A 208,405-nucleotide genomic window follows, 5' to 3' on the forward strand; every position below is an offset into this window, starting at 1 on the left:
CAGTTGAAGGTTACAGGAGCAAGAGTTTTAGTAGCACATACCAGAAGACTAGATTACAGCAGAAGCATAAAAACATTATGGACATTTTATAAAAAGTCTTATGCTTTCAATAATTATGCAGGTCAGACTGTCAAATCTTTTTATAAATTCAAATTCATTTAAAAGTTACTATGAATTTTAAAAAGCATACTTTAGGATTTTCAGGATTTGTAAAAAGCAGTTTTCCATAATTTCCCCATTTTTGAAAGGATATGCATGAACTGCATATACACTATTAATTTTAGGATTTTGACAAGTTGGATTGCTTTTCTTCAATTATGGACAGACAATATTAACTTTAAATATTGAAACCAACTTTTCAGAGAGCATGCTAAAATATAGTTAATTTTACATCCTAAAATAGGAATAAACAATCTCTTAGAAAAAATGGAGTTAATATGGGACATAATGCAAAACAGCCTGGATTATGCCATGTATACAGCTTAGGCTAGGATTTTACATTTTTGCTTAGACAATGGATTTTTGTAAAATATTTGAAGCATCTTGCAGGATTTATATTACTGTTTTCACTGAATTTCTACCTTGGAATAGTAGGAAACAGCTATTGATTTTTGCAGGTAAATTAATTTCAAGTGCCACAAAAAGAAAATTCAGCAGTTACAGGTTGAAGATTTAAGAAATAAATTTTGCACATTTCACTAATTCAAGGGTATTCCATTCATTACACATGATCTCCCTATAGAAACTTTTGAAAAATGTTTCCACAGATGTTCTAAATTATAAAGGTTTGTGCACCTATCCCTCCCAAAATGGAATGACTTCTAAGAGTAACTTGCTGCCAGGACTAGTTCTGATGTGAACCTATCAGATTTGACTAATTCATGTTCATACATGGAAAGTGCTCTGTAAATTATATAGGCTGTTATCAAATTCAAAATGCTGGGGTTTTTTTATGTTTTATCTATATACTTTAGGATTAAAGGCTAAACAAGATCCATACCTTTACCTAATAATTTAAAGACTGTTAAATCAGCAGTGTGCTTTTGCTATATTTAAAGACTTTGCTATATTTAAAGACCTGTACCTTATGTACAGGTACTGTACATAAACATCTTGTCTTAATATACTTTTATGATATACTTTTATAAACTTTTGAAAAGGTAATATACTAGTGTTTGGTATATAATGTGGTATATATTTCAGGAATTAATTTGAAGTAAATGATATGAAACACTGTCACATGACCATCTTACATTGGAAAGGTTTTTTTTTATTATGGAAGGAGTACTTGAATAACTGAATGAATCCGAGATAACAAATGAGGAAGGCTTAAAGCTAAGTGACAAAGGAAAATAAAAAAATATTTTTAATATACTGAATTGTATAAACAATTAGAATAAACTGGCTTGCATTGGAACCTATTTTTTATTATGGAAAGAGGCCCTTGAATACACAGGGTAACTAAATGAATCCAAGGTAACAAAAATATTTTTTAATTACTAAATCATACATAGTGCAATTCTTGCAATATATGACAATATACTTCATAGGTAAGGGAATGCTTCATGACACCATGCTTCACTATAAAAGGTAAAAAGGTTCTCACCTTCCCACCAAACATGGTTCCTCTTTTTTCTAGGTGCTTTTGAACTGCTAGGTTGGCAAAAGCTGGGACAAGTAAGGGGAGATCACCCCGTAAATTGCCAACCTTTCGATCGTCAAGCTCAACGTCGTAGCCCCTGAACCACCGCACCCCTTTAAAGCTTCAGTATAAGCTGGTCTTAACCCCTTCTGCCTGAGCCTTAATGTGGTTAGTTTGATTCTGGTCTCTATACTCTACAGAGTTGATCTCATGTGAATGAGGCCAGCTCTATAGATTAAGGGCATGAACTCAAAAAACGTTCAAAAGAGTTTGACAGAACGATGGATCTATCAGTAAATTGCTCTTATTAGCCATGAACTTCGAATGAGTGTCGAATCTACTCCTACTTGCACAAGGGCAACTTAAAGAAGACTCCGATTTGGGTGTCTGGCTTATTTGGTGAGCCATTATGATCTGGGTGCAACACCAAATCTAGTTCGAGTAAAATCTTACCAAGTTGCGGCTGTGTCATTTTCCCACACGGTCAGTCGACGGGCGCCGGTCTGCAGAGAGGACGACCGACCCGAAAGATCAGCGTCTCCAGGCTGGGCAGGGATGGGGGTTTTAATAATAACTCCGGGTAGCCGCCGCCGCCGCCCGCTGCCGCCAGGGATCCAAATTGTGACGATGCCTGAGCGGGAAAGGGGAGGGCAAGAAAGCTCAGAGGGAAGAGCAGGCGGCTCGCCAGAAATTCTCCGCCTCTCGCAGGAAGGCTCCCGGTGAAGCGGGAGATGTGAAAAGGACGCGGTCAGCAGCTTCCCGAGCAGCCGACGCCCTCGCCTCGCCCCCCGCCCGCCCGCCTCGCAGTCGCAGCTCCAGCCGTCCTCGCCATGGCCACGCCTGGGCGCCGCAAGATGAGCACCTCGGTGGAGCTGCCGCCGCTGCGGCCCAACGCCACCTTGCCGCCGCCGCCGCTGGACTCGACGGACGAGGGTGCCACCTCCACCAGTTCCTCACGCGTCCGCAGCGTCAGCACCACCAGCACCACCACCCATGGCTCGACGGAAGGAGAGTCGGGCATCTCGCACTTCTCGGTGTCGACCATCCTTGGTCTGCGCGGCATCACCTCCTCCTCCACCACCGTCCCTGCCGCCAACGCCACGACGGAGAAGCTCAAAGGGGAGAAGGCTCGCTCCCTCCTCAAGGTGCAGTACTCGATGCGGGGCTGAGGTGCGAGGCCAGAGATTTGTCTCTTTTTTGGCACCGGGTTTACCTTCACTCACCCTCTGAACACAAGAGTTCACCTTTTTAAAATAAGTTTATTAAAAGTTTTTAAGAGGTAGGTTAAAAACCAATAGAAACTACTATAAAATAAGAAAGAAACAGGAAAAAACCCTATTGAAAATGCAACAAAGAGAAAAGTGGGGGGGGGGGAAGGGTTCCAACCTCTTCTTTATAACAGTTATAACTACAATCTAAATTAATCTTTTTCTCTAAAGTTGAAACTTTATTCTACAGGTAATCCTCAATTTACAACCACAGCTGAGCCCAAAATTTCTGTTGCTAAGTGAAACAACACTAAGTTAAACAACACTAAGCTAAGTTAAATTAATTTTGCCCCCTTTTATAGCTTTGCTTGCCACAGTTGTTAAGTGAATCACTCTAGCTTTTAAGTTAGTAACATGGTTGTTAAGTGGATCTGGTTTCCCCATTGAGTTTGCTTGTAAGAAAGTTACAAAAAATGATCACATGACCACGGGACACTGCACCCATCATAAATATGAGTCAGTTGCCAAGCTACCGAATTTTGACCACGTGATCTTGGAGATGCTACTATGGGTTTAAGTGGTGAAAATGGTCATAAATCACTTTTGTAACTTTGAATGGTCACCAAATGAACTGTTGTAACTCAAGGACTAACTCTATAATCTACTCTGTCTAAACCATCCTTATCTATTGGACCTGATGGACTATGTGCATACTTCTTAAAAAAACTTTCCACTAATATAGCAGAACCCCTAAGCATAATCTTTGAAAAAGCTTTCACGACCAGTTCCCTTGCCAAACTTTGGTCACTAGCCACAGTCATCCCTGTCTTCAAAAAAGGAGACCCCAGCCTAGTTGAAAATTACAGACCTATCTCTCTTTGCTGTGTCACCTGCAAAGTAATGGAATCTATCATCAACCAATCCTTTACCCTCCACCTAGAAACAATAACAACTCTCTAATAAACAATTTGGTTTCAGAAAAAATTTATCATGTAACTTACAACTTCTTCACTTCAAAAACATTTGGACTACAAATCTTGATCAGGGCAAAGCAATAGACGCAATCTACATAGACTTCTGTAAAGCTTTTGAGTCAGTAGTACATGATAAACTTCTCCTAAAACTAAAATCCTATGGCATCTCAGGACCCCTCCACAATTGGATAACAGCGTTCCTGTCAAATAGACAACAAGTGGTCAAAATTGGCAATGCTCTATCAAATCCTGTTCCTGTCAAGAGTGGCGTTCCTCAAGGCAACATTCTTGGACCAACACTCTTCATACTATACATTAATTATCTTTGTGACCATATCTCAAGTAATTGTGTTCTCTTTGCTGACGATGTCAAACTATTTAACACCACAGACAATACATCTACCATTCAAAAAGACCTTGATCATCTAACTGCTTGGTCTAAAACTTGGCAACTCCAAATCTCAACCAGCAAATGCTCAGTTTTACATATTGGAAAAAAGAACCCAAACACTAAGTACATACTAGATGGACAGTACCTTACAGATGACCCCTATCCCGTTAAAGACCTTGGAGTTTTCATAGCAAATGATCTAAGTGCCAAAGCCCACTGCAACTACATAGCAAAAAAGGCTCTAAGAGTTGTAAACCTAATCTTGCATAGCTTTTTTTCCAAAAACACTACACTACTAACCAGAGCATATAAAACATTTGCTAGACCAATTCTAGAATACAGCTCGACTGTCTGGAACCCATACCACATTTCTGACATCAATACAATTGAACGTGTCCAGAAATATTTTATAAGAAGAGTTCTCCACTCCTGTTCTGTTTCCCTCCCCCAGTACTCCCAACAAAAAGTCAGTCAAAGGCCTTCTCTTCTACTTTATTTACATAGATAAATGTCCTGGCCATGTCTGCCCACGGGCCTGCCAAGTTTCTGGAGATAACGAGGAAATTTTAGATAAGGCCAGAATTACTCATGAATATATTCTTCCCTCCATTGATACAGTTTGCCCGCGCAAATTCATTGCTTTGTCCAAGACAAAAAACCAGGAAGTCCCGCCTCCTATTTATAGTCTCTGCAGATGTCACTGCATGACCATCATTCCTTGGCTTTGTCCCAACGCTTCCTCTGCTGCGCACGCCGGTCACGTCTGCGCAGTCTTGCATCACTCCAAAACTGTTCTTGGGGCGTTGCCAAATCAAAAGAAGGCTCGGGAGAATCAGGCCTTGCCGGCCCCTCCTCCTCCCTTTGAGTGGGTGCCAGGGAGGGAGAGGGCCCAAGAGAAGCAGGGCTTGCCAGGTCTTCTCCCTCACTTTCTGAATCATCCGAGTCCAGGAACCTGGGTCACAACAACTCCTCTGAATACAACAGAATACCTTATGCCCCCAGACTTGAAATCCTGGGTTTAGAAAATTTAGAACTACGCCACCTTCGACATGACCTGAGTTTAACTCATAGAATCATCTGTTACAATGTCCTTCCTGTCGAAGACTACTTCAGCTTCAATTGCAACAATACATGAGCACACAACAGATTTAAGCTTAATGTTAACTGTTCCAATCTTGGTTGCAGAAAATATGACTTCAGTAACAGAGTTGTTAATGCCTGGAATAAACTACCTGACTCTGTGGTCTCTTCCCAAAATCCCAAAAGCTTCAACCAAAAACTGTCTACTATTGACCTCACCCCATTTCTAAGAGGTCTGTATCCACTGTATGGATAATGCCTTTGGCCAAATGTAAGAGTATCAAATGTAGTGTCATAAACCCACCAAAAGGACTTCATAGAGGTGGACGGTGCTCACTGCTTGGCCAGATCACTTTTCATAGACTTTGAGCGGTTCCAGCTGTTTTGCACAAATTAAATAACTGGAAAGAATTAGGTCTTCAGTTATTGTTTGCCCCATAAGAACACAAGCATGCCTACCGTTCCTGTCCTATTGTTTCCTTTCGTTATATCCAATTAATATAGTTATTACATACTCATACTTATATATATGCTTATATACTGTATAATTATTTCTTGCTTATGCTTATATATACGTTGTGACAAAATAAAATAAATAAATAAATAAATAAATAAATAAATAAAATCATCAAAGCCAGGGGTAGTCAACCTTTTTATACCTACCGCCCACTTTTGCATCTCTGTTAGTAGTAAAATTTTCTAACCGCCCACCGGTTCCACAGTAATGCACCATGTATCGTCGTCTGTGCATGCCTCTCGCGCATCGTGGATTGGGTTGGGGGGGCGCCGGCTACCAGCTCTGCTTGTCTGTTACAGCTGTTACAGCTGGGTGGTGTGGGGGGAGATGCGCGAGCTATTCTGGGACGAGGCTCTTTCATTTGTGGTCGCACTATAGCGCCATTTAGTTTCACTTACGTAACGTGAACTACAATTATGCGTGGATGATACAAATAGTATATTTTCAGAAATTTAAATTATCATGGGGAATTTTATGAAAACCTAATGAAAATGTTTTTAAATAATGCTATGAAATTTTTTTAAAAAGTCAAATTAAAAAAAAGGAAAGTGTTTCAGTATCGGACAAAACCCCTACCGCCCACCATGAAAGCTGGAACACCCACTAGTGGGCGGTAGGGACCAGGTTGACTACCACTGATCAAAACCATAAATCATAAGTTCATTTTTTCTGTTTTCCCCAAAATGTCTATTAGGGATTTCCAGACAACAATAAATGTAGATATTGTCTTTTCTCTAATCAGAAAAATCAAAGTTCCAATACTGTATTTCAACTGTTTGTACATCAGTCCCAAAAGAAAGATCTCTGGTCCTAATTTTATATTAATCTTTAAAATTCTCTACATCATAGGTGTTAAACTGGCAATGTCACATTGCCGTCATGTCAAATTTTGCGATGTTTTTTCTCTTCATGGACCTGGGGTGGGCATAGCCTGCACATGACCTATCTGGCTCACAGGCTGCCAGTTTGACATCCCTGCTCTACATCAATGTATCTATTTGTCCAAAATTTTCTAGCTTTTTAAAATGTCAACCAAGCATGATAAAATGCCCCTTCTTGTTCAAGTTTACAGCATGAATTGGAAGTGCATTTATATATTTCAGGCAATTTCTCTAGAACACATCCAGGGCTTTGATAGCCAGGTTTGCCTTGGGAACTGGGCACAGCAGAACAAATAAGTCAGATCATGGCACCTTAAATGCCAAGAAGCCTTAGGGCACCACATACCTATCAATCTTCTGAAAGACACTGGTTGGTTTTACTGCACATATATCAGGGAATATAGGTAGTCCTTGACTTACAATCACAATTAAGGCCAAAATTTCCATTGCTAAGCAAGACAGTTCTTAAGTGAGTTTTGCCCCATTTTAAGATCTTTTTTGTTATCATTAATAACATGGTTGTTAATGAATCTGGCTATCACATTGATTTTGCTTGTCAAAAGGTCGCAAAAGGTGATCACATGACCCCAGGATACTGCAAACATCATAAATACATGACAGTTGTCAAGCATCCAAATTTTGATCTCATGAACATGGGGATGCTGCAACAGCTGTAAGTATGAAATACAGTCATAAGTAATTTTTTTCAATGCCATTGTAACTTTGAATGGTCACTAAATGAATGGTTGTAAGTCAAGGACTACCTGTAGTTGAATCTTCCCCCACTGGAGGGCTGATGAATGGGTGACAATACAACTCCCAGAATTTCAGGCCAGGAGAACACTGAAATTCTGGGAACTGTAGTCTTGTCAACTGCAGGACACCATAGTGGGGAAACCTGGGTTAGTGGAAAGGGCAATTATATGTAGTTTATTAATCAAAATAAAGTAAGCATTGTTTCATAGTTTTTTGTGAGATGCTTGGTTATGCATTGTTCCCTTGTGCCTTTAAATGTAGTCTAGTGATCTTCCCAAAATTTTACCTTCCATTCAAAACCATCTCCAGTAATTCTATTCTGGATTAATTTTTTCTACTACCTGAAATGTAGACTACAAGCATAGATGAATACCCTTGGATAGCAAAGAGAATCCCCTTTCTAAGATCCTAATACAATTTAAATGTACACCAACATGCTTTTGCTTCAAGTTCAGTGAATTCTGGGTTACTGCTCACATACTCTTTATAAGATAAAATAAATAAAAACTGAGCAGGTATGAAACTATTCTAATTGCACCATCAAGATGTATATATCAAAAGAGAAACAGTCCTATTCAAGGGGAGGGAAGGGCTGCCAGTGTACAAACATTCCTATTGTACTGTTATTTCCCACACACTAATTAAGGACTAATTGAAGGTCACAAACCTGCTCCCTTCTTGCATTCAGTAAACATGCTTGAGAAGGGGAAAATAGGGCTGTGTTGAATGGAAGCAGAATTTTCACAGTCCAGCATTCCATCCTAGCTGAGACTTGCTTCTCCCTGAGCTAGAATGCTGGCTTCTATTATGAGGTAACCTTTCCTCTCCAGGATTTGACTGGTAGGCACAAAATATCTAATTTCCAGCTTTTCCAATTATAACTGTACCTTGGATTACAAATCTGCCAAATTCCAAGTTAGGGGATGACCTAGAAGTACCTTTTTTATTCATTCATTCATTCAATTAGTATCCTTCCAGAAGCTCAAGGCAACACATGTAGTACCGATTACTCCAGTTATCATGCTCACTGTTCTATGAGGTAGATTAAATTAAGAGACGATATCTACCCCAATATCATCCTGTGAGTTTCCATGACTACAGGTAGAGATGAATCTGCACCATGATGACTACACTTCATCATGTCCGTATTTCTAGGAAGAGATTTATAAATCTAATTTCCTTTACATTTTTAATCCAGTTGAGCCCCAGTTTATAGCGTGAATTGTTTTTATCTAACTCTACATGCTTTGTGAGTAGAGGTAAATTGTTTTTCTAGGTTACATTTAAAGTTCTACTATTCTCAGTATAAATGCCAAAACTGATTCTGTGCTACTGAATAAGCATTTGCATATTCATGGTCAGATTATCTTCTGCTTTTTTTATTTGTAAGTGATTTTGTTGTGTGAATCTGTGGCCTTAGATGTATTCATCCCTAGAACTAGGAGCTCCAATTCGATTTATATTAAAGTCATTCATTTCTATAGATTTAACCTTAAGATTAAGACTTAAGAGAATTTATGAGGAGAATTTATTCATTTTTATGTGTTATTATGATAAATTTAGTGGGAATCCCTTCTTTGATTCCTTTAAATTAATCTTTATTCATTCTCGGAGCACTTCCTGAAGCCATTTAATTCATCTGATTGACCAATATAATTGATTTCTTTAGAACCATTATTAAATAGCTTTTATAATATATTGCAAATGCAAATTGCCAATAAAAACCTGCCTTAGCATACAGGTTAAGCATCTTAATAACATATGCAAATTGCTCAGCACAATGTATTGCCAATCGTATCTTTACTTCTTTCATGTAGTAGTTTTCTCTATTAACAATACCCTATAGACTATAGTTAAAGTGCAAGCATGTCACACAAAGCTGCAGTTCTTTTTAAAATGCACTTTAGTTTGGATGCTTGAGAAATTATGATGAAAATAGTAAAATCAACTACTGCATTTGGATAATTTACAATCTGGAAATAAGCAATGTTCTTTATGGATCTCATTTAAAACTCAGCTAATTGAAAAGTACGGCAAGCATTGATTTTAGTTTTTCACCATTGCAGAAAGCATTAAAATAGGAATACATATTTGAAAATCTGTTAATCTCTCTCTCTCTCTCTCTCTCTGAATACATTAGAAGATGAATCATCTTCTAAGGCATGGCTCTCAAACTCTCGGCTCACGGGCCAGATGCATCACACACTGGCCACACCCACACCTGGTTTAGCAAAGTGGGGGAAAGTCCCAATATGTCATGTGACAATGCCGTGATGATGCAAGTTTGACACCCCTGATCTAAGGAAAACTAGATTATACAGCATACTCACTGGATATTCACTCATTCTAATAGATATGATTTTATTGTTTACTGGGTTTAACTAGCCATATATTCAGCTGTGCCCTTTGAGATATCACTATATTTCTTTCCTTTGTATGGTCTCATGCCTGAATCATATAGTCAACTATATTCCAATTTAAGCATGTAATTACATGGTCCAGCCTAATCTACTTAATTTGTTCATTCCTAAAACATTCCATTTACTGTACTTCTTTTCCTATTTTTCTAATGCACTTTGAGAAGTTGAACTTTTCCTTAGTTATATTCCAAGTTCTGGTTGCACCTTTTTTTTCCTTTTTAAAGGGCAAAAATTAAACAGTTTCCAATATTAGTCTATGATTATTCCATATATTTTATAGAGAATTGTGGATTAGTAGTTTTTGAGGAGGGCTACTTCCTTGTGGTCCCTAACATGAAATTGATCTTTCTTTTTTCCTGAATTTCCTGAATAATATCAGCCAATATACTTGGCTGATACTTTTATTGAATTATCTACAGGCCTATGTAAGATTACTTCAATTCACCTCGAACAAGAGGCATGTACCATGGATCTCATCTGATTCTTTTTGTGAAAGCAAAGAGGCAATGTGATTGGCCTCTATGAAAGCAAATTATTCCCAGAATTAAATCCGGAGGTGTTAATCTGGATTTTGTTCTGCTGAGAAGGCAATGAAGAATCTTTATGCTTTGATGGAATTATTAAGAAAACTCTTAATAGTTAATAATGTGCTATTCCTGCAACAGCATTGTACTGTAGTTTTCACAGCTTGGTGGCAGGAAGGCCAAAGGCACTGACTGCATGTTTATAAAATGTTTCATCAAAGCAAATTGCATTGTCTCTATCTAAATCAGTCTCTATCTAAATGTCTAAATCACATTTAGCATGAAAATTCAGATGCATAATGACAGACAAACTGCAAGGAGTTGAGCCTGATTTTTAGCACTTTTCCTTTTTGATGTTTTATCTTCAGGTTCTAGTAGCTATGATTCGTCCAGTTTACAGAGCCTAATTTACCCTTTTTCATAGATGTTGATGAGAAATCAGAAGGTAAATGAAGATTCAACGCTTCACATGTCTGCTGACATCCATAATTTAATTCCTTGTGGTGATGTGGTATGTGATTAAAGATTTTTTCATTGTCATGCATTATATTTTATTGCTCTTCAGATGCTTTAAGATTGCAAATATATTTTGATAATGAATGGTGGGAGATGTCTTTGTGAAACATCACATCTGTTGTATGAACCTATTCTTGTCTTAAAAATTTTAAACTTAATTTGTGCTAGAATTGATTACAAACATAGTGGCCTGTGCATTGAATCTCAGCAACTGGCAAAAAAGCCAATTTGGTTAAGGCACCAGGCTAGAAGTCAGGAGATTATGAGTTCTATAAAAAGTTCTGCAGAGTGAGGCCTCCCAGTACCTGAATATGGAATATCACAGTTGAACGCCAGAGTATGAAATCTAAAATATATTCCAGAAGGTGACAGTGGCAAACCACTTCTGCAAAGTTGCCAAGAAAACTACACAATGTGTTCAAAGTCCTCAGGAGTTAAGCCAACCCAGACAAAGTTGTTTTGTTCCGTATACTAGCTTAGCATATCTGCAGTGGTGGGATTCAACTAATTTAACAACTGGTTCTCTACCCTAATGATTTCTTCCAACAACAAGTTTGCCAAACTGCTCAGAAAGTTAACAACCGGTTCTCCCGAAGTGGTGCGAACTGGCTGAATCCCACCACTGCATATCTGCCTATGATGGAAATATTATGTACTGCAGTCTTAGTATTCCATTATGATCTGTGCGTTCCGGTACAGCAAGTCTTGAAATAAGGAAGGGTTTTCTGGCTATAAACTATTAAGGAATAAATAGCTGAAGTTGCGAGGTTTTCGAGAAAACATTGGACAGCTATTTGTCTGGGATGTTATGAGGATTCTTGCCTCCATAGGGGGTTGGACAAGGAGATATCCAATCCTATGATTCTAAGTCAAAATATTCTAATGTATGCTAAATAGGCTCAAAATCTATGGTGATATTTTGTTAGCGCCGTATTAACTACAATAGCAATTTCCTAACTCAAAGTGCTAACAGCTAAATACACTTTTCAGGCTTGTATGTGATTTTATAATGCAATGAATATATTTCCTATTTCAACAGGCAGGCTTGCTGGCAATTAATGTGAAACAGTGCAAAGATTTTACCTCCAAATGTATCTTTTTACCCTGATTCTTGTAAAGTAGCTGATTAACAAACTACACTTTCTTAGAATAGAACAAGACAGGATGTGAGAAATTTATGAATCTGGTATCGAAGTTGCTGTAGTTCTAGACACATATAGTGCAGTAGAAGCTGCAGGATACAACTACCTGAAAGGCAATCAAGATTAGACTATAAATTATACATATCATTGTTGACAAGTTCACAGTATAGTAGTGAATATAGAATACATCTGAGGTATTTTTTTAAAGCAGCTGTGATAAATAGACATGCAAATACTGTATTTTCCTGCAAAATTCAAATCTGTTTTTTCCTCTCTTCATAATATACTACATAGCCTTATTGTTTAATATATTGTGAGAAATTTTATATCAAAATATATTTTATTCTTTACACTGTTTCCATCTTCACTTAAAAACATTAACAGAATTCACAATGGACTAAGAATCGTATCAGTGTCTCCAATAGATAATTGATAGTCAATCTGAAATTAAATTAATCAAGTAAAAATAGCAAATGGGGGAAAATCTTTTACTCAGACTTCCTCAAATCCCAAAATAAGTTACACAGACCTAATCCACAAAAAGAATAAGATCTGTAAAGAGAAATAAATTAAATTAGGTCTCCCAGCAGAACAGCATTTTCACAAGAACAAACATTATACATGACATGTACCTACACACACATGCACCTCAAATGTCACCCTAGAATCAGCATGTAGACACTTCCACACCCAGGACAAGTTCCCCTATTTAACTGTGTCGCTGTACCCCATTTTCTGCAGCTCCCCAAAGGCAAACTTTTTGCTTTAGAAGTAAATATTTCTTCTTTCTTCACAGCTATCCGGATCTCAATTTTATTTATTCTTGCACAACCCCAGCTTGAGTTAGAACCAGTGGTGGGATTCAGCCAGTTCGCACCACTTCGGGAGAACCGGTTGTTAACTTACTGAACAGTTTGGCAAAGTGGTTGTTGGAAGAAATTATTATGGCAGAGAACGGGTTGTTAAATTACTTGAATCCTACCACTGGTTAGAACCCCAAATTATTCTTCTGACAGTATTTAAAAATATCAGTACTTTCAAACATCAGTAATTTAATTGCTGAAAATACATTAATATGTAACCCATGATTTAGTTTTGAACTACGTTTGTTGCTCATTAATCACAACCGCGGCTGATTCTGATTATGGATTTTGTGGTTTCCTGGATTATTTAGCATATTGTCAAAACTTCCTGTTAATCCAAAAAGTGCAGGGCAACAAAACCAGGAATTTACTTCATTCAGCTTTCTTATGCGAGAAGACTGACAATGGTTTGTTTAAGGCAGCAGACAATCAATGCAGACGATCATTAGATGGCAGCAAAGTACTAAAGTTTCCTATTTTTCTTTTCTGCCAAGGTAGATCTTTGTCTGAATTTTTACAGCCCAGATTATATTATGACAGTCCTAGGTTTCTCAGTTGTTCAGTAAATCATGGCTTAGTACTTAGTATGATCTGTGAATACAACTATTGTTTCAACCAAATTTGGAATTACTCTTTACATGCGGCACCACATAACACTAGAAATTACATTAAAACATGTCTTTTTTATTTTCTTTTGAGACTGTATTTTACATTCCTATAAGTCAGAATTGAATGTATAGAAATCTAATTATGTTTTATAGCATGCTCTGAAATCTTCTAAGACTCTTATTGCATTCAACTTCCTATATTGTAATTTTCTGAAAAGAAAAATCTAGGCTTCCTTAACATAGAGCTCTCAACAGTCAATGTTAAACGTGACACCTACTTATTGATTCGTATTAGTATTGATAAAATTATGAAATGCACAAACCCCCAATTGTACAGAACACACTTCAGGACCAGAAAAATGAATACAATCTATTTCGGAGATGTGAAATATTTTTCTGTAAAGGTATGTTTGTTTATTCTTTTCTTTTATATTTGTATGTTTATTCTTTTCTTATACAATTATCTTTTCATCATGGCCATAAAATACTTTATATGAAAATCTAAATACTTCTACATTTAGCTTGGTAACAATCTGGTGATGTGTATTTTTTTCATAGGAAATTTAATTTAGTTTGAATTAACCCATTAATTATTTGAACATATTTTTTTCAATTGCTCCACTACAAATTTAGTTGCTGTAAGTGGAAGGCATTGTTTCCAATTTTCTTTTTTCTTTTTTTTCAATGCTAACAAGAATAGACACCCTCATGCCCTGCATACGGGTAATAATAATAATAATAATAATAATAATAATAATAATAATAATAATAATAATAAATAAAGATAATAATAATATGGAAATTGCAGCATGATGACAAGATGCCAAATTTATTTTTTCATATCAGAACATCTATTTGTCACTTCTTATCTTCTCTCCCTTATATACACTAGTTTGATTTGGACTAAGTTTGGCTAATGGTAAGAGACTGGGAACTGTTGCAGAAATATCTAGTGGATATGAGTTTGCCCAATGATATAGTAAAATTTCATTATAGAAATGAAGGAGAAGAAATCAGATGGTGAGCAACTGTGAGTCTGTTCACACTTGGTCTGGATAATCCGTTCATCAAATTCTCCTTCTATGAATCCATATTCATCATGAATCAATCAAATACCTCAACTGCAGGGAAGAAATAATTAATGTTGCTAGACAGTTTACTAAATAGGATTTCTATTGAATAATTACAGGAGGATCTTCGTGGCTAGTATAATGCTCTATTAAATGCCTATATGAAAAATAACTTTACTTTTAGCTAATAGTAAAGAAGTAATATCTGAACTATACTTTAGTAATATAACATGCTAGAAAAATATGAGTGGCACATAACTTTGCAGTAATATTGCCATTTTGACTGTATTTATTACTATTTAAGTCTTCCACAACTGAGTCCCCCATTTTTTTCTTTAAGGTTGGAGCCCACCAGCTTTTGCAAGAATCATGATTTGCAGATTTTCATTCATTGTTCACCTTTAGAGACATACCTAAAGTTTTAGAGTTCAGAAGCACAGTTCTATCTTATTCTTTTGCTTCTGCCTGGATTACTTGAAAACAATCAGCAATAGTTCTCTACACCTGATAAATCAGGACTTACTAGAGTTGTGAACAATAGAAATTCTCCCAAATACTGCACACCCTTACTTCTTCCCCTTTTTAGGGAAGAGTGGATTAGGGAGAAAACAGTTCCCTGAAGTATCACCGCACATTGCTTTCCTGATCTAAAACTAGCTACCTATAACTAGAGAAATGACACGAGGATCTTAATATATTAATATATTTTAAGCAGGAGCCCAAACAGAGCTCCAAGAACAGGTGGTTGTCAATCAAATTAATGAACCAATATCTATTGCATTCAACTGCTACCAGTTGGCAATACTGATGTATGTTTTCTCTTTTCATAGTAAATATGTTTGCTACATATTTTGATTTTCAGGTTCCAAAACAGAAAAGTGATCCTAGGAATAGGATCGTTTTAGAGTTGGTGGGCTTTGAAGGTCCAAAAGACTTTCCAAGGCTGTTTGGGAATGTAACTATGCACCTTTATGAAGTTATTCAGGTAGGTTTAATATAAAAGCTGTTCTACCTAATTATGCTGCAAGACAAAGTGTTGTAAAGCATGATACAAGTGTATCATGTTAAGTGGCTTTGGAGACATTAACTTGCAGTTGATGATTTTTCATGATGACAATTGATGCATATACTATATAGTGCTTTTAATTACATGTAATTTTTTTAATGATTTCCTACAAACTTCATATTTTATTCAGTCAAGTTTTGAAGCACAAGATTATTACTCTTTTTTTTATTTGATTCAAGCTTCTAACTCTTTGAATAACCTTTGATTATGTCCATGTGATATAGATAATGGAGAATCTGCTGTGCTTTTGCATTGCTAGTTTTATAAGGATATTAGAATCCATACTGATTTATGTTAAATACATCTCCTTTTATCTATTAGAGGAAACTGCCAAATTTCTTTATATTACTAGTAAAGTAATTGCTCCTCCAGCTTCATAAATATGGAAATTTTAGATTTAAGCCTGTCTTCTCTGTTTACATCTTTTAGGTCTAAACACTAGTTTATAGGCATATAAAGGGAATTAAAGGGAATTAGGATTATTTAGTCTTGATGGTATTGGGGAAAATACTGTACTTTTTTTCCCCTTATTTGGTTAACTGGCTGAGCTCATATTTCAGCCCAATGTTTCTGGTTTTGACAGTTCTAATCAAACTTGGCTTGATTGTATAGTGCTATGCTGCCCAGTGACTGCAATAAAGGTTTTGATTTGATCTGAATCTTTGATTTTTGATTATGTATCCTTAAGTCGGTGCTGACTTACAGCAGTTACATAGACTATCTCTAGTACAGTAATGGCTAACCTTTTTGGCACCGATGCCAAAACTGTGTACGCATGCACACACATCCCTAATGCAATGCAAGCGCAACTCCCATGTGCCCTGCCCCTGCGCAGGCATGCACAACGCCCATGGGTGCCCCGTGCATGCGCACATGCCCCCGTGTGTGCCCCACCCCCATGCATGAGCGTGCAACCCCCCCCCACGTTTCATCAAGACCCCACTCGTGTGCACGCAACCCTGCACATGTGCATGTGACCCCCCCGCATGTGCCTCACCCCCTCAAATGCACATGCAAGAAACCCAAAACTTCATATAATGTATCCAAATATAACAGTTTGAGCCTGGTTAATTTCCCATAGTCACTCTATTACCACAAGTATTCAGAAAATTATTGTGTCAGTCTGTTCACCTTTAAAGTCTTATACAAGTGAGACCTTGCTTTCCCTTTTTACAGTTTACCTGCTTCATAAGTAGATGTGGTATCACTTCTCATGTTGGAATTTTTGGAGAAAAATTTACATGTATGGATACTGCTATTAAGGAAAATAAGCAAATTCATTGTTAAACTTTTTAGTAATCTCTCATTATTATCCATCTTACACTGTAACTCACACCCCCTTATAGGATGATAATAGAGTAAATCAATTTCCTACATATCTATGAAGGTGATCCAATCCATCTGTAAATAAAGGAAGATATAGTAATTTTTTTTTTAATATTTGCATTTATATCCCGCCCTTCTCCGAAGACTCAGGGCGGCTTACACTATGTTAGCAATAGTCTTCATCCTATTTGTATATTTATATACAAAGTCAACTTATTGCCCCCAACAATCTGGGTCCTCATTTTACCTACCTTATAAAGGATGGAAGGCTGAGTCAACCTTGGGCCTGGTGGGACTAGAACCTGCAGTAATTGCAGGCAGCTGCTGTTAATAACAGACTGCATTAGCAGTCTGAGCCACAGGGGCCCAGTTTATTAAAGACCTGGCCAGTGTTTTGGGAAGGTTGGTGAGGCTGTAAAACTCTGCTGCTCCTCATTTAGCTTTGGTAGCTTCAGTCTTGTTGCTCACTCCAGCAAACAGTTTTAATTTCACCTCCTCCATGCGTGATTGACTATCTTCCTCCACTATTTACTGATGTTGGGTTGAGCTTTTGGATTATGGATAGCTGGAAGTCCCTTTCAAGGCCAACCTTTAGTTGCTAAAAAAGTTGGGCAGTCTTATATTTTTTCTACTTTATTCAAGATTCTCAGTCAGTGACAAATGATACTCTTGCAGACTTGGAAGTTATATGGTTAGAAGATAATTAATGGCCTTTGTTACATGGGATAAGAGAGTGAAGGGACTTTTTCTAAACTCTTTGAAATCTTAATGTTGGATTAAAAGTTTTATTGCTTTTATGAAGTAAACTATAGGTAAACACAGAAAAGCAACTTAAATTTTTGTTTCTTCCCCCATATTTAGAAGCAGTCCTTCACTGAAACATGCCCTATGAGGATTAGAAACATGGTGAGACATTTTAAAAAAAAAATTTTTTTTTAAAGAATATTAAATTTATATGTAAACAGTAATGTTTTTATTGTCATCACATGCATCTAAATTTTGTAGCTCCATTTGTGTAGTTGACATAACAAAGGATAGTTTGTTAACTATAGTTTATAAATCCACACAATAAATTCAGGCATATAACAGAAGATAAAAATGAGCATATTCTTGTCAAGAAATCTACTTTATTTCAATCCTAAGAAAATATTCATTTTTTTCTTTTTTTCTGCAAATTAAATTGGTATAAAATAACAGATTTAGTAATGAATTCTTATGCTTTCTTTAGTACAAATGTGTAGATAGTAACATAAGGACCCAGTGGAACAAGAGATTTTTCAATAAATAAATAAAGACTGATATCACACCCATATATATTTAGAGGGTTTTTTCTTGTTCATGTAAAATGTTCAATTGTATGGTGGTTTCCTTTTTTCTGGTTTAGAACACACTACCAAATGACCACCTCACCACCTCACCAATCTTTTGATTCTAGTGTAAAACATATCTAAGATTGATAAATCTGATTTATTTATTTGGGTTTTTTTAATTATTTATTTATAACATTTATATAGTCCTCCATCTTAAACAACCATGGACAGCTTACAATAAAACAATGTAAAATTAAAAGCAATAAAACTAAAAATAGAAAAACAAGTGCCATAGCCAACTGCTTTAATGCACCCACATTCTCATCCCACCCTGACCTCACACTATCTCAATGTTGGGGGAATTCTCGGGATTTAAGTGCTGTCCAGAAGGATAGGCAGATAAGGGATCTATTGAATATCAAGGCCCCCTATTGCTGAGCACTAAACACTCACTCAACAACTTTTCCTAAGAAGGGCAGATTGGAGTCTGGACAAAAGTTGTCAAGAATTGTTGGGTCCAATGGCCTCTTAAGAAGTGGGTACACCACTGCCTCCTTCAAGGCATATGATATACTCCTCCCTTCAAAAAGGCATTAACCACAGTTTGGACTGTCATCTTCCAAAACTGTTACCTCCTTGAAATGCCACCTCCAAGGAGTCCTTAACCAACCAAAAGGGGTATGGGTCAAGAACACAGGTGGCTGAAATCACAGCCACGAATCTAGTTCCTTAGACCAATCAACTCAAACTCCTCCCAAATAATAGGGCTCAGATGTCTCTCAGTCGCTTCCAATGGAGTTGCCCAGAAGTCCGGTTCTGAGTCAAATCAAGCAACTTTGTTTATCAGATGTTGAGAACAATTTTCACAGAAGTCCTGTAGAAGAAACCCTGGCTCCTTCTGGTCATCCGAAATATGGTCATTGGGCAGCTATCTATGATGTAATAAAGATAAATGAGAACAGTTCACCAGCCTTATTATAGGAAAGTATATAGAATACAGAATAACAGAGTTGGAAGGGACCTGAAGGCCTTCAACCTCCTGCTCAAACAGGAAACCCTATATTTTTCCAGACAAATGACTGTCCAATCTCTTCTGTAAAATGTCCAGTGAAGGAACACGTACAACTTCTAGAGGCAAGCCGTCCTACAATATAATCTCACTAATAGGAGATCTCTCAATTCTAGGTTGGATCTCTCTTTATTAAGCTCTCTTTATTACTTCTTGCTTGCCCGCAAGTGCTTTGGAGAATAGGTTGATTCCCTCTTCTCGGTGACAGCCCCTCAGATATTGGAAAACTGCTGTCATATCACCCCTGGTCCCTTTGGTAAATTCTAATAAACACTTACCTGTGCTTGGTTGACGTCACTCTTTGTCTTTCTCCAGCAGTGCTTAAGGTGTTTCATGTCCTTTCATCTCATAGAGCTGTTTGATAATCCATATTGTTCCACGAGCACAGAGAGTTTGCAAAGGTGCAATTTGCTCCAGTGCCCCCATCATCTGCTCATTCCAAACTGCATTGAGGGCCATTGGCTGAACCACATGCCTGGGCTCTGAAAAAAATCCCAAACTCCCTCTGAAGCTGCCCTGGGTCAATCAGGCATCTGTATTACTATGTTCAGATTTATTCAGATAATGGGACATCAGTTCAATTCAATTTATTCCTTTTAGGCATCACTTGAACTGTTCACTATAAAAAACAGAGTAAAAAGAGACAATAAAAATAAGAAGACAAAATGGTGAATTTAGCCAGCAACACTCACATGTGCAATATATTCAATAGCAAACCTTTCCCTCTTGCAACATCATGAGAACATGATTAGGAATTTGTGAAAAAGATACAGGTGAAACTCAAAAAATTAGAATATCGTGCAAAAGTTCATTTATTTCAGTAATGCAACTTAAAAGGTGAAACTAATATATGAGATAGACTCATTACATGCAAAGCGAGATAGTTCACGCCTTGATTTGTCATAATTTTGATGATTATGGCTGACAGCTCATGAAAACCCCAAATTCACAATCTCAAAAAATTAAAATATTGTGAAAAGGTTCAATATTCTAGGCTCAAAGTGTCCCACTCTAATCAGCTAATTAAGCCATAACACCTGCAAAGAGCTCCTGAGCCGTTAAACGGTCTCCCAGTCTGGTTCAGTAGGAATCACAATCATGGGAAAGACTGCTGACCTGACAGTTGTGCAGAAAACCATCATTGACACCCTCCATAAGGAGGGAAGGCCTCAAAAGGTAATTGCAAAAGAAGTTGGATGTTCCCAAAGTGTTGTATCAAAGCACATTAATAGAAAGTCATGTGGAAAGGAAAAGTGTGGAAGAAAAAGGAGCAGGGATGACTGCAGCCTGGAGAGGATTGTCAGGAAATGGCCATTCAAAAGTGTTGGGGACTTTCACAAGGAGTGGACTGAGGCTGGAGTCAGTGCATCAAGAGCTACCACACACAGACATATCCTGGACATGGGCTTCAAATGTTGCATTCCTCTTGTCAAGCTGCTCCTGAACAACAAACAATGTCAGAAGCATCTTACCTGGGCTAAAGAAAAAAAGAACTGGTCTGTTGCTTAGTGGTCCAAAGTCCTCTTTTCTGATGAGAGCAACTTTTGCATCTCATTTGGAAACCAAGGACCCAGAGTCTGGAGGAAGAATGGAGAGGCACACACTGCAAGATACTTGAAGGCCACTGTGAAGTTTCCACAATCTGTGTTAATTTGGGGAGTCATGTCATCTGCTGGTGTTGGTCCACTGTGCTTCATTAAGTCCAGGGTCAACGCAGCTGTCTACCAGGAGATTTTGGAGCACTTCATGGTTCCTTCCGCAGATGAGCTTTATGGGGAGGCTGACTTCATTTTCCAGCAGGACTTGGCATCTTTCGACACTGCCAAAAGTACCAAAACCTGGTTCAATGCCCATGGGATTACTGTGCTTGATTGGTCAGCAAACTCGCCTGACCTGAACCCCATAGAGAATCTATAGGGTATTGCCAAGAGAAAGATGAGACATGAGACCGAACAATGCAGAAGAGCTGAAAGCCGCTATTGAAGCATCCTAGTCTTCCATAACACATCAGCAGTGCCACAGGCTGATAGCATCCATGCCATACTGCATTGAGGCAGTAATTGATGCAAAAGGGGCCCAAACCAAGTACTGAGTACATATACATGCTTATACTTTTCAGAGGTCCGATATTGTTCTATGTACAATCCTTGTTTTATTGATTTCGTGTAATAATCTAATTTTCTGAGATTGTGAATTTGGGGTTTTCATGAGCTGTCAGCCATAATCATCAAAATTATGACAAATCAAGGCATGAACTATCTCGCTTTGCATGTAATGAGTCTATCTCATATATTAGTTTCACCTTTTAAGTTGCATTACTGAAATAAATGAACTTTTGCACAATATTCTCATTTTTTGAGTTTCACCTGTACTAGCCAATAAGTACTTTTCTGGCCAATAGCTGTGTTCAAAGGATTGTTACTCCCATCGGGATCTGGTTGCAGTCCAGTCTTATCCTACCTTCATGACATCATGAGTATTTTTTTCTTCTGTCATGTAAATGTTTTGTTTGGAAGCCAGTTATGAAATGAAGTTTTTGTTATTGTTTAGGTAGTGTTTTTTTATTTATTTATACATACACACAAGACTTGTGAGAAAACCAGAAAAAATGTTGCATCTCATACTTAAAAGGATCTTATTAGACTTTCAGAATATATAATATACATTGCTAACTAAAAGCTGTATGTTTACACTTTTCAGATTTTCTGTACAGCAGAAGTGCAATTTATGTTCTGTTATGGATGTCTTGGATATGGATATTCACATCAGGTTGCTATCTCCTTCTTAAAGTAGATTATTTGAATTTTAATCAGATATTAAAGGGAGAGATAAGTCACACTCACCATGTAATAAATTGTTAAAGGAAGATGAATGGACCAGATGAATTATGTGATATGCAGTTTAAGGCAGGGCTTTAACCTTATGCTAAATCGTGTCATCCATATATATAATAGAACCACCTTCCACAACTCAAAGCAGGAAATAAAGTAGTTTTCCCTAGTAACTAACTGGGGGGTTTGGCTAAAGATGAAACATGCAGACATAAACAACAGGAGAAATTGCAATTCATTGAAGCTTGTGCTGACGTACAGTATGTGGTCCTCGGCTATATGCATTTTAGTATGTGATTTCCTCTGCAGTGACAGAAGAAATAAAAGCAACTTGCACTGAGACAGATCCGCCAGTCAAAATATTCTGACCAGGAAAAATGAACGTGAAAATGAACCAAGATGTGAATCTGGTTTTATATCTTCTTGAATAATAATAATAATAATAATAATAATAATAATAATAATAATAATAATAATAATAATAATAATAATAATAATAATAATAATAATAATAATAATAATAATAATAATATAATATCCTCTCAGAACCTTGTAAAATCTAAAATGATTTTGCAGAAAAAGACAAAATTCTCTTTCTCATTTCTCCCTCTCCCCCAAGAAATATTCAAAAATATTCAGAAAAGGGACATCTGAAAATCACAGGTATATTATTTATTGTAATGTCCAGAAAAAATATAAACAGGTGCAAATATGTATGATAAAGGACAAGAAGGATCTGTCACACTGATAGGACAAGGAATAGGAAAGTGAAAATATCATAAAATGGCTTAGCAAGACCAAAAATCTGGTCTAAACCAGAACAAGAAAAAATTTAATGGATTGTTCTAATCAAGACATATGTAGGTATCCAAATGAATAATCTATGAAGATTCTATAGGTTTATAAATCAACCAATAAAATAGAAGAGTCAGCTAAGTACATATAATTTAGTTGTTTTGAGCTACAATTCTTATCTTTCAATTGGGCAATGATAGATCTGGAAAGTATTTTAGTAGAAGTAACCAGATCATATCCATACAACTCCAGATTGGAAATAGAAATAGAATTACAGATAGTATTTGGAGTAAGAAAAACAAATACAGTAATACCTTACCAATTCTCAGTTTGCTCTCCCATCGATCTAACAAGATTTGTGGTATATAATCTCTAAAACCTCAGGCTATACTGTATAAGCTTTATTCTTTATTCTATTTTAGAAAATGTATATTAATCAGCCAAAATTATATTGTTATTTATTTTATAACATGGTGGTTTTTTTGCAGTTGAAACTGCCAGGAACAGATCCTGCCCAGGCTGTGGCATATTCCATGTTTCTACGGGTTCCACCACCAGAAGATAGAAAAGATTATTCAAGGCACTTATACCAGACATTAAATTGTTCTGATAACTTAATTAATAGCATATATACAGTATGTCATGTAGTTTTAGAATTAAATTATTTTTTAAATGAATTAGAACTGTAGAGATTAAAATGAAAACATTTATCTGAAAATATAAATAACTCTCATCCATGAGTGCTTCTTGCCTAGGAAATAAAATTCTATTCCAAATGATCAATATATTCTCTTTTCCTATTCTTGGGAAAAGATATATGAAGAATTGGGAGAGAATGGTTTTTACTCTCATTCCAGTATTAAATAACCTGTGTTAACATACTGTGTCTTGAGAATTCAAAAACTTTTTAAAAAATTATTAGAAATTGACATGAAAACAGGTTTTTGCAAGTCTACTGGGTTTTGGCAATTCAAAGTTTGAGACTATTATTTAGGCACCTAGGTTGTAACTTCTACTAAAAAATTCTACAAAACCTGATTTGTACAAAGGCTTTTCTCACAATTGGAGTGTGACTATATACACTCATACTTTGGGGGAGAATTGTATCTTTAGATGCATAGTTGTATAATTATATCAACAATTGTCTTATGTAAACTTCAATTATGTGTTAGAACATATGTAAATCTTTGCCAAATTGAAGAAATAACCTAATTATTGGCAATATAAAATCTTCCCTAAAATCTGTTTTTATTTCAGTTATTAAATAGTTAGCAATGCATGAAATTCAGAATTGTATTTTCTTTTTAATATGAATGTTTACCATTTTTCTATTTTGCAATTTCCGATTTAATTAAATGGAACAAAGAAAAAAGAAAAGTGACAGATACATAGAAGCACATACATATATCAATGTATATAAATATAAAGCATCTCATGCATGTATACAAGTGTAAATAAATTCTGTGTGTAAACAAGCTGTAAATAACATTAAATCTTCAGTCTATTGAGTAACTGGACCATAAATTTATTTTTCTAATACTAAAGAAAGTAGATTTTTTTCAATTTTGCTGCATTTATCAGAATGTTGAAATTGGCATGACTTTGGAAGTTCTGTCCTTTTTAAATGGATGAATATAGAAAAGGGCCAGAGCTTGAGCTATGAGGTTGTGATGCTTTTATCAGTTTGACCCTCCTTATATCCCACAGATGTCATTGGTTGAAGAACAAATTTCTTAGTGACTAGACAGGTGCAAAGAATCCATTTCTGTTGTCCAGATTTCATTTTCCATATGGTAGCTATGTGATTCAGAACAATATCAGCATCTCAAAATATTAAAACCTGTCTCAGAATCATATTATTTATTATAACTTCCCAGAAGAGAGTGATTTTAGAATATAGCATTGACATGAAGCATTATTCTCATATGCCCTCATATTTAACAAATTAAGATGCCTCAACTATTTCTTATTAGCTATGCTAGAAAAATACCAGCCCAGCTCTTATTCCACGTAGATAAGCTGTAACTATTCAACCAGTTACAGAAGACCATAAATACTTAATTAAAGGTAGATACTTAATGTAATCTACAATGAGTTGCAAAAAATAAAAAAGAACATCAAACACACTAGCGAGCATTTCACTGAGGTTGCTATCAATGGCACCATCTTGATGAAAGTAAGTTGTTACCCTTGAATTTTGCTTGGACATTTCTGTATGAACACATGATTTATTTCTAAATATCTAATGTAATGGTAGTCTGCATGGATATTGGATCTCCTAAATTGGATTAAGTCAAAACCTTTTTACCAACAGATTTTCTGTTCTTCAGGGTAAATTTTTTATTATTCAGCTTTCATTAATGGTTGTTTATGGTTCTTGTGGAGTCCAACGTATGAGTTCTGAATATATACAGAATTCTTTCTGGGCTAGATGAGTTCAAAATTATGGTATTGTGATTTCATGGTCACAGTGGCTGGAGAATTCTGGAACTAGTTGAAGATTAGTAATGGCTGAGCTAGAATTTTGGTGTGAACGCCATTCTCCATATTGATATATTAATGCTCAAGGGGAGTGCTCCCTGTGTTCTTGCTCAGCTTCAGTTTGTAAAGAAGTGAACAGTAAAGAGTATCACATGGCTAGTTTCAGATGTCAAATTTCACAACAAAATTCTACTTATTTCCAGTTAAAACCCATTGGGAAATGAACAGTGGGAGAGCAAATTTCATTTTCTGGGTTATTTAATATGAAATGTTTTTAAGCTCATTTATACAATGTGTGAGGAAACCTTTATGTATCTGGCTGACAGAAGTACAAGCAGCATCTATAGAACACCAATCTAGAATGTCTAAACATGGCAGCAAACATTTTTAGGCGAGCTCTTGTAAACTTTGGCCCATAGCTATGACTGCTAGATTATCAGGATATTTATACCTGCAAAACTCACCATAACTGATGTCTCTAGTTTCCCTGAACATTTAAATGTAATATTTATAAAGTACTTACTTTAGCTGAGAAAACATGATCAGGTTGGTTGGTTTTTTTAAACTGAAATTATATGTTTAAGTATAGTGAGTCTTTGTGCTTAAATTAATTTTAAACATTATTTGCTTCTGAAAGTATGGGGTTTTTTTCATTGAAGATATATAGACTGCTTTCCCTTGATAAAAAAATAATGGTATCCAATAGAAAAGGATAATAAGGAAGGGAAGGGCTCTTTTGTGATTACTTCTACCAGGAACAAACTTTGAATGCACTGCTTTTGTTTGTTTATTTTGCAGCAATGTCATCAAACCACGGCACATGGATTACCCTGCTTTCTTATCTCCAGATCTGAAAGTCACAGTTGGAAGCTCTGAATTGGAAATTCCTAAAGAAAGTGCAGAACACTATAAAACTCTTCAGAACGCTTTGAAAGAGCCAGCTCGAGAAAGGTAAGAAAACTGATGAAAAAGCATTTCTGTTTTATGTGTTAGCTCTTTCTATGTTCTCTAAATTCAGGCATGTATTCAATATATACCTCTTTTTTTGTTTATAAAAAAAAATCTGAGGAAACAGATTGAATTTGAAAGTGTCCTCTTTTTTTTGTAGAACTGGCTTGGGCTTTAAAAATCTGTATGTGTCAATATCCAGTAAAGGTATCCGCCTTTTCCTTCTCAGAATAAAAGACATCCCCTGCATCTGATGTTTTTCTTTCCATCCATCTTTGAATCAGCATAAAACTGTACTGGCATAAAATTCCCTGCCCCATTGTTGCTCCCAAGCTTCCTTCTCTATCAAGATACTGCAGTTGCCTGACTTTTTCCTGGATGCAGTAATTAATGGGTGACAAAGCCTAACACTTTGAGGCTGCCCTTGGGGTTGCAGTGAGAGAGCAAATGCTACTTTAATACTGATACAGCTTAGGATGACTTAAACCTATCTTTTATGACCTGGCGATGATGAAAGATATGACATGGAAACATGGCAAGAAAACAACTGTTGCTAGGACATCTGATACTATGGTTGGGTACAGATGATGAAGAGCCTGCAGAAGGGATTCAGGCTTGATCCTGCGTGGTAAGTTTGGATTCAAAGTATTTGGAAAAATAAATCACCCATCAAAAAACCTAGAACAATATGGGAACAAAGGAACTTTCTAAGGCTTTAACATGTTCTGTAATATTAGAGTATGCTAAGGAATGGTTGACTATATTATTTTAATATCATTCAAGTCTCTGTTCTTAATTTCTTTTTTAGGCATCAAAAGGATATTCTAGCACCATAACTATTTGATATTAAGAAAAAATAGAACCTTATGCCAATCACATGCAAAATAAAATGAGCTATGCACTGTCCATTCTACTTCATTTTAGACTACCAATAGATATTGTCCTAATAAATAGCAAAGTTCCTTTTTTCCCCACAGTTTAACTCATGATCTAATGTCTAGGTAGCAGAAGGGAATCAGCAGATGTATACCAGCTTCCAAGTGGCACCCAGTATTCACATACTACCCAGTATAAATGAAGAGTTAGGCACCTTTTTGAATATTCGAGATTGCTGTCTCAGTATGATATCAATAGAATCCTTACAATTAAGTTATACCTCTATGCTAATTGGAAGTGTACATGGGGTTTTATGTTTTTTATCTGATTGTTACTTTTCTGATTGTTTATCTGATTTTCTTTATAACAATGACTGCATCTCAAAAGAACTCTCTGTTAAAGTACTGAAGTTTGTAGATACAATAGTTATTGATCTCATTCAAGATGGTGATGAATCTGCATACAGATAGGAGGTTGAACAATTGGCCCGATGATGCAGCCAGAACAATCTAGAACTGAACACACTTAAAACTGTAGAGATGGTAGTAGATTTGAGGAAGAGCTCTCCTGTTCTACAACCTCTTATAATATTAGATACACAGTATCAGCAGTAGAGACCTTAAAATTTCTGGGTGTCCGTAATTCTCCCAGGACTTAAAATGGGCAGCTAACATTAGAAGCATCTTTAAAAAGGCACAACAATTTTTTTTCTTCTTGTGCCAAATCAGAAAGCTCAGACTGCCCAAGGAGCTGTTGATACAGTTCTACAGAGGAATTATTGAGTCTGTCATCTGTACTTCTATAACTGTCTGGTTTGGCACAGCAACTAAACTGGACAGGTACAGACTTCAACAGATAGGACTGCAGAAAAAACTATTGCAACAGCCATGAGGATCTGTATACTGCATAGGTCAGAAAGAGGGCTGAGAAAATATCTACAGACCACTCACATCCTGGACATAAACTGTTTCATCTCCTCCCCTTGAGATGCCACTATAGGGTTTTGCATTCAAAACAGCTAGACACAAAGGCAATCCCCCACCACCACCATCATTCTGCTAAACACCTAATTCCAACAGCACTGTCTTAAGAATATCTAAACATGTAGTAGGGCTGTATTGATGTTATCCTTCTCATCTTCCTATTACCTATTCCTATTGGTACTTATAACTATCACTTTGTTGCTTGTATATACACTGACAGTTTACGTACCGGAAACAAATTCCTTGGCCAACAAAAAAGAATATTTGATTCCAATTAAGAATATTCTATTGCTCATCATATAAATGCCATCAGGACCACTTGCTAATTTAATATTAAATGTAATTTAAGCAATTCAATAAATGAACATAAAAAAATATAAAAATTAGGAATCAGCTCTTATATGAAGTTTCCCAATGTGGTGGTCTTGGGTGGTTGTTAATTCTGTTTGCTTCAGAATAACTGATTAAGCTAATAATAATTGCGGATTGGGCTGATAGAATTTGGAGTTGATCCCTGATATTGCAGCCTAATATTATCCTTGACTGAATCAGAATTCAAACATGTCCTTCTCTATCTGAATAGCAAAAAATGTTAGTCCTATTTGTATATATGTATGTATGTTGTTCTTTAGATTAGAAAAAATGAAAAAAGAATACCGGACCTTAAGAACATGGCGTGAAAAGGCTGAGTATTTGGACCAGCTGATTTTAAAAAGAGGACCAAGATCAAGACCTCAAACAAAGGTAATTTTATATTATAAAATAGGCAAATAGTGTATAATTGATTAAAGGCCAAAGTGCCTGTGAATGACAAGTCTTCTTTGATCTCTGATACCCTGTTTTCCTGAAAATAAGACATCCTCTGATAATAAGCTCAATCGGGCTTTTGAGCGCATGCGCTAAAATAAGCCTCTCTCCGAAAATAAGCCCTCCCTGAAAATATTTAAATGCAGAGCTGGAAATCAGGTAAGATGGCAAGAGGAGCCACATCTTGCTCCATGCGCCCCCAAATAATAAGACCTCCCTGAAAATAAGGCCAAGCGATTATTTTGGCGTTCAAAAAATAGAAGACAGGGTCTCATTTTCAGGAAAATACAGTATTTACAAAAAGTGAAAAAGGCAGCTGAAAACTGAACATGCAAGATCAGTTGTCCCTTTCCCTCCCATTATTTGTCTTCTCAGAATCCAAGAGTTTTTCTCATCTTTCTCTTCCAAATACGATGTATAGATAACAGGACAGGAACACTCCATTGCATCCTGGTTGTGTGATGGCTACAGCAGATATGAAATAAAATGCTCTTGTAGCAAGATTTTTAAATGCATCAGTTTAATTATGTCTAGTGGTATTCATTAAAAAGGTGCTCTCATAATCTCATAAACATACTTAAATTCAAAGAGTAATGCCTACTCATCTAACCCTAATGAGGTCAGAATTTGTCGGATATGGAATGTGTTTAAATTAGCGCCCCTAAATCCACCACCAGAAAGAAAGAAGCTGAAAATAATGTAAGACATAATCTTTGCCTTAAGTAGAATCTACTGCTGAGTAAGCTATTAACTGCCAAGGGAATCTGTTTTTATCTTGCACACATTTATATTATAGAACCTTAATAACCTGTATTTCTTGGAGAGGGTCGTTCTTTGGCCTTGTCTTTTAATTCAGACTAGAAACCTGAGTCCCATGGAGATTCTGATCAACATCTTCTGTGGGTTCAGGTTTCCCATTATTCAAGGCTTTCTGGACTTAGTTTCTGTCCAGAGATGTTAAAGTTTAGACTCCTGAGCTTGTCTTTTAATGAAAATGTCTCAGCAGAGATGTGGCAGGTTATAATTGGAGAAATAAAAAGCACAGTAGCAGTCAAGTGTTAATATACACCATCCTCATAAAACATGGGATAAACGCAGAGAATAAAGTTTTAAAATCAAGTTGCTATCACTTTATTCTATCCAATAAGTGTTGCTCTTGATCTTGAGAGTCTGATTTCATGCCCCAGTAATGATCTGTTTACAATTTTGTAATATGATCTACAGACTAAATTTGTATAGATGGTAGAGGTTTTTTCCCAGTATTAGAGAAAATATTTCTATAGATTATTTAACCATTAGATATGCAGATAGCTGTCACTGATGGCAGTTGGAAGTCCATTGCTAAGTGACACAGTTGTAATGTGACCACTCCAACTTATATGGGCAGTTATAATAAAAAATAAATACAAATAAATTTACACAATTGGTTATAAGGAAATAAATCAAGCTTCATGTTATCTGAAAATGGAATATATACAACCTGATTCATCTGTTCAGAAATATCAGTTTAGACAAATATAGATAATCCTTGACTTACGACCGTAATGAACCCTACCCCTACCCATCAGGATCAGAAATTGGGACAGCATTAAATGAACAACTTCAAGTCATTTAATGAAGTGCATTCATTAAACAAATGCAAGGGTCATTAAGTGGAACACAGGAGTGGGAGAGATCCTGGGAGGCCTAGTGCAGGCACAAGCCCACCTGCTTCGAGCCTCTCAAGGCCTCCCCTACCCCAAGATACCCCATGCTTGCTTCCCCTCACCCTCTGCAGAGCTGTCTGTCTTGCCAGTGGAGAGAAACAATGGAGAAGGGAAATGTTGGTCCTGCCTGTCTTTCCTAATCCCGGCTCTGTCTTTCCTCCTTTCAGGGGCAGAAAACTAACTTACGTAGTTCCCTAGCCTGTCAGAGCTTTCTGCTGGTCACCCGCAGGCTGCAAAGACCAGCTTCCAAAAACCTTTTCCTTGCTTAACTTTCCCTTGCCTTAACTGCATTTCTTCATTTCTTCAATAAACAAACGAAAACAGTTGGGAGGGACAGGTTGATATCCCCCCCCCCCAAATTAGGTGCTAAAACTAAACTCTCCGCGTCTGCTCCCCAATCCCTTAAAAAAAAAAAAAACTTACTTTGACTCCAGGCTGAAGAGTGGATGGAGGAAAGCAAGAAGGAAAGAAAATATTTCTTCAGGTTTTTTTCCCTTGAATTGCAGTGGGGGGAAAAAATCACCTCAAAAAGGTAGCCAACTTGTGCAGCAAAATGGAGGACATTGGGTCTTTGCAAGCTTTAGCTGTTTGAATAACTGCCTGTAGAGGCAGTCTACTGTCTAGCTAGCCTTTTAAGTCCTAGATGGGCTGTACAGGCAGTTAGAGAGACAGCTAAAGCTTGCAAAGTTCCAATATCCTCCATTTTGTTTTACAAACTTTGTTACGTACCGTATAAGGAGTGAGCTATAGGCTTCACTCAGATCCTCAAAAATGGCAGTAAAATACTTGAAGCTCATTGGTTAAGCCAGTGATTCCCAAAGTGTGAGCCGCGGCTCCCCAGGGAGCCGCGCTATCGTCATGGGGGCGCCGCGGAATATCTGCGCCCGCTGGGTCTGGCGCTGATGCGCCATTTCTGGGGCGTCTGGTGCACATGCGCAGTTGCAGGTCGGATTTCCAGGGGAGCCGCGGGCGAAAAAGATTGGGAACCTCTGGGTTAAGCCATCTGACAGCCCTCAATGAAAGGGGACACTGCCAGACAAGTTGGTTGTTGGGTTGTACTGGTCTACTAATAAAGAGCTGTTGTTACTGAAAGAGTTGTGTCCGTCTCTTCCATCATCGGATCTAACACCTCTAGTTGGCTAACTTTTGGAGGTGATCTTTATTTTCTTTAGTTCAGAAGAAAAAGTTTCCCAAAGCCTAGCAAGAGGCAGGAGAGCTTTGCAGCCTGCTGGCTACAAAGGTGTGAAAATAGCTGCCATTTTCATGAGAAATTGTGGGACCTTGAAAATGATGGCTGCTTCCAAGAGGCATGGGGAGCAGGCTCAAGTACTGTGATCTCATCTGGGTGGGATGAGGAAGAAAGAGGCGGGGCACTGTAGCATCATCATAGTCTATTGCCAAGGGGCACTGCAGCTGTCATGAGTTTGAAAGAGGGTCATATGTAGTTTTGGGGTGTCAGTCATAACTTTGAACCATTATTAAATGGTCTGTCATTTCTCAAAGACCACTTGTATGTTTCTAAATTGCAAAGCACTGGTGTAGAATGGCTACCTCTAATAAGACCTTACTTGTATTTGACATGCTTTTCCAGCTGTGCTATGAGACTTAGATTTGTCACTGTCAAGTCCAGGGATTTGATAATGTGACATCTGCACTAATGTCTATGTATAAAAAATAATTATTCTTTTTTTTGTTTCAATTGTATAACGTAAAATCCATTGGCTACTATACACATTGCTAGTCAGCAGGATAATGGAATAATCAACTTTATATTTGTAGAAGTAAAAGTAAAGATTGAATGAGAAATTAGTCTCCACTCTCTTTTTGCACACTTGAAGCAATGCTTTAAGTCCTTTTGAGTAACCCTAGCTATCAGACATATCTAATCTAGTGGTGGGTTGCTACTAATTCGCACTGGATCGGGTAAACAGGTAGCAGCGACGGCGGGAGGCTCCTCCTACCGCCCGGACGCTTCTGCGCATTCCCAGAAGCGCCCCGCGCGTACGCACATGAGCAAACCAGTAGCAACGGGATTTGAAACCCGCCCCTGATCTAATCATTAAGAACTATAACAGCTCCCAAAAAAAGAAGAAAAAAACATTTAGTATGCAATTCCAATACAAATTAGTATTAGCACAAGTTATTCTTGCAAATTAATTGTAATTGCTTTTTCCTCCCAAGCTGTCTCGCTTCAAAGAAATTGTTGGGAAGATTCATGTTCCTCATGAAGCCTCTGTTCCTCAAGAATCAGCATTTTACCTTCCTTCAGGTTAGTAAATATTTTTATTTTTGTATTAATTTCTTGAGCAGAGATTAAAATCTACATATATAATATAGCTGCATATAGCAATAGTGCTTAGACTTATATATTGCTTCACAGTGCTTTACAGCCCTCTCCAAGCAGTTTTACAGAGTCAGCATATTGCCCCCAACAATTTGGGTCCTCATTTTACCAACCTCGGAAGGATGGAAGGCTGAGTCAACCCTGAGCCTGGAGAGATTCAAACTGCTGAATTGCACTCAGCTGGCAGTCAGCAGAAGTAGCCTGCAGTACAGCATTCTAACTACTGCAGCACCACGGCTCTTGGCAAATACCATATGCTCAGTGATGGGATTCTACCGGTTTGCACAGGTTTGGTAGAATTGGTTGTAGGGAAGAAATCTCCTTTTGTTTTTTCCAGTTTACAAGGTTAATCCTGTAAGGAATTACAACTTTCTGGTGTTGTTTTCTAGCCTAATCTTTATTGCCCTGCTTACAGAAACTGCCTCTCCATTAACCCTTATTATATTCTTGGCAGTACGCCTAGACTTACTGTCGCTTCCATTTCCGGAGCTTCTTGGAGGGTTTTTTTTCCTTGACTTTCTTAAAGGGGAAGGGTTGTTTTATGCTTTTTACAACACTGTTGGGAAGAAATATTCCCCTGCTGGAGTTCTTCCAGCCAGGATCAGCACTTTGAAGAAATCACTGAATAGCAAAGCAGAAGCTTTTAATGACAAGGAAACAAGATGAGATCAAGAGAACAAGATCAGCAAACCTTATTGGCTGGCTAGAAAGATTGACATTCAAACGTGAATTTACATACCCTTTCTGACTTTTGGCCTAAAACTGGTTTTTGGTGAAGTTTAATTCTGTGCTTGGTGATGTTTAATCCTGTGAGATAATTTTCCCTATTCAGCTTTGTTTGGAAGGAAAAAAGGTAATCTCTGTTCTTGAAAAGAAGCAGCTTCGGAAATCTGACTAGTTCCTGTATCTAATTGTTCTGGTAATTGGTTTAATAAGCAACATATACTCTGTTTGCTCCTTTGCTTCATTCTGGAGAGTTTAAATGACCTCTCTGCTAAAGGGTTTCACTTTATGAGCAAGACTTGGCTGCTGATAGTTAAGATTGCATTTTAATTATTTTAATTCCTCAAGGTGCTCTGGCACTCTGCCAGAGCACCTTGTAACTCTGGCTTGCTGGTATTTCTAATCTAACGATTGGTATGTAGGGCAGCTTTTTGCAAGCGAAGAAGCTTTTTGTATTTTTGTACAGGTAATACTTGATTTATAACAGTTACAATGGCACTGAAAAAGTGATTTACAACTATTTTTCACACTTACGACCATTGCAGCAAACTCTCATTAGGGCAAAGAAGCGATGTCACATGACCACCTGGCCATGCCCACCCAGTCACATGAAGCACTGCAGTTGTGAAATGAGTGACATTGTTATTAAGAATGCTGCAACGGGCATAAATGATGACTGGTCATAAGTGCAAGGACCGGTCAAAAGTGTGAGGACCAGTCAGAAATCACTTTTTTCAGCCCTCTGGATAGGGACTACTCAGAGGGCTGAAAAAGTTATTTTTGACTGGTCCTTGCACTTACGACTATCCTTACATTTTACATTTTGCACCCTATCTTGTAACTGTTGTGAAGAGAAGCAGTTGTGAAATGAGTGACACGGTTATTAAGAATGATGCAACGGGCATAAATGTGAGGATGGTCCAGGGGTGAAATGCTACCGGATTGGACCGGATCGGGCGAGTAGGTAGCAGAGTGTGGTTCTGGTTCGCCAACCGGTAGCAATCGCTGGCTGGCCACGCCCCCGAACCAGTCCACAGCCCGCAGTCCAGCCTTCACAAGCTGGACACCGGAACACCGGGAAGGCAGCTCGCCACCTGCTCGCCCTCGGGTCGGGGCCGGGGCCCATTCCCTGAGACCCTGGAGCCGCCACCTTCCCCAACCGGGTCTCTGGCCTTTCCCCGGAGCCGCCGCCCGCTTTTCCTTCACCCACTTGCTGCCCGCTCGCCGCCTGTTCCCCCTTCGCCTTTGGTCAGGGCCCAGGGATACCTCATTCCCCTGAGACCCCAGAACCACCCCCTACTTGCCGCCTGCCTCAACTGGGTCAGGGAATGTACCATTCCCCAACACCAGCCTTGTCCCGGAGCCACCGCCCGCTCTTCCTTCGCCACACAGCATATACTTACTTTCTTCCAGCGGCTGGCTGCCAGGAAAGGCAAGAGTCCAAAAGTTAGAGTCCCTCTTCTTGAATCTGCCACCGCCATTGCTGTTCCATGCACCGTCTGCACAAGCGCACACCCGTTTATTTCATTTATTTATCAACGGCAGGTTGGGTGTGCGCTTGCGCAGCCAGCGCATAGAACAAGGCAGCATATTCAAGGAGAGCAACTCCGGTAACTTTTGGATGCTTGCCTTTCCTGGCAGCCAGCCGCTGGAAGAAAGTAAGTATATGCTGCGTGGCGAAGGAAGAGCGGGCGGCGGCTCCAGGACAAGGCTGGTGTCGGGGAATGGTGCATTCCTCGACCTAGTTGAGGAAGCGGAGAGCAGGGGGCAACTCCGGGGCCTCAGGGAATGGGACGTCCCTGGCCCCTGGCCCCTGACCAAAGGCGAAGGGCGAGCAGGCGGCGAGTGGGCGGTGAGTGGGCGGCAGCTCCGGAGAAAGGCCGGAGTTGGGGAATGGTACATTTCCCGACCCCGTTGAGGCAGGTGGTGGCTCCGGGGCCTAGGTGAAGGGAGAACAGGTGGCAAGGGAAAGGGAAAAGAATTTTTTCCCCCCTACTGGGTTCTGTGGAAGTGGCTTGGTGGGGGGGGTTGTGACTGAGTGGGCATGGCTGTGAGTGACATTGAGTTGGCCACGCCCACTCAGTTATAGGACACACACACCCACCAAGTCACACCCACAGAGTAGGTAGCAAAAAAATTTAGATTTCACCCCTGGGATAGTCATAAGTGTGGGGACCAGTCAAAAGTGCAAGGACCAGTCAGAAATGACTTTTTTCAGCCCTCTGAGTAGTCCGTAGGCACATAGCTATGGCCATCCAGCCACATGACCAGATAGCCACGCCCACAGAACTGATTAAAAAAAAATTTGAATCCCACCACTGCATATGCTGGTATTTGCACCATTAAAATCAAATATTATTTTGAATGAAAACAGGAAAAGAAATTGGCCTAAGTAAAATGACAATCTGTTTTGTTTGCAGTTTCTAGTTGCAGCATGGAAGTTTAAAAGCTTAAATTGTTCAGTTAGTTGACAAGAGATTAGCTACTTTTAACAAAAGTGCTGCTTGCTTTAAACAATTTATCAAATGAAAGGAGGTTATCCCAATCTTTCTGGCATATATTGAAGTTAGAATAATTGTCTTAATCACAACTGCAAATGCCTATCATGTAATCCTATTGTAACACATTCCTTGTTTAGCAATTTAAATACAACACATTGACTGTCTTTTCCTCAGTGCTAGATAAAGTATTTTGCTGGATATAAAACAATAATATTCCTATTTCTTAGAAGGGAAGCTGAAAGAAGACGAGGCAAACAACTTTTTAAGAAACAGAGTAGTTTATCCAAAGTGCCAGCATCCAATGTTGCTTTGCCCTTACAGGAGCAACTTTGGGGCTTTGTTCTAATGTGTGTGATGTATAAGTTCAGTCCTTAAAAATAGATTAATATTCACAGGTCTCTATAAAAACGTAAGAGTCTTTTATCAAAAACAGGTTTTTCAACAGAAAATTCTGACATTGAAGATACATTTAGTTCTTCATTTGGGTGTCTGTTCACACAGATGGCAGTACCTCTGGTACAGTCCAGTGTAGAACCTTAAAACCTAAAGAACGGTTGGTAGGATGCATTCTCCATGCATCACACCCACAACTGCATGAAACTCAAGCTGAGTTCCCTGTTGGTTGCTAATCACTATAGAAACTGCATAGCACATTATTATTCTATCTCATTTCTCCACTTTTTTCCTTTTCCTCTTATTTTCTCTTTCCTACCTGGTGAGTTGTGGGCGTTTTGCCCTTTCTCTTTTTGCCTTCCAGCCCTGTTAATAGCATTTTAAGGGTTCCTTTCTACAAGTATCCCTATTGTGAAATCAAAGTTTACAATTTAACAAGTGATGGATATAATTTTCAAATTCAGGTATCCTGAACAATTTTTATGAATTCACAAGACTGCAACATCTCAAGTTATTTTTTTAATTTAATGCAGGGGTCCACAAGTGGCATTCTAGGATTCAATGCATAGGAAAGGTATACCGGTGGATGTCATGTCTCTTGATTGAGGTTTTGGAGTTTTATTATACTTCAACACTTTTAAAAGTGCTATGTCTGTTATGTTAAAATGTTAAAACAGAGGGTGTAGATGACTATAAAGTTAATTAGAAACTAACTTATTTATTCTTTTTATCTTTTAAGGTAACAGACTGTTTCAAAATTTCAAACTGATTAATTGTTCATAATTTCAATGGGTTTTTTTTGTAAAAAAGTATCCATAATACAATTAGCAGGAATGTGATTTAAATTGAATAAGTTTTTTAAATGGGTTTTATTGTATATTATATTGTATTTTATTCTGGCTGTTAACCGCCCTGAGTCCTTTGGGAGAAGGGCGGTATAAAAATTAAAATAATATTATTATTATTATTATTATTATTATTATTATTATTATTATTATTATTATTATTATTATTATTATTATTATTATTATTATTATTATTATTAAATTTATGTCCCTTCAAAATCTGAAGTAGAATTATATAGCATTGTGAATTTTGTGACCAGAATTTTCCCCCTCATGTGTTAAAATGTAAACCACTCCCCTTTTTTTTCCTGTTTCTGTAGAACAAGAAGTTAAGGAAGTAAAACAAGTATCTGATTTTCAGGTATGTAGCTAAATTATGTGATAAAATGAGATTGTAATAATAATAATAATAATAATAATAATAGTAATAGTAATAATAGCAGCAATAACAAATAACAATAACAACAACTAGACAACCCATGACCCAATGGGCGATTCTTTTGGAGATATTTCCTTCCCACTGCCTTCAACAGTGACAGAGCTTCCAACATACTATTGTCACTGGAAAAGTTGGGATAAATTCAGTTATATAATTGCCTTGAAAATAGCCCATGTTCCAAAGAATAGTACAGTCAAGGAACAGCACAGGAAAAATTTTATGATATCTTGTACTATGTCACAAATGGTTTTATGATAATGCTTATACATAAAATGTTTTATAAAATTTGCCAACTTTCAATTCCACAGGAGTCCCAGACTTTGGATGCATTCTGTATGTTAGCCCATTTGAGCTACCGTGGTTCAAAAATTGTTGCCTTAAGATGTACTGTTTTGCCCAATTAAAGGCTAGAGAAATAAGAGTGTTAGTAGTATATAGATAATAATAAGCAGTTATTATTTATTTTTATTTATTTTATTTCATCAAGCATGCATTTTATGACAGATACAGGTGTAAACATAATTATAATATGAATAAAAGAAAACATTAAGACAGGGACGGTAGGTATGCTTATGCATGTTCCTTACAGATCTCTTAGGAATGGGATGAGGTCTACAATAGACAGTCTAAGTTTAAGACAGGTTAAAATTTTGGGGATTTGGGGAGGGAACCACAGTCAGGTAGTGCATTCCAGGCACTGACAACTCTGTTACTGAAGTCATATTTTCTGCAGTCTAGTTTGGATCGGTTTACCATGAGTTTGTATCTATTATGTGCTCTTGTATTGTTTTGGTTGAAGCTGAAGTATTCATTGGCTGGTAGGACATTGTAGCAGATGATTTTATATCCTATGCTTAGGTCAGACCGAAGATGAAGAAGTTCTACGTTGTCTAAGCCCAAAATTTAGAATCTGGTGGCATAAGGTATTTTGTTGTGAGCAGAGGAGTGGAGGACTCTTCTTGTGAAATATCTCTGGACTCGTTCGATTGTATTAATGTCCGATATGCAGTGCGGGTTCCAGACATATGAGCTATATTCAAGAATTGGTCTGGCAAAAGTTTTGTATTCCCTAGTTTGCAGTTCAATAGTACCAGAGAAGAAGCTATGCAAGATTAGGTTAACAACTCTTAATGCTTTTTTAGCAATGCTGTTACAGTGAGTTCTGGCACTTAGATCATTTGAGATGAGTACTCCAAGGTCTTTGACAGAGTGAGAGTCATCTGTTATGTCGTATCCATCCAGCTTGTATTTTGTGTTCTGATTTTTTTTGCCAATGTGTAAGACAGAGCATTTGTTGCTTGAGATTTGGAGTTGCCAATTGTTTGACCATTCTGACATATAGTCAAGGTCTTTTTGTAGAGTAGCAGCATTGTCAGTGGTGTTGAATAGTTTTATATCATCTGCAAAGAGAACGCAGTTGCATATTATATGATCACAAATGTCATTTATATAAAGTATAAAGAGTGTGGGTCCTAAAACGCTGCCTTGAGGGACAACAGGTGCAGGGTTAGATAAAGTGTTCCCTATTTTGACTACTTGCTGCATGTTGGATAGGAACGCAGCTATCCACTTAGCAGGAATCTGGAAATGTCATAAGATTTGTTTTAGAAGTAGTTTGTTGTGCACCACTAAATTGAAGGCTTTACAGAAGTCTATATAAATTGCATCTATTGATTTACTCTGGTTGAGTTTTGAAGTCCATTTGTTTTTGCAGTGTAATAGTTGCAGATTGCAGGACAATTTTTTTCTAAAGCCAAATTGCTTGTTAGAGAGTAGGTTGTTAGTCTTTAAGTAGAGGTTAATGGATTGGTTTATGATTGATTCCATGACTTTACAGGTGACACAACATGAGATTGGTCTGTAATTATCAACTAGGCTGGGGTCACCCTTTTTGAAGATAGGGATGACTGTGACTAGTGAAGTTTGGTAAGGAGCTGGTTCTGAAAGATATTTCATAGATTATGCTAAGTGGTTCTGCTATGGTGGTTGAGAGCTTCTTTAGGAAGTAGGCACATAATCCATCAGGGCCAATCAATAGAGATGGTTTTAGGTTGCGTTAATGCCTTTTCAACGGCATCTTCTGTGAAATCGGCATGTAGTAGATTGCTGTGAGTAGTTGTGGTACAATTGGGAAATTATTATCCCAGTTCAGTGTTGCCCAGTAAGGTAAACCTGTGCATTCATGGAACTACATTTTTACAACTGAGGCTTGGAAGAGAAAAACTAGTTCTTGTCCTTAAAATTACCCACATTACTTTCTATAAGGGCAGCTCAACTGCAACAACAGCCTCAGTCCTGAGACTTGGTAAAAAATAGGCTGAGAGAATAAGGCTGGGAGAATAGTGAGTTTTCAGTTGATCTCTCCCCCTCCCAAAAACAAAAAGAAAGAAAAAAAGAAAGTGCATTAACCCAGCTGTGTAGGCAATCGTTTAGTGAGGAACAAAGCAAATTAACTCTTCTGACTCCTCTAATGCAAAAACTAAACTACAGTCAATCTCCATTAAAATCAATGGAAGTTTTTATTGCTACCACAGTGGTGTTTTTTTTCCCCCATAATGTGTAGTATTTTCTAACTTGTTCCTCATTTGAACTAAACAAACCTATGCAACGGCAAAGATAAATTCCAGAGAAGCTTCCTATATCAAAGGGAAATAAGAGATTTTACTTTTAATTGTCTCAATGCTAATTTATTAAGGCATTCTATATTCCACTTTCTGCTATTATGTTTTTCTACATGCAAGTAGGTAAACGTAATTCCCCTGAAGAATTTTACCGTATAAATATATTTGATAGGTACCTTGTTTTCCCCAAAATAAAACATCCCCTGATAATAAGCCAAATTGGGCTTTTAAGCGCATGGCACTAAGGCCAAACACTTATTTCAGGGTTCAAAAAAATATAAGACAGGGTCTTATTTTTGGGGAAACATGGTAGATGAATTCTGAATTAGTATGAGCATTTTCAGGCTTTGTTTTTCTAAAATGTCATCAAAGATAAAAATTACTGGGTTTATTATGAAATGAAAGAATTGCAGTTTTTCTAGATTTAAACACTGATGATTATCATGTTTTATTACTGAAATTATTTCTTTTAGAAATTTCCAGGTATTCCACCTGACTTATCTAATATGCATTTACAAATTTCTGCACCTGTACCATCCCGTGTGGGAAGTGACTCAGAAGAATCGGAGAAAAGTGAAATTTGTACACCTGTTGAACAAATTGAACTTCCAGCACTGACTGTAGTATCTAGCAGGCCCCATTCATCAGGATCTTCATCTGACAGAGAGAATCTGGAGCAGAAGATTACAAGAGGGCAAATTTCTCATGTGTCTGAAACATCTCTATCTAGTTCTGGAGGAATCGTAGCCAATTTTTCGGAGAGCGGTGATTCTGAACCCCCTCCTTTTCTTGGTCCTAGAAGCAAAATACTGCTTAAAGAAAGATCTGTAGCAGAAGCGCCTGCCTTAGACTATTTACCAAAACCAATAGAGGTAGTTTTGCTAACATGTAATTATGCTGTACACTCTCTCTTCTTCACCCCTTTCTGTACATAGGAGTTTTATATTCCTGTCCTTGCTGTTTTGAAATTCATGCATTGTTCACGGAGCATGTCTGTATTATGAACTTAAACTAGTTCCCAGTCACATCACTGGGAACCTGCGAAGTGTCCTTCCATAAGGAATTAAACAGCAAGAGCAGATATATTTTTAAAACAGATGTACCAGCATTGCTTTAATCAGTTTCTACTATTACTTTCGTGTTGTGCTTCCATGGTGAAAGAATTTGCCAGTGATATCACCTATGCCTGAGAGAATGCTCAGTTATGGGTTCCTTTTGTGTCCCCGTGAAGTTGCCCACCAAAGTGCTATCCATTTATCTACTAGTGGTCGCCCACTTTCAAACTGCTGGGTCAGCAGGAGCTTGAGCCTGTGATGGGAGCTCAACCTGCCCTGCAGCAGCAATGGGTCTCAAATGTGAGCCTGTCAATGGTAGCCAGCGTTCTAACCTTGTGAGCCACCGTGCTTCTATTAACCAATTTTTAATCAGCGTTGACATCGTCTGATAACTGGAATTTCATCTAGACAAATAGGTTTGCTGCCTAGAAGAGAAACAAAATTGTTTTTCTGCTGTTAGCCCATTACACTTTTAAATAGCAGGAAAGCTCTTATATAGGATAATTATCTCCTCTTTCAATAAAACTTTTTTTTAAAATTTGCATTTATATCCCGCCCTTCTCCGAAGACTCAGGGCGGCTTACACTATGTCAAGCAATAGTCTTCATCCATTTGTATATTATATACAAAGTCAACTTATTGCCCCCAACAATCTGGGTCCTCATTTTACCTACCTTATAAAGGATGGAAGGCTGAGTCAACCTTGGGCCTGGTGGGACTTGAACTTGCAGTAATTGCAAGCAGCTGTGTTAATAACAGACTTATTAAAACTAAGACGTTTGTCCTCTTCTGTTAGTCAGTTCTGGATTACCAAATGGATGAGCTGAAAACCATACTTGTTCCATTTTTAGTATATCAACCAGGACTGGTAAAAACAACTTTGTCTCCCTCTGCTCCCAGTTTGTTGGTTTCATAGCTAGCGCTAGACTTGCTAGAGAAATTAAAACAGGCTGCTAAGAAGAACAGCTTCCCATTCATTTGTATCTTTGGTTTCTATACGGGATCTGTAGGCAACAAAGCATCCTACAGTGGAATCAGACCACTGGACTTTTTTCTATACTAGATGTGCAGGTTAGGAAAATCAAGTTTCAGGTGGCAAGTCCTATCCCACCCCCATCAACATTACCTGAAGCACTGCTCGCTATTAGCTGTGTCTGTTACTGGCACCCATTTTCTCATACTGTGAAGAAAAACTCTCAGCAAAGCCTGAGATGGCTTTGGTGAGTTTCACTGGGTATAGCAAATGTAGTGCCAGGAATGTAGTTCTCCAGAATGGGCCAGTGGGGTCAGCTCTCATCCTGAGTAATCCTCAGTATGTCCAGTATGCAAAATATACTAAAGGGAGAAATATATCTAGTGAAGACTTTCTTTTCATAGATCCAACTTGCAAGTGGTTTGTCTATATAATGTTACAGTTGTCACATACAAGATAATGTCTTTTCACTTCCTGCAAAGAGAAAACTACATTTTCTCAGCTGTTGCATTAAACCTCAAATGCAACAGCTGAGAAAATGTAGTTTTCTCTTTGCAGGAAGTGAAAAGACATTATCTTGTATGTGACAACTGTAACATTATGTAGACAAACCACTTGCAAGTTGGATCTATGAACAGAAAGTCTTCACTAGATATATTTCTCCCTTTAGTATATTTTGCATACTGATTTTCTTCTTGTATGCATTTATGCAGTATTTTTATTATTATTACAAATATGAAAATAATTATTCCTTTCTTCTTGATAAGTTGCCTTCTAAGACTTCAAAGGAATCATTTTCTGTTTCTGAAATTCCTGTCAGAATCTCAGGTAAGGCTATGGTACTTAAAGTCTTAATGAAACAAATATATGTGTAACAATCATATCTTTCCAAGCAGACCACAATGTGTTCAGTATTCCAGAAAAGTTTACGTAGAACTTAATCTATTTTTAATTTTTAACTGATAGTAATGGTCCTTGGAATTTAAAAAAAACAAGAAAGATATAATCAGTATGATGCTGTTATTTTTTCCCCAACCAGATTATTTGCGTAGAGTTAAAAAATAGATCCCCAAATTTTAATCTGGCCCTCTGGTATTATGAAATGTGACCTCCAGGCAAGGAATGAACAGGGTGGCAGCCTCAGGCTGAAAAAAGTTGCCCACACGTTTCATTGAGGCAGCAATATTAATCCTGCAACCATAATGTGGGAAGAATAGACGAGGCAATGAATCTCTTAATATAGGGCTATATAGAAAGACAGGATTGTTATTGATTACTACCCTTGCAATAAGAAATTTTCTGAATATGCAGCTATATCATCCCTTAAGGAGCTTCATAGCCATTACAAGGCTGAAGTTCCTGTTTCCTGAGTGTAGGATGGAAAGGCTCAAACAGAGAGCAACTGAGAGGGTGGCTGTAGTTTCTCTCCTTTTCCAAGGAGCATCTACAACGTACTCCCAAAATTCCAGATATGTCCCCTAACCCAAAACTGTTTGCTATATGCCTTGTGTAGGGTTGGGAGGGGGCGGATTGCACAAGACTACATTCATTCTGAATAACTCTGGAGTACATAAACTACTATATTCATTTCCCCCATCACACAAACATCATTCACAAATACACTCATACGTATAGGCCCTCTCCAAACTCAGCTTAGTGGAGCAGCTAACTCAAGGCACCTTCAGAACTTTAATACTTCCACATTAAGCCAGTTTTGTGGCTAAAATTTGGGGAAGCCACAGTTCCAAATTGCTCCCATTTCTTGGAGGTGTAGTTTTCTGATAAGCCACTTCCTTCTCTATATGAATGAATTTCACACAGACATTGAGTAGTACCTTATACTATAGCTATAAAATGCATATTTAATTGTGCTTATATTTTAAATATTCATTCTAATTAATCATTTCCAGATTCAGTTGTTGAACCAGAACAGCAATGGCCATGGAAAGAGGTTACGGTAAGAAATAATTAGTTACACAGTATTAAAACTGAGTAATAAAGTGGAATACAAGTCTAAAATTACATAATAAAGGGTAAATAAAGTTCGCTTAGAACAGCGGTTCTCAACCTGTGGGTCGCGACCCCGTTGGGGGTCGAATGACGATTTGCCAGGGGTCGCCTAAGACCATCGGAAATATGGGAAGTATACTTGCGAGTCGAAGAATCACGAATTCGGCTTCAGGCACGATGAATTAAAAAAGAGAGAAATCTTTGCTCTGATGTCTCCCTCTCAAGCCAGCTGCAATCACTCCCAATCACTAGCCTAATCTAGCTTCAGGCACGATAAACTTAATAGGGGAGGAGTCTCCGCTTTAATGCCTCCATCCTCAAGGCAATCGCAAGCAGTTCAGATCGCTAGCCAATACGGCTTCAGGCGCGATAAATTCAAAAAAAGTTTGCCGCTTTTCCCCCCTTCTGCGGCTGCTGAGGCGCGCTGAGATCGCTGCCTAAAAAAAAATAATTTTACAGTTGGGGTCGCCACATCATGGGGAATTGTATTAAAGGGGTTGCAGCACTATAAAGGTTGAGAACCACTGGCTTAGAAGGTATCTTGTGACTGCCTTATAATTAACTCTCGCATGCCATTAAAGAAACCATAGAACTAAGGACCTCAACATTTTTTTTTAATTGAAAAAGTTTTACAACAAACAAATTTTTAGAAATCCCCCCCTTCACCCTCCCCCCTCCCCCTCCCCCTTTCCCCTCCCTCCCCAGAGACTTCCCAGAGCAAAATACAGGGTATAACATCTAACAAACATATGCTAAAATACTACAAAAACCATAACCCATAATCCCTTCTCCCCCATTGATCCCTTAACTCCCTTTTCCCTTTTTAAGCAAATACACAAATACAATACATTCCCTACCATCACTCATAAGCTATTTCGTTACTTTTTGGTCTGATACTTATTTTGAATATAATCAATCCATTTTCTCCATTCTACTATATATCGTTCTTGTGAGTAGTCTTTCAAATACGCAGAAATTTTTGCTATTTCTGCTAAATTTGAAACTTTAAGTGTCCATTCTTCAATTGTAGGCAGTTGTTCTTTCTTCCAATATTGCTCCACCAAAGGTCTCGCTGCTGATATTAAGTTCAATATTAATTTAGTCTCTATTACTGTACAATCCGTGTTTATACCTAGTAAAAACAGTTGTGACGTAAACTTTATCTTCTTTTTCAAAATATTCTGCATAATCCACCATATTTTAATCCAAAATGATTTGATTTTTTTACAAGTCCACCATATATGATAATAAGTAGCATCTTCACAATCACATCTCCAACATTTGGGTTGCATATTGGGATACGTACATGCCAACTTCTTAGGGTCTAAATGCCATCTATAAAACATTTTATAAAAATTTTCTCTTAAATTTTGTGCTTGAGTAAATTTAACATTCCTAACCCAAATTTTCTCCCACATTTCCAACATTATAGGTTGTTGAATATTTTGTGCCCATTTTATCATACAATCTTTAACTAATTCTGTTTCTGAATCTATTTCTATCAAAACATTGTATAACCTTTTAATATGCATTTGGCCTTGATCTCTAATTTGTCTTACCAGATTTTCCTCAGTTAGCGCAATACCACTTTTCTGGTCCATACTCCATATAGATTGCAATTGTCCATACTGAAACCATGTATAATTTTTCCCTTCTTGTTTCAATATATTCAAAGATTTCAATTGTAATTTACCCTTTTCCACAAAAAGAAGCTCTTTGTATGCAATCCCCTCTTATTTTTGTTCTATATTTATATTCTCTATCGCATGTCTGGGGATTGTCCATATAGGTATCTTATTGTCTAATTTATATTGATACTTTTTCCAAACCTTTAACAAAGCATTCCTGAGGATATGACTTTTAAAAGTATTATCTACTTTCTTATCATATACTAGATAAGCATGCCATCCATATAACAAATCATGACCTTCTATATTCAAAATTCTTTCTTCTGTTAGATTAAACCAATCACTAATCAATGACAAAACAACTGCTTCATAATATAATTTCAAATTAGGCATTTTTAACCACCCTCTTTCACATATATCCTGCATTATTTTTAGCTTTATTCTCGGTTTTTTACCCATCCAGATAAAATTGCTAATCCCTTTCTGCCATTCCCACAAATTTATATCCTTTTTAAGTACTGGTATCATTTGAAATAAGAATAAAAACCTAGGCAAAACATTCATTTTAATTGCTGCTATTCTTCCCAGCAAAGATAATTGTAATTTCTTCCAATTCTCCATTTCCTTCTGTACCTTCTGCCACAACACCTCATAATTAGGACCTCAACATTTTTCATCCTACATAGGACTAAGGCACCTTTATAGAGGCTTTCTTGGACCTCTGGGTACTTGTACATGAAGGAGATTTTTAGGTGGAAAGTACAGTAGTGCTTGACTTTGTTTCTACCCTGTTCTTATCATAATAATTCTTCACACTTTGTGGAAATCTCAAAATAAATTTGCATAAAAATATCTCTTCTTTCTAGAGGAGAGTAGTTTAGTTGCTAAATCCTTAGTAGGATTTTATTCCTATAAATTGGCAGGCTTTATTTCACACACATTTGGATTATAAAAGCAAGCTATTACCAACAAATGGTCACTGCCTTTATTTCAAATGTCTGGGTAGGGGTCACCCTTTTGAATCTGCCTTCACTGTCAAAAGTTAACAAAATAGGCATATAGTCACTGTTTTTGACACTAACCAAATGGACAACAAATAACATTATTTGAAATGTTCCACTGCCCAGAAAATGGAAAAAGAGTTCAAACACTCCCTCTCTTCTTCCAGTTATCTCCTAGAAAACCAGAACCTTTTACTGCAAGCTGGAACTTGCATCATCCATCTGCCTTACTGTTTCTGTTCACCTTTCTTGTCATAAACTAGCCACAGTTATTGATAGCACTGAGCTCACTGAGCACTGAGAAATACTGATCTGGCTATCTAGCAGTTAGCAGTTAAAAGGTGTGTGTGTGTGTAAGAGAGAGAGAGAAGGAATTAGAGAGTACACCTTTCTGACATTCCTTAGGCTAGCTCCTTAGCACCTGGCAAGCTCACATCTCATCTCTACCAGGGGTAGCAGAATATTTACAATTTCTCTTCCAATAGTTTCTTGCTATTGTTGCCGTCCTTAACATCTATCTTAGTAGTGTGATTTTTTTCTTCAGCACTTATTCAAGTATCAAAGTCTTTGTGTTACCCATTGTGCCTGATTAGGACTCTCTTGCATATTTATAAGCTTATTAATACATCCCTTTTTTGACTCTTTTCCCACCTATTGTAGGGCCTCAGATGCCATCCTCAAATATCTCAGATATGCCTTCCATATCAGCATGTCCTCATGCAGCACCATTAACTGCTATCTTGACTACAAGAAGGTTTATATTTGCTTTATTTTCTGCAGTTTTCCCAATTTCTGTGGAAGTCTTAATGTCCTGGGATGCCACTCCTGGCAAGACTGCTTAAATATACTCTGGCATTAGTTCCTTCCAATTGATAGTTCTGGTCTCCAAGACAATGAGGATTTTTACTTGAATTCAGCATCATTACTCTATAAACATCAATCTCTTTCCTCAGCACTTAATTTTTACCATGTTTTGAATGAATATCATCTGTTTCTGTAAATCAATTCCTGTAAATCTCTGTTTTGTGTCACCGAATATATGCTCCAAAAAAGCAAAATATTGTTCAACCATAATTCTTGCAAGGAAACTTGATATAATTAAGTTTTTCTGTTTCCATGATAAAAAGCAATCAGTATGCATTCCTCCTTTACGTATTAAATTATAATTTTTTTCATTTAACATTTAGTACAGAATCGTGATCCGTGACCATAAATGAAATTTTGACTGTTGAGGAATTCCTCTTTCTTTAGATCATCTGGAGTAACCAGTTCATACCACCCTGACAGAAAAAATAGACTGTATGCTAAGCAGCTCTTACACATTACTAGTGCCTAAGGCCTTGAAACTCACCAGTCTTATCCTACGGAAGATGACCAATTTTTCAAAATATTTGCTTTAATTTAATAATTCCTGACGTAACATCAGTTCTTTCAACCATTTTGAACTCTGTGAAAATTATGCTTGGGAAAAATTCACTGCCCTCTTCAGGCAGCTGGCAAAGAGCCTGACAATCTTGAGGAATAGGAAATTTATTCTTGGATGTCAAATTAACATAACATTTCAGGGAAAGATTCCAGAGATCCAGCTGCCCACTTTTACTTCAGTACCATTCTCTTTCTCCCACTTAAGCTGTTTGGTCCATTTTCAGTTTACTTATTTCTCCACGACTACAGACACATGGCTATTTTCATTTATCAGGAAGGGCAACCAACATTAAAATTCGAACTAATCATCACTGAACAAATTATGGCACAATCATTCAGTGGAAGATATGTATGTAACTTGATAAAGGAGAAACTTAACCTATTCCACTTCAGGAAGTTTCTCAGTGAATCTGTTGTGGAGTATTTTTATAATGCTTCTCAAAATAGACTATGGCCACTATAAAACTGCTTTGATTTTTAAAGCAACACTTTCTGCTCCCCATTCAAACATATTCTGTCATCATGATATCCACCCACCACTGTTTTCTTTCAGCAAATCCAGTTGCCACAACTTGGTAGAGCAGCTATATGGTCACATCCTCTTCTTTCATTCAACAGTATTTGTTGGACCTTCATGCCCAGAGGGATGTAGTATTTGAGAGATTGTTTTCTCCATCAGTGTGAGTGCCTTGCCCCTTCTGTATGGATCACAAAAATCTTGATGAAGACAAGACTTACCTGGACCTGTGGTTCTTCAAATAGTGATCTATGAATATAAAACCCACCCTCATCTTCTAGTTCAGTACACTAAAATATCCCATATACTATACACTGAGGTATCACACATATATTAATCACAGTCCATCTTGGATACATAGCAGAAAAAAGAGTATTGAGAGTTAACAAGGTTGATACTATATAGTACAAAGTTATTTGTAAATGTATTTTAAATTAAGGCAAAGAAGATATATTTTATATATCGCATTATTTATAATCAACATTTCAAAAGATCTTAGTTCTACCATTCTCTCTTTAAATTGCAGTTCCAAGATGCATTTTTTAGTAGAAACAAGTTTGAACCTTTCTTGAGACGTGTTTGTAAAGTACAGCCACCTGAGCTAAGTAAAGGCACAATAGACTATTCTGTTCTTTTAGAAAAAGCATACACAGCTGTTGATTTCAAAGAACAAGAAGACCAAGATCCACCTCCAGGTCTGCCTTTGACAAAATTAGATAATGGATTAGATCCCAAATTAATCAAAAGTGGAGAGCAATTGTCAATATTAAGACTCCTTGAAAAAAAAATTGATTTGCAAGAGGAAGACAAAAAAATTGCGGCGGAAGCTGAAAGAGAAACAAAGCCATCAAGTATAACTTCTGAATTAAAGCCACAAAGAGATAAACTATCAGAAGCAGAAATAAAACAGGTTAATGTTTACTTCAAAAACTCTCTTGAAACTTTTCTCGTTGATAAAGTTGTAAAAGTGGTAGCACTTAAATCACTTTTGAGCAAAAACATTGAAAACCTAGTTGCAGAGAGACTTTCAGGATCGGAGTTATCCCTAGAATTAGAAGACTGCAGCCCATTAGATGACAGAGAGAAAAGTTCTTTGAAAGAAATAACAACTAGTATTACAGATGCATTTTCAGAACCAGACATTAGTGAACTGAAAGGTGTTGTAAGTCAACACTTGCAGGCTCAACTTATAGGAAAATTGTCTGAAAAAGGGATAATCCCAGATATGGTGATAGCAGAGAACCAGGTTTCTCTCCAGAGTTCTTGTGATTTACTCAAGAAAGCTTTATCGAAAGAAGTAACTTCACAAACTGAGATAATAACCATAAAACCATTAAGTGAGAGTGATATAAAAGAACTTACCAAATCTGAATCCTTAGATAATAAGGAAAGTTACAAAAGCAAGCCAGTATTTACAGAAGCAAATTTATATGAAAGCAGAAAAGATGATCACAACGAGCCTATTTTATTTCCTCTTAAAAGTCAAACTAGTTCAGTGAAAGAACCAAAATTGGATTTAAAAAAAATTCCCTCAAATACATCATTAGAAATCATTAGAGTAAAGTTACCATTCAACATCGAAACAGCTAATGTAAAAAAACATGTTTCCCTCCATGATACCCTCCTTCAAAAGATTTTAAAAGCAGAAATAAAAAGTTTAAAATCATTTTTAAGCAAAAGTATTCAGGACCATCTTAAGGATCAACTTTCAGAAACTGGATTAAGTAAAGAAGACCTGGAAACTGTGTGTCAGAAGTTGTCCTTGAACTTGAAGGAGAAATCTAATGAGGGTTTTTATGACAGTGTGGTAAGCAAAAGTATTCAAAATCTTTTTGAGGCCCTTTCAGAGAATGAAATTGCCAATTTAAAGTCTGCATTGAACAGGAAAATCCAAAACCATCTCTCAGAAAGAATTTCAGAAATTGGACTGATCACACAGGAAGAGTTAAAAAAAATACTTGAAACAGTGTTTCCAGTTGTAGCCAAAAAAACAGCGCTCAGGGCAGAGAAAGGACCAGATTTAGCGAAAGAAGAACCAAGTGTACAGCAAATATCCCATGTAACTCATACTCTACAAGATAAGTTCTCTGAAGAAGAATTGCAAAATCTAAAGTCTCTCTGTAGCAGACTCTTGAAAGAAGGCCAAAGAGAACAACTTTCGGAACTAGAAGTAAAAGGTTTAGCATCTGTTTTGCAAAAAAGCTTCAAAGAGCTTCCTGTACCAACCAGTCCCAAAACTGGGATTAGCAAAGAAATAGATAAGAACGATAGGGATCATGATGCATCTATTTCAAGTACTGAAAGCATTTCAAAAGTTAGTGATGTAGATTTACCCGACAAAGCAAAACATCCTTCATCTGAAAATCTTCCTCATACATCAACTGCAGGTGAAAAATGTAAAAAAGAAAATCTAGGTGGTTTTATGAACAATATTTTCGAAGTACAAACAAAGAACCAAGAAACCCAGACATCTGGTTGCAAAAAAGTGAAACACACTTGTAAAAAAGAACGTTACAGATTGCCAGGTTACCCTGATAATCTAGAGGTATCAGATTTAAAGAGAAGGTCCTATGAAGAAATATCACAAAATAAGCCCCAGAAAGAACCACTGAGGAAAATATCTGAACCATTTGCCTTTTCCTCTTTTTTGAGTGCACATGACATTGGAGCCCAAACTGAAATTAAAAATTATCTTTCCAAATCTCCTAATTATCCTTCCAAGCCTCCCTTTCCAGTGAACCCTCAGACTTTTCTTTTTTTACACCCAGAGTCTGAGGAAGAAGCAAAGCCAGCTTGCAAGTATCATCACAAAACCAAAACCAAGAAGTCTGAAAGAAAGAAGGATGCTGCATTGCACCACTCACAGCAAGGAGGGACAAACCCTTCAGCCAAAAAGGAAAAAGCACATAGTCGAACATCTAGGGATGCTTTAAAAGAAAAACATGGAAAAAAACACGTCGAGTTGTCTTCTAAAAAATCGAGCTCGACAGAAAACAGGAAGGATTCAAAAATGCTATTATCTTTGGCTAGTGTAAAAAAGGAAAGCATGAAACTGAAGCCTGAGAAGAAACGTGATGATACCAAACAAAAAAAATCACTTAGCAAGGCAGCAGCCTTATCTGATTCACAACTATCAAAAAATGTTCAAGAAAAATCTTCAGTTAAATTTCCTACTACTGGACATACGAAAGCAAATTCATTGGTAAGAACATAATCAACTTTGTTATTGAAGATGATTAATTAAATTCTTTAATGCATTGTATAAACTCAAAGTAAGTCAGGCCCACAGGCTACCATTTAAAAACAAAAATTGAACAGGACATTTAGCTTGTGAGATCAGAATTCTTGTTCTCAAAAAATAACTGATCATTTCTACAGTTCTAGAGTATCTCCATAGTATTGGAGTTTTGACTTTTAAAAACACATTTGGCCCCTCATAATAGTTCTAACACAACTAGAGGGGCCAAATGTGTTTTTAAAAGTCAAAACTCCAATACTAGGAGTTTTAAGGATGCTTGTTAGGAATTCTGGGAATTCTTCCAATACACCTGGGATACTAGATTGGGAAGCACTTCCTTATACAAGGAAAGCTTGTATAAGGTTTTCTCAGGCAAATTGACAATATGTTTTCTTACAGAATTGGCACTTTTTATATATCATTGTTCTACTCAAAACAATTCTGTTTATTAAATTTATAATCTGAAGTACTGCAAAATCTAAACCTCTCTGTAGCAGACTTTTGAAAGAATGCCATAGAGACAAACTTTCAGAATTAGAAATTATCAGAATAGAAACTGTACTGCCACAGATAGGATGCAAAATTATGCTTTTCCTAGCTAATCTAGAGCAATTATTTAGGGTGTGATAAATTTGATAAAGAGATAATGGTACATGAAAAGGCAAAAATAGTGCAATTTAGTGATACAATAAGGATACTTCCTAATTTATGTAAAAGCCTTTGTATGATTTATCATCAGGATGATACATGCAGACATTTTTTTTATTTCAATGTTTAGAATTCCATTGCCATTGAAGATTTAGATTTGGAAGCTTATAAGCATCTTGAAAAAGCAATTGAAAGAGCACTTGTTGATTTACAAGGTGTCGAGGAAGGGAGCTGCAGCCAAGCAAGATCAAATTCTGCTCCAAATGTTGCTGGTCTTGTGTCTAAAGATGCACTTCGATCATTTCCTTCTGCACCGGAGACTCCAAGAAATCAAGCAGGCATGATATTTGACATGCTCAACAACCAGGATCAAATCTTGAAAATGACACCTGAGCAGTTGGAAGTTGTTCTTAAGATTCTCCACAAAATATTGAGGCAGAACTCCAGACCCCCAAATAATGGATGAATCTTAGCCTTCTGAGCCTCAACCAGCTATGAGTGTGCTTTTGGGTTATTATTTTCCCCTGGTCATAATAAAAAATAAAACGCTCTTAGTACATTTTAGTTCAGAAAGCTTGAAAACTTATTTGACCTTATATTTTTATTCTTTTTTTAATAAAAAGGCCATTCTCCTTTTTGTCCGAGCCTGATGCCTTTGAAACTTATTGGACTACAATACTCATACTAATCAACTACTGGACTGAAACATGATTTCTTCCCAAAGACTGCTTGCTCTGCTGAATGCAGTTGATATAAACAGTCCAGAGTTTAGTGAAAGAGTAACTTGTATGAATCTTTTCATTGATCCAGGATGCCAAGATGTTTTTGTTTAATTAAGATTCCAACATGGAACTCCTATATTATGATCTTGTAATCAAATTTTATTTGCTCAGTTATTGTTTGAATCAAGATAATAGGTTTTTAATTCTGCAATATGTGCCTTATAACATGCCATTCCAATTGTTGCTGACTCTAAGGAAATTACATAAGCATCGTCTATAAATATGTCTATATGGCACATCAGATGAAAGTATGGTATGTATCAATCCCCTTGGCCACATCTGCACCTACTATTTGAGTAGAAGCTGCAAGTCTGTGTATGAAGTAGCTTAATATGAGAAGCATAACTTCCTGATGGCCAGAATCAAAGATGGAATATTCTTAGAACTAGATGTCTTCCAAAACAAATCCAATTCAAAACCATCTGACTAGGATTATCACCTAAACTTATTCCTCCTCATCCAGATTCTAAAATCCTCCAGGATGTTCACATCACCAATTCAGCCCAAGTTGTATAATTTGTTAATGTCAAAATACTGATTATATCTGACTCCATGGCAATGAATGCTCTCCTCTCCCCTGCTTTTATTATTTTGTAAATAATCAAAGTGGTGAACATTCCTTCCTCCTTTTTCCACAGAAGAACCCTGTGAGGAATTGTTGTGGGGAAAAAGGAGGAGGGTGGAGTATTAGATATATTTGCCTCCTTGAATTATTTATAAAATAACAAAAGCAGGATAAAAATGTAATAAAATGTGATCTAAAGGAGATACCTTCCTACAAGTGGCAATTCTTAAATTTGCTGTTGTCCTCGAAGTCTGATGCACAGAAACTATAAAAAATTAAAAGCTACCTATTTGCTGGAGCATATTTGTCACTCTAGAGTTGATTTCATATAATGGTTAAAAGCATTGGGATAGACAGTGAAAGACTGTTCTAGTCCTGGCTTAAATACAAAACCAGCCAGTCACTCTCTCAGCCCTACAAAGAAGGCAAAATCTGCAAAATATTGCCAAGAAAATTTTATGTACTTATCTACGTATTCACCAGGAATCAACACTGATTTATATAATATATGCCACTCCCAATCACACAGGACAGCACCTGTACGAGCTGATTCTTCAGATGATTTTTGTTGTGCATTACTTACTTCTTTCCCTCTGCCACATCTTCTCACCATTCTTAATGAGTCACAATTGTGGCCTGAGAATCAAGGGTTGACAGCTGTGTTCAGCAGGAGCATGCTTTGGTGGCGCAGTGGTTAGAATGTATACTGTTGCAAGCTAACTCAGCCCACTGCCAGGAGTTTAATCCCGACGAAGCTGGAGGTTGACTCAGCCTTCCAAGGTTGGTAAAATGAGGACCCAAATTGTTGGGGGCAATATACTGACATTGTAAACTGCTTAGAGCTATATAGCATCAAAAAGCGATATATAAGTCTAAGTGCTATTGCTATTGCTATGCCTGAATAGAAGGGTGGGGGAAGCTCACCAAAGTTTTTGAAGGTTAATCTATAGACTCAAAGCAAGTGTGCTGAATGTTTGAATGACTACTTAGATTCAGTTACAAATTAACTATCTGTTGATAATGTTCATTGAAATGACTTTTCCTGTGTGGTTCTATATAATTGGCAGAGTTTCTTTATTGCATGTAATTTCTCTCTGACTCTATTTTCTCTTCCCTCATCTTGATTAAATTGTATGCATATTCTTTAAATATCAAATGAAATGAAATTTAATCCATAAAAGTTTATGCCATAAAAAGACTTTAAGCTACTATAAAAGAATTAAACTGACCTATAAGTCAATAGTTATGAAAACTAAATGTCACAAGAAGAGAAACTATATCTGCAAGGGATCAAAATTGCAGTTGTAAATTGAAGCATTGAACTTGATTTTTCAGCATTTTCTTTGGCAATTGTTAAGCAAATGCTACAACTGTTAAGCAAGCAACAATTTTTAAGCCAATCTATTTTCCTTAATGGGCTTTTTTGCTGGAATTTGAAATAAACACTGAAAATTGGCAAAAATCACCAAAAATCCTAGTCATGTGACAGCATGCAAACGATAGTAAAGGTGAGCCAACTGCTAAACACCCAAAATGCTATCACGAGTCTGAGGGCGTATGGGTATGTGTGAGTTGTGCCATCATAACTTCAAAATCAGATTGTAAGCAGCTTGGCGTGACTGGTCATAAATCAAGGACCACCCATACAAATACATGATTTAGCATAAAGTTCAAAGATTCAGAGTAGCTTTATAAGTACAAATCATCATGGTTTATTCCTCACAAAGATAAGACATTTCTTGACAGAGCAAAAAACACTGGTAATTTTTTCACCAGCTTCTTTATGTCTTATTTGCTTTAAAACCTCCTGCAGTTTTCTCTAGATTAACTTGTTTGTACCATCTTGCTATAGACAAAATTAGTTACTGGTCTCAAAATAGTTCTAGGGTATTATTCTAATCATGCTTATTTGACAATCTGTCTAAAACAAGAGGACTTCTAAATTACAATGCTAACATAATATATTCTCTTATTGATGAACATGAAATAAGGTGCCACTAATCAAATGATCTTTGTTAAATAATATTTTATTACAATTAAATTTGTCAGAATTAGGTTGACAATACATCATTTTCCTTCAGTAGTTTCCTAGTTAAAAGGTCACTTGTGATACTAAATAATATTGTATACCGTATATACTCGAGTATAAGCCGAGTTTTTCAGCACGTTTTTTGTGCTGAAAAACTTCCCCTCGGCTTATACTCGGGTCTATACGGCTTATACTCGAGTTTTGTTTTTTTTTAAAAGCCCCTCGGCTTATACTCGAGTATATACGGCTTATACTCGAGTTTTTTTTCTTTCTTTTTTTCACATTTTACCGGACGGAAGCCCTGCCGGTGCAGTGAGAGGGCGGGGCGGGGGAGCCGCCAGCCTTCTCAGCTGAGGGAGGGAGGGTTTCCCCAACCGGTAGGTGCCTCATTTCCCACCCTCGGCTTATACTCGAGTCCCCAGTTTACCCCAGTTTTTGGGGTAAAATTGGGGACCTCGGCTTATACTCGGATCGGCTTATATTCGAGTATATACGGTACTTAAAACTAATTTCTATTTTTACATGAGTAAATACAATGTACATTATTGAAAAATCATTAATAAAATATTAAACCATCTCCAAAAGTATGCTGTACAGGTAACAAGAATTTAGGTTTACTTTATTCAATTATTCACAGTACTATTCACAGAAAGCAGCCTTTTTTCCTGTTCCTTTATGTTTTCTGTTTGTAATTAGGACTGAACTTTTTCAAGAAAACCAAAACTACAAAGACAAAATGACTTAAAAGTCACCTTTTTCCCCCCTCAAATGCCTGAGCCTATGAGTAATATTAACCAGACCTCTTGTTCTTTCACTGACCCTGGAGCTAAGAAGTGGAAAGAAAATGGACTATGAATCACAGTCCATTGACAGATGCTTGTATTTCAGTAGAATTACACCACTGAACACAGCTCAAAGCCTTCCACAATATAGTTTGCCATAGTGGGCTAATAGTCACTTTGCCTAAATAATACAGATTTCTTTTATATTAGTCCTACAAATTTTGGTTCAAATTTTGGCTACTTATTCAAGGGATGAATATATTTCCTGAACAGCAGATCACAAAGCTATGAAAATTAAGCAATATTCTTAAGTATATAGTCAAGTAATTTCAAGTTTTTATTTGGCAAATTATTTTTTCCTTGATTTCTCAAAGACACATGTTCTATTAAAAACAGCTATTTTTTTTCAAGTTACAGTGTTGGCTACTTCAACAACCACTGAAGTAGTAGATATCCAGCGCTCTCAGAGATTTCCACATTGATACTTTTTGCAAGTAGGAAAAGACACTATATTTTAAAGAAGTGATATATTTGATATAAACTTGATGCTAAAGAGATGATTAAGAATGTATTAAATAAAGAATGGAAACAATATTTCAGATTAATATTGGAAAGGTAATCATAGAACGTAAGTACTGTAACAGCATATGCCATTCCAATCAAAGTTTTACTATATAAATGGATACTATTACAGTTCAGATGTAATAAAGATGTATAGAACTGTACAAATCTTTCTGCAGTTCAATTAGTAAAGGTAAATAAATTCTCATACCACCACTTTGAAAAAAAAATTCTCTGTATAGCATCATCTGTATAAGCCTTTAGCATTTTCAAGTATACTAAAACAAAAACTTTAAACAAAAGCATCAAGTAAATCATATTATTTTCCAAAGAAGTAAAAGAGTCCTTGACTTACAACCACAATTAGGACCAGAATTTCCATTGCTAAGCAAGGCAGTTATTAAGTAAAATGCCCAAATTAATGACCTTTTGAACAACCATGGTTATCTGGCTTCCCCCACTGACTTTGCTTGTCAGCAGCTCATTAGGAAGGTCACAAATGGCAATCACATGACCGTGAGGTTGTTGCAACTGTTGCAAGTGTGAGGACCAGTTATAAGTCACTTTTTTCAGTTCTGTTGAAACTTTGGTCATTGAATGAATGGTTGTAAATTGAGGACCACCTGTATGGTCTAGTATTCCTAAAATTCCCAATATTTCTTTTTCTCATTTGGCAACCTACATTCAGATTTATTCCAGATAGCAGCTGAATGCACCGTTGGTATTTGTGACTGACTATGTTGGATGGCAGGAGGCAAAAGTGAAAGTAATGAACCCTTTGTTTCTTCTTTCACCTGAAAATTGAGAAGACAGTTATTGAAATAATAATCTTACATCACACATGTATTACAACAATTATGAATACCTTCTCAGAAGTTTATGGAAATATGATGGAAGTTCTTCTTGCCCAAATGTTATTTATTGCTACTAACTAAGCTCATAGAAACAGTGATTGCTAATAAAGGCTATGAAAATCAAGGGCTTCTTACAGATAGGTCAATGGCAATTTCAATATAAATTCAGATAAAATGGCCATTCCTTAACCCAGTGGTTCTTAAACTGGGGATAATCTGGGAATATCCTCAGAATAATGAGCAAATTGTGTAATTACTGGTTTCTGAATCAAGAATGAATCTCAGGCTGCCACTGCCAAGATTCTTGTGTAAAACCATGGGGTATGGCATTTTTTGTGGGGGTAATAACATTATTCAAGACAGGAAAAATCAGTAATTGGTTCAAATAATTTAAGAATCACTGCTTTAGTCAACAGTTTATCCATGCCTCCCTTCCCATGAATGCAAATAATCACATTTATTGAAAAATAGAGGTAAAAGTGTTACATAGGCTGCCTTGAGCCCTGGAGTGAAAGACAGACTATTACTTGTAATTCATTTATGCACAAAGATACAAATAAATCCATACTGCAGAAGATATGCCTGCTATATTGTCCTTAATTGCTAAAAAAGGTGGGTTTTTTTCAGGTTGAGAGCTGAAAAGGAAACTCTTACGCTGAACAAAATGTATGGAGTAACATCCTAACAGTAGATATCTGAACAACACATGCATAATGGGGAGGGGGCTGGGCAAGGAAAGGAATTTTCCCAATTATGTGTTTCAAAAGGAAAAAAGCATTGCTGGCTCTATAAAATAGCTGTGTTTATGCCAACAGCTATCTCAGTTCTATGGGTGGGGCAAGGCAAGCAAATATAAGTATTGCCTACCATAGATATGATATTATGAGTTCTTTAAAATAAAACTAAGAACTGGAACAAATAAGTTGCAGTTCTATAACCAATCAAAATCACCTATCAAAAAGAAAGCCAACACCTTAATCTCAAACAGGGCTTATAAGTGGACAATGCCTATTACACAAATCACACTTGCAGAAATCACATAATACGTTATTTCACCAGTGCACAAATTAATGTATTAAACTGCTCCAGACAGTTATCTCCTATTCAAGTCAAAGATATTGCAACTTCCAACCTCTGATCTGTTTTCTAGACCCAAAGACTCAGTGATTTTTATGCAGCTAGAATATCTAACAAACTCACCTGCTTGAAAAAAGCATGTGACAGAAGGCCTCTTGCTGATGGCCTATATCCCAGAAGGAAAAAACAGATTAGATTTTTAACTTTTGCAAATAGCTGGTAATTACTTCCCCTCTCATGCAATTTTTAGCAAAATCTGTTGATTGAAAAAAGAATCCATATTTTTCCCACTTTAATTATTCCATCCACATATCCTTGCTACAATAGATTAATAGTTTAAAAATAGAATACTGCAATATATTTTTCAAGGTCTTTAAATATAAAGTTTCAAATTTGTAACATTAATTAAAATGATTTTATCAACCATCTTTTAACTGACAGAGCAGTACATACTAAAACATAAATATTACTGTCTTATACAGTTTAATATACTTAAGAAGCTACATATGTCATGGGTAGAAAATATGTTCCTCTCTAAATGTTCATCTAAATATTTTTTTCCATCTCATTAATTCTTCTCAACATGAGGAACAAAAGAGGCAGGTTAAATCATTTACTCATATATTTTTTCATATATTACTCCTTAAGGGCTCAGGAATCTTAGCATGGAAAAAGACAACCTGAGATTGCATTTGTAAAAATGACTTTTAAAAATGTCTGAACACTTACATGAGAATAGTAAAATATTTCAAATTGTGATTATTTCATGAAATTTAAGACATTTTAAAAATCTGGTTTAATTTTTTTATTATTATTTTTTGGTTGCCATTAGGATACTATTGGTCTTCTGATAATTATGAATAATCATGGATGTCCTGCTGACAATTATAATTTGGTAATACTGTATGATTTTCATATATATATCCACCAGGCTTTTAAAACAGCTCTAATTTCAGTTTAAAATAATTAAACTCAAATTTGCACATTATTTTAAAGCATTACCTTTGTTCTGGGTCCTGATGCAAACACAATTCTATCAAATTATGGAAAGCAGGAGAGAAAGTTTTAGATGGAGTCTGTAGTCTCTCACTTGTCATCGTGCGTGTCATGCTTTCCCCAATTCCAGAATCAATTCCCGACTGAGAATTTTTTATCCTAGATTCTCCACATGAAAAAGTGTTTATAGCCCAAGGACAGTAAGATGGACCTTTAAGTTTTTGCAGCAGCATCTGGTAGAAAGATACAGAAAATACTGGAGTCATTTTGCAACAGTGGCAGAGAAACAGCATGACTAAACAAATGCAAAATGTCCAATGTCTGTCTTAGCTTATATAAATATAGTACATTGTGGCTGCATTAAATAATAAAGTTTTGCAAAAGTATTTACCAGAAAGTCATAAAACGAAGTTTTCTCTCTTATCCATTCCTACAATTCAGTATTCATTGGCAATTAAACTCAAGTATATCAATCAGAATAGAGCTGGAAGGGACCTTGGGAGTCTTCTAGTCCAACCCCCTGCTCAAGCAGGAGATCCATTTCAGACAAGTGGCTGTCCAATCTCTTCTTAAAGACCTCTAGTCATAAAGTATCCACAACTTCTGAAGGCAAGCTGTTCAACTGGTAGGCAAACTGGTAAGTGACATACTGCTTTGCTGCTAAAGAGCAATTTACAAATGCTCAAGAGCAATGCTTCATGGAGTGATCTTTGCATGAACCAAGTAAACAGTGAACTTAAATGAGAAATCAATACATCCAGCCAAATTAATCAGTATTATATTTCTTAAGATAATTGAATCTAATTCTTAGAGAACTGAAACTCTAGGTACCTAAAATTTCAAAATTAAGAGATGTCTTATGCTCTTGACAATAATAATTATTCAAGTTGTTAAGGGATGTTATGCTTTACCTGTGTGCGAGGCATATCCTGAAAAGGCACATGCCCATTAGCTAGTTCACAAGCTGTAATGCCCACACTATAGATGTCAGATTTCACATTATATCCATGCATATCCTATAGAAGAAAACACTTATTAGGCAAATTCAATTGTTCAAAGGCTGTCAATGTATGTTAGGAAATGGATGAGAAATATTTAAACACGCCATGTACAGTTCTATTATTTTTACATATGGAATAAGTTAGTCTACTAACTTAAATAGAAAGGTCCACCTCTGAAATATACAATTAGGCTGTACAGTAGTCAACTATTTTAAATATCAATGACATGCAACTTCACAAAAGATTGTAAATATATTTTGGTTACTTTAATATAATTTAGATGTGCTTAGTAAGTAACTACATAAATATCGTAACTTTTAAACATTTTTTTGTTTCATTTTGGTCTTTTAAAATAATAGTCTATTCTACCCAAATCTGGAACAAATGTTGACAATGTGTGTTGAGCTACAAGTAAGGAGAATGCTCCATTCCAATGAAGTATTTCCATAAATAGGAAAACATTTAAAAATATCTGTTAATAATACAATTATATGTATAAGAAGTAAAAATATTTATCTATCAATCCAGAACTGGACCAATATACTATATTGCAATGTAAAACTTTCAGTGACGAGGACTTCATCCAGAAGTGGATTGATTCAGGCAGAGTATTTTATATTTATATATGTGTGTGTACATGTGTGTGCCCATTTGTATGGCATCTTTTATTAGATGTTTAAAATGTATAAATGAATATACACAGATCCTATGGAAAGCACCTATTTTAAATGGGAACTTTTCCATATATTATATGATGAAAGGGAAAAAAAAATAATGGAAATATATTTTAAATATTTGGATAGAACAGTGGTGTCAAACTCAATTTCATTGAGGGCTGCATCAGGGTTATGTTTGACCTTGGGGGCTGGTGGGTGTGGCCCTGGTAGGCATGGCCAGCTTGACGTCACTCATATCGGGGGTGCCTGTGGTGGTCTAAGTGCTCTGCCATGAAAACAGGCTCCCGATCTCCGTTTTCAGCCACAACAACCTCCTGCAGCCCTCTGCCAGCAGAAACAGAGCTCGGATGGGTCACGTGTGTCCCCCCAGGCCCCATTTTTGGCTGCGACAGCGTCCTACAGCCCTCTGCCAACACAAACAGAGCCATGCGGCCCTCCCGAGCGCCATTTTTGCTGGCAGAGGCACCATGGGCTGGTCCTTTGCTGTTTCCAGGGTGGCCCCAGGGGCCAGATCTAAGCATCCCCCGGGGCGGATCCGGCCCCCAGGCCTTGAGTTTGACACTCCTGGGATAGAAGAATCTTAATATGATGATGATAGTGCTTAACTATTTATACAATGTCCTTTCAAAGAAAGCTGAAGGGATTTTATGACCATCTCAACTACTACAACAAATTTATTTTCCAGAATACTGGAAATTAAATTCTACTGGAAAGAAATGCTAAAAATATATTTGTCAACAGAAATAGAGGAATTAAAAGCAATTATTTTACTATGTACATATAACAACAGGCTTCCTGATTTTCAGCGACAATTTGGCAAAGGTAATTTGTACATGGGACTATAAGGAGTCAGAGATACCATTTTAAATGATATGGAATATATATCTTGGAATCACAGTATATCTGTAATACATCAAAATTCATAGTGCATACATAGTTTTAAATAAAACATTAAATGCCAATATTTTAAAAATTGTAAATAATGTAAACATAACATAATTAAGATTAATTTCTAGGATGCAGAATTTAAATAATAAATTTCTAAGGCAGTATATATAGCAGGAAAGCACATCCACAATGCAATCTAATATATACTGACCTGCCTTAGTAGTTCAGGACTCAGCCAAGGAAGCATAGATGTACTGAACTGGGGGAAATCATACACAGCTTTTAACTGTTGTCCACTGCTGACTAAACTATAGAGGTGATTTAAGCCCGACAAATAAACTAGGCCATCCCCTGAAATCAATATGTGGCTAGCTTTAATACTTCTGAAATGCAAACAAACAAATTAATTAATAAAACCTCAATTATCTCACTAGAAAGACTATCCTATTAATTATATATTAAGATTCTGATATATCACCTTTGTATGTTTGATTCTTTTTAACAGCTATAAGGTTTTCTATAGCTTAAAGGTTATGCTATTCTTTATTGCATCAGATCAGAAAGAGAATTGAGGCATACTGCTTACGTTAAACTTGATGCTGTTCTTGCTTGAGTTATTCTTGAATTTAGTTAAGAATTACTCAACTAATAAATAGCAGATCTGAGTCTGTGAAGATGTATCTAGCAAAGATGCTCACAATATAAAAGATGCCTTGATTTGAAGTGACAATTTCAAATGATCCATTAAATAGGCCTCAGCCCAAGAAGGTACCAACTCATTCTCATTCTACTTCTCTGCAAGCCTGGGATGATAAACTGGCTTGTGGGCTGGATTCATCCCACAAAGCCTCCCTAACTAAACACTCAACAGTCCAGCTTATAGTTACATGCACTGAAAGAAAATGGAGAGAGACTGGAGGGCTTCTTCTGTGGGCTAGGCTAGAGTGAAACAGAAAAGGTTCACAAGCTATTGTATGGTAGCCAGCCATTACCAGCTTAGTGTTTCTAGGACTGAGGAAGATTTTTTTAAAAGCCCACAATGTGAAATGTGAGAGAGTAATTCTTTGGTCAGTGCAACATAAGAGAATTATTTTAGGTTAATGTGACCCATTTTTTCACATTTTTTTCTTCCCTCCTCCCCCAATCAGATTTTGAGTCTAAATATTTGATAGCAAAATTACAGTAGCTTGATGACTCCCTCCCTTTAAAAAAAAAGCAGGTTTAAACAATATTGCATGAGTTACAGCTGTAAGTATTGTATTATATGCTTTTTATTTGTACATTTGTTTTCCACAAAACTATATAGGGATCTTGCTGTCTCAACATACTCATTTTACACCTGAGGGTACCTACTAAAACGGGTATCAGCAACCTGCGGCTCCAGGCTCCATGCAGCACTTCAGGGCCTCTGATGCTCTGATGTGGCTCCCTGTTGGGTGATCCCACCACTGGCTGGCCCTGCCCCTTGCCCTCCCCTCCCACTCATTCCTCTCCTGGCCTGAGAAAGTAAGGGTGATGGCGGGGGATGGAGAAGCGGCTGGGGCAGAGAAAAAAAGGTACAGAAAGAGAGAGAGGGAGAGAGAGAGACACACACACACACTGAGAGAGATACAGAGAGAGGGGGGAAGGAGAGGGATACGTCAAAAGGGTTTTGTGGTTTTTTAACAACCAGTTCTCTCTGCCCTAATGACCGGCTGAGTAGGTGTGGCTAGGGATGGATAATGTGACTGGTAGAAGTGGATGACATCATTTTGTGGTTCCTGGTGTTTTCTTTTCTATGGGAAACGGGTCCAAATGGCTCTTTGAATGTTTAAGGTTGCAGACCCCTGTACTAGAAGAACTCTATAATGTAAGGTAACTTAAAACCTTATGCAGCAGAAGTCACAATGCATAGAACACGTCCAAATTACTTCACTTTAAGCAATTGTGGTAATAATTCAAACAGATCAATTAAGCTATACGCAAGAGCTCCTACAGATCAAGTTTTCCTTTTGTCCTAATAATAATAATAATAATAATAATAATAATATTTTAATTTGTATACCGCCCTTCTCCCGAAGGACTCAGGGCGGTGAACAGGCAGATAAAATATAAATACACACAATAATTTAAAAACAACCCTTAAAAAACTAATTTAAATGCCCAAAACGTTAAAAAACATACTCCCCTGTAAAATAACACAATTTTAAAAACCCATCCAATAAAAATAAAAATCAGGCTAGTCCAGCCATATGAAATAAATAAGTTTTAAGTTCGCGGCGAAAGGTCCTAAGGTCAGGTAATTGTCGAAGTCCGAGGGGAAGTTCGTTCCACAGGGTCGGAGCTCCTGTCTCTTGTTGTACCATTTCTTCACAATGTATTTAGAAACTTCAAATATTTCTTAAAATTTAAGAGTTAGCAATTAGAGGCCAAGGGAAGGAACCCTTAATGAACTCATGCCTTCATCAGAAAATGCCTTGTACCAGAAGTTAAATATTCATATTGTAATATAATCAAAACATGATATATTAAAATAATTGGAATATTTGTGGAGGTTTAATATATTTCAAAGCATTTTGGAATTCCGTCTGAGAATGAGAAGTAAAAACATAAATTGGTAAGGATATACATTTTAATCAGAGAATGATACTAAAAGAAAATAGATAAAATAAAATAATCACATAACTTTTCAAGCTTCAGCTGAAATCATTGGATGGACTGCAGGGAAGTTCTTCCATATTACCTGTGAATATAACCATGTTGATGCATATAGTTCAATCCATTAACTGCACCAAAGAGGATATTTCCTATCAAAGCTTCACTCATGCCTTCAGGGAAGTAAGTCCTCAAGAGACAACTGGCTGAATCTAGAAAAAAGAGCCCAAGGTTTAGTAGTAACTCCTCATAATATCCTTATAAATATAGGAAGGTCAGGGCTGGCCCAGATATTTTCTACCGTAATTAGGATGATCAAATTCATTGATCTTTTGCAATGTTTCAAAAACAACAACAACAACAAAAAACCTCAGGAAGAGCTCCTGGGCAGAATATAGATGTACATGATCAAAGAAGCTCATTAGCACTGGCCTCTAAAGCCCACAACTGAAGCAATTCTGTTTCAAAAAATAATCCCAATGTTTCCTCTTTAAGTAATTATCCCACTTGGAAGTACAAAAGATTCCACAAACTAGGTATCAATAAGCTGAATTGCTCTGCATGTGCAGAAAGAATTTAATAAATTCTTACAATTCTTACAAATTCTTGTAAACAGTTACTTACGGTAAGCCATAAAAGGAGAAATAACCCAAAGCCATCTTCCAGCAGTAAACACTGCCCAAAAAGTCAAGATATTCGGATGTCGGAAAAAGTGGGATAATATCACCTCATTCTAAAGAAGGAAAGAAATGTTTTAATAATCTAAAAGGCGGGAAATATTCCATGCTGTTTTAGCCATAGGAGACTATGTGTGTGGCACTAATGATCTGAAAACAATCCCTAAATCAGAAAAAAATAGATGGCTTATTATAATGTCAGAAATATAAAACTGAAATTATTTGAGAAAGCTATAACTAATTCTCCGTGAGCAGTTTTCCAAATTTCTTTGCATATCTAGAATTACTAAAAATATGGGGATATAGGTAAAAGTCTCAACTTATATAACCTTGCAAGCATTATATATCAAGTTTAAAATCATATTTACTTGTAAAGCATTTAAGAGTTCTTCAGAACAGCTTTCCAGATCTGTAATTCTTACAGCCACCAGTGTTCCTGTTGGGATATGACGGGCGAGGTAGATTGAAGTTAAGTTGTTGCATCCCTTTCCTACAAAGAAACAGGAACATACCACTTAACATTCTAATTAATAAACTAATAATATTTTTATTATTTAATATGGATGGTATACAAATAAAGTAAATAAATGAACAAAACATTCTTATGACTCACAAACTCTTAACAATTGTGAAAAAGAACACCTTTCAAAGAAAGCATAAATATCTTATTTGAACTAGAACACAACAATCTGATTCTGAAAGCTATTTCATAGTTGAAACAATCTTTTTTTTAAAAAAAGATTATAGATAGTCCTCATTTAATTATTTCAATTGGGACCGGCAACTGTTGCTAGGCAATAGTCATTAAGTGAAACATCACATGACCACATCAGATTTATTATGTCAATTGCACTGCAACTGTTAAGTGAAACATCCCCAGCAATTAAGCACAAGGTCATGTGACTGCAACTTGCAACTTGCTGCTGGCTTCCCCATTGACTCTGCTTGCCAGAAACCAGCTTTGAATCTCATGTAACCATGGGATGTTATAAATGGGATGTTATAAATGCAAGCCAACTGTGAAGCACCCAAATTGTAATCATGTGACTGTGGGGATACTATGATGGGCATAAGTTTGAGGGCCCGTCTAAATCTACTTTTCAGCACCATTATAAGTTTCAATGGTCACTGAATAAGGCTGTCCTTAACCAGGTTATCTACGGGATAGGGCCGGGTTATCTACGGGACCGCCTACTGCGACCAGATACCTCTCACCGACCCGTGCGCTCTCACAGAGAGGGACTCCTCAGGGTGCCGTCAGCTAGGCAGTGTCGTTTGGCGACGCCCAGGGGAAGGGCCTTCTCTGTGGGGGCTCCCACCCTCTGGAACGAACTCCCCCCAGGACTCCGTCAACTTCCTGACCTTCGAACCTTCCGTCGCGAGCTTAAGACACATTTATTCATCTGTGCAGGACTGGCTTAGATTTTTAAATTTAGAGGGGTTTTAAATTGATTTTAATATTTTATATTTGATATTTATATTTCTATTTTTAATAATTCGGGCGCTAGAATAAGTTTTTTAAGGATTATTTTAATTTGTATATTGATATTGATGTTTTTTTTTTTTTTTTTTTTTAAAGTTTTATTTTGACATTCTTATCCAATAACATATCCAATAACATATTTAATGTACCCTCATATACAATTAATCGGATCTGCCTGGTCACCACCCCCTTCCTTTTCCTTTTACTCTCCTTCTTTACCTTCTTCTACTTTCCATAACCATCCTCCCCCTCTCTTATCTACATCCTCTCCTCTTTCCTCCCTATTCCTTTCTTCTCCCTCTTCCCCTCTTCCTTCCTTCCTTTCCTCCTCCTCCTCTTCTCTTTCCTCCTTCTCTCTTCTACTCCTTCTTTCCCTTCATTCTAAAGTAGTAACCAGGCAGGTCCGATCTTACATTAATTATACATCTTCAATCATCTTTGTACATTAACTATCAATCCATTTTCTACCCCCTCCCCCTCCCTTCCCCTTCCTCCCCCCACCCCCCAGGACTTCCGAGAACCGAGTACAGGGTATAAAACTAACAACAAAAATTAAAATCTAGCACAAATCATAATCCATAGTCGTTCCTTAAAACCTCCACTCCCCTTCCAAAGACAAAGAAGATACTTTTCTTCCACTCCATTATATATCAGACCATTCCACTCCTAGTATTCTCAAAGTTTCCAATTGAGTTAGTGTTTATTCTTGAATAAAGTACGTAGTTTTAATATCCAACCTTCATCAATCAATATCAAAACAACGTTCCATCTTCCAATATTCACCAAGGTTTCTTCTAAAATGTCTTTCTTCCTTAGCAATCTCTCAAAAATAGTTCATATTTCCGACTTAGTTTCTTTAATTTTTCTGTCCAACCTTCAGGGGTAAGCAATAGTCCATCTTTTCACATCTTTAACATTTATATATACAACAAATAATATTACAAATATCCAAAGTGTCAATTGTAATAATTAAAATCTTCACTTTACCTTACTTATGTCAAATAACATTGTTAAAATTACACCTATATCATCCACAATATATCTATTATAACAATTACATTCTAATTAACATTACATCCATCTCTTAAATATAATATTTAATCCAAGTTCCTAAATTTTACTATCTATCCTCCAAAATTAAACAATATTCCATCTTCCTATTCCTTTATACCTTTAATATATCATATAGTACCCCTAAAATTACACATTTATATCCACAATAAGTCATTTACAAAAATTAACCATAATCATATTTAATAAAGTTAAACATTCTCCTCCTTCTTCTATCTTACACATTTTCAACCATCTATTCACCATTCAACTTAACATCTGTTAACAAAGAATTCCCAATCTTTAATACATTAGTATAAAAATCTCGTGCTTTACAAATTGTATTGAGAAAATACTTTTTCCTTTATAATTCAGTGTTAAACCTGCTGGAACCTCCCATCTAAAATATATCTGATGTTTCTTAAGCTCATCCACCAGAAAGGCAAATTCTTTTCTCTTTCTTAACATTTTAGGAGGAATTTCCTTCATCATTATTATATCTTGTCCTAATATTTGAAATTTATTTTTATAAAATGCTTGCAAAATTCCATACCTAATCCTCTTATTTGTAAAATAAATAACCACATCTCTCGGTAAACACTTCTGCCTTGCCCACCAGGAATTAACACGATAAATTTTTCAATATTAACTTCAAAATCTTCTGGTTCCATTCTCTATCTGGGCAAAGGCCTGAATAAAAATCTCTTTCAAATTTTCCTCTTTAAATTCTCTTAAACCCTTACCCTTATAGCATATTCCATTAATTTATATTGTAATATAACCCTTTCTTCCTCTGCCTTATCAGCCTTAACCTGAATATCATCTATTTTATTTTCTAAATTCAAATTAATTTGAACTTCATCTATTTTCCTTTGCAAATCTAAATTAATTTGGTTAAATTCATTCAGTCTTTCTTCTGTCTGTGTACTAGATAACAATAATGGAGTAATTGATTCCTTTAATTTTTCATCTCCTTACTCTGCTCTTCCACCAAATCTTTAAAATCCAGTATTTCTCTCCATTTCATTAAATTTTGATCTATTTCTGAAAGATGAGCCCATAAGCTCCTGTAAAAATTCCTTAGACTTTCTTTAATATCCTCTCTCAATTTCCATACCTGAAGTGAAGATATTTCCAATAATTTAGAAGTGGTTAAATCTCTTTGCTTAAAAGCCATTTTTAAACTAAGTAATATCAAGAAGAAGAAAAAAAAGGGGGGGGGGGAATAAAAAGAAAAAAAAACCCCAATAAATTTTTCTTCTTAAACACTGTAAGAAAAAGATAATAATAAAAAAAAATAGATTTTTTAAAAAAAGAATTCCATTTAGAAAAAAAAAATCTTGTTATTTTCTTCTTAGAGGTTCCACACCAGCAATTGTAATCAGCATTTCCTTAGCTTTCACTTTCAAAAAACAAAACGCCATCTTTCTTCATCTCCACTCTTCAAATAACTTCTCTGTCAGGGAGTTAAAATCATCTTACAAGCAAATGCCAGCCTTCCTGCTTTCGATTCTTCCGTGTTGAAAATTTATCATAAATCCTCTTCAGTCACGGAGATGGACGCTGCGTTTTGCTCTGCTTTTGCAGAGGCGTTCTGGACTCTGGAGCTTTTTTGAACTATCGAAGGAGCGTTTCCCATCAAACCACCAGAAATCATTCTGGGGCTTTTCTTGGGGGCTCAAACTTCAGTTCAAATGCTCATCTCCCCCTCTTTGCCCGAGGCAGAGATTTACGAGCTGTTGACAGAAGATTAGCACTGTCTAAACAGCTCTCACAGAATCACAAAGAACGGGCGGACTGAAATTGCCGCCATTAACACAGCGGAGCCAAACCGGAAGTCTTGATATTGATGTTTTATATGCCTGTGAACCACCCTGAGTCCTTTGGGAGATAGGGCGGTATATAAATTCGAATAATAAATAAATAAATAAATAAGGACTACCTGTATTATGCTCTGATGACTATCGAATGATAGACACTGTGCAATTTATAAATTTACGAAGTATTCAGAATAGATCAATGAATATTGGTGTAGCTCGTTAAATGTTTAAGGCAACAGTGCACAAAAAATGAAATAAGAATTGAAACTGGTATTTTAATAGGGATTACCAATTGAAGTTCATTTAAAATAAATCTTAAGCAGCTCATTAGCATAATAGATATCTTCACACCAATTACCAACATCATGTGCTAGTTACATACAAAGATGCTTGTGTAATACCATCATGAATAGACAGTATTCCAATCTTATTCACTCATGTAGGATCTGAGGCAATGGAGAACAATGCAAACATGCATTTTCTTCTGGTTAAAAAAGAGGTGATAGATATTGCAGCTGAAAAACAATTATTCATGCACGATTTGACAATATCCTTATACTACTGAAGCTACCATGAATAAAAACAGCTACCATGAATAAAAACAAAGTCTAATATCAAGACTTACTATATCAAAGGCAAAACAAGAAGTTAAATGGAAATAGGTTGTAAAATACAAGCAAGCATTAATAAAGATAGAATTAATGTATATTTCAGACATTGGCAGCGGATGGCAACGGGTAAACTTTCTAATCTATATCTTCAGTTCAAGTACAAACTAAAGATCTCTCACTTAAGACAAAATAGGAACATCTTTCCATCACAAAACAATCACCTATCTCCACCTGGAGATCATAGTGTGATACATCAGAGGACAATGGTATCTGTTCATCTCCTCTTTGAGTTGATTGGCCCCAACATACAGCAAGTTCATCTGTCTGAATAGGAAAAATATCTATTAATCTTTATTGTTTAAAATGGAGTCATTTCACATAAATTTTGAAAATCTCCCATCATTCCTGTCTGTGTATCATTTCAAAAGTGCCAAGTGGTTTTTAATTTTGCCTGGTTTTTGATGGCAAGAATTTCTTTAATTGGGGTGTAATTTTTTTTATCGAGTTGAATGTATTTAATTTTAAAAAAAACCCTATGTGGCTGATCAGATAAGGTACACATTTTTCTATATCAATCAATCCATGAAAAAGCCAGGCATTCATTTTCACTCAAAATATTATATAATGTAAGTACTTTAAACCAAAATACTAAAAAATATATCCTATCTAAAGTGCTACCATATACTCTAGAGCAGGGGTGTCAAACTCAAAGCCTGCGGGCCAAATCTGGCTCACAGGGTGCTTAGATCCGGCTTGCAGGGCCAGTCTGGAAATTGCATAGAACCGACCCACAGTGCCTCTACAAGGTAAAACGGGGTGTTGGGGGGATAGCACCCCCACATGCCCCATTTCGGCTGCCAGGTTGCTGCAGGCCATCCAGGCCCAAAATGGAGTACGGGGGGGGGATTGCATGGCCCCCCATGCCCCGTTTCGCTGTCAAGGTGGTGGAGGCAGTCATCCAGGCCCAAAACAGAGCAAGGAGGGACGTCGTGCACCTCCCCGCTCCGTTTTGGCTGCCAGGGTGGTGGAGACTGTCCAGGCCCAAAACGGGGTGTGTGTGGGGGTGTCGTGCAGCCCCCAACACACCCCGTTTCGTCTGCCAGAGTGCTGCAGGAAAACAGTCGGGAAAGAAAATAGTTGGGAACACAAGCAGCAATCAGAAGAAAAAGAATTGGTCAGGAAAGTATTTTTTTAAAAAAAGGAGGTGGCCAAAGAAAACAAAGACCAAATATAAGATGCAGGGAGACACACTGTCACAGAAAAAATATGGTATGGTATAGGAATGAGAAAAGCAGTTAAAAAAACAAACTGTGGACTGGATAACAGACTCCAGTTGCAAAGAAATTCCTCTTCCAGGGTCAATTTATTAAGACAGTAAAATTGGGCACGGTATAATTCTTTGTACTGGCAGGTTCAAGAGGTTTCTGAGTTGGGAAATTTTGATCCCAAATTTTGTTTCACTGACACTCCTTGAGAGGACTAGAAGACTTCTGATTTGGTGGCAGAGAGGACAACAGAAGCGATCTTGAGGCTACAAAGACTCAACTTTAGGCAGCTTTAATCTATCTGAATTTTGCCTACAACTAGTCAAGGCAGGATGATCTTCTCCTTAGCAGCATTTCTTTCCTTTCTCTCATTCAGCCTTTTTCTAACCCCAACTTTTCAACTGCACTTTCTAGTTTGCGTCCATTGTCATTTTTCCTTATAGCCAGAAGGGTTTCTTTCCTTGCTTGGGCAGTTCCCTTGGCTGCCGTTTCTGGGCTGCCGTTTCTGGGCTGCCTTTTCTTGCTTCCTCTGGGGTTTCCTCTGCATCCTCCTGCTGTGACTTTTGCTTCTCAACTCACTTTTTCGGTTCTTTCTGAGACTATTCAGAAAATCATATCCTCCCCCCAACTCCTTTCTGGTTTATATTCCCCAGAGGTAATTAAACATGTCCTTCTTTTTAACAGATTCTACTTGTCACAGAAAAGGGACTGGTGGCTTGGCTGAGGTTTCTGGAATCCAATGTTGACTTGGATTCTGCCTCTTTCTCTTTTTTTCCCTTGAGGTCTTTATGACTACTTTCGGAACTTGCACCCTCATCCTTGAAGCTGTTTGTCATATTACTGAGCTCATTATCTTCCTCCTAGCCTTTACACACATAATTCAACTAAAGTCAAATTGCCACACTTGCTTTCTCTTTCCCTGCTCATCCATGGAGTTGCCCTCTACTAACTCTTTTCTTGAGGAAAGAGCCAAACTGTGAGCAAGCTGACTTTTCCTGATGGATTTATTCTTATTTCAAATTGACTAGCATCGACCTCCTACGTCTCATTTTGGCTGCCAGAGTGCTGCAGGAGGCCATCCAGGCCAAAAATGTTTGGGCTGGCAGGGGGCTATCAAAACTAAAAACAAAAAAGGAGAAATGTTTCCCCTTTTGCATTTGAGCATGCAAGAAGGGGCAGGAAAGAAGAAAGGGAACGAAAAAAGACAAAGAAAAAGAAGAAAAGATGGAAGAGAGCAAGAAAGAAAAAAGAATGAAAGAGGGGAAGCAAAAAGTTAGAATGAAAAGGGAAGGAAAAAAAAAGAAAAGGGAGGGAGGGAGGAGAGTGTAATGAGAGTGAAGGAGAGTCTGGGGGAAGTCCTGTCTTAGTACTTGGCCACCACAAGTGCCCCCCAACATGAGTCCCATGTCACACCCACCCTGGCCACGCCTCATGCCCCCCCAGTCCTCCAAGGTCAAACACAACTCTGATGCAGCCCTCAATGAAATCGAGTTTGACATCTCTGTTCTAGAGGACAAAAAATGTATTTGGTACGTAATTCCAATTCTCTAATATATATAGATAGTTCTCACTTACTGACCACTCATTCAGTGATTGTTCAAAGTTGCAACGGTGCTAAATGTGTGATATTTACAACTGATCCTCAAAGTTACAGCCATCACACCATCTGCAAACTCTTATGATTGAAATTTGGCAACCAGCTTGCACTTGCAGTGTTGTTGCAGTGCCCAGCAGTCATGTGATCACCATTTATGACTTTCCCTGCTGGCTTCCCCCAAACAAAATCAAGAATGAAGCCAGGAGAAAAGGTCTTAAATCACTCAAGTAAGTCTTTCCCATCCTGCAAAACCATTCCCAGGCCCCAAATTATTTCAGTGTGCTGCTGCTGCTATCACTCACATATCCTCTCCCACCTGGCAACAGCGACTTACCCACTTGCCAGTCTGCTTGCGAGTCGCTGGGACTTGCATCTTCCTGCTGGGTTCCCCACTGATTTGTTTTTTGGAAGCCAGCAGGAAGTATACATTTTATCACTAGTGTAAACATGATTATGATAGAAAACATAATACTGGTTCTGCTAAGGTAAGGCTTCTCTTACCAAGTCTTGACTACTGATGCTTTCCGATTGCTTTTCTCCTCTAATGGATTCAACTCGTGTCCGTAGAATACAGGAACAGTCCTACAAAGATATTTGAAAATAGAAAAATAAAGCCTTTAAAATGTAACTCACTAATCTACAGTCAACTGTTATGATAGGAAACTGCAACCTCAGTGCATAGTAATAATGAATTCATGTTGACACTGTACACAATAAGAAATGAACCCTTTCCAAATAATGTGGTCATCTTGGTGGGTTTAGGGACATCTAAGAGTCCAATTTGAAAAATCAAGATTAAAATCACTTTTTCAAAATTAAGTACAGTATAGTTCTCTGAATTCAAAGCTAGTTAAATAAGAGAGATGCTGAACTTTAGTCATCCAAGTAACCCCCTTTTTATGACCCTGTAAAACAGCCATTCCAATTATTAATTTTATCCCTGTAATCTTTAGTTTGGGATACTGTTCATCAACAACTTGTTGTGGGGCCTGAACCTGAACATTATATTAAGATGTAATATATATTTTAATGTATATTAGGATGTAAGAGGAGGCATTAAATCACAATTTTGGGCTATATTTTATAGTTCAAAGAAGATTCTATTTAAAAACTTTGATTCTGGAAAATGAACCAGAGTTCTGACAATGCTCTGCAACGGACAAAATTATTTTATTCTCTTGGTACTTTATTATATTTCCAACATGCATATTATTTATATATTAACTCCTGCTATATTTCAAACATTAAAACAAATATGTGCTTACCAAACAAGACATGGAACTGTTTTAGTTCATGGAAAACATCATGCTAATCCATTTACTCTGAAATAGAACATTAAGAAATTAAAGATTACGATACATTCAACATCCAGATATCAACTAAAGATGTCTCTTTTCCTCTTTGGCCATAAACTTCTACAGAAATCCTTCAACATATAGTGTTCTGGATAAAATTAATGATCCTTAGCACAACTCATCATAAATATTTGAAATCATATTCAAGCATTATCAGAGTTATATCAGAAACTATTTCAGGACATCGACATAAACAAAGAATTTTGGGCTTTAATTTCTTTACATGATCTGTATTAAGATTGATCTATTACATATCTGAAATCTGTCCATGTAACCATGACAGTGACTTAACCACAACTGGTACCCATAGTTTATAATGTTTACAAAACTTAACTATAGCACCACTTGTCTGAACTAAACTGAGAAAGGTTTCTTTCTTCTGCTGCTTTTGAATATGAGATAGAAACCGGAGATAAGTACATTTGGGAAGTAGGGAAATTAACAACACCAAGAGAGCTGGTCACCACCACCTTCTAACTCTAGTGCTGATAATAATCTGGCATTACATTTCTTTTTACTAAAATGTAACACTCTGTCAACCTTAACAAATGAAGTACAATTGGTTGTGATTTGACTTACTGACTGAATAATTACTGTATATTCATGATTGCGTGTCAAATTAACATGTCATCCAAACATATTTTTATTTGAGAACCAATTTTTGTGAAAATGTATTATGTCCAGAAATGAACCTAGAAAAATCATTTCCAAAATTCTTTGCATCAATTGACTTGTTTTCATCACACAAACAATACAGTAATATTCTCCTCAAAGAGGCATGCAGTTCTTTTAATGGATTTCCCTTTAAACAAAAATAAAAGAATATGCTAAAACTTTAAAAATATGAAAGATTTTAAACTCAGAGTTTGCACACATATGCCTAGCACCAGGGTAGAAACCAAGAGTTATGGGTTATGGGAAACCCGCCTTATGGGTGCCTTTGGGCGATCATTTTCACTCAAACCTAGGATTGTCTAGGCAGTTTCTAAGAATGAGACATGATTGAACAGAAGAAGAAAAAATTATGCCTTAAAGATGAACATGTTAATTTTATTATAAAAGCTGTTCTCAATCTGTACTACATCATCCATCTTAGGTAACTAACAAAAGCAATAGTCAGGAATTATAGCTATTGCTAAATTTTAAATTTAACAAACTCTAATACCAGTAGTTATTCACCCCACCCACCCCGCAAAAAAAATAAACATTTCATTACAAATACAAACTACCAGAAAATAGGGATGAAGGAATGAAGCAAAAGTAAGTTAGATGCTTAAGATCAGTATTCAAATCAGTGAAACTATTAAGAAGACGCTCAAATCCATAACAGAAAGATAATACTGCCACTCCTGCTTAAGCGTTTGAATTATAATTTGGGCTAAACGCAATCAGGTGTATAATAAAAAATATTTGCAATCAAGCTGCATATAAAATCAAGGATATATCACGCTAGACATCTTTAACATTAACAAGTACTAGCGCTAACCCTCCAGTAAGGACTATGGACATACAACCGCCAAAGCCTTTTGAGTATTTGCTTCTTACACAGGCAGCCCTTTTTCTCTTTCACCTGGAGAAGCAACATAAACATTACGAGACTCCATCTCCAAAGTTTTGTCGCAACAAGTTTAATCACCCGAGTCAAAACTAATTCAGCCGGAATAACAAGCAACTAGGAAAGTTTTCGTCTTTTCCCTCTTACAGGAACTGTGCGGGGAGGTGACTTTGGGCGTCCCCGCCTTCCTATTCCACACGTACGCTCGTTTGTTCCCACTTTGCACCGATTCTTTTTCCTTCACACCCGGCCCGACTTTAACTTGCGTGTGTTGTTACCTTCTGCAAATTTACCAGGAATTCTGTCCCATTAAGCCTCGTAGGGCTTCCTCCAGAGCAGAATCACCCCCGAGAGGATTAGGCTGATCCAGGGGCGCGCGTGCCTTGTTTGCCCGGTTCTCGGTGAGCAGCGGCGGGAACCGTCGCAGGCGGGAGAGGGGGGCAAACGCCCCCCAGTACCGCGGGGCAGACCGAGAGCCGCCCTCCCTCCGCCAGCTCTTTTTCAGAGACACAGCGACCGACGACGGTCCCCAGGCCCTTCAAACTTCAGGCCCCGCCCCCTAGAACAACTGCGAAGAAGCCCAAACCGGCGGAGGAGACCAGCACGAGCGCCTCCCACCTATGGGACTACGAACCCCATAGTGCTCTGCGATTCCTATTCGCATGAGGGGAGTTTCAAGGGGGGGGAGGAATGGAAGGAGCTGTTCCCGCCCCACCGTTGCACGATGGGAATCGTAGTTTCAAAGCCAACGGGTGGCAGAAGCAGTTTGGCGAGCTCCTTACGGGATAGCTGTCTCGCAAAGCGGGAGGAGGCGGGGCAGCGCGACCTCTTTTTCGGGGGCCGCCATCTTGTAGTCCAGCGTGACCGCCTCCTCCATCCCTACCCTGCCCCTCCCACGTTGCCTCACTCTGTCCGGTGCTCCGAAAGAGGGAGCCGGGGAGGCTCTTGCGGTAACAGCGGCAGCTGCAGCGCGTAGCTTAAATGGAGTGAGGTGGAAGCGCCCAGGTCGAAAAAAGTCGAACCCGGGAAGCGGTAAGGAGCGAAGGAGGAGAGCCGAGATTATGGCTCCGCGTTTCCCCTGGTTTTATGCGCCCGCCCATCGCTGTCTTCTGTCCTCTTTCTCTTCTTCCATTTCTATTTCCCCCAATTCCATGTTAGATGGATATTACCTTAAGAAGCAGCACTGGCTGGACCGAGGGTTTAGTATCGTGGTGGGTGTTTCAGCATTTGATCTGGGCTCCAAAAACGACCGCGAGATGCTTTGCTTCCAAGAGATTGGAAAATCTGACCTGTATCCATTATTAGAGCTGGAGGGAGTCGAGCATGGCAATGATTGCATTATCGCGCTCTGCCCTCCTTCCCTTCCTCCAGTGTTGCCAAGATCCTCGCCTGCCTTTTGCAAAAGGTTCCCTTGTCCCCTGATTTCCCCCCTCCTCTCCTATTTCACCTGCGGGCTATTCCATCTCCTGAACAGGCTCTGCTCTTTCCTCTTGTAGCCGTAACGAAAAACGTTCAAAGGGGAAAAACGTTCAAAGGGGAAGGAGGGTGTTTAAAAAAAAAAAGAAAAAAGAAAAAGAAAGAAAAAACGAAGTTGGAAGAGGTGGCTGTTCCGTGCGCGACTGCGGTTTGCACATTTTGTATGAGTGCCTCGTATAAATCCATCCCAAGCACGAAGCAGCTGCTGATGTTGATATTTTTTGTCATTGACGTCTTGGCTAGGACAGTCGAGATTAGCCGGTGCCTGTTTCTCCCTTCCGCCGTTCTTTTAAGGAAACTATAACAATCGGCTCTTTCTCTTTTTTGGCATTAGCACACTTGAATCACAAGTCAAGAAATAAAGAGAAATCATTATGAGCACAGAAGCTGGTACCGTTGCCAATTGGGATGGGCAATCAAACAGGGTAGCCATGTCTGTGGATTACTATAATCAGATTGATTTTAAGTGTCAGCAATGCACTTATTAAAACATATGTACTGAGTGTTTAGTTTTATAACCACTCCTCACTGCAGTCTCTTGGCGTTTAATAGTGGATATATTTTGATCAACAATTCAATGAATTACAATACAAATACATATAATTACCATAATATAAACTTAAAATAAAAGTAAAGATTAAGTGAGTGAGATCAGTTCATCTTTCAAAGACTCTCCAAAAATAAAAGCTAAAAAGGACCAATCTGATTTCTAGTGGGAGTCAATCTACTAACATCAATAATACAAATATTTTCTTTAAAAAAAATAGGTAAGTAAATAAATAAAAACAAACACAAACAAAAATGTTGATGGACCATTGGGTCTTTTTCTGTTGTCAATTTTCTAATGACAATCTTCAGTGATAGTTTGTGTCTGGTTTTACATAAGGCTTCTCTACAGTGTGGTTTTTGTTTTTGAGACAAGAAATAATCCATGGGTTACAAATTATAGAAGTTAATTCACATAACATACAACACCAAACTACTTTATGACAATATTATATGTGAATCAAACATGTAATGTAAAAATGTAAACTATTAACTTTATTACTAATTTCATAACAAAGAGCTAATTTTTTCATTTGAAAATTAACATTATTTTTCAAATGAACAGAAGTTTAGATCAAAGATAGATGTTTTGAAAAGTCACTTAAAGCAAATGGCATATGTTACTCCAAGTCATTCAGGTGGAGCAAACTTTTTCCATTGTAAAATTCGTATAAGAAAGCAAATATGGGTACTCATCTGTAAGAAGAGTAAGACTGACAAGAATTTACAGGTAGTTCTTAAATTACAACCACTATTGAGCCCAAAATTGCTGTTGTTAAGCAAGACAGTTGTTAAGTTAATTTTGCCTCACTTTACAACCTTTCTTACCATAGTTGTTAAGTGAATCACTGCAGTTGTTAAATTACTAATGGTTTTTAAGTGAATTTGGCTTCCCCATTGACTTGGGTTTTAAAGAAGCCAGAAAAGGGGATCACATGAACCCAGGACATTGCAATTGTCATAAATATGAGTTGCCAAGTGTCTGAATTTTGATCACATGACCATGGGGATGCTGCAACGATTGTAAGGGTGAAAACAGTCATAAGTCACTTTTTAAATGACATTATAACTTCAGTTACTAAACAAACTGCTGTAAGTCAAGGACTACTTATATTGCCCTTCTGAAATGCCAGCATGTGGATATCTATGGACAAGAAAGTCCAGTTGCTTCTTGAAAAAGCACCTTTAGGAAGTCCTGCCTGTGGAATTAGGGCTACAGAAATCTGGGTGACCACTAAATGGCAGCAGGGAGATATAGAAAGTCCTTAACTCTTTACTGCTATTTAGGGGCACTATCCTGAGTGACGTGTGTCAGGCCCACCATTGCTGAAAAAGTACCACTGGTTTACTTGAAACTGTTGGTAGAAAGCATTCATTTTATATTCTAACATGTATATTAGAATAGAATAGAATAGAATAGAATAGAATAGAATAGAATTTTATTGGCCAAGTGTGATTGGACACACAAGGAATTTGTCTTGGTGCATATGCTCTCAGTGTACATAAAAGAAAAGATACGTTCATCAAGGTACAACATTTACAACACAATTGATGATCAATATATCAATATAAATCATAAGGATTGCCAGCAACAAGTTATAGTCATACAGTCATAAGTGGAAAGAGATTGGTGATGGGAACTATGAAACGATTAATAGTAGTGCAGATTCAGTAAATAGTCTGACAGTGTTGAGGGAATTATTTGTTTAGCAGAGTGATGGCCTTATACTGCTTATATCTTATTCTGTTTAACCTTGGCTGTTCAAGTCCAGTCTTAAAAAAAATTTCTGAGTACTGATAGCATCAGTTGTTCTGTCTCTCTCTCTCTACACACAGACACTAAAATTCAAGTCTCTGTTATGCTTTGCTATAGTACGCTATAATACAATATAGTATAGACCAAAAAAAACTCCTTCATGCGTAGTGTTTCATTTATCCTTGAAGCTTGCTATATTGTTGAATAATATCCCTTGTGGTATATCTTGTTCTCTAAAATATTAACCATATGGCTTGGGGAAAAGGGTTCTTCATTAAGGTCAAGATGCAAGCCTGAACAAGCTGCCTAATATATTGCCAAACATATTATTCATAATGTAACATTTAAATAGTATCTGATGTAATAGGACCAGTTTCTCCAGAGCCATTTTATATAAATCGCTTGGAGTAACCTAAATCCAAGCACTAAATCATTGTTTCTTTTGGGGAAAATAATTACATCTATTGTGAATATATAGACAACACTTAAAGTGTAAGGTATAACAGCGCTATGATTATGCCACTATTAATGAAATAGTGCTAGTGAACCAAGTTATTAACACCAAGGAGACCAAGGAGCTTATAGTAGACTATAGAAGGAATAGATCAGACATTCAGCCCTTGCTTATCAATGGAGACCTAATGGAGCAATTGGCCAGTTTTAAGTTTCTGGGTATTATCGTATTCCAAAGTAAGCCATTTTGATTTCTATAAAATGCTATAAAATCCTCTGTAAAACATAGTTTTCTACTTCAGTAGTGATAAGTATTTAAATTATAGTACAAAATGGTTTCTTTGCTTCCTTAGGTTGGCACATACTAAGGACTTGGGAGTGACTAAAATTGGCCTTTAAAATAACAGTGCTGCACAGTATTCATTCATCAAGTATCTGGTGTGGCACAATAAAGCATTTACACTCAATATTTGTCAATATGTTACATGCACTTGTTTTACCAAATGTTGAGAAAAACTATATTTAGTAAAATGTAAGGGACATAGTGGCTCAGTGGCTAAGACACTGAGCTTTTCGATCGAAAGGTCGGCAGTTCAGCAATTCGAATCCCTAGCACCTCATAACCGAGTGAGCTCCTGTTACTTGTCCCAGCTTCTGCCAATCTAGCAGTTCAAAAGCACATAAAGAATGCAAGTAGAAAAATAGGGACCCCTTTGGTGGGAAGGTAACTGTGTTCCATGCATCTTTGGCATTTAGTCATGCCACCCACATGACCACGGAGACCTCTTTGGACAGTGCTGGCTTTGAAATTGAGATGAGCACTGCCTCTAGAGTCGGGAGTGACTAGCACATATGTGCGAGGAGAACCTTTACCTTTACCTTAAGTCAAACTAGGTAAATTCAAAGTAGAACTTGCTTCCTTTTGAGCTTGTTTAAGACAGTAAATATTGCAATTTAAACTGATTGGATTCACCCATTGTGGTACAAGCTAATGTGTTTTGTTTGTTTGATGTAGCGTGTTGTATGATCCAACCAATTGTGTTTTATTCATTAAAGGTGCTTGAGCAGGTCATGGTTTAATGTGAACCAACCTAAGTATTGATCTTGAAGCAGGATATATTTTGGCTGATATTTTGCCAAATTAAATTATTTTAAATAATGTCATACAACATGGCTGGGAAGCTCCTTCTCTAAATGGTGCTACTGCGCAGTCATCTCCCATGTCTCCAGTGGAACTTTTGGATAGCTCATCCAAAGTGCTGCATAGCCCTAGAATTCAATACATTGATTTTGTTTTAAAATGATATTGGAACAGTTTGTTATGCCTATTTCTTTTTTAATAAATTTCCAGACAGGCATTCCTTTAACAGAAAGCCAGTTCAGTATGGTGGTTAAGGCATCAGGCTAGAAACCAGAAGACCATAAGTTCTAGTCTTGAGACTGTTGAGTCTCATCTTAGACATGAAAGCTAGTTGAGCGACTTTGAGCTAGTCATTCTTTCTTAGCCCAGCTCACTTCAAAAGATTGTTGTTATGGAGAAAATAGGAGAAAAGAGTATTAGATATTTTTGCCACTTTGTGTTATTCATAAAATAATAATGATAATAATGGAAGTGGCAGAATAGGAGGAAAAGAATTAGAAAAAAATCACAAAATACAAAGAGCTGCAAATGGAAGTAGTACAACTGTGTCAAAAGAAAGCAAAATAGTATCAGTAGTAATGAGGGCCTTGGTCCCAAAACATCTGAAGCACCACATGAACACCATTGGCATTGACAAAATCACCAGTCACTTGCAAAGATTAATTTTACTTGGGATAGCTTACATCCTGCAATGATACTTTTAGCACCATCAAATAACATCTGCCTATCTTAGGTCCTTGGGAGGGATTCAATAAGTGAATAAAAATGCTTAATTATTTCTTATTTTCTTACTTTCTAAAATCTGCGTTAACATAGATTTCAATGAAACTCCCCAAATTAAAATATTCAAAATTTTCTATTGAATAATGCTGAAATGGCAGGATCATCTGTGATTTCACAAACTATCTGAAAACAGAATTGCTAGAAAAATAGCATTATTGTACAATTGATTTTATAGGCAGTAGATAAAATACAATTAATTTAATTTTTTGTTACCAATCTAGTAATACTGTAATCTTTTGATTTTCCATCATTTAGATTTTCAAAAAGATTTAATGTTCATATGTTTATGCCACTAGAAAAATCCAGGCAGAAATTTCTTTTAGGGTAACTATGCAGGATATATTCCTATATGAAAAATCATATAGTTAATGAAATTATATTTGTGATTTTGGCAAAGCTTAATTGGGTTATAAGTTATATGGAAATTGTTCAGATTTTCATTCTAAGAAACTGTCTTTAATTAAATCACAGTAAAGTTTTTCCAAGGTGGAGAACCTTATCAATGTTCTAGTACGCTGATAAACAGAAGGAAAAAAAATCAAATATTTGGAGAACGTCTATGAGATTCTCAGTCATCCAGGTCATGGTTGTCCCAAAGGTGCTTTTTTCAAGAGGCAACTGGACTTTCTGGTTTTTCTTAGAACATATTTCTCTTCTTATCCAAGAAGCTTCTTTAGCTCTGACTGGATGGCCCACCATTAATTTTTACCTGTACTAGTTTAAATTTTGCTTATTTTGTTTGTTTTTAATTCATTTTTAAAGAAAAAAAATTATTTTTGGCATTTGTGACCTAGCAATTTATACATGTAGGTAATGCAATGTACTTTTCCATAAAATCATGCAATAGTCCCTCCCGAAGGAAAATTTATTGTAATATCATAGTGTTTGATATTGGGATATTTCTGTTTCATATTTGAGTATACGTTATAACTGGATATATACAAAAGATAACTTTGCTATATATTGAGGTTTCTTTTTAGTCTAGATTTTCATATGCAAGGGTAAAGCAAGAAAGAGTGGCAGAAAATGAATTAGAAAACTCCTTTTTTGTTTAAGATGGGGAAAAGATACAATTACTCATTTAGAGAGCAGTAATTAGGAGAAGAATTGTTTAACATTAATGTCTGAAATTGAATTTTAACCCTTGTTTTCCTCTTCTTTTTCCCAAGATGATGAATGAATGGGGCAAGATTGCGACGTAAAGATAGTGAACCTGGCAACTTCAAATGTATCTTCATTTGGCCTAAATTATCCTTCTGTCTATCTAGTTGATATGAAATGAATGCCAGCAATAGAATATTGCCAAACAATCATTCAGCTCAGATGAGAAGGAGCAAGATATAAAATGGAAAGAGGATGTGGTTTTCGAAGAATTGAAGCCTGAAGCAACCCTCATGAATTTCAACCACAGCAATTCAGAGAGCATCACTGGTAAACTGATGAGTTAATTAAAAGGGGCTAGTAGATGTTTTGGAAATTATAGCTGCTTCAAGGCTGCAATCTTCAGTACTTTATTTTGAACTTTAGAACTGTCTCAGATTTACAGTGAAGCAATGCCTTTATATTAGGCCAAACTCAAGGTAGATTAAATGGCATGTAAATTTTCCCAAAATGCTTGAGCAGGCAGATCATATAAAAATTAGAAAAAATGGTTGAGGAAGGGAAGAAAGAAAAGCATCTAAACCAACTCCTTTAAAAAGGAATGCTGCCTTTTTGAATGAAGGATAAATTAAAATACTAATAAAAGGTGGAGTAAGAGAAGTCCATCTTAAAATCAGTGCAATAGATTAAAAATATTGTTTTTTTTTAGTTAGGGATAACTGATTCCTAACAAAGATGAACATTTAAGACTTGTGCTGTTTCTCACTGGCCTTAGTTCAAATCTGAATGGATAAAATTAGTCATTTTGTTTCAGAATGTTGAAAACCATTTATTTAGCAAAGAAAATAATGGTTTTCTTCCAAAGTTGATCTCTAGTATGTTGTCTGCATATATCTTTAGATGTTTGCCCTAATGAAGACCTTCCTGAAGTAGAGCTAGTGAGCATGCTAGAAGAACAGCTGCCTCAGTACAAATTACATGTGGATTCTTTATATCTTCCTGTAAACGATGACTGGATCCAGTCAGGAAGTTCTCACAGACATGGTCCTGAAATTTCTTCTCCTGTTCTTGCTGAGGAGGCACTCAATTATATGAGTAAGTATCCCAATACAAATATAAGCATTCAAGATTCAGTCAACCTGCAAAAACGACTGAAGTACCTCCATATTTGGAGAATTGTATGTTTTCCAAAATTGGTACAAAGAACCAAGCTTGGATATATATATATCTCTACTACCAAGACTCTCAAGTCTGTAATGTTTATCTGTGTTAAAACAGTCCATCATATGGCAATATGTTTTGAACCAATACCTCAAGCAGGCTAATTTACAGAATTTGTCCAAAATCTAGGACCTGTCACTCCCATGGAATTGAAATTTGGCAAATTTTATAAAACTTTTTATGACATAAAAATTATTATAAAATATTTTATGTCATAATACAAAATGTCAAAATATTTCCTGTGGTCAACTGTTAATGTTTGACTGTGCTTTGTGGTTCAACATGGGTCACTTTCAAGGCAGATATATCTCTGAATATCTCCCTAAATTTTTAAGAACTTTTCCAGCACATTAGAAGCTCTGCCATTGTTGAAGGCATTAAAGAATCTAGTAGGGACCCAAGGGATCACAGGTTGTCCTTCTTCTAATAAAATTTTTAAAAATAGTAGAATGTCCTATGAACATTGCTCCTGTTAAATGTGCTCTTGGACAATAAACAACAATGAACAAAGTTGTTAAAATGGCATTGATTGCAGATTATGTATAAGACAATAACATCAGCCTATGTCAAGCCCTACAAAACAAGACTATTAAAATCTCTTCCTACTACCAAAAACAATGTACCTGTTGGTTAAATATTGGCTTATACAACTTTTTTATTACCTGTATTTTTGATCACTTTATAGGCAGCGTGAGTGTTTAACTTTCTGATCTTTAGGATTGAACTTTCAGTCCACCCAGTAAAGTAAACTGAAATTCAATATTGACTAAAGAAATTAGTGCAATTTCTTTAAGAAGCTGCTGGCAAATATACGCTGTAGCAATTATGCTTCTGCTAGATCCAAAGCACTTTTCCACTTCAGATTGAAATACTGGATTCCTCTAATCTTGTATTACATTAGTGTGCTAATACCTATGGGAGAAAAATAGATTTGTCAGAGAAGTTACATTTTTAATATGATTATGATATTCTGCATTTAATGACCTTTATAATTCCAAAATTAGAAAACTAGTTGACTTTTGTATTCAAAACTGCAATAGCCAATATTGCAGTATAGCTCCTCCTATTTTATGATACTTCTGCTTGGAGAACTGTTTATTTGATAGCTGAGTAAATAAGAGGGAGTGTTGCTTGCAGGTTCAGCAGTGTATGTACTGCAGAACAAAAAATAAAGGTTAGCCATGACTTCAGCTTGGATGCAGTTCTTCTAAACTACTCCTAATGTATAAGTTGTTAGATGGATATGGCCCTAGATAAAAGGGATGTGAACCAAAACGAAGAGCTACTGATGGATTTCACTCTACAAGGTAAGTGTACACATAAACTATGTATTTTTATAAAGTTTAAAATTGAAATTTGGATTTTTGATGTTTGTTACCTGATTACAAATCAGAAAGTCCTGAGATTCAACTTCTTCAAAAGCTAAGCAATTTTAATAAGGTCTTTCTGTCTTAGACTGTAAGAAAAAACGGATTACAATCCACAACTGAATACATAGTTGTGTGAAGTAAAATACCGTAAACTTTGCATAGGCAAGAAATAGTAGGAAGGAGAATATTTTCACTGATTACCCGTTTGTCTATTATTTCTTTCCACCTATTGTCACTAAAAATCTCTCCCAAAGGTTTGGGAGATCATTTGGAACACAGATTGCTGCAGTGAGGAAGAATATGTATTCAAATGGCTATGCCTTTATGGACAGAAGAACATCTAGTTTACAGTGCAAAATCTTCAATAATTTGTATGTTACTTCTGAAAGTAGAAGGAACCCATGTGTTTATAGTTGTGCAATTTGATTTTGGATATTTTTCTTAGTAGATTATTGACATTGTTGTATAATATTTAAGAAATAGGATAACTTGGGTTCTCTTATCTGTGACTTACTGGTTAAACTGAGCAGGCTTTTTTGACTTTTCCTTTTAATAAAAATGGATACTTTGGTAACTGGATCTGTCATCCTCTCTAATAAATTGTAAATTGTTAGGATATAAATAGATTCACATAACAGATTTGTCATATGTCTATTTTCTGTTTGTGTGATACAGAGGGTATTGCTGCATAGAATAATAAATTGTGTCTTGGCTACATTTTTTTCTTTACAACCCAAAGAAGAAGAAAAATTATGTACAGTAAAGAAGATTGGGACTGTGTCTATCTGCTTGATACCTGAAGGTCTATCTTGACCTTCAGCTAGATAGATACTTTTAAAAAGAATTGAACTAAATTTGGTCTTGTAGAGATGGAAATGAGCAAAAGACTAGTGCCCTATGATTCAGAATTTTGCTGACTTTTCTACTCTATCCTCTCCTCCTTAGTCACCTGACCCAAAACGGAACTGTTATTAAAAATTTGGAGAGGAAAAACCCAAAAGCCATTCTCTGCATGTTTTTACTACTTTATTTTTTGCCTAAAGTTAAAAAATCAAAACTTCTGGTGACTACTGTTCACCAACCTGGGATTTTTCTTTGAAATAACACAGAAACAGTCCTGCCACTGCTATCCATAATAAATATAATACTTCATGACTTGAACATGCAGACCTTTATATACCAAAAACTATTTTTTCTGTGAAAACTTTTTTCTCTTATTTTCTTTAATTAGAATTTATTCCACAAAAATATAATGCAACAAAGTCTAATGTCTTTTTTCCTATTCTTGTTCTTTAATTACTGGTCTTCACATTTTTTTTACATTCTCAAGTATGTTATTCTTGGAGTATATTATTTTCATCTGTTTAAATCACATTAAGGAATTGTTTTGTTTTTCAGTTGCTGGCACAGATAGGGGAGAGCATATACCCAAAAATTGCAATGACATTGAAGTAATCACTCATCTGTTAGCTGAGGTAAAATTGTTGATGTTTTATAACTAAACATAGTTTTATAAATTAGAAATAAATATTTAAAATTTGAGACAGAAACAGAAAATTTTAACAATAGACATTTTAGTAGTGTTGTTAGGGTGCTCAAGTTCCAACACCATAATCTTTCATTGATTCATGTGATTCAGACCTGGTCTAAAATATGGTAGAATCTCATACAAAATGTTACTGTTAGAACAAATAGTAAAGACATTGCTGGGCAACACTATTCTTTTACAGTCCAAATTTCAGCCTGATTTTAAAACAGAAACAATAGCCAGTGGAGTAGGATACAGGCTGGGAAAAACAGCTCAAAGTTTTATTTTCCCCAGAATAAATCCTGAGAGCAGCAAAAACTGTAGAAACATTTTTTTGACTGGGCCTTAGTCTCAGACTCTTTGCCCCAAAGCCCCAGGAGAATAGGAACTAGTACGATGAAATCAGCAAAAAAGTACAGCCTGAACGACCAGAATTATTAGAAATGATCTTGAGAGAGTCCAGACTGGTCAGCAATCAAATAAGAAACAGCTGAGCCCACAGAAGGAATGGAGACATGGCAAATGCCTCAGAAAGGATTCTTTCTAGTTTCTTGGACTGTTAAGGCAAGGGGGGGGATATACTTTCAGAATTGCAAGATTCTGTTAATGTAACCTTCAAATAAAGATAGATGTTAATACTCCTGGGTGTTATTGTCTGGATTATTTTGTAAGGATAAGTTATCCTTTTCAGAGTTGCTTTGCTTAGTAGGTTGTGCTTCTATCCTCCATTCCTCCAATGTTTTTTTCCTTGCTGTGTTAATGATTGCTAACATTGGTATGTATATCTGGGCGTTTTGTGACTTGGCATAATTATCCTATTTTCCCAGACTTGGTTTTCTTGATTACAATTATTTATTCTTTGATCAAGCGATGTGGTAGCCTAGTGGTGAAAGAACTCGCCTCCCAGTCAGAAAGTTGAGAGTTTAATCCTACGTAGCGACAGATGTTTCTCTCCTAGGATGAAAAGAAAAACACCTGTTGCAAATTCCGCCTGGCATCAGGAAGGGCATCTAGCCAGTAAATGCTCAGCTCCATCCAATCACCCTGACTCTCCTCCGAATTAAGGAATTACAGATTCATAAAAAAGGAGCTTTAAATAATTAAACATACTCAAAAATAACTTGGACATTGATTAAAAAAAAACATTTACAAAGGAAAACAAGCTGTTTATTTCAAAGTTTAGTTCTCAGTTTATGCTTGATCCAGATTCTAAGTAAAATGGGGAAGGATGTCGTCCCATTCAGTAACAGGATGACAGCTTAACTCCAGATTTGAATGGAACTTTCTACTTTGGGGAACAGGTATATCCAAGGCAGGGGTGAAATGCTCCCGGTTTGGACCGGATCGGCTGATCCGGTAGCGATGGTGGTGGGTGGTTCAGAGAACCAGTAGCAAAAATCCCTGATCCCCCCCTCACCCATGCCCACCCAATGCCCGATTGCCCGCTTCCGCTTGCTGCTTCTTCTAAAAAATGCTTTTAAAAGGTTAAAAAAAAAGGCTCTGACGATCACAGCTGAGCTGCACGATCATCAGAGCCTTTTTTTTACTTTTAAAAGCATTTTTAACAACCTGAATAGGTTGTTAACAAATGCTTTTAAAAGTAAAAAAAAAAATCACGCGCCACAGCTGATCAACCCCCCACCACGTGCTGTTCTACTTACCCCATGCCTCCTTTTGGCGTGCACTGCTCGCGTGTGCACCGTGCATTTTGTGCATGGTGCGCGCACGCATGCGCATCCAGCGAACTGCTAGTAAACAGATTCAGATTTCACCACTGATCCAAGGCACCCACAGAACTCAAGAGTTTGGAAGTGGAAGTTTAGAGATCTCAAGAAGGAAATGACTTGTGTTAGTTGTACAGCTGATTCTAGATTTTTTTTCCCTAAAGGGCTGGTTCAGAGCTTTGATGGATAGTAATGGCTTTTATGTTGCTTTTGCTTTCTGTCTGTTTTTAAATGCCATATATTTGAAAAAGGTCCTGGGTTTTCCTGAACATCTCTCCTTTATCAAACTTAAAACTCTGTCTCTTTTCTTCATTTTTATGCGCAAATGAAAAAAGTGCTAGCAATTGAATAACTTCTTTGGGGGGGGAAATAATGCTGTTTTTAATGGTTTTCTGAGCAGAAAGAGCGAGATCTAGAACTAGCAGCACGGATTGGACAAGCCCTTCTTAGACGAAACCATAGCCTAACTGAGCAAAATGACGTTCTGGAAGATCAGTTGGGTCAAGCTTTTGACAAAGTAAGTGAACAGATTTAAGCTTTGGGGATTTTAAGTGGTTAATGTATGGTGTAACATCTGGTGAAGTTATATTAACTATGAAAGCTGCTTATGGAAATCAGATGAAAACTTTCAATCTATTGATGTTAGAAGCTTTCTTTCCTACAAAGCTTTAAGTTAGTCTTTGTTTACTGAAGAAAGATGCAAGAATTTTGAAGGCTACTTTATTTCAAATGTGGAAGTGTATATTATATTATGCAGAGCTGAATATTTCAGCTGAACTCTTGCTTGTGTACTTAATTTTTTGCACTGTTTCAAACTATTCTTTATGCCTGCTGCATCCTAAATAAAGAGTAAAAATAGGAATTACATTCCATGTAAGTACATAAAATTTGAGTCTAATATTTGCTTGTATGTAGTTATATGTACAATTTTCCCAATTCTCATGATTCTTCTTTTTTAACCTCTTAAAATAGAAAAAGGTTTTTTAAAAAACAAAGAATTCCAGAACATATTTGAAAGCCTTTGATTCAGCAGCTTTAGTGAAGCCTAGGTCTATATAATATTTAGACTGATGCTCATTTAATTTAGGTTCTAGGGCCGTGATGGTGAACCTATGCCATGCGTGCCACAGGTGGCACGCAGAGCCATATCTGTGGGCATGCGAGCATTGCCCTAGCTCAGCTCCAGCGCGTATACATGCACTGGCCAGCTAATTTTCAGGCCCTCTGGGCCCACCAGAAGTTGGGAAATGGGCCATTTCTAGCCACTGAAGGGCCTTCAGGGGGGGTGGGGAAGGCCATTTTCACGCTCCCCAGGCTCCAAGAAAGCTTCTGGAGTCTGGGGAGGGTGAAAAACGGGCCTACCCACAGTGCCATCGCGTACCAAAAGCATGGCGGGGGATAGCGCACACATGCACAGGGGACGAGGCACATTGAATTATGAGTGGGGGCACGTGCGTGCGCAACCTCCCCCGCGCTCCCCCGCTTTTGGCACACAACAGCAGAAAGGTTAGCCATCACTGTTCTAGGGAAAAGCATTGAGATATAATTGAAATAAATAAAATTTACCTATGATTGTAATGCATTTTAATCTCACTATATACAGGAAGCAACTGCATCATATATAGATATATTACATTATAAATAAAGAATTCTGATGTTTGATGAATATAGAAATAGCTCTTTATTGTCCTAGAATTAAAAAAGCACTGAATGATCTACTGACAAATATTTCTTAAAGCCTTAGACTATTGCTTTAATAAAGGGACTTCTGCCAAGGAAAATGATGTAATTTTCACATTATTGAATTTTGGATAATGACAGTCCAGGAAAGAAAATATGATAATTGGAACATGGAATGAGCAAAGATGACTTCCATTAATATTTCTAAGCCTTCTTATTAAAATGTAATTTGGAGGAAATCATATTTAATACTATTTTTTTTAAAGTGGGGGGAGATTAGCATATTCTGAAGAAGTGGTCATTAAAATAGCAGTACAATTGTATTTTAACTTGATTCACTAGTGTAAATTGCATTGTTTTGATAAATAATTATGTTTAATAAACAAAAACGCTTTAAAATCAGATTCATCAGCTACAACATGAACTAACAAAAAAAGATGAACTACTTCGTGTGGTATCCACTGCTTCTGAAGAAAGTGAGACTGACTCTAGCTGTTCCACACCACTTCGCTTCAATGAGTCCTTCAACTTGTCACAAGGTTTCTTACAGTTGGATATCTTACAAGATAAACTCAGGGAACTGGAAGAGGAAAACCTATTACTTCGAACAAAGGTAACTTACATTCTTATTCCTTTTGAGTATTATTAATTGAATATAAATTCAAGCATTAAAAAAAGGATATATATACATGGCTAAGGTCATGCTTATGGAAGAAGTGATAAGTAGGATTGTTCAACCAAAAAAGGACAGCAAAAAGCTCCCAAAGGGTATCTCCAAACTGAAGAAATGAACATCAGAATGCAATATAGATGCAAATGACCCAAAAACAATTTTAACTTCACATGGATGCTGTGAAATCTGAGATGACAGTGACTGATCAGAACAGAAATGTAAGCTGACATTGGATGCTTCAGTGAAAAAAATTCTACAGTGTGAATGCTATAAAAAAGGCAAACACTCTTATTTGAGTCATTACAAATTGAAAATAAAATTAGCAATATTGTAATTTTGTTTTAAATGAAATAAGTCCCACAATGGATTATTGCATTTGTAATTCTAACATAAGGCTACAACCAGTGGTGTAGATCCAATGACATCCATTAGTGGAAATATTCCTCTCTTCCTCAGAATTTTCCTTCAGATCCTTCTGAAGAACCTTCTATTGGATTTGGATTATAAATACTCCCCTAACATTGAATATATTCCAGGGTAAACATTTTGTTATACAGAGAATGGGAAAAAAGAATATATTTACAGATAGTGTTCCTCTTAAAATTAATGAAATACTTAAATTTTTGAAGGCATCCCATTTGAAGACTGAAACTATGACATATGAAGATAAGGAGCATCAGCTAGTCACTGACTGTGTTAAAGAAATAAGTGAGTATTCTGATCATGTCTTCCACAGGGAATAGACCTTTAGATACAAATTCAGTTCACTTTCATTACTCCAAGTTTGAGCTCTGTACTATTCTTAACTTCATTTGGTCCTTTAAAAGGCAGTATTTCAGGGTCCATCCAGCTATAATTGCATTGCAATTTAGATCAGTCCCCATAATTGGCCATGCTTGAGTGCAGTGGGTTGTAATTCAAATAAATAGCAGATAATAAATCCCCCAAGTTAAGTTGTAAACATTTTAATTATATTTTTTCCTATCAATTTCTCTAGCATTTTATCTGCCAATCTTTAAATATGCTTTTTAACTGTGAATCCACTAGTCTTCAAATTAAGTATTAACAAACCTTGCTATTAAGCAGAGTATTAAAACTAGAGTGTTAAACTGGGTTTAGAAACTTGATTAATGGAGAATCCTTGTTGTGGAGACCTACAATTCAAGCAAGCACAGTTATTTAGTTTGCATTTTCTTGGATTTTGCTTAAAATAACTATTGTACAAAAGGCTTTAAGGAGTTTGTTTTTCACAAAGGATGATATACTTCTGGTTTCTTAACAAAGTATGTATCCTGCTATATATCTTAGAGGAAACAAATGCTCAGATTGCAAGAATGAGTGAAGAACTGATGAGGAAGGATGAAGAGCTGATTCACTACCAGGAGGAAATCTCATCCCTTTTATCTCAGATTGTTGATCTTCAGCATAAGATCAAAGAAGTAGGTGTGCAGAAAGTTCAGAGAAGGGAAATGATGAAAGTCAAACCGTTACCTGTATTAAGAATAAGTATGTTTAATACTTCTAACAGAGCTCATATTTGTATATCCTCAGCATGTAATCGAAAAAGAAGAATTGAAACTACATCTACAAGCTTCTAAAGATGCCCAGAAACAGCTGACAGCAGAGGTATTGATGTCACTTACTTTCCCATTTTTGATGTAGAGAACAAATATGGAAAAGAATAAAATGTAAATATTTTACATGAGAATATTCATACTTTTCCTGAATATTGATGGAAAATTTCTGGTGCACAGCTTTGATTCAGATGCTATTCACTTCGTTTTGGTTTAACAAATGAAGGGAAAAAAATATTTAAAATAGAATGCACATTAATTTGTATTCATTGTTTAAATATTTTTCCAGAATATTATAGCCAAAACAATGAAAAGCAAAAGAAGCCATGAAACATATAATAATAATAATAATAATAATAATAATAATAATAATAATAATAATAATAATAATAATAATAATAATAATAATAATAATATTTTAATTTGTATATATATATCAAATGGTTTGTGGTGAAATTTTGTATATGTTTGTGTTGAGGCAGAATTCACTCTGTTGGTGATAGCAGACTTTTGCAGAACTTACGTGTTGCCCCCAACAATCGGGGTCCTCACTTTACTGACTTCAGAAGGATGGACGGCTAAGTCAACCTTAAGCCAGTGAAAGCGAACTGCCGAACTGTTGGCAGTCGGGAGTCAGCAGAAGTAGCCTGCAGTACTGCATTCTTACCACTGCACCACCATGACTCATTGTAGTTGGTCTGTCTTCTGTTTATTATATAGGTAGTCTTCATGTTATGACCACAATTGACCCCAAAATTTCTGTTGTTAAGTGAGACAATTGTTAAGTGAATTTTGCTCCATTTTATGACCTTTCTTGCCACAGTTGTTAAGTGAATCACTGCAGTTGATAAGTTTGTAACACGGTTGTTAAGTGAATCTGGCTTTCCCATTGATTTTACTTGTCAGAAGGTCCCAAAGTTGATCACATGTCCTTGAGACACAGCAACGGATATAAATATGAACCAATTGCCAAACATCTGAATTTTGAACACATGACATGGGGATGCTGCGAAGGTTGTAACTGTGAAAAACAGTTTTAAGTCATATTTTTCAGTTCCATTGTAACTTTAAACTGTCATTAAATGAACTGTTGTAAATCGAAGACTACCTGTATCAGCAATTGATTAATGTGTGACTTCAGAAAAGTTCCAGTGATAATTTCTTTGGATTACATGTAAATAGCTTCTTCATTACCTTTTGTTCTCATGGCTGAGTAAATGATTGACCTTTTATATCCTTTTAAGCTACATGAGATCCAAGAGCGGAATGTGGAATGTCTAGGGATGCTGCACGAGTCCCAAGAAGAAGTGAAAGGATTGCGCAGTAAAACTAGCCAAGCTGCCCTTCTCTGTCGACCCCAGTTGTGTGGAGCATTTCCTGTGGTAAACATAAGCTTTCTGACTGTAGCAGATTTCATTAGTTAAGCTCTTTCATCCTGCCAATAAAATTTCAAGGGCAAACACAAACTGATCTTCGGAAGAGAAAGTTGGCACCAGTGATCCTTTCTAAATTTAGCTTCTTTATCTACATCCTATTTTATTCCATATTGGCTGAGTAACTTATTTCATTTGGAGAACAAATAAGACAATATTGAACAAGGACTGACACTCTTCTTGTTTGATTCTACTTTCCATCTTAATTTTATTGTTGTGAATTTGTGAGTAGTAGAAAAAACACTACGCGGCATGTGCTAGAGTTGCAACTAAGATTTATGACCACCACCTCTTCCTGACTTCACTCTCATTATAACAAACTCTCTTATAAACTTCTCAATCAGTTTCTTTTTCTGCTATGTATTAGTTTCTGAATACTGAGGGAAAAGGAAGGAACAAATTCCTTGGACAGATCTTTAATTATCTGCTTGTTAAAAATTTCTATAATATTTTATTTATTTATTTATTTATTTATTTAGATTTTTATACCGCCCTTCTCCCGAAGGACTCAGGGCGGTGTACAGCCAAAAAGATAAAAACTCAATATATATACAATTAAAAACAAAAATTTAAAACAGAGCATATTACAAAAGGCCAACATAAAAAATTTAAAAATTTAAAAACCCTAAAACAATAAATCCCAATTTAAAATTTAATAAAACTATTAAGCCAGTCCCACTTGAATAAATAAGTATGTTTTTAGCTCACGGCGAAAGGTCCGAAGATCAGGCACTTGGCGTAGGCCAGGGGGAAGTTCGTTCCAGAGCGTAGGAGCTCCAACAGAGAAGGCCCTACCCCTGGGGGTTGCCAGCCAACATTGTTTGGCGGACGGCACCCTGAGAAGACCCTCTCTGTGTGAGCGTACGGGTCGGTGGGAGGCATAAGGTAACAGCAGGCGGTCCCGTAAGTACCCGGGTCCTAAGCCATGGAGCGCTTTAAAGGTGGTGACCAAAATCTTGAAGCGCACCCGAAAGACTACAGGAAGCCAGTGCAGACTGCGTAGCAGTGGTGTTATGTGGGAGCAACGAGTGGCTCCCGTTATTACTCGCGCAGCCGCATTCTGGACTAACTGCAGCCTCCGGGTGCACCTCAAGGGCAGCCCCATGTAGAGAGCATTGCAATAATCCAAACGAGAAGTGACCAGAGCGTGAGGGACCGTGCATAAGGCATCCCGGTCAAGGAAGGGACGCAACTGGTGAACCAAGCGTACTTGGTAGAAGGCCCTCCTGGAGACGGCCGCCAGGTGTTCATCAAAAGACAGCCGTCCATCCAGGAGGACGCCCAAGTTGCGTACCCCCTCCCTTGGGGCCAATAACTCGCCCCCAACAGCCAGCCACGGTTGCAGCTGACTGTACCGGGGTGCCGGCATCCACAGCCACTCCGTCTTGGAGGGATTGAGCTTGAGTCTGTTTCTCCCCATCCAGACCTGTACGGCTTCCAGGCACCGGGACAGTACTTCGACAGCTTCGTTGGGGTGGTCCGGGGTGGAAAAGTACAGCTGAGTACTTTGATGATTTGTCCTCTTCTTTTAAGAAAAAAAGAATATTGGGAACACACTAGTCTTTGGAAGCTATGCTTTATTTGAATATATGGTTTTCCATGAGATTAGAACATGTAAATTTTGATACAACTAAAAAAAATTATGCAAATTACATTTCCTCATCCTTATGTAAGGCTGTATTAATATTACTTGCAATTTTTCTACGTAGTTGTCTGCTGGTAATACCTGCTAATTTCTTTTGGTTTAGAACTAAGTACTTCAAGCATTTATAGTAAAGAAATATTGCCTGAAATATTTTCTTCCTACATAAGTAGATTAAATTTACTCTTAGCAGAACAGAGTAATGTCAATAGCATTGCAGTGGCAAAAGCCCTGCCCCTTTTCTCAGTATGTCGTGACATTCCACGCCTACCTAGCGGGGATAGGCTTATGCCATCCTAATGAACAATCAGTTCTTGTGGATACTCGGAATTACCTCATTCTTTCATTACTGTAGAAAAATATCTCAATATGACTTTACTATAGAAATTGCCTAATTTCTAATGAATTGCCAAAGTAGTGTTGCAGACAGGCTATCAAAATCACTTCTGAATGGTTTTTAATAGAGCTGTTGGTTCCAATGGTACTTCTCATACTGTATATGAGAATACAGTAAATATCCCTTTAGAAAAATGTCTTTGTTCTGAATTATAATTGTCAATTACTTTGGCACCCTTTACATTTTGTTAACATTTGTTAAAATATTTGTTACATTTGTTAATTTTGCTTGTAACTGAACTATACAAGGAGTCCTCTAGCACATTAATAGGATAATGGAGGATGAGGAAGCTTTTAGATGTGAATGTACTGATTTCCTAACTATTCCAAATTAGGTACTTATTTTATCCTAATTGGAGATTCCTCCAAAGAAGTAATAAATTGTTGTAGTTCCTTAATTATTTTGTAAACCAAGCTTAAGAAATTTATTAATTCCCACTGTCTTAAATTTGAAGGAATCTCTGGCAGCAGAAATTGAGGGAACAATGCGGAAAGTGCTAAGTTTGGATGATGAATCGTTGTGTAAACAAAAGTAAGCTCAGTTCTTGTTTTTTCCCCCTTAACCTGCTTTGTGGGTTCTTCTGTAGGGCTTCTTCCCTGGTAATCAGTATAATATTAAGAGAAGTTGATATAGTTCCATATGGATAATTTTGTAGACATATTTTTTTTTTAATTGAAAAAGTTTTAAGAAACAAAAACATTTCCCCCCCTTTTTTCCCCCTCCCTCCCAGAAACCCCCCTTCCCCCCTCCCTCCCCCACTTCCCGGGTCAATCACAAGGTATTGTTATACATAAACCAAACATAGAGTAAAATTTTCCCTTCTAATCCAATTAACCTCATCCAAATCTTTTCATCTCCCAACTCCCTCCCCATTACATAAAATAATACTTCCTAATTATTCAAAGGCAATCTGATATTTCTTAATCTGATATCTGTTTTGTAGATAATCAATCCATTTTTTCCATTCAATTAAATATCTTTCCTGCGTATTGTCTTTCAAAAAAGCTGAGATTTTAGCCATCTCAGCCAAATTAATGACTTTCAATATCCAATTTTGTAGACATATTCAAGTATTATAAAGCTAATTAATAAAACAATTTATTAATTAAACTCGCTAATGTATAACTTGCTGAATGCAAGCTAAAATTAAATCCTTGACTAATGCTTCAGGACTTTTATGTTTAATTCATGCTAAACTCTGAAAGATAATATTCTAAGATAAGAACATATACATTTCCAGTAATTACAAGGCTAGTTTTCTTTCATTAGAAACCCTACCAGAAAATTGTGAAGTCATTTTTGGTATCTTTTACTGCATATTGGGAAAACATTTGCAATAATTTTCTTAAGCTTCCTTGGCACTTGGATATATTACACAATAACTTCTCAGTTCACAGGTTAACTTTAAAAAGATCAAGTGGAAGGAGCTCCAATATAAATCCCTTCCACATAGGACTCATTATCTCTCAGTGCACAAAGTGAACTTGTTTCTGTAATTCGCATGATGTAAACAAATAGGTGATATAAAAGCTGCCTATCAAAATGGAACGGTGAAAGGAGACTTGCATGCATCACTTTATATGCATTGCTTCTGTTCTTCTTTCAAAAGCATGCAGGATCTTCGGCACCACCCAGTCAGTTGCTGGTTCATCTCTTCTGATATGGGTGTTGTTTCAGCAACTGGGGAGAGGTTTTTATCATGCAGAAGGGGTTTACAAAACCTTTTTGTCCCTTTTCCTTTTTTCCTCCTAGGGTTCAACAGAAACGTATATTTGATACTGTCAAACTTGCTAATGATGTGCGTGGCCGTTCTGCTTCGTGTCCTGTTTCACTGTCCATTCCAGGATCCAATCGTTCAAGTGTTGTCATGACAGCAAAGCCTTTTCATTCTGGCTTGCAATACGTGGAAGGAAAAGGAGCTCAAGCTCTAAAGGCCAGCACAGAGGATGTTTCCAAGTAAGGGAACAGCAGTGTTTGAGCGTCAGTTGGCTATGTTATATTTTGTACAACTGCCTTTTTATTGGGGGGGGGGGGGAATTGACAGAAGTTTTTAAGCCAAATTCTGCTTTTTTCTTATATGCTTTATTCATCATATATGTTGAGTACTATCAAGTACAAAGTTGCATGATGTCGTGTCCCACTCCTCCGCTGACGGCCGGGTCAGGGAAATCCGAATCAGGCTTGCCTCTGCAGCTCTGCCCAAAGTCCTAGCAAAGTCCTCAGAGCAGGCAGGAGACCAGAAAGTGACTTCAGCAAGATAAGTTCGACTTTGCCTGACTCAGAGACTGCCAGAAAGCAGATCCTTTAAATAGGCCATGGGGTGTGGCTCCATGACTCAGCACTCATTAAGGCCTGCCCCTCCCTTCCTTCTGTTGCCTCCGCCTATCCAGTCTTCTGATGCGAGGGTCACTCCAATCAGCAGCTGTTGGAAATAAACTTTCCTCAGGCTCACATGCTGTGGAGGAGGGGGAGGGGTCTAGCTGCTCCGTTTGCCTGGGCATGGAGCCAGGGCTGGGGCCGGGAGGACATTCTTCAGCGTTCGGAAGCAGATAAGCAGACCCCGGCTGCGGTGAGAGCGGGCAAGACACAACACATATAACCATTTTTCCTATCAGTAACTTAATATTACGCCCGCAGTGGAAAAGAATTTGGCATCATTCAAGTAGTATAGTAATATCAATTTAGATCATGAGCAAGCAACAAAGAAAAGACAGCTTTTCTTCTGTTGCATAGATTTCCTTCATGGAGTTTTCACCCAACTCTGTTCATTGTGGATGGAGACAGCACAGTTAGGAGACAACTGAGACAGAATGGAGCTTAGTACAAATCATTTACAGGAGTTACCAGAGGAGTACATTATGATTGTTGTTCTTCTTCTTATTGCCTCCAGCAACATGTAACATTATAAATGATTCTGAATCATCTACAAAAAATAAAAATTGTGCTAAAAATTAGACAATACCAGTTTATATCCTATTGATGCAATATTTAACTCTGTTTTGATAGGGAAACTCAGAAGCTGAGCCATCCAGGTATCCCTTCAGAAGATGATGTAGCCACTGCTTTACATAAACTTAATCTCCGCTGTCAGAATTACCTGAGTGAAAAATGGTTTTTCGAAGAAGAATGGAAGCGTAAGATTCTTTTGCTGGCTGACCAAAAGGAAGAACCCACTGGCTGCAGCACGCCGGTAGAGAACTGTCTTTCTTTGAATAGCAGTTCAGAACGTGTTGATTTCTATGGATCTTCTAGCAGTATGCGGTCTCTTCTCCCAGAGAAATTGCAAATTGTCAAACCCCTTGAAGGTAACGTGATCACAGTCCTCTTTTCAATCACAGTTCACTGCGAGGTTATTATGGTTGTCTTCCATTGGCTACTTTATATCCAATCAATGACCTGGCCTCAGGATCAGTTACCTGATTATTATCTCTCAGATTACTTCCAGATATAAATTGGTGCTGTCCCATAAAGGGGTGTTTGGTTCTGTTTCTTATTATTTTGCATCCAGATTATATAGAGGGAAACCGTTGTACAATGGTTTGCAATTGTACACCTTTTGGTTTCTCTGCCTGACTTACCTCAGCTGTTAAGCCTTCTTATAGATATCTGTGTCTCACACCCCAACTCTTACGTTACTGAAAATAATCCACATCCAAGCAAGTTTTTACAATGGAACAAAAACTGTTCAAGGGCAAATAAATTGCTACTGTTTAGTCCATTATTATTTTTTTTATATGACCCTGTAATCCCTTAATTTGGGGTAGAATCAGGGTGAATGGACCTGAGTTTTTACTGGTTGGATGCTCTTCTTGACACCTACATGGAGTTTGCAGCAGATATTTTCTGTTTGTGTCTTGAAACAGAGACATCTGCTGCTACCTAGAATTGAACTTTCAAACTTTTGAGTCGGAGACGAGCATTTTCACCACTAGGCTTCTTGTTTAGTTCATTAAAATGTTATCTAAATATTCACACTGAGAATAAATGAGTGAAGGTAGTGCCTTTTTTTTTTGTCTAACCCAAATCATAATGTTCTGCTTCAAAGTAAAACTTCTTGGATTTAAAATCTGAAGGATCCACAAGTGGAAAGGTCCTATCTAGATATGTTACTATTTTACAAAATCCCATCAATTTGCATTATATGCAGCAGCCTCGAGCTTTCAATTAATACTTCTTTAGTTGGCTGCCAAGTATTAAGATATATGCAGTGTTTGAAGGCCTTTTGTGCTTTGTACTTCTCCAGGCTCTCAGACCCTATTTCATTGGCAACAGCTGGCTCAGCCCAACCTAGGTACTATTCTTGACCCTCGCCCTGGTGTTGTCACAAAAGATTTTGCACCATTGTCTCAGGAGGATGTTTATTACCTTTCTGATTTGGAAGAAGATGGAGAAGAAAGGGATGAAGGTATAACCTTCCAAGTACAGCCCTCTTTACAGGAGGAAAGTAAACAGGCAGTGCCAAAGTCAGTGCCAGGAATTTTCCTCCCACCTGTTAAATTAGCAGCAGTTCCTCATACAGGTAAGGATTTGTGGCATGACCGTTACAATTTCTGTTGAATGTTCTAAGCACTAACTGTTGTAGATCTGTAGTTCAGTTGTTTACTTATTCTATTAAGGTGTGTGTGATCATGACCTGTTAAAGCAGTTCAGTTCTCACAGGAAGCTATGTATTCTTGAGAAATGTGTGGATTTCTATCCCACTTGCAAAAGGGAGGCTCTAGAAACATACTTCCTATTCTCTTAAGAGAGAGAGGGAGGGAGGTGGAGTCTGGGCAGTTGAATGGAGCTGAGTGTTTACTGACTGGATGCCCTTCCTGTTGCCAATGCGGAGTTATATTCAGCAGATAAATTCTCCTCATGCCCAGGGAGAGAAATATCTGCCTCTATCTAGGATCGAACTCACAGCCTCCTGATTGTGAGGCAAGAACTCAATCTCTAGGCCACCGCTTGACTCAAGTAGTTATTGACTTATAAATATTTGTTTAGGTGACTTATGATCATTTTTCACACTTGCAACCATTATAGTACCCCTGTGGTTGGGTGATCAAAATTCAGAGGCTTGGCAATTGTTTCATATTTATAACTGTTGCAGTGTCCCAGGGTCATGTGATCTCCTTTTGCGATCGTCTGACAAGCAAAGTCAGTGGGAAGCCAGATTCACTTAACAACCATGTTATTGCAGTGATTCACTTAACTGTGGCAACAAGGGTCATAAAATGGGGCAATACTCACTTAACAACTATCTTGCTTAGCAACAGAAATTTTGGGGCTCTATTGTCATAGGCTGAGAACTACCTGTACTTGATTTAATTATAGTTAGAGTTTATCTTGGCATGGTACTTACCTGTCGTTAACATTAACAAATAGAATTAATCCAGTTCTTGAAATCAATCTGAATAGAATCCTTAAACACTATTAATTACAAAAGTGGATTTTGGACCAAAGAAGAGCTGTAGAATGCTTGAACATGTTCCACATTTTAACTATGATTAACAAATGGGGAAGAATATTTCAACTGTTTCCTAGTTGCCATATTCACAGTAGCCCATTCTAAAATAGCAAAATGTGTTTAAAAGTCATAATTTATCTGTCAGGCATTATGTTAGAAAGATGACTTAAAGTAATGTAGATCATGTTTTCTTCCATCTATTTGCATTGAATTACTAAATTTATTATGCATTAATTCAGATTTTCATTAGCCTACTAGTACATTTCCCATCTGCTTTTATTTATTTTATTTATTTATTTATTATTCATACTTTTATACCGCCCTATCTCCCTAGGGACTCAGGGCGGTTTACAGGCATATAAAAACACATATATACACAAAGTAAAACATTAATTAAAAAACTTATTACACAGGCCAAATATTTAAAATAGAGACATAACTAATAATAACTTTTCATGATATATGTTATAATTTGCATTGTAGCTTCCAATCCAGGAAAATGTCTTTCTTCTACAAATTCTACATTTACTTTTACTACTTGTAGAATACTTCACCCATCTGATATTACACAGGTTACACCCAGGTAAGGAGGTTTCCTATTACTCTTAAAAATTGGTTATATTCAGGCAATATGGAATTGAACATCTATTTGATACATTTGATATATTAATTAAATTAGTAGCATTCACATTTCAATTTTTTAGAAAGCAATGAAAATAAAGAAAAGGAGCTAAAACAATATGTATCATGTAATGCAGTAAAATTGGCATGGCACAGAGGTTCTGACCTTGAATGCTGAATATCTCCTTCCCTCCCTTTTTGCACTTTCTACAGAAGTTATTAATAACTGTATTTAATGTGTTTTATCTTCTTGTTTTGTTTTCCAGTACTTTGTATTCTCCCTTGTGCTCCGGAAGTTGTAGCAGTACAAGCAGTGTAATTACAAGCTCTCCACCCATGTTATATAAGCTTAGTACTGGAGAATTCCTTACTAACAGAAGAGATTCAACTACCACTTTCAGTAGTACTAGAAGTTTAGCAAAGCTTTTGCAAGAACGAGGCATCTCAGCCACGGTTTACAACAGCCCAGTCCAACTTGAAGCACCACTGCTGCCTCATTCCAAGATACCTGCTGTACCCTCAACACCTCCAAATTCTCCTTTGCATTCCCCTTGTTCTTCTCCTCACCCTTTTGAGTCTCGGGCATATGTGTCTGAAAATTTTTTGGCCTCTCGACCAGCTGAAACATTATTACATGAGCTGTATGGACAAAAACTCTCAAATCCTTCTGATGCAGGACAGTTGAAGATGAATCTGGTAGAGAGGCTAAAGAAACTGGGGATTGCTAGAGCTGTCAAACAGCCTGAGGCAGGGGATCATAGAAAGAGTCAGAAGGAAAGTAGCTGTCTCCAAAGACAAGGCTCAGGAGTGTATGTTAGTGCAGGCAGCAATTTGATGGGGGGCTTGAGAAGAAACCACAGTCTTCCGGTCTTAATTGGAGCACTTGCAGGCCCAGTCAGCGCATCCTCCACAACAATGGGAGTCTTGAAAGAGGATTGAGCTATTTAGCATCAGACACTCTTAGTTGGGAAACAAAGGCTTTGAAATGGAAAGATAGTAAAAATGGATGCATTAAATATAAGGTTGTTGAATAATGAAGGCATGTGGCTAAATGGGATATGGGAGGCTCAGCATAAGAAATTGTAAAAATTAAGAAAGGAAGGAAACAGAGAAAACAAAATTCAATCATCTTGAGACTATTGAAAAAACTTTGTCATGATTAAAAGGAAATAATGTAAACAAATATATTTTCTACCACTGATATTAAAAGAGCAAGCAAATGTCTATGCAACTTTATTTTAGAATATGTTTTATTGGATGTCATCCAAGAGATCTGCATGCATAAATAGACCATCTAAAATTATATATGATTGTAAGGAAGTACATTCTTCAAATAACAGGTGCAATCTGTTTATAGAGATGAAATCAGATTTATTCTAATGTAGAAAGATCAGGTGAAATATTCTTTTATTAAGCAATCTCACACATTAGGAGAAATCTAGGAGTGCAAAATTACTATGTACTGCGTTGCACAAACAAAAAACCTCAGTATTTAAAAAAGTCAAATTTATGTGCTTTGTGGAGGTTCTATATATGTTTGGGAGGATATATTTGGCAAGCAAGCAAGTATTTGTTACTCTATACGTAGCAATATTTGGAAGCTGTTTAGCATATTAATGTTGGAATAATCTTGGAGAAAATTCCATACATTTGAAACACAATCAGTAGTTAATAAAATTATCTCTTTAAAATACATTATAAAAATAACAATTTTCTGATTCTTGGGAAGCTAAGGCACAGCTTTCAGGGAGAAACCTCATGATATTTACAAAATAATAGACACAACTAATTGTATTAATGTGAAACAGAATGACAGCTATTCAAGCTGCAGTAGACAAAGAATTGCCATTCATAATTAAGTCTAAGATAAATTCCAAGCTTAATGTTTCTGAAGCAATTTTTGGATGGCACAATTTTGTGTTTCATAAAATCAGTACAGTGGGATAACTGAATGTGAAGCAGAAACAGGAAGGAAAAAAGGCACAAGGGACACAGATTTTTCTTTTATACTTGGATAACTGAAGCAAGGGATTCTTAAAATACGCACATCTCACTTGCTCAGTTAATTGCTAATCAAAAATACTTACAGAGTGTCATAATTACACTAAGCTGCATGATTTATGGTTATGATGAGCAAATATAGCCCTCTTGCCATAGATGAAGCAGAAGATGAATAAGAAAATCTGAATGGTTTGAAAATTAAGCACAGAAAATGACTATATGATTTACCTGTGGGTTTTATAAGGTTATTCTCTGTTAGTTAAAGACATCATAGGGTGCATTCAGAAATACTAAATGGACTGGATGTAAACAATCCAGGTAGCTTTATATGTCAATGAATCAAAAATAAGGGCTTTCCCCCCTTGAATAGACATTGTAGGTGAAGATTTGGAGGGATTCCTTTAAACAAATGTTTTCAAGGTTGCAAACAGCCATGCAAGTAGCTTATCAGTTCAGTCTCAGTATCAATCAATGAGCTTGGCACCATTGGTTGCAGCTACTAAATTGTAAATGGTGCTTGTAAATAGTAAAAATGTATTTATTTTAAGCTCTCTATATACGGGTTAATTCAATTTAAATTATAAGTATATTTTAATTTTTTTTAAGCTTGTAAAATGCAAATCCTTTGTGATGTTTAAAAACTTGCTTTCCTTGGCAAGATAAATAAAAGGGAGTATTTAAGTTGGGTTCCAAAGCAGCCTGCCATAATTTTATATAAACGGAGAAAAACCTGGGTAATGAACCAGAAGCATTCAAGATAATCTGCAGTAACTACAGGGAACCAAGCACAATATTTCAACTACTGTGGATTTGATGCATGTCAGTTTTATATACTATGTAAATTCTTTTTACATCATAGTAATTTTGAATGAGCATTCCTAATTGGATTTCATATCTTTGTCTTTCTAAATTATTTCTATTGGAATGGTTCGAAAGAAAGATTTAATAAGGTTTTCTTCTGCCCCTGATAAGACCTTGTAAATCAGACTTCTTTCTTTTGAACCATATCCTACAAAATTTTGTAAAACTATTCAGTAAATACAGGTTTATTTGAAAAGGATTTTTTTCCATTTTTTTTCCAAATATGAATTATCTAAGATGTCATATTCTGATTTTTTTTTACTTAGGGCTGGCTTACATTTTTTACCTTCTGTATTAATAATGAGCGTGTAACCAGTAGCAGAAAAATCAAAATCTACTTATCTCCAAAGTTAAAATGCTAATTATATAGCATGCCTAAAACCCTCCTCTCAAAAAAATTAGCTGGGAGCTAGAGGAGCAGTACTTTTGTGCCAAAGCTCTTCTTAAAAATGAGCCTTGGAAATAGAAAACAGGTGAAGAAATAACAATCAGTATAGTTACAAAAAATAGATTACAATGGAATATCCCAGATAGCTGCTATTATAATGAATGACCCATCTTGCGGGATCGATAAAGCTAACAATAACAACCTTATAGGATCCTTAGAAGAATTACCATGATCATTTTCATATGTACTTTGATACCATATTTGAGTGCCAATTTTTCATGAAGAAATTAGATGCTCATGTGGTTTAAAACCATATTGTTAAATATTTCATTATTATCTGAATCCTTTATATGTTTCATAACGATATGTATGCTTTAGTCTGCTTGAATGGAAAGAATGCTTTTTAAAAAACCAAATATATCTATTTTAATATGCAAATATAGATGTCATTTTTTTTCTGCAGGCAAAACTTGAAACACATTTTATTTGAAATACTATTTCAACTGTATTTCAACATAAAATAAAGGATATTTCTTTTTGGCTTTCCCCTTAGAATGTGCATTTCTTAAAGTTATAATCTATGACAGGTTGTTTTTGCATATTATAGTCAAATTGAAGCTTGATAATAAAAATAATAAAACTCATCTTTTTACACATTTTGGTGGTATAGTATTTTCTTGTATGCATAAGTAATTTTTATTTATTAAAAAATGTGTGTCTCTGTTCCTAGAGGGGTACGAATTGCGAAAAAGAATTATCAATATTTAAATAAATTTAAACTAATACAGTAAGTTAAAATATTTTGACAGTCTTTAATAGACTAGACAATCTTGATCATAACAGGTTAACAATAATTAAAAGCAAGACTATTCAATTTGAACCAAGCACTTTCTTAAAGTGACAGATTTATGTACTGTATATTATCTAAGTACAATATTAATTCTTAGTTGATAGACTATTCCACATAGTGGCGATAATGACTGAAAAATTAGACTTTATGGGTGACCATCAAATTTCATGGAATTCTGGAATGCAGAATAAGAACCATGTAGATGTTCAGAGATACAGTGGCAACAATTACATTTAGCATTCAAATAAAATAGGTGCAACCTGATGAAAAGCTGCTACATTTGGTTCCAGTTGCAATTTCTGGGTATTTGGGTGGCCATCTTTATATAGAATATAGTACAGTTTACAATCTGGAGTATGAATGAATTTAGAAAGGTCTATTTTTGGCAGAACGTAGTGGGGGATGAGCAGTCCAAACTGGAAACATTATTTTAACCCAATCCAACTTGCAAAACTAATAGGAAATATTCTGAATAAAATTATTTGCATTCTAAAAGAACTTTTTCCTTGTTAAGATAAACACCATGTTTTAGTAATCTATCACAATTGCCTTTCTAGTAGAATACAACCTAATGTAATCACCCAGAGAAGGAAGTACCCTTTGCAGACTTCACTTGTCTTCCTTTGGACATTAAATAGGATTGGGGGGGGAGGCAAGACTGCCGTGTAGAATACTGTTAGCTACCAGCAGTTGTCTTGCACCACCACCACATTCTGCCTTCCAGCAGTGAATGGAATCCATTTTTCCATTCCCTCAAGAAGCATAGCATAATGGTCTGCTCAGAAATTCTGGAGAAATCAACAATGTTCCATTTTCCTCATCTATCAAAAAATAGAAGTCGTTGGGAGAAATTGAATAAGCAAATTGGTTAATTTTCAGGTGCTCTGACTACTGTGCAAAAGCCAACCATATGACTGTATAATAGAAAGTAGAAACTCAAGACATTAGAAGGCGGCACTGTTATCTACATATCGTGAGTGTGTATGTGTGTATTCACTATACTTTGCTCAGATACAAGTCATTCAGTATCTTCTTTATGCCTTATAAATGATGCCAGTGTATTTTTTTACAAAGGAATATTAATAAACATAAAATATTTATTAAAGATGCATGGACACAGCATAATGTGCTGGATTTCACAAAATTATTTGTGGACCAAGCCTACATTACTCAGCAGATGTACAACTGAATGATTCCTCTTCATTGATTTGTTCTGCTTCGTTACATGCCTTATTAAATATTCTTACACAGTGGGAAACAAAAAAAAGGTGCCAATTCTGTTTTGCCAATGCCATACTCAAACCTGTCTCTTCCAACCTGCCTCTGAAGTGAAGTTTTATGAAGAAAATCAAAATGAGGTTAAGAAAAACAGAAAAAAATAAGTTAATAGTATTCACTGTAAGGGTGAAAATGACGGTGAGTTTTCATAGTTTATATTGTGCAGTACAAAACTGATACATGGCTTGTTGCTGATGTGTCTCAAAGCTGAAGTGCCAGGGAATAGACTGAAAAGTGTTGAGGAATGACAAAATGGGCCAGAATGGGAAGAACCAACACTGGTCACCTTATTTATGTAGATGAATAGAACTGGCAAGGGAGGAAAGAATTGGAACAATTAAATGATTGAGAGCAAAGGTGGGATTCTGCACCTATTCACTAGAACTGTTAGTTAATTTGGAGTTTGCAGAACTGGTTGTTAGAAAAAATATCTCCCCCCCCCCACTTTACAGGGTTAATCCTGTAAGGCTGTGATGACGAACCTATGCGTGCCACAGGTGGCACGTGGAGCCCTATCTGTGGTGCGTGCCACAGGTGTGGTGCGTGCCACAGGTGGCACGTGGAGCCATATCTGTGGGCACATGAGCATTGCCCTAGTTCAGCTCCAGAGAGCATGCACATGCTGGCCACCTGGTTTTCAGGCCTTCCAGCCTCACCAGAAGTTGGGAAATGGGCTGTTTCTGGCTACTGGAGGGCTTCTGGGGGGGTGGGGAAGTCTGTTTTCGCCATCCCCAGGCTCCAAGAAAGCCTCTGGAGCCTGGGGAGGGCAAAAAAGGGGCCTACCGGGCCCACCATGCCATCACGTGCCAAAAGCGTGGGTGCGTGGGGGAGTCGCATGTGGATGGCAGGGTGCATTGAATTTTGGGTGTGGGCACGTGTGCACACAACCCCCCATGTGACCCCCACTTTTGGGCATGCAACAGTTGTAAGGAATTACAACATTCTGGTGTTTTTATCTAGCCTAATCTATATTGCCCTACTTACAGAAACTGCCTCTCCCTTAACCCTTTATTACATTCTTGGTAGTACGCCTAGACTTACTGTCTCCGGAGTTTGTTTGTTTTTCCTTTGCTGATACTTTTTTTTTCTTTGCTGCTTGACTTTTTTTAAAGGGGAAGGGTTGTTTTAAGCCTTTTACACTGCAGTTGGGAAGAAATACTCCCCTGATGCAACAATCAACACTTTGAAGAAATAATTGAATAATGAAGCAGAGCTGCTAGAAAGAAGCTTTTAATGACAAGGAACCAAGATGAGTGACGAATATTCAGCAAGGCTTCTTGGCTAACTAGAAAGATTGACATTCAAACGTGAGTTTACATACCCTTTCTGACTTTTGGTCTAAAACTGGTTTTTGGTGAAGTTTAATTCTGTGCTTGGTGATGTTTAATTCTGTGTTTATTGATGGAATAATTTTCCCTATTCAGCTTTGTTTGGAAGGACAAATTTTAATCTCTGTTCCTGAAAACAAGCAGCTTCAGAAATCTGACTAGTTCCCGTGTCTATTTGTTCTGCTAATTGGTTTAACAAGCAACAGTTACTGTGTTTTCTCCTTTGCTTCATTCTAGAGTTAATTGTTTTCTTTATAGTTAGGCTTATCTCAAGTGCTTTTTCTATTTGGGAAGGGGGTCTTCTTTCACTGCTTTAGTGGTTCTTGGCACTGTCCTTTTGGGGTGTACTTTCAAGACGCAGGATGTAAATTTAGCATTGATATTTTTTTTACTGCCTTTCTGGGGGGCATGTGATCTTTCCTTAAATATGGATGATTTCCTTAGGATATCTGATCAGGTGAGTGAGACCAGCTGGTATATTTAAGTGGTGCAAAAGGATCTAAGGATTGCTTCTCCTGGGTGTACTCTTTCTGGAGAGCTTAAATGACGTCTCTACTAAAGGGTTCACTTTATGAACAAGATTTGGCTGCTGATAGTTATCATTGCATTTTAACTATTTTAATTCCTCAAGGTGCTCTGGCACCCTGCCTGATTTGTAACTCCGGCTTGCAGGTATTTCTAATCTAATGATTGGTATTTAGGGCAACTTTTTGCAAGCAAGAAAGCTTTTTGTATTTTTGTACAGGTAATTCTTTATTTATTTATTTTATTTTATTTATTCGATTTTTATACCGCCCTTCTCCCGAAGGACTCAGGGCGGTGTACAGCCAAATAAAAAAGCGCAATATATACATTAAAACAAGACTAAAACAAACATATTACAAAATGGCCAAAAATTTAAAATTTTTAAAACATTTAAAATAGTTTAAAAACCCTAAAATATAAATAACCCCGAATTAAAATTTAATTAGGCCAGTCCCGCTTGAATAAATAGATGCGTTTTCAGCTCACGGCGAAAAGTCCGAAGATCAGGCGTAAACCAGGGGGAAGTTCATTCCAAAGCGTAGGAGCTCCCACAGAGAAGGCTCTGCCCCTGGGGGCCGCCAGCCGACATTGTCTGGTGGACGGCACCCTGAGAAGGCCCTCTCTGTGAGAGCGTACGGGTCGGTGGGAGGCATAGGGTAACAGCAGGCGGTCCCGTAAGTACCCGGGCCCTAAGCCATGGAGCGCTTTAAAGGTGGTAACCAAAATCTTAAAGCGCACCCGAAAGACCACAGGAAGCCAGTGCAAACTGCGCAGGATTGGTGTTACATGGGAGCAACGGGTTGCTCCCACTATTACCCGCGCAGCTGCATTCTGGACTAGCTGCAGCCTCCGGGTGCACTTCAAGGGCAGCCCCATGTAGAGAGCATTGCAATAATCCAAACGGGAAGTGACAAGAGCATGAGTGACCGTGCATAAGGCATCCTGGTCAAGGAAGGGGCGCAACTGGCGAACCAAGCGTACTTGGTAAAAAGCCCTCTTGGAGACGGCCGCCAAGTGATTGTCAAACGACAGCCGCCCATCCAAGAGGACGCCCAAGTTGTGCACCCTTTCCATTGGGGCCAATAACTCGCCCCCAACAGTCAGCTGCGGCTGCAGCTGACTGTACTGGGGTGCCGGCATCCACAGCCACTCCGTCTTGGAGGGATTGAGCTTGAGTCTGTTTCTCCCCATCCAGACCCGTACAGCTTCCAGACACCGGGATAGCACTTCGACAGCTTCGTTGGGGTGGTCCGGGGTGGAGAAGTAGAGCTGCATATCGTCAGCGTACAGATGGTAACTCACCCCGAAACCACTAATGACCTCACCCAGCGGCTTCATGTAGATGTTGAACAGGAGGGGCGAGAGAATCGACCTCTGAGGCACCCCACAAGTAAGGCGCCTCGTGGTCGACCTCTGCCCCCCTGTCAACACCGTCTGCGACCGGTCGGAGAGATAGGAGGAGAACCACCGATAAATGATGCCTCCCACTCCCAATCTCTCCAACCGGTGCAGCAAGATACCATCGTCGATGGTATCAAAGGCCACTGAGAGATCTAATAGGACCAGGGCAGAGGAGCAACCCCTATCCCTGGCCCTCCAGAGGTCATCTACCAACGCGACCAAAGCTGTCTCCGTACTATGTCCGGACCGGAAGCCGGACTGGAACGGGTCTAGATAGACAGCTTCATCCAGGTACTGGGGAAGCTGCCATGCAACCACACTCTCTACAACCTTCGCCACAAAGCGAAGGTTGGAGACTGGACGATAATTTCCCAAAATAGCTGGGTCCAGGGAAGGCTTCTTGAGGAGGGGTCTCACCACCGCCTCTTTCAAGGCAGCGGGGAAAACCCCCTCCAACAATGAAGCATTTATAATTCCCTGGAGCCAGCCTCGTGTCACTTCCTGAGTAGCCAGCACCAGCCAGGAAGGACACGGGTCCAGTAAACATGTGGTTGCATGCAACCTCCCCAGCAACCTGTCCACGTCCTCGAGAGCCACAGACTCAAACTCATCCCAAACAACCTCAACAAGACGTGTCTCCGTCATCCCACTTGGATCATCGCAATTTTGGTCTAAGCTATCCCGAAGCTGAACGATTTTATCGTATAGATAACCGTTAAACTCCTCAGCACGTCCCTGCAAGGGATCATCCCGCCCCTCCTGGTGAAGGAGGGAGCGGGTCACCCGAAACAGGACGGCCGGGCAGTTATCTGCCGATGCAATGAGGGTGGAAACGTAGGAACGTTTCACCTCCCTCATTGCCACTAGGTAGGTCTTAGTAAAAGATCTCACTAGTGTCCGATCAGCCTCGGAACGGCTAGACCTCCAAGTACTCTCTAGGCGTCTTCTCCGACGCTTCATCTCCCCAGCTCCTCAGAGAACCAAGGAGCCAATTGAGATCTACGCCGGGTCAGAGGCTGCAAAGGCACGACACGGTCCAAAGCCCCAGTCACGGCCCGTTCCCAGGCCGTAACTAGTTCTTCAGTCGTACCGTGGGCAAGATCTTCAGGGAACGGCCCAAGCTCCGTCCGGAACCTCTCAGGGTCCATCAGGCGCCTGGGACGGAACCAACGAATTGGCTCCATCTCCCTGCGATGGTGAGCGGCGGTCCGAAAGTCCAGGCGAAGGAGAAAATGATCCGACCATGACACCGGTTCCGTCACTAAATCTCCTAATTCCAGATCATTAATCCACTGTCCAGAGATATAAATCAGATCTAGTGTGCCTCCCCCCGTGTGTGTAGGGCCATCAGTTACTTGAATCAGGTCCATGGCCGTCATGGAGGCCATGAACTCCTGAGCTACCGTCGATGACAAGCCGGCCGATGGCAAGTTGAAATCCCCCATGACTAAAAGTCTGGGAATCTCAACCGCCACCCCGGCAAGCACCTCTAGCAGCTCAGGCAGGGCTGTAGTCACGCAGCAAGGAGCCAGGTACGCGATCAACAAACCCATCTGATTCCTATGGCCCCACTTCACAAGGAGGGATTCACAACCAGCTATCTGAGGCACAGTGGACTCCCTCGGCTCTAGGCTTTCTTTAATCACAACCGCCACCCCCCCACCCCTACCTTGGGCCCTTGGCTGATGGAATGCACGGAAACCTGGGGGGTACAGTTCAACCAGGGGTACACCCCCCTCTGTGCCCAACCAGGTCTCCGTAATGCCCATAAAGTCCGCGGACTCCCTCTGAATAAGATCACAAATCAAGGGAGCCTTATTAACCACGGACCGGGCATTGCACAACATCAGTCGAAGACCCAAGCTCTGAGGATCCTGACCATCTAGAGAACGAGTAAGGACTGAGGGGCCGGAGCACATGATCGCTTTTAAACATTGAACACGTGCTCCCAGAGAACGATACGGCCCCTTGCCTCCGCCATATCTGCCTCTCCCACTTACCGTACCGATGGAATAACACTCTATGCTCTGAATACCCCCCTCCCCCCCTGTCTTCGGACCAGATGAAGTAGTGCCGTGAGCAAACGCTGGGACTGGACATACCCTCCCCGACGGGCCACTCCCCCTACCCGTCACTCCCCTCCCCCCCTTTAAAAATCCCTTATTTAAAAACCTATCAAAAAACCCCCAAAGGTTCTTCTTCGATGCATGCCATCTCTCTGGGTCCCAAAACCCTTCATTGAGATAGGCCCTCGATAACATAGAGGGCCATTTCTGCGAGGCGGGGGCACCTCGCAGGCGACGGAGTTCCAATGAAGAATATCTCATATCTCATATCTCAAATCGGGCCCAGAAAGAGTTCGTCCAATGTCACTGATGATGGTACAGCACTGGTGATGTTACAGCAGTCATGTTAAGGGCCAAAAACGTGGAGCCCACAGATGATAAAGATGATAAGACAAGATAGTAAAGCATGATAAAGATGATAAAGCAAGATAACTGCTCTCAAGGAATCCTTGGGCACCATCACATCCGCAGGCCACCAAGGTGGAAATAGCCAGTCTGATAACCGTCTCAGCAGGTCCAGAAGAAATCCTCCACTCCATGGGGCCCATAGGGATCCCGGCGGGATGCTGACATCCGTTGCTTAAACCAATGTTAAGCCGGGATTCCTGAATTAAGTTGTTAGGGTCCAGTTCAAAATGACCCTCTGCCATACTGCCGACACCGTCGTCACAAAAGGCCGGAAAAGCCAGAATAAACGCTGCCAGGGAAAGGGCTGAAGAACAGACCGGACGATAGGCCGGGCATCACCGCCCCACCCCATCGAAAACGGCCGCCATTCCCCGCCCATCTCTGCCAACTCTGCTCTTCTCCTGGCCCGGAACTCGGCGACCGCGAACATCCTGAGGGCAAAACTCCACGCGGTCCCCGAGCAGATCACCATCCAGCCAGGCAGTCGAGTCGACCAGACCATCCACAGCAGCACAGCAGCCCCAGCCGGCCATCAGGAAATCACCGCCGGAGAGGTAGGCTGGAGCCTCGCAGCCCCGCCCCAACCGCCCCAGCCGCCCCAGCCGCCCTTTCCGCCAACTCGGCTCCTGGCCCGACACTCAGCAACCACAAACTCCTCGAGGGCGAAAAACCCCTCGTGTGGTTGCCGAGTAGTTCACCCATCCGGCCAGGCAAAACCGAGTCGGCCAGATCACCCATAGCTGCTTCCAGGCCCAGGACATCTCACCAACGCCCGCTCCGAGACATCGTTAGGCGTCCATCTTGGACATGCGCAGAAGAAGAAAGGATTCTTGACTTACAACCGTTCATTTAGTGACCATTCAAAGTTACAATAGCACAGAAAAAAGTGACTTATGACTGTATTTCACACTTATGACCGCTGCAGCATCCCCATGGTCACGAGAGGCCAGGCAAGGCAAAGCGACCCTCGACATGAGTGACATCAAGTTGGCCATGCCCACCCAGTCACATGACCACCAAGCCACTCCCACCAAGATGCCCACAGAACCGGTAGTAAAAAAATTTGAATCCCAGTACTGATTGAGAAGTGTATTATACTCTTCAATGCTATCCTGGAAGAGACCAGATGCAAGTTACACAATATCAATTGAATTGCCAAAAAAGATTAGGCATCCATTTTGTACTATATAACTTCATTCTTAGTGCAGTTTTGCTTCCTAAATTTTGACACTAAATTTAATACTGTGCAACATGATACTCAGTACAAGTTATATAGGTTTTGAGGAGATCACATGACAAACATATCTTTCTCAGAGTTTCAAAAGCAAAAAATGACGTGTGACTTACTAAGAATGCTCCCCCTTATTTTTAATTCATTGCTTACTCTGATTGACCTGCAGATGGTTCAGGAAATCCAGTATTAGAGCACCCCCTTTAGTTTGGAATAATTTAAGAAGAAGCATGACTAAATCGCTTTGTGTACTGTACCTTTAAAAATAGATTGGAAGGCGGCAGACGGAAAACCTGTTTCCATGGTGAGGATGAGCTTAAAATCCTCTAAGGAGCTGCTGAAGTTCCAAGCCTTAATGGACGCCATCCTCACGCAGTAAAATCTGTTCAGTTGTAAGTTTCCCTGGACTGGTTTTAAATGTTCTGTATTAACCAGCCACTAAAGGGGACATCCCAGATGATCTCAGTCTAAATGCCGGTAAACCTCCCTCTTGAACCTGAAACGGTGATAGGCAGAGATCCATCTGTTTCTACTGTATGGCCAACTGCAGTTTTGAAACTTGTTTCTATTCCTTAGTCATTTCATAATGCAACAAAAGTAAAGAGTGATTTCCAACACCTTTTTTTCCCCAGTTGGAATCTGCCAGGTTCTCTCTTCTTTAACTTGTTTAATATTAAAATTCCTATATTTTTTGTTTTAAAGTGGCAGGCTGGAGATGAGAATGTAGCCATTTTGTGCAACTGCACATAATATTTTTGTTCCCACAGCCTCACAAAGTTTCCAGATACTGAAATGGTGAATTCAGGTCAGGGTGGGTGTAGATTTATATACCTATAATTAAAATAATTGGTTTCCACACACCCTCTCCTGTTTCCAAAGCTAAGGGGTGTCTACCTATTTATAAGTTTGCTTGGGTTTCTAAAGTCTCACGGTATTGTAAAATTTATTTTTGGAAGCTTTCTTATTTAAAACTAGTGAACTCTGTTATGTATATTAACTATTGTAAGCCACCTCTTACAATGAAGGATGTGGATGAATCTTTTCTAAAAGTTCCATATAAAAATTTTTGTTAAAAGGAATTCAATGAAAATTATGATATTTTTTATTAAAAAAACTTCTCATATATACCGTAAAAGCTAAACATGATGTTGGAAGTTAACACCCACCCCTCTCCTAGAAGAATGACATATTTTGACATATATATTAAAAAGGCAGAATATTATATTTCCCTATGAGAAACTGAGAAACATGTTGTTTTAAAGGGAGAAAGTAGCCTCACCTTTCATAATAGCCTTCAGCAGATGTCAGCACATAAGAGATAAACAGCTTATTGAAAGAAGCCAAGTATCTAGGTAGCTCTATTCATAGGCAAAAATTCCCTGCAACAAGCTCTGAACAAAGATAGCCCACAGCCATAATAGGAATTGCACAACACCCTTTCAGAACACAAGCTCCTTCATTGCATCATCTCAATTGCACCACCCCCAGCAAACTTCAACCAAACTTAGCTCAGACAAACAGACCCCTACATGGCCCCATAGGAGTCTGACAACAGCCAATAGAATACATGTTCTTGCACAGGAACAGGAAGCTCAAGTTCAAAGCCTAAGAGAAGGTATAAACACCCCTCACTCCCAACTCCCTGTGGTTAGCTGCACCAGAACCATTTGCTTGGTGGTTCTGCTTCATCATTAAACCATCTTTCAAGCAGCCTCCATGTTTCCAGTGTCTTTATCCTGGCTTGGAACTGAACTAGATGGATATTTCTCCCAAAAATAATATAAAGATTAAAGAAAACAAAGTGAAGTGAAAAAATAAGAAAAGTATGAGAGAAAAAGATATATCAAAAACGACTCCCAAGCTTTTTCACTGACATTACAAGGAAGCAGATCCTCACACCTCCCTCTTTAAAATTACATCATGTTTCCTTTTTCCCATTTTCAACTCTTTTTAATCAGCAAATCACAAATCATCATAAATCACTTTTTTACATTTTCAGTAAATATCCATAAACGGTTTACAGTCTTTAATAAAAAGTACTTGTTGTATTGTCCTGATCAAACAGGTCAGTTTTGTTGTTTCTGAAAATTCCATCATCTTCATAGTCCATTCCTCCATTATGATATTTTCTATCTTTGTCCATATAATAACCTTGCTGCAACCACTATATATAAAACCAACCTTTTCAGGTTTTTTTTTTCCTAATTGGCTACCCATAAGTCCCAACAGAAAAAAATTTGATTTTAGCAATTTAAAAAATTGTTGCTGCTGAAAATCATTTCATCATGTCTTCCGGAATGTAATTCCCATAGAATTCAATCACTCTGTGCCTTAAAGGTAGATGAGTTGGAATTTGGTGCAAATTTCAAATTCAATGGGGCAAAAGAAAAGAGAAAATACTACTTTTAACTATTTGTTTATTTAGTTGATTTCACATACTAGAGTGCTTTAGTATATTTCTTCAACATGTTTGATGTTAGATCCCCAAACCCATCATACCTGGTTATCTAAAATCAGGGAAATACATTGTCATCCTTAGATGCACATGTTGACAGGATAAGTCTTCAAATTATGTAGATGTATTTTGTCTTCCATCTTGTAGGTTTCTTAACATACAATTTTCAAGAATAGAAGATTATGTCCCAAGCTCCCTTGTTATACTGCCCTTGTTGGGATCCTTGGAAAGCAAGGGGTAAAAAACTTGTAAAAACTAAAGCAGGCTCACTGAATCAGAAGTCAAAGTAAGTCAAAGTAGAGGGATGGAGTTGTATACCAGTAAAGGTCAATAATTTCTCAGTTGCTGAACTATCAATGATCATTTGAACAACCACAAAATCTCCATAAGTGTTTTTGTTAATGGTTGAGAGTGTTATGGGAGGGCCTCCATGCCATATTTTAGTTTGGGGAAATCCAAAACAATCCTACTTCTAAATCAGAAAAGTCACCGTGTGCTTAAGAATGACATAAGGGCATCTCTCCAATCATTCATTAAGGAGCAACTAAATACTGGATTATGAGGGGGATGAAATAATATACAATTGGTAGAAAAGTCTGTGAGAAGGAAAAAGCACTTCATCTGCAGAGCATATGAAAATTTGGATCTTATGTAACCTGAGAGCAATACTGTTGCATAAGATCCTTGACAGAAATACACACATAGCAGAACCACTAAAAAGCTGTTAAAGAGAGTTATCAATAGTACATTGCCATATAAAACATAAATTGTCCTCATGATTCATAAAAACATCAAGAAACCCCGTCGCCTGCTAAATTTTAAGCAAGATAAATGGCAAGGACCTCACTGAGTTCCTTTCGATTTACATGGAGCCTGGAAAAATTATTGATTCCTGATATAAACTGTTTGTAGAATGTATGTAACTGTCAAATCAACTGTTTCTGTAGTTCAGATATCATATTGGAATTCAGGTATATTATTCAGGTATAATAGGAATATTATATTATATTATTATTCCAAAACAATTTGAAAATATATGGAATACTACTTAAAAACCATCGGCATTCAGAAAATCACCATCAGTCAATTGCAAAATACGTGGAACAGTTTACTTCCTACAACAATAGCTTTAACACCATCAAACCTCAACATCTAGTACCTATCCTTGGGAAAGACTTGATCGGTAGAGAAAAATATCAAATCCAGTCTAAACATTTAGTTGGCTGTATGAATTTAATCTAAAGAAAAAGTTCAAATGCAGAGTCAGATGCACAACCAATTTGTTCTGTCCCCCCCTCGCCTCCGTCCGAGGGATGGCTTAATTAGCCGGCACTATCAGCTCTGGCAGCAAACTAGGGAGCGTCTGTCCCACCCCTGCTTCTGTTGTTCCCACCTCTCCTGCCTATGAAACCTAGGGTCCAGCCAGCCCTGATTGCCATCAGCTGGGTCTGGAGGCGTGGCCTGGGGGGGGAAGAGTCAGGGGATGGAGGCCTCGTTATCTCCTCCACCTGGCCTGCCTCTGGCTCCTCGAGCTGAGCCAGGGAAGCTGGTGCTCCAGAGGTAAGTCCTAATGCTGAGAAACACTAGTCCTATTCAGGTCAAGAACACTCAGAAATACTGGTGAGACTTAAAGACCAATTGCATTTTAGACTTAACATTTGAAGAAATTATTAATCCTTTGTAAACAATGTTTTTTTCCACATTAGAAAAACATCACCAGGAGGGATCCTTAAAGACCAGTCCAAAGTCCAGTCAAATTCTTCAAATACGTCTAGGTAAGTTTCTTGTGCTTGGAGATCAAATGTAAAAGCATGGGATGTGCAAGATATAAAACCTTATCTGTATGCTGGGAATTTTAAATTGTTTTTGATCAGTATTCTTCAGAGCACATGATCAAACAAGATATTCTTTCTGCCATCCTTGACACAGCTGTGTCAGTCTGTATGTCCAAAATGGATGTGATGCCACAATCAATCTGAAGTCCAGTACATATAAAGATGCATGCGCATGGAAGTAGATGACTAATTGCTGAAAAATATATAACCATTCACAAAATTGCCTATTATGCTGCTCATTCCAAGCACCAATTCCAGTATAGAAACTCAGGGTAATGTACTACAAACTTGTTCCAGTATACTGTCTTTACTAGGTCAACACAATGATATGTACATGAATATCCTGGATTATAGTGCAGAATATTTTAATTTTTGACACATCGTGCTGGTACTATTGCTCTTAAATATTCATAATGCTTTATCAGACTTTTCCCCATTTTATTCAGATATGATACTAATTGAAGCCAGGCCAATTTGTTCCCCTATTCAGGATCAATTTTTAAATTTGCTGGTCTGTAATGTCCTGGTTTGGAGGCCAGTTGGTGCAACAAATTTAGTAGTAAAAGTAACAAAGTAATGACAGTGTCTTTCAATATGCGCTTAATTGTTCCTGCAGAAGTGGTTGTGGATTAGTATTTCTTTTTGTGTTATTGCTGGCACATTCAAGGAATTTTAGAAAGGGTCTGGACACCATAATCTTTCTACAGTTTTTTTCATGCTATTTCATTCTTTTCTCTTTTTCGTCATAAAAAAGTGTGTAAAGGAAAAAAGGATAAAATATCAGCACAATATAGATAGAATAGAATAGAATAGAATTTTATTGGCGAAGTGTGATTGGACACACAAGGAATTTGTCTTGGTGCATATGCTCTCAGTGTACATAAAAGAAAAGATACGTTCATCAAGGTACAACATTTACAACACAATTGATGGTCAATATATCAATATAAATCATAAGGATTGCCAGCAACAAGTTACAGTCATACAGTCATAAGTGGAAAGAGATTGGTGATGGGAACGATGAGAAGATTAATAGTAGTGCAGATTTAGTAAATAGTTTGACAGTATTGAGGGAATTATTTGTTTAGCAGAGTGATGGCCTTCGGGGAAAAAACTGTTCTTGGGTCTAGTTGTTCTGTTGTGCAGTGCTCTATAGCATCGTTTTGAGGGTAGGAGTTGAAACAGTTTATGTCCTGGATGTGAGGGATCTGTAAATATTTTCACAGCCCTCTTCTTGATTCGTGCAGTATACAGGTCCTCAGTGGAAGGCAGGTTGGTAGCAATTATTTTTTCTGCAGTTCTAATTATCCTCTGAAGACTGTGTCTTTCTTGTTGGGTTGCAGGTAGTACCTATTATACCAAGTGTGTCAAACTCAAGGCCTGTGGGCCAGATCTGGCCCGCGGGGTGCTTAAATCTGGCCCACAGGGCTGGCCTGAAAATAGCAAAGGACCAGCCTTTGGCAGCCTCTGGCAGCCAAAATGGGGCATGGGGGGGGCTGTGTGCCCCATTTTGGCTGGCTGGGTGCTGCAGGAGGCTGTCCAAGCCCAAAATGAGATGTGTGGGGGCACACATGGCCCTCATGCGCCCTGTTTTGGCCGGCAGGGTACTGCAGGAGGTGTCTGTCCCGTCTCCCCCCCCTCCAGCTGCCCCATGGAGGAGAACCACAATGCTGATCCACCCCCCCAAAGAAATCCAGTTTGACACCCCTGTATTATACTTTAATTATTATGTATTTAATTATTTTAATTTCTTTGAAGGAAATTTCCATGATTCCTTGGTTTTTCTATGCTGAAATCTTTGTAAGCACTCTCTCATGAATTTCTGAAATACACGTCTTTTCCATTTTTATGCAGAAGGTCTTGGTTTTGACAGGAGTCCCTAAGCAAAACAATTTTGTTGCCATGGTATTTTAAATAACATTACTTTTTTTTCCAGAATGAGATTTTCACATCAAAATAAAACTATTAGTACAGCTGCACAATCCTCAGAAGACCACCAGCTAAAGCCTTTTGTACAATGCTTAAGTTGAATGGATGTTCTAAGCAAGACGCTAGCTATCTCTCAGATTATTCCAGCAACCTTTGTATGCTCTTGCTTGTCCTTACAAAACGTGAAACAAAATTAGTTTCCTGCAATGTTGAAGAAAGCATTAGTTAGTAATCACTGGACCCTAGAATCAGAAAAAAAAAACATCTTCAACAAAAATAAGCAAATTCTTATGCACTCTTCTGATGGAATATGTTTCAATTCAAGAATGACACATTTATAGAAAGATGAGAGAAAATAGAGGTCTTAATAGGAATGAATTAGGGACAAAGCGCTACAATATTTATTTTTCATAATATGTCCTTTTATAAAATTGATTGGCAGCTTTTACCAAGTTTGCTTTTGTAGAGAATACAAAAAGTGCTTACAAAGTGTAATTGGGTAATTTATATCAGATTTTTTAAAAAAATGTATTCTATTAAGGTTTCCTTTCCAAGTTGACATCCAAATATAAGTGTTCTTTCTAGTTTAGTGCATAGATCAAATTCCTTTATCTCCCTGGTAGTCTAAATAATCTTATTTTTTTCTTCCAGAGTGAAATTTTCCACCAAAACCTATGTGCAACCATTAAGAAGCAGAGACCCTCAAGATGTAAGTTAAATATATTATTTATTTTTTGTATGCATTATGATTATACTTGGAAAATGAATGCTTTAACCCAGCTTTTTCCAAACTAGTGCCCTCTAGATGTGTGGGTTTACACATTTCACAATGATTAGTCAGAATGTGATCATGGCAATCATACTTTTACATATCCAGAGGATGCCAAGTTAAGCAAGGCTATTTTCATCATTCTCTTTCCTCCATCCTGCAACGTCTTTAAAAGTAAAACCCTTGTACCAATTTCAGTGAAGCAGAAGCATAAGGGAAAAAATTCCTTACCCTACAGAATAAGAATTTAATGATTAAGGTCAGATATCAGTACTTTGCTTCTGACTATATAGCTCCTCCTTTGATAATCAAAATGAAGTTTTTCATCCAACGCTGTTCTGGTCTGGTTCTAAGATCCTAAGATCCTGTGGCATGGGCTAACAGTGGTATTATTAATAATATTAATTAATCATTATAATGCCCTTATATTGTACAACTCAAAATGGCATGACTAAGGTTCCTTGCTCCTATGTTCCTATCAACAGCAACATTTTTAGATGGGTTGGACTAAGAGAAAATGATTGGCCAAAAGTCACCAGCTAGCTTCTGTGCTTAAGGGAAGACTAGAACTCAGAGTCTCCTGTTTTCTAGTCCTGCACCAACTGGATCTCATGTACTGACAACAAGACCTAGAAAAAACAGTGGGGTGTGAGGAGGACAACTTTAGGAATTGCTGCAAAGATACAGTTATAAGGGAAATTGAATAGAGAAAAAGAACAGTTTAAAGTAAAATACACAGAGAAAAAGAGAACTAAAAGTTTGGACTTGGCTAGATCTTCAGAGAAAAGGAATCTGAGGGTTGAGCAATAGTTACTGAGAAACTCTTTCCTGGTGCTGTTAAAATATGACGTAAGGATACTTCTAGTAAGAAAAGATGTAAATCTTACCAAGGACCATTCTTAAAGCAGAGAAGGCAATTGCAAGATACATAGGATGCAAGTCACATTTTGTCTTGAATAAATTCCCAAAGACACCAGCCAAATATTACAAGAATTGTAACATTGCAACCAATAAACTTTTGAAGTGTAAGGCAGTGTTTCCTCTTGAGATGGAATCCAAACCCAGCAAGGAAAAGAACAATTTAAGATGGCTCACTTGAAACAGGGCATGCATTTCTAAATAGCTCGGTTTCAAGTTTAATATTCTATCCTCAGCTTCTCCTCCAGTGTACAATGCGTTGGGTGGAAACAGTGATCTACTGTTCATCACAGAGTGAAAAAAATAACAGCTTTGTGATGCCTTGGTGAGGAAGGAGGAAATGGGATTCTGAGACTGATAAGAGTAATAGAAGTCCTTGTAATCAATTATCCAAATTGATTATCCCTATTTTTGCTGCGGACAGCAAAAAACATCACTTCCTGTCCAACCAGAAGTTGGCAAACAGGCAGTTTTTGGCCTCCAGAGGGCCTGGAGGGGTGGGAAAGGCTGTTTTTGTCCTCCCCAGATTCATAGAGAGGCTCTGGAGCCAGGTGAGAGAGAAAAATGAGCCATCCCCACCCCCTCAGGCCCTCCGGAAGCAGAAAACAGCCTGTTTCCCTACTTCTAGTGGGCCCAGAAGGCCCGAAAATCAGCTGGCCAGCGCACGCATGTGTGCCAGAGCTGAGCTCGCATGCCCACTGATATGGCTACACGTGCCACCTGTGGCACACATGCCATAGGTTCGCCATCATGGACCTAAGGCTAAAGAGCCAGATCAAAATTTAATTACGTCTCCTCCCTCATTGCGTCGGCAGATAACCGCCCGGCCGCCCTGTTTCGGGTGACTCATTCCCTCCTTCACCAGGGGGAGCGGGATGACCCGTTGCAGGGACGCGCTGAGGAGTTTAACGGTTATCTATACGATAAAATCGTTCAGCTTCGGGACGGTCTGGACCAAAATTGGGTGGATCCAGGTGGGACGCCGGAGAGCGGTCTTGTTGAGATTGTTTGGGATGAGTTTGACCCTGTGGCTCCCGAGGACATGGACAGGTTGCTGGGTAGGTTGAACACCACCACGTGTTTACTGGACCCGTGCCCCTCCTGGTTGGTACTGGCCACTCAGGAGGTGACACGAGGCTGGCTCCAGGAGATTACGAACGCTTCTTTGTTGGAGGGGGTCTTTCCGGCCGCCTTGAAAGAGGCGGTGGTGAGGCCCCTCCTCAAGAAGCCTTCCCTGGACCCAGCTGTCTTAGGTAATTATCGTCCGGTCTCCAACCTTCGCTTCGCGGCGAAGGTTGTAGAGAGTGTGGTGGCATGTCAATTTCCCCGGCACCTGGATGAAACTGTCTATCTGGACCCGTTCCAGTCCGGCTTCCGGCCCGGATACAGCACTGAGACGGCTTTGGTCGCGTTGGTTGATGATCTCTGGAGGGCCAGGGATAGGGGTTGTTCCTCTGCCTTGGTCCTATTAGACCTCTCAGCGGCTTTCGATACCATCGACCATGGTATCTTGCTGCACCAGTTGGAGGGATTGGGGGTGGGAGGCACCGTTTATCAGTGGTTCTCCTCCTATCTCTCCGATCGGTCGCAGACGGTGTTGACAGGAGGGCAGAGGTCGGCCCCGAGGCGCCTCACTTGTGGGGTGCCTCAGGGGTCGATTCTCTCGCCCCTCCTGTTCAACATCTATATGAAGCCGCTGGGTGAGATCATCAGTGGCTTCGGTGTGAGGTACCAGCTGTACGCTGATGATACTCAGCTGTACTTTTCCACACCGGGCCACCCCAACGAAGCTATCGAAGTGCTGTCCCGGTGTCTGGAGGCCGTACGGGTCTGGATGGGGAGAAACAGGCTCAAGCTCAATCCCTCCAAGACAGAGTGGCTGTGGATGCCGGCATCCCGGTACAGTCAGCTGCGACCGCGGCTGACTGTTGGGGGTGAGTCATTGGCCCCGATGGAGAGGGTGCGCAACTTGGGCGTCCTCCTGGATGAACGGCTGTCTTTTGAAGACCATTTGACGGCCGTCTCCAGGAGAGCTTTCTACCAGGTTCGCCTGGTTCGCCAGTTGCGCCCCTTTCTAGACCGGGATGCCCTATGCACGGTCACTCACGCTCTCGTGACGTCCCGTCTGGACTACTGCAATGCTCTCTACATGGGGCTCCCCTTGAGGAGCACCCGGAGCCTCCAGTTAGTTCAGAATGCGGCTGCGCAGGTGATAGAGGGAGCCCCTCGTGGCTCCCATGTGACACCCCTCCTGCGCAGACTGCACTGGCTACCTGTGGCCTTCCGGGTGCGCTTCAAGGTTTTGGTAACTATCTTCAAAGCGCTCCATGGCATAGGGCCGGGTTATTTACGGGACCGCCTGCTGCTACCGAATACCTCTCACCGACCCGTGCGCTCTCACAGAGAGGGACTCCTCAGGGTGCCGTCGGCTAGGCAGTGCCGGCTGGCGACGCCCAGGGGAAGGGCCTTCTCTGTGGGGGCTTCCACCCTCTGGAACGAACTTCCCCCAGGACTTCGTCAGCTTCCTGACCTCCGAACCTTCCGCCGCGAGCTTAAAACACATCTATTTATCTGCGCAGGACTGGATTAGATTTTAAAATTTAAATTGGTTTTAAATGGGTTTTATTATGTATATTGTTATTTTTAATTATTCGGCCATTTCTAATAAGTTTTTTAACTGATGTTTTATTTTGTATTTATATGTATATTTTTATTTGGCTGTGAATCACCCTGAGTCCCTAGGGAGATAGGGTGGTATAAAAATACGAAAAATAAATAAATAAATAAAAATAAATAAATAAATAAATAAAATTGTAAGAAGCATATCACTGGTTTGGATTTTGAAACTATTCTTCTATGGTTACTTTTTTTTTCAGATATCCAAAGTGTTTGAAGAAGAGATCACGCCTGGTTTTACCTTGTCTCACAGTAAGGAACATATTGATGTCACATTGGGTGAAGAATTCTTTGAGAAACAAAAGCCTACAGAAGAAGCCATCAAAACTACTGTGCCTGGGTAATCTTACATAGTGTCCAAATGATGTATTTACATAGCATAATTCCTAACTTATTGCTTTGTGATATGTTATCAGTGTTTTGATAATTCATGTATGTGGGAACAATACAATCAGCTAAGTTTCCACTTCTTTATACAGATTCCCAATAAATTTTGACAGAGAAATCAAAGGTGGGTTTCTTTGCAGATGGTTTCACTATCCAGACATTCCCAGAAAACCATTTTAATGGATGAAGAGGGCAAAGGTCAAATAGAGCAGCCATTCACAGACTGCCTTCCTAATGTGTTAAATTTCACGCCCCCCCCTAATCTCCATAGACTATAAACAAAGATCATATTGGCTGGGAATCATGATGAACTCTTGCACATCTGGAAAGGTTGTTAGACTGAAGAAGGACATCTTAAATTCAAGGGTATATGCAGGGGAGGCAAGGGAATAAATAAGTACCTGATTATGTATACTATCACTCAATTTACAAATCTGTATCAGAGATCTTTGTAAAAGTGGGTCATAATGGCATGTGCATGTCTGCATCAGTCCCAATGTCTCACCATTTTGGCATCATGGTGGTTTACAGCTTAGGTCTTGTTAAGATAAATTCAAACGAATGAAGTTCAAAATAGATGGCTTTTTTTGTCCTACAATGAAAATGAGAGCTGCCTTTAGAAATCTATGAAGAAATTTAGAATTTAATTGTGGCTATGACTAGACACCAATTACATAACTTTCTTTTCCCTTTCCCTGCCCCCCACTCCCCAAAAAAAGGAGACAAGCATTTCCTAGTTTACAAAACCTTTAAACTGTTTTTACATCTTTTTGGGATATTTCTTACATCTTATTGTTAAGAAAATGTATGTTCCTGAAGAAAACCTTCAGGGAAGCCTTTCATTAAATCCCCATGTCATTTTTGACTCTCACGTTTAGCCTGAATACATTTGCAGCTCATATTTTAAGATGAGATTTTGATTCAATGTGTGATTCAACTGAATGATTTTCTGTTATGATTTTCCACTATAATGGGATTGTCTAGAGATTTAAATAAAATAGACATTACATAATAGTGGTCATTGAGACAATTTATTTGTCTCAATCATTTGATCAACACATTCAGCTTGTTTTATGCTCCTTTACAGATCAACGTCTCAATCTGAAAGCTCTAATAACATCCCCAAATTCCTGTATTGAGACATGATTCTTATAATTGCAGTAATTATATTATGCCTGCAGACTTCAGAATTTGCAAAATATTGTAATCCCACAAAATTCAGCCCATAGTTTCTATATACACACATGATTATAGATTAGATCTTGAATATAATGACTTTATAAAATGAATGTATTTAATAGGATGCAATGGAGATTTATACTGTTTCTCTCTCTCTCCCTTTCCTTTGTCATCTCTTGCAGCACTCCACCTAAGCTTGAAACGTAAGCACTGATACACTCTTTTGCTCCTTATGGTTTTCTTGGATTGCAATCAGTATAGTGCCTAAATATGTCCTCTGTCCTGTTTGCCCCTCTATAATCCTGTATTTTGTTAATCTGAGTTAATCTCATTTCTTTAAGGTCTATTTTAATCTTGAGTTTACAATATATTTTGAGGAACAGTGTACCAAATCTGTTGCCCTGGAAAAAACAAATTCTTGTTCTGCAAAAATAAAAAATAAAAATAAATAAAAATCTGGGGTGTTGCTGAGTTAAGAAATGATGTACTTATTTAACTTTTCTCATATATACTTGTCTGCTCTGGAGTGACTATGGGCAGTTTGATGAGCCTGCTGCCTGCTGCCTTTTACAGAAAAAGGTAAGGAAGGCCATATAAATTATATTACAGCACTGTTTCCCTGTGATGTGGCAACCCTATACAGGATTTATGAGTCGTAGGCCAAATAAACCGGAGGGCATGAGATTGCTTGCCTGCTGAATTAGTTGAAATTCTTCCTGCAGGAAATTCTTTTGTAGTTACAAACATTTATGTTTAAAAGTCTCATTTTCAGGGGTATTCAAAACAGCCTCCTGAACTGAAAAGACAATCGTAAATGATAGTAAAATTGGGAAACATTTCAGATTCCATGGTTGAGTTGCTGTTGACTTCAAAAGAGAATTTTTTAAAAGGAAAACATATTAACATAAAATGTCTGAACTGGACTACTAGCCACTTTCATTCTGTTTGTTTCAGATTTAGCATGGCACTTTGATGGGCAATCTGATATTCTCCAGGTTCCTGGACAGCAATCTAGCTGACATGGCCAGTAGCCATTATTATGGAATGTGGGGAGGACATCAGACTCCCTACCTGGATATACCTATTGTCAGAGACATGCATTACAGTGGTGGGTTGCTCCCGGTTCGCTCTGCTTCTGGAGAGCCGGTAGTAAAAATCTGCTGGCGTTCGGAGAACCAGTAGTAATGGCTGGCTGGCCACACCCCCGAACGGGTTCCCCGATCATCAGAGGTTTGGTTTTTTTACTTTTAAAAGCATATTTTCTTCAGCCAAAAAAAGGCTTTTAAAAGTAAAAAAAAACCCTCTGATGATCACGCAGCTGAGCAGGGATCATCAGAACCCTTTAAAAGTTTTTTTTTTAACAACTTCTTCGGCCGAAGAGATTGTTAAAACAAAAGGTTTTAAAAGGCTCCTCTGGCGATCCCAGCTCAGTTTTAAGAGGTTCTGGGCTGCTATTAGGCAACTTCAGCTGGGATCCTCAGAGGAGCCTTTTAAAATCTTTTTTTCCTCTGGCCCACCCAATCCCCCCTCCCCACTTACATAATTAAGTAAGCTCCTTTTGGGCTCGCTTTCCTTCGGCTTCTACAATCCGTTGCATCAGCTGAAATTGAATCTGCCTGCCTGCCTGCCTGCAATCCATGTCCTCAGTGCCTTTGCTGGCTGAGGAACTCTGGGAGTTGAAGTCCACAAACCTGAAAGTTACTAAGGTTAGAGACCCCTGATCTAAAAAATATGAATAAAATAAAATAATAAAATATTTGTGCAGCTTTCTGAGATTTGGTGTGTTTCTGTAGTGTTTCACTCTAACTACACAAACACACATAATCTCACATGGCATTTTGTGTGTGTGTGTGTGTGTGTGTGTGTGTGTGTGAGTCAGTTGTGTTGTGTTGTTTGTGTGTAAAATGTGAAAGTTGATTTTTGAGCTTTTTGTGGCTGTGTGAGGTTCCTGCTTGTTGCAGGGGCCATTCTGGGTGAAGTGCAGCTGCTTTTACATTGTGTGTGAGTCAGTTGTGTTGTGTTGTGTATGTGTGTCCCTTCGCAAGGACTTGGAGGCAGCTCCTCTGAGGAAAAGAGGAGGTGGCAAAGCTCTGGCTGTCCCCTGGGAGAAATCGCCCTGTCTCTGCAGCATTGGTCATGTGACTGAGTGGGCGTGCCCAACTTGATGTCACTCACAGCAAGGTGCCGCCTTACCTTGCCCTGAGTGACTTCAAGTTGGCCACGCCCACTCAGTCACATGACCACCAAGCCATACCCACCAAATAAGCCACGCCCACAGAACCGTAGTAAAAAAATTTGGAACCCACTCCTGATTCATTACCATTGTTATGATCTTTGTTTTTGTTTTAAAAGTTTATATTGAACTGTGAAACTGTCCTATTCCATTTCATTTTGACTGTATCAGATTGTTAGAATGATCTCTTTAAAATGTATTATTACTTATTAGTAAATTCAGATAAGAATTTAACTAACCAGCATCTTGAATTGCACTCGGATTAGCAACCGATGCAGCTCAAATAGCAGTGGTAACGTATGGGTGTACCCAAAGGCACACATTACTCTTGGTATTTCTGCATTTTCTACTGTACATTCTGAATGGTCTTCAAGGGCAGCTCCTAGTAGAGCACATTGCAATAATTCTGTTATATCCATTTAAATTCAAATAATTTTACATTTCAAAGTAATAATTATTATTTCTCTGGAACAATTTGTACACTATATTTTGTAGGGAAGATGTTGTTGCTGATTTAGTGGAACAGATTTCTGAGCTGACAGCTATTATAGAGCAATTGCGCCGAGATCATCAAGTGACACATAAACAGGTGAATCTTATTGGTCATGGAGAGAGAGTAGCGGTTGGAGGAAATTATTTGGTCCTGTTCCAGAAACCAATTACTATCAAGTTAGGTGAACTGAATTTAAAAGACATTTTTAAAACAAAGGTATTAATGGGAATAATTATTTATTTTATTTATTTATTTGTCAAATACAACAGTATATATAAGTATAAGCATGAAATAACCATACGAATTGGATACAATCAAAGGGAACATTAGGACAGGAACGGTAGGCATGCTGGTGCTCATCATGCCCCTTACAGACCTCTTAGGAATGGGGTGAGGTCAATAGTAGATAGTCTTTGGTTAAAGCTTTGGGGATTTTGGGAAGAGACCACAGAGTCAGGTAATGCATTCCAGGCATTAACAACTCTGTTACTGAAGTGATATTTTCTGCAATCAAGATTGGAGCAGTTCACATTAAGCTTAAATCTATTGTGGGCTCGTGTATTGTTGCGATTGAAGCTGAAGTAGTCTTTGACAGGAAGGATATTGTAGCAGATGATTTTATGAGTTATACTCAGGTCATGCCGAAGGCGGCGGAGTTCTAAATTTTCTAAACCCAGGATTTAAAGTCTGGTGGCATAAGGTATTTTGTTGTGATCAGAGGAGTGGAGAACTCTTCTTGTAAAATATTTCTGGACACGCTCAATTGTATTAATGTCCGAAATGAGGTGTGGGTTCCAGACAGGCGAGCTGTATTAGTGTGGAGATGGGATGAAATTGAATGTATTTAGTCTCTTGTCTGCAGACAAAACTTTATGCACTGTTGAACTAAGCACCTTTGAGTTAGTCTTGATTCCAGCCATGTTCCTGCAATTTCCTTGGCAAAGTAGTTTGCTATATATTGCCTTCTTCCGAGGGCTGAGGGAGACTGACCAGCTGGCTTTGTGATTAAAGCAGGACTAGAATTCAGTCTCCTGAAGTCTAGCCTTGTGTCTTTAAATACTGCTCTGGCTATCTATATATACAGTTACACTGCTTAAAAAAAATCCATTAGGAAAATACTTATTAAATGTAATTCTTTTTTCTAGATGGAGAAAGATATGGAAGAAAAATGCAATGAGATGCAAGAGGAGCATGATAATAAAATGAGGTCTGGCTGTCCTTGTTTGGAAGCTTAAAGTAACTTTTCTTTTTCCATAGTTAAAGGAGCAAAGGAGGTGTAACAACATATTAAAGAATAAGCTTCCATTCCCCTCCAACTTTAGAAAGGAAGCAGATAGCATGTGACTTTTTAGCATTGTTCTGTGGAGGCCAGCTCAGAAGTAATAATGAACAAAATATCTTGATTACTGATTAATCTTATTTGAATCTGTGTCATTGGTCATTTTCAGTCACATAAAAATCTTTTTTAATGTATAGCACAAATAGAGTATACAAAATAAATTCTTAATTGTTAAAATATTGCATTTTTGCATACTATGCTTTTCATTTTTTAAAGTTAATTTTTGTGTGACTCGAAATGGCCAACAAAAAACCCTCAAAGTTGTTCAGAAGTTATGTCCATACAAGTTTGGAGAAATTTTCTTACAAGTATATCTGAATGTTTAGAGCCACATTCAGCATAAGTTAAATAGAACTGCTACTCTATCTGCAGTACTGAACAATTCAGAGGTGGGTTTCAGCAGGTTCTGACCAGTTTTGGAGAACCGGTAGCGGAAATTTTGAGAAGTTCGGAGAACCAGTAGTAAAAATTCTGACTGGCCCCACCCCCATCTATTCTCTGCCTCTCGGGTCCCAGCTGATTGGGAGGAAATGGGGATTTTGCAGTAACCTTCCCCTGGATTGGGTAGGGAATGGAGATTTTACAGTATCCTTCCCCTGCCATGCCTACCAAGCAATGCCACGCCCACCAAGCCACACCCACAGAACTGGTAGTAAAAAAAAAATTGAAACCCACCGCTGGAACAATTCCCTCCCAGAATGTAGTCCTGTGGAAAATCCTTCTTCTATTACTCACTCTGTGGAGAAGCTCCCTATTGATGCCATGATAAACTTTCTTCTTAAGCAAGTATAAGCACAAGGGAGTAGAGTTAATTTTCCCAACCTTACTACTGGAACCCAAATACTTATCAGCTTTCCCTTTCCATCAGTGCCTACTACTTTACCTACACACCAGATGCAGCTTTGGGCCCTTAAAAAGTCATTTTGTTTCTCATTAGTTCCAGTTTCCCACTTACTTGTCTACATTGCAATTAGGATTATTCCTTAATAGCTATAGTAGCAATTGGTGTGGGCATGGCATGCTTTCACTCAGAAATAAAATCTGTGAATAAAAACATCATCATCATCATCATGTAGCATAATAGGAATAATAAAAACAATCACAATAATTGTTTTCCATTACAAACATGCAATAAAAATAATATATAAATATAATTGAACATTGGTTTTGAATGTACCTTGGTACTCAACTGCTTTGAAACTCCTCAAATTTGGTACTCAACACTTTTGACATGAACATTTTGTCCCGAAACTCATCATTTGTTTGGTACTTAATGCACAAGCAAGGACTTGTCGATGTCAGCTGCCTTGTGATTCACTACATTATTCTTTATGGGAAAAATTGTTTGGTACTCATTACTTTTTGTACTCATCGTGGCTCCTGGTACCAATCAATGTTGAGCACTGAGGTACCACTGTAGTAAGAAAACTTATTCTAAAATCCTAGATTTAGCTCCTATACAAGTTACAAGCAGTTCAGAGCTTTTCAGAATAGAATGGAGTTATCAATTTTCCCAAATTAAAGCGAGCCAGTAATTTTAAGGGTTTGCTTATGGAGATTTTTCTTTAAACTATGCCCTTAGTGCAAAGGCTATTAAGGAAAGGAATTGCTGACTTTTTTGGTTTCCTTCCTTCACATCCCATCAAACATCAGATGGGGCTGGCTTTGAGAAGAGATGGATTCTGATAGATGGACCGAAGAGTAAATATTTGGTCCTGGTGCCTTGTGTGATTGCATTCAAAAGAAGCCTGGTCAACAGCTGACAGATGCTATGGGCTTTTCTGTTTCCTTGTGGAGTTCTCTACCAGCTCTAGTTATCTGTTAGTTGGGCTGAAAGGTTGTAAGTCAAGGACTATCTGCACTGAGTTGATCTCATGTTTAGATCCTTTTGCGAATACCACAGAGAATGATACATGAAAGGCTAATCTTCCTTACTTTATCTCTTCAGCCTAAGACATGATTGTGTGTGTTTCTTCTGTATTTTTAGTACTGCTTTGCTATCACCTCTCTAGATAATGCACAGATTTTTGTAGATTTCCCTTCCCCCATAGAGTATTTGAGTTCTTCTGAGTTCCTCATAAAGAGCTCTTCCTGAAATGTAAAGGATATTTTATAACCAGATTGGATATGATTAAAGATATGATTAAAGATTGTACAGTAAATTGGCAAAAATAAGGTACTGTGATTTGTACAAGAGAAGAGCTTCTCACCAAGGCAACATTACCATTCTGTGTGTATCTCTTCAAGTTTATTTTTATTTATTTATTTATTTATTTTGTCACAACAATATATGTAGGTATCATACAAAAAGATTATATAGTATATAAACACATATATGAGTAAATATTAGGAGGTATAAGCATATATATATATATAGGAAGAAGAAAAGAAAAACAATAGGACAGGAACGGTAGGCACGTTTGTGCGCTTATGCACGCCCCTTATGGTCCTCTTAGGAATGGGGTGAGGTCAATAGTAGAAAGTTTTTGGTTAAAGCTTTTAGGATTATGGGAAGAGACCACAGAGTCAGGTAAAGTGTTCCAAGCACTGATGATTCTGTTACAGAAGTCATATTTTCTGCAATCTAGATTAAAGCGGTTGACATTAAGTTTAAATCTATTAGTTCCTCTAGTATTATTGCAATTAAAGCTGAAGTAGTCTTTAACAGGAAGAACATTACAATAGATGATTCTGTGAGTTAAACTTAGGTCTTGTCGAAGGCGACGGAGTTCCAAGCTTTCTAAGCCTAGGATTTCAAGTCTGGTGGGATAAGGTATTTTATTGTTTTCAGAGGAATGGAGAACTCTTCTTGTAAAATATTTCTGGACACGTTTGATTGTATTGATGTCAGAGATGTGGTGAGGGTTCCAAACAGGCGAGCTGTATTCTAGAATTGGTCTAGCAAATGTTTTATATGCTCTGGTTAGTAGTGTGGTGTTTTTGGAAAAGAAGCTACGCAAGATTAGGTTTACAACTCTTAGAGCTTTTTTTGCTATGTAGTTGCAGTGGGCTTTGGCACTTAGATCATTTGACATGAAAACTCCAAGGTCTTTAACGGGATGGGGGTCGTCAGTAAGGTAATGTCCATCTAGTATGTACTTAGCATTTGGGTTCTTTTTTCCTATATGTAAGACTGAGCATTTGCTGGATGAAATTTGGAGCTGCCAATTTTTAGACCAAGCGGTTAGATGATCAAGGTCGTTTTGAATGATAGAAGTGTTGTCTGTGGTATTAAATAGTTTGACATCGTCAGCAAAGAGAACACAATTACTTGAGATGTGGTCACAAAGATCATTAATGTATAGTATAAAGAGTGTTGGTCCAAGGACGCTGCCTTGAGGAACGCCACTCTTGACAGGAACAGGATTTGATAGAGCATTGCCAATTTTGACCACTTGTTGTCTGTTAGACAGAAAAGCAGATATCCATTTGTGAAGGGGTCCTGAGATGCCATACGATGTTAGTTTTAGGAGAAGTTTATCGTGTACTACTGAGTCAAAAGCTTTGCAGAAGTCTATGTAGATTGCATCTATTGATTTGCCTTGATCAAGATTTGTAGTCCATATGTTTTTACAGTGGAGAAATATTATGAAGATATACTAACTAGAGGACTTAACAGACCACAAGTGCAGAGACGCCTCTTTTACCTTACTTTGCTGTTATGTTGTCTTGGCAGGGAGATTCAAGGATATCACATAATACAAGTGAATAACCTGGAAGAGCAGTATAAGAAAGAGTTGCGGAATGAGAGGGCAACTGCGCAAGAAAAATTGGGTATGATGCAGGGCTATATATTTGTCTCATGCCTACGTGTGTACTGGAACTTCAGCACACAGAGTTGTTTCACAAAGGAAATTAGAAATAGATAAGTAGCCAGGGACAGTGGGATGATTAATACACCAGTTTGTTATAGTGGGTTAAGACACAAGGCTAGAAACTGGGGGACTGTGAATTGTAGTCCTGCTTTAGGCACAATGTTAGCTGGGTGATCTCTCTCATCCCTAGGAAGAATGCAATGGTAAATCACTTCTAAAATCTTGCTAGGGACCTTGCCAGGAATCAATGCTGACTTAAACACACACACACACACACACAATGGTATTTCGATCAGCTGTTGCTATTGCATTTAGAACTATATAAGGAACAAAATTCTCTCTTTTTACAAATCCAGAGCAATTTGTAAACTATTTTGTATTTTACAAACCCAGTGCAATTTATAAACTATTTGATTGGTATGTGTATGTGTGTGTGGGGAATTGAAAAAAATCAACAAGCAACTTATTTTAATATCTTAATTAGTTATAGGCTGAATTTTCTATGCTACCAGTTACAGGCATGATATTTGTTATCTGTTCATGCTTGTTGTTACTGCAAAACCCATATGTGTAAATCGAGCTTCTATAAAGGAAGGAAATATATAAATTAAGAAATCACAGGAAAGTCAACAATCTTAAAATAGTAAAAATAAAACAGAAACCTATCAACAATAAGAAACCTTGACTAGCCAGTTGGTGGAAGCCTTAACTAGAAAAGAACTGAAGAAAAACAAGCTTAAAATATTTCACCTGATTTCACTGAGGGATTTCCAATATTCAAATGCTATTTTTTTAAAAAATATTTTTTTTAAAATCACCTAGCCATCTCATCTTTGTTTTGCAAGGATGCCCTGTGTCATTGCTGGACGTTTCAGGAAGAAACTGTTAAGATTTTGAGAAGCAAAATTATTTTCCCTCCACAGGATGCTCTATATCAGTATAACTTTATTTTCAATTTTTTCTCTGTTGAGGTCAAAGGTGCACTTACCTAGGACCATGTGGGCAAACTCCAAATAGTAAAAGAACTTGGTGTTGTAACTTAGCAGTTTACTTGGATAGCTTTGATTGCAGCATTGATTTCTTTGGTCAGGTAGAACATCTAGCTGTACTTTAGAAGAACTTCCCTCAGGGTGGGAAATGCCCCAATGACTGTAAAAGCCAGAAGCCAAATTTAGTTCAAGTTAGAAATGTGGAGATTTGAACAAGCCTTGCTGAGAATTAGGAAAATTGCCTTCAAAAGGAAACCTTAATCTCACCAGCTTGAGAAAAACAGTGTTTACAGCTAGCAGGAGAGACTTAAATGCCATGGACTCAAAAGAATAGATGTGTTTGAGGAATTTTTTTTAAGGATGGGAAAGGAAGTTGGAGATCTTAGGTGGGAACTTTCTCTCAAGTTCAAAAGAACCTGAATTTTACCATTGGAAGAAGTGGGGTTAATGGGTGAGGGAAAGTAGGGCATATGGGAAACAAAAGACTGGTTTCTGTCTTTCCCTTTCCTAAGCTCCGGAACCTGACTCAAAATTGCACTGCCAAACTTGAGTTATTTTGTTGCTGAAGCTAATTGGTGTAGCTTTGAGATGCTGGGAGGTTGGAAAGAGGATGCTTGGAGATGGGCTGAGCTGACTTTACTGGCTTCTCTAGGAAAATAATCACAGCTGCTTAAGACGTTACAAATCTCTAACTCCATTCTCCATATGTTTCTCAGTCTGAACCCAACCTTCTTCTTCCTAACTAGAATGCGGGGGGGGGGGGAATATTTCCCTGTCAGTTACTTCCTAATATTTTGGAATAGGCAGCTCCTAGCAACAATTAGGAAATACTCTCCTAGCAAAAACATCACCAGTGACTGGGACAATTAAAAGATTCTCTTGAAGCACTCCCGGCTTCATTAATTCTCTTCTATTTATGTTGAGAAGTGGGCCATGGGGAAAAAATACCGATGATAATTCTGTAGTTAATTTCTTAGAAAAACTTATCACTAAAATTAAGACAAATCAAATCCAAAAACATGAAAAAAGTTTGAGTCAGTAGTTTATAGTGCTATGACTTGGATGCATGGAATACATTACTTCTTCCCTTTTTTCCACCCTCAGCTACTATGCAGAAGGAATACAAATACCTGAAGAATGCATTTCGTATGTACCAGGTAAAGATTTAAATTGCCATCCAAGAATTGATGTACATTTGTCAAACTCGTGGATTTAGGAACCATATTTATTACTTGGATTTACAACAGAAACACCTTTTCATATGAGCCTTCAGTTGGCTGTGGCTTTCCCACAACGTGTGACCACTGCAAGGCAGTCCATATGGGGCTACCCTTGTAAAGCATCCACAAACTGCATGCTGCAAAGTACAGGATGGAGTCTGATATACTTTGAAATACACTTAAGCATTTTTTGCATCCACCAAAATTATCTTATCTGATTCCTTACTGGATGTGCAGCTTCTTCTCCATTTTATTTAGTCTTTTTCCTGATGGAATCTCAAGTGGAAGAAAATATAGAGGCTATCCATACTGTAAAATATTATCCTCGATTCCTAATGAATATCCCATAAACATCAAGGACAGGAATTACTTGTGAGAGCTGTCCTTTTGAAAAACTCTAATGGAAAACAAATTGATATCTTTGTGAAAGCAATTAGTGAATGGTTTGGGGCCTACCTTTTGCAATGTGGGAGAGCAAGGCTGTTCAACTGACTGCACTTGATGTGAATGAATTGCTGCAATGGGGAGACAGTGCTCAGGGGCCAACCTCTCTCTACCCTCCTCCTTTATTTAGCTATGTACTACCTATTAGCCTACCTATCTCTACAGGGCTTGGGTGGTTGGCTCTGGTCAAAAACTTTTTATTATGCAGAGCAATTTTTATTCTCAAAACTTATTTGAATGCAAAAATTAAACTCTTTTCTTAGAACTTATTATTTTTATTTTAAAAATAATTTCTTCCTTTTTTAAAATCTTTATCTACAAGTATATTTTTAAATTTTGGCTTTTTAAAAATCTTACTATTTTAGTATGCAAATGTGCAAGCTTCATATTTTGCAGAAGGCAGTATGGGTATTCCTTGACTTACAACCACAATTAAGCTCAACATTTCTGTTGCTAAGTGATAGAGTTGTTCTTTTATGACTTTTCTTGGCACTGTTGTTAAGTGAATCACTGCAGTTATTAAAGTTAGTAACACAATTGTAAAGTGAATTTGGCTTCCCCATTGACTTTGCTTGTCAGAAGGTTGCAAAAGGTGATCACGTGACGTTGAGACACAACCATCATAAATATGAACTAGCTGCCAAGCATCAAATTCTGATGACATCACTATGGGGATGCTACAATGGTCGTAATTGTGATAAATGGTCATAAGTCACTTTTTCCAGAACCATTGTAACTTTGGACGGTCACTAAATGAATGCTTGTACCTATGGTTTATAATTCTTCCCGGCCAACCTGGAAAATATGTGCCTTTGGTGAAAAGCTCTTGTGACTTCTCAATATCCCATGGAGTTCATGGTTTAAAAAGCCGCAATGTCTCACATAGGAAAAAATGTCAACTTTTAATTCTCTTGTGTGCTGATGAGGTTATAGTTAACCCACACAACTGAATGAGCATAAATCAGGAGTGAAAACTGAACTGGTTGGCTACCGGTTTGCTGACCACACGTGCACGCTGCATGCCAAGTGTGTGCTGTGTGTGCATGTGCACCAAACACATGCTGTGTGTACATGCACACCAAATGCATGCTGTGTGGGCATGTAAAGAGCGTACCAAATATATACCGCGCATTTAAAAAGCTACGGTTCGGTCAAACTGGTAGTTAAAAAAGCTACGATCTGAGGATCACCTGTGCTGCGCTGTTTAGCTTTGCTAGAAAGTAGGATTTCCTGCTTTCTAGTAAAGCTAAACTGTGCACGACAGCTGATCCCCCCTTTGCTGTTCTACTTACCTTCCCAAGTCTCCTTTTGGTGTGTCCTGTCCAAATGCACGCACAAATCCTGCTTTCTAGCAAAGCTAAACCGTGTGGCACAGGTAAACATTGAACCGGTAGCTTTTTTTTTCAGGTGAACCAGTAGTTTTTATCGCTACCAGTTCATACGAACTGGAGCAAACTGGTAGCATTTCACCCCTGGCATAAACTCGTATTGATTTTTAAAATATGTTTTTAACTGGACCACAATATCTTGTTTAATTTAAATAACATATTTTAATGCATTAATAGGCAGAACTGGTGCCTATATGTTTCAAGCTGGTTTGTGGTTTTATTTGCTTGTTTGTTTTGGTAGGATAGCATTTCTGATGAAATGGAAGAAAAATGGCTGAGAAGACAGGCCGAATGGAAAAAAAGTGAGAGGACTGAACGAGAAAAGGCATTATTGCAACAAAGTAAGTAAAAGGAACGTACTAGTCTTATACTACTGTAATCAAAGCACTATTTTCTGTTTCCTCAGCATTTTATTATCCCATAGCAAGTTTTCAGGAAAATAAGCAAGGACACCCAAATGCTGCAGAGATTTTGTCTTATTTTACATGTATATATAATAATATATAGTATAATCTCGTCTAAAATAATCCAGGTTATAATAGCAATAGTGATAAGATTTATACTGCTTCACAGTGCTTTCCAGCCCTCTCTTTCAGAGTCAGCATATTGCCCACAACAATCTGAGTCCTTATTTTACTGACCTCGGAAGCATGGAAGGAGCCGGTCAGGATCGAGCTCCTGGCAGTCAGCAGAATTAACCTGAAATTCTGCATTCCAACCACTGCACCACAATGACTCCTATAAAATTAGTAATGATAATTATATAATTAATATAATTAATATTATAAAATATAATACTAATTATAAAACTAGTAAGAGTATCCTGAGACCAAGCATAAAGACTTAGAGCACTCTGGTTTAAGAAAACAGATTCACCAACTTTGGGGTTGGGAATAGTGTGAAGGGATGGGGGAAGAGGAATCACAACATGTAAAATGGTGGACAAAATTGAACGATGTGGGAGGAAACAGGCACATAGCATCATCCTAGACTATCCATATTTAAGAATAAACATAAAATATGGTTACATATTATATTTTTACAAAAATCGTCCTAAAAATAAATAAATACCACACAATTCAAGTAAATATAAATACATAAAACAAATAGGTATAAAATCAGTTGTCAAGGGCAGAAGGAAGCAAACACATTATCAATATGGAATAAACACAAAACTACAAGAGAAAGTATTTTGCTAACAAATTGCAGGCATCTTCCTGAGGTTATATACAAAATTCTGCACACAGAATTTTGCCACGTTGTATTTACGGTTGGAGTCTTATCATACAATAGAAGCAGCATATGTTTGGGTGTTTTTGGGCGTATTAGTGAGGGTCTGATATGGGTGCTGCATACATGGCTATTTATATCACATTACCATGCTAAAGTTATGAGGGTTTCCAGTACTCAGGCACAATACAATTAAATAATAGATTAAAAAAAACCTTTATCCTTTCCTCAGAGCAATCTTTAACAAAGAGATTTGAGATGGAATTAGAGGAGCAGAAGAAGATTATTCAGAATAACAGTTTTTTGCTAGGCAGAGTTTTTGAACAAGAGAGAGAAGTAAGTGCATTTCCTACTTATCAAAAATTGCTTTTGTACAGAAAGCTATTGTAACTTGAATTAAAAGCTTTTTCTTACAAATCTCAGCCAATATGATTTTGCAAATAGGCATTGCTTGGATGATGTGTGGTGTTGTTCCTGTATGAACTTGTATTCTTATAACATCCTGACTTACTGTTCTCATTTTTGTTCAGCACTAAAAGTAAAAACAAAAATTTAAAAACAAAAGTCACAAACCATTAAAGCTTGATCCTAAGTGGAACAGAATTTCTTCAGGAATAATAAACCAGAACTCCATCCATCCATCCATCCATCCATCCATCCATCCATCCATCCATCCATTTCTTGGAGATTAGAATGGCTCCAAATCTCTTGGCCTTTTGTAAGGCTTGAAAAACATGGCTGTGTTTTCGAACTTGGACACTGAAGATGTTAAAACTCTCATTTCCTGGCTTTATTTTTAACTGGTTAACTATCTCAGCTGCTGTGTATATTTATTTTGAATGTTTTTATTGCAATTATCGTTTTGAAATCATAAGCCACCTAGAGTCATTGTTTGAGATGGACAGGTATAGAAATTACGGTAAATAAAGAAATTCATGAAGCAAACAATTCCAAACAGGAAGCAGTACAGTGTTGAATTTTGAACTGATATTGTAAAATGGCTCAGTTACTGCATGAGATTTTATGATTGGACAAGTATCTTGCAAGTAAGAAAGGTCAATACTGCAGTACCTCATTGGGTCATTTCAAACTGATTTTTTCATTCTCCTTTCAGTAATGGAGAAAATTTAACACTATGGCATTAATGAGCCCAATTGGGAAGCAACTTAAGGCTCTGAGTTTCAATCTGAATGGAAGTTTTCAGTAAGATGTAAATTTACTGAAACTTACTAGTAAGCCTGTTTTTTTCCTATTATCAGTAGAATCATGTATCAACATGCCTACCGTCCCTGTCTACTGTCCCCATTTATTCGTATCCTTATCCTGTATTCATAATCAAGTTTATACTTATATTTGTTATCTTACGTGTTTGACAAATAATGAATAAAAATAATAAATAAAAGTTATGGTAGCCTCATCCAGTGCATAACTAGTTAGTGAACTGAGCTCCATAAGGGGTGACATACACCCAGACTTCATTGGGAGCTACAAAAAATTAAGAATTTAAAGTTTATTTTTAAGTATATTTTTCTGTTAACTCCCTATTTTTTGTTTTTGTTTTCCAGGAATTTCAGAAGCAGAAACAAACTGCCTTGGAAAATATAGATGCGTTAAATGCCAAAATCAAGGCATGTGTATTGATTTTTTTAAAAACGTGCAATTGAGGCATCTATTTAATAAGTAGCAGCAATGTAGTCTCTTGTAGACTTCCTATTTATATATATTAGATGCAACTCTCCCTAGATTCCACATGCTAATTGGAGAAAAGGAGAATTATTAGTGGGAATAATAATGTATTAAACTAGTATTTGCTTTAGTATTTTGATTAGGTTCAGCAACCCTTAACTATAAAGCCTTTTGAACCATTAAGCAAATCTGTGAAGAACAAAGTTAGAGGATAAGTTCTAATATTGGAATATATTCGAATGTGCAACTGGAATATAAATATCAATCATGTATTGTACATGTACAGCTATAACCATAAATGGAACATGTCGTAGAATGCTCTTGCTCAGTCTGCTGGCCAAGCTTTTTTTTAGGATACTTTAATCCATTTCATCCCCTCCTTCTTCTCTCTCTCAAAACAACAACTAAAAAGTTGGCTTTTTTAGCAAGCCAACACTGCTTTAGAAAGCCTATACTGCTACCCCCTGGTATTTTTGGCCTTTTCTTCCTCTGGTATGGTGGTTGAATATCATTTTTATTGTTTTTCTTTCTTGTTTTAAACTTTTGATTTCATCACCTAGAATTGCTTTGGCATTTGGGGTAGATGTTTAATTGAGTAGAAAAATAATTTTCTGTCTTTGGCACCCTTTAAATATGGACCATCCTCACTGGCTTTTTTGGGGGGGCAATGGAAGCTTTGCCTTCAGAGAATTCTATTTCTGTTAATGGAAAATATGGCAAGCTTGCTGATACATTCTTTTTTTTTTTGATTACCTTCTGTAGACCATTAAATTTTAAGTTCATTCATTCATTAAGTATATACAAGAATTGGTTTATTCCTTGCTACTGCAATTCTTCAAGTGATCATCTGTGAATTCCTGCATACTAAGTCACAGGTGAAGCTCTCACAGAATGTCTTCAGTTCCTAAAACCATCTTAGTGGATTTGAAGGGAATAGTGAGATCACATGAGACCAAGTGGGGCTAAGAGGATAAAATGTTGTGAAATAATGTATTATAATGTATTATCACCTAAACTCCATGTATAGGGAGATAAGCAGGTCTTCACTGTGATCTCTATGATTCGCATACATGTAGCTGCCCTAAGATGACCAAACAGAAGATAGTTCTTCCAAAAGTTGGATTATCGAAATATTGGTCCCACCTATAAGGCTTGATTGAGGGGTTGGGCTGAACATCCAGCTGCCAAGAGTTTAGTATGGAATCTGAGGAAAGCTATCAATATTGCCTTGTGCTGTATGTGGGAACAGAAATGGGGCACTGTTTTTTGGCTAAATTATACCAACACTTGGAACATCGCCATTGAAATGCTGGAGAGGAACACAACAAACTTTAGATGAGGAAGAAAGACATGCAGAAAATCTGAAGAGCAAATGGATTTTTGCATGAGGGAAATCTGAAGAACAAATGAGTATTTCCATTGATGTAGAAAAGATGAGAACATAATGTGGAGATACATGGGAGAGGCCCCTTTCCGCCGTGCCTCTTGGCCCTCCCCACTGCCAGTCTTGGGGATAGAGCTGATGCAGCTTCTGGTTATGAATTACTCTACTGCAGTCATTTCCTGCTGTCCACACACCAATCTTCCTGGAGGGAAAAAAGTTTTGTTCAGGCTCCTTTTTATGTGAGAGAAGGGCTGTCACAGTCTGACATGCTTAATTTACCTGTAACCCTAATAATAATGGTTCACAATGGTGATATTAATTGTAAAAATGAAATGGAAAACCAATTCTGTATTACACTCTTCTTACCATAGTGACTGTGAGGCTTTTGGTCAGAGAATAGCAATCCTGTCTCCTTTTGAGGAGACAATTAAAACATCAGTCATGTGATTTTAAGATCAGTTTTATTAGAAATAAAGTAGCATTTTCTTTTAGCTTAGGTAGCCAAATGTCCAAACAATTTCAGTGAGATAGAATAAGGCATTTATTGCTGATGAAAATCCAGTGTCTCCCATGTTTCTCCCATGGTATCCAAGGTGCAGGTTGGACACAGTTCCAGATGGACAGGATTCAAAGTGCAAAAATCGTTAAGATGTAATGGAGCCTACGAGAATGAAGTTTCAATAAAAATGATAAATCTGATACAAAACCAGAAACATGTTTAAAAAACAATTAGATACATTCAAAATATCAAAGACTATGCACCAGATTTTTGTTTACTTGTTTTGTGTTGATTTCTAATAACTACCTGGTTAAATTCTTGCAGTTTTCTTGGCAGGTTTTTTTGGGGGAAATAGGTTTGCCACTGGCTCTTTTGTAAGGCTGAGAGTGAATGTCTGGCCCAAGGTTAAAACCAGATGGCTTTGTGTTTCAAGATGAGGCTAGAACGCATATAGTAGATTAGCATATCTTAAAGCAGAATTATCTGAATGTAGCAACAATGCTGCTTTATAAATCACTAGTAAAACCACATCTGGAATATTGCAACCAATTTTAGTCACCATACTATAAAAAAGATGTTGAGACTTTGGAAAGAGTTCAGAGAAGAGCAACTAAGCAAATGCCTGGAGACTAAACCATATGAAGAATGGTTTTGGGTCTGGCTAGTCCAAAGAAAAGAAGGATTAGGGGTGACTTGATAGCAGTATTCCAATATTTGAGGGGCTGCCACAAAGAAGAGGGGGTCAAATTATTTTCCAATAATTTCCAGAGGGCAGGACAAGCAACAATGGGTGGAAACTAATCAAAGAAAGAAGCAACCTGGAATTAAGGAAAAAGTTCCTAACAATGAAGACAATTAACCAGTGGAACAGCTTGCCTTCAGAAATCGTGGGTGCTGCATCACAGGAGGTTTTTAAGAAGAGACTAGATAGTCACTTATCTGAAATGATATAGGTTCTCCTGCTTGAGCAGGGGGCTGGACTAGAAGACCTTCAAGGTCCCTTCTAGCTCTATTCTATTCTAGATGGTGGCCAAGAGACTCTATTTTATCTCCAAGAGGAGGGATTTTTCCACCTAGTTTACTTCTTCAGCTGCCTGGTCCAGATTAATTGACTTCTGCAATTGCAGCCTTCAAGTTCCTGTCTGGATCATATTCAGCACCTTCCATTATTTTGTTCCAAGACAAAGCCCTTTTTTCCTAGCAAGGATGGGGCTGAGGTGAACAAATCTAGATTGTATTAATCCATGCTTGGGAATAAGCTTCAATCTTCAAGGAGCTAAATGAATGTGGGACAGCAAAGGGCTTGCCATGCCTTGTGTAAGGGAATGGGTGTCTGCCCATTCACTGAAGACTTTAACAAAGAGACAGAAAGGGAGAAGTTACAGGACAGAGGAGGCAGGGAATTTGTAATCTGTCTCACATGTAATCTGCATCTGTATAACCACCCTATCTTCCTCTCCCTTTTCTGTCTCACTCCAGTTTAAATCTTACATCAGCCTAGCCACTTTGTGCATATAATGACGTGAAAGTGTACAGTTCATGCAAGCTTATGCCTTTCAGTAAAAGTTATCAGTCAGAAAAAATGCCCAGCAAATTCCTTTGCTAGGTTTTTATGAAATGGATTATTGGTGGGTTAGAAAAAAGTAAAGGAGGGTAAACATAATTTTATTGAAGAGAAAGCTACTCTTAGGTATTTTAAATATGAGCAAAAGAGCTATTATGTGATCGCTAGCATAAAATCAAACCTTTCCATTTAGATACATAGGAAGTCCACGAGAAAGACTTCTGAAAAACTAACAAAAATTGCTTCACCTTGTCTCAAATGATTTGTAAAAATGAATTACTCAAACTATAAGATACTCAAGCTCTAAATGAAAAGCTTCTCTATGACACATGAACAGTATCAGAACAAGACAATTTGGAAGGCAGAAATATTCATGACAGATAAAACAGAGGAATGGAATAAACTATAACTCTTAAGGTATGGTGAAGGGTGTAGTTGATCTTCACCAAAGCACTGATAAACATGATTTTTAAGAAAGGTAGAGTAACCTGTTAAGATTGGCAGCTATAGAATTCAATCAAATTTAAAAAAAATCCATTAAAAATTAGTATGGAACTTGAGGTCTACCCAACTCCTATTTCAGATGAATAAGACTCTATCCTGTTTTATTTGGTTGGATAGGAAATTTGAGTTTTCAGTTCCATCAGCTCCAATGAGCTAGCAGCAAGAGCTCGTGAGTAAAAGTAAATTGCCTAAAAACCTTGCTTGAGTTAAAGAAAGTACTGCTGGGTAATTTAGTGGGGACTATAATGCTCACTAAATCTCAATATAATTTAAAAATCAATGTAACTTTTTGGATGAGATCTTGTGAAATTTGAAGCCTTTTCAAGCGCTCACAAAAAAATAGTATTCCTATCCCTGGTATGCACAATATTGTCTGGAAAGATATCTCTAACAAGTGTGCTTTATTTTATTAAAATCTTACATTTTCATGGAATAACTGTGGAAATGTGATGCAAATGCTTGAAATGATTAAAAAAAATGTTTTTATCCAATAAAAGGTGTTGGAGAATGAAATAAATGAGAAGAATGAAACTCTTCATTCTATCGCTTCATCTCTTCACAAAGCAGAGTTGGAACTTCAGAAGGAGGTGAGATCTGTGACGTGACTACTCGTTTGAAACTTGTCTAATGTTACTTTTTACTTGTTGGTGGTAGGTGATTTTTTTTAAAAAAAAAATAGCCCTGCCTTTCCTTTTAATAATCCCCCAAATAGCTCAGAATAGGGTAATTCTATATCTTCATGTAGCCAGTAACATTGGCTCCTTCCCAGGGACTGGGATCCAAATATTGTCACTCTGCAATTCCAGAGGAGTTTTATTCTTGAGGAGGATAGCAAGCCCCTTGTTCCTCCTGCTGCCTGGGGGATAGGTTAATCTCCTCCCTTTTGCCTGTAGTGCTCTTCCTCAAAGGCCAGAGGCATAACCATCCAATCAGCCTTGCTCACATGCTAGGAGCTTTTCTTTACCTCTACAAGAGAGAGCTACATCAATCTATCTACATATCTACATCAATATTCAATGTGTATCTTTTTAAAATTCCAATAAATCCTGTGGCCTTCGGTGAAGAGAACTGCCATGTTTGGTTGTGCAGGAACAACAAAAGTCAGGTCCCAAGTTCAGCTACTGCTCCACGGATGCTCCTGAAATGGGCATTAATCATATTTTTTCTTTTCCCTATCAAACCAAACAGAAATAAATGTAGACTCTGCATTTCAGAGATTGATTCTCTGTTCGGATAACGTGCCATTTGCTAAATACGACATCCCTGAGAATTCTGAAATGTGCTCTTATTTAATGGTTGCTGTAACTGCTTTCAATTGCCTCCGATTTTCTTTGTATCCCACTGCTATAGTCACCATTAGTAGCCTCCCTTGCCTGCAACTCTCTTTTACTTGCTTATCACTCTATCCCCCGAACAAGGCAGAGGCAAGATCACTGTGCAAATCACTGAGCCAATGCATTAATTCTTTGTGCAAGCAAAGTTTTGTTTAAGAGGCAAAACATATGGGGAGAGCAGGACATGAGAATAGCTAACTAACTTTAATGTTAGTTAGCTAAATAACATATGGGTGAGAGCAAAAACTGTAAGATTGATCTTTATTGGATAGATCAAAATTTGTGGATTGTGCAATCCTACTAGAATGTGCAATAGAACAAACACCTGATAATTATTCTGAGTAACTGTTAAATGAACAGATACTGAATCTGGAGAAGAGAATGCATACTATATACAAAGCATACAAGAATGACAGGATTAGTAGAGATGGCAGCTGGAATTAAAACTGGAGATAGAACATTAATGTGAGATTTGCAGACACCATCACTTTGTAGTCAAAAACCAAGCTCATTGAAAAGCTCATTTGTAAATAAAAATAGTTAAAATCTGGATAGTTAAATACCAACAAAGATAAATCAACCAGCAGTAACGCTGTAGGTTTTAAGCTACAGTGATTTTGTGGAACAGTCAGTTAAAATTCCATCTTTTCTTGCATAGTGACCAAGCAAATGACTGCCTCTAAAAAGATATGGCCATAAGGTGCCTAATATTAAGATAAAAATTCTCTAGTTCAGTATTAATTTAAATTAATTAAATTAAAAGGGCCTCTGGTGGCTCAACAGACTAATGCAGTCTGTTATTAACAGCAGCCGCTTGCAATTACTGCAAGTTCAAGTCCCACCAGGCCCAAGGTTGACTCAGCCTTCCATCCTTTATAAAGTAGGTAAAATGAGGACCCAGATTGTTGGGGGCAATACGTTGACTTTGTATATAATATACAAATGGATGAAGACTATTGCTTGACATAGTGTAAGCCGCCCTGAGTCTTCGGAGAAGGGCAGGATATAAATGCAAATTTAAAAAAAAAATAATTTAAAGAGTACTCAGATATCAATGCCCTTCCAACAATAGCAAAAAAAAAAAAGAAAAAAAAGATTTCATTTATGATAGAAATGTTGCTTCTCACTTTTCCAAAACCTAGTTTGTTTTCTCCACTACAGAAAGTCAAAATGGCAGATATGGAGAAAACTATCCAACAAAAAGCAGCAGCTGTTGAAGAGAAATATCGAATTAACATAGCTTCTTTGACAGAAGAAAACAACACTTTGAGGTGGGGGAAAAAATCTAGTAAAATCCAAAACAGTAAGTCTTTTGAAAAAGTTTAAGAGATTATTTGCCAAATTCACCCTTCTGGAAGCATTTTTAGCTTAGGAGTGACAAGGGCAAAGATGTAGGGAGGCCTGGAGAGATATCAGGAAATCTTAATGACTGTGAAGCTGAATGTCTTAACTTTTGTCCTTGGAAATATTTGCCATTAAAATAAACATTTAAAATGATCCTTAGAATTGTTTGAAAAAAAGATATTTATGCCAAAAGCATGCAGTAACATTCAGTAATAACAGAATTGATTTAGTAGCTAAAAATTCCAGTTGCGATATTCTGTGTCGTTAAGACAATTGAATTTGCTTTTGAGAAAATGAGAGAGTTGGCTGGGAATCTCACTGATATCAATAACAATATTCATGATGAGATCTGATTCCATGACTGTCCATGAGTTAAAGTATGCCCATATACACAGATTGTCAAATATAAGTCCCACTGTTTCAGGATTACTTTCAGGTTAATGACTCCAAGGATCATAGCCATATTTGAGGGCGAGTGCTTGGAACGAGCTGCACTGAAATTATGCTTTTAGATTTTTCTTCCAAAATACAACTATTCCTATAACTTCCCAGCACTTTTATCTAATCATAAAATCCCCAAACTAACTTTAAAAAAAAAATACTGACTGGTTCAAAGGTGCCTTTGTGACATGCTGGATCATATAGAAAAGAGCCTTTAACTTCATTGTAGAGAATCAAGCAAACCCCAATTTGAATTTATAAATTGATTCAAGATGCACATCTTTGCTTTGGCACATGGGTGCCCTTGCTACACATGGTTATAACTTTGCTAAACAAAACATTTGATACGTCTAGTTGTTTAAGCACAGAATTTCAACCAGCTTCTTATATACCACTTTCACTTGATTATGCAGTGAGTGACACAGCAAGTGAGGGGGGAATTGGGGGGAATGTCACACCCCAATGCTATCTGCGATTGAGGGAAATGGTTTCCAACATTTGTTATACTCTAGGCTCTGTAGTCTCCCTGTACAAAGACAGAAAACTTTGCTTTTTTTTCTCCCTCAGGCGCAAGCTTATTGAGAAGAATGAAGAGATATTTACTGAACGTGCTCAACAAAGTAGTATTTTTGGATTGTTTGATTAGAACTATGCATGAAGAATTGGCTTATGGGAGATTGGGTGAAGCTATTTCTTCAGAACATCAGGCTGAAGCTGGAACACCAGAAGTATCAAAAGATTACTTGTATATATCATTATTTTTCACTTTATTTTTATCAGCTGCTGCCTAATAGTTTAGTGCCGTGATTTCTTCACTCACTAGCTTATAAATAGAATAAATGTTTCTTAGCCAGATGGTGGACATGTTATAACATACATTATATAAAAAGTCCTGTAGGTTTAAATCCATAGTTAAATGACTAGACATAAAGTGAAACATAAACTGCCAAATTCTGAATGTCTGTGGAGATTCTCAGTCATCCAGGTCATGGTTGTCCCAAAGGTGCTTTTTCAAGAGGCAACTTGGAGTTTCTGATTTTTCTTTGAAGACGTTTTGCTTCTCATCCAAAAAACTTCTTCAGCTCTGACTGGAGGGTGGGGAATTCCCTGAAGAAGCTTCTTGGATGAGAAGCGAAACATCTTCAAAGAAAAACCAGAAATTCCAGTTGCCTTTTGAAGAAAAAGCACCTTTGTCAAATTATAATTAAAATACTATTTGTTAGTACCTTAAATATCAGGAACCCAAGCTTCTGCACTGTTTTTTTTTTTTTTAATGAACTGGGTCCAATATTTCTTCGGAGGCCCACCTGGGGATTTAGAAGCACCTATCTATCTAGAACTGTTCTGATGATGTTTGGCAACTGTTGCACAGTGTACTTAAAACACTGAAGTGATCTTCAATTAAAAAAGAGCTGAATTTTAGAGATGTATAGCATTTCAGATCTGAAGCCAAAAGGCACTGTTGATGCTTCCATAACCCATATGTTCATGGGATTGTACACCTACTGGGCACACGCAGGAAAGGACAGCTTCTTTAAAGTGTGCACCTGGCCCTAGGCTTTCTCTGATCACCTATTTGGCTCTAAATCAAAAATTCTGCAAAACACTACTTTATTCCTGGAATGTGACTCTACAGATGAGATTCTGCCTATTTTCTAGAGGATATATGTAGGAATTTGCTTTCAAAATATACAGCAAACCAAGACTTCTGTTACTTCTTTCTTGATACAATTTTTTAATTGGCCTGAGATTGGCCTAGTTGTATCCTCCTTTGCCAGTCTTTGCAATAATGTTATTTCTTTATTGAAATCTTATCTCACTGCTCTAAAACACTGCATTGTAATTTATCATTTCACTTTATTTCTCCTTCCTCATTGCAATGCAACTGTTCAGATGTTCAATTTACAACTGTACATTTACAATGTACAGTCCATACCTGTCCATACATTTTCCCATTAAACAGGGGAAACAGAACTACCAGGTTCTATCTTTTATATTGCTTTTGTTCTGGATTTCATTAACTTCTTGCAAGAAACTTGGAACTTAGGCAGGATCTACAATCAAGGCAAACTGCAAACTGCATCTTCTCTGCCCGAGTTAAGCATTAAATAAATATAGCAGAGTATTAGCTGTATTTAATAGCTGAAGGACATATTAATTTATTTATTGTGGTGGTATTAAAATGATCTCATTGTGTTTAACCCACAAAGGTTGCCCTTGAGCTTGGAGATATATCCCTGAGCATTTTGCAGTTTACTCTTTCCAATGAAGCAAACCTATTTAGAGCATATCTGATATCCTTCAGCTCTAGAAAAGTCTTGCTTAAGAAATGTCATACAAATCATTTTTGACATTTGACATATGAGTGGCAGATGGGGAAAGTGCATGTCTCTTCATCTTCTTAAACATCAAATAGCTTTGAGAATAGGTATTCCTGTTCAAAAAACAACAAAGAATGAATGAAAACAAGAGAGAAGAGTTCTTTTTGAACTCACCCCTCTTTTGTCTCTATGTCCTCAGCAATCTAAATTATTGCCTGTCTGAACTCTGCTCTGATGCTACAAAAGGTTTGTTAGGCACAGGAAAGATCAATTTTTTCCTGAGAGTATAAGCTGGTTGGGGCATTTGTTTCCTTTCGCGTTGAGCATCTGCACGTTTGCTCACTTCTTCATTGACTTCTGTAAGAATGGATAATAGATCTTCACCTCTAAAGAGAAGAAAATGAACATCAACATCAACAAAATATCAATTCTTACTTTGCACTTACTTCCCTTCATATTATCACTGGACCATAAACTAACATAATTGCAAATCAGAAAGCACAAAATCAACTATGTTTAGGCCAGGAGACAAATTATTTAGCATGTTAGAAATTTCTTAGGGCTCCAGCTTCTCTGCAATCAAGAATGTATATTGTTTATCACCCCTCTGCCTATTTAGCACAAAGATTACCAGAGCCAGGATGGTGTCGTGGCTAAGATGTTGGAGAAGACCGGAAGATCCAAGCTGAGGGCTACTGTAGCTCCTTGGACTAGTCACATTCTCCCACCTCACTCTCCCTCACAGGATTATGGTGGAAGGGAAATTTCTACCTCAAGCAAGCCTGTGCTATCAGGATTTTGAGCTGGTGCACGAAGCCAGCACGAATGACTATTGAAAATTGTGTGAAAAGTCCATTTGGAATGGGCTAAGTGGCCTACTAACACCTTACAAATCTATATTTGGTAGTTCATTCAGAACAATCACATTAAAGAGAAGACTTCCATGTAACACAAATCCTACCTTGGCACCAGGAGCTGCAACTTACTGCAAAGAGCCTGAATGTACCAAGTGCCTTCTTGTACATGCCGGAAAGAGAGATAACCATCTACAGTGGCCATGCCAAGCAGGAAATCTGCTTCATCTGGAATACTTGAGGTCAGCTGCTGGGAAGAAACAAATCCTGAACTTTGAGCATCTGGTTCAAGTGAGGCAGCATGGCCGGTGTCTTCTTGGAGGAAGACTGGCTGCTGTGTCTTTTCACCTTGACAGGCCTGGATGAAGAAGAGCTTAGGTTTCTGAGCCAACAATGGGCAGCGGTTGGCTTTGAAGTATGACGTGATGGTACGGATTGGAATCAGACATTCATCTGTCCCAAAAATTTTCCCAGATTTTCCATGAGATAGAATACAGCATACCAGACAGTCACTGTCTTTCCAATCTTTAGAAGACTGCCAAAACTCCAAAAGTGCTTCAATTTCTGTGGAAGTCTTGTCATCATACTTTTTCACTTTGAATCCAAGCCAGGTGAACACACGTTTCAGCTCCACTGTCACAAAGAAATATGGCAGAGTTTAAAACAAAACAATGGCCGTGAATGTGCCCTTTCATGGATCTAAGTTACGCAGAAAAAATATGGCAATAATGGCTATTTCTGCATTTTTAGGATAAAACAGATTTGACAATTAGTAACAAAATGGTCTTTTTTTTGGTAATCTACTAGGCTTATGACTGTGAGACTGCCCTTACTTGTTTATTTCTTCTAAACATCCTATAAATGCAGAAAATGAATAATGATCTGTATTGGAACTTAACAAGAGAGCCTATTGCCCCATTTCAATAGGCTGATGGAATTTGCAGAGGGGTTTTGGTATTGCAAACACCAACTTGGTCACTTACATCTCCGACCTTTCTTCATCGAATAGGAAGGACTTAAAAAAGAAGTCCGCCATGTGAAAAAATATACAAACTAAATGTCATCTAATGACTATCGTCCTCCCTTAATCACTAGAGCAGCCATCTTGTTTATGCTCAACATTAGGAGCAGAAGTAATAATACACAGGTAATCTTCACTTATCAATGATTCAAAGTTATAGCAGTGCTGAACAAGACGACTTACAATTGGTCTTCGAAGTTGTGGCCATTGCAGCATCCCTGTGGTCATGTGATTAGGATGTGAGCACTTGAAAATCAATGTACATTTATGATGGTCGCAATGTCCCTCAGTCATGAATATAAGTGACATTTGTATGCATCAAATCCGGCAAGACATAACAAGTTGCAGTCACATGACATTGTGTTTAATGACTTGTGATGATTCGCTTAACAGCTGCAGCTGGCACTAACAAACTTTGTAAGTCAGGAAGTCATTTGACTTTTCACTTAACAATCACATCACTTAGTGACAGACTTGCTGGTTGCAATTACGGTTGATTTGTCAGGATTATCTGTACTATCTTATGAGAAAGTTGATGGAAAAAGAATTGCCACTCCCCTTTCCATAAGATTAATGGAAGCTGCAGTGTGAATGCTCCAATCCATGAAAATTGCAACTTATTTCCATTTGCACATGTCAATTCTACTTATTTTCACTAAGTTAATTGTCTCTTAGTGATAGAATCCTAGCCTGGCACCTTCTGTGGAATAAAGTGAGAGATTAAAAAAATGTGGAACACAGGCAGCAACAATAAAAAACTTTTACAGCCTGAAACCACATAAAAGGTACACATTAATAATCATTTGCTGTTTTGTAATGTGAAAGCATTTTATGGAAAGATATGGAAGCGTTTTTTTAAAAAAGGGGGATATCCCAATATAAGCACTTATTTAAGCCACTTACTGGCATCTTTCTCAGATCCATTCCTTTTTTTGAGATCACCTTCAAAATTGACATTGTTAATGATAAGACAATATCCTCTGCACTGCCCATCCATTTTATACTGAGATAACATCTGCCGAATGAAGGACAGGAGAAGAGCATCAGACTTTGGTTTGTAAGATCTTTATAATATTAGCATTACCAAAAGTGATTATGGAGGGCATAGGGGATGCCTTTGAAGGACAGGAGGGACAGCCGTTTAGGAAGGGAACGACTGACCAGCATAGCCTGTGTCCATTCCAGGAAACTAATGTGAGAAAACCTCAAACAGGTCTTTCCCTAATTTGGCCAAAGATAAGGGGAGGGAGCCCATTCAGACCTACAAGATTCTGCTACTATAGCTGTTCCAATGAAGAGAGTTTTAGATTTATATGGCATTGCTTTCTTGGTCTGAACTATCTTATAGAGTTCACAGCTATAGACTCATTTAAATATCAATGGATTTCAGTTGTTTTGCAACAATGTCTGGAATCCTAACAAAATATTCTTTGATTGGAACAGTCTGGTCTATGCAAACTTCATTTCTCAATTGCTAGAAAACCAACTAGGATTTAACAGCAACCCTGTTAAGTCACACCAAAGGTCTTTCTTGTCCAGTATATCTTAATATTGGTTACTTTCAATTTTCTGCTCTTAATTGCAGGCTTTGGACTCCAATATTTGTCACAAACATTCATTGCCTTTAAAATCAACATCACTATTACAGTACAACCTGCAAACTGGACGTTATATTGTGTGTGAAGAACAAACCATCTCTGAGTCATCCAGATCAGTTCTCTAATGAATCTAGCTTCCTTTGATTGCTTCTAGAAATGAGACCTGAGCTGAAAAACCAGCTATAGCTACACTAGTGTCAGGTCCTCACAAATGAACAAAATTGCAACAAGGTGGGGACAGCAACAGATTGTCAACCTGATGAATACAGAAAAAGAAACTCCTGGGACATTATTTTTCCAAGAGTATAAACTTTACTGAATAAATCCACATTGGCACAGAAGAAGCGAAACCCGCTCTGAGCTTCCCCCGCAAATACACACATAGTTCATTTCCCCCTTTCCTGACGGGCCACCCACAGTCCATTATGTCTACCAATCACTTCTATTCACTTAGTTATGAGAACCACATAACCACGCTGTGCCATCTGCTCTGGGTGTCCTGGGGAGGGGGCAGCAATGTCTCGTGGTAACCGATGATGCTTGGAGGCCAATCCCCACACCCTTGCATTCCAATCCATCACCACCCTATTCCCTGTCAAGGTGCGAGCAAAGGTGAACGTTTGAGTCAGTCTTGACACAGATAGTCTGTTGATGTTGCGTTACAATTCTCATGAACCCTGGGCTATTAGATTTGCTTGTTAGGTCTAATGAGAACTGAAGTTCAATAGCATATGAAGGGCTCCATGTCCACCATGTTGTAAAAGGACTTTTAAAAGTTAAGAATTGGCCAACATAAAATATACTAAACAGCTAGATTTGGGATAAATGTTACTCCAATACATATATTGATTGATTGGGATACTTGAGAAACAATTCAGAAGATACAAACCACTGCTTCAGCATTCGTATCATTCTCCCTGACCGTTTGTTGTAACCCCTGTCTCAAGGAATCAAACACAGGTTCTGCCTTGACATCTAAAAAAATTACAAAGAAATAAGTAGACTTAAAAGATTTATCTCAATTTAATCATTTGAGAGTAAAATACAGCAGACAATAGAGACAGTACTTGAGTTGTGATCTGCCTTGCTGACTTTCTCATCGACTTTGCTTATTGAACGCTAGCAGAGAAGGTCTGGAACGATGGTTGTGCGACCACAGGATTCTGCATCCAGTTATAAGTGCAAGCAACTTGCTAAGCATGCAAATTTTGTTCATGGGACTGCATTGGTGCTGCAGTGGGCTAGAACTTCCAGGACTAGCTGGTACAGGTAGTCCTTGATGTATGACTGGTCACTTAGCAACTGTTTGAAGTTATAAAAGACCTTCCCCCAAATGCTAGTTACAACCTGGTTTTGAAGTTATGGCTGCTGCACCACCACCACCAGAGTCATTCGCCTTTCTCCCAAACCGCACCCCTAAGACTTGGGCCTGTCTCCCACTTATTGTTTGAAGATCTCCAGAGTCAGGACCTCATATTGGGGATGAAGGATAAGCCACTCTCCCTCAGTGCCCCTGAGCCATGCAGCTGTGTGCTGGACGGGATCACGTCATTTCAGCACGGCCACAGCACTTTCCACAACACAGACTGCAATAGGAAAGTACAGCAGATCACTTCGTTGGTGGGCTGTACAACCCTAACACATCAGCAGTTGCTTTTTCAGTGCGGCCACACAAGAAATTGTGACCACACTTGAAATGATGGCTGCTTCTGGGACACAGCTGTGCAGACCAGCCTTCCCTCCTTCCCCGTGAGGTCTGGGGCTGGAGATCCTCAATCGTCTGGCTTCTTTTGTATCCATCCATGGAGCGACTCCATACTGGAATTCCCCTTTACTCCCACCCTTCCTTTAGCACATTAATAGATATCAGAATTCTGCTACCTTTCATGACTTTTGGCAGTTCACAAAAGTATGAAATAGAAATATAATATTCATAATACATTATATTTACATTTAAAAATAGATCACAAAACTATTAAAACAAGTACTTTAAGTAAACAAAAAAGGTCAAAGTACTGAAGTATCTTTTGAGAAAGAGCACACAAGTAATTGGATGTCTTCTGGATAGCCTGGATCAAAACCTCTCCCATCAATTCCAATTAGCATCATCCAGTTATTATGTGATTTGAAGCCAGATTATCTCTTGTGGTAAAAGAATCAGATAGAGACTTCTAAAAGAATAGGAAAAATCATAAAAATACTGCCCTAATGTCAGTCTGTGTGTGTAACATTTAATAACTATGCTTTGATGAAGGTGCAAGGCAAGTGGACCAACCTCACATCTCACTCTAAGAAAAGGTTCTTTGAAACATTAAAAACAGGACACCTCGTTACTTCTTTCTACTCCCAGATTCCGTGACAAAAATCTTAAGCCTCTTCTCATTTCTTCTATGTCCAGATTGAGAAGGACACTGGATGTTTCTGTATTCTATTGTAGTAAAGTATGAAGTACTTCTAGTTTCATTCTATGCCAACCAGAGCACCTATTTATTTTAAAACTAACATTAAACAGAAAATAGGTCTCAGTCATATAAAACATCTAAACAAACCTAGATTTGCAGCCAAAGAACAAACATTTCCAGTAAGCTCTTGTAGGCTCCCAAACTGTTCATCGTAAAGGTGTTCTAAGAAGAAAGGGAAAATTCATATATTACTTGACTTAGGAGCTGTACACACAGCTTTATATAAGATACTAATAGATTTTTTTTAACCTAATGTTTTACATTGGCTGATCAGGCAAAAATTGCAGAACCTGTAATTTCTCACATTAAATCAATTTCTAGCCAATGATTGCAAATATTTCTTTTTTTTTATTCATTCCTTCAATTTCTATCATCGCCCATCTCAATCAATGGCTTTAATATAAACCTAACTTACAATTATTTGTTTAGTGAACATTCAAAGTTACAACAGCACTGAAAAAAGCAACTTATGACTGTTTTTCGCAGCTGTTACAGCATCCCTGTAATCAGGGGATCAAAATTTGAGTGCTTGGCATCTGGCATGTATTTAGGATAGTTGCACTGTCCATATAACATTCCCAGCCGGCTTCCAACAAGCAAAGTTAGTGGGGGGAGCCAGATTTGCTTAACAACGGCATGATTCACTTAAAAACTGCAATGATTCACTTAACTTCTATAGCAAAAAAATTATAAAATGAGCCAAAACTCACTTAACAACCGCTTTGCTTAGCAACAGAAATTTTGGACTCAACTGTGGTCATAAGTCAACCTGTATTGATAACAGCTTATTGTTATTTCGCAAGTCAGTATTTTCTTTCAGTACCATATCCCAGCCTTTTAATTTCACAGCTGGTATGAGAAAAGAAACATTAAAAGGAACCTCCGGATATATTTCCAGTCTGTCCAGGACTCCATGTAGAAAGCAGAACTGAAAGTATTTTGGTTGCAACACCACATTATTCAAACAACCATTTAGAACAAAAGACTTCTGAGAACTCTACCAGTGAACTGGCAAAAGGAAATGCATTTCCTGAGATCTGCGACTCTACATACAGGACATGTTACAATGTTGAGGTAAATGGCAAGACAGTTTGCCAAAAACTTAATTCTAACAGGCAAATTAGAAAACTCAGAACATTTCAGTACACTGCAAAACTACCTACCATGATTCTTTGGCAGTACAAGCTCCTGCATAGAAAAGAAAGCAAGAAAAATTAAAATGAGGTATTTCTCGTCGTATCTACTCTGAAGAATGCCATCTTTTGCGTTTAGCTTACTCTCATGTAACTGCACAAGATGCCATCCTAAATCAACTTAACTGGGCTAAACATTTACTAGCAAATACTCTAGAAGTCTGATCAGGAAAAAGAACAGGATCGGGGATGTTAGGCCTTAAAACTTTCTGCAGAATATTTTTTGTTCCATTTCAGTTCCATCTCTTTCATCATCTAATCTACTTCTATTTCCTCCTGATGCAAATTTTTATCTATAGGTATTAGTTGCAACATTTTAAAAGGAAAAAATGAAACAGAATATTAAAATTGTCAGAAATTGGTACTTTTTATTAAGCAAAGTAATAGGCGCCATCTGCATTTTATGATATATAGATATAATACAGATGTTAACAAAAGAGATCTGAGAGGACAGGTAGTCAAGAGCAATAGAAGAAAGAAAGTATTTGTTCAGATCAGAATCACCAATCCGGGTATAACATTTACGTTCTAGCATGCAGCATGGCCCCTGCCTAACAGATTTAAAAAACAAAAACCTCCTTTCTCCTTTGAACTCATTGTGAAGTAGCTTTTTCACTTGCTCAAAATCAAGTCCAGACTAGTACTAATTTTTATGAAGTTCCCTTCTCACCCCTATTTGTGGTACATGTCTTGCACAATCTCAGGTCCTCTACCAGAGGGCCAGGCAGTTTGAAGATTCTGCACAGGCTCTTAGCTGTTGCTAGCCCTGCACTCTTCTGGAAAAGAGAGTTCCGATGTCGTTCCTGGCATCTGTTGAAGCCTCTCTCTGTTTAGGAGTCATAGTCATAAGTGCTTCTGCAGCCCCTGAGACCACCTTGGCCTTTACTTTCCATATCCTCTCTAGTACCTCCTTCAGGTCCTGTTAATTCTCTAGCTTCTCATACTCCTTCCTGATGCTGCCATCACTTGGAACTGCTACATCTTTCACCACTATTGTCTTTTGGTCTGTGTCTACTACCACAATGGTAAAATGACCCTTCTTGTGGTTCACGTTTCCAGCATAAATTTGAAGTACCTTTATACATTCTAGATCCATGATGGCGAAACTATGGCACGCGTAGCCATATTGGTGGGTATGTGAGCTCAGCTCCAGCGTGCCACCTGATTTTTGGGCCTTCTGGGCCAACCAGAAATAGGGAAACAGGATGTTTCCTGCCTCCAGAGGGCCTTCGGGGAGCCGGGGGAGGGGGAGGAGGCCTGTTTTTCTCTCTCCCCAGGCTCCAGAGCCTTTCTAGGAGTCTGAGGAGTGTGAAAACAGCCTCCCCCACTCCCCAGAGACTGGTAATGGCCCGTCTGCCAACTTCTGGAATTCTAAGAAAGACCATGGAGAAAAAAGGTTGTTGAACTTTGTAGTCACACTGATGGAATCATTATGTGCTACAACTCAGCTTACTGTTCACACTAACTATTGTGATATAATAAGACCTTGAGTTCTGACCATTTTTCAATGGTTCCTCCATGGTGAAAATGTTGAGACAGACTTCTTTACACAAATGGACAAATGTTGTTCATTTGCTAAGGCATACCTCGAGTGAAGTGCTTCCAAAAGTTGGTTTGTTAAAGGCACAAATAGAAGAGGGAACAGTTTCTTTGATTCCTTGATGAGGCACTACAAAGCAACAGATAATAAAATGATTTGAAAAGAGCACAACTTTTTGTTTTCCAAATAAGTACTAAATATTTTTAAGAGTACTGACTGATCAACTAAAAGATAAAGGAAGAGTCATATGACAATGAACAAACAAAATGGAACTCTTTAGTACACCTTGTTTTTAAAGTGATTGCACTCCATATTAAACTACTAGTCTCAATGCACATTTTCTGTTATCTGGGGAATAACTGGTAATCTTCAAACTGCTTCAGAAAATGGAATTTTTGCTAGAAAAAATCAGCTCAATAATGGAGATCACGACCTAGAATCTTCCCATTTTGTTGGAAATTCTTTTAGCAATGCCATTTTCTTTCTTTTATTATTGTAACCATATAACTGAATCAGTAAATAGAATATTCAGGTTGTTTAACATAACCTCAGGCAAGTAATTAAAAATAGGGTGTAGTTAGGTTATTATTATTCATGGCTCTTTTGTGGCTGTTTGTTTTTTCTAAATGCAACTCTGAACTAACAAAAAGCTCTGGAAAGATGACAGTAGTCTGAAGACAGCAATAAAAAAAATTCACAAAGTCTTTGACTTACAACTGCAACTGACTCCAAAATTTCGGCCATAAGTCACAATGTTCATAACTGCATGCAATTTTACAAGCTTTACTGTAATGGTCATTAAGTGAACCTATTATAGGTATTCCTCGAATTACAACAGTTCATTTAGTGACCCTTCAAAGTTACAACAGCATTGAAAAAAATGACTTATGACCATTTTTTACACGTATGACCATTGCAGCCTCTCCATGGTCATGTGATCAAAATACAAATGCTTGGCAACTGACTCATGACAGTTGCAGAGGCCTGGGGTCATGTGATCACCCTTTGTGATCCTCTGACAAGCAAAGTCAATGGGGAAACCAGATTCACTTAGCAACTGTGTTACTAACTTAACAACGGCAGTGATTCACTTAATAACTGTGGCAAAAAAGGTCGTAAAATGGGGCAAAACTCACTTAACAAATGTATCAAGTTAGCAAATGACCACACATTACTGCAAGTGGCCAGAAATACAGGGTGGTTGCTAAGGGCCCAAACTACAATTACTTACCCATGGGGGTGGGTGGATGGGCGGGGTTATGTCAGAATTTCGAATCTTGGCCATCCATTTTATGAGTCCATCAAGGAGTACCTTTGGCACTTTCCTCTATTTCATCTAACATAATTTCACCCAACATCATTCACCCTGAAGTGAGGTTGGCCCCATCTATGTCTGCCAATCTTTCAGAAGTCCCTTAAGATATGGCTATGTCAGCGGGCTTGGGGATCATGGTGAGATACCTCTATTGTACTTAATGTCAAGAGGGTCTCTCGTAGTCTTTTTAATTAATATTTTGTTTAATGATTTTACTGTCAAAAATTATTTTATTTTTTATAATAGTTTCTATTGTGGTATAATTTTAAAGTTTGTTTTTTACAGTCTTTGGGGTTTCTGCATACTACCCAGAGTCACGCATGTGAGATGAGTTGCTCTGTCAATGTGATGAATGAATAAACGAACTTCTTCACGAAATAATACAAATGTTACATGTTTTATCCAAACAATCCTCGAGATGCCTTTAGGAAGACTAATTGGGCAAATTCAGCATTGATCAACTTAGGAGATGTTTAAATTCATCAGGCTACAAGGGGAAAGATAGCAAAAGCCAACTATGTCAGGCCACAAGAGCAACCAGGAGGGGACAGGATGCAGCATGAAAGAAGAAAAAGAAAAGTGAGGTTCCTTTCTTGCCATCACCTTTCCCTCCATCTCTTCTCTTGGCAATGGATACTCCATGCAGGCAGATGCAGCTTTTAAGCATCTTGGCTAAAGAAACGCTTCTCCCACCCTCTCACCCCTAAAGATTTTTTACCTCACATAAGGGTATTTTTGTATCAGTTAGAAAATATTAATGGGAACTTTAATTATAGATCAATGTTTCTCTTCCATATGCTTGGAAGTAGTCCAAAGCCACTTAGGAAACCCATACTCAATAGAAGTTGCAGGTTAGCTGGTATATTTGAAATTGAGGGTTAAACCACAAGATAAGTCTCAAGTCACATACTAAATATATTTTTTGTGTTAAATATATTCTTGCCTATTTATTACATGATACAGAACATAGGGAGGGACTGGGGTGAAGCCCAAGCCCTTTCCCTGCCTCGCCTCCCTTTACTTTCTCTGTTCCTGTTTGCTCTTTTTCTCCTGATATATGAAAAGTGAGTCTACAGAAGAAAGACATCTCTAGCAGATACGGAGCACTGGGTTTAAGGAAGAAAAAGGAAGGTAGTGAAATAGGTTATGTTCCACATTTGCCACTTGCCACCCTTCAAAGAATAACAAGGGCATACTTAATAAACCCATGTTTGCTTGGCAATATTTGACACAGTATTAATCTAGTACCACATGACTTGCACAGAATGATGACCACAAATATTTGATAAACAATATTTTTCAAAATCAGACACCTTTTGCTTGTTTGTACATCTCTACTTTCTTCAGGAGATGAGGTGCTGTTTTCTTGCAGATATATTCAAGATTACTCAGGTCAGACTCCATTAGAAGGTCTTTCTTCTCCAGGGAAGTCAGCAGCTCCAAAGCTGACTGGGAAAGAAAAATCAATGCAGTAGTTACATCTTAAATGTGCTTTCCATTTATGCTACGCTGAGTAACCAAGTCTTTCCACATCTTCAATCAAGTTCTGTCAGCAATGTAAGAGCAACTTCTGATATTTCTTCAACAAATTGAAAATCTCCTAAACTGCATAGGCCTAAGTCAGTCTCTAGGATTGGGCAAACATAGCTTTTCTGGACATGTAAAGTGCATTTCTGAAAATTTCTGCCTTCCACATTTTTCTCAAAACAAGTGTATCTTCAGAGGAAAGGCTATGTTAAGGCCCATCTCATGACCAGGACTAAGGACAGATCTATAGCACTCTTTCCTTAGGGAAGTGGATTTGATGTTAATCTCATTTAAATTTTTAGGATTTTTTTAAAAAACAATTCCTGCTTTATTTAGATTTTTGACAGGCATTTTTAAATATGTTTGATATTTCTTGCTTCTTTATTACTCTTTGGTTTTACTCACCATAATGGGTTGCTTCTTTGGGAGGTGGGCCTTCAGAAGAAAAGCAGCATTCTTCACATTATCCATTGTCAGGTCTTGTGTTATTTCATACAGCAACTGTCTGGGTGACAAGGCTAAACATGTAAGCTAATTCTTTTTATATAAGATTATAAGATATTCATCCGTAGCACCTTGCCTACCATCTCAATTTAAGCTTCTGAAATTTTGGATAATGAACTTTGATGGCAAATATTTAGATATAGAGTCAAAATAAACAAATGATTAAAGTGCTTGGTACCCATTCAGAAGAGAAAGTAATGTCTCAATAAATGTATTTTAAGTGGAAGTTATATTCTTGTTTGGAAAACTCACCGATAACCAGATACCTTTCTTCTCTTACACAGTTCTTCCTGAACAATCTGTTTAGTATAACCAAGTTTTGGGAGCAGAAAGTTACACCCAATAATGTAGAGAAGCTCTGCTATGAGAAAATAATCATCCTTATTAATTAAGTCCTCATTGATGAGAAACAGGAAAATATCCTGGGCTGATTTCACTGTTTCCAGCTTCTTTAATGTGATGAAATCAGAACAGAGAAATTTCAGATCTTCTACATCGTCCTTCCCTAAGTTTTCATCAATTGATAGTAGCTGCTGGTGAAATGCCACATTGTCGTTGTCAGCCATGAAGAAAAGTTTTCTTTGGAGCTAAAATCTCTAAAACAAGAGGAAAAAAATAATGCTAAACATTTAGAAGTAAGGTAGTGGAAAAAGAAAAAAACCTCCCTGGAAGATAAACACTCACAAATTCTTTTTATTTATTTATTTGTCATAACAGCATACATAAGCATAAGCATGAAGTATCTATACAACATATAAGTATATATATGAGTATAAGCATGTAATAACTATATAAATTGTATATAATGAAAGGAAACAGTAGGACAGGAACGGTAGGCATGCTTGTGCTCTTATGCACGCCCCTTACAGACCTCTTAGGAAAGGGGTGAGGTCAATAGTAGACAGCTTTTGGTTAAAGCTTTGGGGACTTTAAGAAGAGACCACAGAGTCAGGTAGTGTATTCCAAGCATTAACAACTCTGTTACTGAAGTCATATTTTCTGCAATCAAGACTGGAGAGGTTAATATTAAGTTTAAATCTATTGTTTGCTCTTGTATTGTTGTGATTGAAGTTGAAGTAGTCTTCAACAGGAAGGACACTGCAATAGATGATTCTATGAGTTAAACACAGGTCCTGTCAGAGGCGGAGTTCTAAGTTTTCTAAACCCAGGATTTCAAGTCTGGTGGCATAAGGTATTTTGTTGTATTCAGAGGAGTGGAGAACTCTTCTTGTAAAATATTTCTGGACACGTTCAATTGTATTGATGTCTGAAATGTGGTATGGGTTCCAAACAGGCGAGCTATATTCAAGAATTGGTCTAGCAAATGTTTTGTAAGCTCTGGTTAGTAGTGTAGTGTTTCTGGAGAAGAAGCTACGTAAGATTAGGTTTACAACTCTTAATGCCTTTTTTGTGATGTAGTTGCAGTGGGCTTTGGCACTTAGGTCATTGGATACAAAGACTACAAGGTCTTTGACAGGGTGGGGATCATCTGTAAGATAATGTCCGTTGAGTTTGTATTTAGTGTTTTGATTCTTTTTTCCAATGTGTAAGACAGAGCATTTGCTGGTTGAGATTTGGAGTTGCCAAGTTTTAGACCATTCTGACACAAAATCAAGGTCTTTTTGAAGGGTAGCTATATTGTTGGTAGTTTGTCACAAAGAGAACACAATTATTTTTAATATGGTCGCAGAGATCATTAATGTATAATATGAAGAGTGTTGGTCCAAGAACACTGCCTTGGGGAACGCCACTATTGACAGGAACAGGATTTGATAGGGCACTGCCTATTTTGACCACTTGTTGTCTATTTGACAGGAACGCTGTTATCCAATTGTGGAGGGGTCCAGAGATGCCGTAGGATTTTAGTTTGAGGAGAAGTTTATCATGTACCACTGAGTCAAAAGCTTTACAGAAGTCTATGTAGATTGCATCTATTCCTTTGCCTTGATCAAGATTAGTAGTCCATATATTTTTGCAGTGAAGAAGTTGTAAGTTACATGATAATTTTTTTCTGAAACCAAATTGTTTATTAGAGAGTAGGTTGTTAATTTCTAGGTGGAGGGTAATGTATTGGTTGATGATGGATTCCATAACTTTACAGGTAACGCAGCATTGGTCTGTAATTTTCAACTAAGCTGAGGTCTCCTTTTTTGAAGACTGGGATGACCGTGGCTAGTGACCAAAGTTTGGGAAGGGAACCGGTCGTGAAGGCTTTTTCAAAGATTATGCTTAGGGGTTCTGCTATATAAGTGGAAAGCTTTTTTAAGAAGTATGCACATAGTCCATCAGGTCCTATAGATAGGGATGGTTTTAAATTGCAAAGAGCTTTTTCAACATTTTCTTCAGTGAAATCTATTTGTGTTAGGTCGTTGTTGGTGTGGTTGGGAAATTTTGGGTTTAAGCCATTGCTGTTGACAAAGACTGAACTGAAGAATGTGTTACAAGAGGTTTGCTTTAACTGTTTTGTCATTATTTTCTTTGTCGTTAGATTCTTTTAGTGGTGGGATGGATCTTGAGACATTAAGTTTGTTATTCACAAAATTATAAAAAGCACAATTGGAATTTGTGCGCAGAAGGTCTTCTTCTTGCTTGGTGTGGTAATTTGTGCATTCAATTTTTATTTGGTTGCATATATTTCTGTAGTGTTTTTTGAAATTTGCTACATGCCCCTTTTTGTTTTTTCTCCAAAGGGATTTTTTTTTTGGATTGGAGCTTTTTTATTGATATGGGTAATTTGTTTTTCCTGATTTTGGTGGTGGTTAGTGGTATGTAGAGTTTAATGACTCTATTGACTTCGAGTAGGAAAACTTTGTAGTGGTCTTCAGCAGTGATACAGGTTGAGAATAGATTTTGCCAATCAAGAAATGAGAGGTAGGTGTTTATAATGTCATAGTTGGCTTCTTTGAAATTGTAGATTGGATTACTATTATTATGATGATTTTTGTAAGGGTGTATATTGAGGCAAAAGTCTATCATACTGTGGTCACTGTTGGAAAAGGGTTCTTTTATTTGTAGTCCATAAATTGAGTTTGTGTTATTGCAGAAGATGAGGTCAAGGCAGTTGTTTAGTCTTGTATTGTTAGTTACCAATTGTTGAAGACCTAGATTTGTAACAGCATTGTATAGGGTAGCATGGATGGATTCAGTTGTACATCCATTTGTTATCCAGTTAATAAGAGGTAGATTGAGGTCACCCAGGAAGATGAGAGGATATGGGCAAGAGGTAGCCCAAGTTAGTAGTGAGGTTAACTTGTTTGCATGTGCGATGTCGTAGTCAGGGGCTCTGTAGCATAGTAGGAATCGAAGTGTGGTGTTCTCTCCCAACCAATCAAAATCTAACACTTTTGCGCAAAACACCACACTACTGACCAGAGCATATAAAACATTTGCTAGGCCAATTCTTGATTACAGCTCGCCTGTCTGGAACCCATACCATATTTCTGATATCAATACAGTTGAGCATGTCCAGAGGTATTTTACGAGAAGAGTTCTCCACTCCTCCGTAACCAACAAAATACCTTATTCCACCAGACTTGAAATCCTGGGTTTAGAAAACTTGGAACTCCGTTGCCTTCGACAGGACCTGGGTTTAGCTCATAGAATCATCCGTTGTAATGTCCTTCCTGCTAATGACTACTTCAGTTTCAACTACAATAACACAAGAGCTACCAATAGATTTAAACTTAATGTCAACCGCTCCAGTTTGGATTGCAGAAAATATGATTTCTGTAACAAAATTATCTGTGCTTGGAATGCATTACCTGACTCTATGGTCTCTTCTCATAACCCAAAAGCTTTAACCAAAATCTATCCACTGTTGACCTCACCCCATTCCTAAGAGGACTTCAAGGGCATAAGAGCACAAACGTGCCTACCGTTCCTGTCCTATTGTTTCTTTCCCTATATATATATATGCTGATACTTCCTTGTTTCTCCTCATATATATGTTTATATATTCTATAATCTTTTTGTGTTATGCTTGTGTATATTGTTATGACAAAATTAAATAAATAAATAAAAAATAAAAACAATTATTGGTAAGAATGGTAAGCAGTTACAGGAAATAATATCTATATAATCTAAAGTTAAATAATTCAGCAAATGATTGGGGGGGGGATAGATAAGCCACGTTACTGCTTTTGTAATGTAGCAATATTACTAAAAGCTAGAACATTATTTTTTTTGGATTGGAGCTTTTTTATTGATATGGGTAATTTGTTTTTCCTGATTTTGGTGGTGGTTAGTGGTATGTAGAGTTTAATGACTCTATTGACTTCGAGTAGGAAAACTTTGTAGTGGTCTTCAGCAGTGATACAGGTTGAGAATAGATTTTGCCAATCAAGAAATGAGAGGTAGGTGTTTATAATGTCATAGTTGGCTTCTTTGAAATTGTAGATTGGATTACTATTATTATGATGATTTTTGTAAGGGTGTATATTGAGGCAAAAGTCTATCATACTGTGGTCACTGTTGGAAAAGGGTTCTTTTATTTGTAGTCCATAAATTGAGTTTGTGTTATTGCAGAAGATGAGGTCAAGGCAGTTGTTTAGTCTTGTATTGTTAGTTACCAATTGTTGAAGACCTAGATTTGTAACAGCATTGTATAGGGTAGCATGGATGGATTCAGTTGTACATCCATTTGTTATCCAGTTAATAAGAGGTAGATTGAGGTCACCCAGGAAGATGAGAGGATATGGGCAAGAGGTAGCCCAAGTTAGTAGTGAGGTTAACTTGTTTGCATGTGCGATGTCGTAGTCAGGGGCTCTGTAGCATAGTAGGAATCGAAGTGTGGTGTTCTCTCCCAACCAATCAAAATCTAACACTTTTGCGCAAAACACCACACTACTGACCAGAGCATATAAAACATTTGCTAGGCCAATTCTTGATTACAGCTCGCCTGTCTGGAACCCATACCATATTTCTGATATCAATACAGTTGAGCATGTCCAGAGGTATTTTACGAGAAGAGTTCTCCACTCCTCCGTAACCAACAAAATACCTTATTCCACCAGACTTGAAATCCTGGGTTTAGAAAACTTGGAACTCCGTTGCCTTCGACAGGACCTGGGTTTAGCTCATAGAATCATCCGTTGTAATGTCCTTCCTGCTAATGACTACTTCAGTTTCAACTACAATAACACAAGAGCTACCAATAGATTTAAACTTAATGTCAACCGCTCCAGTTTGGATTGCAGAAAATTATGATTTCTGTAACAGAATTATCTGTGCTTGGAATGCATTACCTGACTCTATGGTCTCTTCTCATAACCCAAAAGCTTTAACCAAAATCTATCCACTGTTGACCTCACCCCATTCCTAAGAGGACTTCAAGGGCATAAGAGCACAAACGTGCCTACCGTTCCTGTCCTATTGTTTCTTTCCCTATATATATATATGCTGATACTTCCTTGTTTCTCCTCATATATATGTTTATATATTCTATAATCTTTTTGTGTTATGCTTGTGTATATTGTTATGACAAAATTAAATAAATAAATAAAAAATAAAAACAATTATTGGTAAGAATGGTAAGCAGTTACAGGAAATAATATCTATATAATCTAAAGTTAAATAATTCAGCAAATGATTGGGGGGGGGATAGATAAGCCACGTTACTGCTTTTGTAATGTAGCAATATTACTAAAAGCTAGAACATTATTTTTTTTTGGTTTTGCCATGCACTTTAAAGAAGTCAAATATATCAACAGTTCCATGATCAGATCTTTCCTTCCATTTCACTGAAACATGGTTTAGCATCTATTTGGTTAAAATATTGTTTTCAAAGGTAATCAACACACTATACATAAAATCTTATGACATAATTCAACCATTTGTCAAAAGAGCTAAACATTAAGCAGTACTGTGGCTTCAAGTCCCAGCAGGATAGGAACACCAATCCATATGAAGGCAAGAAATCAGATAAAAGTGAAAAACACAGCTCTCTGTGGGGGCTGGAAATGCACCACTAACCAATAAAACTGCTTCAATATAATTATTCAATCATCAGACAGTCTAAATCTAGTAAGCAAGTAATTTCATTATTACTTTAGTAAGTATTTTCAGTAGGTGCAAAGTGCAATTATAAGTACTCTCTCTGGTCTATAGATTTACCTTATAACTATTGAAATTACTAATTTAAAAGATAAATGCCTCCAGAGTGTGTATGTATATCACACAGTGGTGGGTTTCAAATTTTTTTACTACCAGTTCTGTGGGTGTGGCTTGGTGGACGTGGCAGGGGAAGGATATTGTAAAATCTCCATTCCCACTTCATTCCAGAGAAAGGATACTGCAAAATCCCCATTCCCTCTCCAATCCAGGAGATTACTGCAAAATCCCCATTCCCTCCCGATCAGCTGGGACGGGGGGGGGGGGGGGAGACAGAGAATAGATGGGGGTGGGGCCAGTCAGAATTTTTACTACCGGTTTTCCGAACTACTCAAAATTTCCGCTACCGGTTCTCCAGAACTAGTCAGAACCTGCTGAAACCCAAACTTTGATATCACACTTGCTCACCCTTCACAGCAGTAGTGCATGAGTCTCCAAGTATGGTGCTGTCCTCTCCCCAAAGCACAACATAGTGTAGCACCTATGTTTTCTAACAGATACTGCTAGAAAGTTACATTTCCCTGTCTGATACAGAGTCCCAGTTTACTCATTTGAACCTTCACAAGGAGTGCAGCTTCACTTAAGATCAGCTGTAAACCTCCATAACAAATAGGTGCTGTTCACCATTTTTCCCCCCTTAAATTTCTATATTTTTTTTTTGTACCCTGATCCATTCTCAAATTTTCTGCAGGCCTCATTACAAGACTTTGGGACAAGTAGATGGATATAATAATAAGAGCTGAAGGTTATTCACATCATACTTTAATCAAAATTCTAAATGGCATTGATTCAAACACCTGTGATAATAGGACATTTGCTGGAACACTGTAAATTACAAGCCAAGTATCATCTGAGATTACATAGTCCGTTCAGGAGGAAGCAAAGGATTTTATTTATACCTTGTACTTCCAACGCTCTGTCCTACCTTATCACAAAAACAGGGCCTGGAGAATTCTTAAATGAGAGAAATTCATCATTTTCTATACAAAAATATGAAATTTGTAATTGACAGTTGAAGCTAGGTCACATGGCAACAGTGTCCCTCATCCATTTCCTTTGGGGCTTTCCAGACTTTCTATCTATTTTTTAAAACCAACATTCCTTTTCCTAAAGCACAAGTTCCTCTCAGCAATGAGATCAAGGTAGCTTGTCAGGAATAACAACAATATACCGAATCTCCTTGAATTTGTCCATTTGATACGCCGGCACCCTAAAATCACAGAAGGAAACTTTCCCCCCGCCCTTCATTGGGAAAAGTCTTTTTTTTCAGCTTGGGCCAATGAAAAGGGTGGTCTCGTTCATTAATTGTAATGGCAGCCCAGGAAGGATCCTTCCTGTTACAGGGCCAAGGTCTTTACGGAATAATTTTCATCCCTCTCTCCTCCACTCCACCCTACTCCTCCTTTATCACAACAGCCACTTTTTTTCCCTTGTCCCGAAACGCCACTGCCATTTTACGAACTTTCTGCCCGTTTCCCCTAACCCTACAACGCGCACGATTTAACTTCTTTCGGCCAGCCTTTTCTGCAGCCCGAACAAAACTTTTCAAAAGTTCGTGCAACAACTTCGCCACTTGTTTGGCTTTCGCCTGGGCGGAGTTTTTTTTTTTTTGGGGGGGGGGAGGGGCAGTCCAAGCTGGAAAAGGAAGGACGCCAACAGCAAGACCCAGGAAAATGGAGCCCCCTCCCTCCTCTCAGCTTACTAAATAACCCCCGAACTCGCTCGCTACCTCGATTCCGGCTCCCTCCCCCCCCCCCAAAAAAAAATAGCTGGAGTCGAGGTGTAGGGAAGGCAGCGGTGGCGAAACGATAAGTTTAAAACGCACCAAAACTTCCAAGTCCTTTCCCCGAATTCATGCATTAGAAGCAGCTGGGCTTACTAAAGCGCGCAGGGAACGCTCTGGTACCGACAGATACTGCGAGATCAAGCGATCGGAGAACTCCTGTCCGAGCAAGATAGAGCCAATTTCTCTTATCTGAAGGGGTGAAAAAACGCTCACAAAATTCTGAAGCTCAGTTCGTGGTTTTGAATTTCCGGCTTGGAATTTACAGGATTTACGCGGTGTTGCGCCTCCTCTCGCAGAGACCTGGCGGGAAATGGAGCTCTGTTTGTATTGGTGGTGCCATGCTTCGCCGGGTATGCGCTGTCCCCTCCCCCAATGCTTTACCCCAGACCTGGTCCGCGGGTTTAAAATACTTTTAGCGAGGCCAGGCATCGTTCCCTGCCCTTTCCTCTTCCACAGAAGATACGGTTTTAAAGGGTGCAACTATAAAGAAAGAAGCCGCCTCGAAGGCATTTTTCTCGTCTTCCGGATAGTTGCGTCACATACATTTCATGGGGAAAGGAGTACGCTTGCAGGCTTAAGCGGGGAGGAGAGTGGAAAAAAGAAATATGGGGGGGGGGAGAGATGACTGAAGTGAGGGACCCTCACTGGCAAGAGATCTGCGTGCTGCTGGTGGGGAAAAGTGGCGCGGATCCTTTCCTTGCCTGCAAACTGGAAAAGATGCCGGGGGGGGGGATAAGGCGGAAATCGACGCCTATCATTGCGGGAGGCCCTATACCCACTCTTGATTTCGGAGTGCTTTTTTGAAAAAGAAAAAAACCCCTCCCCGGAGGGCTCCCCCCACATCCAACTGATTAAAACCCTCTCCCCCTTTAAGATCCATGCGACCTTTCCAGATCAAAATGTTAATACAATTTATCCTGAGATTAGAGTTTTTATGGGAACTACCTCATTAGGTGCTAAAACTAAGCTTTCCCTTTGCTCTCCAACCTTTACCCCTTAAAAAAAAAACTTACCTCGACTCCAGAAAGGAGAGAAAGGAAGGCAAGCAAAGAAATAAAAGCTTTCTGCAGCTTTTTGCCCTGAACTAAAAGAAATCTCTAAAAGTTGTGTAACAAAATGAAGGCACCTGGGTCTTTGCAACTTTAGCTCTCCTGGCTCCCTGTAGAGTCCAGCTAGGACTTAAAGGCTAGACTGTAGACTGCCCTCTACAGGCAGTCAGCCAGGCAGCTAAAGCTTGCCAAGGGTGTCCTCCATTTTGTTGCACAACTTTTGGATGTACTTTTTTTTTAAAGAGATGACACCCCCCACCCTTTAGTTCAAGGGAGAAGTCTGCAGAAAATATTTTATTTCTTAGCTCCCTTGATTCCTCTACTCTTCAGCTGGGTGTTGGCGTAACGTTTTTACCTTCATTTATGAAGATCCATACTTGCCACCATGTAGATGTAGCTCCATTGAGGACTACATGTTGAGTGTGGTTAGCCAGTAATGAATCCATCTGGTGGTGATGCTGTCATATTCCTGACTTACCAAGTAGCACATTGTGGTCTACTTTATCAGATGCCTTACTTAAGTCCAAGTAAATTATGTTCACCGCATTTTACTGGTCCATTGATTTAGTCAGTCGAAAAATGCAAAAAGATTGCATTTCGGCTTTTGGTTGTAACTTTGCTTGCTTCCATGCGTTTGCAAATTTGTTGTAGGTATCTTCTACAGAATTTTTCCAGGTATTGATGTCAGACTGATTGGTCTGTAATTTCCTGAATCAATTTTTTCCCTTTTTCGATGATGCATGTCGCTCTTTTCCAGTCCAGTCCTCTAGTAGTTTCCTGATGCTCCAGGATCTTTGGAAAATATAAACAGTGATTCTATGATCACATCTGTCAGCTCCTTCAAAATCTTGGGATGTAATCCATCTAGACCTGGTGATTTTCACTCATCTATGGTAGATAGGTGTTCTCTTATCATTTTCTTGCCCATTTTGATTTGTATTCTTAATCTGTCTTTTACAGTACTGTTTTTGATAGGCTGGACTGGTTTTTTTTCCCCAGTTCAAAACTCAAAGCACTTATTGTAATTATTTCTGATCACTGATCAGAATAGACTGTCCTAACTTTGCAAATCCTAGCTTTATTAAGAGCAAGAAACCATCATTTATGATTACAAGAGTTATTTTCTCATTCCTCAATCTCATAGTCAGAACATTGTACTGGAGGCTGAATTACTGTAGCCTCAAGGTCCATTTGAGGGGGTCAAGGCTCAAGGCCCCCACATTTGTAACAATCTGTTTCAGCTTTTCTCCCAATAGAAGTATGAATGACTACTTAGGAATATTCCCATTTGGGGCATTTCTATGCCAGGTTTGTGCTTATATTTCTACTATTGCTATTGAAGTCCTAGGGAGGTTGTTGCTTAAGCTCTCAAGAAACTGATTCCGATTAAAGGGAAAGTGGGGTGTTTGTGTTTGGTCAAGGTCTGAGCCTGTTAAACAGGCAATTTCATAAGACTATTGCCTTATTTGTCTACACAACTCCCCTACCTTATTATATTTTCCATAGGCTGTGTGATTATTTTATCAAATGTCTGCAGAAAGTCCTTTAAAATTTCAATTTTTGTTGCCACTCCCTTTACAACACTATCCTTCAGTTGAACCAAAGTCTCTTTTAGTTCCACCATTTGGCTCTTTTGCAGTTGGTAATAAGCTTGCAAAACATGGTAGTCATTTCTGAATTGTTCCAAATCTGTTTTTAAAGAGCAGTTCTCTGACTGTAACTGCCTGAAGAGCTTATCCATTTGGGTCAGCCCAACTCACAATAGTACTGCTAACACTCCAGGTAAATCTTTGTTTCCTTCCTCCTCTTAATTTGTAGAGTTTCCCAAATTCTATCTTAACATTTCTTCCTGAATATACTGATTTCATTTTCTCCTGCAAGTCATCAACAGGCAATCCCAACTTCTTAAGCAGTTTCTCCATCACTTCACAAAATACCAAACCCATTTCCCCACATCAGAATTCTCCAGTAGAGCTGTAGCTGGGCAGTGATAAAGTATCTTTTTGTCAGTCATCCCAGATTTCCACAAAAACATAACTGATCACTCAAATAGTAAACTTAAACCGTTTAATCTGTGTATCTCATCCTGACACCAGTAAAAATATTGCATGCATTCCCAGGTTTGGTTTATGATCATTCACACACTCACAGCCCTGGTCAACAGCTAGGAAATGATTAGGGGCACATTCAAACCACTTTCAATTGAACACTGAGGCACAACAGGTTCTTTAGAATACACGGAAAACCAGTGAATTTAAAGTATGGCACAACTTTACTGGTTACAATGCACATTTCCTATTCCCCACCACCACACACATTCATACACACTTACCCACACAAGCTAGAGTGATTTAAGTCTGCATCTAAAGACCACAAAGAGCGAGCAGGCTTTGGGACCCTTTTATCCTCCAAAGTCTTTGCTTCCCCCCCCCCCATTTTTATATTATTTATACATATCAATGTGTGAATACTTGGGTATTGTTGTGGTCTGCCAGCAGCCTGCAGAGCTGGCAGCGGAGTCAGACAGTGAGGAGGCTGAGGAGGACAATGGGTCAGTCCTGGAGTCAGGGAAAGGCTGGGACGAGGGTCTGCGTCAGAGGCAGAGATGGGGCTGGGGCCATCTGGGAGCTATTCCCAGTAGACTCCGGAGTAGACTCCAGTAGACTCCGGAGCCACCAGAGGTAGACAGCAGAGAGGCAGTTCCTAGAAAACGCATGCAAAGAGCTGCCAGAAGGCAAGAGCAGCTAAAACAATAAGGACTACTCAAGAGTAAGGCCAGGAGATGATTGGCCCCTCCCATAATGCTTAAAAGAGAAGCTCTTGGGTTCTCTGTAGGAAAGCAACATTGCTACAATTGTTTCTTTTCTCCTGTTTCTGAACTTCCTGGGGTTCTTGCCAAGAAAAGCCTTTGGCAGGGTGCCAAAGAAGACAAAAGTTTGTGATAAGGCCAAAGGACTTTTTCTGAAGGACTTCGTTTTGGACTTAATTTGGACTAAGCTGAGAATGAAGTAATTTTCAGCTGTTCTAATAAAATATGTTTTTAGGACTGACTGTGTCTGGTAATAACTACTTGGGCCTGGGTCACAACAGATATCATACATTTTAATACAAATAGACAATATTATTACTCATAGTTATTACATCTCATGTTCATTGTTTCATATTGTTTAAACATCCCTAATACTACTGCCATTCAATTTCTAAATCTCCCTCTTATTATTACATATATCTTGTTATATAATATATATACTATTATTCCCCTTATTTCTATCTCTATTTTAACTTTTTTTCATGTTACTGTAAGATTCAAAGATATTTCTTTTCTGTCTTCCACCTTTCACCTGCTTTGTTATTGATATTTCCCTTATTTAGCTCTTCATATCTATTTATTTTAAAGTTTCATCCTTCATTCTTTCATTGTTCAGTGTTTCAATGTACACTTCTAGTACCAATCACAGTAAATCTATTCAGGTTCTTTCCAATCATCCAATCTGTGTAATTCTATTAATACATGTGCTTACATTAAAATATATTTTCATTATCTAATCACCCATTGTTTAATTTTATCATTTCACTGCTAATATTTTTATGCATGTTTAATAATACCATCATTCAATCTCTAATTTTCCAGTTAATGCATAATTCTTATTCATAATTCCCATATTTCATTCATATCTATTTATATTAAAATATTATCCTAATATCTATCACACTACATACAAAATAATTATCCAGTCTATATACCGTATTTTTTGGACTATAAGACGCACTAAGATTTCGAAGAGGTAAGTAAGAAAAAAAAAGTTTTTGCTTTCCCTGGCCCCCAGGAACGCTGCAGGTCTCCCAAACTCTCTGCATGCCCCGTTTTTCGCAAAAATTGGTTTAAAATTTTCATTTAAAATTCCACTTACATTGCCTTGCATTTTGTCTTATTTTGTTTAATAGGTCCCACTTTTAGCCAGTAGTCCAGGAATCTTTAATTCAAAACTGATCTTACACAAATCACAATTTTTAATATCTCATAAATTATCAGTCAAACCCATTTAAATAAACCAGGGGGTTGTACAAGCCTCTTCAAATCACTTTAATATTTCAATCATATAGCATAACATTCAGGGGTCTTTTATTTAAAGTTCTTATTTAAATATTCAAATCTCCAGAGGTCTTAGAGTAGATGCATGTAATCCAGTTAAATATTTTCCTTCAAATGGTTATTCTCAGGTTTGCATATTCCCTCTCATCAGCAGATGGCACTCTCTATTCACGATGTGATATTGGCAAGTCTGATTTTAATTATTTTAAATTATAATTCCAAAAAAGCAGTATTAATTTTGAAAGTCCATAGTTCCAGCATTTTAGAATGCCTTCTCAATACATCTTACTTTGAGAGTCCAATTCTGTGTGTGTGTGTATGTGTGTGTGTGTGTATATGTCTTTGGTTATTCGGGTTTTCTCCCACGTAAAATTGGAAGTGTCTTGGTGACGTTTCGACAAAGTATCATTCATCATCTTCAGGCTTCAGCTTCGTGCTTCTGGGAGCAATGTGTGATCGCAGCTGTTTCGTCCTTTTAACTGCTAGTGGGGGTTTGAACTGATTGGGTGGGAGCTTGGCTGTGCTCTGATTGGATAGGTTTTTTTTGTGCTCTGATTGGCTGGGGGTGTGTCCTGTTTGTGTGGGAGCTTGGTTGTGCTCAGATTAGTCTGAGTTGCACGGGGATTTGAGCTGGTGAGCGGCATTGCTGTTGTTTGGCTTCGTGTTCGTGTTCGTGCTACATCTTCATAGTAGGTGTCAGTCTGCTGCATGTATGGATTGGAGGGGTTTGAAATGGCTAATGTTGCAGCTGCGATCTGGCTTCTGGTCCTTGGTTGTGCTTCATCATCAGTGTGGATTTGGGTCTGCTTTCTGGGTGGATGTGTGGTGGTGACATCCTGTGTGGACCTCGTGAGTGTGGGTCTGGTGTCATTCCTTGTATTAGGGACTCGTTTGTCAATAAGGGCGGGTTTCCAAATGGCTGGTAAGCGGGAGGTATCATCTCGTTTGTTCATGCTGTGTGGGCGTTTTTCTATCTCAATGGCTTCTCTGATTATTCTGTTGTTAAAGTGTTCAGTTTTGGCGATAGTTCTGTCAATATCTAGTTCTAGATAGTTCTGTAAAGTCAATATCATGTCCTGTGGCTTTAAGGTGTTGGACCAGGGAAGAAGTTGGTTCCTCTTTTTTGACTGAGTTCTTGTGTTCTTCAATGTGTGCACTTATTCTTCTGTTGGTTTGTCCAATGTATGCGGTGGGGCAGGCGGTGCATGGGATTTCATATACTCCTTGATTTTCTAACTCAATTTTGTCTTTGGGTTTCTTAGATGGTGGATATTTTTCGGTTTGTGCAGAATGCTGTCTTGATGTTGTGTTTGTGGAGGATCTTGCTGATTCTGTCTGTGGTGCCTTTTATATATGGGAGGAGGGCTGTGCCGTTTTCTTGTTCTCTGTCTTGGATTTTAGTGGGGGTTTCTTTTTGGATTAGATTGGTAATCTTATTTCTTTAGAATCCATTGGATGTTAGTACATTAGTGAGAGTGTGTAGTTCGGTTTTTAGGTGTTGTTCATCAGCTAAGCGTTTTTTTCTGGAGATGAGTGTCTTGGCTACGGAGTTGATCTGTGCTGGGTGGTGGTGTGAGAGTGCGTGCAGATAGCGGTTTGTGTGTGTTTTCTTCTGGTAGATGGTATGTCCTAGGGAGCCATTGGGTTTCCTGTAGACTAAGACATCCAGGAAGGGAAGTTGGTTGTTAATTTCTGTTTCCATGGTGAACTGTATTTTGGAGTGTAGGCTATTGAGGTGTGTGAGGAAGTTGTCAAGTTTTTCTTTCCCGTGTGGCCAGATTATGAAGGTGTTGTCTATGTATCTGAGCCAGAGTTTGGGTTTGTGATCAGATTTTTCTAGAGCTTGAGTTTCAAAGTGTTCTATGTAGAGGTTGGCAATGACAGGTGAGAGGGGTGATCCCATGGGTGCTCCTTCTATTTGTTTGTATTTTTGTCCATTATAGATGAAGTATGTGTTGGATAGGCAGTGGTTGGTCAGATCTAGGATGTGCTGGGGGGGGTGTTATATTTGTTTTGGATAGCTGTCAAGGCTTCTTTGATTGGCACCTGGGTGAAGAGGGATATGACATCAAAGCTCATGAGTAGGTCGCTGGGCTGTAAGTTTTGTTTCTTAATGATCTCTATGAACTGGAATGAGTTTTTTTACGTGTGAGGTGATGGATTCTGCATAGGGCTGTAGTTGTTTGGCGAGAAATTTGGCTAGGTTTTGTAGAAGTGAGCCTATGGAGCTGACTATGGGTATAAGTGGGGTTCCTTCTTTGTGTATCTTGGGGAGACCATAGAGCTTAGGGTATCTGGATGATTTCTCTCTGGGAATGATTCTTTGTTGGATTTCTTCGCTGATGGGGGAGGCTTTTATTTTGGAACTAGTGGTTTTTTCTAGGTAAGTGGTGAGGTCTGTGTTTAGGGGTTTGTATGCAGAGTCTTGGAGTAGGTTGGTTAATTTGGTTTGGTAGTCAGATGTGTTCATAACCACCGTGGCGTTGCCCTTGTCTGCTGGTAGGATTATTATGCCGGTGTCTTTTTTCAGGTTAAGTAGTGCTGTCTGTTCCTCTTTGGGTAAGTTGCTTTTGGGTGGCTTGCTGGTGCAGAGAATGTTGGTGATTTTGAGTCTGATTTTGTTAGCGTCGTTGGGGTTGATTTTGGTCAGGCTGGTGTCAACTCCACATATAATGGCTTCAGTGGGGATGTTTTTGGGAGTGACTGCAAAGTTGAATCCTTTGGAAAGGACATTGGTTTCAGCATTGGTGAGGATCCTATCTGAGATGTTATGCACTGTTTGTTTCATGTGTGGCTGTGAGTGGGGAGGGGTTTGTTTCTGGCGTTCTTGTAGTCTTCGGAGTTTGTTGGTGTGTGTGTCTGTCGTGAGGGTGGTCTGTGTTTCGGCTCTCAAGACGGCGAGTTGTTTGGATTTGTCCCAAAGTGCGGGATGGATCTTGTTGCTGAGTTTGAGGTGAAGTGTGAGGAGATCTTTGTTGATTCGATCTAGGAGGAATCTTTTTGTGTGAAGTTAATTTCTGATTAGGGCCAATTCTGTTCTTTTTAGGATGCGTTTGGTGGCTGCAGAGTTGGAGTGGAATTTCAATTGGAAGCATGTGGGGATTAATTTTTGATCATGGCAGTTTCATAGGAATGCGAGGTCACATAAAATGGAAGCTCTTTGGACTTCTAGTTTTTCATAGGTCCTGGTCAGATTGTGGATTCCCTCCCCGTAGAGGTGCAATATTTGTTTTCTGAGGTTTTCGCGGGTGTTTTTATGTAGGTCTTTGGTTATTCGGGTTTTCTCCTGCATAAAATTGGAAGTGTCTTGGCGATGTTTTGATGAAACAGAACGAAACGACGTCGTCGAAACATCGCCAAGGCACTTCCAATTTTACGCGGGAGAAAACCTGAATAACCAAAGACCTACATACAAACACCCGCGAAAACCTCAGAAAACAAATACGCACACACACACACACACACACATACATATACACACACAAATTTCCCTCTCTTGGATTCTCCTCCGTCTGGTTTAATAATTTTTCAAAGTGCTTGTTTGCTGATTTAACAAATGGTTCTAAATATATATGCACCCTAGATTTCCTTGGGATCAAATTTTAACAGAAAATATTATCTCACCCAGTTCACACACTATTCCCCAAAGTCCGCATCTGCACAGTGCTTAGTTGTTTGTCAGCTGTCCCAGCTTCGTGACAGCCATCTTAGACTGCCTCTTCTCCTCGCCATGGCAGAGAGGGAAAAAAGCCACAGGGCTCAGCGGGAGATTTGCGATCTCTCCTGCGACCTCTCAGGGTGGTCCTCCTTAGCTTCGTCACCTCTACAAGGTGACTTTGGCTTCTTTCAGAGCCCACAAATAGGGAGAACTCAGCACAGGAACCGAGAGCCCTGTTTCCCGTTTCTTGTGACTGGTGGTGCTATGATGTCAGCCGAAAGTCTTCAAAAGTCTTTGCTTTTTGAGTCATAAGACTGGCAACTACGGGGAGACGACTTCCGGTGTCCAGAGGCAACGGTCGTCTGGAGGCTTCTCCTGCCTCCAGTGCCCGAATCCGGCTGCCGCCGAGGCCCCCAGGGGCCAGGTGTTCCGAAAAGGACACCTGCCGTACGGACGGCTCGCCAGGGGTCTCCCAGCCGACATACAGGACTGGGGGGACCGATGCTGGCGCGTCCTAGGCTCGGCGGGGCTTGGAGGCCACGGGCCACGGCCATTACTTTGGTCGTTGCCTGGGCCGCTGTGCCCGGTGACACCGGGGCTTTGGATTTATAACTGCAGCAGCCTGGTGGTGAACAGGGAACGGAGAAGAATTGAGGAATGGAGAAGGGAAGGGGATATCGGTAAATGCGAGTGGAGTGCTCCGGAGTGCGGGGGGGGTTTTTCTCCCCTGCGGCTGGAAGGAGCACGAGTCATTCTGGAGAGAGGAGAACTTAAAATAAGATTACCGGTTTTGTGGAGCTCTGGAGAGAAGAGGTGATGGAGAAATTTAGGAGGGAGGGTTTGAGGCCCCCCCTCCCTCTGGGGAACAGTGGTGGTGTCCAGCTTCCGCCTTCACTATGAGAATTTTGATGACATCACTTCCCTTCGGCTTCCTGGTTGACTAACTGTACTCTGGACTCGTTGCTCCTGTGAGTGCCCCCTGGTGGATCCGGAGGAAATTACAAGGATACTGTGCTTGCCTGAGGATTTTGAAAATTTTTTTTTTTTTAAATGGCAAAAGGTCAGAGACCAACTGCTGGAGAGATGGAGAGAATTCTGGAAAAGTTATCCAATATGGACAAGAAACTGGATGATTTGCAAAGAGGCCAAATGGAAATAAGAGCAGAAATTGTGACTATCCAAAAGGATTTAAAGGATACTCAACAAGTCTCAGCAGAAAACAAGCAGAAAGTGGAAGGTCTGGAGGGTGAGATGCGGGCAGTGCAGAAAAGAGAGGAGATGACAGGCAATGCTGTGCTTGGACTACAGATGGATAAAATGTCTTATTTCCTTAGGTTTCAAAATTTGGAAGAAGTGGACCAAGAAGATTTGAGAGATGTTGTGACTAAATTGTTGGGAGAATTTCTTGGGAGAGGTGTTGATTTCATGAATTGGGATGTGGATCGAGTTTATAGAGTTAATTCACAATATGCACGCACGCATGCAGTTCCCAGAGAGGTTCATGTCAAATTTGTGAGAAGAGAGACGAGAGATGAAATTCTTAGAAAACATAGGAGTGGGGCACTGACTTACAGGGGCAGGGAGATAGCCATTCTGAGGCAGATTCCCAGACAGGTACGTGAAATGAGAAAGAAATATTACTTTTTGTCAAGCAAATTGTACCAGAAGGGAGTAGGCTTCAGATGGCTGATGCCAGAGGGATTGATGATTTTCCGGGAGGGCATTACGAAAAAAATTAGTACAATTGCGGAGGCTACGGCCTACGTGGAGGAATACAAAGCCCTCCTGGAATCAGATGACCCAGGAATTGAAGAAGGGGAGGTTATAGACCATGGGGCGGAGGCGGCTGCCGCTGTTGCGGCCCTGGAGTTGGGTCAGGCTGAACCCAGAGTTCTGAGATCCAAAACTAGGAAGTGATAAAGATATTTGGTATTGTGTTGGTTTTCCTTATTCTCTTTTGTACGATATTCTGTTTATTCTTGACCCTTCTTTATTGCGTATGTAAGATTTGTAAACTTAACTACTTCGTGTCACCTGTTTGCCATATGGCTGTTGTATGTGTTAAAAAATTTGAGGAAAATTCTTATCTTGTATAAGAAAAATGAAAATTTACCATACCTGATATGTATTTGTATAAACCTTTTTTGACCAATAAAAACTTTTTGAACAAAAAAAAAAAAAAAAAAGACTGGCAACTACCACTGCCTTGTTAACAGTCTGGTGGTTGTTGATGGGACTTGGTGTGGGGAAGCATCCCATATGCTCAGACCCAATCCCTTCTGTCTGGTTTGGGTGACTTTTTTTTTCTTCATTCCTCCAATAGCTTGGGTCTTGCTTACCTATAGTGGTCCTCAACTTTCAACAGTGAACTTTCATTAGTGACCCTTTGAAGTTACAGTGGCACTGAAAAAAGTGACTTATGACCATTTTTCACACTTACAACTATTTCAGCATCCTATGGTCAGATGATCAAAATTCAGACATTTGGCAACTGGCTCATATTTATGACCGTTGCAGTGTCCCAGGATCACTTGATCATCTCTTGCGACCTTCTGATGAACTAAGTCAATGGGGAAGCCAGATTAACTTAACAACCGGGTTGCTAAATTAACAGCTGCAGTGATTCATTTAACAACTGTGGCAAGAATTATCATAAAATGGGGTAAAATTCACTTAACTCGCTTAGTAACATAAATTTTGGGCTCAAATGCAATCGTAAGTAGAGGATTACCTTCCTGAAGGAGACAGACAAGATTCCTGGCTTTTGTCCATCCAGTTTATGTGCCTTCTACTTCTTTAGCTATAGCTGGTTCAGCTTAGACTCACAGTAAATTTTCCAGCAACAACTGAATCACTCCCTCTTGCTCTATCCTCTCTACATCCACCAAATTATTGCCTAATTCTAGTACTTTAAAACAGAGGTACCTACAGTGATATTGAAGGTAGGCAAATCTATGCGAAATAACACTGGAAATGAGTCTTAATAGAAAAGCATGGTACAAGGCTTAAAAGTAACCTACTGAAATAATAAAATCAGCAATCAAGCAATTAACAAAATAACTAAATTTAGATTTAAAAAGGGAAAAATTTCCCCAGGATACATATATACGTGTATAAGATTGCGGTACAATGCCATTTTACAAAGGGGATGGAATAAACAGACTAGCGAGCTTGGAATCCTTGGGGAGGAAGTAAGGGAGTCCAGACTCTCCTTAAGATCTTTGAAGGCTTTATCTGAAGAGTTCTCAAGAGAATGTAGTTAATCTGTTGAGATTCTTGTAAGTAGTTAAGCAGCAACGACAACAACAACAGAAAACCACCCTATTTTGATCATTTCACAGTGTCATTCTAGTTCTTTGCGCCTGACAAAGATTGAAATATTTCTCACCAGCTTCCACAGAAAGGAAAAATTAAACCAACACCAAAATATCCACAGTAAATGTAACAATTTTAAAACTACAAATGCACAGTACATGTCTCAAGATATTCAGATGAAATACATATTGTTAAAGGCATTAGTATTGCTAATGCATTTAAAAATTATCACCAGCTTAATTTATTAAGTTCAGTAACAATCCAGATTCAATTCCTTATCATGACTATGTTCTGTTCTCATATACCTTCCTTCCCATTCTTTTTCCTCCTTGTTAAATCCCCACGTGTTTGCTTAAATTCAATTCTTGTTAAGAACAGTATCATCCCTATGTCAACCAAGTTCTACTGGTTGTCTTGACTAGGCTGGAAACAAGCTTCTGTTCCCCTAAATTTCTGCGTTCATGGGATTTCTTGGTGCAGTGGATCTAGTCGTTGCTCAGGGAACCACAGGGAACCACAAAATAATCACATAGTACATTTAACCACAGCCTCCCTTATTTTCAGACACTCTTGGCCACTAGGTGTGCTTTTATAGGGATGATAGGACTAAGAATTGCACATTGGAGGGCCGGGATTAGGGAAGACTTTCAAAACCTATGAAATATACACTGGCAGAACTCAGAAGCTTCCCCAATTTCTAACCTCCTTTTTCAATGTCATTTCTGCAAGAAGATTCTTCCAACCAAGCCCTGATACTTCTTTACTCATAATATTAGCTATTACTTTTTATTATACTTGCATGCTGAGACAATTATGTTGTCCTACAATAATCCACCTTGGTTTTTGTTTGTGCTTATATTCATAAGCAAGGCAGAAAGTAATATAATTCTCTGAACTAAGTTCTGAGAAAGATCATGACAAGTTATATACGTAAGGCATATATCCAGTGTTATCTATGGTGTGCAATAAAACCTTAAGTAATACACTGTAAGAACAGCTACTTATTCTCACTATTTCTTGTCCAAGATCAGCAATTCTGTGAAGCCAGAATTATTGTTTAAAAGTACAATGTCTCTGAATGCTATTACATATGCTGTATTTGATTCCAGGAGAAACTTGATAAATCTCAGAAAGGCTGCCTTTACTTGTCAATCAGAAAAAGTTTTTTCCTCAGGGTGTGCTTCAATAAGAGTAAGTACTGTTCTGTAGAATTAATCCTATTCCATTCATAAACTCTGTTGTTCAGCTCTACAAAAATATCCAGCAGAGGCAGCTTTCTGCAAAGAAAAAGGGGAAAGGAAGGAGAAAAAAAAATAACTTCAACATGAGATTACATACATTTTATAAATAAGTAAAAAGCTGAAGGTGAACAGCTCCAGATTTTGAAAACGTGTTCAGTCCTACCCTTCAGCTGAAGGTTATTCAGCTACTCTTAAGACAGTGGCACCCAACTTTTTGGGCACCAAAGACCGGTTCCGTGGAGAGAACCAGAGGGGTTTTCTTTCTGAGTACCGAAGGAGGCTTGGTTTCGCATGATGCCTGCATCCTGTGGATGGGGCTTCACTTGTTTAGGTGCGGGCCATTTTCTGGCATGCCGTGGCCTGGTGCCGGTCCACGGACCACGGGTTGGGGAACCCTGCCTTAAGGCACACTTGGACTGTGTGGTATTTGGGATGCTTGAGCATGCATGGATGCAAACATAGCACCTCCTTGCAAGTGATTTTACTTCCACGTAAATATGCTTAGGAGAACTTGAAGCTTTGTGTTTTGGGCCACTCCTTATATTACCTGGAGTACTTAACAGGGTAACATTTATTTGTTGAGGAATTATTCAAGACATTTTCCCTGCTCCCAGCCATGGGACAAGAAAGTTGTGTTTGTATCAGCATTTCCATCACTTGTCAGGAATAGAGGCCTTATGTGTTTATAGTAAGTACTGGCTCCAAGCCTAATCATCAGAAGCCTTCAGTTCCCTTTTGTAAAGAAATGTATATGGAGGACATTGTTCGGTTACAGGGAAACCACTACATTTCTATAGTGTACTTTTGACCCATGTCAAAATTGTTTCACTTCTGTCACTCACTCTTTCGGCAGGAACCAATATCAATGCTTACCTTATTGATGTAAACCAAACATTGTCAGAATGCTGTTTTCATATTCCTATCTATTTTCCATTCTCCCAAACAACAGCATGGCTCCTGCATGGCTAGAATCTGACATAAACACCTACCTCTTCTGAGGATCCATCAGAAGGCCAGCCAAAGTGGAGAGATAATAGGATGACGAGCATGGGGATCTCTCCAATACAGAGGCATCCAATGTGCAGTGGCTCCAGAAAATGTCTGCTACTTGTGGGATTGTGCATAGATCTCCATCTGCCTCTGTCAGGCTGGCATTTCCTTGCCAATTTTGGGGCTCAACATAGTTTTGGATAAAAAAGAGCTTTGGTTTTCCTAAGAGATCAGGGCACTTCTCACCAGTAAAGAAATCCTTCAGCCTTTCCAGTTGAAATCCTGGAACAACATGGTCTGTGCAGAATATATGTTGATGGTTTCCTCGACTGATTAGCACACAAACAAAACAATCTGCATCTTTGTGAGCTCTTAGCCTTGCTGCTTCATACAAATCACGCATCACTGCATCCATATTCAGAAACAATCGACAGTGAACTTCAAAATGTAGTGATTTAAACGTTTTCGTCAACAAACCTACAGAGAAAGAAGCAGGAGAGCAAGAATATCAGGCCAGTCAGTAGGTTAGAGTCCAGGCTGAGGAAGGCTGATTTTGTTTTAAGATCCAGTTGTTAACATTTATTGGCCTGTCTGTCTAATTTCAAGATGGCAGACATTTAGCCGTAGTCATTTGCTAAATTTATTTCATCATCTTCCCCATATATATTCTCAATATTGTTCTATCTTGAAGACTTACTATCTCTTGCACTGCCCTTGATTACACCTCAACCTGTTTATATTACATTTTTTTACTTTATGTTCTGCTTTTTCCTTAGAGTACCTCTACAAATTTTTTGAGAGGGAAGATTGCAATTTCTGTGCATTACATGAGAGCCAGTTTGGTCTAATGGCTAGAAGCCAGTTTGGTCCCAGGCTAGAAACCAGGAGACTGTGAGTTCTAGTTCTTTTTTAGGCATGAAAACCAGCTGGGTGACTTTGGGCCAGTCATTTTCTCTCAGCTCAACCCACCTCAAGGGTTGTGTTGTAGAGAAAATAGGAGGAGGAAAGGAAAGAGTATTAGGTATGCTCACTGTCTTTATAAAAATAATAAAAGCAGGATAAAAATAAATAAAATAAATTACACTTTGTTTTGTGATATTGTAATTTATATTGTGTGAATGGCTCTAAAGTTCAGATTTTTTTTAAAAAAGTATCTCCCCATGTTGTTGTTTTTTCTCATTCTGCTCTCATGTCAAAATTTTCTCTAAGTTATCCTTTCCTTCCCCTCTCATCCCTTATAGAGATTTTGAGTATAGGACTCCTTCCAGTGGTGAAATACAATTTTTTTTACTACAGGTTCTGTGGGCATGGCTTGGCGGACATGGCGTGGCTTGGCGGCCGTGGCAGGAAAAGGATACTGCAAAATCTCCATTCCCTCCCCACTCCTGAGGGAAGAATATTGTAAAATCTCCATTTCCATCCCACTCTGGGACCAGCCAGAGGTGATACTTTCCAGTTCTCCGAACTACTCAAAATTTCCACTATTGGTTCTCCAAACTGCTCAAAATTTTCGCTACCGGTTCTCCAGAACCTGCTGGATTTCACCCCTGACTCCTTCCTCCTACCCTTTGGAGCTACATAGCCTGCAAGGAGAAATATCTCTTCAGTGCAGCAGAAGAGTATGATCAAATGTTTCTTATTAATGGTAATCAACTATCTAATTATAAATTATGGTTGAATCTTGCTATTTTGGGAAACAATGGAAGATCCTGTTTTAGTTTTTTGGGCCATGTTGATGCAGCTGTTTCAACTTCCAAATGTAGCCCAAGAGCTCTTTGGAAATTTCTGAAAACCACAAGAAAACCCCTTAAAAAGTTACAGCAATGTGATCTAGAATGACACTGACATTTCTTTATTACAATCTTTGACCAGCATTATAAACAAAAAATGGAAAACCCATTATAAAAAAAATATCATATTATCCAAGTCAAAGTATTGTGCAGTTGTATGGCCATATTTGGCAATCTGGAACTTGAGTGAAGAATTAACATCCCTTAAAAATAATGAATGTAAAATTTACGTGCATGGCCCTCAAATATGAAAATAATTGGGGAGAGCAAACTGTATCTTAGAATATCATATTAAGGACACTATGGTAATACATAGGCAATAATTTTTAAAGCTACAAGGAAAAACTCTTTGAAGATAAGGAGACTCATGAAATCTACACATCAATAGTGCAGAAAGAAAATCATTATAACAGGCTCAGGAAAAGCTCATATATACTCCGTGTAAGATTGTGTAAAACAGTGGTTCCCAACCTTTTCTTGTTTGAGGCACAACCTTTTCTTGTTTGAGGCACCCTTGGAAAGCCTTTCAAAAGTTCCCGGCACCCTTATAAGGAAATAGATATTTAAAATCTCCGTAGCTCAAAAGTTCCCGGCACCCTCAAAAGATCTCACGGCACCCCTTAGTGCCGCGGCACACTGGTTGGGAACCACTGGTGTAAAAGGTAAAGGTTCTCCTCGCACATACGTGCTAGTCGTTGCCGACTCTAGGGGGCAGTGCTCATCTCCATTTCAAAGCTGAAGAGCCAGCGCTGTCCGAAGATGTCTCCGTGGTCATGTGGCTGGCATGACTAAACACTAAAGGCGCACAGAACGCTGTTACCTTCCCACCAAAGGTGGTCCCTATTTTTTCTACTTGCATTTTTATGTGCTTTCGAAACTGCTAGGTTGGCAGAAGCTGGGACAAATAATGGGAGCTCACCCCGTTACACGGCAGTGCTAGGGATTCGAACCACTGAGCTGCTGACCTTTTGATCGACAAGCTCAACGTCCTACCTCCTGAGCCACCGCGTCCTTTGGATTGTGTAAATACCTATAATTGAGGGCTACAGCAATCTAACATTTGGCAATAAAATTCAGGAAAACTGGTGAGATCATTCTTATAATCGATGTCCCTAATTTGTACCTTTATCATTAATTGGGTTTTCTCAAAGTTTTGCAAATGGGCTACATATTATGCATATTCAAGTGACCAAATGAATATAGTGTAGCAATTAATGTCTGGCAGGAAGGAGCAACTTGATTTCCATCGCACTTACCTGCATCATTGCCAATGCAGTCAATAATCAGGCAGACTCCTAAAGGTTTGCTTTGCATTCTGTACTTGTTACAGCCCTGCAAAAACAACATCATGAATGAAGCCTCTTGCTCTAAATCATCAGCACAGCACTTTCTGTCTACTTTGCATTGTCTAATTAGTTTTGTCTTTGTGTGGCAGAAAACAGTAAGGAATAATGGCTTCGCAGAGTCCTTTCTAAAACATGGGCCTTGGGAGAAGTATTACATTCTGGAGAACTGTCCAATATATCAGATGCAAAGGCGAAAAAGACCACAGGGGCATGGGTAGTGTGTGTTTGCCAAACTTGAAACCAAATAAAGATTTTTCCAGAATTACACTGCAGCTGTAATGAGCAGACTGAGAAAAGATGCAATGACAGTCAAGAAGTTGCAGGTAGGTACTTACACATTGCTCACACTCACCCAAAAACAATTTTCTGCCTTTGTATTTGAAGCACTGCACAATTCTAACATTTTGCCTTGAACCAAGGTGTTCTGCGCTGACTGCTTCCTTTATGTAACTCTACTGGGATCAATTCTATACTGATAAATACAGTACCTAGACATGTTACATGTACAGACAGACACATACTTTTCTGTGTGGGTAAATATGTATCTATGAATACACACACAAGATTAACAGTCTGACTCTTTAAGCAGTATTCTGTTCATGGGATCCTGACACGTATAAAAACAGGAGGAAATGTTCACTGATTCTCCCAATTATTTGTTTGAAAATATGTTCCGGAAATTTGGAAGGTTCTCCAAAACAACAAGAAAATTGTCAAGGAAGGAACTTTTCTGTTTGATGGGACAGCTCAGAGTTGCAGAATTTTTCTCGAATGAACTTCTGTCCCAGGACAGTTTTTTTCAACCTTTGCCCTCTCAATGTGATGGACTCTTTATTCACTATCTTCAACTGCTCACCACTTCTGGCCCACCACTATTTTTTCACTCTAAAGCTTAATTACTGCTTGTAGAAATAGCAAGATATGAGGAAGAGTTAACTTTTTCTTCCTCAGCTGAATTGTCAATTCAATTCAGAGTGATTTGAGTCAGAAATTTTCTCACTGTGAGTAATTTGGGAAGTCCACAGGCCACACCCAAGTACGGTATGAAGTGTATGCAAACTTGGAATGAAGGGTTATAGACTGGCCTCTAGCCACCAAATATTCACAAACTGATGCAAACAAGAAGCCAATTGCAGTAGCCAGTATAGAGGAACTTAAGGAGGCTGGATTTCTTGTAATTAGCTTTTTCATTCTTCTGTGTTTGCTGCTGTTTACCATATTCTACTTTGCATTCCAGTTTGTTTTCACTTTCCCTCTTCATAGTGGGGAACAGGTTGCAATGCATTCATTGTTTAAAAAGGCAAGGGAAATACAACTTCAGTGTAACAGACCAAAGGAGAGAGAAACTGAAAGTGCAATCAGTTATTTCCTAATGCTATATCACTCTTTTAATTCTTAAAATGCTTCCATACTAAACAAAAAGATATGTACTGTTTATCATAATTTTGTACAATACCTGTACTTCTGTTTCTGGAATGGATATGTGAATCTGTTCTGCTGAAGATATAATAAAAATGCCCATTAGTTGCATTCTGCTTACTTTCTTCAGAATATGAAAGCTAGTGAAAACTCATGCAAGTTTATATAAATTAACAATCCTCTCCAAACTGTCCGTCTGCATAAGTGCTAGATATAATGCTTTTCATACCAGTATCTATTGGCCATGCTAAATAGGAACAGGAATCAAAGTTCACATATTTAAAGGACCATAGATTAGCAGCAAAGCTTTAGGATCACAACATTTTAATTAGCCAAACTATCTTGCCAACTCTATCATTGTCAGATGGAAATAAAGACACCTAGGAAGGCACAAGTGACTAAAAGGGAGTTCATGACCTATAGCTCTTAAATGAGATTTTTAAATCTTCACATTGAGCATATACTGGAGAAAGGTACTCTGATGAATGTGTAACTGGGGATAATAAGAATTTATTTAAAAAAAAAGATGGCAGTGAGTAGAATGCTGGTTTTGAAAAAAAAAGCCAGTTCAAATAGTTAATTACGGTAGTATTTTTTTTTTTACAAATATTTAAAAAACACAAAATGCAAGATGTATTATTCCCAAGGAGTCAGGGACAGAATGGCTATAAAGATATAACAGGGCTTACCCTGGACAGCACAGGCTCCGTTAATTACTCTTTCCTTGTTCACGGGCTGTAAAAATTAAATATCAAATCACTTTTTGTTTCTGTTGGAAAACTTCTGTATTTGCCTGTTTGTAATAGCAGAAAAAGTATATTCTAGACAGGTAATTAGGAAAAAAAGATCTAAAATATAAACCGCTTAATAATAATTTTGGCTTTCAAATATGAGTACATAAATCCATTCAGAGTAAATCAATCAATGGCTAATAATCCTAAAAACTAATGGAACAGTCTTTTTCGCAGCTATCATGTAGTACTTCCTAGTATCAGTTTTGTACAGCCTTCGTAAGCTGCTTGAAACATTTGACTAATCAGGTTAGAAATAGAAGGCTAGACTGAATAGACCTTCCTTTAATCTGGTGGATCATTTTTTATTCCTTATCCTGCAGCATGTTTCACCAAGGAGGATACAGTATATACCTATCTACTTGCTCTTTTGTAACAGAGATATCATTTGGCCTGCACTTGAAGTACATTCCTTTAATCTGGTGGATCATTTTTTATTCCTTATCCTGCAGCATGTTTCACCAAGGAGGATACAGTATATACCTATCTACTTGCTCTTTTGTAACAGAGATATCATTTGGCCTGCACTTGAAGTACATTCCTTTAATCTGGTGGATCATTTTTTATTCCTTATCCTGCAGCATGTTTCACCAAGGAGGATACAGTATATACCTATCTACTTGCTCTTTTGTAACAGAGATATCATTTGGCCTGCACTTGAAGTACATTCCTTTAATCTGGTGGATCATTTTTTATTCCTTATCCTGCAGCATGTTTCACCAAGGAGGATACAGTATATACCTATCTACTTGCTCTTTTGTAACAGAGATATCATTTGGCCTGCACTTGAAGTACATTCCTTTAATCTGGTGGATCATTTTTTATTCCTTATCCTGCAGCATGTTTCACCAAGGAGGATACAGTATATACCTATCTACTTGCTCTTTTGTAACAGAGATATCATTTGGCCTGCACTTGAAGCACATGCTGTGCAATGCATAGCAGGGTTTCTGACTGAGGAAAAATAATTCAGAAATAAGAATCTGCTTCTGCAAACATTTGGCACCCTCCCATTAGGACAGATATAAACAGACAGAGTCCAACTGCTCTGAATTCATGATCCTCATTCTTATGGTTCGATTCACTGAGCAATTCCAACCCTCTCTTTGTATCCCAGTTAAGCTTTCCTCCATGAAGCAGGTGGGTGATCTCCCAAAATGGTTACTATTGTCCCTTATTAAAATAGCTATCCTAGCAGGTAAAGGCATTATCAAACTAGCTCAGGGCTGTCAAACTCCCGGCCTGTGGGCTGGATGCGTCACGTGCTGGCCACGCCTATGCCTGGTTTAGCGAAGCGGGAAAAAGTCCCGATATGTCACATGATGCCACCGGGACAACATGAGTTTGACACTCCTGAACTAGACATTTAACAAAAAACTTGAAATGCTCCTTAACTCATCATTGAGCAGGTTTTCCACCCCTTAGTTTCTCCTGGTCAGATGGGCAAAGTTTAAAACAAAACACTGTATCAAAAAAATAAGATAATGATGGGAATCTTAATTCGGCTTAAAAACCTGCTCCCCGTTTTAAAATTGTTGTTTGTTTAAAACTTTTCGAATAGACTATATACAAAAAGATACAAAGGGGGAAGAGAGTTCCCTGCTAATCTCATCTACACAGATCCTATGATGCTGAAAACAAGCTGCAGAAGGGAGGAGTGTCGAGATTTTTAGGCCAACTCACTGAGGCCACAGCTGATATTAGAAATGATCAATCCCATGCAACAGACTCCTCCTTTTCGATGGTTAATGGCTGCAATTGGCCTATAATCTTGACTCAGAGTCAGAGTTTGACTAGAATACACATAAGCTGCATCTTTCCAAGTCCACTTAGAAAGGCCCACACATTGCCATCTCATCAGTTCCCAGTAGTTAGCCAAGCTTTTTACAGCTGCTTGGCTCTGCATACTTCAGAAAACCTTTTTCTCCCAAAATTGAGGAAACTACCGGCATTTAATTGTACTGCATTATAATGCACTTACCTCTGGAGGGTCAGCTAGAGATAACTTAGGTAAGGACATCTGAAGAGTGTTTGCATTCATAGTTGGAAAGTGCGCTAGAGCCGAAAATGGAAGAGAGATCTCAGAAATTACATCAACAGTGGTTATTCTGTAAAACAACTGTCCTGCTCAATTCTTACATGCTAAATATAGTTTTATTTAAAATTCCATCACTACATACCCTGTTTCCCCGAAAATAAGCCTTAGCATGTTTTTTATGCCTGCACCTAATATAAGCCCCCCCCCCCAAATAAGCCCTAAAGAGCCTGCAAAACCAGCCAGCTGCCCACCTATTCTGTGGTTGTTTGCAGTGCTGTGGCCATGAGGCAAGGGTGATGGTGGTAGAGCTGTCCCACGCACCCCCACCAGCTTACCTCAGGGTCCCCACAGCCAGGCCATCCATGCCTCGCAGTGGCAACACCAGGGGCCATATGTAGGAGTCTACATGGCTGCCGGCCCACTTCTTCTGCTTGCTCACGGCTGGAACAGAGCAGGAGGCCAAGCAGTGTATTGGTGTTATGACTGTGAGGCAGGTGTAGGCGTGGATGGCTTGGCTGCAGGAGCTCTGAGGTAAGCTGGTGTAGGGCGTGTGGGGCAGGTCCATCCCCCTGCTTCACCTCATGGCTGCGGCATCAGCGTGTCACTCAGCCTCCTCCGTCGCAGCTGTGGGCCAGCAGCCATGCGGGGTCCTGCTGGACGGGGCTGCTGGAGCTGGCTGCAGGGGCTCTGAGGTAAGCTGGTGCAGGACGCATGGAGAAGCTCCGTTTCTCCTGCCTTGTGGCACTGGCACACCGTGCAACTTCCTGTCCTGCCATGAGCACCAGAAGAAGTGGGCCTCCTGTACATGGGGAAAAAATAACACCTCCCAAAATAAGCGCTAGTGCTTAATTTGCCCCCCCCCCAAAAAAATAAGACCTTGTCTTATTTTTGGGGAAACACAGGTAGGTGATTCCAGTGCTATCCCTAAGAAGAAAATCCTACCGTTTGTATCAAGAAATGTTTATATTTCTAGTATTTATAAGAAAAAAATTATTGATATTAGAATTATAGGAGTTGTTAAATCAATTTATCTATGTGGGAGCTAAAAGTCAACATTTCATAGGCATAAATCAATGCATTTAATAGTCTGTAAGAGGTTGAAAGTAGAAGAAATAGATAGACCTTGATTTACAACCACAATTGGGATCAGAATCTTGGTTGTTGAGCATTAAGTGAGTCACCCACATGACTGTTTCATTCAATAACTTCAATCCTGGCTCTCCTAGTTGCAGTATTTAAGCAATCATGCAAATTGTTAGACGGACAGAGCAAAAATAATGCCTGGAGAAGAAAGCCAGGCAGTTTTCCTCCACGTGTGGAAAGATTCTGCTTTTATTATTTTTTACAAATAACTCAAGAAAGTGGACATATCCAACATATCTTCCTCTTCCTATTTTCCCCACAAAAACTCTATGAGGTGGAGTTGGGCTGAGAGGGAGTGACTGGCCCAAGGTCAACCAGTTGGCTTTTATGCTTAAGACAGGACTTGCACTCACAATCCTTGCTTTCTAGCCTAGTGCCTTAACTATTAAGCCAAAGTGGCTCTCTAGACCAAACTGGCTCTCAATTTTTTAATAACTGCATTTAGAAAAGTACAAAGCCATGAAGCTAGTTTTTTTTCCTTCTTTTAATTTACTTGTCAATCATAAATTTACTCCTTACAAAATCTTCAGCCTCTTAATAAAAATAGGGAAGGAGGAAGAATAGATACACAACATCCTTTGTGTTTTCTCTCTACATCAAAGCTGTTCACTATTTCACTGCTGTGCATGTGGTAAGCTAGTAGCCCTGTACAGACATTGATTGCTGCTCATGTATGTGAGAAGCAGATAGAATAAATAAACTTGAGATCTTCTAACATATCCTCATTACCTGCTGTACTATAAAGGGCCATGCTTGGAAGGATGGGTAGTACATGTTCTATATGTTTGTAGTTGCTCAAGATTTAGAATGAGGGAAAAACCAAGGCACAGAATATTAGAACAGTAAACACTACTTCTTGTCTGGAGGATTGTTCAGACAATCCCAAGGATGGGGCATGACCAACAAGTTCTTTCCTGCATTCTCCCTCCCCAAATTCTCATTACGTGAGAAATAATTTTTTTATATATTATTGAACTGCTAATATTACCATTTTCAACTAAGTCTTAAATGGATTGATGACAAGATAAAATTATTGGTTTTGAATTGTTTCAAAATCATGAAACTCAAATTTCTGGACTCAACAACTTGTTCAGATATACTTACTTTTAGCAGCATTCCTAGGTATGTTTACATATTAATAAGCCTCACTGAGTTCAGTACAATTTTCGCCCAAGTATTTCTCCAACTACAGTAGGCAGGGAATGCAGAACTCTCTTTGTCAGTGAGGACAGCAAACTCTTAGAATTAGCCTCTAAAGCTGAATGGTAAGACATGCAAATCTTACCTTCTAGTTTGTACTTTTGAATCTTTTTTGCCAAGTCTTTCCTGTGAATGGTCAGGAAGCAATTTTCTATTAAATCCAGGTGCATGGGCGATATCAGATCTAGCTTTTCCAGGTCAGTAATAATTGCCAGAAAACTCTAGAAAAATCAGTCAAAATAATTGTAAAGGACAAGCCAATGCACTCCTGAGAAATGACAATTATATATTAAACTTTCATGGAATATAAAAAGATTGGCAATACAGTATCTGTTTCCCCTATTTAGGAAAATATATTACTTCACAGTTAGTGTTTACCCTACTAATCCTGCAAGGGAGAGTTTTTGGAATTTCCAGTTTTACTAATGAGGAAGAGATTACACAATTTAGCGGCATAAACTTGAAACTAGCACCAGAGTAAGTTCATTTCAGTCAACAAGCTGGAAATAGAATCACTCCAACCCATCCCAGTGCCTCTCTATATATTTTAGAGCCCCATACCAGATTGGCTCATAGTTAGGATGACAGTAATTTTTGTCCAAATCACCTGGAGGGCCCAGAATTGAATTCTACTCTTAATACAAATCATTCTAAGAAACACACAATTGGTGAAAGGGGCTACTTAGCAGTTATCAATATCAGGTAAAATTAAATAAAAAACAGTTCTGGATTAAATTAATCTATCAGCTAAGAATTCTGCATCATGTATGTCAACAAGTGACAATAAAGAGCTTCAACAAATGGAAGTTATTAGTAGCACTGGTAATTCCCAAATGAACTTGCTTGCAGTTTCAGTATTTTATTATCATTGACCACCTAGATAGAAATCAATATTCTCAGTATCCTAATGCAGGAACAACTATATTATTAAGAGGACCTTATGGAAAGAGAAAGAGAAAAGGCTATTATGCTGTACTTATTTATTCATCCTTTCATTTATAATTTGAAGTGGCCTGGTTTCAATAGAAGCTAGCTTTCTATCCCATTAGGTTTATTGCTTTCTATCCCACCTGTTGATTTAGTACTATCTTTCCAAATTTGAGTTATAAAGCATACATCATAACTGCATCCTGTGGGTGAATGGTGGCCTGTTACACCTGCATATGGGAAGGAGGAAAAGCCAACAGACATAAACCAGACATCCTTGTTCCTTCCTCTGTGTTCATTCACTGTAACACAGAGAAAACTGTGAGGAATTACTATCATGTTTATGTTAAGTTTACCTTCTCCTTGTGCGATGTACCAAGATGACTTTTCAGAAGGAAAGAGAGAGATCTCAAGTCTTCTTTGTCCAGATCTTCATTGATTTCAGTCATCAACACCCTGCACACGAACACAATTTGCAATTAATTTAAAAGTAAATTAATTTTAAAAAGGTTTTGCTCTCTTACCTAGAGGCTGTGCTACATGTTCTTATATAATATTCCTCTCTTAAACTATATTTCAACCATTTATGTATTTTTCAACTAACAAGTATTAATATTTGAGAGGAAGACCAAATGAATACTCGTACAATTGCAAATAATAAAAAAACATACCCAATCAGAGAGAATATGGCTTAATAAAATCAGGAAAAGTAACTCCGGAACAAATTGATCTTTGAAAGCTATTATAGTTACTTTGGATTATAACTCTCATCAGTCCTACACAGAATGACCAATGGTGACGTATGCACTTCACTTTGCCCTTTGCCATCCACAGAGAATATTGGTGTGGGCAATATTGAATTAATTGGGCCAGTAATATAACAGTGTACAGCAGCTTTCCATAACAATAATCTATCAATTTTCCTTTTATGCATCCTTTGTACACCATTGCTGAGGTTCAGTTCATGTATGGATATGAATGAAGATAGGCATATTTTGGATACCCTGCTAAATTCCTACTCTATAGATGGTGGTAATTCTTCTGACATACTGATGGCTTATTACTTGAATTTCAGGTTTTTATACTAGGGCAGCTGCCCTATCCCGGAGCCTTCCAGATGCCTTGAGACCAAAGCTCTCATAAAATAAGGCTAGTTCTTATTTATTTGGGATGCTCCAACACTTGCTGTGGGCTGTAACCCAACCTTCTGCATCTCATGTAGGATTGTTGAAAATTCTTAAGATGAAAACAGTCCTTGCCTTAGTTATGGTGAAATAAAAAATAAAGGAGAAGGATACTACAGCAATTTTATATTTCATTAGAAAATGTTCAAGTACAAGCTAACTTTAATTTGGGTTTCAGTTGTTTACTTGCTCCCTTGAACAAATAATTAATGTAAATAACTGTGATTTCTAATACCCATGATGGTCTGAATGATCAAGTTGCCTAATTGGTATATTTATTTATTTTTAAAAAAAATTATAGTAAATTTCTAAAGCCACCCATCATTGTTGATAACCTATGGACCACTAATCTAATTTATCCTAATATTGGATCACTATTCTCCTTCCAAAATCGTTTTTCAGTTTATAGAAATGGAACTGAGATCTAACAGAATTTTCCAATTCCATCATACAACAGAGCATTTTCAAGAGAAGCAATTCTTAAAAACAAACCAATGGAAATAAACTATCTAATATAGAGGTGTATGTTTTTCAAAAGCCCAGAATGCTCTTCAACTTAGCTCACCTGTATTTTGACAACATCTGAGAATGATTGGCTAAATTGGCTTCCACAGCTGCTCTTCCAGTCCCCAGGAACTTCTTTAACAAGTCAAACCTTTTCAGCCTGTATAATAGTTCAGATAAGTTGATGGTGGTCAGCATCTCCTTTTCATTCAAAGCTGTCAAGAGTCGTAGGGTATCAGGCACAGGTACGTCAGGCATGAGATCGCTGCACAAGAAGACCATGGTTTCCTTTTCATCTGTATCCAGTTCCTGTTCAAGCTGGTAAAGGAGGGATGCTGGCACACTGCAAAATGTCATCACAGGCCACTATCCCTTTACAGTTCTCTGGGTGTGTTTTAAATAAGAAAAGCCACGTCATGAGGCTTGCCTCTTAATGCCAAATCTGCCTTCCTTGTTGATCTTCAATATCCTGGCTTCATTTTATGCCTTTTATGTATCAAAAGACCATTGACAAGAAGAGAAGACCTAGACAAACCCAAATCATTTTAATCACACACAATCATTAAAGTTCACTGCTGGCACTCCTTCTGCCATCTCATCTGCTGCTACATCTGTTCATTTGCTCAGGCTGGGAACAGTATGAATGTTTTCAAATTAAATAAGGAATATCCAGTTTTCAAAAAAAGTTCTCACTATCACACCATTTAGAATGCCCAGAGGAACTGAAACTGAAATTAAGCAAAAGGTTCAGATTGAAAATGGGAAATTACAATACGCCACTGATGTCTATAAAATGTCTCTTTCACTAAAATTATGCTTTCTGAAAGGAAAGATAAGCTCTTCAGGAAAATACATGTTTTGCATACAGACAGGATATCTGAGCAATCTTTGGCATTTCCACAGAGAACTGGAAACAATTGTCATTTGACGTCCTGGGGAACTAACATTGTGAACATTACTGAATAGGATGAGCTGACTTAGTTCTTATACAGCAGCTTCCTCTGTTCCTAACTTCAAATTCTAACTGTAGGTTTTGCACCACAATGCTCCATGGGAGCATTTAGAATATTTACAGTGTTCATTTTACTATATTTACTCTAATGGAAAACTTATTTATTTATTTATTTATTTATTTATTTATTTATTTATTTATTTAGTCACACAGTATATATAATTGTAAGCATGAAATAACTATACAATATATAAGCATATATATAAGTATGAGTATGTAATAACTATATTAATTGGATATAACAAAAGGAAACAATAGGACAGGAACGGTAGGCACTCTTGTGCTCTTATGCACGCCCCTTACAGACCTCTTAGGAATGGGGTGAGGTCAATAGTAGACAGTTTTTGGTTGAAGCTTTGGGGATTTTGGGAAGAGACCACAGAGTCAGGTAGTGTATTCCAAGCATTAACAGCTCTGTTACTGAAGTCATATTTTCTGCAATCAAGATTGGAGCGGTTAACATTAAGCTTAAATTTATTGTGTGCTCGTGTATTGTTGCAACTGAAGCTGAAGTAGTCTTCGACAGGAAGGACATTGTAATACATGATTCTATGAGTTAAACTCAAGTCATGTTGAAGATGGCATAGTTCTAAATTTTCTAAACCCAGGATTTCAAGTCTGGTGGCATAAGGTATTTTGTTGTATTCAGAGGAATGGAGAACTCTTGTAAAATATTGTAAAATATTGTAAAATGACTGAGTTTAGGATGATCTCTCCAAACCTCACAGGAAATCCTAAAAAAATGATTATATGCAAAAATCCTGTGAAATACTCAGTTTTCCCAGTGATCACCAAGGATTGTTAACCAATCCAGATACCCTTATGCCTCATTTAAAAAAAGATGTGTGTGTGGTGTGTGTGTGTGTGTGTGTGTGTGTGTGTGTGTGTGTGTGTGTAAAGGGAGAACCCTAAGAAATGCATATACATATGAACAGGTATGCCTGCCTGCCTGCCTCATGGAAAAGGTTAAAATATTGTAGGTGCCCCTGCTTATAAACTGATTCCCTCTCTACTATTATGTAGAGGGGGTTTATTGTATAATAATTAACTTTTTTCCCTTGTATCAGCTTAGATACTTGTTCATACTGTATGTATGAACCTAAAGTAGCCACACAGAAACTTTTTACACAGAAACACTACAGGAGAACAGAAATACACACATTCTTCTTTGAATGTGTTTCTTCTTCTGCTTCCTTCTAGCAGAAGCGGACAGAGAATCCATCAGAATGAAGATAGTATTCTGAGCAGTTGTGTTGGAGAAGGCAAGAGAGGAAAATCAGGAAGACATAATTAAACAGGGAAGGAGGGAGGGAGGGAGTGAGTGAAGGAAGGATGAAGGAAGGAAGGAAGGAAGGAAGGAAGGAAGGAAGGAAGGAAGGAAGGAAGGAAGGAAGGAAAAGGAGTCAAGATCAGTTCTTGCATGAGTTAAAATTTACCAAACAGATACTTCCTAAGAGCTTCTCAATAGAATGCCCCCTAATAATTTCCACCTCCTGATCATTTATTTATAATAAGTGATCAAATGTAAGGTCAGTTTCTGCAATCTATTTAGGGGTGAAGGAGATGAGGGAAGATGGTCTCCTACCTTGGTATTTTCAAAATAAAAATTTCCAATGATTTCAATTATTCAAACTATTCCATGTTCAGTACATCATTTTACTTCAGCCCAATCTGGTAACTAACTAAAAGTTAAGTTAGTATACAGGTAGTCCTTGACTTAGATCCACCACTGAGTCCAAAATTTCCATTACTAAGCAAGCCAATTATTAAATGAGTTTTGCTTCTTTTATGACCTTTTTTTTGGCCACAGTTGTTATATGAGTTCTTAAGGTTGTTAAATTAGTCACACATTAAGTGAATCTGGCTTCCGCATTGTCTTTGCTTGTCAGAAATTCACAAAAGGTCATCACACGCAATTGTCATAAATACATGCCAGTTGCCAAGCATCTGAATTCTGATCACATGACTACATAAGTCACTTTTTCCAATGCCACTATAACTTCCAACAGTCAGTAAACAAATGGTTATAAGTCAGGGACTGACTACCTGTAATTTCTTTTCATTCTCATAGAGGCTTACAGACAATAGTTTGGGTCAGGCCACAGAAGGATTAGTTAGAACAGAAGCACATCAGAATTTTACCAGTTTACAATTGCCAATTTAAATCACCTAAGATATACCTAGACAATTGTTTCAGAATAATTCTTACTGATCTCTGAATAAAAGAATGTAGACCTCATTAAGTATTACCTCTGTAGATTCCACAGTGCTTCATCAATCAAGCAACAATTTATTTTTATTCCACTATTATTTTTACAAATAACTCAAGGCAGTAATACTACTTCCTCTTTCTATTTTCTCCATAACCACCCCCCTGTGAGGTGAGTTGGCTGAGAGACTGTAACTGGCCCCAAGTCATCCAGCTAGCTTTCATACCTAAGGCAGGACTAAAAATCTCATGATTAAGATGTCTAATTGTCATAATCAATAATAAACTGACATATGTACATACATTCATAGCACTATTAGAGCTTGGAAGAGAGGAAGAAGCATCATTTTTATAGGAAAAGATTCATAATCAACATTTGAAGAACTTAACAAAAATACCAAGGCTGCAATTCCATGCTTCCAAACATGGAAACAAATCTACTAAATTCTAGAGTAAAAATTCATAGGATTACATTGCCAGGATTTGAACATCACAATGTCTGCAATCTGATACTGAAAATACTACAAATATTCACCAATCACCAAAAGCATATTATTCCTATAAATTTAAGACTGATTTAAACATACCCAGAGATTAAGGTTGCTTTTTCATAACTCACAATCACTGTGTTTCTTTGTTCAGATTTAGTTTTCAAGACTGAAATGAGTCCCAGTGAAATCAAGAATATACATAAAAGGGAGAGAACATAAAACTAGGTTTCCCTCCTCCCACACAGGAAATTCCTGTTTGCACTGAGGAGGGACTGAAGGAATGAAGGACAAATCACATCCCTGACATTCCAGGAATTGCAAGCCTTATCAGATAGGGCAGTTACAGCCTTTCAGTTTTGCAAGCCAAGGATTGGCTACAAAATCTGCATTCTTCTAAATAACAAGATATTTCTAATAATGAATACGCTAGAAAGTTTCAGAAAATATGTATGCTGTATGGAAACATTTCCAGGCCCATTTGGACTGCAACTGGATACACGATTAAATCTCACTGACTTCACTGAGTTTTATGCACACCTGACAAAAGCTGCCTTCTATCTGCCAGATTTGCACACTATCCTGTGATGAAATAAGTATAGGAAAATGGGAAAAGGGACAGAATCCTAATGAATTGTGTTCAAATCCCACTCTTAGTATTAGAAGATTCATATTATACAGACAAGTCAAGAAACGTTAACAGGAAGTTCATAGCCGAAACCGCAGACAACTAGAAAGGTAACTGAACTTAGACACCTGTACCCTAGTTAACAGAAGAACACAAGAAATGGGGGGCCCACTGAGATAGTGGGATAAGCCAATCATGCTCTGTTATATGCTTGTATAACCATATAGAGAAAGATGATTTTTTTTCATTTTCCTGTTTTCTGTATTGTCTCTAGTATAAAGATATGTACATCAGAACCCCTCGTTGTTCAGTGGGTTATATTTGCATAAAACCACTGTTCCTGCGCGTATAATAAACTTGTTCTGTTCATCTAGGAATTCTCTGAGTCCTTTAATTCTATAACAATCCAGTCATGATTTGCACACTATCCAGTCATAATTTGCACACTATCCAGTCATAATATGATTTGATTTTGACTCTGTTCTGTAAATTCAGCCAGTTATGCTTTACACAGTAAAATCACAATTTAGAAATAACCACTGGACATATTCACATGACATACTGCATTTAAAAAAATCTTATAGTTTGTGCATACTAACGTATTGTAGATGTCATGTACAATTCTGTATTTTAAGTTTTGAGGCTCACTATATTGTTTACAAACCATTATGGGTGAGTTAACACAATCCAGTTGTAAGTCAAAACCAAGCAAATTACAATACAGCCACAGATATGTGAGCAAATTCTTTGGATTAGGCCTGTTCCATATTCTTAAACTGGATGAAACTAGGAATCATGTATAAAGCAGCCAACCGGAAGGAAGATAGAGTTGAAAATTGTGGTCTCCATATTGTGCAATCAGTTCTGTGTATATTTTACTCTTTCATAGCAGTTTAGTGTAAATAAAAAAAATAAGCTTATTATTTCAGCAGCTACAAGTTGGACTAGCAAAAAGATATAAAGTAGAATTGGTGACTAATTTCAAACCACATACATGTCATATACTATTTTTTTCCAAATTAGTCCATATTATGCTGTCACTAAGTATATTTATAGTGTATCACTTTCAGTATTTTCAGTTTCCTTTCTAAAAAATGACTGAACTTTTATAAACAAGGTGTGTGTGTGTGTGTGATTTCCCTGATTCTATTGACAGTATGATTCTATTTACCCTCCTCAGTAAGGCCTCAGTTCTGTGTACCGCAACAGAAAAAGACGACAACTGCTTTTTAGTTCAGGATCCAGAAAGCACTTGGGGCGTATACTTTTACAAAAGTCAAGATCATTATTTTCCTCAATTTATCTTAATACAGTCCATTTATATTCATCTTAAAATATATACTTTTAGACTCTAGTTGTGGTTGCTTCTCTATTAAAGTAAGGTGATTCTGGAAAAAGAAAAGTTTGTTTTTCCATTTTGATGTTTCCATTGTAAACAAAATGTGATTTATTTATTTATTTATTATTCACATTTTTATACCGCCCTTCTCCGAAGACTCAGGGCGATGTACAGCAAATAAAATGACAATAATACAAAAACCATTTAAAATGGTTTTTAAACTGGGCCTCTGGTGGCGCAACAGGCTAATGCAGCCTATTATTAACAGCAACTGCTTGCAATATTGCAGGTTCAAGTCCCACCAGGCCCAAGGTTGACTCAGCCTTCCATCCTTCATAAGGTAGGTAAAATGAGGACCCAGATTGTTGGGGGGCAATAAGTTGACTTTGTATATAGTATGGATGAAGACTATTGCTTGACATAGTGTAAGCCGCCCTGAGTCTTCGGAGAAGGGCGGGATATAAATGCAAAAAAAATAATAAAAAAAAAATACCATAACAAAATTAAAAATCTAATTAAACTGCTGTATACTTAAAACTATTAGATAAAAATACAATAAAACCCCTGTTAAAAACCCGCTAAAATCCCCAATTATTAAAATCAATCAATCAGGCCAGCCCTGCTTGGTGAAAAAAGAAAGTCTTGAGCTCGCGCTTAAAGGTCCGGAGATCAGGGAGAAGACGGAGTCCCACCGGCAGGTCATTCCACAGAGCCGGGACCCCCAGAGAACGCTTTTCCCCTGGGGGCCGCCAGCCGACATTGGTTGGCTGACGGCACCCTAAGGAGGCCCTCCCTGTGGGAGCGCACTGGACGCACCGGACAATGGGAGGGAACTGGCGGCAGCAGGCGGTCCCGTAAATATCCCGGTCCGATGCCATGGAGCGCTTTAAAGGTGATAACCAACACCTTGAAGCGCACCCGGAAGACCACCAACAACCAATGCAGCCCGCGCAGGAGAGGTGTTACATGGGAGCTACGAGGAGTTCCCTCAATCCCCGGCGCGGCCGCATTCTGTACCAGTTGGAGCCTCCGGATGCTCTTCAAGGGGAGCCCCATGTAGAGAGCATTGCAGTAATCCAGGCGGGAAGTGTTGAGGGCATGAGTGACTGTGCATAACGAGTCCCGGTCCAGGAAAGGGCGCAATTGGCGAATCAGGCGAACCTGATAAAAAGCTCTCCTGGCGATGGCCGTCAAATGGTCTTCTAAAGACAGCCGTACATCCAGAACGCCTAAATTGCGCACCGATTCCCTGGGGGCCAACGATTCACCCCCCCCCCCAGTCAGCAATGGGGTAAGCTGACTGTGCCGGGCTGCCGGCATCCACAGCTCCCCTGGCGATGGCCGTCAAATGGTCTTCTAAAGACAGCCGTACGTCCAGGAGAACGCCTAAATTGCGCACCGATTCCCTGGGGGCCAACGATTCACACACACCCAGTCAGCAATGGGGTAAGCTGACTGTGCCGGGCTGCCGGCATCCACAGCCACTCCGTTTCAGGGAGTGGCTGTGGATTCCTGCAATAGCTCTGTAAATTAGGTTTTCTCAAAGTGGGGGTGGGTGGGTCACAAGACAAAGGGAAGAAGAGTTGCCAGGAGGTTACTTTCTGTGAGCAGGCTTACCAGTTCATTGCAATCTAAGAAGCCTTTTTGTTTTTGTATGCCACCTTTTCTTTCAAAGGGAACAATCAAGGTTGGAGAGCCCAAAAATTTAACAGAAAATTCTGATCTTCACTCTGCAGAGATGGGAAGTGATCATCAAAAGCAATTGATTTTGCACAGTAAGGTATTTCAAGATGTTGGAAGAAAAACCCATCTGGTTCAGTTGCAACTTGGGAGAAAGATGCTGGAGGCTGATTGGAAAGAAAGGTCCATTTATTGATGAAGCAAAACCACCAACCACATGTGATTTTGGGACAGCTGACAAAATGGAGTTGAGAGTGGGGTGTGTGTGTTATACCTTTTTTGGGCTTTGTATTTGAGTTTCCTGTTCCTGTGCAAGAACATGTCCTTTAATATTCTATTGGCTGTTGTCAAATTCCTATGGGGCCATGTAGGGGTCATAGCTAGCTCTACAGGCAAAAGAGGAAATGCAAATCCTAGGTGCTTGTCTGAACTAATCTTGTCAACCTCTGGTTTATTGTTTATCTGAGCTTCCAGGTGGAGTTTTGACTGCTCTGGGGGGGTCATGCAATGAAGGGGCTCTGAAATGGTGTCCTGAAATGGAGTTGGGCAATTCCTATTGTGTCTACCGGCTTTTGTCCTGTGTTGGATCTTGGGTGAGGGGCTGCTTCTAATCCTATCACTCTGCCTTTGTTAGCTGTCAAACTTTGCTGCAAGCAGTATTTGCTTTGTTTATGAATAGTCATCTAGATAGTTGGCTTCCTCTTTCAATAAAACTCTTTATTTCCTTAAGTACTGACATCAGCTGTGGGGTATTAAGAAAAAGTGGGGGCTGCTTTCTGCCTCTAAAAAACATGTTTCTCCATTTCTCCCTTTGGGGAAATATATTTTGCCTTTTTAATATTCCTCAAAATGTTTCATTCTTCTAGTAGGCGGGGCTTCCCACAAAGAGAAATTGACAAGGCAAGGAAATACCCTTTTATTTCCCATCTGACTAGTGAAAGAAACTGGCTGCCCTCAAAATGAAATTCAGATTTCAAAATGATGCAAAAATAAACAGGTTCATTCTTCCATTAAAATGTGGTTTTAAACTTTTTCTTCAATTTCCAATGATAGCATTTTATTTTCTAAAGCTATATGGTTATATCACCTTTTTGTTTGATGCACAGATTAAAAGTATAAATTTCTTGCACAACTAAGTCCTGATAATGAGAGGGTGAGGTGTTCAGTTAATAAGTTTATAAGTTTCCTCTCATCGGGTTGTTTATGAGGCTATGGACTCTAGTATGCCATGCCCTCTTCCCCTACACTATCTCCCAGAGTTTGCCCAAATCCATATTCATTGCTTTGATAACACTATCTAATCAGAGGAGATGGATATTGTAACACAAATTCATGTTATCATTTAAAAGAATTATGCATTTTCAGAGTTTGAGAAATCCTGCTTTCCTTGAACTTATCACTTGAACATTACAGTTTTTAAGAGGTTTTCTTGAGAAAATTCACAAATGCCAGTAAATAAACAGGACTACTTCCTTCTTAAGTCACAAAGACATGATGGAACATAATGGCTAAAATAAAAGGTTTTAGATATCATGTGTCGGTCTGATGGTCGGTTATGAAAAGTCCAGACTAGAGCTCCAAATAATTAGGATTTTCCCTAAAATACCGGCAAAAACACCTTGTTATAGTGAAAGCTATTATTTTAATCATAGTAGATAATTTAATCAAGGACGCCATCAGCAGCAGAGTATACAATCCTACTCCAATTTACGTTTAGAATAATCAGTGTCACATGCAGTTCTATTTAAAATCTTTTGTGACA

At 38.1% G+C, this 208,405-nt stretch overlaps 6 protein-coding genes across 21 annotated transcripts; 4 read left to right on the forward strand and 2 right to left on the reverse strand.

Annotated features, from left to right (window-relative positions):
- The first annotated feature begins 2,421 nt into the window (after positions 1-2,421).
- On the forward strand, positions 2,422-23,682 carry C2CD6 (C2 calcium dependent domain containing 6). Its single transcript, XM_058187431.1, has 7 exons — positions 2,422-2,787; positions 10,818-10,904; positions 11,949-12,000; positions 13,778-13,926; positions 15,455-15,577; positions 17,846-17,890; positions 23,478-23,682. Exons 1-7 carry the CDS (start codon positions 2,473-2,475, stop codon positions 23,676-23,678), a joined length of 972 nt encoding a protein of 323 aa, XP_058043414.1. The 5' UTR covers positions 2,422-2,472; the 3' UTR covers positions 23,679-23,682.
- On the reverse strand, positions 19,945-78,748 carry STRADB (STE20 related adaptor beta). Of its 12 annotated transcripts, XR_009155624.1 has the most exons (14): positions 77,689-78,038; positions 75,766-75,822; positions 75,002-75,082; positions 71,860-71,962; positions 67,043-67,164; positions 66,622-66,730; positions 66,086-66,209; positions 63,575-63,746; positions 61,709-61,813; positions 60,804-61,030; positions 59,925-59,967; positions 58,553-58,664; positions 49,286-49,446; positions 45,403-46,029 (listed from the first exon to the last, which is right to left on the reverse strand). XR_009155624.1 is itself a non-coding variant. In XM_058187210.1 (13 exons), exons 2-13 carry the CDS (start codon positions 75,775-75,777, stop codon positions 19,960-19,962), a joined length of 1,233 nt encoding a protein of 410 aa, XP_058043193.1. In that variant the 5' UTR covers positions 75,778-75,822; positions 77,689-78,038; the 3' UTR covers positions 19,945-19,959. The 12 variants fall into 12 exon arrangements, 11 of the variants coding, with proteins under 11 accessions (XP_058043193.1, XP_058043129.1, XP_058043138.1 ...); XM_058187210.1 differs by lacking the exons at positions 45,403-46,029; positions 49,286-49,446 and adding an exon at positions 19,945-19,982; XM_058187146.1 differs by lacking the exons at positions 45,403-46,029; positions 49,286-49,446; positions 77,689-78,038 and adding exons at positions 38,560-39,435; positions 78,580-78,748.
- Positions 26,270-53,617, forward strand: LOC131200401 (cation channel sperm-associated targeting subunit tau-like). Its single transcript, XM_058187098.1, has 9 exons — positions 26,270-26,421; positions 28,910-29,021; positions 32,972-33,059; positions 37,917-37,957; positions 41,130-41,528; positions 43,452-43,512; positions 44,595-44,641; positions 49,792-52,467; positions 53,282-53,617. Exons 1-9 carry the CDS (start codon positions 26,291-26,293, stop codon positions 53,615-53,617), a joined length of 3,891 nt encoding a protein of 1,296 aa, XP_058043081.1. The 5' UTR covers positions 26,270-26,290.
- TRAK2 (trafficking kinesin protein 2) lies at positions 78,303-107,884 on the forward strand. Of its 2 annotated transcripts, XM_058187111.1 has the most exons (16): positions 78,303-78,442; positions 84,735-84,996; positions 85,567-85,761; positions 88,656-88,732; positions 90,910-91,026; positions 92,593-92,802; positions 93,492-93,570; positions 94,171-94,301; positions 94,414-94,488; positions 95,681-95,818; positions 98,363-98,439; positions 99,661-99,864; positions 100,915-101,213; positions 102,152-102,427; positions 103,841-103,940; positions 104,245-107,884. In XM_058187111.1, the coding sequence occupies exons 2-16, from the start codon at positions 84,960-84,962 to the stop codon at positions 104,915-104,917; spliced, it is 2,688 nt and encodes an 895-aa protein (XP_058043094.1). In that variant the 5' UTR covers positions 78,303-78,442; positions 84,735-84,959; the 3' UTR covers positions 104,918-107,884. The 2 variants fall into 2 exon arrangements, with proteins under 2 accessions (XP_058043094.1, XP_058043101.1); XM_058187118.1 differs by lacking the exon at positions 103,841-103,940 and having other exon boundaries at positions 104,245-104,448.
- Positions 107,885-110,394: 2,510 nt separating this feature from the next.
- FLACC1 (flagellum associated containing coiled-coil domains 1) lies at positions 110,395-151,070 on the forward strand. Of its 4 annotated transcripts, XM_058187275.1 has the most exons (17): positions 110,395-110,663; positions 116,585-116,707; positions 118,918-119,056; positions 120,477-120,545; positions 123,186-123,243; positions 127,098-127,237; positions 128,646-128,666; positions 131,192-131,285; positions 132,335-132,396; positions 136,205-136,302; positions 138,437-138,489; positions 140,626-140,725; positions 141,847-141,950; positions 143,180-143,242; positions 147,749-147,838; positions 149,747-149,856; positions 150,938-151,070. In XM_058187275.1, the coding sequence occupies exons 3-17, from the start codon at positions 118,953-118,955 to the stop codon at positions 151,014-151,016; spliced, it is 1,245 nt and encodes a 414-aa protein (XP_058043258.1). In that variant the 5' UTR covers positions 110,395-110,663; positions 116,585-116,707; positions 118,918-118,952; the 3' UTR covers positions 151,017-151,070. The 4 variants fall into 4 exon arrangements, with proteins under 4 accessions (XP_058043258.1, XP_058043248.1, XP_058043277.1 ...); XM_058187265.1 differs by lacking the exon at positions 116,585-116,707; XM_058187294.1 differs by lacking the exons at positions 116,585-116,707; positions 118,918-119,056 and adding an exon at positions 128,991-129,042.
- On the reverse strand, positions 145,129-199,812 carry LOC131199572 (uncharacterized). The gene is made up of 20 exons (XM_058185529.1): positions 199,349-199,812; positions 197,956-198,055; positions 196,758-196,893; positions 194,273-194,346; positions 192,190-192,235; positions 191,538-191,578; positions 189,992-190,067; positions 186,945-187,422; positions 185,859-185,991; positions 164,958-165,292; positions 164,607-164,706; positions 163,988-164,123; positions 161,406-161,488; positions 159,790-159,814; positions 158,714-158,788; positions 157,054-157,139; positions 155,470-155,581; positions 153,653-154,178; positions 152,866-153,077; positions 145,129-145,345 (listed from the first exon to the last, which is right to left on the reverse strand). Exons 1-19 carry the CDS (start codon positions 199,642-199,644, stop codon positions 152,900-152,902), a joined length of 3,036 nt encoding a protein of 1,011 aa, XP_058041512.1. The 5' UTR covers positions 199,645-199,812; the 3' UTR covers positions 145,129-145,345; positions 152,866-152,899.
- Positions 199,813-208,405: the final 8,593 nt, after the last annotated feature.

This window comes from Ahaetulla prasina, chromosome 1, assembly GCF_028640845.1.
Source record: "Ahaetulla prasina isolate Xishuangbanna chromosome 1, ASM2864084v1, whole genome shotgun sequence".
In the NCBI taxonomy this organism is placed as follows: Eukaryota; Metazoa; Chordata; class Lepidosauria; order Squamata; family Colubridae; genus Ahaetulla; species Ahaetulla prasina.

Coding starts and splice junctions, on each gene's coding strand:
- C2CD6 (XM_058187431.1), top strand. CDS start 2,473: ATGGCCACGCCTGGGCGCCGCAAGATGAGCACCTCGGTGGAGCTGCCG. Junction 10,905..11,948: donor TAATTCCTTGTGGTGATGTG/GTATGTGATTAA, acceptor CTATTTCAACAG/GCAGGCTTGCTGGCAATTAA. Junction 13,927..15,454: donor TGAAATATTTTTCTGTAAAG/GTATGTTTGTTT, acceptor TTTGATTTTCAG/GTTCCAAAACAGAAAAGTGA.
- LOC131200401 (XM_058187098.1), top strand. CDS start 26,291: ATGGATTACCCTGCTTTCTTATCTCCAGATCTGAAAGTCACAGTTGGA. Junction 44,642..49,791: donor GGCCATGGAAAGAGGTTACG/GTAAGAAATAAT, acceptor TTTAAATTGCAG/TTCCAAGATGCATTTTTTAG. Junction 52,468..53,281: donor ATACGAAAGCAAATTCATTG/GTAAGAACATAA, acceptor TTCAATGTTTAG/AATTCCATTGCCATTGAAGA.
- STRADB (XM_058187146.1), bottom strand. Junction 66,731..67,042: donor AACTCTTAAATGCTTTACAA/GTAAATATGATT, acceptor TTCCTTCTTTAG/AATGAGGTGATATTATCCCA. Junction 59,968..60,803: donor CATCAGGACCCAGAACAAAG/GTAATGCTTTAA, acceptor TCTGGGATATAG/GCCATCAGCAAGAGGCCTTC.
- TRAK2 (XM_058187111.1), top strand. CDS start 84,960: ATGAATTTCAACCACAGCAATTCAGAGAGCATCACTG. Junction 91,027..92,592: donor TGGGTCAAGCTTTTGACAAA/GTAAGTGAACAG, acceptor CTTTAAAATCAG/ATTCATCAGCTACAACATGA. Junction 94,302..94,413: donor TTCAGCATAAGATCAAAGAA/GTAGGTGTGCAG, acceptor GTATATCCTCAG/CATGTAATCGAAAAAGAAGA.
- FLACC1 (XM_058187275.1), top strand. CDS start 118,953: ATGTCCCAAGCTCCCTTGTTATACTGCCCTTGTTGGGATCCTTGGAAA. Junction 141,951..143,179: donor TTTTTGAACAAGAGAGAGAA/GTAAGTGCATTT, acceptor TTTGTTTTCCAG/GAATTTCAGAAGCAGAAACA. Junction 147,839..149,746: donor AGTTGGAACTTCAGAAGGAG/GTGAGATCTGTG, acceptor TCTCCACTACAG/AAAGTCAAAATGGCAGATAT.
- LOC131199572 (XM_058185529.1), bottom strand. CDS start 199,644: ATGACATTTTGCAGTGTGCCAGCATCCCTCCTTTACCAGCTTGAACAG. Junction 161,489..163,987: donor GATGTACAAACAAGCAAAAG/GTGTCTGATTTT, acceptor GTTGCTTTGTAG/TGCCTCATCAAGGAATCAAA. Junction 153,078..153,652: donor TTGCAGCTCCTGGTGCCAAG/GTAGGATTTGTG, acceptor TCTTCTCTTTAG/AGGTGAAGATCTATTATCCA.